Source organism: Apus apus, chromosome 2, assembly GCF_020740795.1.
Source record: "Apus apus isolate bApuApu2 chromosome 2, bApuApu2.pri.cur, whole genome shotgun sequence".
NCBI lineage: Eukaryota > Metazoa > Chordata > Aves > Apodiformes > Apodidae > Apus > Apus apus.
The window spans coordinates 106,094,878-106,329,987 of record NC_067283.1 but is presented as its reverse complement, the minus strand read 5'-3'; the positions used below and the strand labels follow the sequence as shown (position 1 = coordinate 106,329,987).

General features: G+C 40.4%; 7 protein-coding genes across 12 annotated transcripts; 4 read left to right on the top strand and 3 right to left on the bottom strand.

Moving 5' to 3' along the window:
• The first annotated feature begins 14,696 nt into the window (after positions 1-14,696).
• EMILIN2 (elastin microfibril interfacer 2) lies at positions 14,697-49,297 on the top strand. Its single transcript, XM_051611739.1, has 8 exons — positions 14,697-14,896; positions 15,057-15,179; positions 28,603-28,778; positions 30,719-32,653; positions 38,791-39,126; positions 40,260-40,298; positions 46,549-46,686; positions 47,592-49,297. The coding sequence occupies exons 1-8, from the start codon at positions 14,772-14,774 to the stop codon at positions 47,927-47,929; spliced, it is 3,210 nt and encodes a 1,069-aa protein (XP_051467699.1). The 5' UTR covers positions 14,697-14,771; the 3' UTR covers positions 47,930-49,297.
• Positions 49,298-55,707: 6,410 nt separating this feature from the next.
• Positions 55,708-102,029, bottom strand: LPIN2 (lipin 2). Of its 3 annotated transcripts, none has more exons than XM_051611161.1 (20): positions 101,837-102,029; positions 89,111-89,311; positions 85,817-85,912; positions 82,836-83,134; positions 78,739-78,846; positions 74,576-74,699; positions 73,617-73,938; positions 73,269-73,368; positions 71,945-72,132; positions 70,667-70,760; positions 67,929-67,998; positions 67,727-67,816; positions 66,957-67,039; positions 65,613-65,757; positions 64,688-64,836; positions 64,098-64,184; positions 62,324-62,476; positions 61,203-61,317; positions 60,464-60,567; positions 55,708-60,143 (listed from the first exon to the last, which is right to left on the bottom strand). In XM_051611161.1, exons 2-20 carry the CDS (start codon positions 89,300-89,302, stop codon positions 59,999-60,001), a joined length of 2,664 nt encoding a protein of 887 aa, XP_051467121.1. In that variant the 5' UTR covers positions 89,303-89,311; positions 101,837-102,029; the 3' UTR covers positions 55,708-59,998. The 3 variants fall into 3 exon arrangements, with proteins under 3 accessions (XP_051467121.1, XP_051467120.1, XP_051467122.1); XM_051611160.1 differs by lacking the exon at positions 101,837-102,029 and adding an exon at positions 92,900-93,203; XM_051611162.1 differs by lacking the exons at positions 55,708-60,143; positions 60,464-60,567; positions 61,203-61,317; positions 101,837-102,029 and adding an exon at positions 92,900-93,204 and having other exon boundaries at positions 62,332-62,511.
• Positions 102,030-109,806: 7,777 nt separating this feature from the next.
• On the bottom strand, positions 109,807-189,241 carry MYOM1 (myomesin 1). 3 transcript variants are annotated; one of them, XM_051611158.1, is made up of 40 exons: positions 189,089-189,241; positions 184,902-185,393; positions 175,310-175,447; positions 168,367-168,577; positions 165,627-165,784; positions 161,615-161,707; positions 160,638-160,726; positions 160,449-160,511; positions 158,709-158,873; positions 158,006-158,167; positions 154,053-154,194; positions 153,300-153,499; positions 151,661-151,717; positions 151,154-151,278; positions 149,492-149,675; positions 148,296-148,470; positions 145,510-145,631; positions 144,252-144,578; positions 142,468-142,664; positions 141,571-141,697; positions 140,640-140,824; positions 139,514-139,628; positions 134,558-134,714; positions 133,560-133,666; positions 133,405-133,449; positions 130,189-130,325; positions 129,180-129,324; positions 128,501-128,560; positions 128,171-128,238; positions 127,190-127,303; positions 126,448-126,535; positions 125,627-125,665; positions 125,430-125,535; positions 123,194-123,357; positions 121,774-121,810; positions 121,436-121,458; positions 119,760-119,815; positions 114,202-114,417; positions 111,227-111,350; positions 109,807-110,030 (listed from the first exon to the last, which is right to left on the bottom strand). In XM_051611158.1, the coding sequence occupies exons 2-40, from the start codon at positions 185,330-185,332 to the stop codon at positions 109,822-109,824; spliced, it is 5,361 nt and encodes a 1,786-aa protein (XP_051467118.1). In that variant the 5' UTR covers positions 185,333-185,393; positions 189,089-189,241; the 3' UTR covers positions 109,807-109,821. The 3 variants fall into 3 exon arrangements, with proteins under 3 accessions (XP_051467118.1, XP_051467117.1, XP_051467116.1); XM_051611157.1 differs by lacking the exons at positions 109,807-110,030; positions 111,227-111,350; positions 144,252-144,578 and adding an exon at positions 187,328-187,749 and having other exon boundaries at positions 113,414-114,417; XM_051611156.1 differs by lacking the exons at positions 109,807-110,030; positions 111,227-111,350; positions 144,252-144,578 and having other exon boundaries at positions 113,414-114,417; positions 189,089-189,240.
• A 10,590-nt stretch (positions 189,242-199,831) lies between these two features.
• On the top strand, positions 199,832-202,736 carry LOC127380792 (PHD finger protein 7-like). The gene is made up of 9 exons (XM_051610274.1): positions 199,832-199,853; positions 200,187-200,278; positions 200,370-200,477; positions 200,763-200,887; positions 200,970-201,132; positions 201,217-201,323; positions 201,525-201,635; positions 201,792-201,910; positions 202,084-202,736. The coding sequence occupies exons 1-9, from the start codon at positions 199,832-199,834 to the stop codon at positions 202,734-202,736; spliced, it is 1,500 nt and encodes a 499-aa protein (XP_051466234.1).
• Positions 202,737-206,712: 3,976 nt separating this feature from the next.
• Positions 206,713-208,619, bottom strand: LOC127381202 (MLV-related proviral Env polyprotein-like). The gene has a single exon (XM_051611163.1). The coding sequence runs from the start codon at positions 208,616-208,618 to the stop codon at positions 207,308-207,310; it is 1,311 nt and encodes a 436-aa protein (XP_051467123.1). The 5' UTR covers position 208,619; the 3' UTR covers positions 206,713-207,307.
• Positions 208,620-211,809: 3,190 nt separating this feature from the next.
• On the top strand, positions 211,810-218,444 carry LOC127381198 (myosin regulatory light chain 2, smooth muscle minor isoform). 2 transcript variants are annotated; one of them, XM_051611153.1, is made up of 5 exons: positions 211,838-211,920; positions 214,725-214,764; positions 216,316-216,513; positions 216,767-216,928; positions 217,950-218,444. In XM_051611153.1, exons 2-5 carry the CDS (start codon positions 214,725-214,727, stop codon positions 218,120-218,122), a joined length of 573 nt encoding a protein of 190 aa, XP_051467113.1. In that variant the 5' UTR covers positions 211,838-211,920; the 3' UTR covers positions 218,123-218,444. The 2 variants fall into 2 exon arrangements, with proteins under 2 accessions (XP_051467114.1, XP_051467113.1); XM_051611154.1 differs by lacking the exon at positions 214,725-214,764 and having other exon boundaries at positions 211,810-211,920.
• A 9,958-nt stretch (positions 218,445-228,402) lies between these two features.
• On the top strand, positions 228,403-234,716 carry LOC127381199 (myosin regulatory light chain 2, smooth muscle minor isoform-like). Its single transcript, XM_051611155.1, has 4 exons — positions 228,403-228,578; positions 230,049-230,247; positions 230,410-230,571; positions 233,916-234,716. The coding sequence occupies exons 2-4, from the start codon at positions 230,064-230,066 to the stop codon at positions 234,086-234,088; spliced, it is 519 nt and encodes a 172-aa protein (XP_051467115.1). The 5' UTR covers positions 228,403-228,578; positions 230,049-230,063; the 3' UTR covers positions 234,089-234,716.
• Positions 234,717-235,110: the final 394 nt, after the last annotated feature.

Below are 235,110 nucleotides of genomic sequence, written 5' to 3'. Positions count from 1 at the left end.
AGACAGACACATGCATCAGCATTAGAGTTACTGTGGTAGATTTATGGATGGTCCCATCAGGGGAACCCTTGACATTGAAAAGTAGGAGTGGATTCAGGATTCCAGTGGTTATAGATTGCAAAACCTCAATGCAGTGGATTTTCAATTTATGCCAAATACCCTATTCCAAATGACTTTTTATGGGCCACTTTTCCTCACATTTGTGATCACATGACTTCCTTGAGTCACAGAAAGATTACAGAATCGATTTTAAAGAAGGTCTGGTAGTACAATAAGTTGTTTTTCTCTGGGAAAGAAAACACTGATTTTCTTTTAGATTTCCTATCTTCCTTGTGGGGTTTTTTGTGACTCTCAGAGCCAAAACCATCTAACCCCCAGTTACTTAACCACCCACTGAATCACAGCGTGGGAACATGCACTCTAGGCTATGCAAGTCTGAGTCACTTTTTTATGTTAATCTCTCAGAAGTGCAAGCAGTACCTTCTAGAAAATTAAGTGAGCTTGTAGAAAGAAATAACCATGGACATATGCAAATATACTTCCATGTGCTTTACACACAAAATGTCAGGTATTCTGGATAAGAGTTGCTCCTTATATACCGTTAGGCTGGTTCTGAAATCCCATAAAGATGTTTAAAATGTTTGTGTTGATTTTTTTTTCCTGAAGTGTTCTACTTTCTCTTATCTTAGAATGGTTATATATATGACTTCGGGTGTGAAGAAAGATTGGAAACATTATTTTAACCAAATGTGTTGAAGTGCAAATAACATGTGAACTTTTGAACTTTTGCATGCTCTCGGGTCTGGAGGGGTCTCTGCCACGCTTGGATGCTTTTGTGAGAATTTCGGCAAATAAAATTATCTGGAAGTAACATAGTTTATTCAGATTTGTTTATTTTCCAACTTTTACACTCGGGATGCTAGTAAGGAAATTCCATCCTCATTCATGCTTTAGGATGTTCAATCATGGTATATCTTCACACTGTTTTTTTTCTTTTTGCTTTTTCAGATGGATCTTCTCAATAGCAAAATCATGTTTTCATGGGATCTGTCAGAATTGTTTCATATTTTAGATCTTCTTGCACTCAGAAGAAAAGTAATACAGCCATAGAACAAAGGATATTTGCAATGTATTTGTTTTGGGGTCCAGTTTATCACTTCAAGCTGGATTTATCTTGAATAAGTGTTACTCATTTTCTCTTCTGAAAATTTCCTGTATGTAAAAGAGTAACAGTGACCTCGTGTCAAATGTGATAACATTATCTAAATAGAGGAATTTGGGGTCAGAGAGTTTGCTGGTTTGCTCTGTTGCCAAGACTGACTGTTCCAGATCCTTATAAAGACATCCTGACACATCTATGTAGTGTGTCAAGGACCTGACGATATGGAACATTTTCCACAGCACTTCTGGAAATGTGAGCCTTTGCTTTGTTGAAAAACTCAGCTGCATGTGCAGATATTGCATGTGAAAAACTAAAATGAAAAATATGCCAACTTCCTGGGGGTAAGAACGGGAAAGAAATCTGGGCTCTTTTTCCTGAGTTGGCAAAGCAGAAAGCAGTTCAGTGTTCTGTATTAAAATGCAATTTTGCAAAATATTTACAACACAGTTAAAATTTAAAACTAAATTGTTACCCCATTTTTTTGCTCTCATCTTTCAGAATGTTTCTGAATTTCAAAATCACAGTTATCGCTTTTAAGTCTGCTCAGTCTTTGAAGACTATTTGCTATACTTTGCATTCGTGCTGACTGTATAACTCTCTCCACTTCTTCCAGCAGTGCTCCTGATTCCAGGGAAAGAAAGAAATTGTGAGAACATTCCTCAGGTTTCAGGCAATGCCCATTATTGCTCTTGGAACACTTAACAATGCAACTGCACAAAGAGAGAGACACAGGAATAGTCAAATCCATTTAAAATTTACTTAGGTGAAAAATAAACATCCTCTCACAATCCATAACAAATAGAGCTTTCATCTGCATAATTTCTTCTGCCAGATTACCTTTTAAAAAATAAGATTTCTAATCATCTGCATATATATATTTAGTAAAGAATGAGAACAACTAAGTGGTAAATGTAAATTTCCTCTCAAAAGATAAAAGGAAAGCCAGAATCACTTGGAAGAAAAAAAAAACTATCGTATTATCTCTGCCAAAGGGCCCAAAAGGCTTTGAAGATGAAGTGCTCGTTGTCACTTCACAAAATTAATTTTTTCTTTCCTAAACTTCAGGTTAAGTCTGCTGGTATAAATTTCTCCAGGATGGAAATTAAAGATGATTAAATAGGATTCATTCCTGTTATCAGTGATGCAGTAGATTTCTGTGAGAGCTGCTGGCTATTTTGTACTACCAAAAATCAAGCCATTGGATTTCCCTCTTCAGAACATAGTATCATGGCTCTCTTTTTTGTATATATGATGGTAATGACAAGGAGATTGATCTGCTCATTATTGACTGTTATAGCTGCAAAATGTGGCTGTTTTGGATAATCTATCATTTAATAACTTGCACGCAAAGCTATAGTTATAAAACCAAATGCTCTTTCTCCCTTTTTCTTTTTTAAAATATCAGAAGAACCAACAATTACTAGAGAGAAGCCGTGGATGGGTCTTTTTCCGCAGCCTGGTCCTCTACTACACTGGATAAATGGCTTGACCACAGGTTCATTTATGTGTGTACAATTCTGGATGTTCCAAAATTCTGTATTTTCAGCAGCAGCAGCTCAGTGCATCCACATCTTAAAGCACAGACACAGAGGGGCTGAACTAACCCTTCCCATCTGAAATGGCTGCTCCAAGGACCAGCAGCCAAGACATACTCTGTGCAAATTGATTCCCTGTATTCTATCAATCAAATGCACTGTCTGGTAGGAAAAGGAAATAAAAATGGGGTTTTGGGTAATTTGCCTAGTTTCACAGACTCTGTCCACTTTTCTCAATACCCTGCAGACCAGTCTGCCAGTGGTCTAAGAACCACAAATGGATAACTTGGGCATTGTCAACAATCTCAGCTACAGCACCAGCTGCACATGCACTGAGCAGCGGGGAACCCGCAGAGGCCCCTCGCTTTCAAAGGGCCCAAGCCAGCCTTGTCCAGTCTTAACAGCAGAGAGGTTGTGTTGTCAGTGCAACATCTTTTATAACCATTTTTTTTGCCAATTGCAAAATAGGGCCAGACCCTAGAGACAAGTCGAAAAGGATTGTTTTGTTTCCACCCATGGATGTGTGTCCAACCTATGTTGCAATGTTTGGCTGTGGACTTTTTTTTTTTTTTAACTTTTTTTTTTTCTTTCTTTTTTGTAACTGGCTGAAAACAAAAGAGTATAATCCATGCAAAGGATCTAGGCTTGGGTTTTAAGCTCTTCACACTTAGAATCATTAAAGCCTGGAAGCAATTATGAAGACTGAACACTTACAGAAGAGTTTTGCAAGTCACCAAGAAATGAATCAGGCATGAAGCACTGTCTGTAGATTTAGAGGGCAGCTGAAATAGAAATACCAAGTTACCACAGACTGGATTAAGAGGAAAGAAAGGAAAGTGTCTTCAATTTACAGTAAGTACCTATTTACAGTAAGTAAGTTTCACACCAATAACTCAAGGCAGGTACATGACCTTTTCCAGAGAAAGCTTACATGCAAGGAAAATCATAGAATCAGAATCACAGAATGGTTAAGGTTGGAAGGGACCTTAAAGAGCATTGGGTTCCAACCTCCCTGCTACAGGCAGGTACACCTCACCCTAGACCAGGCTGCACAAGCCTCCTCCAACATGGCCTTGAACACCTGCAGGGAGGGAGCTTCCACAACCTCCCTGGGCAACCTATTCCAGTGCCTGGAAAACGCGACAAAGTAATGGTAAAGTAAGGCAAATCAGTAAAATAGAATAGTGAAGATCTCTATCTAATTATGGAATCAGAAGGATCATACAAAGGATTTGTTGCCTTTTAATATGCCATATAGCAAATAGTGCTTTAAGATAATCTGCATTGCCAACTCCAGAAGAGCAACTCCAGAGGATTGCTGAAAGTCAGGATAAAGACAGTAAGGTACTGCAGAGCTCTAGTAGTAGTAGTAATAATAATAATAATAATAGTAATAATAAGAATAAGAAGAATAAGAATATTGGCAGTTTGGCTTAAAAGTAATGGTACTTTAAAAGTATATAATTCTTTGTACTTGTCTTTTTGTTTCTGAATCTGTAGAATGGTTTTGAGTCAGGTTTTCAAATTATTCTCTGCGAAGGAATGCCAGAACTAACTTTTTCTTGCAATACAATCTGAAGTACTCAAATCATGCTGGAATTCCAGGAACTGGAGCTTGAATGAAAAAGCACAATGTACGAGATGCTGCAATACTAGAAAAAATATTTAAAGACAAATGAAGCACAGTAGTTGCAGAGATTATTTTTTCTGTCTCCTTTCTTTAAAGACAAGATTGATATAACAAAATCTAACCCATAACCTATCAATAAGACACTCCCCAGTCGGGATTTCACTATTGTAAAGTCTGTTGAACTGATCAGACCTCTCTAGGAATAAAGGGCTTGGGAGCGTTCCCACTTTTTCAGGGCAAAAAGGACAACTCATGCATGAGGCAGTGAAGTTTTGGCTGTCTCAGCATACAGTCAGTGAAGTGGCTCTTGTGAATGATCTAAAACTAACATAAACCTCTTCAATTATACACAGATGATGTTTGTAGACATTTGGCTTACTTTACATGCTCTGGATACAGATGTTTTCTTCTGTGAAAGAGCTGTCCCCGTAAATTGTGCTAATCTTCTGCAGTATATACTATTTGCAGTGAAATTACAGTGTAATAATTTGTAGTGACTTCCTTGTCCTCCAGTTAGGAAACATCCTAATGTGCCTCAGAAAATTTATTTTTCCCTAGTGCAGTTTAAAAATCTGTCTATAGCTACAGCCTGTGTGATGTTACTTCTTTATTAATTACAGACTTCAGGGAAATGGTAGGAATGAACTAGTGTAACTCCTTAATTGGATGTTTTCCTTCAAGTGGCCCGTTTCTGGTAACTGCTGGAAAACTGCTCAAAGGGAATGCGTAGGCTGCCATGGAGTAAGGCAGCATCTCACAGCTGAGATTGTCCTGTTTCTTGATAAGTAAATTCAAAAGGAGAGAAACAATAGCCAATATATTTCTAAACAGCAATTACAAATGTAAGCTTTTTGTTTCTTTCAGAAAGAGCTACACAACGTGGAAGACCAACGCTCCCTATCCCTTCTCCTCTGCTTCCTTCCCATTGCCTCCTCCTCCATCCCAACCTCAGCTGGCCTAAAATACTTAGTGTGGGTGCTGTTATTACTGGAATATGGGGGATTTAATCTGGCACAGAGTTTAACCACTTCTCACACTGAAATAGGCCATACTGGTTTATTCACTATAACCACATCTGTATCTACAGATCTTTTTCTGGCTTTGACACTTGTTAGTATAAATGAACTGGCAAAACACTCTACAGAGCCCAGGCCTTGGCATAGAGCTTGTGACTAACACTGAGTGTATCAGAGCTCTGATTTTGTTCAGATCCTCTAGCATCACTGACAGGTACCTATGCAACAACAGGATTCCTTCCTCTAACATTTCTCTCCCCAGAGCAGTAATGACCCCACAGTGGTCTTCTGTAAAGGGCTAAAGGGAACAAAAAGAAAAAAGCCTAACACCGAGAGGCACAAAGAGTATTAGCAATCCTGACAGAGTGCATCCTAAATTTTGGGTTTAACTGCCATGAAAAGATATTTCAAATAACAGTCCACAAGCCTGAAATTCTGCACTCCTAAAAGTAAAAGAAAATTCTGTAAATAATGCCAGATGCCCTGAACTAAGTCCATGACTGAGTTCATTCTTGAGCACATGCTGCTATACAAAAATTCTTCATCTCTAATGTTCTCTTAAATAAATTCTGAAACCATGAGTTCATTTTATCACTACTGCATACAGTCTTGTTTTTCAGTGAAAGTATCACAGTTATTTGATCCACTGGTTTTCAGTCCACCATACAGGAAACACCAGCAACGTTCCTAATTTTTAATTTCTCCATCAACCACTGTTTCTGGAGACGTTGCTCTTCCAAAATTATATAAGGACACACCCTCTTTTGGCAATGGATATTTCCTGTCAACAATGAAAGACAAATCAAAAAGGATACAAGTCTGTGGCTGATCAAGAATGCTCCTCCGTACAGCCTGCAGTAGGAAGGGTGCTAAAGTGTAGGACATGTCTGAAAGAATCAGAGGAAATGGTGTCACCATGAGGTTTTGATCTCAGGTGGGAAAAAGGAAATTCAAGACTGAGCTGGACTCATCTCATAAAAAACTAACAGATTCTGCTGAAATCTCTAAGATCTTCTGAAATCTAAACATTTATCAATATTAATAAAGTTAGCTAAAGGATGATATAATGCAGAATGGAAACTTCAGTGGTTAGATATGAGACAGTTTAAATATATATTTAGATATTCCTCACTCTACTTTTTAGGGGGCATGTATTCAAACCTACCTACCCCTCTCTTCCAGTAGTGGGAAGAAATCATCAGTAAGGCCATCATACGTGGAAAACACTTTTCTGCTTTCCCATTCTCCATGGATTTTGCTAAACCAAGTCATGGCACTGCTTTACCCAGCATGTCTGAGCAAAAGAATGTTTGGTTTTGTTTAATTAAACTACTGATTCTCCCCTGGGATTTTCAAGCAAAGGTGATAGCAGAGGTTTGATTGAAATGAATCTTGGGTGCTTAACCTTCAGTTTTCATGGTGATGCAGGCTTTTTAACTGTCACCAAAATTTTTGGGAATGAAGTACTTACCTACTCTAAGGATGTTGCTCTTGGCTCATTTAGGTAGCTTAACTGATCAAACTAGAGCACTGCTAGCACCAGGCTATTTAATTGCAGCTCTGGGAAATTCAATACAAGTGGTTGGCGCAGCCTGGTTAACACACAATTAGGACACAATGTGAAATATTTCTTGAGAATAATTTCTAGAACAACCTCTAGAATAAACACTGATAATTTTTTGTTGTCTCTGTAAACAAAACAAGACTAAAATGTTCCTTCTTTCCAGTTGAATATACTTCTTGATATATTTGTCTTTGCAACCACACATCCCTTCATAAGGTATTTAGGGTTCAATAGTGGAACATTTACACACAGCCTCTCCCCAAAATACAGGGAGCCTGAGGAAGACCAAACACTTTCCCCTCAGCCCCAACCAACAGAAATTCATGTTAGAGTACATGAAGTACTAGGAAGTACAATACAATAAGGCAATTGCTTAAATAACAACATTTAACAGGATTTGAGCATACGATCAGAACAAGATGTTGCCCTTTCTTACACCACGGAGCTCACTGTCTCCTCTTTCCACACATTCTTACCTCTAACACCTCTTAGTATCTTATCCCCAGCTACAATCTTGTACAACCTTTTACATTTTACTTAATCTTCTTCCTTCTTTATGTTTTTCTTCTCATTTTTTTACAATTGCCACCTCCTGTGAAACTCTCAAATGACAAACAGAGAAGCAAGTGCAAAAAAGTATCAGAAAGTTTCCTTTGCAAGATATGATTTGTCACATTCCAATACTGGAGCTTTACAGGTATGCTGAGAAACAGGCAGCATATCATTTGGTACTTGAATCTTTTTTGGCTGTAAATGATTTTGGGTAGAAGCTACGTGTTCATCTGCATGAACTGGTGGGTGAAAGCCTTACAGGAAATCCTGCTCCTTTGGTAGGTCTGGGCACATAAGGTATTATAAACTCATACAGTATTTGTAAGTGCTTGCCAGTGTCATTCTACCCAAAAGCACCTTTGGGTAGGGGGAGGAAAGTACCTTGGGGAAGCGGGACAGGAGTGATCCTCTAAAAGGGACTCTTCTCCCCCCTTGCTCCCCATGATTTTGCATTTCTGGTGTGCCTTCTCACTGGCTGCAGGCACTGGGGCCTGGAGCTGTCATTGCACTTTGTTCACCAGAAGCTGTCGTTGTACATTTTGAGTTGTAGTTTTTGAGATTAAAGACAGCCACATACCTTCACTGTGCTGTGAAAACACTGGATTGGAAAAGGCTTGTGGAAAAAAAAAGTATTTCGGCTTCGTTCCTGTCTTTCATTTGGGTATTTGCACCTTGGAGCTGCCATAGCCTTAATGAGAACTTACAGGACAAATAATGAGCAGCACGTTCTATCAGGGAGAAACCAGAGAAGCTGAAGAAGTTTGCTCTGTGTCCAAATGGCTGAATCAGAAAAATGAAATAGCCTGTATAAATCCTCTTCTAAAAACATGGTATGGCTGCAGAGAGGCATGAAGTATTTGTGGCCATAGTCTTTACCTAATGAGGTCTTATTTAAAATATTCCTGGCATTTTTGTGTTTAGTTAGCTCACTTTGAAACAGAAAATTTCTTTAAGAACCCGAAATATTTTTTACAGTGTGGAAGTTAACCAGCTAAATTTAACCTTTCTTTTGAATGCAAAATAGATAAGAATCAGAAGAAATGTACAGAAGGCTTCCTTAAAATGAGCAGTAAAATTATCTATCTATTTATTTATTTATTTAAATTTTAAAATAAATAGGCCAGGAAGTTGTTTTTTTTCAAGGAAGCAAGAACGATGTTGTGAATCACAGTATTAGGTCTTATCTACATCAAGGATTTCCGCCTCTTGTTTTCAGGAAAAGCTTCTTGTTTTAATTTTAAGTGGACTTACTGTATTTTTAAACAATTCCCTGATATAAACCAACACCTATTGTGCCTAAACTGAGATTACAATGTCTGCATAGAAACTTGCATCCGTTGTGGTTAAACTAATCTAATTTTCTTCCTTAGTTAAAAGACACTGGGTAAACTGATGATCATGGAATTAAAGCTTCAGAGTGATGTACTTTTTAGCAAAAAAAATGTAATTGTTTAAAAATCTGTTGACAACTTTGTCCCATGGACTGTCAAGTCACATGCCACTCCCTTTCCCTCCTTTCCAGCTCATCTCTAAAAAACTGCAAAGGCTGAAATCTGACACATTCAATTAGAGAGAAGCACATTAGGAAAGGCATTGCATGCCATGAAATGCTGGAAGCTGCTCTGTATTGGAGGTAAGGACTGCACAATCATTAATTGTGGTAACATGGGAGCCCTCAGTTTTATTATTTATTCTGAAATATTGCACTACCAGCAGAGGTGAGATATCAAAACCAGAGTAAACAGTATGTCTGTAACCAAACATGGCAATTTTTGCTTTCACAGCAAGCCAGATCAGAAGCAGCTCTTTACAGCAAGGGTAACCAAGAACAGAGGGTCTTGAAGCACAGTTCAGCAATTTGCCTGCATTGTTTTTGAATGGTCTTCTTTGTGCAGGTAGCTTTGTATGAACCAACTTTGTCCTACTGTATGTGCAGGTTAGAGCAGTAGTAGCTATGGAAAGAACAAAAGAGCAATATGCATATTCTCCATTGAAGTCACTTGGCAATTTCCCCAAGTCAAAGACAAGCAGGCACAAAGGAAACCTCTTCCCCATACCTCTTCCAACATCCCACCCCAGCCCATCTGCCAAGAAATGCTCATCTCCTCTGGTCTTCTTTCCAGTGCTCTTTAACTTCTTCAGCCTTTGCTCATGTGTCAGGCTCTTCACTGAAAGATCTTGAGGACCATTAAAATGTTTTCTTGTATTTGTCATCCTATATTCTGATGGCTTCTCTCGGCACAGGCTCCAGTGTTGCTGTGCTAAGAAATCCATGGTAACAGTGGGTGAGAGGTCATTCAGTCCTCTCTAATAGAATAGCAGAGTAATATGGGAGAGTGCTTATAATTCCCATGCAAACAGTGTAAACCTTACTCACCATTTCTTTAGTAGTTACTTCTGTACAAGGTTGACACTGTGTTCCACCACCATGGCATACTTGTGGTTGTAACTCTCCAAAGCTCAAGCAAATCATTCTTCCTGGTGGAGAATAATGGATATTGATCTCTGCTGTCCTGCCTTGAAGCCTTCAGCAGATCGTAGTAGTGTGCTCAGATGGCTCTAGCCAGAGACTAGGCCTTTATTTATTTTGTTCTCTAGCCAAGAGTGTAACTATGACAATGAACAGCATCAGTTTTAGCACAAACACTTAATGCATGCCACAACTGGGCAAAGTTTGGGCTGTTTGTAAAACACGGGGGGTGTTGGGGGGGGTGTTGGGGGGTGTTTCTGTTGAAGTAAGTTGGAGGACACCAGTCCTAGATTTGAATTTAAAATTTAGTGTTAACATTGATCTATGGAGTGACATACACACCAGACCAAATAAATGGGACAGGGCTGTATCATGTCTCTACAAAACAGCATTCAAACTCCTCTTTCCCCACAGGGTGCTTTTCCTGGTGTCTCCAAATCAGCATGCGTCATACACCTCAATCCAAGCCTTCCTCTGTTAGCTTGGAGTTTCCTACAGCTTCCTTTCAAACTTTTCTCTGTTCCCTAATACCACTTCCATCTTTCCAGAGGGACACTGTGACCTGCTTTGACTCATGGACAAAGTTAATACAGCACCAAATGCAAAGCCAGACTACACACAGCTGTATGCTGGCTCCTCATGTCTGATGGCCAGGTGAGAAGGACCTGAAAGAGCTTCTCTGCCACTGACAGTATTTCTAGATAAGAGAACTTTTTCTTTTATTAAAGAGAAATGTCAAGAGAGTACAAACACCTCTAAAACCCACTTACTTTAGACTATTTTGGCAAATTTTAAGGCAGGGAACCTGAAAAACAAGAATTCAGAAAGCAATATGTTACTGAAATCTACAGAAGGAGCTGATGCCCAAGAGGTAAACTGCAGGGATAACACCATTTCCTGTCCATGTATCACACCATTAAAGACACATTTCCTTTTTTTGAGTTCTAAAGTAAATACTCTGATAATGTTTTTGCTATTTGTTCCACTCACTCACTCTGTGCACTTTTCTTTCTTTGTTAGACCCTTGCACATGGCCCTAGTGGTTTCCCTATCACTACCCTGTTACAAAGCATGAAAGTGTAGTAGATCTTGGTGCTGGAAACGGGCTGCTTAGTAAAGGAACAAGAACTTTAAAACAATTTAAAAGGATTTAGGGACTCACATCTGTGATCTCCGTCTCCCAAGGATGGGTGTACTGACCTCACCAGTCATCAAAGCTCTCCCCAGTGCACTTTCAGACTACACGCTCCATTTGGAGGGAGGAGTGGAGGGATGCTTTCTATATACTGTAAGAATAATCTGTCTTGGGATTTCTGTGAATTTTAGAGATGACAGGACATAGCACAGAAAAATAAAGTGTGAGGATTGCTGTCTCCTCTAGAGCATAATTACCCTTCATACTTATACTCTGAAATAAAACAAGTTACACCCGCAGAAAAAATGCAGCCATAAGCAGAGCTTGGACCACACGTTCAGTGTGCACCTGAGCTGAAGATTCTCCTGGCAAAGCCCAATTTCTCTACTGGTTGTTGTTGAATCAGCTGATATCATAGGCCCAGTGTGAATATCATAGGAGTTGAGGTCAACTTTGTGCATCTGTCCAAATTCCTCCATTTGCATTCAGCTCAATACTTCTCAGCTCAAGTCATCTTCTGCTGTCACTCCTTACTGAGCCATCTTGCAGCCACACATACAACTTCACTCCCTGCAACAGTGCTTTCACTCAAGTTCCCACAGAGCTCTGGTTTCAGCAAGAAGCAAATGGTCCTGCAGGGCTTTGTTTGTCCTTGTTATGGTTTATTTTATATGAAACAAACACAAAAATACACTGTGCTTTGCAGTGGAAGAAGTCTCACATACCCTTTTAAAGTAATGGCAGCAAATACTGTCAAAGTCCTGTTTCACAATATTTGCAATGTAGATGATCCAGACAAGTAAAGGGACAACTCCACTACATCAGAAAATGAGAGAGAGACTTTCTTGCACACTTTTTGAATGAACAAACATTTTTCCAAGGACCGAGTCCTTGGAAAGTTACAGTTAACTGCTGACTCATGATGTGCCATATCCATGGGGCAAGCAAAGGCTGAAACAACTCTCCTTTTAATAGTGCCCCATGTTGTGTTTGACCATGCAATCAAGTCTGCGGTTCACAGGTTAGAAGGGTGCCCTCATGGCAACTCAGGTAACATCTGCTTTATCTCCCTTCACCAAAATGTAAGTTCAATATTTTGCATATGGGAACATAGTGTTGCTTCAAGCTAATTTTGCTTAAATAGGCCTATTAAGTTTTGTACTATGCAGTCATTCTCAGGATGGGCATGACCTCAGTCTTTCATTATTTAATGACTTTCCTTTTGTGGGATAACATACAGCTCTTCCACATTGCTCATCACTTTTGGAAAAGGACCAACTCCATGAGTTCCTTGACTGGATGGAGGAGGGGAAAGAGGAAGAAAGAACCTTTTTCATTGCTTTTTAGGGACCAAGCTGTAGTCGTGCTTTGTTCAGGTTGGAAAAACTCCAAGTAACTTCTGCTGGCACAAATAATGATGCCTGAATTACATGTTCTTGCAAATATAAACAGTGGCACAGTAAATTGTTTAACCTTTGCCTGAAGCATACTTTCTTAGACAGTGAGGTGCTACCCTCTCCAGAGCAGCTGCAGAGTGTTAGGAGGATGCCATTTTCCCAAGTGTGACGGGACAGATTGAAGTGAAAATAATAATCTCACCTTTCCCCTTGCCGTACAACACCAGCAAAGTGTTTCTACACATTGTAACAGGGCACATTTCTCTTGGGGGCTTTAGTGAATGCCTTAGTGTAGGTTTCCAGTGAAACAATTACTAAAAAGCAGTCTGCAAGCATGATTTTGACCTCAGCATTAAAAGCTTATTTCCTCATCAGGCTTGGAGGCCAAGTGAAGTCGTTGGGAGAGACCTATTGCCAGATTGGCAGATGAAGCCTGCCTGTTTGCAGCAAGTCAGGGCAGATGATGAGGTCCAGGTTCAGCTGAGGCAGATTGCTGCCTACAGCAGAAAAAAGGGCCTGGCCCTTCTGCCTGCTTTGCCTGCATGGGAGACCTAGAAAGCCTGAGCATCTGCTGTGGCCAAAGGAGGCCTGGGAACATGTGGACAGGGTTGGGACTAGTCAAGCTCAGCAGCAGCAGGGACAACTCCCAAGTCTCCCACCCAGCTTCTCTACCCAAGCCACCACCCTCTCTTCCCTTCCTTTCCTCTGGCAGGAGCAGCCTGCCCTGGACCAGTTTTGCCTGAATCTTAAGCAATTGCTTCAAAAGAGCAGGAACTGAGAAAGACAGAGTGGCCTCCTTGTGGCCTGAACCACAGTGGGACCCATTGCAGATGACTTTGCACAGGCAGGTCAACTTCATATGGGCAGGTCACCCACACAAGGTGCCTGAGTTAGATTCTAATACCCAAGTGAATTTGAATGCCCATTGCTCTCCCTGTCCAACAAATGGTTCTCCTTATAAATCATAGAATCACAGAATGGTTTGGGTTGGAAGGGACCTTACAGATCATCTAATTCCAACCCCCCTGCATGGATGGGGACACCTCCTGCTAGACCAGGTTGTTCAGAGCCCCATCCACTCTGGCCTTGAACACCTCCAGGGATGGGGCAACCACAACTCTCCTGGGCACTCTCTGCTCACCACTCTCACAGTGAATAATTTCTTCCTAATATCTAACCTAAATCTATCCTCTTACAGTTTAAAACCATTAACCCACATCCTATCATTGCAAGGCCTTGTAAAAATTCCTTCCCCGTCTTTCCTGTAGCCCTTGTCAGGTACTGGAAGGCTGCTGTAAGATCTCCCCAGAGCCTTCTCTTCTCCAGGCTGAACAGCCCCAACTCTCTCAGCCTGTCTTCATAGCAGAGGTGCTCCAGGCCTTTGATCATCTTCATGTCTTCTCTGGTCTTACTCCAACAGCTCCACGTCCTTCCTGTGTTGGGGTCTCCAGAACTGGACACAGCACTCCAGGTGGAGTCTCACCAGAGCAGAGTAGAGGGGAGAATGACCTGCTGGCCATGCTTCTTTTGATGCAGCCCAGGGTGTGGTTGGCTTTCTGGCCTGCAAGTGCACATGGCCGGCTCGCATCGAGCTTCTCACGCTGCCCCACTGTCCATCCCTTGTCGAGGTAGCTGCCAGCAGCCCTCCTAGGCTCAGGGGTTCGGATGACCCTCGGGCCACACAAGGGCACAGCCACTTCAAGGTGGTGCTGTCAAGCAGTGCCAAGGGCTGCAGCGTGGCAGCAAACCCACCAAAACTTCCCTCACGCCCCGTGAGCCCGCTGGGCCTGCAACGGCCTCACTTGTAGGTGAACCCGGTGCCCCACCTGCCCGAGGTTTGGGGGCTGCCCTCTGCCCCAGGTCTCCTGTCAGCCCCGGCCTTCGCCAGAAGGGCCGAACCCTCTCCCATCAGCTTTCCAGCGGGAAAACCAAGCTCTGGGGCGCCAGCCGGCCAGCTGGGGCAGGGGGATGGGGAGAAGGGGCGCCGGGGGGGACCCCGCTCGGGGCGGCCGGGCGCCCTGCGGAGTCGGGGGCCGCCCCTCCGCCTGCGCGCAGCGCCGCGGCGGCTCGGCCGGGGCCGGCAGCGAGCGGGGCCGGGGCAGGGGCCGAGTGCGGGCGGGCGGGCGGGGGTGGAGGGGAGCGGCGCCTCGGCCGGAGGGGGCTGCGGAGCCGCCGGGGAGGGCGGAAACGGGGTGGGGGGGGGATTTGCGTCAGTGAGGGAGCTGGGAGCGGGCGGGACGGAGGGGCGGACGGAGGGACAGACGGACGGAGAGAGCCCGCGGAGAGGCACCGGCCCTCCCCGCTCGCCCCATGAAGCTGTGCCCGGGGTCCGCGGCGCCCTCGGGCTGGGCGCTGCCGCTCCTTCTCGCCCTGGGCGCCGGGCTCAGCCACGCCACCCCGCACCTGCGGTACAGCCGGCCGGGCTCCCGCAGCAAGTGAGTACCGCCCTGCCCGAAGGGGCTGCGGGAGCCGCCGCCGGGCGAGCCGGGGCGGGCTGGGGCAGCTGGGGGTGCCGGGGCGGACGGGCTGGGGCGGCTCCCGGTTGCCGCTGCCCTTGCCTTAGGGCCGCTGTCTCCTTCCTCCCCCTGCCCGCAGGAACTGGTGCGCCTACATCGTGAACAGGAACGTGAGCTGCTCGGTGCTGGACGGGACGGAGAGTTACATCCAGGCCCAGTACAAATGCGCTTCGAACCAGTTCCCCTGCCAGCCCACCCAGGTGTAAGTAGCCGAGGAGGCCACTTCGGGAGGAGAAGCCCCCGCTTGCCGAAGCGGGGGCCGCAGGGTTCCCAGCACCCCACAAAGCGTGCAGGAAGGGGGGGCACGGGGGGCAGAAGGGCGCGTACCGCCTTTCTAGTCCCCAGCACGCCCCGAACAAAGCGCTTGCCCTTATTGCAAACATAAGGCTGCCCGAAGCTAATTAGAGCCAGATTGAGCTCCTTCTTGGTCCCTGCCGCCCGTGGGCTGCGCGGGGCCGAAGGGGAGCTGCGCCCCGCCGGCCCGGGCGCACCTCGCAGGGCTTGCGGGGAGGCGGAGAGCCCGCGGGCTGGGTGGCGGGGGCGGTGGCACTGCCAGCACCTGCTGGCAGCCCACCTACCAAGCACCCTGGCACTGGGGGACGGCGTAAATAAACGGTTTTGTGGCTGCTCTGTGCTGCTGGATCGGCGCGTAACAGGGAGGGAGAGCCAGGAGGCTAAGCCAGTGCGTTTACAGTGCGGGTATCCCTGTCAGTTCTCCAGCAAGGAGAGCAGCCAGTGCAGGGATTTCTACAGAGGGCAATGCAGACTTTCTTGCTTGATATTAAGCCTCGTGCGATAGTGTGGCCACATAACAGGCTGCAGAGTGAACACCTACAGCACGGGGTGCTGTAGCAAGGCTGTGTGAGCCTGCAGGTAACAGCAGGAGTACAGCTGCATCTCACCTTCTAGCTAATCTCAGGCAAATCCCCTTTCCTCAGTTGCCCACCTGAAAAACAGTAATATTTACACACTTCTCTTGAAAATCTGTAGGTGATAAGCACTCTGCAAAACCATTTCATCTCCCCTAGAAGTCAGTGGACGAACACCCATAGATTTTCATGGACTAGGCTCAGAGTTGGATTGAGTTGATAGTGAGGATTCTTTTACAACAAAGAATAACTAGTTTTCATTTTGACATGGAACAGCGAGGATGAGACTGATACTGCTTGGTTCCGTGTACTACTGAAATAGACTGGACGTTGATGATGCTGCAACCCTGGGGCCTGACACAATAGATGTTGGGAGTTTGGCATTCAAATGCACTGGTTTTTGTTTGTTTGGGTTGTTAGTTTAGTTTAAAAAGTAGCTTTTCTCCTTTGATATGTATTAACACTGGAATTTGAGGGAAATAACAGAGGCAGAAGACAGCTGAGTAACACTCTCTTGTGTAATTTCCCTTTTTTTCTGTTTGGAGTGTTGAACTGGCCATTTTGGATTTCTGGCAGAGCTTATGGGCTGTGTAATGGGGTGTGCCCTTTGTTGCGCAGAGTCTCTGTAGTGGAGCTGTGGAGTGAGGAAGAATTGAAACTGAGCTTCTTGAACACATAAATCACCAAGCATTAAATAAGGAATTTCAGAGGTGGTAAATTAGGATTTTCTTGGACTATCTGCTAGCAGATAATGAAGAAAGTGCAAAGGCATTGCTTCTAGCTCAGGAAATTCCTGAACTGAGAACTGCATGAGTGGGTGAGATCTTTGGCAGGAGTCAGAAGGGGAAGCCCAGCTTGAGCAAGGGGCTGGACTGGATGACCTCCAGAAGTACCATCCCTTCCAGATGACTCTGTGGTTCTGTGAAGTGGCATTGTCTGTCCTTCTGCTTTTCCCAAACATCTGGACTCGACTGCAGTCAGAGAGAGAATTCAGGGCTAAGCAGATATTTGGTCTTGCCTGCTGTGGCCAGTCTCATGGGGTTTTTTTGTTCCTTGGAGAATGGAATTGGATACTTACCATAAGCTTTTGTTTTTTCAGTTTTAGTTTCTTTGGTGAACATAAGTCTTCTTCATAACCCTAATGGCAACTGCAAAACAGTTTCTTATTCTTAACATAAACCATTTCAAGTACCTATTACAGCACCAGCTGATAACATGGAAACGGTGTATCAAAATCTTGGAAGTGTTACTGTGTCCAGAACTCTCTATTGATAGGCTGTGACATTTTCTTTTTTCCATCTATTGCTGGTGTGCCCTTTATTTTAGTGGCAGAGTAAAAAAGGAACTCATCCAAAGCATTTGAAATACGTAGTTCAAATCCTGCAAACCCCTGAAAGCAGGAGTAACAATTCCTGTGAAAATTATTTAATTCAGTAGGAGTAGTGGTCTGAATAACAAAATGTGTGCATATATGTTTGCTCGCTGATGTTGACAAAAGTAGGACAAGAAAGAGCTAAAAAAACAACAAAGAAATGACTGTGAGGACTTTTATGAAATGATTCTCTTTTTTTCCTTTATGCACTTGCATAATAAGTTAAAAATGAACTAAATAGCAGATACTCATTGGAATAAACTACAGTCCCTGCATATCCTTCTGATACTTGTGATTCAGGTAAGAGCTCATTCTGCCACAGACAGTGGGGACAGTGAGACCCAAATCGAACAGAGAGTTTGTTAACTGTATGATAGGTATATGGGATTTATTAGCACTTAAGTACTATTAGGGTGTTTGGTTGGTTGGTTGGTTTTTGTCAGTCAGATTTTTTACTATTGATTTAAATTAGTTTAAGACTAGGTTTAAAGAGCCCTTCTAGTGTCTGGTATGTTCTAGGTTATGCATGCCAATTACTTAAATAGCTCACTGCATTTTATATGGAAGTGTTTCACTGCCTTAAACATATAGGGTACTCCTGAATTTCACATGTTCTTCACATATAGGAGAGTGGGTATTGTAGATATGGATTATGGTCAGCACTGATTTTTCTCTTGTTGTTGTTTTTTTTTTTTAAGAAATAGAAAGCTCTGGTGATTAAGCCTAAAAATCATGCGTGCATGAACCCTCTTCATCTGCCTATTGGGCCCATTAAAATATAATTGGTCTGGAAAAAAAAATCAACCCACTGCTTGAGTGACTGCACTTCTGGGAGTGTTAACTGTAATTTCAGTTTGGCTACAGGGTTTATTTCCTGAAATGTTAAGCTGAAATTCAGGAAATTATTATACTTAATTCTTTAAGTGTTTTATAGGTGTTTGGGCTCCAAGTTAGTGAATGCTTTGAGCTGATTAAGGTGTCAAGGATAAATGTGAGTTGAAGTGTGGCTGCTTAAGAGATAGGAAGAGGGGGAGTAGAAAGAAAAAACAGAAGGGCCCTTTGAAGTGTGTTCCCTTTGAAGTATGGGGGACTCCTGATTTATTTTTCTTAAAACTGTGACTAGCAAAGAAGGAAGGAGCTTTGTTATGAGTAGGTCATTGGACTGAAAGGTACTTACACGAAAACATTAGTGTGTTTACCCACTAAAAATAACCTGTCTGATTTGAAAATTAATATTGCTTAATAAATAACTGACCTCTGCCCACTTATTTTGTTGTGAATTTCTTTTCCGAGCTTTCTTATAGATTGTTTAGTAACATAATTAGCATTATTAGCAATTTGTAACTAATAGTTTCTGATTGTGAAAGCAAAACGTATTGCCCTTCTGGCTAGATTCTACATGTTCTTAGGGTTGTGGCTTCTCTTGGACATCCTCAAGTCAATGTTTATGCTTTAGGATCTTGTTATACCAGTTGTTTTGTCTCTTGTGCTGTAGAGTATGTGGGAAACCTGGCTGCACTGTAGCTGCTCCAATTTATGGCCTGGTATTTTTGGGCAAAGTCACTTTCACTAGTAAGGCTTTAAAACATTTTTTTTTTATTTTTTTATTTTATTTTAAAGCCTGAAGTGAACTGAGGCAGACAAAGAAGAGGGACGTTTTCTGACTTTCTGTCTTTGCTGCAGAACTGACAAATGGGACTTCACCATATGAGGTGGTAAATCAAATAGAAAAAGAATTAGATTATGAGGAACTTCTGGAGATCATGTAATACCCCCATAGCCCCTGGCTGACAGCAGAGCTAGCTTCAAAGTTGCTCAGGGACTTGAAGAAAGGATGTTTTAGCAGGTTCCTTTATTCAAGTACCAACTCCCATTAATTCTGCTCAAGCGAGTAAAGATACTTGTGTGCTCAAGTGTATAAGGAGTCAGGTGACCTGCCCTTAGCTTGTGGGAAGTGGATTTAATGATTTAGTGTGAGCTTCTCATCTTAACACTAATGATAAACATATAGTAAGTAAACTCATTGTTTCACTAGGTTGTGTGTACTTAGAAAACGGTCAAGAAAATGATGAATGAATGAACAGCTAAATTAGCAAGTCTCTCCAAACCTGAGCAATATTTTCCCACTTCTTGTCGTTTAATACTTTCAAATGACTGTAAATAATTACTTCCAAACTAATTAGGGTTTTGATCATTACCAAGAGGAAGATTAAAGTTATTTCAAGCTTTTGCCTTCAGAGACTGTTACTGCTAGTTTTCTGCAACCATAAATATCAGAATATATGACTATACTCATTGGTAACACACAGCTATTATTAAACATTATTCAGTGTTTATTAATAAAATAATATCAAGTAAAATAGAATTTTTTAACATAAAACAGAGAATCAAACTTTCAGTTCAAGTTAAGTGTCTCCATCAATTTACCATTTTCAGGCAACCTGAGAATGACCTGGGTGGAGCACATCAGCCCCAGTCTAGGAACATGTAGGAAATCCAAATTAATTTTCTGCCCTTCAACAGTTCCCAGTGTAGTTACAGATTATCTGAGACTGTTGCTGGAAGTCAAGCATAAAGCCCAGTGTCAGAGTGTTTGGCTTCAGGCAGGATCAAACCCAAGATATGCAAGTCAGCACAGATCAGAGCCTGTACTTGCCACTGCCTTCTAGCAATGCATATCTCATAAGAAAAACTTTCAGGATGCACAGAAAGTTGAAGGGAAAGCAAGAACTGTTTAATATTTTCCCTCCAAATATCTAGAAAGGTCTTTAGGATTTTTTTTTCTCCTACTTAGTGTATTTTGTATGAAGCAGAATTTCTTTGTACAGGCTCCAGCCAGCTGACTACACAGGGAGGCTAGCCTAAGGGGTTGTGCATTGAAAACACTAAGCAAACTTTAAAAACTTCAGAACGTGCTTCAGTTTCCTGGAGTGCTTGTCTGAAAATCTGAGTGCCTGCTGGGTGTGGTAAACTTTCCTGGCTGTCTCCCTGAACTTGAAGTTTTGCATCTCTGCCTCCATGCGCTGAGTGCAACAGAGTCTTTCTCCTCTGTGAGCTGGACAGGGAATTTTCATTTCACACATCATTCGAGTTCATTGCAATAATTTAAAAAAAATCACAGACTCCTTCTCAGTTCACATTAATGTAAATAATTAAGAGTCTTTGTGCTTTGCTGCTGTGAGAACTGTGTGACCTGGAGTCCTGGGGCCTGTACTGTTAAGTGCCAAACTGTTGCCAAAACAAAAAATTGCTAATTTTAGGGAACTGCTGACCTGTTTAAGGCCTTTTCTTGTCATAAATCACCCAAATAACCAAGGAACATTCTATGCTATTAGAAAGTCAGCAGTACCAGTTTTAGGCATTGGAGGTTATACTCCCATTTGACCTCTTCTTTAGCATTCTCATCTTTTTTCTCCCCTCCAGTTCACTTTTGACCTGGTGTCTTGAAAGTATCAGCTCTCAAAACAATGTTGCATTTTATTCTGAAAGTTGGGGTCCCAGCTAATCCGACAGGTTAGCTCTTGCATTCATAAAGATAATCAGTTATCTGTTCTAGCTATGCATATTTTCAAATACTCCATCAGCAGTAGGTCTTTCTTTTAATGATCCTAGAGATAAGCTTGTTTTGTGGGCAGAGAAGCAGAAGAGATACTAATGGAGATCAGTTTCTCAGGGAGCTTTATTAGGAACAATGCTCTGCATCCTCATTTGACCTTTCCACTGATGTGAGCCTGAAACTTGTGTTTTGGACATTCCTTCCCAGACTTCAGTGGTCAGTTTTTAAAAAATGAAATCCTTGTTGGCTGAGAGGGGTGGTAGTGGATATATGTAGCTCCATACACACACACCTGGAAAAATGAAACACTAGTATGAGACATAGGGGTGTGTCTCAAGAGTGTGCAGTCCTTTGGTTGTTTCTTCCCAAGAAGAAGCATTTCTCTCCCAAGAGAGAAAATTGTATTTTGAATCTCATTTGTTTTTGATAGAAGAATGCTAACTGAGATGAGTGACATCAAAATCATAAAATGTAACTGTGTGAGTCATGAACAGTGGCACTTAAGGAGATTTTGAATGGAACTACAAATTAAACCCTATGGTATTGTCTGAGAAGAATTGAGCATTTCATCTTCTACTAGTTCCTTTAATCTTCTATGCCACTTCTTGAAAAAAAAACAAAACACAACAAAAAAATCTCTGCAGTAAATTTCAGCCACAGTCTCTTGCATGTATTGAACTAATGTTCATCACTAAAGAGAGCCATGTGAGAGAGATCAGGGCAACATGGTTTTCTGCTCTTTCCCTGGCCCAAATAGATGAGGGGACAGTGTTCCTTAGGGGCAGAGGAAAGCAATTTTCCTCCATCCATCCTGAGAGCTGATACACTGATGATGGAGTTGGAGGGAGGAATACACATCACTTGTGCCAGGTCTCTTACCCCCAGGCAGTTTCTTCCAGATGGAAGGCAACCTCTGCTCTTATTGTGCTTCTCAGGTGGTGCGAAGAGACAGAACAAAAAATAAACACTGGAAAAAGTATTTAATCTGTAATGCTCCTTCCTATTTTATGATGATTTAGTAAAATTAGAGTGTTTTTGTAGTCTGATAGTAAAGCACTCTTTACGGGGACCTGGATGGGTGGTGTTTTGGTTATGTACACAACAAGCAGTTGTGTTGCTTCAAATGTGTGGTGCTTTAACTTCTTCTCTTGCTTTCCTTCAGTTTCAGTCCCCATTAATGCTCTCAGCCAGTGGGAGTTTTTATACAGTATTTAGCTCAGAATAGATCTGATGTAAATGTCTGCACTATACATTAGTGCAAAACTTATTAAAAGCACCCTTATGTGCCTATGTGTGCCTAGAGAAGCTACTCATACCCATACCCACTTATCCTTGCAAGTATGTGCTAGTGGAGGTCACCATAACTTTATGTATTTCACAGGGGCGTGTGAAAATTGTGTTTTTCCCAGGGCAAATGATTTTCAAGCACTCTGTGCTTGCTTTTGATAATGTGTATTAGGGCCTGATTATTACATTATATAAAGACCGGACCATGGCCTTTCAGGAACTTCAGTTGGGATGGCTGTGACTAGAGGATCTGGCTAGTGGGTAAAGTCACTGGCAGGTTTTTGAAGGAAAAGTAACTCCTCAGACCTCAATGCCTGGAAAAGTGTGTGCTGACCTTCTTTATTTAAATTTTGGAAAGCAAAAATGCCAGCTAAAGGAAAAGTAGCAGTGGAAAGATGAGATTTTCTTACATCCATCTGTAAGAAGTAGCTTAGTGTCTCTAATGCCAGATCAAAATAAAAAAAATATTCTGGGATTCACTAGGGATCTTTCTAAATATATTTTTGCTACAGCATATTATTTGGATTTCTTACTGACTCCGTGGCTTTCTTTGACTGAACATGCAGACTTTTGTTAGGCTAATCTGTTCCTGTCAAAACATCTTTCCACAGCTTGCCGTAAATGCCTGAGGATAAACTCATAGTAAAGACACATTTTTCTCAAATTAAGCTGGTCTGTGACACAAGCTAGCTTCCAGTGCTGCTGTGTGAAAAAAAGAAAGAAATGAAAGAAAATGAAAGAAAAAAAAATCCAGAGGTCTGATTCATCCCTTGCTAACTTGAGTTGTCTGTCATCCAGGGGTAGAACATGAGCATGGGAGCTTAGACACCTGCAGGAGTGGTGACTCGGATGCTGATGTCATTAATGTCCAGCATAGTCTTTAGGTAATCAGATGTAAATAACGAGTTTAGGATGAGATGCAGGCCTGTTTTGGCTCTGCTGGCTGTATTGCCTGTATTTCTGTTGGGTAAGGGAAACCAGTGCCTGTCCATACCTCCACAGTAGGCTCCTGAAATTCAGGTGTACTGAAACCCACTGTTAAGATTGCTAGAAGTCTCTGGGATTTCAGTAGAACTAGGATTTCTGCCACCATTTACAGGGGCATTACATTTACAGGCCATTAGACCTGTACTTTTGAGAAACAGAAAGCTTGGTATCAACTGGTTCTGGTTTACTATAAATGACCAATTTAGGTATTTTTTCAGAGGAAGCCTTTGCAGCCTACAAAATAAAAAATGGCTGGACAAGATATGCTTACATTTAATTATATCTTTGAGGTGCTATTTTTGGACGGTGTCTGTGTGCAACTTTAGCACTCCTACTGCAATATAATGGAGATTTGGATGACTGGGACATGAAAGAGCAGGCTATATAATGTAGAAATCATGGATCTACATTCAACAAAAGCATTAAATAGTGATGATTCATTATCTTCTATTCAATAAGACTGATTTGCAGGCTGCTGAAGTTATGGGACCTTTTCCAATGACTACAGAATTTTGGAACAACCTTGAAGTTTTGTGCTCAGAATAAACTTTTTATATGCTGCTTATGTAGAAACATATGCTGATTCTGCAGTCCCTTCCTCACAGTGAGGATGTGGTGGCACTTATCTCCATGCATTTCCCCAAAGGTTGAATGTTAATATCTAGTTACAGAGCTGAGCCATGTGTTTTCCCACCAGTTTTGTCCAAATGTTTCTGATTTGTTTTATCGCTATTAGGTGACATTCCAAATATCAGTGCTAACTGCTCCCTTCTGTGATTTAGCACCATGAGAAAATTACAGCTTTTTCCCTAGTCAAAACGTCTAGCATTTCCAGAAAATGTGTATTTTTAATTAAGCATTTTCCTAAGAGATACTTTTCTCTTAAGGTGGAAGAATATTTGAATGCTGTTGGAACACTGTGTGACTTTATTTTGGCTGCAAAATACTTAGATATTAAAGACGGAGATTTGCATTTGTGTTCTGAAGGAGTTTTCTCATTTGGTCAGTATGTTGAGTCCATAGTGAAGGTAGTAGGTGTTGGTAGTTATAAGCCTGTTACGGAAAAACTCTGAAAAAGCAGCTGTTCTTATTTCCTCCGTTGCAAGGACAGATTAGAGACTGTTGAAATTGCCCTTTATTCATGCTTTCTAAAATGATGATTCCATTTGTAGTATTTAGCTCAATTCACCAAAAGGAAATGCAGACATCTTGGACTGGAAGTCTACACTTGTAAAAATAATTGTGCTTATTAATGTTTACTTGAATAGAAGAAATCCAACTCAAGTGGAGGAAGATTTAATGTTTTACTATTTTGAATTACATTCCAGCATATACAGGCATTAAAGTGGAGTCTCTTTAAGGAACTTCTGAAACTTCTGAGAACCCTTTTGACCAAATTGCCTCACTAGGTAACTGCATAAAAATTCAAACCTACAAGAAGAAAGATGTGACATTTGGGCGCGTTATGTTCCAACCGTGTAATTCTACCCAGCTGCACAGAGCAGCAACCTTCCATCTCTTCTGCTATACTGAGTGTATTTTGTATGTTTTGTATGTTTGTGTTTATATGTCCTGTGCTTGCTGTGACTAAGTGAGCAATTGGATTCAGAGTACTGCAAATGTAAATAAAGACATGTCTGATTTGTATATTCTAGTAGCTCCCAATCTTATGTTATTAAAACACGTAGAATCACAAATTATTCTTGAGATGTGGTCCCTAGCAGAAAGTTTTGGGTTTTTTTTTGTTAGAACTGTAATCAAGAATATGATTGTTTTGAGTGCTGTTAGACTCTCATATCCTGCCAAAATCTTGGAAGTGTCCAGCTCCTCCACTGAAATACACTGACAGCAAAGTTCTGGCTTTAAAAAACCTGTAGTATGAATTGACAGTCTCCCTTGGGCTGGATGCATGCTGGTGGCTGTCATTTATCTGTGTACAATGGCACCAGTCCTTGCATGGGCAGCTTCCACAACTGTGGATGAAGCTGATCATCAGTAGTGAAGCTGTAGCAATGGAGCTGTGATTTTTAAGAAACTTTTATGTGACTGGATTCAAATTAGAAGGGTATTAGGGTAAGTTCCTATTTCCCAGCTTGATGTGACTGGCCTTGCTCAAGTAAATAGGACCAGCCGTGTGGTTCATTCAGCTGGACTGGCAGTATAGGGGAGCAATAGTTCTTGCTAAGTAAATGCCAATTTAATTTCTGAGCCACGAAGGAGCATAGATGTTTTGTTACCGTGGTTTAAGACGTAAAATATGAAAGCTGTTCTACATCCAAATTTCAAAGGACTTTGATTTTAGCTTTTGTTTTTTTGCTTTAAGAGACTTGTGGTTTGGGATTCAGGTTAGTCTGTATTTGATGTGCCATAGCTGAAATCAGAACAGATCCAATTAATGTATGTGCTTGAGCTCTCACATTTGCAAGAATTTGGAAGGAATTGACTGCTATGACATTTTAAAAGTTCTTGATACACAGTGTTTTTATTTTCTCATTTAGAATGGGAGGATTCTTCTGCATTTCAAATAATTTTTTTATTAAATCATATTAAAGCATTTCATGCCTATTTAGGATCATGAAACTAGGAAATATAAAAGAATGAAAATATTGAACCTGCTTATTTTTTTATTTTTAAGGTGGAGTTTGGAAAAGTTTTCTAATTTGCTCATATGAAAAGCACTAAGTTTGGTTTCTTTTAATTTTTTTATATTATTCTTTTGTGTATGGTTGTGTCTTGCAATTTATTTTTGTCTCAAGGTTGAATTAATCTGAGGATGTCGACATGGATGAGCTTGACTACAGAGAAAGCTTGCAGAGGGGAACTTGTCAAAAGTATGATAGGAATGGCAGAAATAATACAAAGAAAATCCTTGTTCCATAATTTGAGCAAAGACATGCAGAATTTGCATGAAAATTGTTCTTATGCTTTTATAAATCTTGTCTGAGCTGCATTCTTAAAACTTTGTTAGGAAAAATAGAGAAATGTATCAGTGGTGTTTTAAGATAGTAAAAATACTGCAATTTTCAGGAGGGAGTTTGGCCCTGAAAGCATAGACAGAAACACACAAAAAGTTTGGAGTAGTATTTTATGGAAATCAGAGGAAAGTATGTACAGCCATTTCCGGCATGTGAAAATTGATCTGACAAGTTCAAAGTTTGCATTTCAAAAATGTGGTGGTTGTGAGAGAGGTTGTAATGACTCTCTCAAACCACTTCAAAACACTGAAGTACCTAGCTATTCCTGTCACTCCTCTGACTGTCTCAGCTAGTTGGAAGGAAAGGAATCAAACCCAAATTACATTCACGAGATGTGGTTTGATACCAGATAAGGGAGAAGGAAAAGGAAGTTCCTGGGTGGTCAGGATGTTGTCTTTCCCAGTGGTGCCCTCTATGGTGCACGCCTTTATTCAATTTTTAAAGCACTTGACCATGGGGATGGCTGTACCTTACATTTGTGGACAGGATCCAGCAGATGTTTTTGGTGGCAGTTGTATAAGAAATGGTGAGCTGGAGTGCAGTCTACAGCTGTTTCATATATGCAGTTGTGAAGGTAAAAAAGGATGGGAAACCCACTCAGAGTCTACGTGGTCCAAGGCAGAACCTGAAAAGCTGACAACCACAGAAAACCACTTTGGTTGTGAGCAGCTAATAGACAGATGATGGCCTTGCCCACCCCTGCCTTCCTATGAAGATTGACAGGAGAAGGGAATCCAGAGCCTTATTAGAATACACTACTCTTTGGCCCAAAAATAGTTGGAAAGAATATGTTGCCTCTAGTCCCCTTAAATCAGAAGTCATAGATAAAGTAATAATGCAAAATCACACTGATTATTTCCTGAGTGCAAAATTTAGAATACATGGTGGGAGAATTGGGAAAGATATGGTTGGAAATTAGTAATTAACATTTTAACCCCCCTGCCCCATGTTTTCTAAGCAGCTTACTAAAAAGCAATAGCAAATGGGTATCAAATATGGGATGTTATATTAAAATTATGTCTCTGAAGGTAAAAAACCAAAAAAGATATTTTTTTCAGCAATTGTTTACACATGTAGCAAGAGAAGCTTTGAAGTTTAACAGTTCAGCTCTTACTCTGTGACCTTCAGTAAAAACTCTTTTGCATTCAGTGTACAATTTATCTTACTCTGTTTAGTAGCAGGTTACCAGTTGTTTTTAAACAATAGAGAATTTTGCATATTAATACAAGAAAAGATTTCCTTTAATGAAACATGTAGTTGTTTGTTGGGGTTTTCTTTCTGTGATAGCACGGCTGCTTCTGGTGCAGCCTGTTCTGCACTGTGTCCCCTCTGTCCTAGAATATGCTCCCTGTGAGCCCAGCCAGGCTATGAATGAAATCTGTTGCAGAGTTTGTTGAGTCCTTTGTTGCTGTCTTTTGTATCTTTTGCCTGTATTAGTACTTTGGGGACACCTCAGCTATGGAGTGAGTCTGTCATTCATTAATGGATGCAAACTGTTCTAATCTGATACGATATTAAGGAAAAAAAATCTGAAAATGTGATAGGGAGGTTAGTAGTATGGTATTAGTCTTATTCAGAGAAAGGAATTCATGTGGGAAATCAGGGTAACTTTTTTGTTTCTATTGCTGTGCATATTCCAAGCATACCTATTTACAGACCTCAGGGAATGAATCCCTGTTTTATTTTCCTCATCTCTCAATGAACTGTACATGAAATTGATGGAGCTTTTGTAGAATAGCACAGCCCCTGCATATGGTGTAGTGGAATACCAAAGTGTCTGTAGTTGAACACGCAGTCTGTGTCCTGAAGGAAGTTATGGAAGAAGTCTTTGGTTAAAGAAAGTTGCACAATTAGAATCACTTTGCTATTTGTTAACTTCCAAATCATTAATCGTGTAAACTTAAAGTTGTATGTGCAGAACATATGCATAGGTTTGTCTGCATGACTCTCTTCAAATTAACTGGAGGAGTAAAGTAGAGAGCTGATTCCTTCCTTGGTCATAGCCTTTCATCTGACACCTCCTTTCATGTCCTTATCTGACTCAGCTTTCAGCATTTTGTCGTTCTCTGGAGTGTCCTTCCTAGCTTTGACTCATCCATACATACAGGTTCTGAGGAATGGTTTAAGTGGAGGCTGTGGAAAGACAAGTGGGATAAAGCAGATAGAAGCATTTTTTTTATGCCAAGAAGAGCTGCTGCCAGTGCAGGCCTGTGGGTGTGTTTGTAAGGAAAAGCAGTTAGAGGAAAAAGGAATCCAGAGTGAAATACATTGGTTACGCTCAGCAGTATCTTTTGAGACTAAACTTCTCTTCCCACAAGGCATTTTCCCTCTGCTCATAAAGGAAGGACCCTGTTCTGTGGCCATATTTGCTCTCCCTGGCATGACTGTGTTGAGTGCACATGACTAAAACCTGGACAGAAACTTCTGTTAATTTGATGTTTGAAGAAGAAAAATGAAGCATATATTAAATTAATTTATTTTAATTTAAAAAACCCAACACGACCAACTTCTACATTTTAGGTTTAATCTAAATAGCAGGTTAAGTTACAGATTGTTTAAAATGCTTTCTGTTTTGGCAGATACCGAACAAGTTTCAGACCTCGGTACACAGTTGCATATAAGACAGTAACAGAGCTGGAATGGAGATGTTGTCCCGGGTACAAAGGGGAAGACTGCAGAGAAGGCCCAGCAGAAAAGCCCAGCAATGCTCGTCGGCCAACAACACCAGCAAAAGCTGTTGTGAAGAAGGGCTTGGGTAACTTTTTGTTTGAGTTTTTGTTTCTTGTTTTGTCTTTTAAGTATAAGAGCCATTATGGTTTCTATTAAACACAGGGACTGGCAGGTACAAAACCCATGTGGAAGATACTGTGTGGTAGGAAAAAAATAGCCAGGAAATAACAATCTTGATACAGAGAATTTTCTGAAGAATAATGGAGGGGTGGGTGTAAAACACTGGCCATAAATGCCAGTGTGGTCTACGCATGGTTCAGGAAAATCTTTACATTAAGGTTGGTTTTTTTGATAACAATTTACAGGGGTTTTTTTTTGTGTTTTCTTCAACGTCCAAAAAAAAAAAAAACCTAATTGAGAGGAACTATTATTAAAACAAAAAAGCCACCAGGTGCTAATTTTAACGATAGTTAATGCTCCCCAGGAGTTTCAGTGTTTTGTTCAAGGTCTTGTGCAGATTTTACAGATTCGTGTTAAATTACCTGCTTTAACTCTAAGGGCTAAGGGAATGGTCCGCATCAGTTGCTGAAAAAGCACCTTAAAGAAGGAATGATATTTGTGTGTAGAAGATAGTGTATTCTGAAAGGGCAAGGGGTGTGCTGTTACTGCAGTATTATGCCTCTTCTGTGTTAACAAACAATGATAAAGAGATGTTGCCTTCTGAAGGACTTTATTCCAGCACATCATCCAAGATTAGTGTAATGTGTAACATTTAGTCAGATTTCCACTTGTGATTTTTGTGTAGTGGAATGGATTTAAACTGAATACATGGTTTTAAAGAAATCCTATAGATCATTTATGTGCTTTAAAAACAAGCTTTTAAAATATTTTTGTAGCCTGAATATACACCTAAAATACGATTTCCAAAAGATAATAATAAAATAATATATTTAAGTAACTTGCACAGTGCTTATGTCTAGAGATTTTCTTTCTGCTCTGACCCTGAAAGAACTGTAATTAATGTAAAATAGACCGGTGTGTATGTAATAGTTATGCTCTATGTGTGCAGACTTTTTTATTATTAAAGGAATTGGCCACCTTGCCAGTCTTGAAGAGTGCATGTGTAACTTCCTACCTTCTTTGTAATGTCTTTAAGCCAAAATACAGTTTAAAACTTAGGAAAAATTCCAACTGGCATGTCTTTCAGACCCTATCTCAGGGTTGCTCTCTGCTGTGAATTCAGAATGTATAACTTGGAACCAGTGTTTGTTTTCTTTTATCTGAAGATTTAACACCATTTCAACACAATGTAGTCCTAACTTGACAGGGCACTCTTCTTATCCTTAGTTGTATACTCATAATCTGAAAGAGTTATTCTAATGCTAAAAGGTTGTGTGTCTGTAAAGAAGTATATTATCTTATTCACTTCTGCTTCTTAACTTCACTGTTGTCAGTTTGTTGGGGTTTTTTTAATGTCTGTAATAGTATTCTTTAACTGTGCAAAGGTCTTTGAATTACGCATTGCATGAAAGATATAATGCAAAATCACAATTAGGAATGTAGATGATGTATTAATAGAATTTACCCCACTGTGCATAATGGCAAAAGTATATGGGGGTACACAAATAAAAATTATCATCTATATCTACTCATTAAAGTGATATTAAATGTTTTCTAAACTAAAACAGTTGGTGGTCTAGCTGCAGGTTTGGTTAATATTAGATAATTATTTGGGATAACACTCCGTATCTTGACTTGCAGTGACTCTAAGGTGATTGTGTTGTGGTGTGTGTGGATCTATAACGGTCTTGGCAGAAACTGGTCACTGTGCTCAAACTTCTAGTTGGGAGTGTTTTGATAATATTTTAATTATAAGCTACTGGAAAGAGGGATAGAAAAGGGAACAAGCATTATGCAGGTTAAATGATTATTTAGCTTTAAAGAGAAGTGAAATTAGCCTTAGCTGACTAAAACAGATACCACTGGGAATATTTATATACAGACTTTGTTGTTTCCATGAAACAGATGCAGAGCCAACAGAAGTTCCGGAACCTTCTCCCTATGAGAAGAAAATGCAGTTTCTCGAGGATGAATTGTTTAGACTTACGCGATCGGTGCTTGAACTTCAGTCTTCTGTGGCAGGTGTGAATGAAAACCTAAAGCTGACTGTCCAAGAAGATGCCAGTAAGGTGTTGGTCACTTGGCTGAATAACCTTTATGACCGCCCAGAGCCTGATAGTGCAGTTGGTGGTGAAATGGACACTATTCATCTGCCTGGACTCCTCAGCAATAAAGATCAAAAAGACCCTTTTATTGATTTTGAAATGGAAGATATCAAGTCTGAGCTAGCTGAGGTCAAAGAAGCCTTGAAGATGAGGAATGACAAGCTGGAGGAACTGAATGGAAAAGTAAAAGGCTATGAAGGACAATTGAAACAACTGCAGGAGGCAGCACAAGGACCTACAATAACAATGCCTAGTGACAATATATTTCAGGAGTATATAGACTCAAAATTTGAGTCCCTCAGACAGGAATTACTGGAAGGATTTGAAAAGAAAATGGCAGATCTGAAGAATTCCTGTGAATACAAACTACAGGATATCCAGCAGCAGTGTGATGACAATGAAAACAACTGTTTAGGAATAATTGACGTTATAAGAGGAAAAGAGAATGATTTGAGGAAAGAAATAAATACTCTTCGAACTCAGATTCCATCAAACAAGTCCAGTTGTTGCAAGGAGAGTGAGAGAAATTACTTTGACCAACAGATAGAAGATTTAGATAAGAAGATTGACAGAGTTGCAGAAGCACACAGGATCTTGAACGTCAGAATAGATAATGAAATCAGTCGATTGTCAACTCCAGATCTGGAAGACATGTTTGGTGAGAGGTTTGAGGAACTCGATGCGAGGATGAATACTACAGAACGAAATGCTGAAGAGCATTGCTTTTACGTTGAGGAAACTCTCCGTGGTGCAATCGCTGCTGAGGCAGATGAACTGAGAGACTTGTTTGACCAAAAGCTCCGGGCACTAGAAGATAGGCTAGGTGGCACTATTTTAGAGATTGCCAATACCACAGACCCAGATGGAATGTTTATTAATCCTGGGCCCATCTTGCCCAGTGATGCAGGATTGGCAAATGAGCAATTTACAGCAGAGATTAACTTCCTGAAGAACAAACTACTGTCGCTTGAACACCTCTGTGGGCAGAAATGTCAGTCTGCGCCACAAGGTACAGAGGACCTTCAGAAAGAGCTAGAAAACTGTAACAACAGATACAATCACTTGCTTTTGAAAACAGAGAACAACTCGGTTCTTCTGCAATCTCTAAATAGCTCTCTTAATGAGAAACTCAACTTAATTAAGGGTAACCAACGTGACATCCAGAAAATGCAAAGAGATGTACGTGTATTCCGGTATAGTCTAAGTGTCATGGATAAAGATATGAAGAATCTTCAAGATGGCTTGAGCAGCTGCAAGGAGCAGCTTCTGGGTGTCAATTCTACCTGTAGAAAAACACAGCGAGGTGTCTTCAGAAAAATCGATCAAATGCAGAGGACATTTGCAAACCAAACTGCTCATTCCAGTGATAATTGCTGTGGTGAAGTGAAGGAGAGACTAGAACAATTGAATGACCATATCCTGAATGATCTTAGTAAGTGCAAAGAAAATACCCAAGGTATCCAGGAGGGTGTTTCAGATGTTGAGAGCAGGGTTTCACGTGTTGAAAAAGTTTGTGGCAAGCTGGACTCTGTTTCAGGTAGCTTGCAGAAGATAAAAGAAGGTCTGAATAAGCATGTGAGCAGCTTATGGAACTGCATTCGTGAAATGAATGGAACTATAGCCTCTCATTCCACTGACATTTCTGGCCTCAAAAATTCCATCCAACAGTTTAATAGTCAGGTCTCCAAAATCACCACAGACATTGAAGGCGTGCTGAAATCTCAGTCTGACACAAGTAAGTTCTTTTAGCTTTTTTTAAGGCTTTTTTTGTTTGTTTTTCAACTGACTTTATTTTCTGAATAATTTATAAAGGAACTGAATGAGGGAGGAAAAATTTAATATTACACAATTTCTGCTGTGTGTTTGTAGTGACTCTAATTTTGGCTCCTTGCTCTAGAACACCATAGAGGACTTGGAGTGCTTTTAAAAGTATTCTCACAAGAAAAAACCCAAAACAAACCTTAAAAAAAAAAGAAAGTAGTCTTATGTGCTTTCATGTTTACTTTGAGCCAGAATAGGGAGAGTGGAAAAAGTAACAATTTTGGATTGTGTGTTTATGGTACGTTTTAACTGATAGCTATCAGTAGGTATTATTTCATTTAACTTGATTGGATTTTATTTTGTTCTGGTTTATTTCATGTGAGATTATTCTTTCTTCCTCGGGGGAAACTGAAAATTAAATGGAGAAAAATGAAGTCAAAGGAATTAAAATTTATGATAAGAAAGATTCCCTGTATGTTTTGTTCTTAGCATGAATTAATGATTATAATTCAGCAGCAGCTCTTTGATTTAGGACTTTGGCAAAAAAGCTTTGGCATATCTTGGTGTGGCAATATAAGACTTCTGCTTCGTAGCTTTGCCAGAAGTTTGCATTCCCACAATATCGTTGGGAAATTGGCAATATGTGCACACCCCAGCTGGCAGAGTTTTCCCACCTCAGATGCTTCTGTTAGTATTCTAACATGTTTGCTCAGGTCTACCTCCACAGGTGGCTTGAAGTTTTTATTAGAGTGTCTGAGAAGTGGACGCTCCTTCCCTTCTGCAGAGAAGGCTAAGAAATGGTGAACTCTATACCTTGGTGAACCTTGCCATTGTGGCTTAGAGACCTTGCCAGATGCTACTCAGTTTTTTCTGCAGTTCTTGCTCCAAATTTCAGTAACCCATTGTTTTTCTGAAAAGTCAAAGTTCACAGAAGGAAGCTGAGTTCCTATCTGTTTTAGCATGGTGCAGAAACATAGGAATTGGGAGACCGTTTTGAAATTGCGCTCTTCAGTTTGTTGACGCTTACGGTTTTAATTCTGTGCATGTGTGAGATAAGTATGAGGCCTATTTCTGTGACTGGCCTTAAATCAGATGAAGAGGTGTTGAGGGAAGAGTCTGTTGGCTGTGGCGCTTGGTGGTGGCTGGAGGAGATAAGATGTGGGACTGCTAGCGCTCTTGCTTGGATAGACAAGTTGTGCTTCATGAAAGGTCTGAAAGTAATTCCAGCGGGGAAAAGTCACAGAATTGTCACGGTTGGAAAAGACCTCTAAGATCACCTGGTCCCATCATCCACCTGGGGAGAGGATGAAGGGAACAAAACAACCCACCCAAACAATAACAATAATAAAAAAAAAGCCCCACAACCACACACCCCACAAAACCAACAACACACAATCCACAAAAACCCCACCATGCCCACTAGAGCATGCCCTGAAGTGCCACATCTACACATTTCTTGAATACTTCCAGGGATGGTGATTCAACCACCTCCCTGGGCAGCCCGTTCCAGTGCCTGACTACTCTATCAGTAAAGAAATTCTTCCTAAGAATATCCTTCTCACTCTGAGGTGGAGACTAGGAAGCCTGTGATAGATGCATTTGTTCTGTTTAATTGCTTAAAACCAAATGCATTGCAGTACTTGACACAAAAATCCTCCTGAGATGAGAAGCTCTTGTATGAAATTAAGAAAGATAGGTTTCTCTTCCTTTAAAGGAAGAAGTGAAGGAGAATGCAGGGGGTCCATAATTCTCAGACATTTATTTTGGAGAAGTCTGTAGTTAATTCAACAGGGTTAGAACCTTCACTCCTAGATTTTGCAAAAGCAGACCCAGTCTCTATTAAAATGCAGTATGATGTATGTGTGTAATCCTATTTCTCATCCATCTCGCCCAGAATTTGCACTAGGGACCAACACAGGAGAAAGATCCAAGATACACAGTAATCTTTCTTCTTCTTCTGTTTAAAGCAGGTGTTTGAGCAGCCTCAGGGTTTGTATTTATCAGCCCCTATTACAATGTTGTAAAGCATTAAAAAGCCTTGGTGTGCCTGGGTTTTTGTAGCATAATGCAGTTTCAGGGCAGAGTCCTCCACCCACCATTGAGTGTTAAAGCGTGGAGAAGGACACTGCTGCTGACACTGGGGAGCAGGTACTCTGAGCATCCCTCACTGCTGTGGGGTGTCTCTGGCCTCTGAAGGATTTGTGAAGCACATGCTTCAATCCCCAGATGTTTCCAATTACAATAATGCTGTCTAGCACAGCAGTCAGGGTAAATTTTGATGGCTGGAATTACTGAAAGATTTTGGTAAAAGAGCCTTTTTTGGAAGAAGTTTGGTATCTCTGTTTCATGAATTGGGTATGGCTTTTACTGGTTTTATGCTCATGATCTGCAGCATCCTCTCCGATTTTCGATATCATTTGAAAATAAAACTTTCAGTCCTGGCTGTAGATTGGTGTTGAATTTCTGATGCACTCTTGCCAGCGCGTCGTAGCATTCAAATGATGTCATTTGACTTTGGAAGGGCTGAAACAGAAACAAATTGTTACTAACAACAGTTGTTGAGGGCAGTAAAGCAAGGATTCATTGCAAGAAATATGATAGAAAAATCTTACCAAGCAGCGTAAGCCCAGTGCACTGTAATCCTGAGCAAAGTCAAATGACCCTGATTTTAGGAATATGGCTGTGTTTTCTTCAGATTTTTTTATTGGGAGGTTTGAAGTGCCTCAGTTCGAGCTAACAAGCTGTTTAGTGAATGATTGTACATCAGATGCCCGTATCAGAGGTCAGACCTGTATTTTTTTGTTACAATTTCTTGTGAAGGTAGCACAGCATCCTGCCATTCTTCATACACAGGGTGGTGGTGAAGGCAGGTGGTGGTCTGCTCTAAGCTTGTGGAGGACCATGCACGATATGCTTGCCAAGGTAGTGTAATCCAGCAGCTCTTTGTCCACCTTGAACGGTAACAGTCCCCAGCTCCAAATCTTGTAGGGTAATTTGGTGTTCTCATTGTGTTCTGTGCATCTCTGTGGGTATGTTGGCTCTTTAGATGGCACAAAATTGAAACAACGTTGAAATTAGTGGTCTTATTTTAACTTGTTGCCTATTCATATATATTCATGAAGTTTTCCAAGGGTCAGAAGTGTGGTCTTGCAGCCAGATACTGTGCTGGGAGTGCAGTTTGCTTAGTTGACCTCAACTGCAGTTCCTCTGGTAATTGACTTGGCAGCAAGGTTTCAATAGCAAAAGTCAAATGTCTGTTGGAGTTACAGTCTAAGAAATCAAATATATGCTCTATACAGCATGGATAAAGGACAACATAAAATCTTAGTATTGTAGTTACTGTAGTTGATGAGAGAGAGTCACGTAGTCAATTCCTTTAGGCTCCCTATGAGCTTGTGCAAAATGGTGCTTTGTAACCTAATTGTCAAATCTCTTTGGTACCTTTCGGTTTAGGTCAGATCTTTTTGTCTTCTCATGAGTTTAGTCACAGATTGCTTTACCCACTAGTTTGTTTTGCACACTTTGTTTCCGTGTGTGTTGGGGCTGAGGAGAGCATGGTTGGGGCAGGACGATACTAAAAACAGACACACCCTGAAGATCCACCTTCCTCATGCATCAAACTCACAGCTTGTCTTCCTTCCAAGTAAATCATTCCTCCTTCAGTGAGGTAAACTGCACATTAAAGCTGCCTGGATGAACAAATGGGATAAAATAAAATATTTTTAAGTGAAAGAGGGGAACAAAAGTATCCGTATTTTCAACTGAAGAGGGAACCTTATCCTTCTGTTTCAGTTGTGGGTGGGCATCTGAGAGCAGAAGCTGTTGCCTGACATGGTAACCAAGTTGTCACTTATACTAGTGATGACAATTAGTGCAGCAAGGACACTGCTGCTCAGGGCCTCAGCTGTGTAATGATCTCAGCTCAGCTCTTTGCCTTCCCAGGTAGATGGGAAGATGATGGGGAAGACTTCTGTGTTGTCTGCGGCTCAGCAAAGCTTAAACAAGTCATGCCAGCCTTCACTGGGGGTTCATTTCCTCATTGGTTTGTGAATTGAAAACACATGTTAAGGAATTGAATGTGAGGATAGGGTGGCTCCAGTGTTAGCATCTTTATATTGTGATTTACTGGTACTTGGTCTTGCTGTGATGCAAATCGGCAGAAGAGGCCAAAAAGGTTGATGAAGATGACAGAACAGATCCCTCTCAACCCACACTGCCATACTGGCACTTTAAGTTGAGCTTTAGGCAGGTAATTGTGGATTTAGCTCTATGGAGATGTATTTGGATAATTCTGACTATTGCTGGTTTGATGTTGCATGCAAGGAAACAGTTTGCACACGATTTGCACTGTTGATTGTAATTGAAAGGTTTAGCAAAGCAAGCAGATAAATGTATTCATTTTCCCTCTGTCAGCCCAAGTAGTTGTCTAAATAAAGCTCAGCTTAATTGACTAGAGAAATGACAAGTATGTGTGTCCCAATGTAAAGTGTTTTGTCAATTTCTGTTTTGAATGAGGTTAATTTGAGGATCTTAGTTGAAAGTCTAAATCTATGCCACTGTGGACAGAAGGTGTATCACCAAGTTAACAACTCTGTTAAACAATTCATTTTAGTATTTTAAGGGGTTTTTTGACAATTTTGAAAAGTATTTTTAATCCTGAGATTTTTACTAGAATAATTTTAATACATATAAAGAGAACATTTCATTCTTTAGTCCTCTGCCTGGTGGGTAGAGTTACTGAGTGAGCTTTGGTGCAGCTTTGTGGTGGATTGACTGTGTAAGTTTCAATCCTCCTGACAGTTGAAGTCAGCCAGCAAAGCTCAGAAGGATTTTTTCCTCAGCAGGCATGTCTAGCAAATGAATGCAGGTGGTGCAAGGCTATGACTTCAGACAGCGTCCCAGTGCTCTGGAAGGCTTATGTGGACTTTTTACAAGGCTGAAAACAAGCAAGGAGATCGACAAGGGTAAAGTGCAGGTGTTGAGCACGTGGGTTGTCAGTGACCCAGCAACACTGTCTGGGCCCTGGCTGTGCATCAGGGCCGATGCCTGCGTGACTTGGTCTTTAAGCTCTCACCTTTCAGTGTAAGACCCTTCTGGGGGTCCCTAGTCCCTCAGCAGAGCCAGCGGGAGCCTCACACCACATCTGCTTCTGGACACAGCCATTTGGTTTAGCCCTGGCCACTGATTAATTTATCCAGGCTGATTTTGGACTGTGATGAATTGAAGTGCTTTATTTTGACCACTGACACCTCAGGGCCCTGGTCTCCATTGTGGACCATGGCAGACATCTCTGGTGTGATGAGTGGCATCAGCTAAATTTGCAAGGGGATGTTTGTCCATTTCCCCAAATTCACTTTCATGCCTGCATCTAAAGCCATGTTTTAGTCTCAAAATGCAACCCAAATAACCAATAGTAATGGTTGGTTTAGAATGAAATTCTAATTATTCTGTGTAAAAGTTGTCATTGTATTTGCTAAAATCTACACTATTGTAAATTCTTGTTCTTAGCGTAGATGTAATTCAGCTTCATTTTTGGGAGGGTATTGCATTCTTAAATATAATCCCGGACTTTTTATGAATAAGCTGTTATTCCTACAAAGGGCTTAAAACTGGACCAGATGCACAAATGAAACCATGTCAGCAGTGTTCAACCCTGATGTCATATGTGTTGGCTATCCTACTGGAAAAGTCTTTTAATGGTATCTCTTCCCTTTAAATAATAAAAGCTTTTTGGTCTGTTATATCCTAGGGTTTTGCCTTTGTTGTCAGAAAATATTAGTAATGGGTGTACTTGGAATTTTAAAATAATTGCTTTTCAAAGTAGGGAAAAAAATCTCTAAGTTGGTGTTCATTTACTCAGGTTTTTTCTGTGGATACTTTTCTTTATGGTAGTGCTAGAGGGTCAGATAAGAATGAGACTGCCTTGTGCCAGGTGTTGTGTGGAAAGTAAGAGTGATGGTTGGGAGGGGTTCAAGACACCTGATGTGAAAGGTGGCCTCAAATTGATTCCTATTTTATTCTAACGTATATTTTTTACAAAATTAAGCAATTTTATACACTTGTTTTAGGTGAATCATTCTGTATCTTTTATCTTCTTTCATTATGTCAAAGGGCACTCAGAAGTACCACAGCAGCCATTGCCACCAAGAACACCTCTGCACCGCCAACCTGGCATATCGCTGCTTCTTCCATCAAGGCCGAGAATCCAACCCCCACAGCAGAGGATCCCCCTCCAGCCACCACAGCCGAGACCTCTTCCACGCCCAGCGCTGCCAGGGTCAGGAGTTGTGCCTTTCCTGCCTGGAACAACTGGTGTCATCCTGGAGACTGGAGAGGCAGGGCCTCCTGGCACGGTTTTAATGTCAGGCAGAGGGCGGCTTAGGAGTGTGGATGGCCAGGCTGGGCAAAGTACTATGCCCATTGCTGAAGGGTATGCTGGAGCACCAGGTGAGAGAACCAAACTCATAGTGAATCACTACTGTCTAAGTGCAATGGACATGCTAGGTCTTGCTCTAGAGTGGTGACACGGAGATCCAGTGTGCTTTACCAGCCACCTTTCATAGAATGACAGAATGGTTTGGGTTGGAAGGGACCTTAAAGATTGTCTCGTCCCAAGGGCAGGGACACCTCTCTATAGACCAGGTTGCTCCAAGCCCCATCCAACCTGGCCTTGAACACTTCCAGGGAGGGGGCATCAACATCTTCCCTGGGCAACTTGTTCCAGCGACTCACCACCCTCATAGTGAATAATTTCTTCCTAATGTCTAATCTAAATCTACCCTTTTTCAGTTAAAGCTGTTACCCCTCATCCTGTTGCTACATGCCCTTATAAAGTGCCCAGCTATCCTGTAGCCCCTTCAGGTACTGGAAAGCCGCTATAAGGTCTCCCTGGAGCCTTCTCTTCTCCAGGCTGAACAGCCCCAACTCTCTCAGCTTGTCTTCATAGGAGAGGTGCACCAGCCCTCTTACCATATTCGTGGTTCTCCTCTGAACTCGCTCCAAGAGCTCCACGTCCTTCCTGTTTTGGGGGCTCCAGAACTGGACACAGTACTCCAGGTGTGGTCTTGGTGGAATCGAGGGGGAGAATCACCTCCTTTGACCTGTTGCTGCTTTCAGCCTTCCATGGACACCCAATATAGCTGTTGCCCTTGGGAATGGGCTAGTGGCAGAGGTGATTTGTGAATGGGCCTTTGCAGCTTCCAGCTGGACACAGAGTAGGGGAAACACGTTCAGTGCCGGTTTTGTCACCTTTGCCAACGCTGCACAAAGGATGAGGTCAGCAGGGCTGATGTAGAATCCTTGGTAACTACCACAGTCTTTGCCATTAGGGTAACAAATTATTTTTTTTCCTGCTGTAGTGCTTGCAGTGGATTTAGTGCAATGTAGTACAAATTTGTTTCCCTTCGCCATGGCCACCCCAGCTTAACAATAATTGATCACTATATAGGAGGTGCTGTTTTAGTAGCTTTTTTCGTAGGTTGCTGTGGAAGCAAAGGCTGCTCTTCAGAAGACTGCAGTGATGTTTTGTCATCATATACTCCATTATGCACTGTGTGACACACACTGCTTTTTCTTTGTAGGTTATCCAAAGTTACCTCCTCCTACCACAGACTCACAAGGTAAGGCAATGGTTTGCTAGAAATGTTTTGCACAGGTACTTAATGTTTATTTCAGTCCCTGGAAAGTCACAGTTGAGAGAACAAATTGTTTGGTTTTAGTATTTAAGGATAGCATTGAGGAAAATCTGACATGTTTTCTTATACCTAAGCATTAAAATATAATCTTCATCCTTTGAAAATATGGGGGTCTTGAGGTTTGGAAAAATAATTTGTTTTGTGTTACTGTTATTTATTTCAGTGTTGTGGTTTTTTTTTTAATACAAAAGGTTTCTACTTCCTTGCACATGTCAGTACTGACCCTTTTTTTTCCCTTTTAAGTGAGAATATATATTTTTTTTTCCTGACAATTTTAGTATTTTTTTAGTAAGATATGAATAAGGCAAAGACTAAGAACTTAAAGCACTGTTAGTATGTGAGCTTGTACATGACTTGGTCCTCCTCGTGGGAGTTTCTAGCTTTGTTAGAATCACGAGGGCTCGTGTTCCTGACTTCAGTGCTGCCACTGCCAACCACAGTTTAAAAAAGATTTTAAATGCAGTTTTCTTGGCTTGGTGGGTTTTTTTTATTTTTTATAATTTTTAATATCACAGTTCAGGTATGGATTTGTATGATAAACAGGTACTAATCTTGTGTGGGACATCTATTTGGTCTTGATAAATATGTTGAATGAGTGCCTGCCTGCCCTACAACCTCATACTCAAGATATTATCAAACCCTCAGGAACGGTATCCTGGTTCAAAGTGAATATTCCTACACCCTCTTCAAAAAGAATGATTTAATCTAAATTTGTTTGAGGAAATGTGAGAAATAGATGAAAACAAAACATTAAGGCTTTATGGCATCCAAAATCCTGCCCTTGGGACTTAGTTTGATAGACCTAACACAATCAGAGATACACTGAAGACTAGTCTGAGGACTGACAAAAAGAGTTGTAAAGAGTTCACACTGCAATTCTGGTATTTATACTTTCTAATTAAAAATCTGTCATAGCCTTAGAGCAGTCTTTTTGCATTTGAAGATTGTGGTGGTGTGAACAAGCAGCAATAGGTGAGGCTTCTGGAAGAGGATGAGAAGTAAAGAAAAATTTGTTTATCTTGATAACGGTGAAGCCAACATAGATGTCTAGATTTCTGTGATAAATGGATTTCCTGGGGGTTTTCTTTCATTTTGTACATGATACTGTCATTTATAAACAGCCGCATTTTAATAAGTTTATGCTAAAACTGTGTGAAACAGTAGGTGGATGTCAGAAGTGTTGAAAGGCAGGCTGTGGCAGGCAGTAGGCCTGTTTGCTGCTTGGTGGAACATGTGGCAAAGAAATGTTAATCACCTTGGGATCCACAGAGGCATTGGCTTGACCACAGAGTTCCTTTCCCTGACCCATGCCCCGGAAGACCCATCTAAATAGAAGTTATACCTGGTGATCTGTCATATAACTTCCCCCAAAATGCTTTGCAAACCCCAGTGGTAGGTCCAGTCATAGAAAACAGAGGTAAGGATGGTGCAGATGGATATAAGACTTCCATGGAATTAGAGCATTTACGTCCACTGTCTCTAATAATCAGTATCTGCTTATAAACGATAAAGAAAGAGAGCATTCTGGGGCAGAATTCAGCAGCTAGCAGTGTTGTGGAAATTAACAGCTAGGCATGGGAAAACTTTTGGCTTATTGGAGGAGGAACTTAATGCTTAAATAAGGTATCAAGGAATCCTTAGTATCTAATTTCTGCAGGACCACAGTTTATGATGTCTTTGCCAGTCTTCACCCAGTACATTTTGTGGTACTGAAATTCAAATTGGGAAGAAGATCAGACCTTCTTGCACTATGATTCCTAAAATAGGAAGCTTGTACTATTAAATTTGCCTTCTGTGTACTCCCTTTTATTTCTGTCTCTGAATAGCTTCTGTTACATAAAAGCACTTCTCAGGAAGAAGCTGAGGGCTCCAGCTCTGTCCTTTGGGATTAAACTAGTTCTCTTCTTGAATGCTGAGGCACAATTTGCATACTTCAAATCCTGAAGAATTTCTTGAGTTGTTCAGATTCATTAGGTATCTGTTTGCATGCATTTTACAATGTAACTCAGAAGGTCAAGATCATCACAGACTTAAAAGTATTAAGGAGAGAGTATGAGACATTATTATATATTGGCTATGTTTTTACAGGCAAGGAGTTTATGCAAAGATGAGTTAAGTGTTGGGACCTGAGAGAATCCACCTAATCCCTTTTAATATAGAAAGAGTTTAACTAATTGTTACTTAAACATCAGCAGCAAATGTTATTGAAGCATGGCAATGTTACAGTTATATGAGAATTTGTGTTCACTGGAACAAAGAAAATTGCAGAGGCAGAAGTAATGAATTGGCCCATGATCTGGTCTGGGAACTGATGAGAAAATGCTTGCACAATCCCCAGGTCATACAACTAGGCAAAGACAAAGCCAAGAAGAGGATTTAGACATTCTGACCAGCATACAGAGAGGGTCACAGTGAAAAAAATGCACTGAAAGCACAAACTGCCTTCCCTACCCCCTCCCCCTTCATGCACTTTGCAGTGTTGCTTGTGTCTTTAACTCTGCAGCTTCAGTAGAGAGTGGTTGCTCCCCTCTAAAAGAAACTCCTTGTACGGTGTGATAAAGAAAGCAGCTGGGCTATTGAGCCCTACCACTGTGCCAAATCTGCTGTGTATATCCATGCATATAAAGGGCTAATTTTGGTTTGGGCTTTTAAGTTCTTTTTACTTGTATTATACTCAACCATCTTTACTTCCTCAATGTGACTCCAGGCAGCAGGTCTGTAGGACATGTTTCAAACATAAAAGCATGATGTTCCTGTCGTGTAAGATTTGTGTCTTTGTAAGTGTTCCATGATTTCCAGATAGTGTTTACAGAATACTTACATTACCCTTCCGTGCTTGTGATGTTTTCTGCTGCACGTTCAGCTCTTTCTTTTGGTCACTGGACAAGGAGCAGTATTTTCTTTAGTACACATCAGTGGTCTAGCACAGGAGACAGTGTGTTTGCTGACTTTGAGGTATGTGATGAGAATGTGATCACCCACAGTGGCACCAATGGTTGTGTTTTGCTGCTGTTTGCATGAGAGAAGCTGAAGGATGGGGTAGGAGATGGATATCTGTGTAAGGATGAGTAGGTAAGTGCTAGGGCAAACCTCTTGCTGCATTGTGAAAGGTAGGAGTTGTAAGAGCAGAAAGAGCTGTTACTGAGACTTGGGAGAAAAGTAGCTGTGTCTTCATAATGTGCTGAGTGAGTTATCAGCTGCATCAGAAACACTGTGACTTAGCAGAGCAGATCTAATGGCTTGGCTTTGTTGAGCACTGGTTCATGGATATTAGTGTGGCGCTGTGCTGTGTAGCCATCCCATGAGCATAGGGAATGTTCCTGGAAATGAGGTATGTTTACATCAAAATTAAGAGGTGGGGAAAAAAAAAAGGTGAGGGAGTGATAAATTGTTGATATTCTTGTCCCATTTACTGTCACTGAGATGATGCACTTTGTCCTCATTAAGATTTAGGAGTATTGGCCAAGCAGAGGAAATCTGACATATCCTCCCTACTCCTGCCATATGCAAAGGAGTCTTAAGTGCATACTGACAGATAAATTACATACTGGTTGTCTTCTGTGAAGATTCTTGAAGAGTCCTCCTTCAAATTGCTGAACAGTTCTCAGCAGCACCATCACACTTGATTATTTTTTCTCCTTTCATCTTGATAGAAAATGCCTCTGCTGTGCACTGTTTTGTTTTGCTTGATTATTTTTCTTATTTTCTTTTTTTTTTTTTCCTCCTTCTGGTCCTTGAACTCTGTGGGAAGCATGAACTGTGCTGCAAAGTCAAAAGAGGTGGAGAATCAGAAATACAACTAGCAGATGGGTAGAAGTAGATGTAACCTAACAAAGGCCACCCACGTATCTTCTGTGGTCTTTTAACTCCACAGAATACTAGCTTAGATTGCCATGCACACACATATCTGCACCTGCTTGTACCAAACAAAACCTTCTTGAATATATCTGAAGTTGGAGGGCTTTTTCCTCCTCCAGAAGCTGTAAAGCTGACTTTTTATTCTGTGGTTTAATCTTTTGTGAAGCTTTTAGTCTGCCTAACAGTTTCTTCATCAGGCCGTGCCTATGGTTCCAAGTGTTTGAAACTTTTCTGCCTGATTTTTATAATTCCACAACTGCTTAAGTGAAAGCAGTTTCCAAGCCTGACACTTGCCTAGAGAATCTGAACTTTGATCTTTGCATGAAGAAAAGTGTTTGCAAGTGGGGACATGTAGGTGAAGGTGGTTCACTTCTCTGTAAGGTTCTGCAAAAGCACTGCTGAGAGCTGTCAGTAGGACTTAAGAGTGCTTCAGACAGGCACAGTTCCAGCTGGAAGCAGAGAGGAGGTTAAGACACATGTTGTCTCTTTCCTCAGCCTCCTTATATTGCCCACTAAACTGATTACAGCATATTCAGGGGGGTCAAGTCTTCTCCTTTGGGCAAACACAGGTGGTATGCTAAACTAGACTGCAGATCTGAAGTAGTTTCAGCAGCAGACTTTTAAGAACCATTCCAGCAATTAGTTCAGGAAAATCTTGCAGGAAGTGTGGCAAGCCTGGGCAGGAGTTGCTCCCACTATCCAGGTGACACCAACCTGAAGAGAATTGTAGCTACTGCAAACAGAGAGCACAGCATTTCTGGGCACACAGCAAATAGTTTCTGCTGTCTGTGCAGTATGACTGCAGGGGAAAGGAAGCTTTCTGAGTGAGCCAACAAGAAGTTAGTTGAGGTGCATTTTCATTTGATTTGAGTCTTAGGGTAAGCCGAGCATACAATGAGATGCTTTCTGTAAGTAGTGTGGTGTTAAGGTGGTGGAGCTTTATAGAAGCCACTTAGATGAGTAGACCTCCTGCTTCACTCACAGAGCCTACAGGCACACTGGCAGGTGGGACTAATAAAAAGGTGTTTCTGTCCGTTTTTTGAACATGAGACAAAATACTGAATAAGGAGATTTCCAAAGATACAAGAGGCAGCTGATTACTGGCCTCTGAGGGAAATCAACATAGTTATTTACCATTTTTGAATGTGCAGGCATGTCTTCTGCTTGTCTTCTCCTCCCACCTCACCATGCCAAATTATTAGGAAAAAGAATAGCATAGGATTTGTATATTTACATTTTAGATGTAGTTTTGTCACTTTTTAAGTCATATAATTTGAATTGAACATTGGTTGCTGATGGACATCTCAGATGGAGAGGAAGAGCAAACCAAACATTTATTTTAACGAGGGCAGAAGGAGCAGGGGTGAAACAGCATGGAGAAGACACAAGTCCTAACCTGAACAGGGTAGAATAGAAAGAGCAGCTGAGGACAACTTTAAGTGTATTGGCTGTTTACCTAATTGCCTAAAGAAAACAACAAGAGCTGATTACTTCTAGCAGTGTGTCCTGCCTTAGAGGAAGGGTTAAGAGGGAAGGGAACTAAACTGGGACTAATGAGTGGCTGATCACTAAACATTTGCCATGAAGTCTGTATGTTAAAAGTAAAAATTTGTCTTAATGGTCCAAATTGTGTTTCATCCAACACCACTCTAACAGTGGTATTTGGCTAGTAAGCAGAGAGACATCATAAAATATGTGTCTTAGGTCTGCTGAGAAAAGAAATAAAAATTGTGGACTGAAAAGTCTCTTAAAAGTGAAGTGCTGGAAAGCAAGAGAAAAGCCTCAGTGGTGGCTCTCTTTGCTTTAGGACCAAAGTGTTACTACTTGCACTACCTTTTGGTAGAGGTCAGAGATCTAAGCTGTGCACAGCTTCTCAGTGTGACTAGGAGGGCTGACATGAGCTGCACATCTTTGGCTCTCGTGTTGCTATTGTGATGGTGACAGAGAGCAGAGATGTCCAAGGGCAGCTTCAGTCCTGAAAAGATCAATGGCAGAATTACTGTTGAATTGAGAGGTGGCACGATTTCCACTGCCATCATTCACAAGCCATGTACCTTTTCCTTAGAAGGAAAAACAAAAAAATAGACAGCTGTGGCCCGGGGAGGAATATTATGATGCTCTGTAAGTTCTGTGGGGCGACACCTGGGACCTGGGCCAGCAATGTGTCTTCTGCTAATTCTGGCATCCCTCATCCCTCAAGTGACGAGGTTAGCCCAAGTGGAGTATGTGCAGGAACAGACACTGGATTATAAACCAGGAGAGGGAGAGGCTGTGTTGTCATCCTGATGTGACTCTGACTCATGTTGACTCATTTTAGGACCTGCTGCTGCTCCTGTGCCCTCCCTGGTGTCCTTTTCTGCTGGGCTCACACAGAAGCCTTTCTCCAGTGATGTCGGCGTGGTTCACTTTAATAAAGTGCTTGTGAATGACGGAGACTATTATAACCCAAATACAGGTAACAGCCAAAGAATGGACCCATAGAGACAGCAGACGGGCAGTAGCATGGGTTACCAGTGTTTGATGCTATCTCAGGCCTTGCTGGCACATTGAGCAAACAACTGAAGTCCATCTAAAGCAGACACATCAAGGTAAAAGCTTCCTGTGGATGTGGACAGGCACACACTTTGCCACTGCTGGTTTTCTACAACTGCCCAGTCATAGAGGCCCAACTCACCACTGCATCTGGTCTACCAGCACAGCTGGTTGTGCTCCTCACCCCACCTCAGGCCGGCTGAGCCCAGGTAGCAGAGGTGAGGTTCCTTGCTAACCCACCTCACTGCAGCTCAGCTGGCTGGGTCACTGGAGCAGAGGAGGGAAGGAGAAGATAGGCAGTGCCTCCCCAGTAGCTGTAACTGGGGGCTGCCACCTTCTTGAGCAGAGTGTCATGTCACTTGAGGGTGTTGGGCATGTCTTAGCCTACTGGGGACTTGCGCAGCATGTGGGTGCCTCTTGCCTCTTCCCCAGCTCTGAGTCATGGCAGCTGCTTAGGCCAGAAGGTTTCTGAATGTGGACAAGACCTGTGTATGTCCCAAAGGACTGGTGGGTTCTAACATAAAGCAGCAACCCTTTGCCTTCATGACAGTTGGTCAGCTGCCCAGGCTCACCTTGTCAGTTACCTGTGCGTAGCAGTGGGTAACCCTTGTTGCTTTCTGTTTGTAGAATGATAGAATGGTTTGGGTTGGAAGGGACCTCAAAAATCATTTAGTCCCTACCCCTCTGCCTGGGCAGGGACACCTCCCACTAGACCAGGTTGTTCAAAGCCCCATCCAACCTGGACTTGCACACTTCCAAGGATGGTAGTTGCCAAGGTACTGTCATTGTGAATAATTCTGAAAAGCTGAGACTGTGTCTCTTCTGCAGGCATTTTCACATCACCATACGAAGGGCGCTACCTGATCACTGCTGTGCTGGCCCCAGAGAGGGATGAGTATGTAGAAGCAGTGCTGTCCGTCTCCAACGCAAGCGTGGCTCAGCTCCACACAGCTGGCTACAGACGGGAACTGCTGGAGTATCACAAACCCTACTCAGGGAAACAGACCTGTGGTGGTCCTGGGACATTCCACCTTGTTCTTCACCTCAAAGCAGGAGATGAAGTAAATGTTGTTGTAACAGGAGGCAAACTGGCCTACACAGACTCTGATGAAATGTACTCCACGTTTAGTGGAGTTCTCCTTTATCCTTCCATTTCTCATGTTTAGGTGTACCTTGGACAGGAGAGAAGGGTAAGATATTCAGAAGAAATTAAGTGTAATAAAATTCAAAGCTTTAATATATTCAGTTTATATATTTGATTTCAGTGATGGCTTTATGGTCTATACTGAGGCCTTTTTCTTGTCTCGTTTCCAGAGGTAGCTACAAAAGACATCTTTCTGTAGCTAAATTAACTCCTTCCCAAGCCCTTGTTGACCTGTACAAGCAGAACAACAAATATGTTCTCAGTAGATACTTCTCCACTCTGCCCTTGCTATTCCCTATTAAATTGTCTTTGCAGTCTTTTCCCTAGTTTTTCAAATTGTCCCTAGTGTATCAAAGTTTACATCTTTGCTGAAGTTTACAGATGTGGTCAGCTATTGTCGTGTTTTCAGTAAAGCAGGCCCAAGAAAGTGACATTGTATTGGATGTGGTTGATGACTTCTTACTCCATAATTTATTTAATAATATGTTGGGTCAAGTGCATTCACATAAACAATTTGTTCAATGCAGTTGCTAACTGTGGTGGTGCAAAGCAAAACAATACTCATCTGCATCAGTTTTCTTTTTTCCTTTAAGGGCTGAACACTGTGCTAAAAGACAAGTGACTCATTCCAGTCAAGTGAAAGCAGCTGTGCAGGGAGAAAATTAACCTCACCTCAGCTTTCCACTGGGCAGATGTGAGCATAAGGTGCAGTTGCTACAACTAAAAGACTTAGAATTGTTATTTTCAATTGATACAGTAAAAAAAAGAGGATCAGTTAAGCATGCTGCTCTTGAGATTAAAGCTTGCTGCTTGAAATGAATGAAACAGGTTAGAAAAAAACCTGAATCTTCTGTCCTTAGCTAGAAAAATAGTAATTTTGAAAGCTTAAAATTTTTTACAAAGCTTATTTCTGGTACTCCTACAGTATTTGCATTGAAAAGGAAGTTTTCTTCTTTGTTGCATTGTAGAGGACAAATCAGAGGAAAAATTGTTTGTCTAGGAAGGCAGCCTTGTTAACTGATATGTCTCATGCACAAACCAACCTTTTGCACTAAGTCTTTGCTGTAACAGCCTCTTGCAATGGTGGTTTTCAGTGAGGTTTATTTGAACACTCAGCATCTGTTTATATTGCTCAGGCAAATTTTGTAGTTTAAACAGATTTTGGGCAACAGTATTTTATTGCTTATACTAGCCACTCCTCAGTAGCTGTAACAAAAATGATGTTTTGACTCTTTGGAGTTGGCATTTGGATCTCTTTCATGACAGGAAAAAAACAAACAAGCCAGGCTTTACTGAGAGCAAGACCGTTAATTTGTCACCCCTCTATTCTTTATATAAATGGATCTTTTTAATAGTCTGTTCATGCTGCATGGAGTTGTATTTATCATAGTGGCTTGTGTAGCGTATTTGCCTTACAAATGAAGAACAGCTGTTTATAGCCTCAGAACAGACAGATCCTTTAGGTGAAGGAAGAACTCCCTGTGCTGGAAGCAGCACGGTATGTTTATCTGAAGCCCTTCCTGTCTGAGGAGGTCAGACCAAGACTTTTGCCTTTGTTCCTTAGTTTTGGAATAGATACTCCCTCACAACTCTTGTTTCCAGGCAATGAGATGGGACCTTCCCACAGCAAACTATCACATCCTGGAAGTTGAGCTGCTTTTGAGAATACCAGGTGGAAAATTTTTTCTCTCCACAGAGGAGCTCTGAGTCAGTCCCTGTGCAGCTAGGATTGCACTCGGAGAGTTGTGAGCACAGGAAGGAAATTGCAAGTGGAGTTTTAAAGCACCTGGTTTAGGAAGATCTCTTGGCACCTGATTGTCAGAAATGACAGTGTTACTGATAAGCAGAAGCTAGGACTGGGTGTATTTTGGAGCAGGAAGGCAGTTTCTCTAAGAGCAACTGTTAGTCAACAGCCAAAGATGTACAGTGAAGTTGGACTTCAAAGCTTGATAAAGACAACCACCCCATCACGTTTTATTTGAAAAGCCAATTATATCAACCACTTTTTTTTCTTTTTCTTTATTTTTTTTTTTAAACCTAAATTTATTGTTATGTACAAAAGCTGAAGAGGCACTTTTCCTTTCAGGATATTTTTCACTCTCCTCAAGAAAGCTGTGTTCTCTAAGAAGTTGGCTTCAGACTGTGTGTGACTCAAGTATTGTTAGATTATTGTTGCCTGTTCTAAAAATGACTAATGGAAACAAACAAAATGAGCAGAGTGCTCAGGGAGACCTAGCTTGGCAAACACAACCCTTTTTTTTTTCCCTTCCTCCATGTGAGACATTTTCAAGAATCAGCAGTGCACGTTGAGTGCTGAAGTTGCAAAAGTTGTATCATCCAGTTCTTAGCTAATTGCTTCAGTATATCTCAAAGTCCAACCCACAAACCTTCACAAGCCCAGTTCTGCTAATGGGACAGGGCTGTCTTCTACGAGAAAGTTTCTCCTTGAACCCAGGATCTGCTGCTGCCAGTGCTGAGATTGTTCAAACTCTTGTAATGCAATGTAACTTGGTATTTGTACACATTTATAAAGCATTCCCTAAACTATGTCACAGCAGACCCCAATCTCAGCAGTGTATTTTGAGGACACCTTTTAGAACTTTTACTGGTAGCTTGCCATCCACTATCTGTGACCTTTGGCAAGGAACCTCTGTCTTAGATTCCTGCCTTTGCTGAGAGAGACTTGCACCTTAATTGCCACTTCTGTGGTAATTGCTGCAATCAGGGTAGGTGGCTCAGTTTCTTCTTGATGAGGTTATTTGCCTGGAGCTTACAAGGTGGAAGACCACAACACCTTAGCCCCTGAATAGCAAAGGGATGGGGGAACCTGAGTTCCAATCTCTGCTTGGATAAAACACTCATTAAAGGAGCAGCTGGAAGAGACCCAAGCACAGACACATCCATAGGTCTGCTGAGCTTCAAAGGAAGGAGCAAGAGCCTTGCTCCAGAATACCCTCAAGCCACGGTTGGAGCAGTTGCATCTTTGGTGAGACTCAGTAACAGAGCAAGGAAATACATGCACTGAAAGGAACATGTCACACTGTTGGTTCAGGATTTGAATACCACATCCAAGAGCGTCCACCAGCTCAAATAGGAGGTACCTCTTAACCAAGAATGCCTTAAAAAAACAAACAAACCAGGAAGTGGGAGCTTCAAGGCAGGTATTCTGCCTGGTTCATGACAGTGCTGGCTGTTAGAGCTACTTCATAGGTATCTTTGTGATGCAGTGTATGACAAGTGCCAGATCCTTGGGCAAAACATCATCTGTTGTGCCAGGTGCTCCCATTTCACATCAAAACAGGAAGAAAACCAAACCATACCAGGTGAAGCTGTACAGATGTGACTGACAGCCCCTCAGCCAGGCACAAGGCAAGGTGGTTTCTCAGGGACTGTCCAAATATCAAAACCACCAGAGTCCCCATTGGAGCATCACTTCTGAGACAGGTAAATCCCCTTAGCCAGGTCATTAGCTGCAGAACATCTGACAACAGGCCATCATGCCAACAGCAAGACTCCAGCCAAACATGGGGAGTGTATCCTGCAGCACATAATGGGGACGGGCAACATGTCTATCATATCCCCAGGAAAGCCTGGAGCAAAGCAGGAATGCCAGTTTTCACCACAAAACCTGTGAAAAACTACCTCATTAATTTGCTATTAAGACTTCAGAGACAGGGGAGACATTTCTGTACTCACCACTCAAAGCAATGAGGATGTTCTGTGGTATTCCACCATGTGTCCTTTCAGTGTGCTCCAGGTTACTTGGCAGCAACTTTGTGCAGTCACTAAGAGACTCTAGTCAGCTTGGTGAAGTCAACCAACCATTCAAGAAAAAATAGAGATAGTCAAGGAAAGAGAGCAAACTGTAAGTGTGGATGGCTTAGGAAGGCAGCTAGGAGACTCAAATCAGGATTGAATTATTTCCTGAGGCTACATCACGCATTTGGAAGTGAGTTTTATCTGCTGAGGAACTCCTGACATTACAGCACAGTAGTGGACCTATTTCACAAAACCACAAATGCATTTACATTCTCAACTTGGAGACAGGAGGAGCATGCACTCTACTGAGACTCGATCAGCAGCTAGTTGCTCCCAGAGAATGGCACAGATTTCAAATTGCCAGGTTACCAGGAATACCTGAGGGCTGTGTCCTGTAATCACAAGACAGACTTGTGCTTGAGCCAGCACCAAACCCTCCTGCAAGGTACCCTGTGGACTTGATAGAAGACACAGAGCACCAGCTCTGCCAATTCTTTGTATATAGGCGACTTCAAATAACATCTTGCAACATGTTACTACATAAGTAGGGTTTGGCATTTATCCATTTTGCTATCTTGAGTGTGAAAAAAAGAAACACTACTATCACTTTTCAGCAAAGAGCAGCACACTTGAGACTATGCTTTATGTGTGCATGTGTATGCATACATTTGTGTATAGAGAGGGAGTAATATCCAGGAACATGAAGAAAACTGTGATGGAAAACAACTGCAGATATGTTCAAATAAAGCCTACCTATTGTGTGATGTCTTGATGCTCTTTCACTTTCCAGTGAACACAGCAGCACTGTAAGCTAAAATTTTTGCTCTCTCCTCCACCACCTTTGAAAACTTCAGTTTCTGGCTTTTTCAAGACAAGCTTATATGTAAGTGTTTATTCAGTGTCAAGCACTGTTACAAATAGACTGTGTGGTACATAGATGGTCTGCCAACACAGTTCTTACTCAGTTGCTCATTCAGTGCCCTAATTATTGACAAATAGTATAGATTTCAGTAAAAAGGGACTTAAAATGATCATCTAGTCCAACTGCCTGACCAGTTCAGGGCTAAGTTAAAGCATGTAGTTAAGGGCATTACTCAAATGCCTCTTGAGGCTCAGGGCATCAACCACATCTCTAGGAAACCTGTTCCAGTGTTTGCCCACCCCCTTAAAAAATAAATGCTACCTAATGCCTAGTCTAAACCTCCCCTGGTGCAACTTTGAACAATTCCCACGTCCTGCCACTGGATACAGGGATATCAGCACGGCCCCCTCCTCAGAAAGCTGTAGAGAGCAATGAGGCCACCCCTTGGCCTCCTTTTCTCTAGAGGCAAACCCAAAGTCCTTAACCCCTCCATCATAGGACGTGCCTTCCAACCCTGTCACCAGCTTTGCTGTCTTCCTCTGGACCTATTCAAGGACCTTCACATCCTTCTTCATTCCCAAGGTCCAGAATGGAACACAGTACTCAAGGCTGCACCAATGCCAAATCCAGAGGGATAATCCTGTCTTTTGACCAGCTGATCATGCTGTTTGATGCCCCCCACGATGGGCTTTGCCCCTGAGCTGCCAGGGCACACAGCTCACATTGAGCCTGCTGCCAACCAGCACCCCCAGATCCGTTTCTGCAGGGCTGCTTTCTGCCACTCCTAACTTATGCTGGGCATTACTTCATCCGAGGTGCGGAATCCAGCATTTCAACTTGTTAAGTTGCATCCCATTAATCATTGCCCAGTGTTCCAATTTGTAAGACCTCAAGAGATCTCGAGAGAGTCAACAGCACCTTCCAGTTTGGTATCATCAGCAAACTTGCTAATGGCACACTCAACTCTGGCACCCAGATCATTGATAAATATTTTGAACAGAACTGGCCCTCGAACCGAGCCCTGAGGATCAGCGCTGGTGACTGGTCACTAGCCAGAAGTAGCCACATTCACCACAAGCTTTTGAGCTCTGCCCTTCAGCCAGTTCTAGGCTGAACAGTTCAGGTTATTACCTACTCTCACCAAAGCATGTACACAGGAAATACCAGAGGACAACAATATTAGAAAATGGTGAGGTTGAAGGAGAAGAAAAAGAAGGCAGGGAAATAATGGAACAAAAGACTTTGCTAGGAAGAAAACAATGTGTACCAGCTCTCAATGCTGGTGTGAGACCAGCAGCGGTGCAGTCCTTAAAATTTGGATTCAGACTGAAGATGAATGTTTAGCCCAATCTGTATCTGTCTGGCATCCTTCTTTACAAGCAAAGTTTTTTGTAGCACTCCCAAGGAGGTGGCTTAGCATTGCTTGTCATTTTCCCAATGCACAGGTAATAGTGTTCTGTTCAAAGCATGACATGTGAAAGCCATTAGCTCAAGTCCTTGTTGTCATGCAGCTCAACATCTGTGCTCCCCAAGCCATGCTGCTGCCATAGTTGGTTGGGGCCTCAGCCAGGGCAAGCAATGACTTTAACCACACAGAAAAATACTACATATTGTTACAGTCCTGGAGTCTTTCTGCTGTTCTTTGCTACAACCCCCTGCACAATTAGAGAAGTCTTGAGCAGCTGGTATGGGGCAGAAACATCATTGACTAGTCTAACACTAGGGGAGAAGAGGAAAGGCAGCAGTTATGATCATGCTTAGGAAACATGTTGCACAGAAGTGGCTGCCCCTGCCAGACAGAAGACCCAACAAAGCCATTGCTGTGCCCAAGAGCAAAACGTTTAGAAGCTATGAACAGTCCCTCCTGCCCCATCAGTATACAGGAAGTGTGCCCAGAAAACCCCTCTGAGCAGCCAGCTGTGTCACAGCTCAGACCCCTACTGGTCTGAGAGCTTGGCCAGCAACTGCAGCAAGTGGGAATGCACATGTACTTGCCAACCAAAATGGCACAGGGCTGCACATGAGGTCTCCTGGGGACCTTGGTGTGCCAACTGCATGACATAACTCTAGAAATGCTGCCCAGTGCACGCACAGTAAAGTGCCTGTTCTTGGAAACTGCAATTGTTTTTTAAACATCCAAACCAGAAAAATCCACTGAGAACAACATTACTGCATTAGGATAAGAGAGACAGGAGAAACAATTCCAGCTCAGAAATGGTTTTGCAACAAATCTGGCACAGATAGGACACACCGCCCCTCTAATGCTTGCACTGGCAGGTCATGCACTGCACATGACAAAACAAGTACTGAGACCCAGGTGACTCAGGTGGGCAGTGAAGAGCGTGGTGTGAGGAATGCCATACCCTAGGTGTGCAGAGAAGGGTGCCACGTGTGAGCAGAATCACAGGGAAAACCCAGCAGAAACGGGGAGTCTGCTGCTGCAGCAGGAGATGGTACAAGTCTAGCAGTGAGCTCCATGTCTGGGCATGAGGAGAGAAGTGGGACAGCAACACCACTGGCACACATTGCCAAAGGATCAGAAGGCACAATGTCATTTACACTTTCACACTGATCAACCATGCTTCTACATGTGACTGAAATGGTTGGATTTTCTAAGGTAGGCTGCTAGTTGGTTGCATTTGCCACAACCAGCAAGAGACCAGGAAGAGTAAGTTTCTGCTGAAAGCTTGAGGCCCCTTTTTCAAAGTGGTTTCACAGTAATAATCTCAGACAACTTAACAGCTGTTGTGGAGGACAGTATTCTTTGCCTTAAAAGGAAAAAGTGAACTTTGATGGAATTAGGATAAACTCCAAATTAGGGCAGATTTACAAAAGCTCAAACTACACGGTTGCAAGATTTTCTTCAATGCAGCTTGTGTATTCCCAACGTGTTCATTTGTTACTGATACTCTGTATTATTAATGTATGCTTGCTTTCCACTGTAGTTATAACCCAGTATTGGTACTAGCACACAATGTAAATTTGATGACAACAATTATTTATCTGTTGTATAAATACTCTGAAAAATGAAACCGAGTGTGAGAGAAAGCAAATACATCATAGTCCTTAGAAGAGCAACTTGGAGTCCATGTAAAGTACGAATACAATTTAAATAACCCCAGGTTTACTGAATTAGCAATACAAGGATGGAATTCTCAAGTAATAAGTGAAGAAAAAAATTCAGTTTAAGTTTGTTTATTGTGATAACATTGTTCTGAACATCAATAAACATTGCACTGAAGTATGGGTTACTGTACCCAAGATAGTCCAGTCTTAACAAAAACCACTCTATTGGTATGATCACAGATTTGACAATTTGTAACACACTACCTTATTAGTGATTGGGTTGCTTAACAATCAAATATTCCACATCTTCAACATAAAAATGAAACGAATTCTTGAAGAGTTTCCCCACTCTCAAAATAAACCAATATTTTGACTTTCGTCTGGAAGTAATTAACACTGTAAAAAAAATCCAAATCAATTCCATTCTTTCAGGAGAATTCAGTTTTGGAAACAAAACCTTCTTCAGGCTAAAGTGACACTTTAAAGGCATCTCAAATTCATTTTGTATTTTTGATGTTTCATTATCAATTTGCATTACGGTCATTTAAACAACTCTCATTCATATGACAGCATTTTCTAGAAGACTTGTATGAAATATTAACATGAAATCTCATCTTTGTCTTTGACCATAAGCAGGTTCAGAGTTGGATTCAGAAGTTCCATAACAGAGTTGACATGAGTGTTAAAACGTTTCCAGTTGAAAAAAAACCATGTTTTAGAAGGAGTATACTGATGACAGGAAGCTAAAGATACGTGAGCCAACATTGCACATGCAACTGTACGCTGTTAGGGAGGAGAGCCCAACCTTTTGAAGTACAAACAAGCCTGGTGCAATTAAAAAAAAAGTAAAAAATCCAGAAATGTGTACCACTTAAATTACTTATCTTTAAATCGTTAGAGAAATGGGTAACATCCAAGTTGCTAACAAGTTCTGAATTGCAATGTTACTTTTTTATTCCCAGATAGGTATCGTTGGCTCAGCCTTTGACACAGTTCCGATGCTAAGAGGATCTGTATCTTCAACAACACAGCCTTAACAGGGGTGTGCATGCTCCTACAGACATACACACTTAGAAGTTCCTCTTTCACAGAAAGAATTATTTAGCTTGTGCTAATTTTAAATAAGTATAGCACAACTTGTTCTCAAACATCAGTTTCAGGCCACTTCTCTCAACTAAGGTAACAAAGGACAGGCTAATCCATACTTATTTACCCCACTTTGTATTAATATTGCAGCACAAGCCTGCAGTTTGACAGGAATGAGATATCTTTCCTAGAGTCAGTAAAGTGCCTAGCAGTTCAAATTACATAGGTATGCAATGACAGGTACAGTGCCCCCCATAATCTGTCCCTAAGCAGGGTTAACAAACAATCTGAAGAGATTCAAATACAAGCCAGATTTAGAAAAACAAAACAAAACCAGATCCCTCCCCTGTTCATATGAGAAATACTCAAGAACAATTTACATTTTATCAAAAGACAAATATCAAAACTGTAGCTGTTGCAAAGCAAAAATGCAGCATTTTTAACTAAGCAACTTCTTGGACACCCTTATAATGCAAAATAACAGGTTAGCCAGATGAGGAGCTCTCTACAACTACACAACTCCCAAATTCATACCAGCTTAAATTATATGCATTTGGAGATACACCTGTTTTTCTACACTGCTCATTTACTCAAGTCCCCACCTTAAAACCACAGCTTATCTTTATGACAATCAGAAAATATGAACAAAAGCAAAAAGAAAAAATTAATCACATAAAAAAGTCAACCAAGAAAGACACAGTCAAATCTTGGTAACAATCTGTCCCGTTTGGAAAGCCATCCCAGTTTCAAGAAGTGCTTTTATTTTTAAGGAAACCTGTGTAATAGCAGGGCCACTGAGATTAAGTTAAGCATGGTAAAGAAAATTCTGACTTTTAGGAGAGGCAGCTTCACTCACTCTACGTAAAATAGAATCTTTTGATAGAATATTTAATCTTTTAACTAAAATACTTTATTATGTTGGATTCTTATTTATTTTAATGTACTAAAGTGACATAAAAGCTCAAATCCCACTGATATTCAAAGCACTTGGTGATCATGAAAATTTCTATTCCTAAGGAAATCTACGGAATGAAAAGTAATAAAAGGAAAACAACATGGAATCATGCTTGCAAGCTTCTGACAGAAAAAAAAAAGCAAATAAAGCAGTAAGAGCAAAATATCTTTTGAGTTGAATCCTGTGAAATACACAAAAAAACCCAGTAGATTTGTGACAGGACCAAGAATTTGCTGAAACAGTCACAAAACCTACTGTTCTCACTGTGCAAGAACAAGGATGCCTTAAAATTCACTGACATGAATGGAACACTGTGACAGATAAGTATGTTTTCTTTCCCACTCTGATACCACTGCTTTGAAAGAGAAGTTCCATGTTGACCTTGCTTCCCCCCACTCTTTACATCATGTTTTGTAAACACAGGAATACACTAGAGTTTTATAAGGGAGAAAGAAAAAATTAATCTCATTTATATAGTGAGGTAAAAATTATGCCCCCAGCAGTTCATCAAGAGTCTGGCTTCAGCTGGTGTTGCATCAGAACCATGGTGAAGGCTTCTCAGCCTGATAAATATTCCTGCATGGGGTAAAATCCTCTAAATGTACTCTCCTGCAGGTAGTGAGACCAAGAGGGCTCCTTCCCTACATTTAGTCCAAGTAAGCTGAGACAGAAGGACCTGCCCAACTGTTCCTGAGGAAAGCAGCCCTGGTGCAGGCACCACAGCAGTTAGCTGCCTAAAACACCTTCTAAAGATCTCTCAAACTTACCCACACATTTCTCTGCTCCCACTGGGAGCTGTGTACAGGAAGAGGTCACCTACCAGAGAGCCTGGTGGAAATTCTGGACATTGCCCCTAGAAGGATCCTTAATGCATGGCCACCAGGAACTTGCTTAAGAAGTGACAGAAAAGACTGTGTGCCCAGAAAGCCCAGGCTTGGTGTTTCAATGATTGATGTTTAAATGACTCAAGTCCTTATGTCCTCTGGACTGGTGGAATGATACATTCTCATCGTAGATTTCTTCAAAGGAGGTGAAATGCACTAACTCAAAAAGCAGAACTACTTTTGCCTTCAAGTATTTTTGGAGAGAGAAATACTAGCAGCTTTTGCAGCTAGCTGATAAACACTAGACTTGGAATGCAATTTGTTCACAGGCTCTGATCTGAACCAGGAATGATGTTTATGAACAACCTGAAACTAAAACAAAAAAACAAACCAAAACAAAAAACCCCCAAACCCTACAAACAAGAAAAGAAAAAAAAAGGGGGCTATTCTGCTTTGCAGCATTTAACCATTCTCATACCTGGAATCTCACTATTGAGCTGCATTTCCTTCCAGCTACTGAAAACCTGCAGTACAGATTCTGGAAAGACCTGCAGTAGACAATTAAAAAATTAAATACATAATTTTTTTAGTATTACAATTCCCTGAATATAATCTGTACATATGTTTTACTGGCCTACACAGCACACACACACATGCTTCATCTCTGGGTTGAAAAAGGAAATAAAAATGCCAGCTCCTCAACTCTTACAGAAATGCTCACAGAAACGTTCAAGATTTTTCTGATGGAAATTTAACATGACATAGTGCAGCCTGAAAACAAGAAAAGCATTACAAGTTTCTGAAGATAACTTTTGTTTAACAACCTCATGAAATAGTTTAAGCATTGCATGTACAAAAATAAGCAGAGTTAGCTTGAGAGTAAACTGTACAAGCACAGTCTTGTACCTATGACCAAAGGCATATTTACATTTAAAGAGGAATTTTATGTCTTCAGAGTCTGTCAGGCTAGTAACGTCTACAATTTTCTGTATTTTAGCTGAGAAAAAGCACAATGGTCTTAGGTTCTGGCTCCTTTCAAAAAATGGCCTAATTGCCCATCTGAACATTAGACCACATTTCTTATTAATAAGTCTGACATTCTATTTGGCAGTTTCCATATACTTTTTGGCTTAATTTTATAAAATATACTATTAAGACTAATACAAAAAAAATTTACGTTTACAATAAGGTCTGTATTGATGAAAATGCAAAGTCATAGTTTACCTCAGCATTTCATTGCCCTGAAGCACTTGGGTACCATGACCTTCAATGACAGGCCAATCTCAAGTGCCTTAGAACAGGTATATAAAGACGAGCAATAAAGACCTAAACAAACAAAACCCCAAATTCCACACACAAAAAAATAGACAGTAGCTTTGCATTTTCTTTGTTTTAAACCAAAAGAGTTAAAGTGATTTCTTTAGTAAGACTTATGGTACCAGTATATAAATTAGCATCTTCATTAAGAAAAGTTCTTCACATTAAACTGAAGTTGAGTAGCTGAATATGAAATTCCATCTCTAGGTGAGAAGTTATCTTTCAGGCTAGGTCGTCCATGTTAAGGTTAGGAAGAGGCTCTCTCCAATAACAAAACGAGCTGAATTCTGGGCACGGAAATGCAGAACTCTGTTCTTTATTAAGTAATGGGAACACATGTTCCACAAGCTCACTTAGTCTGTAATACCTATATTAAAAAAGAAGAAAGACCGTTATTTACAGTCTAGCCACTGTTAATCTGTAGCCAAAAAGGATCTTTGGAAGTCTAGACCAGAAAGCTACAGTCAAATGAAGCATCACTACTGCAGAAGCAATTTTCAATTTTATTTCACCAGTTTACTTCTCTTTTTGAAAAGTTTTAGTTAAGTATCTGAAATTAAGATTCTGGCAAGTCAGATTTTCACATGTTGTATCTAACAGGAGATCAAATCATGGTCACAACTATAATTATTTTGTAATCTCATTCCTAAATACTTTCTTTAGCTGAAATAACAAAAGTGATCTTACGAAGACTTGTTTCCCTTAGTCCGTTCCTGGATTAGTTCACCCTTTGGATTCACAGTAAATATTCTGCAGTCTGGAACTCCCACTTGCATGTAGGCATATACATCCTGCAAAAAGCAGGAACAAAAGCACAGACTTCAACATTTCTTTATTGAATATGATTTAACAAACAATTTATTGAGGGAATGATAAAAGCTAATCCAAAAAGGGTACAGTCAAACTGCCCCTTAAGATAAAGCCAACAGAAAAAAAACAAAACACGTACATGTAGCATATCAAAACATTATCCCCAACCTCTCAATTCCTGTTCCCAAGCCTGGGACCACAACACACAATGCCATTCCTTATGACAACAGGCCTCTTACAATACCTCCGTCCCTCTATCTCAATTATGATAGCATTAGTAGAGAAAGTACAGGAATCATACAACAGGAAAAACTATTCAAGACTGAGGAGCACTGGTTATAAAGCTGTCAAATATGCTGAAAAAGAATATGGGAAGGTGGAACATAACTAATAACATCCTGAGACTACTAACACAACTTTATAGCCTAATATAAGCAGTTCTAGTAGCTTTTATTTAAGGTATCTGGATGTGGGTTTTCCTGACCAAACCCATAAAAGCACCAGTGTCCTGTTTCCTCATTAAAATTCAAACAGACACAAGAAGAAAAGCCCATTTCCTTAGCTTGCCAAGTACTTAATGCATTTTAACCCTTCAATTAGAAAGGGGCAGACTTACATTGGGCCTATTTCCAAAAGCAGCATAGAAGGGCTGTTTACTGGGAGCAAACAAATTCTTGATATCATTCAAACATTCGATCTTGAACTTCTCAGGCTTCTTCTCTATTACTTCCCTAAAATAAAATGTCAACAGTCAAATTCTAAATCATTATTTGATAGAAGGTATTGTCCTTTCCCCCTTTATCTGATATTTACATTCCCCATGGCTTCCTGTTGCTAGTGTTGGTCAGTAGTTTTCCAAGAACAGTACAGGAAACAATAAAACAATGAAACATTCTGTTTTCCAATATCAATAGTAAAAAAAATAAAGTAGGTTAGTAACCTGTGTGTAGGCTAAGTAAATGGAATGAAATTTCCAGTTGTGAATGTGGTTCGTGAACTGCTTTTATTGTGAACAACCATCTGAATCAGAACACCAAATCAAGCTCGTTACACACAAACTTGTTACACCCCCTGCCTCTGCCAGAAGAGGGCAGACGGCCTGTAAGTGACCTTAATGGAAGTCGTCATTGCAAGCCACAAAATCAGTTGTCTTCACTAAAAGACCAAAAATACTACTCCACTATTAGCTCTTGCCATCAAGAACCAGCAGACTCTGGCTAGTTCAAAAGATTAACTGAGTTAAATCATTGCTACACTCCATATTGCTTTTTAAGTAGCAATGTATGGAGCACTCCCAACATCACAAGATCATTTAGAATGACAGTCTGAGATCCCCATATTTTTTACTTTTCCCTCAGTCTTGCATAGTATCACTGCACTACAATCCTTGCAGCTATACTGGAAAATACAAAATTGTACTGATATAGACAGAACCTGACAGTAATCAGTTGTGAACTCGAGGAATGAAAAGGGAAAACAAGCTACTCTGTGACTGGTACTTCCGTGTTTTGTAGCCACTTCTAAGATGTCCACAGAAACAGAAGTATACTGCAAGTTTTATTCAGACAAAACAAATAGCTTATAAATGATCACAAGAGGGACCTCAAGTCTCAGCAGCAAATCTGGCACAGACTGGAACTTGTTTACAGCTGTAATGGTTAGCATGCCAAATCTTTTAAATCTGTGGCTTTCTCTGAGATGAAGAGGGAATGGATGTATGAAATTCCACAGGCTTACCTATGAAAGGCAGAAAACAAACTGCTCGGGGACAACATGAGAGGGCCCCTGGGGAGAATTGTTCCTTCATCATTCACCCAGTGCAGGTATCCTCTGGTCATATCTGCCATCCCAATGGCACGGGCAGAACAGTAGAGAAACTTGTAGCCATTTCTGGAAAAGAATTACCAACTTTGTTCATATTCTTCCTGCAAGGCATATAATAGGTTAAAAGTATGACTCAATTAAAACAGAAACATGCAACATAAAAAACAGGGATGGTAATACTGTGATGACAATTAGATGGACTAGATTGTGTTTAAACAAGTGCAACATTGGTTTCATCCAGGTTCTTTCAGCCCAGCTGTAAGAAGATTGCAAAGATTTCAATCATCTATATCACATAATACTAGATGCCAGAACTCCTATCTTGGTTGTTGGATTTTTCCAGGTTGTTGACAGAATTTGCAGGACATCGTTAAGGACAGATAATGAGAAGCACTCATCAAGCCCCTAAATTTTTCCTGCAGACTTTGTAGGTTCATCTGTTACACAGATTTGTACGCAGTTACTGAATGCACAAAAGGTCTGTTTATGTGCTTTTTCAAATACTTGATTCAATTTGGTCAATAATTCCAGAACTATTCTTCTATGATGCACTGAATAGATAACCTGAACTACTTCTCTCTCCCATGGACAGCAAAGGGCCACAGATTAAATTTACCTACAGAACAAAGGCCACAAGAACAAAGGTCAACAACAGATTTTAAGACCCCAAACATTTTTGGGGAATGTCTATTAAACTTAAGAACAAAGATAAAAATTGATTATTTCAAGTGGATCACCCAGTGTTTAACAGTTGATAATCCTGTGATCCTTCTCAACAGCAAGTATTATTTCTGGCATCACCTTTTTTGGGAAAAAGTTTGCTAAAAAAGGACCAAATCTGAAAGGGGAGAAAATATGCAGGTTTATTCTGTCCTAAGTTACTGGACATAAATATCATAAAGCTACATACTCCTTAGATGGACAGCACATCTAGAAGGGTGTAATTCACACCACTTTTGAACTAAACAAACACCTCACCACTGCTGCAAGGGGGAAAGCACCCAGGCTGCTTCTGCAGGTTCTTTGAGATCACAAGGTGAGCATGTTCAGCTGGCTGCCTCAGGGAAGGGGAAGAGGAAATGGCTGTCCTGCAGCATTACTTTTCTACTATTTTACTGAACTGCATTGGCTTATGTCAGAAGCACAACACAGTGACAGAAAACTTGAGCCAGGCCACCAACCGTCCCTTAGTGGCAATGGCAAGCTGTTCATTAGGCTTGTTTCAGAATATGGAATCTATCTTAAGAAGCATTTGCTTGAGTCTGGTAAAAATCACAAAATATTTATGCATTAGAAAGACACAATTTAGGTTTGAATTTACAGCGTACTGTGTTTGTAACAGGCTTTGTGATCAACCTGAGTTAGTGGAAGCAGACACACACATGACTGTTTGGGAGATTATTGCTATTATGTTTCTCTTCTGTAGTCACAACAACATTACATACAGTTTTAAAAAACTAAAATTCAGAATAAAACATTTAAGAAGGAAACTGGTAGCAGTAGCTTCCACACCTGTAAAGGCATACATCTGGGGAAATTGCTTGTGAATGACAGAAGTAGCTCACTTCCCAACATTCAGACCAACAAATTGTAATAAACCGCGTAATTATTAACAATCCAATTGTTAACTGCCCACTAATTCCCAAATTCCAGAACAACCTAACAGCTCCATAGATTACATACTCACTCATTTATGGAATGGTAAAGTTTTGCAATGCCCTGATGAGTCCAGTCTTTGCCAAACTGAGGGAGGATCTGTCCTAAAGCATCAGACCTAAAAGCAAAATCAGATAGCTGATACTAAGTATATGAGTTTTGTTAAAGACAACCACTAATTAATATACAGTTTATAATTAGTATTTACAGAAATGTATCTGAATAAGGTCCTAACCATTTCAAAACAGAATTTGTAACTACTCCAGACAGAGCAATTAGTGTGGCCATACAGCACAAGTCAGTTTCCAAGTTAACCTGTGACTGCTAAACCTGGAGAAGTTTAGCCACATGGTAAACGTTATCACCTTTGCATTATTCTTTTCAGAATCACAGAATTATCAAGGCTGGAAAAGACCTTGGCGATCATCAAGTCCAGCCTCTCTCGTAAAAGACAGTTTTAGTTTGCTGTAAATGCAAAATTTAAAATCAAAGCAACACATTTTTTCCATGACTGTTAATGAACATTCCTTAACAGTCATCTTAAGTAAAATTTCTTCATCTTACTTTGATAAGCAGGACAGGATCAATAAAGCAAGGGAAAAAAAAAAAAATTACACTTACTTGGTTATTGTTCCATCAATGTCTGATATGATGATTTTATCATTCCAGTTCCAGAGATATATTGTTCCTGCACAACGGCAAGTGCCTTGATACTGGGTTGTAATACTAAATACAACATCATTAGGGCCATCTCTGAGCTTCAACTTTGCCTTTAGAATAAAACAAAATAGTTGAAAATACAGAGTTGCCCTTACTATAAAACTCTTAAGATCTTAAATGATACACACAAAATTACTCATATATTTTTCCTTCTTTATTTTGATCACCTCATCAAGAAGTGAACCATGGTTCAACACAACACCAGCAGTTTTGCTGGCAAAATCTGTTTTGTAGTCTGGGTACATGAATTCGTCCATAGCTCCTGAATCTCCTTACAGCAGTGGACAGTTGAGTCTGCTGCTTTAATTCTTGCTATCACAGTAGACTTAACAGTACTACAAAGTGGAACTCTAGTTTGTCATAGTAAGCAACCACACTTTCTACTTAGCAGGCTCCTTCCTCAAAATTCTCCTCTGATGAGGATTATAAATTTAGACAGTAAGAGAACTAACTTGTAAACTAGACTGCAATGAATAACCTGCTTACCAGTTTAAATGTACAGTTCTTAGACTGTTTGGAGCCCAGGATATCCAAATTGCAGACACTAAAAATGTCACTTTCTGGGCAACATCTTAATACAGAAGTTTGACGATGGAATTTTTTAAGAAATTCTCATTTTTAATCCAAACACAGGTTTTTAAAAACACAGCAGAAGAAAAAAATTCCCAGCAGCTGCCCATACTAACACAGGAAAATACTTTGAATTTCTTTTCAAATTTCCCCATTCATTTTTTCCACTGCTAGAAAAGTAACCTGAAGATCATTTTTACTCTGTGAAATGTACTTATATTTTATGTATAATGTACAAGAAAGGCATTGCACTTACTATTTGGTCTGAAGACAGCCTAAGTGACTTCTTATAAGATGGAATGTTTCCATGGGCTGGATGCTCTACTGGGGCAGAATCTATTTTCAGGGATTCCTTCAACTCCTGTGATGCTTCATCACTAGAAGAATCATCTTCTGGAGGTCTAACATAACATTAACCAGAATAAACATAAGCTACAGAAAATCCTTTTTTAATGGTATAAGATTCTTATGCAAGAGTAATTTCTGCTTATGTTGAGAGAGTTTGCTACTAGCCTGATAGCACAGATTAACAGTCCATGGCAAATGCCCAGACAAAGCTACTATACACCAATAAGCAGGTAGGATTTGTCATGAATGCTAGTATTGGTGGAGCTCTAAATACTACTATTACTAGCTGGTTCCACACATGAAGGTTTAGTAAAGAGACAGTGGCAAGTGGTCACCAATACTGTGTGATTAATTGGGTAAACTGCAGCTGAAAATGAATACTTAATGAATAACACTGTGTTTTGTTGTTGTTGTTTTTTTTAAAGCTGCTACAGTTACTACATATTTTAAACTGTGGGTGATGAGTTAGTGAAGTAACTCACCTTTAAGGCTATTCACAGACTTATTTTTCTGCTAGTTAGAGATTTCAAGATTAAAAGCAGCATTTAATTTCCCTGAAGTATTAAATCACAGTATATTTAGTTTTTGAAGTCTTTAAGACACCAACAACATTTACAAGTATCTTAGTAAAATCATAGGAGAATACGAACATGCATAATAAATTACCTAGACTGGGACAGTTTTGTGCTAAATACTGCTAGTTTTCAACTACAATCTTGGGCAACCTGTGCACTGTAATTAATACCATTTTATTGTTTCAATTATGTAATAACACAAAAAAAAATTGCACATGGCTTAAATTATTCATACAGTATTACGCTTTCACAGAAAAAAACAACCAAACAAAACCACACTAAACACCCCACACTCCCCTAACAGTATCTCAGAAACAACACCACCGTATTTACAGAGTAGCAGCCTGTTGCTAAAGGTTGTCATATATATCTTTGTTGTTCCGTCAGTTATGTTAAGATTTAGGAAGTAAACACAAAAGGATTTAGAAAATAAGTGCAGTGTATTTGTAGCGCCTACAATGATTGCTGCCACATTAGTTTGCTGAATTGTTTGCTAAACACATCTGGTTCCTCTTCAGTAGCTTAGAGGAAAATGTTTCTTCCTGCAGTACATTCCTACAGAATTCTCCATTTAAAACAAAACAAAAACCAAAGCAATAACAAAAAACCCACAACAAACCAAAACACCAAAAGAAAGGAAAAAAGATACACAAAGTAGTCTTCAGATAAGAACATACCTACTATTAACTTGCTCTTTTATAGTTGCTGGCAGTTCATTTGCTCTTTGTGTCTCAGTTTTTCCCTCTTTTGCCTCTGGTATCTAAAAGCAAAGCGATAATAACAAACAAATTGACACTTTAAGCATTTTTAACAGATCCAAGTGAATTCATAGTTCACACTTAAACAAATACCTATCAATACAGTAAGTCTCAGAATCACTCATTCTGTAAATTGTTTAACAAAAGGATGCTTATGAAGAAAGGACCCACTAAAGCTTTTTTATTTCAGGAAACAAAATTCTGCATGCCAGCACTTGAGATCTGCTAGTGCATGATGAATTTCACACTAAAGGAGCTGTCAACCCACTTTGAGGCACATACTCAAGGTTTAGAAAGCTTAATTTAGTCTAAAGTGGGGTTTCTCAGCATAACATCTATTATGCAGCACAGCACCTACTATTTTATTTGTGTATACACTCCTAAAACATATTCCAGTGACTAAAGAGCAGCTTTGACAACTTCTTATGGCTTAGAAGAAAGAATTTTAGGAATATTGTGCAACAGCTGGATACAACAGATGTTGATGAAGAAACTAGTAACAGCAAATAAAGATGTAATATTTAAGGCTAAATATACAGATGCAGCTACAGCTTCTGCAACACGGAGTAACTCCCAGCTGGCCGTCAGTGACAGAGCTTTATGAGCAGTGTTCTGAGGCACTTCTGACATACTGCAATTTTTAACTGCATAGAAAAGGGGAAGGGGGGATCAAAATAAGTCTCAATTACCTGTTTAGTCATGCTTTCTCTCTTGCGCCAGAACCACCACCTTCCAGACTTCTTTGGCATCTTTTCTTTGACCCAAGACTCAACAGTAGCCTGAAACATTAGGCATGCTTTTAATTTGTACAGAAAAACAAAATCAAGAGATAATAATGTGTTACTACATGCAAAATATTTTTTTTAAAAAAGTATAAATGTATCAATTTACCTTAGGTAAACTCTTCTGAAACACCTGCAAACTCAGAATCATTGGAGCAGCCAGCGCCCAGTTATAATACCTGTTTTGAAATATGTTATTGGTAAGATATTACAAAACCTGACTAGAGGTCGATAAATATCAGTGAGTAAACTACCCTTTTGTTGAAACAAATGCATTTGTTGCCAACAAGTAACACTGAAGTTTTCTGCAAGCAGAGTTATTTTAGTATATCTTGTTCTCACCAGCAGAGACTGGCGGGTTGATGATGTAAAACTCAATGGGAGACTAGGCTGTAGCAACCATGACACAGTCAAATTCAGGATCCTTAGGGCAGTGAGGAAGGAGTGAAGCAAACTCACTACCCTCGACTTCAAGAGAGCAGATTTTGGTCTCTTCAGGGATCTGCTTGATAGGATATAGTGGAACAAAGCCCTGGAGAGGAGGAGAGCCCACAAAACCTGGTCCACATCCCAGGATCACTTCATCCATGCCCAGGAGCTATATGTCCCAACAAAGAGGAAGGCAGACAGAAGAGCCAGGAGGCCTGTATGGATGAGCAAGGAGCTTCAGGACACAATTAAATGTAAAAACAAGGTACACAGAGAATGGAAGCAGGGACAGGTATCCTGGGGGAAGTACAGACAAGTTGTCAGAGAAGTAAGGGATCAGGTAAGGAAGGCCAAAGCACAGATAGAGTTGGACCTGACCAGGGATGTTAAGAATAACAAGAAAAGTTTCTACAGGTATGTCATTGATAAGAGGAGGATGAGGTAATATGTGGGCCCACTTCAGTAGAAAACTGGAGACCTGGCCATGCAGGAAATAGAGAAGGCTGAAGTATTCAATTACTTCTTTGCCTCAGTCTTCACTGGCAAAGGCTCTGGTCACACCACCTAAGTTAAAGAAGGTGAAGGCATGGACTGTGAAAAGGAAGATCTCCCTACTGTAGGAGAAGAGCAGGTTTGTGACCATCTGAAGGACGTGAAGGTGCACAAGTACATGGGACCTGAAAGGATTCATCCACGGCTGGCTGGCTGGCCACAACTGGCCAATGAAGTTGCAAAGCCTCTGTCCATCATATTTGAAGAGTCTTGGCAGTCTGGCAAAGTTCCCACTGACTGGAAAAGGGGAAACATAACTCCCATTTTCAAGAAGGGAAAACAGGAAGACTCAGGGAACTACAGATCAGTCAGTCTCACCTCTGTGCTCAGCAAGATTATGGAGCAGATCCTCCTGAAGGTTCTGCTACTGCATGTGGAAAGCAAAGGGGTGACTAGTAACAGCCAACACAGCTCCATCGAGGGCAAATCCTGCCTAACTTGGTGGCCTTCTATAATGGGGTCACAGCATCAGTGGACAAAGGAAAAATAACTGATGTCATCTACCTGGACCTGTGCAAAGCTTCTGACACTGTCCTGCACAACATCCTGGTATCGAAACTCGAATGGTATGGATTCACTGGATGGACCACCCATTGAGTAAGGAACCAGCTGGATGGTCACACTCAAAGAGTGGTGATTAACTCGATGTCCAGTTGGAGACCTGTGATGAGTGATGTTCCCCAAGGGTCAGTACTGGGACCAGTGCTGTTTAATATCTTTGTCAGCAACATAGACAGTGGCACTGAGTGCAGCCTCAGCAAGGTTGCTGACAATACCAATGTGTGTGGTGAGGTCGACATGCTGGAGGGAAGGGATGCCATCCAGAGGGACCCTGACAGGCTTGAGAAGTGGCCTTGTGCAAACTGCATGAAGTTCAACCAGGCCAAGTCCAAGGTTCTACACCTGGGTCAGGGCAATCCCAAGCACAAATACAGGCTAGGTGGAGAATGGATCAAAAACAGCCTGGAGAAAGACTTGGGGGTGATGACGGATGAGAAACTCAACAGGAACCGGCAATGTGTGCTTGGAGCCCAGAAAGCCAACTCTGACCTGGACTACATCATAAGCAGTGTGGCCAGCAGGTCAAAGGAGGTGATTCTCCCCCTTTACTTGGCTCTTTTGAGATCCCACCTAGAGTACTGTGTCCAATTCTGGAGCCCCCAACATAAGAAGAACACAGAGCTGTTGAAGAGAAGCCAGAGGAGGGTCACGAAGATGATCCAAGGGCTGGAGTACCTCTGCTATGAAGACAGGCTGGGAGAGTTGGGGCTGCTCAGCCTGTAGAAGAGAAGGCTCCGCAGGAACCTCAGAGCGGCATTCCAGTACCTGGAAGGGGCTTACAGGAAAGCTGGGAAGGGGCTTTATTCAAGGGTTTGTAGTGAATGCACAAGGGGTAATGGATCAAAATTGGAAGAGGGGAGATTTAGGTTAGACATTAGGAGGAAATTCTTTCATGTGAAGGTGGTGCAGCACTGTAAGAGGTTGCCCAGGGGAGTTGTGGATGCCCCCTCCCTGGAAGTTTTCAGGACCAGGTTGGATGGGGCTCTAAGCAACCTGATCTAGTGACAGGAGTCCCAGCCAATGCAGAGGACTGGAACTAGATGATATTTAAGGTCCCTTTCAACTCAAACCATTCTGTGATTCTATAATATACAATTCAACATTTGACAGAGAAATGGACAGAGAAAATCTCACTTCAGTTAAAGCTAAATTTAATGCAAATGTTCAGTTTAAAATAATTCTCTTCGAGACTGAGAAACTGATCCATTGAAAACACAAATTGCAAGGAAGCTAAGAAATGCACTTTAAAGGATAGATTTTAAATGAGATCTTCTATGACCTAATTATATTATATAGAGAATTTACCTGTTATAAATCCTTATTACCAAATTAGGATTGTCTATGAGTCCAGGATTTTCAGCAAATTCATGATAAGTAATAATATGTTCCATGAATTTTTCTGCAATAGAAGCAGATTTTTAATTAAAAATTATAATATAAAATCCCAAGATGTCTGATTTGTTTGTATCTAGGAAAATGCTTTCTGTCACGTCAGAGTGTTTGGATGATCTCGCAACATCACTCAGATATGCTGTTAGGGCCTACCTGCTGCCAGGAGTCTTGTGACTGTCTCCTCAGTAACAGGGAAAGCCTCGTACCACTTCAACACTCAACAGTAATGAGAATTAAGAAATTAGAAGAGGGAGGATAAGGAGAAGGTAGGAACTAGTTCAGTTTGCAGGCTGGAAAAAAAGAGAGCCATGCTTGTCTAAACAAGTTTTCTTTAAAAATTATTATGGCAGGTAAGGGGCCTACACACTACACTAAAAGGGGGAAGGCAATTGTTAGCCTACCAGGTTTGTTTAAACACTGACTATTTAGAGCATTTTCATTACTATTGACTATACAAGTTGGCAGAAATTAATTTAGTGTAAGACCCCTGCAAGGAAGACAATTTATTTTAATCAAATCCAGTATTACTACCACATTACCAAGACAGCAGTTCTGAGCATTTATTAATAAGCATTTAAATTTCACTTGATGCATTACAGACTGGATGACCATTAAAAAAAACTAATACTAAAAATGTTGTAGTAGATGTTCATGCAGATTATGTGGTCCTAGAAGCTCCCTCAAAAATGCATACAATTTCAATATTAGAATTAACCAGAGCATTAAGAGAGAGAAATCAACTGGTGAAATTCTGAAGGTTAACAAAACATTAGGATATGAAAAGCAGAGCAGGGGAAAAGACAGTACAACACAACAGCAAAAGGTTTTTAACAGCTGCAAAAAATACAAATAAAAATTATCAGGCATTTGGAAAGAATATGAATTGTGAAGATTTATATAGGACTATGTCAGTAACTGCAGCCAGAAACAAGAGTGGTTAGTCGGATATATAATACATAGTGCAAAAAAGACGACTGAAAGCTTCTCAAGGCATCAAATGCTCTCGATTAACTAGGTTAAATTCTGCTATCTCTGCTTGGCAAATGCTGGAGAATTTTAGAAAATGAAGCAATCCCTGTTCTCAACATGAGCATAATCGGCCAAAGCTTTGCCAGGTGGAAATCAGAGCATTCAAACCACTTCATTTAGCTGCCTGAGCTTTATTACTGTTTGTTCTAGTATTTCACATACCTTTAGAAATCTCTCCATTTTCATTGAGACCTCCACAAAGTGAAAGCGTTACATCAGGCAAGTCCATAGCAGAATCAGACATGCATTCTGTTCCACTGTCAGCAGCAGCACTTCCTACTGATTGGGGTGATTGGGAACCGGAAAGGGTATCGGACTCTGTCCATTGCCTGAAACCTGGATCAGAATCACTAAAGGAAAGAAGTCCACATTTTCTCTTAAGTATTTCACTTGCAAAAAATAAATACAGATTTTAGATTACAGAACACACTATGATTACTCAAAAAAAGCCATCTTGCTGTTGCATTTAAACACTACATCAGTTTACAACATAAACTTCAAACCACCCAAACAATTACCAGATGTAAACACACACTCCCAACCCTTCCATAATACTAGAAAACTGACAGTTTCCAGTTCTCCTAATATTCACCTAAATTGGGAAGTAATTACATTTCTCTTGCCTGCAACAGAATTGCATTTAAATGGGGAAAATATACTCTACTTTCTGTTTTTGCAGAACAATATTATCGTCCTTGATCTTTACCAGAAAGCTGTAGATTAAGAATAAAAACATTGCTTGATGTTTTTAGAACACTGTGTGTTTGGAAAAAGTATGATACAAAAGAAAGGTGGTCTTTAAATAAAAATATCCTGTTGTCATCTAAGGTTAGAGTTATTAGTTTGATCCCAAGCAATGTAATCACTAAATACTCAAAAGTTTACAATTTTAGGTTTAACATAAATCAATAGGAACTTACTTCTTATTAAGTTGTATTTTTACAAAGGTCTTTCTAGAGATTTATTCTTTTGGAGAGTCATTTAGGAGTATAAAATGCTTTGACTTTGTTGAAAAAAACTAAACGAGTAATTTTGATACTGAGCTGCCTTTCATGAAAATCTTGGGGGATTTTTTTTGTTTGTCTTTTTTGATATTAAAAAAAAAAGTTGGGAGGGATGTACAGGATATGCAAAAAATAAACTAATGCATGCTTATCTAGAGCTAGTAATGTGTCAAAATAGAGTACAGGTGCAAAAGGAGCATGCAGTTCAAACTTAACCCCCTTTGTATTTGTAGAACATACAGGTTCCACAAAGATGAAAACTCTAATGACCTCCCACATGGTCTTTCAATGTGTTTCTTGTCAAATCAGAAGTAGATTTTCACAATGAGAGCAGTCCTGACTACTCCACAAAAAACTACAAATCCTAAGTCCAATTCTTTTTATCAAAACTGGCACATAAACACCTAAATCATACATGTAATAACTCACATAGCACAACTGCACTATAACCCCAGATACACAGAACCTTGATTCAAAATTACCTTTTAGGAAAATAGAGTGCTGCAACTTCAGGTTCCAAAGCCTTTAGGTCATCCAAGTAAATATCGTCAGGCCCCTGATGATGACTTCGTTTGTGCACCCCTGTTAATTTTGACAATTAAAGTTACTAAGATGAAGCTATCCAAACACATTAAACACAAACATAATTGTGGAAGATTCAGACACTTATAAATTTATAAATTTATTTATAAATTCATTATTTAATTACAGTTTTAGTCAGACAAGTCTTTAAATAGGAACAATTGAAAAGACACATTTAACTTTTTCTGCTACGGCCTCAAGTTTAATAGATCACACTGAAGGAAAGAATTAACAGCTTTGTTATATACCTTTCTTTTTTGAAGGAGAGTCAATTTTTGCTGTTGGTTTTGTTTCTGGTAAAGGGTCCACCAACAGTCTGGAATGATGATCAGCATCTAATGGCAACAGATCTTGAGGTTCTGTGACTGCAGAAGCAACAGAATCTTTAACATCCATCTGCTTAAGCAGAGGATGACTTCTTGGCTCAGGTTTCAGTACGGTACAGACAGAATCTTTCACATCATCATCATCTTCAACTTCATCAGAGCTCAAGATGACCCTGAAATGAGTCTTCTCTGATGGAGTAATGGTAGCTGTTCTAGGATGTTCCAGTTTCTCTTTCTTGCTTATCTGAAAAACAAAACTCTTGTCAATCCTTTCACTTCACATGTTTGTTTTATTCTGGTCTAAACATTAACCTTGTACTCATGGTACAAGTCCTGGTCATAAATAAGCCAGGTAAGTATTTAAACATGTACATTAGCCACACAAAACATTTCCCACCTTATCAGCAGAGTTCCCTGCAACAGAAGCTTCATACTAGCTTATTTACAACTTCAGTAAAGAAACTGGCACCGAGGAAGTGCTGACTTGACCAAATCATGGCAAGAAAAACGCATATATGTGGATGTACCAAGGCTTTTGTCACCAGCTCTCTCATTAGATACCAAATTTATCAAGGCTACAGTCCCCCTGGAATGACCTAGAACTTTGCCAAAAATAAAGGAAATTCATTCCTGAATTTGCTTTCTTCAGTTTCTAACTAAAAATGGAAACATTTCAGACTTCGACTTTTAGGTTTTCTGGAATTTGCTGACCAGCTTTTGAACACAACAAATTCGAGTATCAGCCAGCCACACGGGGGTGCTACTTTCCTATTTCAGATGAATTACTGTGAAGAACCGCAGATTTCATGCCCCGTTTTAGGACACAATTTTAGATATGCCAAAACTCAGTTCATAAAATGAAAGACAATAAATACAATTACCTTGGTGGATTCTGGGAATCCTCCCCATGTCCATTCCATGTGAGATTCAGATCTAAGCAGGCTCTCAGCAGGTTTAACTTCTAGTTCTGAATCACTTTTAGGACAGACTGGATCAGAGAAAGGGCTAGCAAGTCAACAAGGAAAAAAAAAAAAAAAAGAAAAAAGAAAAAGAGAAAGCTTCAGTATTTAAAATGCATTTGTTGTGCAGCTACTGTTGGTAGAGTTTTCTACAGCTTAACAGAGCTTCAATTATTCAGCAACATGGCAAGAAGCCCAGCAGGGTTTTCAGACAGTGAGAAATTAGGTTAAAACCAAAATCACATTAAAGGACTTACATAGCGATCACCCTAAACAGATTTCTCCACTATATCTGCAGTTTAGGTATAGCTTTCCCTTCAGCCAACATTGAATTTTTCAAGCAAAACAGAACAAACAAAAAAATTCTCTAAAAGTAAGACAGAAATTAGCTTCAAGCTCCTTTCCTCTGTAAAAATACAGCATTTAAATTTGCAAGGCCAACACTTGACTAATAGAAGTCCTAAAAACCTAACTCACAAATGCACAAAACAAGACCAATTCCTGATACAGGGAAAACAACATTAACAAACTTAGGAGAGAAAATGGAGATGACTTGAAAACTTCCTTCACCTTCAGATATATTTGCACTACATGACCTTTTAAAGTTCCGTCCTATTTTTCCTGCCGTGGTTATTAACCAGAAATCAGAAACAGACCTCTGAAATTTACTTTAGCCAAGACTACTTTTAAGACAGAAGAATTCACACTACAAAATGACAGAAAGGTGTGAATTCAAAATAATTTTGCTCTTATGATCTTAGGGGAGGAAAGGAAACACAAGAGCTTGTGTTGAACTAGCATTTAATGCTGGGAAAGGCCCAAGTCTATCCTTTCTTGAACAGGTCAATTATATTGCATATTATAGAAATGCTGCTCTTTTTACACTCCAACATTCACAGCACATTTTGTTTGGTTTGTGATATATATATATAAAATTTGAATTGTAGGGACCAGAACTGGACACAGCATTCCAGGTGTGGCCTGACCAGTGCCAAATACAGCAGGGATGATCATATCTCCATCTCTGCTGCAGATGCAGCTCAGGATCCAATTTGCCTTGTTGCTGCAGCAATGCCCTGCTGACTTGTGTTTAGCTTACCATCACCAGTACCCCCTCAGTCCCTTCAACAAGGTTGCTCCCCAGCCACACAGATCCAAGCCTGTCCAAACTCTTTGGTTTTGTTATCCCAGGTGCAGGACTTTTAATTTGTCTTTGCACTCGTTGTACTGGGAGAGGTTTAATCTTGATATAATACATTTTTTACAGGGAGAATAATCATTCACTAGAACAACCTTTTCAGGGACACAGTCCCTATCATGAGACATTTTTGATTTGTTACTGGACAGAGTGCTAGATAATCTCATCTAATCTCCCTTTCCCATGTAAGTTTGGACCAGATGACCTCTTCTGGTCCTTTCCGATTCAGGCTGCTCTATTATTTAATATTGAAATTTTACAGCAATCCTTAATATAAGTTTAACTTCTGGGTTATTTTTTTTTCCCCTTACAAAATTCCTGCAAGGATTAGCTGTTTAATGCAGCATCATATTTGAAACTTTCTGGATGTTCATGAAGCCAGGGTTTTGCAGTATCATTCAAGACTAAACTGACCATAATTCAGACTGTAAAAATAGAACACAGATCAGATCACAATCATGAGAGTAAGAATCCCTCACATTACTATGAGGAACACCACAAAATCCAAGATAACAGGACACTTAAACAAGTCTACAGTGATGATTCATCATCACACTGACAACTTTAAACCTTCATCATCCAGGGATATAAAAAGGAAACCACTTAATGATTCTCCCCTTCCCAGTTCTCCTTCAACAATTTCCTACAGAAATTACATTTTCTGCACTGTTATTAGGGCTTAAAGTAACAGATCAATGAAAATTCATGTATTTATTAGTTTTCATGAGGAATATGAACTCATTTTCCCTTTGTGCCAAATAATTCATTCTGTCTATATCACAAGTCAACTGGAAGCCATGCATATATAGTAACCTGTTTCTAAGCCTAATCCTTAATATTCAGCAGTATGTGCAAAACACTGAATACTTCAGGACTTCGGGAATCTGAGTCTGTTCCACTTCCCCCAAAGCACATGTTTTCTATATCATTCTTGGGGAGAAGTTTTTAGTCAAAAGGCCCATGCCTGTAATAGTAATCTATTAATGCTAACATTGTTAAAATAGGAAGAATATTGATGATATCAGGTTTTAAATAGTCAATGGTTATGCTTTTTAGGTTTATTCAAGAGTGTGGAACAAACAGATCTGTCCTCATTGAAAAAAAAGAGCTTATTAAACACTCCTATTTCTTTCACTGTACCATGGCTACATTATAGAATCTTTCTTTGGTTGCTTAGGATAATTAATTTAATGCAAAATTTCTCCTCCTAGATGTCTCATACGAGAGACAATCCCACATTCAACCCTCCTCCCCAAAGAGGGAAAGGAAAATTGTCAATTTCTGTCACTGCCATCTGTACCAGATAGGTTCTTGTAAAAATACCACAAACAAACAAGCAACAAAAAGAATCTCCAAAAAAACCAACAAATAAGCAAACCCAAAAGAGCTTTGGTATCTCACATGAGGTACAAACAAGAAGACATGATTCTTACTTCCCTGATACAGCCTGCTAATCTCTGTTAGCTAGTTTTATAAACTGAAAAGGAGTATTTGCCTCCATGCTACAATTATCTAGGTGATATAACCCATACAGCACCACATTAATCCTCAGGGTCAAACACTGACTGCACTGCAGTCACAAACAACAAACCTTTGAGGAACATTTGAAGACTACACCTCATCAAGTACAATTTAGGATGTCATTGGTTGTCAGCTCAAAACATAAAAAGGGAATTATAATGGGATTTCCTGTCCAACTGCTTCTGTTCATTAGCAAGCTATGCACTGGAGGAATTAGCAGGCACCAAGTGTGGTGTGCACATTCAGACCCTGAGGCCATAACCCTGAAACCACCAGAAGCAGAGAGATTTTATGCACTTAAAGAATTATTTTCTGAAGTTTAATCTTTTCTATTCTGCACTGTCATATTTGATATAGAAGAGCAGAACCCTGTGCACTGAGCAGCTAACAAGCAACAACGGGTATCATACAAGGCTGACCAGTGATCCCTAATGACACTATCAATGTATCTGCTATGAGGCAAATTCCCCAGTTAAACTGAAAAGCAGTAAAACTAGACACTCACCAGAGAGTTAAGATGAACCAGGATACTGCTCTGGACACTATATGCTATATGTATGCCCTTCCCTATGTCCAGTTTTCAGGAAAAGTATGACAGTTACCTCAAGTACTACCACAACTGGACAGAATGCTTTCTTATGCAAATAGAGATAGATGTTAAGTGTTGAAATACAAAGGATGAGCCTCAAAAAAAAATCTAGAAACTGAACACAAGAAGAACAAAGCAGCATGAACATCAGAAACTGAAGAGCTTGAATGTATATTTAAAAAGTGCCTTAGTCATGGTAACTGAAAACTGCCTGGCAAGCTGTATGACGCAATTTCTAAGAATCCACAATCAATTTGTACTGTATCTGGTATCACTGCAGTAACTAGCAAATCCTTTGTTCTTAAGTGGAATATGATACAAGATTTAGAACATAGCTTTACCTTGAGCAATTTGCATTACTTCACCTGGTAAACTAACTTATACACTCAACACTTGTGTTTTATGGCATATTAAGTGTTGCTTATGCTAGGGTGAATCACAGGGAGCATATTAGTTTTCCATACCCTTCTCAACCTATTATTAACTGTATTTACTATCTTGAATAGTGGATTTTAATAAGAAAGTTGTTTGCTTTTTTCCTTTTTTGGGGGGGGGTGTAAAGATTTCAAAAGATACAGATTTTGCTTCATACATACAGTACAGAGGAAAGTTCCCTGAAGTTTCAACTAGGTATCAAATGCTGCACTCAGTATCACAAAAGTTAAACATGTTTGATAGCTTTACAGATCAGGGAGAAAAATTAATAAAGAGGCAAATGCATTTTTAAAATGAATATATTAATCCTTTTACAAATTATGACATTACAAAGTTACTTACTTCTCCAGAGGGGACCAGTCTCCATCAGATAAGGGGTAATGATCCTTTGAGTGATAAATCAAAGATTCTTTTTGTTCTTCACCCTTTGGTGATGAATTTGAGGATCCTCTGTGGAGATACATGAGACATTAAGTCATCTATAAGAAATCTGAGTTACTATTTCAGTTAGAAGAGTTACTTTTATGTTATTAAAAATTTCAGATCAAAAGAAAGTATATAGAGCTGAAAGAATTTGTTTGCCACACACCTCTATGTAACTTAAAATGCATAAAAAAATCTCTTACTAATACTTGAAAATATTGCCAGTTTAAAAATCTACTACTCCTGACACATAGGAAGTTAATATTGAAGAATTCACAACAGCATAAATAATAGTCCTCTTACAGCCAGCTAATACTACCAAAACAGAAAGATTAACATGAAGATTTACACATAACCTTTCCTGTGTAAACCTTAGAATCACTGGAAAAGTTAAACAGAAAAGGTAGTTGTGACAATGCACTTTACAACTGCACATTTAACAAATGAAAATCAGTAAGAAAACAGGGGTAAGTACTAGCCTCACAATTTACCCAAGAGTTTACAAATTAACATAAACTATGACAAGAAGGTAGAAGTACTGTACTTTCTGAACAGTGGGGTTTGTTTTGTAATGGGAAGTCTACTCAATAACTGTAACAAAACAAAAAAAACACGAACAACAGTAAAACTCATTGAGCAGGCATGAATTCTATTTTACAATGAAATTCCTTTTAAATCTTACCATCATAACTACTTTCTGCACTTAATTGAATAAATAGCTATTCTCAGGATACAACTAACTTGTTTTGAGGTTAGATCAAGGGCACTGTGGCAATACAGTGGATAGAATACAAGGAAGATAAGCCTGGAATTTGAGTGTAAAATGCAATACAAATTATTTTAAGCCTTGATTATGAAAGAAAAAAGAAAAAGTGTTTTTCTTCCATTAGCAACACAGTTGCACTGGACTTGTTTTTGGAATGTTAGTGCTAATTTCTCTTATGAATAGGGAAAATATTTTAAGATTATCTATCATAAATATTTATAATTTACAAGCTGACTCAATACAGCCCATTAGACCCTAAGCAGTTACAGTGGTAACCTTATTTGCACAAGTCTTTAATTTGGAAAACAGCCTAGACCATGTTAAAAACAGAACTCTCAAGATGTCTTAATCGCTCCACTTCTTATTAAGGAGTAGTAATGATGATGACAGCTGAACTTGAGAACTGCAGAGACTGTACATCCTTTGTATTCATAAACCAAGCTAACTGTGATAGAAAATTTGTTTCATGCTATTCTTTGTATGCAGTGCTAAGTATCTCCAAAAGAGGAAAAAGGTATTAGCGAACATTAAAGAGAAAAAAATATTAGAGAGGTCCTCATTATTATAACTTCAAAGAGGGGCCAGATGAGAGACACACAGGGGATAGCAAACAGATTTCATTTACTGGGACTTAGCAACCAAGTGAATTCATATGAAGCATCAAAAAAAAAAAATCAAACTTCATCTGTAAGTGGATAAATGCGAAGGTTAAAAACCCAAATGCAGTTAAAGATTATTGAAAATAAGAGAGGAAAACCAGTATGCATCAATTCATACCTTCAAGTTGCATTATAAATTCTAAGTGATTTAGTTTGCAATATTTATTAAAAGAACTACCACTTTGTTTCATTCTTATCCACTTTATACATGGTCTTAGTAAATGCATAAGATTTTAGAGGCAAATAAATACTTTAACTCTTTAACACCCTTAGCACTGGAAACATAGTGCTGTTTCCTAGTTGTACACACTATAATCTCAGTCCTCTTGGTATGACTAACATATCTGAAGCATGACTAACGTATCTGAATACTAGCTAGACAAGACAAAGGACATTTTTTTAAAAAGCTGCAAAAACACTTAGAAATAGATTTTCCCAAGGAACAGGAAAGAGCCTGGTTTTCACTTTTATAAAAATAGAAATAGATAAAGACATTACATAAGGGTACCTGTGGCTGAATTTTTTACCTTCCTGTTGGAACACCAGGCTCCCTTCTCCTTTCCTAGTTTCACTTTGAAATCTAAAGCTGTGTCTAGTAATCATTGTGTTGGTTTTGGTTTTGTTTGTTGTTTTTTTAAATTTTTTTCAGAGCCACACATTTGTAACTATAAAAAACCAAACCCCAAAACAAAACTGCTGATATCACCTTCCATCTGAACAGGACATGAAAAGAAAGCTTATGAGAACATTTTTCATAACTGTATCTTAACTGGAAAGAAAAAAAAAATGCCTTGTGATAGGCATACACCGTTTCCTGCCTTGGCAGGCCACTGGAACGACTGTGTTATGAACACCACTAACAGATACAGGGGCATAAGCTTACTGTCTCTGGGCTTTCATTACTACAATTTTTTTTTCAGTCCTACATTTACTTACTATTAACAAGGACACAGCATTCTTATATACAAGATCATCTACCTTTCACATCACAACACTCTTGAGAATGCATTTCTACTGCTGTTTCTGTTTATATTTATGTAAAAAATGTGGTTTGCAAATAAGAAGCTGTTTTAATCTTTCACTGTAAGAGCTACAAAAAATAAAACCAGAGTAAACTTTATGGAAACATCACTGTCTATTCAGCTGTGACTAAACATTTGACTTTTCAGTCAAACCTACAATTTTTTATTCAACTCTAATCAAATTAAGATTATTGCTAGAATAGCAATTTGAATTCTAATAATGGGACGAAAGCAGCCATCGTTGGTATGACACTCCTAAATTCTCAATATATTTGTAATAATTTATTAAATACAGAATAAATAATTAATGGATAATATTTTCTTTCTCCCTGTACTTGATGGTTGCTTTTATTTTTGATGGTTTCACTACAACAAGTTATTATCATCTTAATACTTTGTTGCTGAAGACTGAATAAAGATCTTGCTTTTCATAAACTGGAAAAAAGGAAGAAAGGAAAAACCTCAAACCAAACAAAACACCAATTCCCATACTTAAACAGAGCAGTGAGTATCGAAATGAAAATTCATTGACATAGATATGACAGTGAAAAAAATAAGGGGAATTATCTAAGAAAGCTCCAGATATTCTAGACAACCCTCCAAAATTCAGATTTTGTTTGTTGTGTTTTATTGTGCACAGGTGCAATAACAGATTAACATTTTTCTGTTTTTCTAACCTTTTTGACTCGTATTTATTAAACTCCTTCAGACCCTTACTGAAATAGCTTTTTTGGTTATACTTTGCCATATACCAAACCATTCTTCCAATTCCCAGACCAGATCTTGAATTTATTCAGCCAGTATTACAGTTAACAGTCATGCTGTCCAATAAAGCAGCTAGCTTTTTCTACAAACTCAGTCCACTTCTTCTGTTAAGCAGCCTAAGAAACTTAAACATAAAACTCATAAGCAGGCCTTTCCTTGATTTTAAGCATTTATATGCTTGATAGCTTTCTTCCATTACTATCTTTCCTACTACTCATATAAGCTTCTTCAGCTTATTAGTATGTGCTACTACTTTACCACAAGCTCCACTTTACTAATAGTTTATCCACTTCAAAACACAGGACTGATTTCTGTGCTGCCCCCACAGTCCTTTATAACTACACATATGTATTGAATTCTCTTTACTAATGTGAAAAGTCATTCATTTACACAGCTTTCAGTAACCAAAGTAAACTTCAAGTTACAGAGAAGTCAAATTCAGACGTGGTGTACTACAGGCATCCCACACTGCAGCTTATGTAAAGGTTACTAAACATACCAGAACACTCTGTTTCATCAGAGAAATTACACTATAACTTTTTCTGAGTCAAATAACTGATGATGACAATGCTTCTTCACCAGAATGGGCTTAAATGCATTTCAAGTTCAAAACAAAATGGCCAAACTTAAAGGATTCTGTAAAGATGTGGAAAATAATAGTTCGGAGTTCTGTCTTCCTTGAGGAAATGCCTACCCAGAGCCTACTGAAACTTATGCATTACTTGCATATAGGAAAGGTATAAGCCACATTTTAAATGTTCAGTAATAACAGTGAAAGCAGTCAGCAAGTATCTGACAGCTTACCTTAGGGGTTGAACACTTTTTTCATCATCTGAGCTTATTTCCATTTCAAAAATCTCTTCTGTCCCAGTAGCAGAGATCTGATCTTCCTTCCTGCTATCTTGTTTGTATTTCTTTCTTCTTCTTTTCTTCTTTTTCACGGAACCTGGAGTAAATACAGCCTCTGTTTCCACGGAGTGTGGAATTTCTGAGTTTGAACATATTCTCTCGTTTTCACCTGATTTCAAATGATTGTCAGTGTCTTTAAAAAACTGGTCTTCAGTGGGTATTGGAGATGTTGCCAAATATGCAGGAACTTTTTCCTAAGCAAAAAAGAAGATAAAGAAAATATACTTCGCTTTTTTTTTTTTACACTTTGTTTTGTGCATACAGGATAGTTGTCTACTACAGATTAATCCTTGCATCTATATTTAGACATTAAACCATACAAATAGTCCAGTGGTATGAAACTGATATCCAGGATTTATTTGTCATAACAAGAAACTTAAAGATACTGACACTTTGACCAAAAGACACACTGTGAAGGGACAAAGACAAACAAAGGTAGAAGAGAACGGAATTCGCATAGGAGAGAAAAAGTTAATGGAACTCAGTTTTATAGTAAGAACAGAACTAACTACACAATTCCTGTTATTTTGCAGGACTCTTACAGAGAAGAGTAGTCAGGGACTACACTGTAATCACAAACAGCCAGAGCACTTCTAATGTGTTCAAAGTCTGAACTGCTATTATATAATATTAAAATGCAGACTAAGCTTTGTTCCACTGGTTGTAAAGTAGAGGCAAGTGAAGAAAGGAGAACAAAATACATGACACACAGATTTTACAATGTTAAAAACCTCCAATCACATTCTGGGCTACATCCAAAGAGGCACAGCCAGCAGGCTGACAGAGGTGATTCTGGCCCTCTACTCTGCTCTGGTGAGACCACATCTGGAGTACTGTGTACAGCTCTGGAGCCACAAAGATGATCAAAGGGCTAGAGCACCTCTGCTATGAAGACAAGCTGAGAGAGTTACGGCTGCTCAGCCTGGAGAAGGCTCCAGAGAGACCTACAGTGGCCTTCCAATACCTAAAGGGGCCTACAGGAAAGTGGGGGAGGGGCTTTTCAACAGAGAGGGCAGTGCTAGGACATGGGGTAATGGTTTTAAACTGAAAGAGGGGAGATTTAGGTTAGACAATATAAAGAAATTCTTCACTACGAGGCTAGTAAGGCACTGGGATAGGTTGGCCAGGTTGGATGAGGCTTTGTGCAACCTGGTCTAGTGGAAGGTGTCCCTGCTTACAGCGGGGAGGTAGAACTAGATGATCTTTAAGGTCCCATCCAACCTTAACCATTCTATGATTTTATAAAGAAAATTACAGCACCTGAAAAAAATTAATATTCTATACAGTTAATTATAATCTACAATAACTAAGCAAAATTAAAACAATACAAAACAACAACACAGTAGAAAATTTAAAGGAAAACTGGCTGAAAAATTATGCCTGAAGTTACATTATAATAGTCCCAAGGCATGTGGTGTTACTTCTGCATGTCAAGATATAAAACCAGCAAAGACAGAATCACAGAATGTTAGGGGTTGGAGGGAACCTCTGGAGATCATCAAGTCCAACCCCCCTGCCAGAGCAGACCAACCACTTGAAACGACCTTTCTGAATCCATCAAGAATGAAGTGAGAGCTTTATCATTTATTCCTTAAGCATGGCTTCAATAGGCGACTACAAGGACATGCTGATAAATAGCAGTAATACTGAGAAAAAAAATAAGCAACAAGAACTCTGCCGTCTGCTTTGCGGCTAACTTGATCTATAGCTTGACATGAACTACCAGCTTTCCAGAACATATGGCACGTCTGCTATAAATTAAAATATACTAAGCAAGTGCAGTAGCTCCCTTAAAACACTGTACTGAGGACAAAGATAGTGGTTATCACCATTGCTTTCTGAAAGTCTTTAAGACTGGTCAGTTCCCATCAACGGCTGACACAGCCTACGTCCATAAAAAACTGATTTCAGTTTTCATTTTAATCACAGTGTATGCTAGAACAGAATCCAACCTTCCTTTCTCTGTAATGTTAGGAATCCCTACCCTACATCTTCCTGCTTGTTTTCTCCTTCCCCTTTAAACCATATTTAACTCCTTTCAAATGAGAGCTTCCTCCCATCCCTCACAGTAAACAAGTAGTACCCTAAAGTAAACAGTGGTTCAAGCTAATTTCCTTGAAGACTCTAACTCTTAACAACAACAGGAAATTAACACTTTACCTTTTACTTCACTGAGACAATTTTTCCACTCTCTCGAGTGTTTTCATTAAAACTTTTGAAACATGTATTTAGAACTTCCTTCCCTCTATCTTGCTGAAAACGGACAACAGATTACGAAGTGATCAAAACCTCAGGACTGACAACTGTTGTGACTACACAGGTCCCACAGCCTTAGGAAGTCAGACTAAATATGAACCACTATTCCTGTTTTTCAGAGGCTCACTAGCTTCCAGCTGCAATAGGTTTTTGGGAAATCAGTGACTATTGTAACACAAGAAGAATTCTCAAGTCAAATAAGTTACTGTTAACTGGTTAAAGTTTCATAGATAAAATTGTGAAAAACTGTGCTAAAATTACAAAATAAATTAAAAATATGCCAAAAATAGACAATTAGCACACAAGGCAGTTGCACACACTTTTAAGAACTTACGAAAAAATTATTGTAAGGCACTGTAATCTGTGTAACTGCAGTCAACATGAATGTTACTTAACAAAAATTAAAAGCTAATAAAAATAGAATTAGTTACTTTATTATCCTTGGTAGTAGAATTGTACAAAGCACCAAGAATCTTGGCAGCATATGAAAGCAATGTTAAGATTCAGTCACAGCAAATCTAGTTTTCATAACAGTTAAAATACTGACACTATATTAAGCATTTTAACACTTTACTCTGTTAATATTGCATGGTAGCCATCATGAAGCACAAAGCCCTTACATTTTCCTCCTCAGTTTCTTGTACAAAGAAAGCTTCTCCATTGTCACCCAGTTTCATATGAAGATCAACAGCATCGCCATTAATTTCTATATCAATCTGCAGAAAGAAAAAAGTTAATATAAATATTAATTATAGAGGAAAGCCTGACCTCAAGGCCCACTTAACTTTGAGAGTAAAATTTGTTCCATTGTATAACTGTGTCTCTTTCTCCTCCCTCTGCTTTTTGAAAGAAGTCTGTCATAACAATGGTCTTTTTTTTGTTGACACATCATGTGCCTAGCAGAGAGCCTAAAACCCACAAGAAAAATTGGAAAAAAAATTTAAAACCTGAAGACTAAATCTTGTTAAACTAAACGGGAGAGCTAGAAGCATACATAATAATAATTTACCATGTCTCTATTTCCTGGAACAATTAACTGTTCATGTTCATATGTTTAAACCTGAATTGGGGCCTGGTATGAATCTGAGTCCTGAATAACAAACATTCAAGATTACACACTGGAAGCCTCTGGAGGCAGGGTTTATTTAAACTGGATAGAGATTTGCCATTTTTATTTCTGCAACTCAGTTAATGCTGTTTCCGATTTTTCTGCTTGTGAGTTATGAGGATATCACCAAAACCCTTCTGCAACCATAGTGCTTTCGTCAGAGGAAGAATGTTTTTTTTGTCATAATAAAGTACTTTCACTTAGATTACATTGCACAAGAGGGAGAGATTATCCTTCATCATGTATATGGGAAATTTAAAAAGCAAATGTCTTTCTAAAACCAAGATACAATTATTTTATTTCTTCTTCTTTGTGAAATCTTTGGCATCCAGTTAAGTTCCGCTCCAAATTTTTCCAAAAAAATGTGTTCAATATTCAGCTAAAATTACCCTGTTTTTCAGTAAATCTGCTTAATGGTATCTGTACATCTGCATTTAGCCTTGCTAACTAAAAATAATTTAATAATTTTACTTATTTATTTATTTATTTATTTAATATTTAATCTGTGTGTCAGATAGACACACAATGGACTTCCCTTACTGCAGAAAATGCCAATGGCATTTCAGGTTATGTATAGTTTAGACACTTGCCAAATGGAGACCAAGTCACATACTGTAATTGCTATGAGATAATCACTAGGTACATTACGCAAATTCTTGTTTCCTTCCAATACAAAATGTTACACCCCAAGCCACACAGCTAGTAATTTTGACAGGAATAGTCGTATTCCTAGTTAGCTAGCCTGATATGAAATGGCTAGTCAAAAAGGAGAGAGAATTTATTTTAAGATTAGCACATGGTCTGCCAAAAAAAAAAAAACACACCACCACAGTACTAAGAAAGACATTCATGTATCCTAATTTACTATCCTAATTCTCATAAATTCACCCATTTATGAGAACAATTAGCCAAGGAAACCAAATCATAGGAGATCATAAATTAGAGGAAGATAACCAAACATTTGTGGGGACTATACTCAAGTCCCCAAAATAACAGTTTTTCTTTTCCTCACAAGAACTGAAGGCTTTCGATCTGAAAATCATATTTATTTCACTACTGAACAGTTTATTCTTAAAAGATTTTATTGAATTTCAAATTTAGTAACATGAGTTTAAAAAAACCCAAAACCTCAGTGTTTCTCTTTTTCCAACCTTTGCTTTATGCTAATTTAGACAAACATCCCTAATTTTAGTACCTATACTTCATGCTGGTTTCTGGAGACTTCAGTATGTACCTTAAGTATAGAGTAGATGCACAGCTATGCATATTCTGTGTTCCCATCCTTTTTGAGACTACCAATTGATCTTAGCCTCATAACATGTTAGAGAAAAATGCGTACACAAAGCAGTAATAAACATTCAATTGACTACTCAGAGAACACTGAAATGCCGAATGGCAACTCCAAGTATGAAGTGAGCAAGAAGCAGCAGCCATCCACTCAAGCAAAAGCTGACAACTATGCTAACAGCCTAGTACAGCAACTGAACAGCTTTTTAGAGGTACCCAGGCGATTAAATCCTCTCAAATCTGGTTCAGGTTCTCAGAAGTGTAATTAAAATTATTTTAGCAAGCTCAAGTTTCTGATAATTTCTGTTGTATCACACTTGCATAGACATTAGAAAAAGTACAGCTATAGCATCTCTCTTGTTCCTTGCTGAAATACTGTAATGTACTGCTGCAGTTCTGCTGCAATCTGTTAAAGAAAAGCAACTTTTTATCATCAGTGTGCTCACTACAAAAAACACTAGCATGTGGGAAATCAAAACTGAAAAATGAAACAAAAGCTGCTCTAGCCTGTGCTACTATTACAAACTTACAACTTTAAGGCATGCAATTCCCCATGTGAGACTGCTAACAAAAAAACAATGCACTAACGTGGCTGCTCTCTTAGTTGCACTTCGTTCTCCTTTTACATCCAAAATACAAAGATGAGGGCAGTTTTCTGCAGTGCCCTTTCACTCCTTAGAAAAGAAGAATGTAATCTTGAGGTTTTATGATCTGTTTAAATCAATCCACCCTTCGGCAGCACACTTACAGGCAATACTGGCATACACAGTACTTCTTACTGACTGTAAAGTACCCCTAAAATTGGCCTATTTTTCAGTCAAATTTACACCCCAATCCAAATTGCTCCCTAGGAACGATTACTTAAGAATATGGAAAGGGGATGGCATGATGATCTGCTTGGGTAGCACTGGGTTCTCTTTCAAATATGCCCAGATAGGAATGAAGTTAGAGTTCCAGTTTTTACTTGCTTGTGGATATTAACTACATCTTCTACTGTGTATTAGCCTTGAACAGAGCTAACAAGGAGCAATATTTATGATAAGTCACCAACCCTTAAGACATGCTCTATTTGTCCTCTAGACATTCCAGAAATAGTTGTCTGCAATATCAGGGAACAGTTAATTGGCATTAAGCATGTCTTTCCCACCATTCTTAAATAAGTTTAAAAATAGCCAAATAAAACATTTTCATACTGTGAAGTCTGTGTGTTTGTATTACTCTTTTCGCATAACTCGAGAGCTGTCAAAGCTTTCCCTCACCCCCACCCCGTTTTCTTTGGGTTTGGGGTTTTTTTTGTGGGTTTTGGTTTTGTTTTGTTTTTTTCCTGAGTCCTTAAATTACCACTGGATGTTCTAGTTTGCATTCCAAAACTATCACTCTGTACAGCATATATGAGAAACTGCTTTGTATTACATCAGCCTGCTAACTAGGTACATAGGGGGCTGGAGAAGGAAGAAAGGAGTATAAAGGGAATGCACTGGTATTCAAAACTTTGTTTTGGCCCACTTTGTGAACTTACCACTTTTTCTTTAGAGCGCAATACACCAAGCTTCCCAAATCGGACATGAAAAGGAGAACACTGGTATGTACCATCTTGTTGACGGACCACGATGACATCAATGCATCCTGAAAGGGTTGCCTGATTAATGCCTTTGTACAGCTCCTTCACAGTAACCAGGACATGTCCTGCAAGCTGTCCTACGTAATTCATAGTCTGTGACTAAGGAAGAGAAAGGAAAAAAGCAAGGTAAACAAAATTTTTAAATGTAGAAAGTTTTGTAAATTATTTTTTTTTTAAATCTACATAGATGCGCAATGTCATTTATAATTGCTCTGATTAATTGAACATGATTTACACAAATGCCTTTAAAAGTCAACAGAATGTTAAACCAATTTTTACATTACTAACACACATTACCTAATCACATTTAAATTTTTGCAAAAAAAAACCCCAAAAAAACAACAAACTTATTCTCCATAAGACTTATAAAGGAAGATGGTGGTTTTTCAATACCGATATGAAACTGGTTTTAAGTTATCCACGGAATTACTATGCTAAGTAACAAGCCAGAGAATCTTCTCACAGATTTAGAACAACATGGTTGACAAAGACAAAAAAAAAAACCAGACTGTCAATGCCTCACTGTCAAAGGTCTCACTGCAAACCCTTCCTCATCTTCCCTCTTTTAATTGAGCTGACTTTAGCTCAGTGATACAGCTGACTGAAGTCTACCCATTTTTTATTGTTCTTGTTTGTTTCCGTGCATTAGTAAGTTAGATAATCACCAAGAAGAACATAACAAACACCAGAAAGTCATGAGGCACACAGCAGCAGCAGAGAGTTAGGAAAAAAAAAAAAGGCTAGGCCAGGGAACTGAACATACTCCTTTTGACAAGTAGAGATATTTGCTGCATCCCAATGAACTGTAACACAAGACAGAAAGGTAGCAATATCTCTCCTTTATTGTTTAAGAAATAAATTTTCCTGTACAAAGATAGTCAATCTTTATTCTAAATCCTAGGAAAAATTCTCTAACACATAGTCATTACTATTCAGTTATACCTTGGCCCCTTCCAAGAGGAGTCCATGTTATTGGCTTGCAAAGAAAAGTTGGTTTCACATCACCAAGGAGACTGAATTTGTTAAAAGAAATGTTTGGCACCATGAGGAATAGAAGTTCTCAATAGAGTCTCCTTTCCATATATTTTGTTTCAATGAACAGGACTTGAGAAGTGGACTCTAGAAAGGAATTATCTATCATTTAAATAGCAACTATTTAAAAGATAAGAATTTCACAACAACTGCTAAGAACAGAGTTCTGTTGATAATACAGTTTTCCTCACATGCTAACTGATCTTGTCTAGCCACAGAAATTCACAAAAAAAAACGCTAACAAGACTGAACCATTCACCTATTTTACATATATTCTTGCTTTCCTTTCACAAAAGTTCTTTGTTAGAGATCTCAGTTGCATTTCTGTAGCTCACAGCACAGCCTCTTTATGTTCATACACAAACAGAAGAACCTCTTACATGTGAACAAGTTAGAAACCTTCAAACATACCAAGTATTAAAAAAACAATATTTATACAGAAAGAAGCTTTTTATGATCCAAGTCTTAATGCAAATATTGTTTTGTACATTGTAAGTAAACAAAATTGTAGATCAGAGACTAATATATGTTACTAATTATCAAGTTGCAGTTCAGCTTTTAGCATAATGGTTTGCTTTGTAAGATAAATAGTGTTTAAGAAGGTTCAAACTATAGCAAGCAAATAAAGTGTCACTACATACCTAAGAAACATGAGATTATTAATTTATCTCAAATCTCAATAGAACCCCAGCTAGGAGGTTTTTAATTTTAGTTTATTTTTATTTTTTTTAACTTTTTGCTTTAAGTTTTATTGTACACTGTTGAAAAACTTGTAGGGAGTACTGAATCTGACAATAGGGAGGAACTGCATCAAATGTTACGGTGTTAATTCTTGCAAATGCAACAGAAATAGCTTGATCACAGAATAACCAGTAAGACAAAGTATTTCCTTTGTAACATTCTTAATTTCATGCTTAGTAAACACTTGTTAAAATGTCATTGCCCCGAAAGCAGAGAGAAATGTAGAGCAGTATGACTTCATAACCTGCTATATGAAAAGCATGTCAACATCCAGTTCTGCAATTAAAGAAGTCAGATGGACAAGACCAAGAAAGGTCAATGGAGCAGTATTTCATTATAGCATTTAGATTTTAAGTTTTATTTATTTTGATATCCAAAGTATACACACTACCTGATGCAGTCAACTCCAGAACCCTGCATAAAACTTCATGTAGCTCACCACTACTTATTCTTCTAGCCTAGCAATTTAAAAGGCTACCAATACTTAAGGACTCACAGGAGAAGAACACTTTGTGACATAAGGCTCCAGAGAGAATAATTTTTTCATGTTTATGCAATACTAACTGGTTTGCAAAAATTATTATGGCTGAATATATTAATACTACTAAGCTAAGTGCAGTGCAATTGGACTGGGGAAAAGGATCTCTGCTCTCTATCATAAAAAAGATTTTTATTTGGCAAGAAGCCATTACACAGCAAAAGACAGAAACTGAAACTGCTTTTTTTTTTTTTTCTTTTTTTAAGGAAGAGCATAAAAGTAAATACAAAATATATGCTTGCTGACCTCCTTGAGTTCCAGTAATGAAGAACAGAATGTCTCTCAGAAATGGATAAACAGTACTACAGCGCAGATTAAGCATCTAACATGCTCTACATGATAGAAAGCCAATTTTTCAAAACTCATTACAAGTAAATGCTTACATTAGTGTAACTAGAGGGAGAGGTTTTGTGGATAGGAATTGTATCTATCTACCATTAACAAAGATGTTATTTTGGCTGCTACCAAACAAACATGCTTCCTTTAATGATTTTTTAAACGCTATTCGGTAATATCCATATACATGTGCAACATACAATCAAAAGTCTGTCCACAAATTTGTGTTTTCTGTGCATTTGGAGTATGGCTTCAGGAAACGTAAACTGCATTTGTTGTGTTCTTAAAGTCAACACCTTTTACACAGGTGTACTCATATGAACACTACAAACACCTTGTTCAAGAACAGAAAAAGAAGAGTGCAAGTTACTCAAAGGCAAGCCATCAGATTGCTCTAGGAAGATAGAGCTTTAGAGGGCATGAATTTTAACTATAAGTGCAAGAAAAAGTGAGTTACTAGAGTGTAGATCTTAGCTTACAAGAGCGTAGATATTTATACTTTCCATTTATTTTGATCCATACTTAGAGGATTAAAAGTTTAATGCCAAATGATGTAAACAGTAAAGAAGATGCATTTGTTTCAAGGAATCAGATAGAAGAACAAAATAAATAACAAGTATAGCAATGGCTTCCCTCATTTTCTCTCATCTTGCCTATATATGTACATATATATACATACGAGGCAGGAGCTTTCCTTAACCAGAGAAAATTTATAGCAAGTGTTTTACTAGTTTCTATTTTGCATCCTGAAAAGATTGAGGGGAAAGAAAATGACAATGTAAAACCTGACCACTCATCAAGCCTACTCAGCAAAAGCAAGCAAACAAAAACATCTTTGCTCCAAGGAAAGATTTTAATTGAGGCTTAGGATTGCTTCTAGCAGTGCAGAGAGCACTTATGGAACAAAAACAGGGGAAAAAGTAAGTCTGTTGAATGCTTAAGTATTTCACATACTATTAAATGTAGGCAGTCAACTTTTATATTTTTACCGTCCCATAAGAAATTATATAACCAGTTAGCAATAAATCTGTCAAACTCACCAAAATTCCAGAGGGAACCCTTTCATGGGCAGCAACACTTTTATTGAAGTCATCTTCAAAACCATCTTTTTCTGAGAAATGCATCTCAGAAAACAGAAAACTAACTTTCCATAGTACAGGTAAATGCAAAGCTTGCAGCCATAACACAGTGTTGTATCAGCATTTATTCTCTTTACACAGAAGTAGAATTATGTAAATCTTCTGCTCTCTTAGAGAAAAATGTTTGGTGTACTTTCCCACGCAGTATTATGATTAAAAAGGAAGCGCTTCTTTAAGAAAGCTCACACAGAAACTCCCTCACCAATAGGCTTTGCTTGAAATGTCACAGCCCCCTTGCGTTCTTTGAGATAAGTAATAACACGGGCAGACTTTGCCATATGTTTGCACTGATAGGTAATGATCTTGTTTTACATCAGGTCACGTGACATTAGCTGAAGCTCCCACGAAAAGAAACTGGGATTTAGTTAATGATTCTTAAGCAAAGTCTACATTACCTCACTCAAGAGACTTTTCACCCAGTGCTGCAACTCTACCACCTGCAGCAGCATTCAAAGTCCTAGTTCAGCCTGCTGCACACCTAATTCAAGAATGCCTGCTGCCCCTCTGTTTGCCTGCTCTCCACTGACAGTTTCAGTGGGCTAGCTCATCATGGGACAAATTTTGTGACATTTCAGAGTCTGGTATCTGTGGGCTATTTTTGCTCCTTTTTGATACTGCATTATAATAGAAGAGAAATTGACCTGGTGTCAAGTTTATACTAATCTATACCAGAACTGCACACCAAAAGAAACTTTTCTTTTTTTCCTGTGGAAATTTTCCCACTTTATTTAAATTGAATTGTTAAAGCAGTAGAATTTGGGTGTGTGGACAACGCAAGCCTGTCAGAGCTCATGGACCATCTGGATGGCACTCTCAGTCATATAGGGTTTAGTGTTATACAGTCCTTCAAGAAGCAGGGAGTTGGTCTTTGTGATCTTTATGTGTCCCTTCCAACTTGAGATAGTCTGTGATTATATACCTAGATCCATGACTCAGAATAAGAATTATTTTTTCTCTGAGAAATTTTTTTAATGTAATTACTTCTCTAATAGTATCATCAATAGGCAAAGTAACTGAGGAACTGTAGTAGTACAAGGAAACAATTCTACCCCTGAAGGGGAGAGACATTCTCTGAGGACCGATAACATTCCCTCAACATAGACATAATCTCCTTATCTTAAACCCATGCATCTTCTACCCATGCCATCAGTTAGTATGTATTTGCTACAGAACACCATGGAGGACTACTTCTGGAATTACAAGCTAAAAAATAATCTAGGATCCTACTACAACCTTCACTCTATCCGCCTTTAAATTTTGTAAATTTATGCATTCGCCTCTGAAAATGAACCACATCACTGGATGCAGCCTGTGCCTTTTATGTTTCCAAAATAATTAATGGACCACACTGAAGGTCAAAACTAAATCAGTCTTCATGACAAACTCACAAACGGAGTGTTAGGATTGCTACATCTGCAGTAAGGCTGCAACAAACTGCTACAATCTCTGACCCCTTTATTACACACTGAGTAAATTCATATTTAATCTGGTTCTTAATAAAAAATTACTTGGTTTTTTTTTTTAAGACATTAGAAGTTTTTTTATAGGCTATTAAGAATTACTAGATATATTAAATTTCCCTCTGCTTGTGCATCATTCCTTTATCATGTTTCATTAAAACATGATAAAAAAATAACATAATTATGAACAGAACAGTAGCCAGCTTTCTAAGACAGTGCTTTTTTCAAACACTTTTGACTTCGTTTCATGTTATTTTTTTTTTGTACAATTTTCTGTTATATCTATTCTATTTAAGTATTGTTCAGTATTTCAGATTGACGTTGTTTTCTTCAAAGTTTCTAGAAGTGTTTTAGAAGACAGGCTTTCTAGAATACTGAAAAAATTATGGTAACTGCACAAACGGTAAGGTAAGACTTAAACACGTGATAAACTTTGCAAATTTAGTAACCTTCCTTGCCTTTTATTTCTCAATGTTAATAAGGTAAATAAAATACAATTCCCTCTTACTAAATTAAAGTACTATGTTATTTGCTCATAATTTACAGAGAAAAAACAGCATTAGCTTTGAAAAGCAAATACCCCAAATCAGGAAAGAATTAGAAGCAATATTTTTCATACAACTTTAATACAGCTCTTCAGTGGTTTAGCCTCAGAAAGCAACAAGGAGTTTTTTCACTAGCCACATACAAGTTAATACTGCTGACAAAAATCAGTCACCATCCTATGTCCTTTTTTTCCCCCTATGTTGTTTGTTTGTTTTTCCTCTGGTCTTTGTGTGTCTAAACATCTTATCCCATTACTCAATAGTCCAAATACCTGATGGGAAGTATGATTCTATTTCTAAATGGTAGTTTTCTCTATTAACCTTCTTAATATATTTGATTGCATTCATTTAGTACCATGTCCCTGTGATGCTGTAAAACTATTTTTTTTACCTATGCAATGAAAAATTCAGGCCAGAAGATTAGGAATTAAAAACATAGGGGTAATTAACAGTTAAAACTTCACTTTGCAGAGTTTTATCCATTTTTTACCTCTGCATATTCAAAACGTTGCTTCCATGGGCTATGTTTGTAGCTGTTAATCAGACATACATATCCTAGATGGTCATTAGAAAAAAAACCAAACAAGTACGATTGTGAAAATTATATTTAAGTGATTTCATTGTATTGTATAGGAACTGTAGAACAAGTGCAACCAGAATACAGCTGCAGGACTTTTCCCCAGCATTCAGCAAAACTTTTTAAGTTCTGGAAGGAAGAAAGCAGAAATCTATAGACATGAGTTTCTATCAGTACAGAACCACAATTCACTCAGAGATCAGGATAAATTTGCTGAGACGAATGAATGAGACAAATCCCTCTCTAATTAGCATACCCTAATAGATCCAGCAAGTACAAGACAACCTTTGTTCATGTCCTGCATGTCTGCTCCACCCCATCCTGCCTCAAGTTTTCAGTCTCACACTCCACCTGATATTGGAAAAGGTCCTTTCTTCCCAGGCCTTAACTCCAGTTCCTAAATTCCACCACACTTCTTTATTTTCATGTCCTTTTTACACTTTGTCTATTGAGCGCAACCAAAGTTGAAGAGTTCCCAAATCTCTACCTATAGAGATGACAGAAGTCAGACTGCAACTGAAAACACTTTACTGTGGCCAAGTTCTTGATACTAACCCTGGTCTGAAGCACCAGCTCAATGAAACTGTATATAAAAGTTCTGCTCACTCCAGCATGCGATACAGCATCTTTGCTACTTTTAACTGCAAAAATCTATCCATCCTCATTATTGACTGTGAAACCTAATGCAAAGGCTAGTAACTTTGCCAAATTAAAATAAATGTACACATTAATAACAGAAGACATTCTACATTAAGATCATCTGCCTCAGATCCCTTCTGAAATGGACACAAGAATTTTTCTAAGCAAAAACATCTGGAGTTTTTCCTCTAGTCGAGTGGAAATACACCATCAAGTTTCACTTCCTATAAAGAAAGGATATACTTGCCAAAATTTTCCATGCAAAGGCTGAAAGTTTTTTCATACAAGTTATGTATGAAATACATAACTTGGAATGAGTTTTTCCATTTTAGCAAAGTTATATGCAACTAAACCCAAGCTCTGCTCAAAAACGCTGAAAAAGACTAAAAGACAGTGTTATCTGCTTTCACTCACAACTCCCAACTGTTAAAACAACAACAAAACCACAAACACCCTACCACAAGTAATAACAGCATGGTACCAGAATCCAAGCAGTTAGAGAAACAACAGTGATACAAAAGCAATGCATTGCCCACTGGTGGTTAAAAATAAGTACAGTAAAACATCTAGTTTTCCATCTATGATGCAAGATGGTAAATTCAGTATCTTCAAGATCTCCTGTTAGGTACAGTCAAGAGACACTCAAATTACAGTATGTTTCAGTGAAGTTAATTATTTTTTTATCTCTAAGAAAAAAAAAATATCAACAAAGGAAATGAGCAATTTATTTGGACTTGGTCCTTTTGTAATGTGTCAACAGTTGTATCTGCATGATCTACTATGAATCATCTGGTTCTGGTATTACAGCATTTTTCCTTGAATTAATTTGAGCTTCTTTTTTTCATGTTACTTTTCTCCATTTACAAAGGAACTTCAGCGAGAACAAAAATACTTTAAAAGTCCACAGAGTGAGTTTTACTATTAAAGTTAACAGTTCGATCAAAAACTTGGGTTCCATGCATACATAAAGCTCTTAAATTATTTCAGGGTACTGAAAAGAAGTAACTGGCTAATCCAAGACTGCACCCCTTTGGAACCTGCACAGACATCCCATGCCAAGTCCCTCTCACACTTGATGTATCTATTTCCAGCAGCACAAATTTTTCTACAGCCACAACATCCTTGGTTGAACTTACTTCTACATACATAACAAAAAGCCAACGTTTTTGAATACGAATTCCATCTATAATTTTTACATGAGATGACAGAAAGCAGATGAAGCTTTTCTTGTGTATTTCTAGAAAGCGCTAAGAATTTCCTTAATAAGCAATCCTTTCTCTTTTCTCCATCTAAACAGGTTTCCTTCCTGGCACCGATATTCCTCAGCTGTATTTATATTTTCTTACAGCCTTCCAGGATTTAAAAGTCAAAGCAAAGGAACATACACATAAAATGCATCCTGACCTATTAGTGATCTATAATTTGGTTATCTTTAGAATTGATACACGAATATTAGATCTGAGACTAGTACATATCCTTCAGTTTGACAAGAAAGAACCGAAATATACTCATTCTGAGAAACATACACAGAATACCCAAAAAGTTCTAAATATAATGTTTATAAACAAGAAAATATTTTTACTTGACTCTCCATATTGTTGAACTGATAAACATATATAAAACTAGAACAAAATCCATACATTTAATTTGCTTATGAGACTTGGCTATTTTATTAGAAAATCAGGTAAAAATCTCCACACAAAGGTATTCATAGCATGCAGTGTTGGGCAGGTGAAAATTAGATATACCAGAGCAAAATAGCATATGCTTACTAATTCATCGAACACAATCTACTTGCATTATTGAGTTTTAATGAACAGAAATTGTATCTGCCTGAAGGATATATCTGCTGCACCTGCAGCACACAACAGCATGTCTGCATGGTCTATATGGGACATGACAAATCTGTAAAGCAACCTCACAGATTTCTTGTGTTAATATGCATACTTTTTTGTTTGGGAAATAAACGGTTTCAAGTCACTGCTTTATTTATTTATTTATTTATTTGAATAATTGTATTTCCATTCACTTCATAAACTATATTATGATGTTAGCCAAGTAAAAAACAATTACTTCCATTTCTACTGGAATCTCAGCTACAGTTCATTATTGGAAGCACTTCTTGGAAAGAATTTTGCAAAGCATCCTTTACACATTTACTTTCAAAGGTCCTTCACAACCATAAATCAAGAAGAAGTAAATTTCCTCAGGAGACAAGTTACTTGTCTTTTTTTAGACTGCATAAACCTAAAGACATGTCCTAAGACTGGCTTAGCATGTGCTGGCTTCAGTCACATAGACCAACACTAAAATGTCACTGGGTACATGGAAGATTTTCTTTTATTACTTCACATATTTACATTTCTGGTATCAAACTTCAGTACTTTTTATAAAAACCATGGGCAAGTTCCTCAGTTTAAAATCTCGTTCATTCACTCAGTACAGACAAGTGGAGTGAGGAAGTGTCCCTTAGTTTTGGGAAGAGTGAATTAGGACAACCTCTGGCAGCTAATGTGAAATTACATTACTGCAAAGCTGAAAGAAATTAATAATAATAAAGTACTTAATTAGGAAGGGGAAACATCCTTTACTGGGAAATTCCCTTGAAATATAAACACAAGAAAAAAAAAAAATCTATCAAAGTTAAAAAAAGCCTCCAAAAGCTCAAAGGCAACCTTGGCTCCACAGTTTCATATTAAATCAGCTGGTCTGCACAAAATGAAATGCAAGCACTAATGTTACTACACGCTAGAGTGTAACAACCAAGATAAGACAGCAGCTAGGTGGAACAAAAAGTAGTTATTAAGTGAAATATTCTTTGCAAAAGCAGCAACATCTCTACTGTGCTTCAAGTAGATAATTTTATTTACAATTTTTAAAAATCTCAGCTTACTTATAACAGTGAGATATTTACAGAGATTACATCTTTTTGTTACTGTAGGACTCTAAAACGCAGTGAGATCAAAGGTTCATGAAGAAAGCAATCCTGATCAGCACAGCCAGAGACAAAAATCATTGGGATACAGTTCGCTACCATGTTATGTTCGCAGAATTTGCCCAGTATGAGATGAAGACACCTAATGCATATTTACACCTGAATTTCATCACAAACTTATCACCTGCTGCTTTGTACAAGATTGAAAGCCTTTTCACCATGGATATACATAACATGGCAGCACTGAATCTCACACCAGAAGGTCTCCTTTCATCCCTTTTGAGACCATTATGTGCAACGCATTTGCATTTCGTGATCTGAACAATGATTAGAAGTTACTTCATGTATAAGCAAAAGCTATTTAAAAAGAAAAAAAAAAAGTAAAAAAAAAAAGTAGCATTCTAATTCAGCACAGATATTCTATGATCATACAAAATCTTGAACAGCTACCTGCTTTCCTAAATGCTGTGATCTTGCACCTAAGATGTAAAAGTCTGGAAAAGGAGGCAGTTGTGATCTGGACTATTAACCACGTAAGCATCCTCCAGGAAGAGAGAAACAAACCCAACCCATTTAACCTCTAGCTTTGATAGAGGTTCCCAGTGAGGCTTTAAACAAAATCCTTTCAGCTTTATCTGATCTAGATTGCTAGTACGCTGGTGCAGAGACCAATCCATAAAGCATGCCATGCGAATAAGGGCTACTCTGGGCCTCAAGATATGTAAGAAAGTGTTACGTACAGTAAGTATAGTTTCTATTTCCCTATAATCAATCGTGACTTTACACTAGCAGACAGAAATGCTGGAAGCAGGGTGAAAGGACAAAAAGTTCTTCTCTGCCTTGCACAACTTGAACATTTTACACGAGGGTCTTCCAAGTAAACAATAACAAAGAACTAAGCTCACTTTTGTAACAAACCAAAATGTTTTATTCTTAGTACTTGACAAGTCCAAATGCCACTTCATTTACAGGCCATTAAAAAAACCCCAAAACCAAACATTTTGTATGCTTAACTGAAAAGATATGCTATGAGCTTAAAAATTAATACTGTAATTTTTTAAGAGAGCTTTTCAACTAAATAGTTATCCCTACTGTATTTATGAGCAATGCCAGATAATACGGAATTTCATTCAAAGTTCCTGACATCTGCATTCATTTAGAAACTTTATAGCTAATCAGTGCAACATATATTAGCAACATGCCTTTACAGAGCACTCGCAGATCATTCCCTTGCTTCACTCAGATAAAGAGATTTTCCTTGATTTTTTTAAGAGACAGCAAAATTGTTTACATTCCTGTATGGTCTGGGATGCAAACAAACTATAGCAGGGTTTAAGAGAGACAGCACAACTAAGGGCCCCGGCTGGAGCTAGTTGGCTGGTATGCTTACTAACAACGGTTAGATACACGATTGATTGACATGCCCACACTTGCAGCAACACAAAGTGAAGGCATTCTGTGGCTTACGAATTTTCATTCTGACTAATGAATATCTATGCATTCTTACAACGTATATAGCACTCCCCATCCTCTTTCAATATATTTTGCAAGCATTAAGATCTCAGTATTCAAAACCGTCCTGAGAATTACTGTTATAAAGTACAAAAAACCAAAACCAAACAAAAAAACCCCATCTGACTTTTGTAGGACAGCCTCTTATCTCCTCTGACAGTCTCCTAAATAATACCATACACCATTATGGGATATGGCTAACAAGCTCTCTCTCGTAACAGCAATGGAATTTTGTTTTGAAAAAAAAAAAAATAATTAATGTGCACCTAAAGGGTGCAGCCAAAACACAGGTATGTTTATGACCTCATTCTGTTGGATGGAAATGCACACCGTTTAAACAGCATACTGGCTTGTTCTATTAAAAATCCTCGATGCCTGCTACGTGTCCTAAATAACTACATAATGAGAGAAAAAATGCAGAAGGCAGGTCACACAAATTAACGTAGACGTGCAGTTGGCGAAAACTGAAATACACACACATTAAATGAAGAGCGTACTTCCAGTGATTAACACTTCATACTCTCTACACCAGTAGGAATAAACAGAAAAAAAACAAAGAAGTGCCCCGCAGGTAGGCAAGTCACCAACCCGAGTTTAAGAAACGCACATCCGTAGAACGGAAGGAGCTCGGGCAGCATTTCAGAGTCGCACCGCCAAGCGGAGCCACTAAAACCGGCGTTCGCAAGCGGCCCGGCGCCCCGGCGTCACCTCAGGGCTGGCTGGCAGCTCCCGAGGTCACCCAGCGCTGCCCGGCGAGGCGGGCGGGCTCGCAGCCTCCCCCCCGGCAGCCCGGGGACGGGAGGGGATGCTCGCCCCTCACCCCTCTCCGCAGAGCGGGACAGCCCGCCTGCCGCCGGCCTGGGCTGCGGGGCAGGCGGGGCAGCTCCGGGAGGGCGGGCAGGGCAGGGCAGGGCAGGGCAGGCGGCCCCGCTGCCCAGCGGCGGTTAAGGGAGGGGCCCAACGGTCGCTGCCCGGAGCGCTCTGCGGGGAGGGAGCGAGCCCGGCCGGCAGCCGGGGCAGGCCCGCTGCCCCCGCCGTTCCCCGCAGCTGCCCGGGCTCGCTCGGCGTCCTCCTCCATCCCTTCTCCCTCTCACGCAGGAGGGCACAGCCCGGCCCCCTGAGCGCCCCCGCCCCAAGCCGTCCGGGCGGCAGCGGCCCCTTCCCGCTTACCTCGAGCGAGGCCGCTGGGGCCGGCGTCAGCGCAGCAGGGACGGACGGAGGAGCCCGGGGAGGGAGGCGGGGGGAGAGCCGAGCAGGGGCAGCCGCGCGGGGCGGGATGCGAACTGCGCCAGGCGCCGGCTCGTGCTGCAGCGCGTCCGCCCGCGCGCGCGCCCCACGAGCCTGCTGGCGGCGGCGGAGCGAGCGAGCGAGCGCGCGCGCCCGCGCGCCACCTCAGCGCCGCGGCCCCGCCTCGCCCCGGGCGCCACGTGACCTTGGGGCGACGCGGGAGACGGGGGCGAAGGGGCGGGGATGCGCGTGCCCGGGGCGCGCGGGGCGGGGGCGCGCGGGGCCTGGCGGGGGGCGGGGGCGGGGGCCGGGGGCGCGCGGGGCCGGGGCGGCTGCGGGGGCCGTAACCGGCGGCGCGAGGGAGGCGCGCGGAGGCTGCGGTGGCCGCGGCGGGCAGCCGGCCGCCTGCCCCGCGCCTGCCTTCCCGCCTGCCCCCCTCCGCCATCCTCCTCCCCCTCCCGCCTGCCCCGCGCTGCTGCCGCCGAGCGCGGAGCCGCGGCGGCCGGGGGGAAGATCCCGGCTCCCTGCCGCCGGGACTTGGTTCCCGCCCGCTTCCCGCAGCGCCCGGCGAGGCGCGCCCCGCAGCTCCTGGTGGCTGCGGTCTCCGCGGTGCCTGAGAATTAACGCCTGGTCGCGGGGGGGTGTGACTGAAGAGAGACCCCCGGGTCCGGGTGTTGGCCGCTGTGTGCACGTACCGCTGCGTCCTTCTGGAAGTTACCAGCCTGCCCGGAGCAGGCTGGAAAATCACTTGTAAACACGTTTATCGTTCAGCCGCCAGAGTGGAATTGAAAAAGCGAAGCAAGTCCGGCAGGTCAGGTGTGCGTTTCAGGTCAGCAGCGTCCTTGCCCGTCGCTTTCGTGATTCACGCTGCTGGTCGCCCAAGCCGCGTGTGATGATGTGCTGCTCCTCCCTTGAGTCACACTGTTGCCCAGAGGCCCCCGGCGGTGTTAGGACATAATATATGTACTAAAGCAGGACGATATTCTCACTCCAGACAACGCGCAGTATAAAAGAGGGACAGAAAAGAGAAGCAGCGTAACTGGAAATACAGTTTAGGTTTCATGAATGTGAATTAAATGCTTCATCACTCTCCATGTTACTTCTGTGTTTTACTGTACTTTTGTTGTCTCCCGGTTACTTTTTTGTCTGCCAATCTGTGGGCAAGAGTTTTGTTACAAGCTTTGCCCTACTTGGTGTTAGATCCATTCGGGTCTCTCACATGTATTTTATATAATTGTCACATAAAAATCAGGCTGGTTAGTGGAGTATTCAATGCATCTGTGAAAAGGACAAGCTAGCATGCTAAGTAGTAGACAAATTTTACTGTGAGAGTCCATGTATCTCTAAAAAGACCCTTGTCAATCTTTTGTATCAATCCTACAAAGAGATAAAATCTGTTTGTTCATCTATATCTCCTGGGACAAGCTGCCTAAAAGGTTATAGTCAGTGAGTTTGCTCTTCTGCAAATAATATATTTAAATCCCTTTGAGCATGGAACTAAACCCAAATCTGTCCCTGCCTAATATGCAGGCTGGGTTTTTGAAGAACACATGGAAGAAGACACAGGCACAGAATTACATGGGTAGGGTGACTATATTATACATTTGTGAAAAGAAATAAAGGTCTGATTTCATGCTTGCCCATTTTGATGATGTTATTGTCATGTCAGAAATGCAAAGTCAATTTTGGAACACCTTCCAGGACTCGGGATACACGGATACAACACAGTGCGAATGGAGCGATTTTCCACCCATCAGTGCAACCATGTTTCAGCTGCAGCAGGTTTCTGAAGAGGCTTCACATTTGAGTATAATGTAATAATAATCAATCAATCAATAAAATAGATAAATTAATAAATAATAATGCTAATAATAATAAAACCCCATAGCCACATTAGCATAACGTCTGTCACAACCACGCAGTCTGTGCTTCAGCTAATAAGCCGTTTCCCCGCTTTACCAAGTTCCTTGTTTTGCATCTTAGTTGTTCAGTTTGTGTGGGTAACCACATCACCGGTTGCTCTAACAGAATGTTTTTTGTTTATGTTCCCATGGTCTTATCTTTGCTGGTCATAACAGCAAGTGTTTTTTTTTTAATTGAGGAGATTCTGTTTTGTAACAACAGACAGCCCTGTTCACAGGGAGGTAAGTGGTAGAGGCTAAATCTATCATATGTCCTCAAATACGAACTTTAAGCTAGATCTTATTACAAAATTAAGCCTAATCCAGAAGCAGGCTAGGTTCTTAGGTGGCAAAAAAGTCTTGAGAAGGGGTTACAAATTGGTAAGTCATACTTTTCTATTCCAGACCTGAAACAGGCGCTTCTGATTAAAGAGTATTTGTTTGAAAACACAAAGTTTTCCCTTTAGGTAATCTTTTCCATTCCAAAGTTATCATCTCCAGACAATCAGATTATAGAAATAGACAGCCCTCAATACTTCCTTGTTGTATTCTCTACTCTTTTGCTCTTACACACAGAAGATTACAATCAAGCTATAAAAACAGCTTGCATTTTCCACAGCTGTGTCAAGTGAGATTTGTTTCCATTCTGATTGCACGGAGTTACACACTGTAGGGGTGTAGATAGGATCTCTCTATATCTATGTGTGATTTGCAGTCCTTGTTGAACCATAACTCACTGGTGGTAACCAGAGCCTTCCTACCACAGGAAACCTGCCACCTCATGTACATTCATTTTGCCTTTTCACCACAAATGTCACTATACTTCTCCCCATCGGGGACAGGGGAAGGTGGGATGAGAGCAACTGCTTACCTTTTTGTTGTTGTTTGGTGGAGGGGAAATAATTGGAAATTGTGTTATCTGGAGTCATACATATACCAGTGGCTCTCCAGCTGTTCAACTGCCAGGTCGTGTCTGGCAGCAATAGTGTGAGAGAGGCAGCCTGCTTAGGGCTAGGCAAGAAAGGGTGAAGGGTCTCCAGCAGGTGAGGATGTGGAGTGCCAGGCATAAGTCACAGGTCTAGGAGAATACAGGGTGCTAAGCATGGCTTCAGTGGAGTCTCAGAAAATTTGTTGTTCTGCAGATAGTAGAGAGCTGTAGCACCAACACCTAGCTTCCAGTGGTCCCTTAGTGCTCAGCATTTGTAGATGAGAGAAAAAAAGGCCTTTTGCTTAGTTGTTACAGCAGTTAAAAACCAGTATCTTTGCCCACACAGGGCAAAAAAAGCTGACGTCAGTGATGAGGTTTTATTATGTCATTTTGCCTGTTTTGTGTGCGTACAACCCCAAAAAAGGTGTTGTATGCACACAAGTGCGTTCAGCCACCCGAGACTGGGTAATAACTGGTCTGTGATGCCCTTACATGTCCAGGGCTGCATGAGTGCTACCCTGACTGGCTCAGCTTGTGTGAATGTTTACAAATACGTTAAGGGCGGGGGTCAGGAGGACGGAGCCAGGCTTTTTTCAGTGATGTCCAGTGATAGGACAAGGGGCAATGGGTGCAAACTGGAGCATAGGAGATTCCACATAAACATCAGGAAAAACTTCCTTACTGTGAGAGTGACAGAGCACTGGAACAGGCTGCCCAGAGAGGTTGTGGAGTCACCTTCACTGGAGACATTCAAAACCCACCTGGACACGTTCCTGTGTGATGTGCTCTAGGTAATCCTGCTCTGGCGGGGGGGTTGGACTAGGTGATCTTTCGAGGTCCCTTCCAACCCCTAAGATTCTGTGATTCTGTGAAAGCATTATTTGAACCAACCATTTATTCCATAGCAACAATCACCTATTCTTGCATTACGGCAGTTAGGATATCATTAAACTTCTTGTTTGGGTTTTTTTATGGTTTTTATTTGTTTGTTTGTTTTGTTGTTGATGTTGTTGTGGTTTTTTGTTTGTTTTGTTTTTGTTTTGTTTTGTTTTGTTTAGACTCCATCTGTTATATCTTACCCAAGAACCTGAGGAATTACTTATCTCTGCATCTTAGTTGTGACTTGCACATGTCCTCTCAGGAATGTTTAACTTCCCTGAGATCAGGATGATGTTATGACAGCATGTAACAGTTTAGTTTAGTTTATCTCTTTAATCTCATTCAACAGTTGGAAAAAAATAGGAAAGTTAGTAGCATGGATTCAGGACTGTAAGGAACTGTGTCCTGAACCACCAAAGTATTTAAGCACACCAATAGTCCCACTGTAGTCAATGGGGTTGTTTGTTGGTTTGAGGTATTTGGTGAAGTCAGCACACTCAGCTGAAGTCTCATGTACGCAGTTTCTCCAATCTTTGTCAATCATTAGCATGTGTTTCACAAACCATCTTCTAATAATAGATACAACAGGGTTTCAGGACTCCAGTTAAGAGGTTCCTTATCATTGCCAAAATCACAGCCTAAGAGAGAAAGAGGTTTTATTCTGCTCCTGTTAGTATGAGTGATGAGACAGTAAATGGAAATGACTGTATAATATAGGATGGATGGTAGAAGATGCAAGGTGGGGAAAGAAGGAAGGGAAGGTGTTGCATTTGAAAATGCAAGGAAGGAGAAAGATTACAGGAAAAACATTTAGTCTAATGAAATGGGAAGTGAGACAAGGGGAAAAGCAGAATATTGCAACCAAGTCTGGTACCTTCCTTCCTTCCTTTGCCATCCTCTCATCCCCTCACTGTCTCTTTCACAGTGCCTTCATCTCCAGAAGCCCTTGTGGAACAGAGCCATTTCTCTAACATTTTTCACTTCACAGCTTTTGTTGCTCTTTTTCCTGACTAACATTTTACTTCAGTTCTTTAAACTGACTATCCTTTCGGCAAGATGAGAAAACTTGTGTGGTAAGATCTGTTTCAGATGTCTGATCAGCTTAAATTGAGAACCATTCATGCATTCACCTTCTAGTTACTGTTCACGAACACAGAGCAGAAGACCACCCTACGCTAATTCAAAGATGATCTCACTTTGTAACTAGCAGCTTCAAAGATCATGGCTGTATATATTATCCAGTCACAGTTTATCAGTCTCAGACCACAATTATTCTTCAATAATTGGCTAAAAAATCCAGAACTAATTCTCCAAAGAACTTAAGGACACCTGGAATCACAATGCCTTTACTACAGTGGAAGGCCAAGTCTATTTTTCACACCTTTCATATTCAGAAATCACCCTTTTTAATTTTGGAAGTGTAATTTAATAATACAGCATAACACAACACTTTCCCACACTGTTAAATACAGTTCTAACACACAAGAATATGAATTTATAATAGAGTTATAAATTTGAATATAAAGAGTAATGCAAGCTGGAATGGAATATGTAGTTGAAAAAGAAAGTATTATCCAGAAGTGGCACTTCTGATAAACGTTGCCACCAGAGTCTGATTTTAAATGTAGTCAAATTGTTCTGTGTGTTTGATAGGAGATTCTGTTGCCTCAGAAATAATTTGCATTCTATCATTATGTAAAGGACAGAGACTGAAACAAATTTTCGTAGTTATGGAGAAGAGATTATAAATTATGTATTTAGTTTGCAAGAAAAAATATTGAAACATGGTAGCATAATAAACTTTAATATGCTCAACAATACTGTTAATATTAATTTTGAAAATTTTGTTATACATTTGTGAACAACTACAGCTTAAATTATCAAAATGAAAATATTTTCTTCTTTTTTTAATCTTTAATGTTTCTGTATTTCATTTACCAGGCATGGCAACATGCATACAACACAATGCTTCTGGATAGCAAATAACTTCCAGTAGAACAATACTGATGTGACTGCATTTCCAGCTTTTTGAGGAACCATCCCAAGATAACAAAAAAACCCCCAAACCCTAGTGCATTTTAGTTTAAATTTTAAAAAGTATTTCCAGTAGGTTTTATTTGAAATATCACGAAAACACTGATTTTTCTTTCAGCAAAAAGCTAGGTCTTTATTCTGCTATAGTGACACCAAAGAGAGATCTGCCATTGGCTTCACAGTGAGTAAAGTGAGATTTGTAATCTGAGGTTTGGGACATTTTTAGAACATTCTTCCAAGATCTGGCTTGTTTTCTATTAAAACTAATGAAAAGACCCCTGTGGCATTTTGCAGGAATTGGATCAGGGTCTCAGTGGTACAGTCTGTTCTATATATAACTTAGACACTGCCATTGATGTTTGTGGGAGATAGGCTCCCAATCTGAAGGATCTGTAAGAGGTGATGGGTTTTTAGACAGCTAAGGCAGGTTGAAAAATTGCCATAGCAAAGGGCAGTTAAGAGTTATGTGAAACAACCTGCAGCTTTGTAAAGTTTTGAAAGGCCAGGCTCTTAAGTCTCTGGCAGAGTGATGTAATTGCACATCTGTAGGTATTTATCATTTTCTGTAACAGTTGCATTAAGGTACTTATTTTAAAAGTCTCCTACCATGGAAATGCTCCTCCCTGCATTTCTGTATGGGATCTAGGCTTATGTCATTTGCAACTGAGCTACTCCAGTTTTCTATTAATTTAAACTATGATACATAGATGTAGAACAAGATGTAATGTAGAAATGAATCAAGCTCTATGTGTCAAAAAGTACCTAAGTCTATTGGGATTACTTAATTGTAGTTTTGTCTATATTTTAAGTTTCTCCTACCACTTTTTTTCTGTAGCAGTCAATACTTTGATTTGCATAATTTTTTCTCTGTTGTCTCCCACATCTTTTTGTCACTGAGAATGGACCATCCAAATTATTTAAATCCCTTACTTTGTTCACAGAAATGTTATTACTCTAATTGCCTCCATATGAGCACTCTGTCTAGTATTTAATCCATCAGGAATCTTTCTGCTGGTTTTAAAAAGAGTTCAACAGAACCCTGCTGGAACTCTGCTGGAAGGAAATTTATTTATTTCCATCAGAAGTATCAGTGTCTTAGGTGTTACATATTTACATGCAGTTTTCTCATGCTGACAGCTCTATAAGAGCCTGATTTATTTTTTTTTTTAATTTACTTTTAGTATTTCTGCATTTGTCATCAGAGATCTAACACCCTAAAAATATCAGCAGGGCTCAGTAAACTTTCATAAATAATCCATCTCAAAAAAGCCAAAATAATATGATTGAGCCTTCTAAGAGTTGAAATCCATTTTAAAAAATTCCTATTAATTGAACTATTTTTATTTCTTCTATTTAATAATTTCTGGTCACTTGAAAGTTGAACTCAGCTTCCATATTAACAAAATAAATTTTGACCTTTGTTTTGATTGGCTTGTTTTTCAGCTTCACCTCTGCTTCTTCCAAGGTTTCTAAGCATCCACAAATAAGTCATATTTTCTTATGTCCTCAGTACATAACATGTGAATGAACACAGTAGTGGCCAGATGTTATCCTGATCCACCTGGTGAAATAGGTATGCATAAAAAAAAACTCAAAAAAACAAACAAAAAATAGTATCAAAATCTACTTAGGTTCCCCCTGTATCCACAGGAGATGGTTCTGTTTCTGGAGATTTTCTCCTGTGGCCAGATTGCTCATGGTGAAAAGTACAGCCCAGCTGGCACTAAGAGGACTGTATGTACAGTTTTCTTGGACAAGTAAGTTGCGTCTGCCTCAAGCTGTGACAGCCTACAAATATCAATTAAAAGATCCACATAACAGCATTGTGACATCAACATTCTTTTACAGAGCAGTAAATATATCACGTTTTGGACAGACTTCACTGAAATAAACTCTGCTTCTTGTGAACATTTTTTGGTAATTAAAATCACCTTGTCAATACACGGACCATTATTAAGCTACTTAGAAATTACTGCAGTGCAAATAATCTGGTACTCAGATGTAAGTGCCCATCTACTATGCATTTAAAGTTATGAAGTATTACAAATGTTAAAAAACCTCACAACACTAACAAACTTTTGTGTTGAAATATTATGGCTAGTCTACCCAACATGAAATCTCAGCTTGAACTTACTATCCAGATAATAATAAGATCACATTCTTCATTCAAGATCAGCAGGCTTTATTCAAGGCTTTTTTTCCAGTGGTTTCTTTCCCTGCCTATCCAAGCTTCCTGTGGGCTCAGGAACTGTTTCTACTGCTGCCTTTCCATCAGTCTCCTTTGCTGCTGGCTGGTTGCTTTTTGTATCGTTTTCTGTGTCCACAGGGGGAATTTCATTTGGATCAGGTGCCTTTTCTGCAGCAATAACTTCTTCTACATGTGGCTTGATAAAATCTGATTTAGAAGAAGTAATAAAATTTCCCTTATGTTTACTATGCTTAGCAACACAGAGTAAGATTTTGTTTTCACATTGTAGTTTTCCTCTTCTCATACCCATATAGAGAGATTTAGTATCACAAATAACACTACTGCTTTTTACAGAGCCAAAAGCAAGCCTGAGCCTTTATAGGCTCTAATTAAAAAGATTCAGGGGTAGAACCTGCAAAACATTTATAGATGTAAATAATTGTTTCTCACATAAATTATCTCATTTATAGGACTGATCTGAAATACCTTGCTTATCTGTATCAGTAAGGCAACAGAGGAAAGAAATGCAGCTAAATATTTGAGCTTGCCTTAGGAGCAGAAAGGGAAGGGGAATAAAAGTATAAAATGTTCTGTCAGCAATGATTTCAGATGTATACACCGTGCATACAAAGAAAAAACAGGCAAAAATATGTAAAAGAGATGTTCTGATAATACTGGAATTTAGCCTTCTTTGGAGCTGAAATGTTCTACATGAGGCAGTTGTAATTGTGAAGAATAAATCAATGTCCAAGTAGCAATTACATAATAAGTGTCTAAAAGAACAGTAAAAATTGTAATATACAAGAATATTGAATCACCGGAGAGCTTTTAATTATCCACATTTTCTCTAAATTGGACCAAAAAATGGTCACTTATAATTCCAACTTTACCATTCAATGTGGACATAAAACTGAGAGAGAATAATTGATCAATCTCAGATAATGGCTATATGAGAAGGGTTTTCTAAAACACTTTGGCATTTAGGGTCCCTTAGATAGCAAGGCTTCTTTTTTTTTTTTTTTCATTGTGTCAAAAATCTAGTTGCTGAAATGAGTCTGACTTCAGAAAAGAACATCATCTGGGTATATATACAGGCCTAGGAGGTCTTTCCTTTGCATTCAGAAATTTGAAAATATTTATTATGGCTTAAAAAAATTTCCTCAGCCAGGTGAGTCAAGGTGAGAACTTGTGGACCAGTGGAATGGTGTTTTAAAGTGTTCATTTCAATCTTTTTCCTGGAGGTTTAACCTAGCAATTCATTAGTTGGTGATTAAGAGCATACATACTGTAAACTAAGTTTTTTGGGACCAGAGAACTATTGATTGGCACAGACTATTAACTGCATAAAGTTTAGCAATTTTTTAAATTGGAATAGAAGGCCATGAAGGTGAAAGGGCTCTTACCTTTCTTTTCCCCTTCCTTCTGTTTACTTGCTGTCCTCATTTTCTTCTTTTTAGATACAGTTATATTATTTTGATCTTGTCCTGGGACTGTGTCAGTCTGTCCTGACACTGACATCACAATTACCTGAATCAAAGCAAGAACAAAAAGTGCACAAACAAGAAATGTGGATAAATCACAAATTCAGCCTGAAAACACCATAACTGAATCCCTGGCATGAACGCGTTAAGCAGCTATGAGTCTAACTTTCAGGGACACATACATCATCTGAAGCAAAGAGAAGTGGAATCCAGCGTATTATCTGAGACACGGCCCATTTGTATTCCCTCACAGCTCTGCCAGAAGGAGGGAATCAGGGGGCAGACTTTTGAAGATAAAGTAATAGAAATATACTGCTGCAAAAATGGCAATTATTATTAAAAATATGCTAATTCTGAGTAGTAAACATCAGTCATCAGGTATGGTGAAGAGCAAGTCGTATTCTTACTTGCATTCTGGAGGATGGGAGATTTGTGAGGTGTGAGTCCTGGGACTAAGACGGAGTAACCTGCTTATCATCCTTGAATTGGCTTCATGTCATATTAAGTGAAATTATAAAATAATTTTACATTAGTTCTTTAATCTTAGAAAACTTGCTGTATCTCTAATTGCAGATATTCTCATTATTGTATTTTGAAATTTAAAAATTAGGCTTTTTACTTTGTCTGATAAGCAGCTGTTGTGACTAAACAGTCTAAACGTTTTACAACAGATACTGACTCATTAATGTACATAATTATACATTTAAATGTTAAAATTGCAATAATGTAGTCAAGTCTGATACTTGAGTTTTAACTACTTTAGGAGATAAGGCTTATGTGAACACATACACTGTTAAAGTGAAATACTGAAAACACATTAGTTTTACATAACCTCATATTAAAAATCCCTATGATCTGAAATCTATTCTGGAAGAAAAAAGATTTATACCAGATGATCTAAACTATTCAAGCATAAGGTTTAGCACATGCTAACATGTTTTGGTAGGTCATAAATCTGATCTAAATCTGCATATTTTCTTTTTATTGTTAAGATCATAATCATTAGCCCTTTAGAGAAACTGATCAAAAAAAAAAACCCAACAAAATTGCAAAAATCATGACTCCATCATTGATAACTCTGTTAAATCTATTGTTACCTGAGCGACCAAGAGCTCCTTCATGCTTCCACTTTGCCTGTAACATTAGCTGACAGTAAACCTCAGGTGGGAAAGGCTTAAGTGAGCATTAACAGTACAGCACTTACTGGTGGCTTCCTCACAGAGATGCCAGTGCTGCAGCAAAATGAGTGGCAGGGAAACAGCACTATTTCTGCAGTTGCAGTGGCTAAAAACCATGAGAGAAAGTGTGTGAAAGGTGCACACAGACCATGCTTATACAGAGAATATATGCATTAGTTCTTTAGATTTTGATGTGAAGAACTGTGCTGTTGTTAGACTAGTAGTGAAGAGAATGATTAATACGGCACATTGCTCTCCTAATTAGAAATTGGGCTGGTAACTGCTTCTGGTCATAAATATATATGTGATATATATTCTATCACATGCATTTATCATATACGTGCCCAGCAGGATGGACATTCTGTTGCTTTTCTTCAGCTGATAATAATCAGTGGCATTGTTGTAAAATAGTTGACATGGAGTTTTAAATCTATATAGGTGTATTCAAAGATTGAGACAAATGGTTTTTGTCCGAAATATTTTTATCTGAAAAAAGACCCCACATTTTTCTGTGTTCCAGTGAAACATAGAAAAGATGTCAAAAATATCCTGACAAAACACGTTACTTCCAATCTCCAGTGTTAAGTCTGGATGAAATTAACTGAGGTCTCAGTCTAGGGAAATACTTACCTGGTCAAAATACTTACTGGTCAAAAGTCATGACCAGGCCCACTGAATCGCACGAGACCACTTCCGTGCCTGAATTTGCAAAAATACCTTGTTGAGTTAAGACATGAAGTAGAGAAGGTCTGGACAGAAAGGTGTGGAAAGAGATGCCATTGTGCATTTTGTCGTGAACAGTAAAGTGAAGGTTAACAGAGATCTAAAGGAAAGGTAGACGTAATTACAGTGGAGAGAGCATTAAGACACTAAGATAGTGTGCATAACTACCAGAGCCGTGGCTAGTGAAACAAGACACAGTGAAACAAGCTTGTGATAGAAGGAAAGAAGTGAATTCAGTTTATTTGTGAACAGAGAGGAGAGAGTTCATACATTTTCGCAGACACATACACACACATTAGTATTCTGGCCTCCAAAGCCTGATTATCATTTATGTTACAGTTCTTTTACCCCAATTGGGCAGATTAAACAATGTTTATGGATATAAATGACACCCATATTAAGGCCTCTCTAAATTAACACAGCAATACAAAGGGGCCTTAATGTAGACGAAAACCAGCACTAATTTCTCCATTATTTACTTCTCTAACACATTCCATCTATGCTACTTTACCAAAGGTGGAACAAATCTAAACTGCTGCTCAAAAACTCCTCAGTCATTTTTTTCTCTTTCCATCTACCTCATCAGTTGCCTCCACTGAAACAATACTTCACCTTTTCCATTTCTGTTGTTGGGTCAAATGCTTCAGGAAGAGGGTCAAATGGCAGACCTGTGTTTCCAGCCAGCATGCATTTGGTCTGGCTGAAGATGCTACAACTAGGTTCTGTGAAGTTAGCAGTAAAACAATATTTAGAAAAGGCCCTGTTCTCTCTGGCATAATTAAGTGTATTAGAAGCAAAAGTGAAGTGAATGGAAAAATCTAAGGCTGCCTGCTAAAGCAGAAAGCCATTTACACACATCAATTATGTCAGCCTGTCATCCAAAATCTCCCCCCACGCTTCTGTTTCCTACTCCTCAATTCACGCTTTTGTTTTCTTATCTTCTTTCTTATCCTTTTGCTCAGGCTGCCTCTCTTCCTCAGGTATGTACACACTTACAGTGACATCGCTGGTCTCTGTGCCATACTTGTTCTTCACCACAAGGCTGTATTTGCCAGAGTCGAGCGTGGACACATTAGAAATGCTGAAGCTGACATTTTTTCCAGATTCAAATTTCAGGGTGCAATTAGCATCTGATACCAATGATTTTTCATTCTTCAGCCATGAGACCTCTGGAGTGGGATCTCCCCAGACAGTGCAAGAAAGATTAAGTGCCTACAGAAAAAAGTACAAAAGGAATTACAGGTACACAGTCAGTAAATATTTGGTGTGGGCTTTGATGCCTGACTTTTCAAATGTTCCAACCCCTATTTAGCTTACTGCTTCTAGTAAATGGATGTGTATCATCATCACCAATCAATATTTTTATCAGAGTCTTCTGTATCAAAAAGGAAAAGAAGGAAAAGGAAAAGAAGTAACTCAGTTAATTCAAGAACTCCATTAAAACCTTTCAATATTTTATGCACCTTCTTCTGTACTCATATTAATTCGTAGAACTTTCCCTTTGCATATTTTTTATAAAAAAGTAGATAATACCTGCATTGGTTTGTTGGACCTGAAATGAGAATTTAAGGAGCCATCAAACGGGTTAGTTTGCTTTAAGTTCACTGTACAGTTGCCACCAAAGTACAGAAAGTGTACCTGCCTTTTTAAATAACTAAGAACAAAGTGTCCCTGGAATATTTTTATTAATTCAGGATCTTTTTAAGTTATGCCCTGACAGCTCTTCCATGAATTGTTTCATGCGCTTCTATAAAGCTATTTTTAACTGAAATGAATACAGGCTTTACTCTTTCTTTGGTGTTCATGTATTTCCCTTAGACGTTGGTAATGTTCGTAAGAGCCAAATTAAATCCCATCAGACTGAAGGAAGTATCTTCATTATCAGTGAGTCAGTTGTTGGAGACAATACTGGCAGTTGGATACTTTCTCTAGGCTGGCGCGTCTATTGTGCACACAAATTTCAGGACTCCTTTTTTTGTTGTCAGCTGAGAAATTCATGTTTGAGAGATATTAATGCATATAAATGATCCCCTCCTCCAGTCACAAAGTCATGGGAATCTTCTCAAAAGAATTTGCAAAAATGAACGTCGCGTAGAGAGTCAAATGTGAAAAATGTTCATATGAAATTTCAGTGGCTCACAGGCCTTTATCTGGACCTTTATTTAGGAAGGAATCTGTGTCTAAGTATTAAATAGTACATTGATCTGAACTTAAGAAGTTATTTAAAGTGGATTTTTTTTAATGGAAATTGAAGAGTTTTTACTGCAGATAAAATGGTCTTCAGTGGTTTGTTAGGAACAGACTAAGCGAGTCATAAGGAATGGACAGCCTTCCACTTGACTGGAATCAAGTTTCTCTTCCATATTTTTTTGAAAGCGCTTGATAAAAACATGTCAAAAATAGAGATAACTGAATAGCACTCATATTGTTGACCCTATAAGCTGTCATGATAAAAAAGCTACTGTGAGAAAACTATTTAACAGGCTATCTTCCCTTCACCTCTCTGCTTCTTATTTGGTAGTGTGATGGCGAAAGATAGGACAGAAGAGAGACACCCAGAAGGTTGCTGAAATGAGCAGGTAGAAAAAATGGTACCTCTATACAAATTAAAGTTTTTGGTACCTCTGAGTACATAATAAAAATCAAATAAACTCTACATCCCCTAACAACCAAAATGAGAACAAAAGGGAGGGGCAACTCTTTCCTCTGTCAACAACATAGAATTCTTGGTACTGAAGGAAAGGCAAATTCCAAGTGAGAGGTGGTGGAAATGGCCTCTAATTTCCTACAGCACCCACAGCTGGTGATCACATGGGGCTGTTGACTACCTTCTCTCATAGGCCACCAGTTTGGATGGGAATGTGGTTTTGATTGCTATATCAATCCATCTTTTGGAAACACAAGGAGAACACAAGAGGTTTTGCATATGCCCCTCTTCCTTATCACTCTCAATACAAACATGCCCTCAGCCTCAGCCAGACACTGCCTTGTGGGTCCCTTTGGGTGCTTGGTATTTCTTAAATGTCTTCCAGTTCTCTAGCAAGCAAGACATCACCACTGAGTAGCCCCAGCTGCCACTCCAAGATGCTAATGTGCTGATGTCCATGTCCAGACAGCTCTATGAGTGGCAGCATTCAATCCTCAGATGTCTGAATTGGTGTCAGTACTCATTAATTCAAAGAGATTCAAGCTGCAGTGATGGTTCTTTTTTCTTCTAAAAAAAATAATTTCTAAAATAATTCATTACAGAAGCTGCATTTTGCTTAACCTTGCATCACTAGTTCCTGTTTTGATATCTGTGCTCCTCTTTATCTTCCTGACTCTTATTTATTTTCCAGCTATTAATATGCAGAGATGTTGATGGTGATATCTTTGGTTTTCTGGAATGTAATTCCATAATTATGGAGCCTTCACCAAGGAGAAGTGATCACCCACTGAGACTGCACCTATCTGCTTCAGATATTCTGTTTTATATGTAGGAGATTGTCTTTGTTCATGTGTTCATAAGTTAATACATATCTTTATTACTCACAGAAACCCCTGATTAGAATGCTGTATGCAACCTGAAATTCTTATCCTGGTACAGTGTGTCCTGTCCTCCTTGCCCCTTCAAGATACCTCCCATTTTTTCAGTAGCTGTCTGGCTTTCATGACTGTTGGGGAGGCAGGGAAAGGACTGGAAACCTGTCTAGATGTTGTGGCTAGTGAATGAAGTCTATCAGGAAGTCTGAACTCTTTAAAATCTCAGGTGACTAAAACCCATCTCTTTGAACTGGATGTCAGTATTTCAGAGCTCCACACAGAAGTTACCACAAGTCTGGACCTGGGGCATTAAGGCATGTGCACTTGGCAGGAGGTGCAAGACCCGTTGTGCCCCCTTCACCTTTTCTGCCTTTCACTGCAGATTATCCTGAGTAGGGTAGTATGGGTGGCAGAGGGAAATGAGCCGCTGCATTTAGAGTATTGCAGTTCCTCTTGTATATTAGCACAAACTCATTTTTATGAGAATCACAGAATCACAGAATCTTAGGGGTTGGAAGGGACCTCGAAAGATCACCTAGTCCAACCCTTCTCCCAGAGCAGGGTCACCTAGAGCACATCACGCAGAGACGTGTCCAGGCTGGTTTTGAATGTCTCCAGAGAAGGAGACTCTACAACCTCTCTGGGCAGCCTGTCCCAGTGCTCTGTCACTCTCACAGGAAAGAAGCTTTTTCTGATGTTTATGTGGAACCTCCTATGTTCCAGTTTGCACCCATTGCCTCTTGTCCAAGAGAGGTTTGGGTTAAGATGCAGTGAGTGAACTGAAGCAGCTCAATCATGGGAACTTGCTCCCTTCTTTCAGCCTACCTGTGAGGGCACCTACCTCTGGCAGAAGGGTAGAATGGGGAGTTGGTGGGCAGAAGGATGCAACATGTTGCTTTTAGGTCAGATTCCTAAGCCTCTCTTCTTCAAAATAAAACCCCCTTGCTCACTTACAGGCCTTCACTGAAACAGCCATCTAGATTAGTTTGGCCAGCTGTACACAATATTTATTCTAGTATTCTCTGTCAAGTCAAATTCCTCCCTAATAAGAGCTGACACTTAGCCTTTTCCAATTATATCACACTGCTGAAGAGCATTTCTGCCTATCAGTGGAAGCCTCTTAGACCATCTGGAACATTACTTGATTAACACTAGGTAAATACTGGTTCATTCATTCTCACACATATCCTTCAGCTCACATGTAAAAAGCTAATAAACAGTGTCACAGTCACAGTGTTAAGTTTAAGTCTGAGATACGCATATGCTTGGAAGTTCAATCTAGGGATATCAATCTGTTCATATAACTCTGTAGTTGTGGCTGCACTGGCTTTCAGAACCAAAGCTTGCAATTGCCAGCCCTCTGCTGCCTCATTTACTGTTTTTCAGAATCCTTTATGATTGTGCAATTTGCATGAATTGCACAACAGAGAACTGCATTCCCCTCTCTCCAGCATATATGCAAACAATAGACAGATGAGCCAACACCACCCAAACAAACACTGTTTACCCTGATCACTCTCTGTCCTGCTCCGTTTCTCAAAACGATCATCTACTGAAGCTACAAACATAAGGTCAAGGATATTTGTCTCAAGTTCTGGGAGTTTTTCAGTCACTTACTCAAACATCACAAATGTCCTTGCTGTCAAGGAAAATGTGTGTCTGGGTAAGATTTTGCAACTCATTTTTTACAAACTAGCTTTTTATGAACTCTAAACATTTTACTTCAGGGAGCTTGTACTCAAATTCATATAAACTTTCTTCTGGCAGAAAGCTTAAAACTTGCAATAACCACACAGTTTTATTCCCTGCTGAAGCTGTATGAAAATCTCATCTTCAAGCAGAAGCACTATTAGCTGAGAATCTGCAAATTCATTCTGTTTCTTTGTGTCTTCTACCCACAGTTATGAGTGCTTGTTACTTCTGCAGCATTTTCCAAACTGCTAAATCCTTTAATGAAAAGGTTTCATCAAAGGTTATCTCATTTTGTAATGCAAACATTCTTAATTTTCCCAGAAGTGCTACAGTCCACTGTCTGCTGGCTATGTTGTATCTCACGTTATTAAGTGATTCAGGCCAAGATATTAGTTTCTTAACACTTCTGCTCAGCTTAGAATCACACACTTTTAACTCAGCTGACCTACTGTCAGGTAAAGCCAGAAATACCAGGAAGCTTCCTAACTGTAGCTGTCATGTTACAGGTTTCCAGTGACATTCACATGCCCTATTTAATTGTTCAGACATGTTGTAAAGAGGAACTGGCTAGTGGCAGACCAGCGGGAAGTGAAGAGCAGGCACTTCTTGGTCTCAGAACTATTAAGCAGCAACTTGTAGAAGCAGTGTGCTGGGAAAAGGTTATGAGATTGAGAACTGACTTTCTGGGTCATCTGTTCTGTGCTGAAGCACTGATGTAGCCATGTTCCTCTGGGAGTGCCTTACAACGACCTTTTGGTTAAACTCTGATCATACAACCCAGTGTAACACCAGCGACTTCTTTTGACTTCTGTCTCATTTAGTCCCATGAAACAGAGAAAACTTGCTCCTTTTGTTTGGATGAGGATTCAGTTAATATGGTCTACTACTTTTACACTGTTTAAAAGACAGCCATGACAGGTGTGATTATCTTGCCACATTGCAAGGAAGTTAACTGCAAAAGACACAGAATCACGAGCTATCTTGTAAAAAAGGAATTAAACTTCCCTAATGCCCTATTACCAAAAAAATATGACTGTGAAACCTGTGCATGAATTTTTAAAGAGCTGATTATATAAGGCGTTTTAGTCTCAGCTCGCATTGTCATCTCACTTTTATCTAATGCTCAAGAAAAGACAGTGCCCTGAATACATAAACCCATCTGTGCAAGAGCGTTGAATTATGTACAGAAGGCAGGAGATGAATAAATAATGTAGCAGGTTTTAAAGATGGCATCTTAAAAAAAAAAAAGTCAAAAAAAAAAAAAAGTCAATATTTTCCAGTCTTTGAAAGGCATTCAAGCTGTTGGGCTGTTGTGTAAAGCTTCAGTTAATTTACTGTACCTTGCCCTCCTGGATGGTGACAACATCTGGCAAACCTCCGAGTACCCGAGCACGATCTGTAAATAAATAAGCATAATTTTCTTTTGTGTCTCAAGATCAACTGTGTCCCAGATTTTGTTTCCCCTCCAGTTCTTTCTTCTTATTTATGTCTTATATATTTACTTGCCTCTGATATCTGTGCTACCAGAGAATTATTCTACAGTCTTAGAACACCATTTGGACTTTAAAAAACATTGAATTCACAGGAAAAGATGTGTTAATAGCTGGTGTCAATCACGTATAGAGAGAATTTCAGTACATGTGCTGTGTCCTGCAGATTTTGCCATCAATTCAGTGTTACTTCTGAGTGCACAAAAAAAATTCTGAATTTTTGAGATCTACTGCTCTAAATTGTCAGTGTCATAAACTAAAAACGTTGTGTTTCCAAAAGGAAATGAATGTCACCTAATGAAGTAGTGCAATTAGGTTTTATTCTAAATACAAAGACAGACTTCAGTCTCAGGGACAGCAGTGACACTCAGTGCTTTTTAAATATCTGGGTGTAAATAGATTGGTATCTGGTCTAATTTGAAGCTCACAGTCCCACAGGAATCTTACACAAATACAAATAAGCTGATCACATGCAGGCTTTTGTGCACTTATTCTGGAACATGGATTTTGTTCGTTATATGTCTTGGTGGAGCCTGGCAGAGGAAGGACATGACTATACTGAATGTTCCCCTCTGATGTATTCTGTAAAAGATGTGCTCTGCAGCACAGAGATAACAGCCTTATGAGACCAGGAATGGGACTGTGTTGTGTCAGTTAACATGCCAGCCCCTATGAATGGTCAAGGGTTAGAAATTATATGCCCAGGGCACGGCTATTACTGATCCCTTCGTGCTCTCAGCTGGGACTCATCGTGGTCTCTGCACACATCAAAGCCCCGCTCTACTTGGAGTGTATGGCCAGGAGTTAGCTCTGATCACTCTACACAGTTTTCTCCAATAACTTTTAAAATGCCACTTCTGCCCTCATTTCTATACAGATTTGAAATTCATCTGCAGTGGGAGAACTTTTTGATGTGTTAAATTTTTTCCCATGCCTTTTTCTGTAAATAGGAAGAATATTGAGCTTAATAATTCAAGCGGAATTCTTATGACTTGTTCTTTAAGTATTCTTACACACTTTTGTTTTAGTTGCTATGTTGGCCTTGAAACATGTGCAAAAGTATCAGGAGATTAAGGGTTTGGTCTGTAAGCAACACAAAATCTACTGTTGTTTTCTTGCATCTCTATGCAATGCAGAGCCATTTGACATTTTGGGTAGTTCAAAACTAGCCAAATAATTTCCTTCATCTTTGTAAACTTTTGTGCAGGGAACATGCATGAGAGAACTCATTGGTAAAGATAATTTTTAGAGTAGACTAACTAGTAAGAGAACAGGAGCTTAGACAGAAAAAAATCAATCTAACTCATAACTGTAGTGGTATTAGCTGCAATGTGGGCCAATGTTAAATAACTAGAAGGTCACTCTCCTTGCTTCCCCTTGGTGTAAGGACAAATTCATTTTAGGGCGAGCACATGCACCTACACAAGTATACATGCCCTCTCTCTCCCAACACACAACCTTTGTGCAGAGGAAGAAAACCTTTGTAAAGGCTTTATGGCAACCGTTGTCAAAGAAGGGCCACTTACTTTTCTCTGCAATCGCAGCTTGCCTAAAATAGAAAAAAAACAACAAAATAAAAGTCCAATTTCAGTTAAGGTTTACTTAAAGTGATTAAAAAATTGCTTATCATTTTAATTGCCTTTAATCTGTTGAGGCAAATCTCTCCCATCATTTGGCAATATTGCTTATTCTTCGTTACCTAACTGTTATATAAGAATTACACCAAAGAAGTCACATGCAAAACTCCTACAGACTTCTGTAGAACTACAATTTGTTTCACAGGATATATTTAGCTACAGCACAAACCAAATACTCTTATTATTTTATGGCTGCCATTACTGTGTTTAGATGGCATAATACTTACTTTAATCTCTGGAACTCAGCAAAGGCTTCATCAAATGCTTTGGGAAGAGAAAAGTTGATTTGAAATGTAGGTTAAGAGATAAATTATCACAAGTTTAAATTTATAGTGTGGAATTAAATTAAAAATGTAGACATCATTAAAGAAATATTAATGTATGGATGTATGCATATTGTGTAAGTCTTAAAATGCTGGATGAGTCAACTAATTAAGGCCATCTTGTAAATGGCAGCTGTTACATATACACATGAATGCGAAAACACACTTTTTTCGTCTAAAATGCAGAATTTAAGGCAAAGAGCAGGAGAGTAATAGGCTGAAATTATCCCACAAAACAGATGAAGAAACTCACAATACACCACCTATGCGATAGCTTAGGGCAGTGGTGTCCCAAACTTTTTTGATCATACAGCCTTACAGGTCAAACTTTTTTGAGCATGCACCCCCAATATGTCTATATTTATTTATTTATATGTGATATAGATATACTACTGAAGTTCTCATATGTTCTTCGTGTACCCCAGTAGATCATCTTACACACCCCACTCGGGAGACCACTGATGTATGGAATACAAGAGATTTTTTTCCAGTGTTTTTCACATCTGCTTTGATGGCCATGAAAAAAACCAGACCACAAACTGCTGTCTCCTTCATAAATTCAGGCTAAGCGACCATAATGTGGTAGGTCAGCCTCTCCACTTTGAAAAGGAAGAAGAAATCTCTTTTCTCAGAAAGTGGGGACAGAGTAAAGAAAAAGCAACATGGAGATGATTATAAGGTTATTGCCCTTATGCAGACCTTGCATATTCAAAATGAAGCTTTAGGGATGGGAACAGCAGGGGATGGAAACTCGGCAATTCGGAAGGAGTTAGTCTGTTCTCTAAGATCTGAGAGGCCTCTTAGAGTAAAAGCTTCTAACAGTCCATCCAAATAATTTTAGCTGTTCCCCTAACAGCCCTTCATCATGCTGATGAAAGGTCTTGATGTCTCAGAAGAATAAGGAGCCCTATTATATCCATCAAAGAAACACAGTAGGAAAGTAACAGAACAAACTTGTCTCTCACTTCCTCCCCCCGATATTACTTGGAAGGGAGAAATAGAGAAGGCATTCAGTGCTACAACTCATATTTAAAACTGCCAATCAATGCCAGCCACACAAGGGGTTTTGTAAGATAGCTCAGAAACCGGGCAGAGTGTAAGGGGGTATTTGGAACAGGAAAAAGCCATTCGTAATTTATGACCCGAGACCATAGGTTGGGGAAAACAAACTGCACTGTCCCCACAAAAACTGCCAGGTGGTTGGGTATGCACACACCCTACAACCCTTAAAGCAGCAGGTCTACAGCAAGATCCTACTGCAGATGCTCCTGCCTTGTGTGCTAATGCCCACATGCAAATGTTGTTGGCAGAGGGAATGACCTACCTTGTCCAGAAAGATCCACTGTCTTTTTGTGTCCTGTTTTACCATCAAAGAGTTCCATTGTATATCTGCCTTTGTCCTGTGGAGTTGGCTCATTAATCTGCAGCCAGATCTGCTCCCCGGTGACACCAGTCTTCACTCGGTCGGTAAACTTAATCTGGGTATCGCTGAAAAATACACAACAATGTTACTCTTTTTTTTTTTTTCTGGATAATAAATTGCATTTTCTCATGAGTCATTGAGTAGATCTGCAGTTGATAAATTATTTCCAAGGTACTACTATGGTATGGCACCATATTTTTAAACTTTCGAAGTACTGGAACTTGTTCCAGTACTTAAAGGGTAGCTACAAAGAAGATGGAGACTCCCTATTTACAAGGAATAAAATTGAAAAGACAAGGGGCAATGGGCTCCTGGGGAGATTCCGATTGGACATGAGAGGTAAATTTTTCACCATGAGGACAGTCCAACATTGCAATAGTTTCCCAAGGGAAGTGGTAGATTCCTCCACATTGGACAGTTCTAAGTCTCAGCTTAACAGGGTGCTGAGCCCTGTCATATAAACTATAGTAAAGCCTAGAAAGGTTGGACCAGAAGATCTTTGATGTTCTTTCCCACCTGGCATTCTATGATTCCATGATTTTCAATTCTTACTCAAGCTGTGGGCCAATAAGATAGAATTGACACCACAGTCTTTCCCTGTTCAAACTCTATCTCTTCTCAAAGCTTACATATTATTCTGTGACCTGAGCCATAGAAGACTCATAAAAATTTAAAAACCAGCTCTCTAAAGGGTAATTCATGCATTCAAGTTCTCTTTTTAGCACAGGCTAATTTCTGCTTGGGCAAAACAAAATTATACAGGGCTGTACCTACTAAAAAACCCACTTTTGTCACAAAAGGTGTTTGCCCACTTGGAATGTTTTCTGATGCTCTGCTAGTCTTAGGTGTTTACAATTAAACATACTTTGATGTAAGTATATCTTCTTCCACACAAAAAAAATATCAATTTCTCAGTTTCCTAGCTAAGAGTAGCTTATTTGACAAATATCTTTTGCCTCATCCAGGGTTACTCTTTTTCTTATCTGTAAACTAATAACTTTGAATACACTATAGGGACAAAGAACATTTTTTCTAGATTACATTGATGTGCTTCAAGATGAAACTAGTCTCTAAAAATTAAATAGAGAAAAGAGAGAAAGAAATTTGAGAGAGAGGAAAAAAACCCAGAATACTTCATCTTCACTTAAAGTTTTGAAATACCTAGGGCTGCTGGTGATGTCAGGTTAAAATGGATGCCAAGAAGCAGGAAAACCTCAAACTGCTTTCATTCCTGTGACAGCGTCTGTGTCAATAATTACAGCCAGACTGCTACAGCACATCCTGCATGTTCTGTGCCTCATTTCCATGGGTTTTTAATGAGAGAACAGTAACTCAGATTCCATCCTAAAGACTAAGTACTACCATGTCCACAGGAAGTGATGCAGCAAAAATAGTAGTAATAGATTTGAAATGATTCAACTATGTTATTAATCAAATCTAAGTTGTTTACTTATTTGGGTTTTCCAGTGCATGCTGTCTGTACTGACTGGGAATTCAAAGCTGTCTCATGGATTTGGAAATGCAACTCCCATTAATTTTATGGGGAGCTGGGCATTCAAATTCTTTTTTAAAACCTCTGTTCTTCTGTCTGTCTTGGTTAGGTTCATAGTGCTCAGAGGAGAGGCTGTCTGGATTTTACTGCCCTGGGCACATGCTGAAACTTGCTTTGCCTCCTAAATACGAAACCATGCTTTAAGAGGACATGCCTACTTGTCCCAATTCTTGTGAACTGCAGCTTGCAGACAAGCAGACCTCCAGGCTAGGTATCTCTGAACCTGTGGTGTTGGCCTTTTTTCATGCTTGTCAGTCTCTCACGTTATGTTTGCATCCTTAAAATGGATTCAGGGAAAGATGTAGCTCCCATCTAGGAGGTGGGAAGCACTCTGCTGCAGCACGGCCCTGACAGCATCTCATGGCATGGGACTACCTGTCTCACGAGGAAAATGACAAGAGAGCCCTGCACCAGCAACACCTAGCTCTCATATTGGTTTCACGTGGGTGTAATGCACTGAAACTAACTCATACAAAAGGACTCATGAGAGATGAGAAGAAATCTGGCCCTTTTCTCTCTCATACATCCTTCTAAGTATATAAAAACAAAATTGCACTGACTTTTGCAAAGCTTTTGTGTACTTACTTGTGTACCCAGCCTACTCGCAGATCTTCCACGTAATAAGTAACATAGGAGTACAGTCTGATACCCTCAGCTGTGCTTTGGATTTTCAGGTCTGTTGCAGATAAAGCTGGAAGAGGAGCACATGGTTTTATGCAGCCATGCAGCCGTTCTGAGTGTTACAATGAGTCATTAATTTGAAAAGAGAAATAAGTGCTTACCAATCCTTCTGCATACTTCATTCATTAGATCTGCAAAAGCTGTGGAAATAAAATCCAGAGACTAAGACTCTATGTCTGCAGATCAAGCACAGTCAATAGCAGGACAAGTACTGGCTCTGAAATATTCTCCCCAGTAGGTTTGAAAAAGAGATTGGACCTACTTTATAAAGCATATTAGAAATCTAAGTAATGCAGAAATAAAGATTGTTATTCCATGATTTACATACTTTATTTAACTTCAGCCTTGATGAATACTGCTGCAGCTGAACAAAACTATATGTTTTTGGATTCTGGTTTGGTTTTGGTTTGGTTTTCATGTACGTGTGTGCAAATGACACTATTCTGCTGGAATTCTAACCCATCCATATTCATTCTAATGCATAAGGCTTTTCTCCCCTGGCCTGGAGATGTAAGTGATATTTTTAAAATATAGTAATCACAACAAGTGGAAGGGTCCCTAATTAAATGAATGGCAAAACATAATAAAAATGTGATTTTTTAAAAAATTACCTAATTCTAGATTTTTTTTCTGTACAAGTAGGCTTACACTACTGATGGCCCCCTGCAGAAACCTGTTATCATTTTGCTTAGCATTAGTCACTGTATCCTTCCAAAATTATACAGAATCCAGATACAATAGGCTGTATTCACTCCTTATTTGAACTGAAAAATCTCAGGTTTTTGTGACAAGATGAACTTGTATACAAGTGGAACAAAGCCACGAGAAGGTGACACGTGCAGTTGCCTGTACTACCCTGAAGGCACTTGCAGGTGAGCAGTCGGGCTGGTGTGGGTGACAGCACCCAGAAAGTGGCTCTGACCTGTGTCCTTAAGCTTTAGCTCACAGGAGTCCTTTCCTCTGTCGTCCTTCAGTATGACTTCGTAAGTGCCAGCATCTTTTCTAGAAAACTGCAATATTGTAACAGTAAAACCAGTTTTGGGAACAGTTGTTGAAGAAAAATCTGTATTTTACTCCTGAATGCAGTTGACAATCTGTCCCCAGGGAGGTGCCCTATGCCAGGAGCTGGGGGTGCCCCAGTGCCCACCCCCCTCCCAGTGCCCTGCTCCTGGCTGAGGTGGTGGGGTGGGCCATGGCTAGGGAGTCCTGGCCTGCAGCTCCCTGACACTCGTTTCCTTCCTCAGCCAAAGAAGGGGGAGCAAAGAGATGAAGAGGTAATGAACGCAGGTCACCCCCTCTAGCCTGCAGCAAGGCTGGGTATGGGCTGGACACCTCTGGTGAACTTGAGAGGGTGATCCTCTGAAAGCCCGAGTGACAAGCACTTACCAAATGCTATTCGCAATGTAAATGTGGTCTCATTCTGTTGTTAAACTGACATGCAAAGGAAGTGACAAGCTTATTATCTCTTCTGTCATCATTTCCTGAAAATCTGAATGAGCAGCTGGACATTTACTTTAGCTAAAACAGACATCATGTGAGTTTTTCCATTTTTAAACCCCTCTTCCTTTTTTGATTGTTCTGCTGAAATATCAGATTGGACCGTATCTTACATCTGAATTTATAACACTAACTTCAGCTGAGGGCTAACAAAGACAGTCACTCACCTCTGATATCAGCAGAGTGCACACGCCATCTTTGAAGTCATGTTCTTCATCTACCATTATCTCCCTGTCATCTTTGTACCATACAATGTGTGTTTCCTTCTTAATATTAGCAACCTAAGAGGAATGAAAACCACATCCTAATCACTCTCTTCATTTGAGCAGGGGAACTTAGTATTGCACGAGTTAGCCTGTGCAAGTCTCTCATAAAAGAACAGAAAGCTTTACAGCTTGAGCTGTAGTGAGCTGTTGCAGGCCTCTTTTAAAATGAGGGATGCAAAAGGGAAACCAGCAGGGATGAAAAGAAAGAGAAAAGGACTGTCAACAGCTTCAAGGATCCCAGGGATCCAGTGACTCCTGCCCAGGAGACTTCCACACATATAAACCAGCTGAAACTCAGAAGTCCCAGGATTTTCTGGATTTCCAGGATAATAGGAAGAGAGGAAATGGCTTCCAGATGAAAGAAGGTAGACTTACATTGGGTATTATGAAAAAATTATTTACTATGAGAGTGGTGAGACACTGGAACAGGATGCCCAGAGAAGCTGCAGTTGCCACACCCCCTCCCCACGAGTGTTCAAGGCCAGGTTGGATGGGGCTTGCAGCGACCTTGTCTAATGGGAGGTGTCCCTGCCCATGCAAGGTGGTTGGAACTAGATGATTTTTAAGGTCCCTTCCAGCCCAAACCAGTCTGTGATTCTGTGATTTACAAAGACTTGTCATTTCTATTCAGGTACCTTTTCCTGGGTGGGTGGCTGATAGACATGTAGGAAAATGTTCAAGCTGTTTTCCAAAGTATTTTGTTACATGTGATGAGCAGTCACCCCAGCATGATTAGCCTTCAGAGGCTCTGTCACTACCTCATATGCAGCTGGGAGTGCACAAGCAAAGGGCATGTCTTTAGTCCCTTCACATCTCACCATATGAGTAGTGGTAGGTCAAAGTGCTTTGAACACTGGACTCCATCTTTTCTTTGCCCCTTACCTTACATTTCAACATCACGTTACACTCATCAGTAACTTCCCATCCCAGTTTATCCACAAAATGAGGACCTGTTTAAAATTACATTTATATTTTTAGAGATGACATCAATGGTATTCCTGATACAAAACCAAAGACAAACATGTTTTTCTTGACAAAAACACTGTTCTATTAAAATAGAATGTGGTTGTATTTTTCCTATTTCAACTCCAGAAGGTAAGGAAACATATAACTGAACAAAACCCCACCTATTTAAAATTAATCTATATAAATACAAACAAACTCTTAACAGACTAACACATATGTCATTCTTATAAATATCCGTATTATCACCTTGTTTCCTGTGCCACTCTTTTCTCTGGAATTCTGCTTCATCCTGTAGCTTCTTGAATACTAGGAATTAAAACCAGCAAGAAAAACAAGGTTAAATATCATCTGCCATTTGTACGGTACTGAATGTCACCGTAACAGTGAGGTGCAGCTCTGTCCCTTGGAGCACAATAAGAATCCTGCCATAGGGTCAGGTTTTCACTGCACATTTCAAAGTGTCAGAAGCTGATTATGGCTAACCCAACTTCCTCAGATGCTTGCAGTCAACAGGAGTTTAATGTGTCATGTCTGATGAAGGGTAATCCCCAATCACATGGATACTTTCCACTCTCCATAGGAAGGCAAACGAGCAGCAGCAGAGCCAGCAAGCTGCTCCAGCTCTAAGAGGTGCAGCTATTTGTTCCTGCCTGAATGGGGTTTGTACCTGGGAAAGTTTCATTCCACTCATAGAAAAAACAACCATGACAGGCTGCAATATATTACATTTCTATAACAATTCCCCTTCCTCCTAGCACTTTAAAATTTTCAGCTCATACATGTCCTGTATCAGGCAGGCCAGCACACTGACATGAAAACCCACTGGAACATCTATTGGTATTGAAAACTGTGGAAAGTGAAGATGACAACTAAGGTAGTCTTGGTATAATTTTTCCAGCCTACTGTTCAATATAGATGAGCTTACCATCTCCAATGAGGACAAGGCTGGATTGATTGGTTGCTTTTCCATCCTGCAGTTGGAAAGTGTAAGTCCCTTCATCCTTGTCTTCAAGTTTATCCATAATCATTTCAACAAGGCCAGTATTCTTGTCCACCTTCATTTTATATTTCTTCACAAATGGAAAGTAAAGCAACAGTTAATGGATGTAAGAGCCAGAAAATATTTGTCAAGTGTTATATCGTATCTTGGGTGAAATTTTATTTTCTTTTTTCAGATTTCCACTGTCTCTAGCTCTAGCTCTAAATAAAAAAAATAAATAAATAAGATAATTGTTAAAGGGGAAGCCTATTTACTGACACTATAAGAGCACACGATGTTCCTGTTGTGTGGTGACTACTGTGTTCTTCATTAGAAAATTTTATATTAGCAGCTTTTTAGAATAACACTTTGTTTGGGGAATATTATATCTTCTAAAGTTTTGTGTAGAATGCTCCATCTCTGCCTTCTACCTGATACCAGTGTTGCAACAAAAGCAGGCCATGTCATGTTTCTGGGAGCAACATGTTCTGCTGCTGGAAATGACCAGTTGGGAATTTTCCCTTGGTGTAAGAAATTCCTCCAAACAGGAAAGAGAGGTGAGAAACAAGTACAAAGGTATGCTAGGGCCACAGATGAAGGAGAGGGGATGAAACTGGGCTACTGAAGTGATTCCTTGAAGGCCACAATAACTGCTTACCTTGGACTACCTTATTGCAGGAACTCCTATGGTCCCCACTAGTTAACAGAACATGGTGGTACTCACAAATGTGGCAGGAGATCATTTAACTCCACTTTATAAACTGCATCCAGTAGAATTCAGCTGCAGCTCAGAACTATGGACAAAAACTTTCTAACAATGCTTTCAATTACATAGGTTCTTTCTCATGAAAATGCATTAGTGTGGAACACTAGTTGGAAGTATATTGGAGACAGACATTAATACTCATTGATACTCGTAAAAGTGCAAACACATGTAAGCAAGGAAAAGGCTTACCTCTCCATTGAAAATCTCTTTATCATTAAATACAAAGTTGGCCTTTGCATTGCCAGACAGTTTTTCAGCTTGCAACCAGAACCTCACTTCTCCTTTTTCTAAAATTTCCACTGCCAACTCAGAGGCAAGTGGAACAGCTACAAAGAAGAAAGAAAACAATTAAGTATATACTTGACTGTAGCCCAATAACAATTTTCCTCTATAATCAGAAAGCCCCTTCTTCCTTTTGTACTCGGATGGTGTATGCAAGGTAACTAGCTTATGATAGCTGTTCATATAGACAGAATGCCTCTCAACCCATGTAGGATGACATGAAAGATTTAATCTTTTGATCCTTCAGTCACAAGGGCTGTACAGACTGGGAGTGTGCAGGATTTTATTTTATGCTGGTGCCCCTCCACTCTAATACAAGGCTAAATCAATTTCAAAGCTAAACTGCAAATATCTCTGCAGCTTGATGTGAGTCAGTATGGTGCAGACCTATGTCTAATGAGACACTTAACAATGTTACTGTAAAACAGTGAATTGACTCAGCAGGAAAAAGCACCAAAAAATCATAAGCATGAAGCCAGATCAGAAAGTCAGCTGCTGAGCTGCAGGTTGGGAGGTTTTTGTAAGAATTCTGATCCTTTACTGGGTGGAACCTCTATCTCCCACAATTCACTAGAGTATCACAACAAACCCTCAATCTCTCCAGTACATTTTGTTTACCTATGAATAATGGAAAACCCACACATATAGACAAATTCTTTGTGTTGGAAAGGAAAAAAAAATATAAAGGGTACTGCAGGTAATTTTAGTGGGTTTGTTTGTTTGTTTGTTTTTTCCTTTGTTTATTTTCTCCTTTCTTTTTAGTAACAGTCCTCAGCTTGCTTTCACTTCAACTTGTTAAAATATCTTAATCAGCAACACTAAACATGAGCATTTAGACTCTGATTTGGGGGCATATTGCTCACTTCATTGGCTTCCATTATTTTTAGCTGTCTTAGCAGATGCTCAAATTTTCAACAAAATCATACTGTGTGTATGATATATGTGGACTCTACCCCAATCTCCACTTTCACAGCAGTGTAAAGTCTGCATTGCAAGGGTATAACATGGAACAGCTGAGAACAGTGTGCAAACACATTGCAAAATGCTTGATGGTGCAGTCTGATGACACTGTAAAGATACACCTCCTCCCAGACAAATCCCAAGACAGGGTTGTTTTTCACTTCCAACTGAAAATATTCTCCTCTCCTTTGTGTGTGCAAACGCCCAGCTACAGCAGGAGAGGATTGGGACTGAGGTAGTGTCTGATTTCTCCCATCTTTCTATTTGCACCACCCTAAATGACTGGGTTGCCTTTTGGAGCCATCTCACCCCACTGCCAAACAAAGTTAAGGGGGTGAGGTCCCCACACATCTTCCTTTCCCACGCTCACCCATTCCCTGCACCCATACTCTCCCACAGGTCCATGTACACTTTTGGTGCCTGAGTGGCACAGGACCTGTGTCTGGTGAAAATAAAGCTTCTGAGAGGTGAGGCAACAGTCACAGGACAAAAAGAGGATTATTAAAAGAATGCAGGCTTAACCAGAGTGAGGAAAATAGTTCAAAAGGAGCCTGGAGGTGCAGCATTACCATGAGGGTGCAAGGCAAAGAACAACCCACCAGTGCACGTGGTTGGGGTGAATCTTCCTCACCCAGTACATCACTTTGCTTGTAATGAACAAAAGGAATCTCAGGTCTTGCATAATTTCTCAAAAAAAAAGGGACTGAAATGCTATGGGAGCCAAAGGAAGCAAGAGGGAGAGAGTGTGAATAGACATCAGGCTGCACTGCTTTTGTCTCACTGTCAGCTCTATGGCAATTTTAAACCCCCATTTGATTTGCATGTAATTAACTATTAATATCTTAGTCTAACAAGGAAAAGAGGAAAATATCTCAGAAGCTGTTAAATAAAGGGCTGAAAAGATGCAAAAAGTGAACAGGTCGTTCACTCCCCAGCCCAAAGGAACTGGACAAATCTGCCTTACACTCTTCCAAGAACAAAAGCCTTATTTTAAATATTTCCATAAGTACCAACTGACAGCTACTTTAGACATTTTTCAGCCATTGTGCTCACAACATTTTTCATCTTATTTCTATAGCATCACAAATTACTGCAAGCTCTTGACATGGAATCCTTGGACAGTTGCTAAGTTGAAGAGTTGGAACAATCCATTTTTACTTAGCATCATACACTGTTGTACCCACAGGTAGCTGCAATCTGTAAGGCTGCTTTATTCAAGTAACCCATTTGCCCACGGTGTAACTGGCTGCAGATGTTTCTAAGCAGAAGTTACAATTAAATGCAGTTCAGAAGTACAAACAAAGTAAGATGCAAGAGCTACTGTTAAAGCAGAAATGCCTAACAAATAATCTGTAGAGAACTTGGGTAATAACCAAATAGATCTTTAGGACATAAGACTAAAGTTTCATGTTGATCCATAGGGGCTCATTATCATTTTTCTAGCCTCATAACCATAGCCAGATGTTTCTCATACCCTATTCGTAATTTCTTTTTCTAGCCTCCACAGGGCCTAGAGTAGCCAAAGCAAGTAAGACAGTTTCCTCCTTGAAACTTTAGGTTATGTTCTGCAGTGATCTCCCTTTTTGCATGTGCCTCCTGCAGCCTCATGCACAGCCAGAAGTGGACTGTTGTCTAAGAGAATGCAAAAAAGAAGACATTGACTGTGTCCTGAGAAGCTTAATTCTCTTCTCATACTACTGTTATGTACACAGAGTGTGGCAGAGGACCCAAAAGAGAAGGGTTGGAGCAAGTAGGAACGCGTGACAACACTGAGGTTTTTTGATGACTAACTTTCAGCATAAGGAAGTAATTAGGAGTAAACACCAGGGAGGAGCAGGAGTAAATGAGGGGATACTTGGGTTGTCATTAAGCTGCCAAAAGGTGATACAATATATTGAGAAGGGTAGATACAGAAAAGACACAGAAGGCAATGAAAAAGAGGGGCAATGTGGGCAAAAAGACAGGCCATTTCTGTGGCCAAGCTTTGACTGTGCTGAGAGGCATGATGTGGACTGAGTTGACAGACATGCCAGCAGTGCCTGCACAAAGCTCGTGCAGTTAAATCATAGGCAAGAGTGATTTCACTATCTGATGGTGGCGAGAGCTTTGTGATATCTCACTGTATGCAAAACTCTCCCCTATAGACAGGGTTGATTCACTTACTTGGGAATTTGTGTTCATGGCTCAGAGCAAGCAGGCGTTTCATTTCTGCAAAAGACAGAAGAAAAAATGCATGCCTTATGGATCTGAGAGACACAGCAGCAGGCAAGAACATATGTGAATGCAAAATAGCCATGCTTAAAAGACATTGTATCTACCTTCCTCATCAATTGTGTAGCTTGATGAAACTCCATCAGTGTCCGTAACAGCACAAGAGTAAATTCCCAAATCATCTTCTCCAAGATCCTTAAAAGAAGCTTTAGACCTTTAGAGAAAGAAAGAAAGAAAAAAAAATTGATAATATTAGATCAGTCTGAACAAAACCCCTCATTTTTGTCTCTAACACCAGATAAAAATAGTCTTGTATTAGCTTTTGCTGTCATTGAACAGCAAACATGGGGCTCTTGCCAGTAGAAACCAGGGTACGTCCTACCATGTGTGGTACAAATGGAGACGGCACAACTTTCAGACAGTGCCAAAAGCACTTGTTTAAGTGAGATAACTAAGGAGATAACTTGTTTAAGGTAGCTCAAGCATGCTTAAAAACACGTTGTCAAGCCTTTGATGAGTGCGAAAGGATGCTGTAAGTACAGTACCAAGAGTGTGGTGAGCCACTGCTTCTTTCTGTGTGGTTTCTACGACTAGAAGAGCACAAAGCCAGCCCATAGGCATGAACCCATGTGTTTGTCAGTTCCTCCTCTCTGTTAGGAGCCTGAAGAAACACAGTAGTCTTGCACAGCATTGTAGAAGTCAGTCACCACCAAAGAGGGCCATGGTGACACCATCAGAGGAGAGTCCTGTTTACTCCAGCAGACTGCAACAGTGTTACACGGCAAAAACATTTTGCATGCAGACAGATAATTTTGTTCTTTGGAGAGTATTATTATTATTATTATTGTTGTTGTTGTTGTTGTTATTATTATTATTGTTATTATTATAATTATTATTATTATTGTTTGACAGGTTGTAAGATGACAGAGCACAGATTTTCTCTCCCTATGCCTCACTCATTCTGTATAAGCCGCAATTTCCAAAAGGCCTTCCAAAAACAGAGGCAGATACAACTCTTACTGAGGTGATGCATCCAAAAGGATGGATTTTGGTGACCAGCCTAGGTCTCGTAAACAAGAAACTTGCTACCACTGAGGGTTCTTACTTTCCTCCTTTGGTATCGATGTTCAGCCGAGAGTCATCCTCAATTGGTTCATAATTCTTGGACCAAACAAACTTAGAGTTTGGAGACATCTGATCACATTCAAAGTTCAAGGAAATTACTCCGTTGTCATCTACATCAACCACCACTTCCTTGGTTCCTAAAAGTGCAGAACAAGGTTATTTCACTTTCTCAGAGAAAGCAGCAAACTGACTTACATAAATACCGTTCATAGGATGGATTAACCAGATCCTTGCTTTTTCTTGGCACATAAATTGCTGCAAACATTGGCCTCCTCAGCCCTTGATTCATAAGAACAGTTCTTATTTTAATCCATAAAAGTAAGGAACAGATTAAAATAAATTAACTGATTTATTTGAGCAAGTCCAAGCACACATGAGAGTGATGATATGTGCTCTGGAAAAAGCTAAAGGAGAAAAAAAGAACCAAGTCTCTAAATCCACTAAATATTTGAAATATTAAATAGCAATATATTCCATGGTAAGGAGAAGTCAGAGCTTTCATTATGAAGCATGAATTTCTTATTCTCTAATAAGATAATAGCTCTAAAAGGAATATAGTGTGGAAATGAAGGTGTTTGAAAGGGTGCAGGAGGCAGAAGAGGGAACAGTTGAGTTGCCCCATCAGGACTCACTTGTGCAACTGAGGCACATTTTCAGTGACTCTGGCTTTGCTCCAGGAGGTTGGTTTAATTGCTGTGCTTGGCATCCGGCCCTGCTGCTGTCTGCAACATTAATCCTGGGCCCACAAAGGGAGTGAATATTTGCAATTAGCTGCTTAAGTCGCCCACCCCGTTTTGCCAGTACCTACAGTCCTCGAGCTGGATAAGGTGACCCAGTTTGTCCTTTAAAAGGCTCTGGGAGTGAATCCTGGGTCAGAAACCTGAAGGCACCTCTACCCTGCCATCCTGCACCCCACTGAAGCTGAGGGAATTTCGTCTAGGATTTGGGCAGCTCAGTGAACTCATCAACTGTGGCGTGCACTTTCATTTTAACAACATGTCCGAGAATATCAGGGAGAGTGTCTGCACTGAGACTTGCTGGAGTACATCCAGGCTCCTTTTCTGAACAGCTCTGAGCTGGATCTTGCATCTGAATAGGGCACTCATGTTGTATTACTTGGCCTAATACAATTCTGGGCTGTCCAGAATGTTAATGACACACTTTCTCCACAGAGTATTGTACCTTAAAGACAAGAGCCTTATTCCTTACATTGAGATTAAATGCTTTACTTGCAGTGTAATTCTTAATGAACCTCAAGCATACAAGGAGATTTCTGTGTTTCATCATCCTAATACTACACACGTCCTTTCCAGCACTGTGAGTAGCTCCTATCACGACAATTTGGGTACATGCAGCTTTCTTAGTTTTTTTAAATGTTCATAACCATTTAACAAAAGATGAGATTAATATTCCCATTTTGGCACTGTTATTTACCAGCCCTTGCAGTACTGAAGCATGTTAAGCAGCAATATATGATAAAAAAAGTTTAAGGCCTACAAATATTTTACAAAGGAGCAGCATATTTGCTTTTTTTTGTAATTTATTTTATTATATGCAAATTCATCACTTGACATTTAATTAGTGTTTATTTTCATGTAAATCATTAGGACATGAATCTTTTGATGGCAGTTGATGTGATGTGCAAAGAATTACAGCCAGAAGGTCCATTTGAAGGACAGAATCTTTTCTATTTATTTTTAAGTATTCTCATTATGATAACAATGCATAGCATTTCTTCCCAGAAGTAATTATGGTGTTTACCTCTCATATTTATAGGATTTTAAAATAAATCTTTTAAAATTACTGACTAGAAGCTTCCACTGTTCCTACAAAGTGAAACCAACAAGGCTGCATAGTAGTAGCAGTCTTAATTTCCCTCCTCTAAATGGCTTGGTGGTTTCAACATATCATCTAGACCTTCTCTTAAGGTCATAATAAGAAATGAAATACTTAGATGTCATATCAAGTCTCCATTTATCTGAGTATTTATTGCATCAAAAGGAAAGCGATAACACGAAGTCAAAGCAGACAGCTTCAAAACACTAGACATGGTGGCGTCATTTTGAATACAGCTGGTCAGAAAAGGTGAATGGGACAGTGTTTCATCAATTTCTGGGGTTCAAGCCCTTCTCAAGTGAGTGATGCAGGATCGGAATCTAATTTTGCTTTGCACCAAGACACACAGGGACAGAACGCAGCAATGGGGAACAGGGGCAGCCTGTTCTTGGAGTTCCCCAGCTTCCTGTGAAATCCCCACACACCAAAGTGCTTTTGTCCACAAAGATACAGCTTGAAAGTAGCCCGGATTGCTGTTTGTTTATGTGGGTGAGTGGTTTAATTTATTTTTAGAAGGTAACTGTAAAAAGTAAATGTAGTTTTCAAACAAGTCAAGGTGGATATAAAGTATCACATTGTTACATTTACACATCTCTCTGGGTAAAGACAACTGGTAACCTTTGGAATTAAAGCAAATATTTTCATTCAGGATATTACTTAATTCTTTGATTAGAAAGCTCGGTGTCTGGTGATTTTATACACTTGCTAAAAGCAACATTCCAGGGGAAATTGTCTATAGAGACCTGACAGTATTTTGTCTCCATCCAAGATGGTAATAAAGGCAGCATTCACCGGGCAAAACCAAAAGACCTGTGGTAGTTTTTTAAAAATGGTATGATTGTTTTTGAGATTTGTGTGGTTCCAGTGAGTAAGGTGGAGGCCTGCCTTTTGAAATATTTATTTTTTAATAAGCCTTTTGTCCTTTTTAATACTTTTAAGAAGCTTAGTTTGGTGGATGCCATGTCTGCAGATCTCAGCTCAAAATATGGGTCAACCAGATTTATACCAGTAAATAATTTTCAGCTTCCCCGAGATTTCAATGGGCCAAACCCTGACCTTCCTGTGATCCCTCAGATATTACACCTATGAACCAAAGCCTCACTTGCAAAAAGGCCATGATCCTGAGATGTACCTCCTTTTCTAATGGTGAGGTTTGTAAATCAAGTGTTCTGCTCAAGTTCACATTCTAGGTGGGCATGTGCCTCATTTGAGTGAACACTGAATATGCTGTACACCTTTTTTTTTTGTCTTGATTATCATCTTGACAAATGTATTACTTTTTTTTTTTCCAAATGTACTGTCATAACCTGTCCTTTATTTAGCACACTTGAAGATTGTTTTCACAGCAAATTTTTATCAAAAGCCAGACATATAGATATCACCACTCAAAGAAAATGGATTAGTAAACCCAAAAGCCTAATACTAATACTGCTTTGACTCTATTTTTAGAAGTGGTTGCTGTGTCTAAATTATTTTCAAGAATAAGTTTCTAAATTTTGCCTCACTCCACTTGCAGGTGATGGGAATAGACCCAGTGCTTCAACACACCGAATTATGGCTGCTGCCTCTTTAAAGATGCTGTCCCAAGCCCTTGCACATGTATCCTTTTTGGTCCTTGTATCACAATCTTACACCCTCTCTACTTACCATCTTCTCCTTCCAGTCCCTTCTTCCTATCCCAGCCTCACTAACAGTCACCCCAGTCTCCCCGTTGTGAGTTTTCCAGTTCTTTTACAGCCCCAGCTTCAGACCTTCTTTTTCTAACCTTCTTGACTTACAGCCTCACTGAGATCTAACTCAGGGCTTCTTAAGATTTTTGCTGCCCTGGTCATAAGGACCAGGCATTTATGAGACCTGGGCCAGTGCTGCTGCAGTAATAGGAGATGTAAAAATGGACCTGGGAGACAATGAAAGGATCCTGGGAGAATGCTCCTGAGACAAACAGAGCGGGAATGGGAATTGATGATCACTAGTTATGTCTGCTCAACACCTCACAGTTAATACCATCCCAAATAAACCCTGACTATTTCTCCAGGCAGGCGCAGTTACCAATCTGACTGTTCAGTCAGGGTGGTCAGCTGTTTGCTCTGGTAGTCACCTCCTTTGCCCATGCCCCTTCACTACTCCTGGTGCTCCCTGCACCTGGCTGCCCCAGACCCCTTGCTTGTCCTGCCTGCCCACTGCCTGCCCTTGTTCCTGTTCTTTTAGGGCTCTTAGAAACCTTCCCAGGTGGGATCAGATAGGAGAGTCTGCAGGTGGAGGAAGGGAACTTGCCGAAGAGTGCATCCAGGCTAGGTTGTACCCCAGTATCTTCTTTCCTCATACTAACCTTATACTAGATATGGTTAAAATATCTGGGAGTTTGTTTTTCCACCTCATAGGACCCTCCACCTCTGAAATGGTCTATAGATGAGTAAGCCATGCTTGAGTTCTCTGCTAGGAACTTAGTGCTGACTCCAATTAAAGTCACCTGTGTTACCTGTATAGCTAAATAAAACTCAAGGGTTTACTGAAGTTCCAGGAAGGGAGATTCTGCCTCTGCACTGATTCCTGCATTTCTTGTTAATATTATAGACAAACTGGAGGCAGCTTTCAAGGATGACTCCAGCAAACACTTGCACTTGAATTCCTACTGAAGGTGGTTGCCAAACTGACTTCATTATGTTTTTAAAGCCAAGGGGAAAAAGTAATTTCTTTTACCCTTTCCTCAGGCACATTACATAAGTTTTAAAAAGGGGACACATAGAACATAAGCAACTGGTTTACTATAGGAAGGGCAAAAATCTACATCTGTAGAATGCTTTGGTTGAGCTGATCTTCGTAGGTTCTCTGCTTGTGTGTTTATCTATAGATATATGCAAATATTACAACTTTATTGTATTTTCATATTCCTGAACATGTAGTTATGCTAAGAAAATCTGCTCTGACCTTAAAATATACTGGACAAGAAAGCAAGATATGATTCTCAACTCATTTCCTGCTTAGTTAAAAAATTTCACTTGAGAGGGATCAGACAGTTTGCATGCAGCATATGTAAACACATCACCCAAACAGGAATCTGTTTAAATAAAATGAAAAAGAGGAAGTTTTTCTAACAAACCTGGTCGTGTTTCAGCTGTGACAGGATTTGTGACATCTGATGGTTTCCCAACACCAGCCTGGTTTGTTGCCCGCACACGAAACACATAGCTTGTACCTTCTTTCAGGCCACCTATCTGGAGGAAACAAATACACATATATGCATAAGGTGTTACAAAACACTGATTTTAATTACACACGTTGTACACTTCCAGTCTGGATGCTTGACAACTATATTTCCTTTCTTTTTGTTTTGCTCCTTTTCCAATTGACAAGTATGTCTTCCTTGTGTTTTTTGTTGTTGGTTTTTTTTTTGGTTGGCTTTTTTTCAATTCCAGAGTGACATGACTAATCTATTTGGCTTGCTCCTTCCTTGTATGCATAGCTAACATTTATACAGTGTCATTACTGTTCATTGATTTCATTGGAAAAGCAGCATTGTTATTGGAACAGGATGTTTTTAGCTCATGTACATTGACCTCTGAAGCTGCAGTCTTTTACAGCAGGTAAATTCTGGCTTTTAAAAATGAAATTATCAGGGTAATATGTGCCAGCCACACCTATTCAGAAACAGGAGGGCATTTCATCATACAGATGTAATTGTAGTGGCTTGAGGAATCATACTGACATTATGACACCTGCAAATATTCCTTTAAAACACATATGAATTGAAAGTGAGTCATCTTTCAAATATTCTGAAAAGCATTCCACAAAATGATGTAGCACAATAGTGCAAAAAGCTAGGGTTTAAATTCCTGTGAGATGGGAGGAGAGGGTATTTTGTGTTAGAAATGCCATGTTATCACAGCATCTATTTTGGTGCCATCTGTTTTGGTGCAGTGATACCTCTATTGGCCTTTGAGCTAGAAAATGCTAGGGTTGTCTCCTGTATTATAAGAATGGCATTTGCTTTTAGCAGTGCTTTCTAGTATTTTTAGGCTTGTCATAGCAGATTGTCTTCTGACTTGTCTGACTACACTTCAGTCTTGTCTGACCATGCAGGCATTACATGTGTGTATCCTCAGCACAACATAAGCTACTGTGTATTTAATTAAACGGAACCATGATCAGCAAAGGATGAGGTTACTGAAGGGTGACTTCCTCAAGATTATACTGTTATTCCAGTATTTGGATTTTAATCTATTTACCTTCAAAAATTTCTTTTGCAGTGGCTTCTCATTAACACTTTTCCAATGTTCCTCCTTTGCTTCAGTTACCTTCATATCCACATAATAACCAGCTATGGGACTACGACCAGTATAAACTGGCTCCTTCCACAGCAAAACCAAAGAGTCCTTCCTAACTTCTGTGCATGTGACATCATGGGGTGGCCCTGAAAGGTAAGAGTAAATGTTGGAGTTGTGGTATCAAAATAAAGCCCAGGAGGACTAATACATAAGACTTCAAAATCCAAAACAAGACACTGTGTTGCACACCCTGCACTGACATATTACGTGCAGCTCCTCTTTATCATATCTAGACCCAATAAAAGTACAACTCATGCGTATTAAAAAGACTAGCCCCAAAAACAATCCAATTTGTTGAGATTTAGTATCTTGATCAAATATTCATGAGCAAATAAAATGACAAATAATCTCCAAACTCAGGGAAATAAGTTAATTATTAAGCTAATGTGCTGCTTCAAGGACTGCTCTAAAGTCCACTGAAGTCAATGGAGGTTGTTTTCATTCATTTTGAGGAGTGTTAAAAGGCCAGTGATCTGGCCTTGAAGTGACACAAGGGTGAGACAAGGGTTACAGGACCCCATCCTTTTCTGCCTTGTACCTCAGACAGGTCTTAATGTCTACTATTTATGACACAAAGTGGCAGACACAGTACAAGCAAGAAAGATAAAGTAAGTACAAGCTGCTTGTAAAACTCTACTGATTAAACAGGGATTGTTTAATGCATCATTGTAGATGTACTAAATCAAAGTCATGAAGATTCAAGCCTGGGCATGAACTTATGAACTTCAGCGTCTGTTGACTCCCCCGGAAACTGAAGGCATTCAGAACAGATATTCAGTCACAGAGCAACCTTGGGCTATGAGTAACCTCCACCTCCCACTCAGAATCCTACCAGGTACAGCAATGGTCCATTCTTCACATTTGAAAGGCTGGCTGGGTGGTGAGGGTGTCCCAACCCCAGCCAGGTTAGCAGCAGCCACCTGGAACTGGTACACCATGTTTTCCTTCAGGTTTTGAATCTGCAGAATCAATAAGATGGTACTTATTAACTTCAGATTAAGGCTTCAGAAGAAAGTCACAATGACAATTATCAAATGCATGTGCATGCTTTTAAATGCCTGAAGAAATGAAAGCATTATTGACATCATACATTAGGCAATAATTGCCTTGGCTTTTCCTCAAATCAATGGTGGACCATGAGTGGTCTTAGCATGCTCAAATTGTAAACTACTTTTCCTATTGATAAATGCTTTGATAGTCAGGGATGGAGTGAGGTATCACTCAACAGTCTTATTAGTCTGCCTCATGATACAGAACAAGTTCACTTAAGGCAAGAGTTGCCCTCACTGTGGGGTGAAACTCAGTGCTGGCATTGCTTTTCATTTGTAAAGCAGCTCAAGCAGGTTGTAGCTAGGACTGTCTCTAAATTGGGTCAAGAACTGATCACAAAACAGAGCTGGCAAGAGCTGGTTCCAGCACTAGCAAGCACTGAGGTAGGTCCACCAAGCCCATTAGGAATGTCATTTGTTGTGAAGGCCTGACTATGAAAAACTTAGGCTATATCAAGAACAGTGCATTCACAGATGACGTTTGGTGTCAGACTAACAGGTAACTGTGCAAATAATTATGCAGAGAGGTTTAACAAAGATAAATACATTTCTCATCATGGACATAAATCCCTCTAAACAGCAATCCGTGCACTGAATCAGAATTCATCCCAATTTGTCTTTGAGATCTGTTTTGAAAATATTGTCTGCACTTACAGCAGTAACAGAAGTTAACCTCTTACCCTGTATGCCCTCTCACTAATGGCCTTAATGTTGGCCTCCATCCATTTCCCTGGAACTCCACCAACCACTTCACGATAGTTCACGTAGTAGCCGGTAATTTCTGTTCCACCGGTGACTTTAGGTTGTTTCCATCCTAACACCATCGAGTCACGAACACTCTCAAGTACCGTAATGTCATAAGGAGGAGATGGAGCAGCTGTTTCAGTGTGAATAATACATAAATAAGCAGGAAGCAGTATTTCAATTGTCAGACTAGTATTCAATTACCTTACTCAGGTGGCTCCCATCCTGCATTTCCTAATTAGGACAAAATTTAAGTGATCCAGGGAAATTTTTGGAGTAGGAATAAGAACTGCAGGATGAAAGCTTCAATAAAGCAAATGAAAAAAGTCCAAACTCCCGTAGGAATTAATTTTCAGGATCATTTGTTTTTTGAGAAGCAAGCTGATACATAGTGAAAGAGTGTGTTGCAATTGCAGCTCTGATGTAAGTGACCAGGACTCACTTTAAAACTGTGAGAAATGAGGAACTAAAACTAACATTACAGGAAAAGTAAAATAATTGGAGATGCAATGATTTGTTTTCTTTTGCTGAAAGCAAATTTTTCACACATACAATATGCATTGTGTTCCTTTTTTTTAAAATAGACCCATACTCTTCCCTCCCCAGAATGTAGCTTATCTGATTTTTTTTTTTTAATTTATTTCCTTTTAAATGTATACACTGTGTAAATTTTATCATTGCACCCATCACATGATCTTACCTTAATGGAAGAAAGTGTTATCATAGGCACTGTAGGCTGACCAGAAGTGGAACATGTCTGTTACTGGAACTTACATTAAAAATTTTGCTGCATAATCCTCTTGGTTTTAATTTTCTTTTAGCAATACAGAAATCATTAACTTTATTCCACCCATTTCCTTATAAAGCTTTTTGTGTGTCTAGTGGGGAAATGCTTGCTCACACTCAATACGTCATGCACCAGTGAAGAGCTCTACTTGTGACCTCGAAGTCCTACTTCTGACAGAAATCCTACATCATGTACATTTCTGTTTGTCTTTAATGTTTTATCTCATTGTCAGCTAGCTCCAGATGCCTTTAGTTTATTTTCTGTTCAGCATTTTGCACAAGCCTTTTGAGACTCACTTCAGAGGGCTTGGGAGGAATCCAGTTCATTGGGCAGGTACTGGGACTTAAATGAAATTCAAACCCCACATTTCTCAGGCATGATGGGTGTTTAAGTATTGACAACATAAAATGATATTTTCTGCATTTGCCTTCAACTTCATGGGTTTTCCTCCTTACATTTTGCTGTCAGTCAGAGATACAACACAACATTTATTAGCACTGTGTCTCAGAGGATAAGCTGTAGATTAGGCATAAATCTACAAAGGTTCTTCGTCATCCTAACACAGCACAGATTTTCATGCTTACCACCATAATCAGATTTCATTTCCTTCATACATAAGCCAGAGACTGGTAACAAGACTCCTAAAAAATTACTGAAGTGATTTAGAAATAATTTAGTATCTTGGATATATCAGTATGTAGTCAAACAAGCTATTAAACTGGTAAATGGATTTATAGCCACTAAGTTTGGAAAATCGTCTTCGATACCACTACATGCATAATGATCTTAATGGAGACTTGAGCATGTAATTAATGAGTCTGATGGAAGACGCATCACTGGAGAGCACGTTCAGTACTGGCGCAGATGAGCAGAGGTTACAACCTTCTGAAATGGATGTGCCCAAGCAGTGAAATCCATTTTATTAACTCTCACCTATATTTTTCTTCTTTGTCACTTTTTCCAGTGTCAAAAGATCCCTGGGTTGAGACTTACTTGCCTGCTTAGCAGCAACTTTTTGTGGTGCAGATGTGATGGCATCCTTAACCTTTTCTCTCATGTTATTGTCTCCTGTACTCCCCAGTTTGTCAGAGCTACTGGGTAGAGTGTCTCTATTAAATTTAGCACTGCATTTTAGCAAAGCATCTGTGTCAAAGATAGGCTGGGAGGACCCATGCATGCCTTCCCAGCTGGCAGTGCAGTCTGTTAGTCCGCCAGCTTTACCACTCAGTTCAGGACACACACCATGAAGCAATCCTCCCCCTACAATTGCCAGAAAACAGCAAAGACATTTTAAATTAGAACACATTCTTTTTTCCTCATTTAATCGACAGAATGAAGAAATGCATACAGGTAACAACACATCCAAAGCATGACAAATCACAGGTTTTATACACAAAATGTTAAGGTTGAACTCACAAACGTTTAAAATGCACAGAATACCTCTCAACCTGCTCACAAGTAATGCTCTTTTAATAACATCTGCTTTTCAGAGCAGAAGAAATGTGGTAAGTTAATAGTAACTTTCATTTCATGGAATCATTTTAGTATTAGAACTTTCAAGTCATATTTCTGATCCTTTTAAAATGATCTCGCAAAATTGCCCTAGGCCACATCTCTCTGCTCTAAGGTTGTGAGGTATATGGGTTTGATACAAATGAGAGTGAGGATGTTGCAGACATACAATTTATTCTAGCCCAGTGATCTCATTAATCTTCATGGATTAGTTCAAGCAGTGGCAAGCAGAAGTAATTTATCAATAAAGGGAGAACACACAGGGTTAGAGAAGGTTTACAAAAAACACATTGCACTGATTATTAGGTTTAAGTATGGAGACAAATTTCTTAGGAACTGACTATATAGGATGGTGTGTGTTAGATGTGATAAATACCACATTACGGAATCACAATGACATTCCATTTTCCAGGATACCTATGAAGTGACCTGGACAGTGCTTTCTTACAGTGATTCACCAGAAACACCTGAAGAAGACTGGATGGTGAAGGTGAACATTCTACAAGAATGCAGTGACTGTGAAACTATGGTTGTGAGACCATACGATCTGTGGATAAACTATAATGTGTGGACAGCATTGTAAAACAGAACAATTAGTTACAAATATTTGCTGAAAACGTCTTTACTTAATTTAAAGAAAACATATTTACCATTGAAAAGAGCAAGGAAAATAACTTACCAATGGCTGCTTTCACTTCAATAGGCTCCGAATCGTCTGAGAATTCACTGAGTCCTGCTGCATTAACAGCTCTGACTCTGAAAATGTACTTCTCACCATTTATGAGCCCATGGCAAATGAATCTAAAATAAACCAGTGAAAGGATACTTACAAAATATTATGAAGAAAATAAAAATTTGTTGGGGAAAATTAAGTATTTATTTAATACAATTTATTCTGGTTTCTGAAAACTGTGGATAAGCTATGACCCCAGACACCCCAATGAATGTCAGAAAACACAGAATATATCTAAGAATGTCCTTGAGACAATGCGAATAATGTCTAAAACCACATCTCTTTAGACAGACTCTTTACCAACACTGTCTCCTTAAGACTACACAAGTTTTTGTAGTACCACAGGTGCTATGTTTCTTCTCCTAGTCTATAACATCCATACAATTGAAACAATGCAAAACTCTTCAGACATAAGGTCTATATTTGTTTGTGGGATATCTTCATGACATAAGACACCTTTAGCACATGTTCTCATAATCTACTTCCAACAATAAACGAAAAATTCCAGTGTTCAGAAAAATGACAGGGCATTGTGCAGGAACTAACAAAAACTGCTCTGATTTTTTCTTTCACTTTCTTGCTTCTATATATGACACAATAATCTAAGTCAGAAACACTTATTTATTAGAATAGTTTTTCTACTGGATTACCTAATGAGCACAGAAAAAACCTGTGGTGCGCACCCTGAAAACACAAAATTTCCCAAGACAGGAATAATTTATTTTCAGAAAATTGTGGTTTGGAAATTTAAACTTTTTATTTAAAATAATATTGATTTTTCAATGGTTATTTTAAGTGTATTTTATTTCACTTCTGTTCTATTTCATAATGCCGTGTCTTGTACTACCAACACTGACATCACGCAATCATGTAGGAAGCAAATATAATGTGGAAAACAAAATGTATTTCAAAATCCACATTTTGTTTCGGAGGAAAATCCCCACCTTGAAAAAAGAATTTCAGAGCAGAATTTTCCCTACCCACAGACTTTTTCACATAATTCACATTCAGCAGGATATGTGCAGAAAGCAAATTTCAAAAGATCAAAATGTGCTGCATGATGCAAACTATGAGCTACAGCTCATGCTTTGAGATTGACTCAACCAGAAAAGCCAAGAGTTAACAGACAGCCTGTGCCTGACTGCATCATATGTTATGTCACCTTGGCTAGAAAAGCATTGATAGGAACCTAAGCAGTGTAGTTACATCACAATGTATAGTAACTCAGAACAATATTTTTATTTCTACAGTGAATAAAGATCGTGTTTTGTATTTTAAAGTAAGTGAAGAGCATGAAACTTCCCCAACACTTGATGTAACCACGATATAAATAATAGAATTGTATATGAAAGTATATAATATTGGCACATACAGCTGTTGCAATATGAATGCACAAAAGAATACTTCAAGGAAATTGTTGTGCTTGTGCTCAAGCAACTGGTGTTTTAGGTATTTTTGATGTATTAAGTATTTATAATGCCTTTCTAAACAATCAAGTTTGTCAAAGACTATTTAGCAGAGACTTACTTGTTTTAATAAGGGTTGCTATGGATAGCAATTACAAATAAGCATAATCAGTCATAACAAGCATGGACTGCAATTACTCCTTTAGATTCTGAATATTACATTCTTATTCAAACAAAACCAAATCTGATTTAGCTCACTAAGTTTTAAACTTTGATTATTTTTTTCTGACTGTAGACTGATCTTCAAGAAATGTGAGTTTATACCCAATATTTGTGTTCATTAACATAGAATCACAGAATCGTAGAACCATTCAGATTGGAAAAGACCCTTGGGATCACTGAGTCCAACCATCATCCCTACTCTACAAAGTTCTCCCCTAAACCATATCCACCAACACCACATCCAAATGACCTTTAAACACATCCAGGGATGGTGACTCAATCACCTCCCTGGGCAGCCTATTCCAGCATCTAACCACTCTGTGAAAAAAAATTTCCTAATGTCCAGTCTAAACCTCCCCTATTGTAGCTTGAAGCCCTTCCCTCTTGTTCTGCCACTGATTACCTGTGAAAAGAGACCAGCATCAGCCTCTCTACAATGTCCTTTCAGGTAGTTCTAGAGACTGATGAAGTCTCCCCTCAGCCTCCTCTTCCTCAAACTAAACATTCCCAGCTCCTTCAAGTGTTCTTCATAAGATTGATTCTCTAGGCCCTTCACCAGCTTTGTTGCCCTCCTCTGCACTCGCCCCAGCACCTCAATATCTCTCTTGAATTGAGGTGCAATTGATAATTGCAAGCAAAAGAGCAGTTAGAGAGTAATATTATTAGAGTGATCCAGCCCACATTTCCTCTTGACATTCTAGATATACAGTCCAGACATGTTTACAGCAATCTTCCAAAACAAAGGACTTTGCTTTCAAACATTGTACAGTTTAGTTTCCCCAATTTGTAACTTCAGTCATTCCTTGCTGTACTGTTTTTCATCAAACTGATAGGTTGTACAATAGCAAAAACTAGTGAGCTGCTTCTCTTCACTAGCCATCTCTGTGTTTAGTCTCCCTTGACTAATTTTTTCTCATATGACTATAAGTTCCTTTTGGACAGTAATTGCTTTTTGAAATATGTTTTTATAACTTCTTACAAACATCTTCTGCAAGAGTGATTCCAGCCTGCTGGTTACCTCAGAGCAATTAATGGCTGGAAAGCAACTATACCCAGTAAATCAAGAACTGGTGACCGTAATTTCCATGCTTTAAACCTCATTACCTCGTGCCTTTCACTGGATTGTTGTTGCATGGTTCCCAACAACCAGATCCAACTACACTTGACTCAATGTAGTACCCAACCAGCTCCTTGGCATCTGGAGGCTCTGTCCAGGTGACAACAACTGAGGTGTCTGTATTCCTGGTTGGCATAATACGGCCAGGAGGTTTGGGAATATCTGTAGGAGAGAAAAAGAAATAAATTTGTGACTAGCCAGTCAAAATTTACAAATAAAATAAAAGTGATATTCTATTATTGATTGTATTAGCACAACTAATACATATTTAATCTCCCCAAACTCCTCTGATTTCAATCAAGTAATCTGATGCAACAGGACAGGATCAGTAGGTTCAAGCCTCTGGTGGTGAGGTTCCTCACATCTCCATTGCCTATTGTTATGGACATTTCCTTCAAATCAGATTTTGTTAATTCCCTTGTGCTGAACATCTGCACCAGAGATGTGATTTGGAGCTTTCTAGAAGGAAAATGTGTTAGGTGTACACTGAAGGATTTTTTGCAGTCCACAGAATAAGTCAGAAGCAAATGCTCCTGTTAAATAGCAAAATGCGTCTAAAGTGTTTTTCAAGAAGAGTCATTTTAATCTTCTTCTTAAATCATGTAGGTTATGTGCACCAAACTGCTCTGAGAATTCAACCAACTGAATGAACCAAAAGTAAACAGAGACAATCTGGGAGCTGGAATAAAATCTGTGCTGCCATTTGGAAACAAATTTCTAATGTACACATAGCTACTGATGCTTTACTGTGGTGAACATCTTGGCTTTTCTCCCAGTGGAAATAGTCTCTGCATTCATATAAGTATTCAATTCTTCACTTTTGTTTAACTTGGCAAAGAAGGAAGGTTAAATTCTGCTGATGTCTGGGCTTATTTTCAATAGATTCTAAGTAAAACAAAATATTTTTCTACTTCCTTGAGTTTTCATTTTCTTTCACTGCCTTTGCAGCTCTTGGCATTGCTATTTGCAGCTTAATTCCCTTGGTTTGCATCTGTCATCTGACTGTACATTAAAGTATCAACAACCCAAACAAAAATTATTTTAGCTAAAGGGAATAAATCAATGACCACTCTTCATACCTCAGTTATTTACTGGGCATCTATCTGTCTTTAGACAAAACAATTACAGCATAAACTGAAAAGATATTGGGCAAGTAATTTAATACATATGGCCACACACTTACCGAGTTTGTCATCCACCACAGTGGCTTCAGTTGCTTCTGAAGGCTCACCAATTCCAGCTGAATTGCAGCAGCGAACTCGGAAGCAGTAGGATTTGCCTTCAGCCAAATCAAAAACTGCAAAACGAGGAGACTTCACAGGGATCTCGGTGTTCACCCTTTGCCAGTCCTCTGTGCCAGCAATGCACTGCAGTCAAACCCAGAAACTGCATTTGGAGCAAAAGTCTCTGAAAGCTGAGTGTCTAACCTGACAAGACTTTCTGCCTGGACCACCAAATGGATGTCTGCTATGGAGAACAGAGTGTCACGCTCCTTTTTTGGGCCTTTCCACAGAATGAGCGTATTTCAAAGCTTGTGAATTTGCCAAATGTCCATCTACTCCAGAAAATGTACATAAAAGCTTAGTGGTTTTCACATATCAAAGCTAAACTCCAGAAGTGATATTATTATTAACTGCACCCAGTTCTGGACCACCTTCAAAATAAGTTCTGCAGACATTCGACAACTTCCAAAGATTAAAACTCTAACATTACCACATTGCTTCTAGATGTTCTTGTGCCATCCTCTAAAATATTTTGAGGTGTTAATCAGGATCTGCCCTTACTTAAAAAAAAAAATCACATGTGCAATTTCTGAACTGTTTTTATTTCTGTGACTAGAAGTTCTGCGTACCGGGATCGCTTATATCACTAAGATTAGTGGTTAGTTTTTGCTTCTGATTTACATTAATGACAATTTCAAGTAATGGGTTCTGGTTTCTGAGAGATCTCATATTCTCAGGAAAACATTAGCTGACTATGTGACATTAGTTCTCATTAATCAGCATACAATAGGTTCTTAAAAAGCTTTCTTATGTGGAAACTCAAAATTCATATACTCATCCTCTGTTGCTAAGTGAAACTCATTTATTTAGATGAGATTTCATAAGAGAGATTAAAAAACACATAATGGGAAGATATTTATGTCTCCCATGATGACACTTCTAGGTTGACAGGGAAAAATATTAATTAAAAAGTTTGTGAGCCATGAAATATAAGTGAAGAGGGTGATGGTATCTTCTAGATTCTAGCAGCCATGCAAAAAATATCTCTGAAAATCAGGACACTGAAATGAAAACTGATTCTGTTCTAGAAAATAAATTCTGTCATCTTTGTTGAGTGGGTGAAGAAAATGTAAAGTTAATGTAGAAGATAAATATGAAAAGGCAGCTGGAGAAGGAAGTGCTCATGCCAAGAAACTCCCACAGAATGCTTCTATCCAAATTGTTCACAATCTGTCCCATGAGACAAAATACATTTATACAGATTTTACATATATGTGTATATATATATGTATATAAATACATATAAATAAACATGTGACTTTGCTCTGTGCCTTCTCATTATAGAGGAAGTTTGTTAGCCTGTCTACTCCTGAGCAGGTCAATGACACTGTTCATAAAAGAATATTACAGCATGTGACACATTCTGCATCTACTTTCTTATTTCCCATCTTTCTTTTCTTCCTAGTTAATCTACATTATCTCAATGAGGATCTACAAGTTCTCGTCCTGGCCATAGCGTGAAAGTCTCAGGTGGAAATGAAAGTTAACTAAAAGTCCATAAGAGATGGCAAAACAAATGTAAAAGATTGACACAACATGATTCAGATTTTGTCCACTTTTACCTTTTCCACAAAGTACATGATACCCTCGTGGCCCCGCTGTCCAGGAGGTTTCCAGCTAAGAACAACATAATTCTTGGTGGCTTCAATAACTTGGAGGTCTGTAGGTGGACCAGGAACAACACCCTCTGAAGAACAGGGGAGAAGAATATGAAAGGGAATCGGGATTTAATTCCTTCAGATTTGTATCAGAATTAGTGTTATAATTAAAGTATAAAAGGAGTATTAATATACCTTGTCACTTGATTTGTTTTTTTTAAACACAGAGTCAAAAATCTCCTAAATACTAGTTTTAAATGCCATTCCTTTAAAGGAAGCATGTTTATTTGTTAGGTTCTGAATAATGCAACCTCACCTCGAAAACCAAGTTGGGAGTTACTCAAGGTCAAGTGACTCTCAGAACAACGAACTTTGGGTGCATGCCAAAGTCCATTGAACTCACTGGGAGTTTTTTTTAATTATTCAGCCAGTTTCACATGAGACTTTTGTAGGCAAAAGGGCTGTGTTTACCTGCAGGTTCTTCCTCAGTGACAATAATCTGTCCAGTCCAAGGAGCAGAGGGGTGACCTGAAACAGACGTCAGAAGTATCACAAACATGGGAGACTTAGGGATTTTTGAAACAAAAAAAAAACAAACTATTTATGATTCAGAACTGACATTTGCAAGATTCATATGAGGTCCACTTTTGGTCACTGCTGTAACTGTTGCTCATGTAGCAATCCAGTCACCCAAGCTGGTTGTAGGCTCACTGGCTTGAATATTGAGAGCAGCTCAGCAATCAATATAGCTAGAAAATTTAATCCATGGAAACATCCATTCCTTCCTAAAATGTCACTGAAGTCACCTAGGTGACAAGCAGTGGTACTTGGCTCAGTCAGTTCATTGTTTTCAGAGCATTAACTTCAACCTTATTTTCCATACTGTATTCATTTGGTTTAACAACTCACTCATTAAAGGAACAGCCAAATCCTTTAGGCTGCTCTTTGTCTCTTTTTAACCACTTTCCCTCACATTAGCAGTTTTCAAATCATGGCTCACAGTCACAAACAGGAAGAGTTCAGCCTGACTCAACGCATTAACTTGATATGATTTGGGTGGCTCTTCCAGCATATCTGTGTCATCAAATTACTGCAGTTAGGCATTGAGCTTTTAACCAGGTCAATGCACTGTAAGGGATAATTTTTGCAAATGCTGTTCTTCACCTCCATGTGCTTCCCTTTACACTGGCTGATCTATTTTGGAAATGTGAGCTTAGAGGGAGCAGGTGGTGAGATCAGAGGATCACGAAGGAATGAGAGGAGGAGACACAATGGGAATTGGCCACCAAGACCAAACTTCATCTCCTGAGACAACTTCCATACTTCCCATTGAGAAGAGGCCTCCCCCAGACTTGAGGCTTCATGTGTCTCTGAGTAAAATGTTTCCTAGCAGTGCCAAAACTCCTTCCTCTGGCCTTTTGTTTGTATTTTCAATGGGAACCTTGGTTATCTGACTGCAGTCTGTTCCTTGCAGCATTAATGAAAAACACACAAGCTGGGACCGTGGGAGCCATGTAGCTTTGCATACAATACTCCTTCACAGGGGACCATTTTAAATAGCGAAACTACATTAAAAAGTAGAAATAATTTTAGGCATATCATTTTGGCATATGGATAGAGGTGGATTTGGAAGCAAAATGTCTGGGACGTTGCCAGGCTGTGCGAAAAATACCCTCAACTTGTAAAAAGTTCACTTTCAAGCAAAGAGCTTGGGATCATTTGCCTGTATTGTGCTGCTGTTACTGCAAGACTTTGTCACATGAGCACAGAACCAACCACCCTTGTCTGTGATACAGAGAGGCACTATTCATAGGACCACTTTATTTGATGGTGACAGAAGCAAGTCTCTTTAGGCAATTAGCTCTCCTGTGACTCTTCCTGTCTTCTAGCATAGCCTCACAGCCAGCCAAAGCCATTTGAGCACTTTGTGCAAATAGAAGTGAGAGGATTTCTTCTTGGCAAAGCTGTCTCCAAAGAATATTTTGTTTTTGCATTGCTCCCTCTAGTGGGATTTCGAAGCTTTATGAATATATAGTCAAATTTATTTACTTTTTTAAGTGAGTTGTGACATCTTAAACCTCTCAGGCAACCTGCAAAAAGAACACCTTACTTCTAAGCCTGGCTCTGTCAGAAGGATCCAGGGCAGCAACAGGCTCTGACACCCGGGATGGAAGGCTAACGCCAGCTTTGTTCACAGCTCGGACTCGGAAGATGTAGGAACGGCCTTCAATCAGACCCGTGACAGGAAAACGAGCAAACTTCACAGGAGTCTCATTGCACTGGGTCCAGTGGGTGGTGCCAACCTCACACCTGAAAAATGTAAACAGCAAGAGCAGTGCTGGGAAGGGAAAAGTGCAAACTGGGAGTACCTGCCCTTCCACCCCTTTACAGCTTCACCATCTACTGGTGTTCATTGGCTGGTCCATGCCAGCTTCCTCAGCAGTGTTGTATACTGGTGACAAGAAAGCAGCTGCACCAAGGGGTCAGGGCTGAAGTACTATGTGGGCCTGCACTAAATCTCTCACAGCTGCACCCCTGCTTTCCTGGACTGAGGGAGGAACACAAGCAAAACTCCTTTCATTGTTTAAACCCTCTGAAGTATGCTCCAAGATGCTTTAAGGAGTGTCAACTTTAGCATACTTGAAGGGACATGTATCTTTTGCAGTTGCCAGAAGGAGACTACTTCATCTTTCATGCACATCAGGCCCAGCCAATCTAAACCAATAAAAGTAATTTTCTTCTGGCCAGCAACAGGAATGAAAACAACAATGACCTTTTTGTCTCCTGCTTTTCAATGTTTTTTTAGGTTTTTGAGTTAGAATGAGAAGCAATACCAACTCTCCAGTCCAGCTTGCTCACTGACCTGTCAATGAAATAACCCAGGATGGAGTTTCCTCCATCAACAGCAGGCTGCTTCCAGGAGACAATGACATAATCTTTGTTGGCATCTAAGCACTGCACATCCAGTGGTGCACCAGGGGCTCCAGGCATTTCAGCATCAGCATCTATGAGGATGGAGACATATGTTTCCAAATGTGAACCACAGTTTTTTCACAATTATTAAGCTTTAGGAGCCAAACTCTGTTCCTACCATACAAAGGAAAAAAAAAAAAAAAAAAAAAGTTGTATTACTAGCTTAAAAAATTATTTGGTTTTATATTGCCAGTGCTTTTCTAGGTTTTGGTTTTCTCTTTGCCACATTTACAAATGCTTAATATGTCACAGCATATTGTTAATGTAATTCACCTAGGCATTTCAAAGAAAATTGGTAACATGCATTCTAGTTAGGTAGCTGTGAGAACTAAAAACTTGGCAGTCCATATATTTACCTGCTATTCTACTTAGGAGAAGAGGCTAGTATCTTGCCTTACAGCCAGGCAATAGCTCAATCAAAATTATTCCCACATTGGATAGACAACACTGAATTAAATATCTTATCTTCACACATAGTCCTTTCTTGTTTTTTGGTTAGCTATGAACTGCAAAGGTATCACAACCTTTTGAAGTTTAATTATAGTACATATACATTATCATTGTGGAATATAACCTTCTTAAGGATGAGCATATGCTTCATTTCAAACATTTACCACAAATCTTTGACTGCTGGTGTCAAAGGGCCTGGACTCCAGCATCAGCTTCTGGATATATCTTATCTAAAGCTTTAAAAAACAGAGCACAGTGCTGGACACTGTGGAATTTTACTGTTTGCACAGTAAGAGTCCGACTTTTGAGATGGGGTAATTTTCATGTAAAGAAAAATAACGTTTGCAGGAAGATTGTATAAAAGACTTTCAAAGAGAGGTTGTTTCTCTGCAGAATGACACCAAGTTGTACAATTACAGGTAGCATTTTTCAAGCCAGTTACTTCAAAAGAAGACCCAACTTAGACAAGAAGATGCAATACCTGAATTTAAAAAAAAAAAAAAATTGCTAATAAATATTGTTCATACATTCTATCTAAACCCTAGACTTCTTTAAAAGGTTTGATGTTCCAAAGCGCTACATGATTTTGTATTACAACATACAGTCTTCTCTATGTTTTATGCTTTTGAATTTGAGAAAAAACAAAGTCTTCCAAGACTATTTAACATGCTTCATTATTAAAAGAGTCCTCTTCAGGAAAAATTAAAATAAAGCAAGACTAAAACAAAACCACACTTTACACTTTTCTTATAGGCAGAGCAGCATTGCGTGGGCTTTCTGAGGCTGGGCCAAAGGTAGAGTGTCCAGGTTCTAATTAGGGCTAATTTGATGCATTTTAAAAAACAATTAAGTACAGAGTGAGGAATCCAATTAACATAACAAAATAATAAGAATTAAGAGTAATAACAATACATCTTCAGTGATCTCCATATGAAAGGTTTCAAATGCCCGTATTTACCCCTTGACTAACATGAGACACCATAGTTTCTTTCCAAGACAGACTGGGAAATACCTGGGACAACTAACATTGCTGGTCAGCCTCAGGGAGGTTAGGATTTCGTCCCTTACGGCTTGCTGACAAATGATGACCTGTAGCCATGGCAGAAGAGTCACACATGCTCTCAAAGCCCACTAACATTATAAGCCTGATGAGTGCATCACTCACTTCCATCCATACACAGGGATTTCTACATGTGACACAGAAAGAAAACTGCTCATGCTTAAATACCACAGCTAGCCATTTGTACCAGATTTTCCTACAATTATGAGGAGCAACGATGAATATGCTAGACAACTGAGACTGTGGGAACCATTTAGGTAGGAATGTAGAACATAATTAATCCAATTAGAATCTGGCAAACACACCAATAGACTAGTAAGATATCCTGGTGAAAGGGGTCATGGGTTTGCAGTCAGGTCATAGCTAGAAGACACATTGCTAGAAGATGTAACAGGAACAAGAGAGAGAAATTATTTACACAGCAGCACAATTTAAAACAAAGCAAGAAAGTCAAGTCCTGTTCCCCATCATGGATGCTCATTTTAGTAGATTCTTTCTTTCTGTAATGAAAGCTCTGCTTCAGTCATGTTTTCTAAGCAGGCTGTTATCTCACAGAGCTCTGCTGGACTTGGCAATGCAGTTCCATTCTGAACATGGTCCCAGAGCCAAGAATTTTCAGAGCTTTTGAATTAGCATTTCATGCTTCAGCTGCTTCGAGCAGCTGGGACAGATATAGAATCTGCATGCAACCTGATAGCCATGGCTCCTTTTAAAGAAATATTTCTCTAATAGAACTTCAAGGAAGATTTTCACGGTACAAGGAAACAACACTCTGAGAAGTCACATTTTGATTCTACAGTTTGCTGCTTTACTTTCAAGAATCACTGAATGGTTGAGATTGGCAGACAACTCCAGAGATTGACTAGTCCAGCCCCTGCCTCACAGTGGGTCAGCCAAAGCTGGTTGCTCAGGACCATGTCAATTCAGGTTTTACATCTCTCCAAGGATGGAGACTCCATAGCCTGTCTGGGTAACCTGCTCCAGTGTTCAACTACCCTTGCAGCAAAAAAGTGTTTTCTTATGTCTGAATGAGCTTTCCTGTGTTTTAATCTGTCTCCATTGCCTCTTGTCCTGGCATTGGCCACCACAAAAAAAAAAAAAAATAGAATCATAGAATCACAGAATCATAGAATTATATAACAGTTTGTGTTGGAAGGGATCTTAAAGATCATCTAGTTCCAAGCCCCCTGCATGGGCAGGGACACCTCCCACTAGACCAGGTTGCTCAAAGCCCCAACCAACATGACCCTGGCCACTTTGGAGGAAGGGGTGTGGCATCTGCAGCTTCTCTGGACAACCTGTTCCAGTGTCTCACCATCTTCAAACTAAAGAATTTCTTCCTAATGTCTAACCTAAATCTACCCTCTTCCAGTTTAAAGCCATTACCCCTTGTCCTATTGCTACATGGCCTTATAAAATGTCCCTCCCCAGCTACTTTACTTCTCTCTATCAGTATTTATACACACAGATAAACTCCCCTTAAGCCCCCTCTTCTCCAGGCTAAATAGCTCCACCTCTCTCAGCATTTCCCCTTATGAGAGATGCTTCAAGCCCTTAATCACATCACAGCCCTTCGCTAGACTAACTATAGTCAGTCCATGTCTCTCTTGTACTGGGGATCTCAGGACTGGACCCAGCACTCCAGATGAGCCTTAGCAGTGCTGAGTAGAGGGGAAGGACCACCTCCTCCATGTGCTGCAATGCTCTTCCTGATGCAGCCCAAGATGACGCTGTCCTTCTTTGTGACCAGGGCACATTACTGCCTCATGTTCTCCTTGGTCTCCACCAGGACCCAGGAGGTATTTCTTAAAAGCAGCTTCTCAGCCAATCAAGCCCCAGCCTGTCATGAGGTGCATGAGGTTATTCTTTCTCAGGTGTCAAAATTTGTGTTTACACTTCCATTGTATTTTTTTCCTGCATTGTGCATTAATGAGAACCCCTCACATTTCACTCAAACTGTTGATCAAAACAGCTAGCAGTGAGATGGTTACAAAAATATATTTTTAAGTTATTATGTACATTTTTCCTCTTTATGACTTAAGTTCAGTACTCTTCACAGGCTGAAATTGAGAAAGAGTAGTGAAGTTACTTAACTACCCTAAATTTCCTCGTCAGAATGCCAATGTGGTTTAGAAGTCTTCTAGCATGCACCACCAAAGCTTTGAGGTATGCACTAATTTTTTCCAAAGATAGCAACTGACAGCTAGAATCTATTATTAGAAAATCATTATTCTCTTTTCATTGGAAAATAAGGACCTAAAACGGCTGAGTCTGATTTTGCCAGCTTTTTCCTCATTTCTCTAGTGAGTTTTGTTCACAAGACAATATCCTACCTCGAACAAAGACATAATTGCTGTACTCTTCATAGTACTCTCCCATCACCACTCGTAGAGTGTAAAGACCTTCATCTTCCTTGTTTGCATGAGTCAGAGTTAATGAAGCTCGCTCCCCGCTCCAGTGCATCTGGACCCATTTGGATGGTGTAATAAGAACACCTACAAATTAGAGAATTTAATGATGAGAACTTGTTGGTTCTACTGAGGAACATATCCTGAATGTGCAGGGCAGATTGGAAATACACAAGAGATCATTCTTCTTACATAACTTTCACTCTTAGAAGACAAGCATGAATTAAAGCTAACTTTGCTATCATGATATTTTCATCTTAATTTTCAAAGTGTAACACCAGAGAGCAACAGCTTTTTTACTAGCACGCACTAAGTAAATAGTAAAAGCTCTGTGGGCTATGCAGATGGACCACATAGATGTTGGAGCTGATCAAAATAATTCTAATTTAAATTTCTTTTTACTCAAGAAAGAAATCCTAGAAGATGCTTTCACAGTGTTTTGTCGGTTTTCTCACCCTGGTTCCATTTCAAAATACCAAATTTTGCAAAAAAAAATAATTGAAAAATAAAAAATATTACTGTTTAGAAATCTGAAAAGTAATGACCAAATTAAAACATTCATATATGCTAAAATAAGGAAATATTTGTACAAAATAAGTTTATATTTCTTCTTGTCAAACATCCTTACCATTTCTGTACCATTCGATGTCTGGTTTGAAGCGCTTGATATCAGGATTGATGACAACACTGCAGCCCAGACTCACTGTCTCGCCTTCTCTCCCAAAGGCTACATCAAATGTGTCGACAAAACTGATTTCAAACCTGGAAGCATAGCCATGAGGGCTCACGCCAACTGTACATGGGGAAAAAAATCTGGCTGTTTACTTTTTCCTTTGCTTTTGTGATGAGAGCAGTAAGCAAGAGTACGCACTGGTTATGAATACAAGCTCAGGTAAGGTTTAAGATTTCAATAGAAACAACATATATTCAGCAACCATATTCAGAGGTAACTGCAGTGTCAAATAATCCAAGCCCTTACTATCACAGAGAATCAATTATTTCTTTATTCACACAACTCTGGTTCTTACATCTAGTTCATTTTATCAGGGAGAGGCTCCTGCAGAATATCATTCCAGAATTTCCAAAATTTCTGATGCAGCATTTTATCATAATTTTTTTTATATAACTCAAACAGGCTTCTATTTATGATTAATTATTTGTTCAGGTCAAACTGATATTTAGCTTATGTGGCTCTTTTATTTCCCTGCTCCATCTCAAGGCAGTCACATGTCCACTCAACCTTACTTATTTATAAGCTAAATAAGTCAAGGGTTGGGAGGATGTGTTGGAGCTTTTAATATAAAATGAGCTCTCTGTTCCTCCTGGCATTCAAGTAGCCTCTTTTTGTAGTTGCTCCTGAACTTACATTTTCTGATGTTTTGTCACCTGAGTTGTGCAGTTTTCCAGACAGAATAAAGTAAGTGCCTTTCACTTGTGCTACATGTACATGGCACAGGGGCACCCGTATTTCTTTAGTAAACACCTCAGCTGATAAAACCTAGGGTCACATTTTCCTTTTCCACAAGTATCCTACACTGGTAGCTCACAGTCTTCCTGTGATCAGTGAATATATGCAGGTCATCACCTTCCATTACCTAGTGATAAATCACAAATTATATTGGAAACTCATGGCCTTGCATCTTGTAATATGGTACATAATCTTGTTTCTATTCTTTCAGAGCTACAGTATATAAAAGACATCTACTATGCCTTTGCAGCATATCCCTGATTCTATTCGTGCTGCTATAGTAAAAGGAATGTCTGTCTCATTGTTCAAGTCTTCCATGGACAGGAGCCCTAGGGCACTTCACACACATCCCATTATAGGAGTGGACTGTCTTCAGAATTTCTCATCATGAAAGAATCAATACAAAATGGTAAATTACTTCCAAATGTAAGGGCTGCAGGTAAAACAAATTACAGGGTTTTACCTTGGTAAATCCAAAATTTTCAAATTGGACACTGTCTATTTTCCATGCATTTTCACAATGTATGGGATTCCATAATGACAGATAAAAATTATTTAGTCAACTGCTCTACTTACGCACATGCACCACTTAGTTTTTTCCAGACCATGTTTTACAAACTGGAAGATACAAAGTGTCTCTCTATTTGACAGATTTTATTCTGCAGCCAAAGGCAATATTAAAAGGATGTTTCTTACATAGGAAAATAGCCATAGACCCAGAAGGCAATGACATTTTCCCCTATGAGAGAGGCTAACACCATCCGTAACGATAGAGTTCAGTACCTTTGCAAATCAGACCTGCTACTTTTTAAGTAACGTTACAAAATATTCTGCTTAGCCATTTGTCATGATATCACAACTGTAAATGGATGTGTGAAACAAACACATATTGCAACTTACGGCCCAGAGAAAAGGAAAGAGTTCCAGCATGCAAAAGACTTGCATCAGTATCTCCTCTGTACCCTAGACAAAAAAAGTGCAACTCCAGTCACTATCAAGAAGAGGTAAAGGCTCCTGAGCCACCAAAATGAACTCAGTAATATGCATCTAAAGAAAAAAAAAAAAAAAGGAAATGCTTTGCAAACCTACTCTTTACCACAAGGGAAGCATATGCTGAAATTTCTCCTTTAACATTCATAGCAGAGGCCCGATACTGAGCAGTGTCATCAAATTCACATCTAAAATGATAGAAATTATTAGGCATGGAACCCGTTTACCCCATTGTCATACCCTTTCCTATCTTTTAGATTAAAAAAAACAACAACTCAGAAATCTGCATAAAACCTATACAGACACACTGGACACTGAACTGATTGTAGCCATTAAGTTTTTCTCAATGTTAAAAATATAGTGTTTGGAATACAGGTTTATTTTCAAATATCACTTGCATCTTTGCAACTGAGAATACAATTGAAAAAACTATCTAATAATATTCATCTAGGTTAGCTCTAACTTACTGTCTTTTATGAAGTGATGCCTAATGTGAAAGCTGTAGAAATGGCAGAGATGATAAAAATATGTTCAAAGGGCACCTACCAGTATCTAAATTGTCCAATCTAGAGTTTTGCTGATTGTCCAATTACATTATTAGATTTCATTCTTTCAACGTTTCTTCAATGCAGAGTAACTGTAAACATTTCCTATTTGGAGGATGAGTACTGTTTAAGATCTTTCTTGTGTACAAAGTGAGGACATCCCAGTTCTGTTCCTCATTTCAGTAAGAACCAGGTTTAACCCAGGTTCATTTTAACCCTGAACCAGATTTTTCTCATGTTTGACTGTACTCATTCAGCAAAGAAATGGAAAAAGTAATCACAAATGTCCCACATTTCTGACTCACCCATAAACAGAATAATAATCCAAATAAATTACTCACTTCAGTAAATTGCATATTCTCCACTGAGAAAACCCAGAACTGTTTCTACATTTAGTAGACAACATTCACCTCAGCTGTAAAAACTTGGTATCTCTCACATCACCAAGAGATATGTTCACATTGGGCACGTCTTGATCTATACCAATATTTCAGCTTAAGCTATTTGTTAAATTATCCATTATTCCCTTACGTGCTGATCTCCAGCGAGTGCAGACCATATCGGTTTTCAATTATATACTTGCCAGGATGAGCCTGATCATCGATGGGCACATTATTTTTGTACCTATGGAAAAACAAAGAAACAGTATGTCCCAAACAGAAGTGTACAATTATATACTTTAAAAGGTTAAGTGCTTGATGTTTGAAATAGAGTATCAGTTTCTGCATGTTTCTCCTAGATAAACTGGAGTCTAATTTCCTGGAAAAATTTTATTAAGTGACATTTAAAGACTCGCTCTTTTCTTTGACCTGTCTCAGGTAAATTTTTTTTCCTATTAAAGTGAGAAAATAGTATTGAACAAGGTGAAAACCAACTTATATTAGAATGAATTTCAGGTTAGTATTTGTAAAGGAATCAAAAAGTCACCATGGGCAACACCTTAGAGTTTTGTTAATTGCAAACACTGGCAATTCTGTACCATGCTTACCTACTTGATATCGTACACATTTGGTTTACATATTTCATCTATTTTTAAAACCCACAGATTCACAAAAAATTTCAGATAGAAAGACATTTTTTTATTATTATTATTTATTTTTTACTTGCATAGCTAGGTTGGCAGAAGCCCTGATGCAAACAGGATTAGACTGCTTATAAAAAAAAATCTTCACGGTAAAGTGCATTGCAGCAATGGATCTGGAAAGACCTGTACTACAACAAATTTTTCTGCCTTTACAAGTACACACTATGAGTGTTTTCTTGGTACAGGAATATATTCAGATAGGAAAAGTTTACAGTTTGAATTTCCTAGTGAGTTATTTGAAGGAATGAATGAACAAATATCACACAGCAGTGAGAGGTAATTTCAGAATTTATATAAAGAGCTGGAGACTCCGGGAGGGAGAGTTCAGTGCTTCATGGTAGATTCTTCCTCACCAATCACTGCATATGAAGTCAGTCATTCTGGACAATACATGATGTAACCAAGTATATATTCAAGTGAATTCTGTCTTAACATTATTAACATGGAACAAACTAGCAATAGGAGTCTAATAAAATTAAACACTGAATTGTGTTCTGTACATTTGGGATTGAAGTGAGGTCTATAAAGAAACAATGTTCCCTAAGATAATGTCCTCCTTCAGCAGAGCTTTCCCTGTAAGGTGCTTATGTAAGGGAAGTGGAAATAGAAATTAGGATAGAGAAAAGCATCTTTTACTTTGATGTAGCTTAAATAAGCCTTTCTCTTCACAAGTCATCCAGCCAAAAAGCTTTGCTTCTTCATTTTGGATTTTAAAGGTAATTTTCTCTCATGATTTTGAATCAGGAAAAGGAACTGCTCTGCTGTCAGTGGTATGGCCCACTTCACCAAAGAAGTCAGCTAGAAGCTATTTTATTTTTACCAAGAATATTAGTAGTTTAATATGTCTCAAGATGAAGCTATATTCACAATAAATCTGAAAATTGCCTTTCAGCAATTTCAGTGTTTTGGAATAAGTAATGTTTCCCTGGCTACAAATATTTGGGCACAGTAGTACACTGGGATTTTTCCAAGTGCCAAAGTGAGTGAGGATCATAAACCCTAGTGCCTTTCATCCTATCTTCCCCTCAGCAAGATGTCCATGAAAAGAGACTCAATGCAGGTCAATAACCTCAATTCCAGATTTCAAACAGTTGCAGAAGAGCTTGACCCCTTTATAGGTCTTCTACCTCATTATCTTGACTTACAGCAAAGAATAATACATGGCTCCATTAGGAGTAAATTGATTTGCTCTAAGTCTTCACTTCATCTCTTCAATGATGCCACCCAGACTGATCTGCCTGGGAACTTCTGCCTATGTGTCAAATACCTTAGAAAACAGAATAACACCATCAGTTCCTAATATTTTCCAGGGAACATGAAATCCTATGAAATGGGACATAACTCCTTGATTTCTATAGCTTTTCTGCAAAGGGCTGGGTGACCCTTGGATCTTGTTGGCAGTGAGGGTGTTAAGCAGCATGCAATGCATGGTGTAGAAGCAAGCTGAGTCAAGCAGCAATGAAAATACTTTCATCTCTCTTGTCTTCATTACCAAGTTAGTAAAAAATAATGTATTCAATTTTTGCTTATTTATATTCATCTCTGGAAAGAATATGGCTTATGTGTCAGAAGGACCACGTGTTATTTCTGGAAATGCAAATTCCAGAGCAGCCAAGTCATTAGCTAATGTTGGACTGCAATCTCCCACTGTCATTATGCACTTATATTTTATGCCTCTTGCTACTGGTTTCAAGTGTCCCGGGTTTTCCATACGCTTTTTCCAAGGGAGTCAGAACAGCTGCATCACAGAGGAAGTTTTTTTTTAAAGATCATGAAACTCTGAAATTTATCATGCATAGCACTGAAAAGTCTCCATTGCTTGTACAAATGACTGGAAAACATGACTGACATTAAATTAGAAATGCTGAATGAGAGCTGACAGATCCAGGACAGCACCATTCTACCTCTCAGAGCAAAGACTCCTACTGAAATGGCTATGAACTATTTTTTTCCATTAGTAGCCTGTGGCGAACTGAAATCCCGTTGGAATTCAGATGTACAGTAAAATGCTGTATTAATTTCCACCATCCACATTTAGCACTTAGATGAAAGGCTGGTTCACAATGAGAGCAAGGCAGATAGCTGAAGGCTTGCTTTAACCATGTCAGGTTTTTGGGATAATGTCAATCTCAACCAAAGCGAGAATGGCCCAGCTGTCACGTTCTTGGTTTGGATTCAAGTTACAGAGCTGGATTGCAGCCACAAGGGTAGCTGGCTGTTCCTTACATTCAGCTGAGATGACATCCAAAGAGTTTGTCTGGAATCCTTTCTAGGAGGAGTGTCAAAACTGGACACTTGCAACCCTTACATGACGGGAAAATTGCATCCATGCAGAGTCTGGCTATCGGTTGTCATCGTTTAAGGAGAGAGACCAAGTGACTTTATGGGCATCACCTCTGGCCTGGCAACGTATGACTTAGTAGCACTATTTATCATGCCCTGAAATTATGGTTTTTTAGACTTAAAATTACCACAGAGTCCATTAAAAAATCAAATACTAAATTGCAAAATATGAGTATTACTTAACATAATGTTTTCTCTTGACTCAACCAATACAATCTCCATAGGAGTTATTCCTAGTTAATGCTCAATGCTGAACACAGGCTTATTCTTTGTTAAACCTATAAACACATCCATACGTTCTAGAAGAAATTTTTACATTAAATAATGAGCGTCAAATCTCATTTTAGATTTGAAAAATGGTTATTACTTATGATCTTAAAAACTTGCTGAGTTTTTTTTCACCAAGAGATGGTGAGAGACTAAAGCTTCATAAGCCACTCTTAATTAAGCTAAATTAAACTCCAGTCAGAGTAAACTTTAACCCCAGAGGCAAATTAGACCTCCAGTTATGGATAAGAGTATATTTTGGAGTTCTTACAGTAAAGATTTAGTCCAAGGACCATTCAAGTGAATAGAAAGTTTCCAGTAGACTCCAAATAGCTTTCAGAAGATTTGGGTGGTCTTAGATCTATCTGCAGTCTTTAACTTATGTTGAGTCTGCTATGCATACTCCGCATCATGAGATTTCAGTTTCATGAGGATTCAGTACTACAAGTCCTCAGCAGCCAAGCAGCTAGTTCTTAACCAAAGCATGCCTTAAGGCTTGAGGGACATTAATGGCTTTTGTAGACTAAACAGAAGTATTTGGAAAACATTATTTTAAAGATAGTACTGACAGTAAATTAAACTGCTATTTTTTCTTTATCAGTAGGCAGAAAGAATATATTGGGTGTCTCCAGAAAAAAAAAAAAAAAGTATTTTCATTGTTGTTACACAAAGTATTATTTTGCCTTTTCATATTTTGCTTTCTTTTTGTACAGGGTGACTTGAAAGGCGTTTGACAGGCCTCTGTACCTAATTTTTTTAATTGAACTTGTACCTTTCCTGAAAAAATAACTGAGATAATTTCACAAGCTGGTTATGTGGTGACTTTCAGTAGCAGAGATACAAACTTACCATGTAACACGGGGTTCTGGCCAGCCAGCCACAGAACAGTGAAATTTGACATTTTGCTTCTCCCAGATAGTGTGAGAACGAGGCTCGATAACAAACTCAGGAGCATGTAAAAGCTTATCTTTATTCAACTTTTTGTGGAATGCCTGAGTCTCTTCTATCTGGAAAAGAAATATTTTATTATTAACTCCATTAGTTATAAGTGCAAACTATTATTATGCAAACAGCATTTTTTATGAGCAGTAAAAAAGGAGACATACTTAATGTACTTATCTTACCTAGACATAGAAAACAAACTTTTCATCTTCAAGAAATTATCCTTCCAAAATAGTTCATTTGATTTCACTGTTTTCCACCTTAAAACTATTGAAAGTAAAATTATTTTTTTTCAATACATAGCGAAAGGTGAAATAGGTCTTTTTGCTCTAACGCAAAATTGTATAGGCCTAGATCATCTCTGACAGGCCTGCTCTCAAACCTTTCCTGCTGATGGGATCTTTCATCCTCCTAGGGTAACTCTTTCAACTGCATGGCTACCAACAGAGCTGGAAAAAAATTCCTAATATACTATAAATCTTGTTTTCTGCAAACTAAACTATTTATTTTCTGTCTTTTCACATACATGGAGAACTACTGTTCCCTGTATTAAGGTTATCAAGAGGAGACAGCTTTCATAAGCCTTCCAGTCTTTTATAAACGGGGCAATTCCAATTTTCCTTACAATTGTTGTTTTGCTGCTCTGAAAAGGTTCTACTTGTCCTTAACATTTATAAAGCAGTAACTGCTCATTATCAGAGGTCCAAGAGTCTCCAATACAATTAAATAATCACCCCCTGTGTTTTAATAACAATATGTTTGTTAATACACTCTAGAATGGCATGTGTTTCTGTATAATTAACATTACATTGACTGACACTATATTTGTGACCAGCTATAAGCCCCAGATCCTCCTCTACTTCTTCCTAGTCAGGCATTCCTTGTTTATTTGTTCTTTTCCTTCTCTGTGTAGTAATTTCCTTTGGTTGTCATCAAATTTAACTTTCACTGTTTCTCAATTTTGAGGTAATTCTGAATTTTTACCATGTCCTTCAAAGCATTTACACACTTTCCAACCTCACGTCGTGAGGATATTGTACAAGCATACCACCAATTCTTTTTCTCAAACCATTAATACATTTGCAAAATGGAACATGTTTGTACTTGATATATTTTCCCAGTCTGGTCATAACATAGTCCTATGACTGTTATTATTTAAGAAGTTGCACAATAATATCTAAGCCACCCACAATCAGAGATTCAGCTCCAGATGTCTTTGGCAATTCCTTCCCTAATTTACACACCGTGATAAAAATTCTGGGGTAAACATTCTGGAGAAGGCCATCAAAATCCAGAAGTTACCTACATCACCTCCTAATTGGCACCTTTCTTCACTGCCAGTATGTGGGCTTGTTTGGTTTGGTGGACTTTTTTGTAGTGGCGGAAGGGCCCCACGGGTGGCTCCGGTATGAAGCTGAAGAGCTCCCCCTGCTCCAAACCCAGCCAAGGAGCCATTAGAGGGGCAATAGATGCGCCTCAGCAATTAACATACAAAAGAACTGAGGTAACACCTGAGCAGTGCAAACACTTTGAAGGAGCTGAGCTGGAGAGCTGGAGTGGTGCTGGTGAGGAAGAAGGGGAAGAAGGTGCCCAAGCAGAAGTTTCCCTACAACCCATGGCGAGATGGCAGCTGTCCCCCTGCACTCATGGAGGAACGTGGTGGAACATTCCCTGAAGGAGCCAGGAGGGGTGAGCTTGGGTTTGCTGCCTGTGGACTCCAATTGCACAGTTTTGGATGACCCCGGTGCCAGGGGAGGTGGCTGTTCCCATAGCAGCCCGTGACTCTGTGGGAAGCCCAGGCTGGAGCAGCTCTGGACATCATGGGATGGACTCAGGAAGGAGAGAGTCATGGAGGACTCTCTCCCATGGGAGGGGCCCTGTGGGGAAGCAGGGAAGGACTGTAAGGAATCCTTCTTCCTGAGGAGGATGGCGTGGCAAGAACCACCAGCCTGTGAACTGACTCTAAACCCCATCCCTTGTCCCCCTGTGCCACTGGGGAGAAGAAGGGCGAGAAACCAGGAACAAAGTGATTTGGGCCTGGGAAGAAGGGAGGGGTGGGGTAACATATGCAAGCCCTGCTCTGTGTGTTGTCTGTCCTGTATGTGATTAGTGTGAAATTAAATTATTATTTTTTCCCCAAGTTGAGTCTGTTTTGCCCGTGACTTTAATCAGTGAAGAACCCTCCTTGTCCTTTGTCTCAACCCATGAGCTTCTAGTTGGCCTTTGTTCTCCCCCACCCCAGTGCCTGTGGGGAGGGGATAGAATGTGGGGGGGAAGATGGCTGGTTCTTGTGCCTTGTGGCTGATTCTTTGTTGTGTTAGGCCCAAACCAGGAATCCTTCAGGTGAAGGATGCTCTGCCATTTAACTAGGTGTGGGCATGACCAAAGGCAGTTGCCTGGCTCTCTTCTCCCTTCCTCTCTCCCATTACAACAGAAGCATTCCTGGCACCTACCTCTGGCCCTGAACCTCTTTTCTTATCCACATGACACCAAAATAGCAGGAACTGAAGTCATTGAATAGACTTCAATTGAAAGTACTTTGAGTTTTACAACCATAATTGTGATTGGCCGAGGTGCACATTACAAACACCAAACAAAAAAAGACCCATGCTGTTTACAGCCAAGGTGTTAATTTCTGCTCTTTTACCTTTTTCTTCAGGGCCACGTGTTCAGCAGACTCCCGAATTGCTACTTTCCTTGACTTTTTTTCATGATATTCCTCTTCGGAAGTTGACTTGGCCACTTTGCTGACACTAATTCCTTCACCTGTAGCAAAAAGGTTCCTCTTGGCAACATATGCAGCACTTTCTTTAATTCTTTCTTCTTCTGTGTCTGTAATCCCACTGATATTCATTGCTCTAAAAGAATTTTCAAAAAGCAGAATCCCATTGGAAAATGCTTAGAACATATTTCATTTATTTTTTCTATCAAATTAGCCAACTACAGTGGGCAACACCTTCTGCTATTACTGTCTCAGATGTATTCAGAACAGAAAAAGAGAAGGGTACTGCAGAATGACCGAGTATTTCACTGTCTAAGGTCTTGGCCTTTTTCAGTGCCTCTCTGTGTAACTAAGCCTTACATGTTTTCAGTTAAACCATTATCCTGCAGTGGTTTTGTATCTCCAGCACTATGAAGTTATACCTACAGATAAGACTTATGGCTGCAGCATTCATAATAACACTACCAAAGGGGCAAGGAGGTAACTGCAGCTGTATAACAATATTCTCCTCTGTTATTTATAACAAACTCCCCACATTATTCTGTATCATGAAAAGATATTTTTATTCACAGAAAATTCAATCCTATAATGTTTGTAAGATTACTCTTCTCCCAAATGTTTTGAATAAAATTGTCAAGGATTTTCTGAAATATCTTCCTCAGGCTTTCTACAGAGGTGAAATACAAAGAATGGTTTCCCTCAGTGGTCCAATCCTGTTTCCATCTCCACATGTGGAAATACCATTGCAGCCATAACTTTTTGACACTATGAGGATGTTATAGCTGCTATAGCAGTACAAATATAGTCCACCTACAATGAGAGTTCCTTGACTTAAGCATTGATATCCTTCTGCTGAGTTTAGTTACTTCAGGATACCATTAGATAGCACAATGAAGAGGTTCTGTTTAAGTTCTCCTGAAGTGACATCCTGTAAGCACTATGGAGAAAACAGCCTCTGTTTATTTCCAGAAAGCACTCAAGTACAGCCTCACTATTTTATAATAAAATGCTTACTACTGCTAGAAAGCAAGAAGATTAGGAAGAGTTATTTTTTTCTGATTACTTTAAGATTGCTAGTATTATGCAATTGATAGCACGTCTCAAAACTAAAGAAAATTTGGATCCAAGCCCATAATTAACTGTCTAGCCCTTTAGCTTTGGGCTGTGAAGTAAGATCAGTGAGATGCAAGGCGACCAAGCAGTGGAAAGTGCTGTAAACTTGATCATGCATAAAAATTGCTCAAAAGACTAAAAAATGTATTTAACAGCATAGAGCATTGACCACCCTCATGTTCAAATTTGAACATTCTGAATTTCATTTTAAAGTTCAGTTTGTCAAAAGTATCAATGGGATGATTGATTCCTTTCACTTGGGCACATCAGCTCCCCTCACAAACATGATCTGAAGCTGCAGAGATATGACAGATTTCTGAAAATAATTTTGAAAACTCAATTTTATGGATGTTTATTTAGCTATCTACACTCAATTTAAATGAATCACTGACATTTTTCTTCAAAGGCAATTGACATTATTTCAGCCTTAATTACAGTAGTTGAGATCTCAGCAATTTCACAGTATGGACCCAGCCCTCAAGGCATAAAGTATTTTCCAGGAGCTAATGGATATAATCAGATTTATATAGGACTCAGCCTAGTCATCTGCAGTACTAGTCCCCAGATGTTTTTGATTAGCAGCATTAAATATTTAGATTTGCTAATAATTTCTTCCTGTTATAATCTTCCCAGTTCAAAGAGAAATGTTCCCTGAAATGATGAATGCATCAGACTCAGCATGCAGTACCACTTAAGAACTGATTCTGCAGTCAGTGGTTTCAGTAGAAAACACTTTCCAAACAGAAACAAGAGGATCAAATGCCAAATGACACACACAAAATATTATTTAAAGAGTATCACCCATTTGCAGTCCTTTGGCATATGCTTATTAGTAGCTGCAAATAGTTTCACAAACCCCATCCAGTATATTTAGCACCTGTGACACTAAATCAAGCTGTCCTTAATTTTATCTTGCAAGCATTACGCTAGGTGTTTAATGAGCTGTGAAGTGAATAATCTGAGTTAGGGAGTTTTTTACAGCAGAACCTGAGGGGTCTGAGATAGGACCAAATAACAGAAATGGTGACGTGGTGCTGAAGGTCATCCAACAGCATGGGTAACAGCTCTGATAAACCCACAGAGGGATGACCTTTATAAATAACTATTCCATGTAAAAGTTATCTGCCCATGGGAAACAACACATCAGTTTCACAGGGGAATTTGGGAATGACATATAGCATGCACATGGTTCAATGGGCTTCAGCTGTTATCCTTCAGACAAAAATAAGTATCTGACAGGAACGCGGCATGCAGCTTCCGCAGTCTTGGCATGCAGTCATGAACAGGATGCCAACAGAAAAAAGGCCTAAACCAGACATGCTAACCATTTCATACCACATTGAGTGGGCACCCTAACAATCATCATATGTACTTTTTATATATTTTAACACATTAAGAAAAAAACAAACCCACAAAAAACAAACAAACAAAAACACAAAAAAAACAACCACAACAAAAAACCCACCCAACACTACTTGGGTCATTCCAGTGGCACAAAAACACATACGAGTTCCTGAGCTGACGTGCAAAAAGTAAGATAGGCACCAACAAAAGCAAGAAGTATAATAGTAACAATGATATAAGAATGCAAAATGTAGGATCCCAAACTGTTGTGCTGACACAAATATATGACGCTACACACCTTCACACTGAGTTAGATATTACTGTTTTCATTTTATAAAGAAAGGGGGGAAAAAAAACCCATGGTTTGTTAAGATTGTTTAAGATGCACTAACATGATGTGATAAGATAACAGGGGCCTGTAAAAATGCCAAGATCGTCATCCAGTACTAGTCATCAGTCATGATTTTCAGCTATTGACCAACAAAACTTATTTTTGTAGGCTCTAGCCACAATGAAAAGGGAGGTTATTTGTGTTTGAGGGCATGGAAGACAGATGACAGTGAAATGCAAAGTTACTGCTATGAAAGCAGAAACACTGGGTGAAGTGCAAAGGTAGCGAGAAGCCTTGAAAATGTTACCACAAGCTTTGTGTGAGACATATTTGTGTATTTCTGTCACAGAAGATATAGCTGAAACTCTGCAGAAATTGTTTAAAAATGCAACAGTGTATGCTCCTGAATGCTGGTTGGATCACAGAGCAGTGAATTTGACACCAAAATGTACAAGGGGTGAGAAAAAATTACTCCAGGATAGTGGGAGGAAATTAATAAAAACCAAAACTGCTGGTCTCATCACAAAAGCATCACAAACACTCAAAAGGCCAAAGCAATAACATCTCCCACTGACAAGATATAACTCAGTTTCACGTGGAAGCACAAGTTTGGACACAAAGCAGAAGTGACATTGGAATTTGATTAAGCAGTACACAGAAAAGCACTGGCTCCCAGAAACAGCTTACAAGTGTCCCAGGAAAAATGCTGTGCTGCACAAGACAAACAAGTGGAAGGAACGTTCCTGTGCAACTGTAGATGGGCAAGAAATTTTTCTTCTTGGCTCCAGTCAGGAACCAGTTTTCCATGGCACAAGTCAGTATGTATTAATCTGAACAAGTGACTATGTTCAAACTGTTGGACAATCCTATTAAAATCAGTGTGCCATACTCTAAAAAAGGCAGGGACCCTCCTTGTTTGTGGTGGTTCTGGCTTCCACATGAAGTTCACATTCAGCTTTACTGAGAACACTGTTGCAGTAAAACATATTACATCAGTAGCAACCACGCAATAAGCATCACCAACATGTGAGATCAGTATGAATCATTGTGATGGTTTGAGATTTGGTTTTATTCCAGGTGTTACCCTGTGCCAGGACAAAACATTAGTACATTGTTTCATTGTTTCTATGTTTAGTGCTTGGTAAGAGACATTGAATTACTGAACAAGTCTTCAAAGCAAAAGAATAAGCTAAGTAATAGCTTATAAATATATATTATATATATATCATTTATTTATTGTATATATAACATAATATATAAATAATAAGCTAAATAATAATAGAGAGATAAGAGCAGCTTCACATTCGCAAGCCATGGTCCTCATGGGAGACTTCAACCACCCTGACATCTGTTGGAAGAACAACTCTGCTAAAAGCAAACAATCCAGGAGGTTCCTAGAGTGCAAGAATGGTAACTTCCTTTTCCAAGTAATCGAGGAACCAACAAGGAGAGGTGCTATGCTGGATCTTGTCCTCACCAATGAGGAAGGGCTGGTGAGGGATGTTAAGCTCAAGAGCAGCCTAGGTTGTAGTTACCATGAAATGGTGGAGTTCAAGATCCTTAGGGCAGCAAGGGGGCTCACAGCAAGCTTACTACCCTTGACTTCAGAAGGGCAGATTTCAAGCTCTTCACGGATCTGCTCAAGAGAGTGTCTTGGGATAACATCCTGGAGGGTAGAGGGGCCCATGAAAGCTGGCTGATATTTAAGGATCACCTTGTCCAGGCCCAAGAGCATCCCATCCCAAATAAGAGGAATTCAAGTAGAAACTCCAAGAAGCCAGTGTGGATGAGTAAGGAGCTCCTAGAAAAGCTCAAGCTTAAGAAGGAAGCATACAGGGGGTGGAAGCTAGGGCAGATATCCTGGAAGGATTACAGAGAGGTTGTCTGAGCAGCTAGGAATCAGGTTAGGAAAGCCAAATCCTGGCTAGAATTAAATCTTCCCAGGAATGTTAAGAACAATAAGAAAAGCTTCTTTAGGTATGCTGGACAGAAAAGAACATCCAAGGAGAGTATAGGCCCTCTCCTGAAGGGAACGGGTGAGGTAGCAACACAGGATATTGAGAAGGCTGAGGTCCTCAGTGACTTCTTTACTTCAGTCTTCTCTGGCAAGTGCTCCAACCTCAACATAAAGGCCACAGAAGGTGAAAGCAGGGACTGGGAGAATTAATTACCCCCCACTGTAGGAGTAGAGCAGGTTCGTGACCATCTAAAGAACCTGAAGGTGCATATATCTATGGGACCTGATGGGGTTCACCCATGGGTCCTGAGGGACGTGGTGGATGCAATTGCTAAGCCTCTGTCCATCATATTTGAGAGTTCATGGCAGTCTGGTGAGGTTCCCACTGATTGGAAAAAAGGGAACATACCCCCTATATTTTTAAAAAGGGGAAAAAGGAAGACCCAGAGAACTACAGGCCAGTCAGTCTCATCTCTGTGCCTGGCAAGATCATAGAGCAGATCCTCCTGGAAAGTCTGCTAAGGCACATGGAAAATAAAGACGTGATTGGTGACAGCCAACATGGCTTCACTAAGGGTAAGTCATGCCTGACCAATCTGGTGGCCTTCTACAACAAGGCTACAGAGATGGTGGATGGTGGCAGAGCAACTGATGTCATCTACCTGGATTTGTGCAAGGCGTTTGACACTGTCCCACATGACATCCTGGTCTCCAAACTGACAAGGCATGGATTTGACAGAGGGGCCACTTAATGGATAAAAAATTGGCTGGATGGCTGCACTCAGAGAGTTGTGGTCAGTGGCTCCATGTCCAAATGGAGGCAGGTGACGAGTGGTGTCCCTCAGGCGTCAGTATTGGGACCAGTGCTGTGTAACATCTTTGTTGGAGACATGGACAGTGGGATTGAGTGTATCCTCAGCAAGTCTGCTGATGATAACAAGCTGTGTGGCGTGGTTGACACCCTAGAGGGAAGAGAAGCCATCCAGAGGAACCTTGACAAGCTGGAGAGGTGGGCAAGTGCCAACCTCATCAAGTTCAACAAGGCCAAGTGCAAGGTCCTGCACCTGGGTTGGCACAACCCCAGGCACAAATACAGACTGGGGGAAGAATGGCTGAAGACCAGTCCTGAGGAGAAGGACTTGGGGGTGGTAGTGGATGAGAAGCTTGACATGAGCTGCCAGTGTGGGCTGGAGCCCAGAGAGCAACTGCATCCTGGGCTGCATCAAAAGAAGTGTGGCCAGCGAGGCCAGGGAGGTGATTCTGCCCCTCTACTCTGCTCTGGTCAGGCCCCACCTGGAATACTGGGTACAGTTCTGGTGCCCTCAGCACAAGAAAGATATACACCTGTTGGAGAGGGTCCAGAGAAGGGCCACCAAGAAAATCAAAGGCCTGGAGCACCTCTGCTATGGAGACAGGCTAAGAGAGTTGGGGCTGTTCAGCCTAGAGAAGAGAATGCTTCAAGGACACCTTATAGTGGCCTTCCAGTACTTGAAAGGGGCCTACAGGAAAGCTGGGGAGGGGCATTTCATCAGAGAAGACAGTGATAGGACAAGGGGTAATGGTTTTGAACTGAGAGAGGAGAGATTTAGGTTAGATATTTGGAAGAAATTCTTCGCTCTAAGGGTGGTGAGGAACTGGAATGGGTTGCCCAGGGAGGTTGTTGATGTCCCATCCCTGGAGGTTCTTAAGGCCAGGTTGGATGAGGTTTTGTGCAACCTGGTCTAGTGGTAGGGTTCCCTGCTCATGGCAGGGGGGTTGGAACTTGTTGATCTTTAAGATCCCTTCCACTCTTAATGATTCTATGATTCTATGATAATGTGGAAAACATGCTTGTTTAGTTCCCAATAGTAATAATTATGTCTTAATTTCACAGAAACTGGCCCTGGTGACATGTTCAAAACAAAGTCCAGACATCTAGGTTCATTTGCCCTGGCTCTGGATGCTCAATGTCTGATTTTCTGACAGTTGATTGACTTCTTTTTGTCTTTTTTATCACTCACATGACTCAGAAACTATTACCCTTGGATCCAGGAGTGTAAAAAAAAGATTAATGGATTTTTATTTTTTAATTTGTTAATAAAATATCAGAAATAATATACCAAACAAAAGCAAAATTAACATACCGTCCTGTGAATATGGGCACTGAGTAGTTGACTGCTTCATTCTCTTTGTTCTCTGATACCAAATTCTGTTTTGCTCTCTTTGCTTTGGGACTCATCTTATAGGATTGATCTTCAATCATTAAGTTGGAGTCTTTCAGTCTGAAATAAAAAGAGTATTGTTAAAATCAGAAAAAAAGAGCTGTTAAGAAACACTCCAAAATAGTACTAAAGTACTAAAAATTGTTGCTGTCTCTTGTTTGAATCATAGAAGCATTTTTAATCATGTTTGGTAAGCATTAAGATATATTTTTTAATAACCATGGCTTCAGAGTTATTTAATTCATTAAACAAATAACAAAAGATTTGACAAGATCATTATTAGGAAGAAAACACTGATGCCCCCTGATATTAAATCTAAATAGAGAGAATAAACAATACCCTTTATAGCTATGCACCCTAAATAGCTTCTTGGTTTGGGACTTGGAGAGTCTGAATACCCAGTTTTGATTCTGAAGCCACTGAGCTCACTGAGGAGTTCTAAAGGTTGTATCTGAACTCATAACCTTGCCTTTTCCAAAATCTGCAGTCCTGAAATTATCTGGTCCTCAACCAAAATATATTCAAAGTAATAATGCATTTAAGTATTTCTACAGAAATTCTAGGGCAGCATTTCACTCAGCAGCCAGTGTTGCCATTCCTACTGCTCTCCTGTATCACCGCCATCCACCGAAAGCAGAGAGCTGAGTGGCTGAGTGAAGTAACACCATTTACCATACCACAGATAAATGAAAAATGAATGGAAAGAAAGAAGAGCAAACCAAAGGGAAGGCTTCCCCTCCCCACCAGCTTGGGAGGGATTCTGAAGAGAGTGAAGCATATTTGAGGCAGTCATTTTGTGTTCATTTTTAATACGGCTACAAATTGTACTAACAAAGCTTCAGCTACCTTTGTCCTTCTTTCCCAACACAGCACATCTCAAAGTCCCATATCTATGGAATATTCTTATCAGCTGTCAGCCTTTTGTAAATCCCCAGAGTGTCTGTTCATCTCTGTCCCAGCATCGCCAAGGGAAATCTTGAGCCTCTTTTTGGTCTGGAGGTGTGTCTAAACAGCATCAACTTACCACTTCCGTGCATAAACACAGGAGCAGAATTAAAGCATGTGGTTTCTCAGCAAGGCTTCTTAGCCCAGACATGTATGGCTGAAGCGGCTAACCTGCTTCCCATACCCTGTGTACCTTACACTGGTGTCTCTCCACAGCATGCTGTACACATATAATCAAAACTCATACTAGCACTGAGCCTCTAAGAATGTTACACATGTATAATATAAAATGACAGACATGTACTTGGGCTAAAATTTTACTTAGGCTGCAGCTCTGCCAGAGTAGCAAGCTTCAGAGACACCACCAACACGTCATACCAGGAAGGGTGCTTAATTTCCAAAGTATATGTTAACAATGTATACAAGATCACACAGGTCCAGTTTCATTCTCCCATCTTTCTTTCCTTCATTTCCTGGTGCCTTTTCCCTTTACTCAGACTTTCCCTGCCACAGTGCCTGTTAAATAAGTCTCCCGTTCTCCAGCTCTCCTAATGGTTTTCTTACTGTCGCGTCTTCTCATTCTCCATCTAGTTCTTTGCCTGAACATCCTTTCCCACATCTGCTTTCCATTCCTGATGCCTTTGCCCGCCACTTCCAGCACTGTCACTAGGAGTTTCCCTTGCTTTCTGTTTGTTCCCCATCTCACCAGACTCAACTGTATCCAACTTGCCCAGCTTTGCAGTGAGGCAACCCTCTTCTCTGTGCTCTCTGGGTACCCACTTTGTAGCCACCATCATTGTGCCTACAGCACCACAGCCAAGAAATGCTCAGTACAGGAGGTAAAAACAAACTTTTCACTACTTCTCCTTCCTTCCTCCTCCCCCTGGTTTCCACTCAATCAAAAGCACAGGCAGAGAGGGGCTGTGGCACACACCACAGGACCAGGGCTGAGGGCTGCCCATGGCAGGCACCACTGGGTCACCCAAAGAACAGACCACATCTACTGGAAAGACAGGCTCTCTCCAACAGGCTCTGGTGTCAGCTGCTGCCCAAGGCAGCCAGCAAGGGAGTCCAAGGGAGGCAGATCCAGCTCTAGGGACAGAAGTCCGAGTAGAAAACATTTGGAAACAGCCCAGGCAGAGTAAAATAAAAAGGAAGAGATGGAGTGAAGCAGGGTACACAATGGCCTTATTTCTGGGTTGGGCAACCATGTGGTGTGATCACTATAGTGAACCACAAATGCATTGGGAGAACTCATCAGATAAACATTGAGAGACATCAAAGACAAAGTATTTTAATTATTTTTCAGAAATGAACTGTGGTCTGTAAGGAGCCACAGTTCTTTACTTAGCAGGTGACTTTTATTCTTGTCCTATTTTAAAATGGGACAAGCCTGGTTCCTAGGGACTTCAGGCTGAACCCCTTTAGGAGGCCATTCAATTCCTGGTTGTTTAATCTGCTGCTTTAAAATCTCTTTCATGCTTACATGCAGCTCTGTGTGAGAAATAGTGAAAAGTTATTCTTTGTTCACTCTGCACATCTTTCACTGCTTTATACATTAACATTACATGCCTACGTTTGCCTCCTTCCCAAGGTAAGAGCCCCTCTCTCTTACCTTCTCTAGGCAGAAGGTACACCACACCTCCCATTACCCTCCTTGCTGATCTCCGACTCTTCTCTAGCTTCAGACTGTACTTCTTAAGATTAGATGATCAAAAGTGCACATGGTATTTCAGCTGTGAGCATACCTAGGATTAACACACTGACATGATATGCATTCTGTTTCATTTTCACTTGCCCTTGTAGATGTTCCAAAAATTTCCAATTGCTGCATGATGACATCAGAGCACCTAGCTGGTGCTTTCAAAGAGGTACCATAGTAATTCCAAACTCTTTTTATTATTTTTATTTTATTTTATTTTATTTTATTTTATTATTTTTAGAATGGCACTGCATAAACTGAGAGCAACTAAGTTTTAAGCATTAAAAATATTTTGTTTTCCCAAATCCTCTTATGGTTTGCTTTTGTTCAGGCAGAGCTAATATGGAGACTTGTAGAAATATATATTCAAATAGAGATCTTTGCATGGGAGAATAGTGGTCACTGCTTCTACCATGAAGGTTATTTACCTGTTTTCCTTTTTCGGTTATTACTATTTGCAACACAAGAAAACCATACCTGCCTACAACCATAATTTAGGTAGCCCAAATGAGGACTCTGTTTTCTTGAACCAGATTCTAAAATCTTGCCCTTTATTTTAAAATGTTTCAACCTTTTACCTGATATGTGGAACAGAATCTCCCCAGAGGAGAAGGAGCAGGGTATCAGTTTCACAAGGAGGAACAGTACCATGACCTTTTAACAGCTTTCAGCCTCATTTGATCTGCCCAGCTAGTGTATGCATGCATTTTTCCAGGTCAGATACTATCTGTACTACCTTATCAAGGTTGGTGACCCAAGTTAGTGTTCTCATTTCTTGATGGTTTTCAGCATGTTAAAACAGCCACACCAGCACTTGCTTTGTTTCTCAGTAGAGTCACTGAGTTGGGAGTTGGGTGATTACAAAGGCTAAAGGCACAGATATTGTCCTGTTGAGATTTAAAAACCAGACAGACACTATCATCTTTTCCCTCTAGCCCCACAGAGGAGGTTAATACAACAGCATTGTGCAGGGTCTCTGAAACCCCCAACCAGAGGTTTTGTTTTGATGTCTTATTCTCAGATATACATATACTTCAAAATGCTGGCATTGCTCTTGTTTCAGTGCCTGAAGGGACAGGTTTTCCACCCTGCACAAAGCCTGTGCTCAGTGCACATAGAAATGTGTCCTATGGACTACAGCACCCTTTCTTTTAGACAACCCACCTCTGCATGTAAAGGCATCTGTAGGCTCATTTAAATCTCTAGAAAATAATGTATCTTGTCCTTTGCATGCTATTGTTACATCTCTCTCTCACTTAATCCTGAGAGCAAGCAGGGATACATTTGGGATACACAATAGCTGTACCAGCTGTACCTGCTGGAGGAGTGCCATTAACAAGAAGCATTTTCCAGGCTCTCTTTCCAGCAGCTGCTTCTTTCCTAGTATTTGATGTTTGATTTACTCACCATAAACAGGAGAGAGTGGATTGGCAAACCCAGTTACCAGAGAGAAAAAAAAAATATATATAAATTCACAAGAAAGCTCTTTCAAGCCAGCCTCTAAAGATGAGAAGTGCTCTTGGGTGACTATATTCATTTGAAGTTGCTGACAGATTTGTCACAGGCCCAGGCAATATTGCTGGCAATAATCGTGCTCTTTCCTAACACAGCTTCAAAAACAATTTTGTTTTTAAGGGAATTGTTTCCACACAGGAGGTCTCATTAAAACAATTTCCATGCTTGGCTATGATGTTTGGAAGCCACCTTCTTAACCCTCATGTATAATAAACCAATGGATGAGCAGTGCCAGAAAGGATCACAGTCTTCTCATGTTCCTTAAAGTGTGTAATTCGCTCAGCCCAGTCCTGATCCTGGTTACAATATTGCTCAGGACAGCATTCACTCTTACTGTCTGGCAGCATAACTAATTGCAATTTACTAAGGCATCTCTCCTCTGCTTGCTTGGTTTACCTGAATTATGCCATGTCTTCTTCACCATTTCCCCAGACCTGCAAAATATATGCAAATGCCTGGCCCACGTCAATAACTTGTGTTTTCTCTCTAAGCAAGTCTCTGACCCACTTGTTGGCTGATAGCCAGTCTGTGACACAATGGGATTTTCTGATGCTGCCAGCCAGGAAAATAAGACATGCAAATGCTCTGAAAGTTTGAGCAAAGGCAAATGACTGAAGTTCCCAAAAAAAAAGAGATAAGCAGGTTTAATCCAGCCATCCCGTTTGAAAGGCCCTTAGTGCTATAAGCAGCTTTGGCAGACCTGACTCAAAGCTTCTGAAATGCACATAGAGGACAGAGTAATGCCACAGGAAGAAGGTTCTCCCACAGAAGCCAACTTGTCCACACTGCAGCCCCCAAGAGGAAGGGGACAGGTGGCCATAACAATGGCTTTTGGGAGAGAGCCACCACCCCTTGCCTGTGCAGACCCTGCCCACTGCTTGAAAGAATCATGGAATCATTCTGGTTGGAAAAGACCTTTGAGATCACCAAGTCCAACGGTTAACCTAGCACTGTCAAGTCCACCCCTAAATCATGTTCCTCCTATATGTCTTTTAAACACCTCCAGGGATGGCTATTCAACCACCTCTCTGGGAAATCTATTCCAATGTTTGATTGCCCTTTCAGTGGAGAAGTTTTTTCTAATATCTAATCTAAACCTCCCATGGTCCAACTTGAGTCCATTTCTTCCTGTCCTGTTGCTAGGGAGAGGAGACCAGCACCCACCTCCCTACAACCTCATTTCAGGTAGTTTTAAAGAGTGATAAGGTCTCACTTCAGCCTCCTTTTATCCAGGCTAAACAACCCCAGTTCCCTCAGCTGCTTCTCGTATGACTTGTGCTCTAGACTCTTCACCAGCTTTGTTACCCTTTTCTGGACACGCTTCAGCACCTCAGTGTCTTTCTTGTAGTAAGGGGCCTGGAACTGAACACAATATTGGAGGTGCAGCCTCACCAGTGCTGAGTACAGGGGCACAATCTCTTCCCTGGTCCTGCTGGCCACACTATTTCTAATACAAGCCAGGATGCTGTTGGCCTTCTTGGCCACCTGGTCACACTACTGGCTCATATTCAACCAGCTGTCAATCAGCACCCCCAAGTCCTTTTCCTTTGGGCAGCTTTCCATCCACTCTTTCCCAAGCCTCATTGCACGAGGTTGTTGAGGCCCAAAAGCTGGACCCAACATTTGGCCTTGTTGAACCTCATACAGTTGACCTCAGCCCATCCATCAATCCAGGTCCCTCTGTAGAGCCTTTCTACCTGCAGGCAGATCAACTCTTGCTCCCAACTTAGTATCATCTGCAAACTTACCAAGGGTGCACTCAATCCCCTCATCCAGATTGCTGATAAATATATTAAACAGAACTGGCCCCACACTGACCACTGGGGAGCACCACTTCTGACCTGCCACTAACCGGATTTAACTCCATTCAACACAACTCTTTGGACCCAGCCATCTAGCCAGTTTTTTAGCCAGCAAAGTGTACACCAGTTTAGGCCACATACAGCCAGATTCACCAGGAGAGTGATGTGGGAAACAGTGTTGAAGGTTTTACTAAGGTCCAGGTAAACAACATTCACAGCCTTTCCTTCATCTACTGAAAGGGTCACCTTATCATAAAAGGAGATTAAGTTAGTCAAGCAGGATCTACCTTTCAGGAACCCATGCTGACTGGGCCTTATGACCTGGTTGTCCCAGATGTGCTGCATATGGACACTGAAGATGATCTGCTTCATAACCTACCTGGCACTGATGTCAGACCAACAGGACCCTCAATTCTCCTGGCCATGCAGGGACCAAAGGAAGCAGCAATTGACTAGAGGTGGCCCCATGAGCTAGTAGAGAGGACTAGGTGTGAAACAGCAAGTTTTACACTGTGAGACTCACATTTTTAGGAGATCAAGCTTTTGCAGTCTTGGCAAACTGTAACCAGCAAGGCTTCAAGCTTCTGCATTTACTCCTTAGTTTTGCCAGTTTTCCTTTCTCTCCCTTTATTTCTTCAAGTTCTCATGGTGTGAAGAAGACTTGCAGTGTGGTGAAGGAACAGCCCACTTGCAAAGGGAACCTTTTTGTCCTCAAGAAAAGCAAGCTGTGTTTCCTTCAAGCTGTCTATATCTGCGCTGTAGGCATGTTTTCTACTCAAGCAAGGCTTCAACATCAGAGAATTGGCTTCAGGTCAAGGTCTTACAGGTCACCTAGTCCCTAGTCCTTCTCCACTGTTTTCCCATGACTAATTCCTCACATAGCACTAATGGCATGTCAGTACTGTCACTTTATGAACATTCTGTTCTATAAGGTGGCTACAGAAAAGGATGAGACTTAAATTTTGCAAGTATAGTAGAGTTTAGCAGGAGCTACTTTAGATAAACACAAGAAGTGACCTGAATAAAAGCTCACTATATTAATGGTATACTTTTCCTCTTGGGCTGAATGGGGTTTATCCACAAAACTGTATCCATTATACATAAATGTGTATTTGATGTTAAAAACCCAGTGATACAAAATAATCAATTGCTACCTCAAGACTTTTATTTGTATTTGTGGGTCCATTCAGTTGTCAGGCCAACACCACTGTTGTAGGCCATTTAGAAACAGCATTTAAATTCAGGGTTCTTTCTACTTTTGAAAAATGAAAGTGTTTGATGCCCCCTCCCTGTTCAAGGGGCCAGGCTGAATGGGGCTTTGAGGAGCTTGGTCTAGTGGGAGTTGTCCCTGCCGACGCAGAAGGGCTGAAGCTAGATGATCTTGAAGGTCCCTTCCAAACCAAACCATTCTATGATGCTATGATATTACTATTTTTCATTTTTCTTCTTTTTTTTTTCTTTTTTCTTCCTTTTTTTTTTTTTTTTTCTGCAGCATTCCTTTCTCAAGGACAAATTCAGAAAGTCTTTGATTTTCCCAGTTTATTTTAGTAACACCTTTTGTCTCCACATTATTCCTTGAAGTGTTTTGGGGAAAATAGTGTGATTCTGGGGCAGATGATAGTACAAACTAGGAAAAAAATTACTTTGAATTTGCATTCTGTTTAACCATATAGCTGCATTATTTGTTCTATTTTATTTCTTGCAAATTGCAGCAAAATGGGCTGCAAAAACCAAATAAATAGCAATATAGAGGCCATATCAACCAGTTAGGTTAAATACTGAGATTATAATTCACAACCATATTCTGTCATGTATTATTTAAGTTTTGTACAAAAGAGATTTAAATTGCATAGCTCTGATCTCCTGAGTCCTAGTCTTACACAGCAGCACTGAGTTTCTCAAACCAACACAAGGACAGGACTACAGACAAAAAGAAGTTATAGCTGATACATTCTTATCTCTGCTTACCAGGGTAGTATACCAACCTACTGTGAAGTAGCTTGGAAATATCACCAAACATACTCTTTAAAGCAAAGCTATTCTCTCAAACAAAACCTCAGAAATGTTTTAAGTTCTCTCCTGATCAAGCAATTCTATTTCCTTTAATAATCCTTTGACATTAGAGGAGGTCTTGGTGAGAATACATAGGTTCCAGAAGAAATCTGTCTGACAAACCAGAGTAACTGGGACTTGAAAGCAGGTTTTTTTACAATTTTTTGCAACTTCAAGTAATGTTTCCATTTATTATGGCAACACTTTCTACAAGCAAAAGGAGGCTTTGGGTCAGGGGCAGCAGCAGCATGTAAGCACAGCTGCATCACTGCAGAAATTTGGAATATCTTCCCCTACCCAACACCCTCTGTAAACATCACCCTCAGTCCCAGTATCTCCACTTTGTTTCCCTCCATCAACAGGTTAGAAATGAGCTTCTCACTGATCCACTCAGTGGTTAACTATTTGCACAAGTAAAGGTGTTTCAAAAGCAAAGACTGGATATTATCCTGCACAAGACAGTCAGGTTGTCAAGTGGTTCACCTGGGCTCTAACAGCCTGAGGTTCAAATTCCTGAAGAGACCCTGGCAAATACAGACTTGATCCTGAACTTCCTGAAAGCTAAGTGAAGGTTGTACTCATTAGGTATTTTTTATTATAGTACAGCTAGTTTTTCCTTCACTGGTTTTGTCCAAAATTACATCTTTATCTACAATCTTTAGAGGTCATTAGGTTTTCAAAATTTAAATTTTCTGATGGACAAGTCTAGATCAGCTATGCTAATAATACTCTAAATTTTATATTAATATATTAATAATGAGCAGATGTTTTGGGCTATATTTTTTTTATCATTTCCTCTGTTGCTAACAGCTGCTCTAATCATACTTTAATACTCCCCTAATTTTTGTAAATCTCTGAGATACATACAAACAAAGTGAGGCTACGATATCTAAAATATTCTGCTAATGTAATTGCTTGAGTAGTATTTTTTATCTTAATTAAACAAAAAAAACATGGTAGCTAACCATAGCTGCTCTTCTAGTGCAAGATGAACACTTCAGGGTATCCCTACTATGGAAATAGTATGTCTCAACAAATATTCAATGTGAAAATTTCCATTTCTTGAATCACTGAGCATAAAAGCAAAACCATTAGGCCGAAGCAGAATGTTTTAATGATACATGGGCTTGTCAGCATAAAACTTGCATGAACTGCCCTAATTTCTTTCACTGCTCTAACTTGGCCAGATAAGAGCTAGCCTCAAACCACAAGCTGTATCAACACTGGGTATTATATGCAGATGTGTTGATATAGCTAAAAAAACTTTGAAGGAAAGGTGGCTCATGCCTAACCAGTTTGGAGTGTGGGTCATCATTCAGCCACCGCAGTTCTTCCCATTGCCAAAGCCAAAGAAAAACACCAAGCCTGGAAAATACATTAACACCAAGGTACAGAGACAATTTCTGTGGAAGAGAAGGAGAGCTCTGCCGTTGATTTCAATGAAAGATGGTTGGACATTATTATTTCAGAATATTGTTTCATAGACTGACTTGCTTACCCGAGGCTGTAGGTTTCAGATCCCAGCCTGTAGGCTGCAGCCAGCTTGTTGATAGCTTCAGATCCATGGCTGTAGGCAGCTGAGCTCTTGCTGAGGGACTCAGAGTCAAGACTGTAGGCAGCAGATCTTTTGCTTTGTGCAGCAGAGTGATCATAGGCTGTAGATCCATAGCTGTAGGCTGCTGACTCAAGGTCATAGGCTGAGGAAGAGCCATGGCTATAGGCTGCTGAAGAGTCAAGGCTGAAGCCTGCTGCAGATGCATGGCGATAGGCTGCAGAACCCCTAGCATAAGCTGTAGATCCTTGAGCATAGACAGCAGATTTGCTCTTGGTTTCCTTTTGGTACTGGCTTACAGTGGACTGCAGAGCTTTGTGGCGGTACGCACGGTCATAGTGCTCATGGTGCCTTTGGTAGAATGGTAAAGACATCATGGGTAGCTTCTAATTTTGTTTTTCCTACAGGTTTCTGAATGCAAATGTAACAGGGCAATGTCTGAAAAAGAATAGATCAAATATAAAGACTAATGTCCAAGAAATTTCTGAGTTAGCATACAAGTAATACAGAAAACAAAAGCTAATGCAAAATTTAAAACTTCAAAAATCTAAAATCAAAAGCAATAGATCTGGCTTTTTAAAGATGCTTTTAAAACTTCAAGATAGGTTTGTATTTAAGTTTCAAGACACTAATATGTCACTCATCAAGAGCAGAAATTTTTTTCGCTATTTTTTACATCCATTTGTAGTTCGCCTCCCTGTTACTGCAAACTACAGAAGCTTTTCATGATCAATTTCTGCACTCATTACTGTCAACTTATTAAATTCTATGTACTCAGCTTCTTCAGACTATCACTTTACACTATCAGAGATAGTGTAGATTTTTATGAAATTACAAAAGAGAGAAGAAAGTAATCGATTATTTTAAAAGGCATGAACAGTTTCAACAGGGCTAATAGGTACTTTAAAAGCTAAAATAAAAATATATTAACATTTCATTCATTTTTTGGATAAAATTTTCAGATTGAGTGTAATATTCAGGTGAATATTTTAACAGTGAATGGAAAACATTCAGAAGGATGTAATTTTTTTTTCTGTAAACATTCATGACATTGATTATTTTGTATGTGATTCCAGACATCCACTTAAAATGGCTTATCATACTTGTACAGTTTAATCAGAGATACAGTCAGCATGCAATGACTAAAATAATATAATGCTCTTCTATTTGAATGACCCTTTTTTTTTTTTTTAATCTAGAATGTCATGTTCAAGATCATCAAGGAACTTCCTCCCAAAAATACTGCCGTCCAAGTTCTACTTTGCACAGCCATCAAAAGACTGTCTTGCAGTCACTCAGAGTAGGAAATTTGATGAGGTGAGAGGTAGTTCCCCTCTAAAAATGGGATGAGGGTTGAGTGCAGAAGGGATTTCCCTTGTTGGTTGTTTTTTGTCGGTGGTGGTTTTGGTTCTTTGTTTTTATTTTTGGGGAGGTTTTGTGTTTGGTTTTTCTGTTGGTTTGTCTGCTTGTTTTCAGCTGGCAGTTAATTCTTGTTATTCTTGTTTTATTCTGCTGTTACAAAACTTTCATCTCTGACATGAAAATTTGCCTCTACTAATCCCTGTCATAACCTTTCTTTCTCTTGCCACAGGGGATTAGGCTTACAATATGACTAAGCTTGTCCCTGAAGAAGTATGTGATTATGAATATATTAATGAGTTACAATGAGGGAATATTTAAAATAATTTAAAGATCCCAAAACAATGGTGAGAGGTGTTTGTTACTGTTTGTTGCCTTTTTTTAATATCACTCACAACAATAGGAGGCTTATTCTGCTTCTGGTTTTGCTCATGTTAATGAAACAGCTTATCTGGTGTTCTGATATAAAATGCACTTACAGAGCTGTAGTGTAATCTCAGTTTCAATAATTTGAGATAATTTTTTTTTTTTCTGTGGTATTTATGCTTTAGTATTTTGTTCTGAGAGTGAGCCAATGATTTTCAAACTATTATCTTTGATAACTACTCACATACTCACCCAGACTAAGGCAAATTCTAAACACAGACACCCAATGTTTCAGCTTCCTTATATTTCAGGACTCCCTCATGGGAACTGCTTTCTTTGTTATAACAGATCACTTGTTTGCAGAAAGTCAACAAGAAGAAAGTAAGAAGGTAATTCAGAAATCTTTACGAGGTACAAGACATTGCTCATATCCTGACCACAGTGCAATTATGACTTCAAGGAGACCAGTTTATCCATTGACTTTATTTTTACCCAAGAAAGGTGGGGGGAGGGCAAAGAGCATTAGGCTTTTGTTCTATGGCAAAACCTGATGTTCCTTCTCAATTTATTTATTTCTCCTGATTATTTTTTTTTCATGTAAGTCTAGAGAATGCAACTATTTTGTCTGGTATCTTTGTTTCTAATACCTGTTATAATTCATGTTGTTATTTGTTTCGCTTTGTTGGCTTCCAGTAGGACATAGTTCCTCTTAATTTCCCGAGTTTCAGAAGATTTCTTCTCCATTTTTCTTCATTGCTGTCTCTCTTAGCTCTGCAAGGCTAAGTTTGGGGTTTGCAAGTCCTTGTGATCTCAGCTAAGAAAAGCTAAGGTGTTACAGATGAGTCTCATTTTGCACATGGCAGGGAAAGAACAGGAGAACATTTCATTTTCTCTCTGTAGAGTACTACAGTTGTCTTGCTTTGTCTTCACCAGCTTTATTTGCAGCGTTGGCTAGCTTCATCACAGACACTGTAGCCACGAGGCTAGCAGCTATTCAGTCATTTCACTCAGGGCTTCCCACAACCCCCCAGGCTTCAAAGTGAGGAAGGTGATCCAAATGAATAAAGTGCTGCATGTGTTGCCCATTAAGGAGAAGTTAAATGAGGCATTTCGTTTACATTCACTCACATCTTATCAGAGCAAAAGAACAAGCAGCAGACTTAAAGCCAGCAGGTTTAAAAAGTAAAAAGTCAACCTTTTTCTTCCAAATATAAAAGGTCTGGACCTCACTGACCTCAGGATTAAGAGGAGGAGTCTATGACTGGTGTAAGAACTATGGTGGTAAGGCAGGAGCCGGGCAGGAACCAGCTCTGCTGGTTCAAATCAAAGGCCAGCTCTGACTCACACCTTGTAAGAGCAAATTCCTTTTATAGGTATTTTATCACACCATGAGTTATGTTCTGTTTCCTCTGAAACATCAAGTGTTACTCACAGGTCAGGATCTGTTAGTTCCTCTAGTCTGTTCAGATATACTAGTCTGATGCTACAGGAGATAACAAGAAACTCTGAACTTGTGAGGATTTTCACAGAATCACAGAATTATTGAGGCTGGGAAAGACCACTGAGATCATCAAGTCCAGCCTACGACCTAACACCACCACATCAGCTAGACCATGGCACTAAGTGCCACGTTTTGCTCCTATTTGGAGCACTGTCTGATTATTGGATGGACTCCCATCTCTTAAGTTTTATAAAATCCAGGCTACCTGCACCTACTTAGTTCATGGCTGTGAATCAGCCCCGGTAGTGCGAGTGCAACACTCCCTCTCAAGATCCGTGTAGGATTTCACAAACTGAAGAGCTTGGAGCTACATGTTAACAGCTGTTGAACTGAATTTTCAAAATGACTACTGAGCAGACAGTTCTGCACTTATTCACAGGTCATAGGTACACATTAAAGAAAATTATTTTTATTGTCTCTTGCACTGTTTACCAGGCTCTGTAATTCTTTAAAGATCTACTCCATCAATCAGTGGAAACAGTGAAATAGATTAAAAACATAAACCCTCGTAAGCAGGAAAAAAAATGGTAACATTCTTCAGCTGAGTCACTGGCTTTATAGATCACAAGACATGCTTTGCAACTAGAAAATATTTAGATTGTTTACATATTCTCTAAGCCCAAAGGAGGTTACATGACAAATTCCTCCTTTAGCTCCGTAAGCCATGCTTAATTTGAGAGTACTGTGACAATATGCGAGGATAGCTGAGTTGATAAGAAGTGAACCCTTCCAATACTTCTCTTTGTTCCACAGCTGAACCCTCTGATGTCTTCAGTTCATGTCCACAAGTCCCTCAAATAACTACTGCGCTGAGAAGAATAAAGGGAGCTACTATCAACTCGGTATTACAGATTCAGATTAAAAATAACTGAACACATAAAATCTTCTGCCATAAAGGAACACTTACCAGGGCCCAAATGATCAGCAGCAAATGGAATAGCACTCGAGTGGATGAGGAGCAGAAAAATACAGCAACAATGAAGTAAGCAAAGAAAGAGGTAGTCAGAACAGGAGGTAAGGACTGGACTTCAAGATCCAGAACAAAAATAATGCCTGCAGTCAGTGGAATGTCAGAGCCCCAGTCCAGGCCTTTTATGGCCAGGGGGGTGATAAATATAGTATCGAAGAGGGAGAGAGAGAGAGACAGATACTGATACCCTGTGCTATCTCTGCGCAAAGACAGGATGACAGCAGCTTCAAACTGAGAGCTCTCCCATTTAAGTATCTTCACTACATTAAATACAAAATCAGAATTCCAAATAAAAACTATTTCTAGGATTTTTTTTTACTCAGTTAAATCAGATTTACTAGAGAAAAAAATGGTTTGTGTCATGAACCAGATAGTAGGAAAGATCAGTCTCTGTATTGACCTTTGTTATGGCACGAGAATATGACTATTTTATGGTTTTCTTTCCTTTTGTTTTATTCCAGACTACAGTGCATATAGTGTTGATATTTCAGCTTAATGACAGACCACCTAGAGAAGCAGTTAGCAGCAACACTCTGTAAATCCATACAATGTGTTACAATTCAATAAAAATGTACTTCCTTTGTTCTGTTGACAAGGTGTTACATTTTTAATGCCTTACTTAAGATAAAATACTAAATTAAGAACATGACCTCATGAGGCTTTTAAGTAGATATAAACAATGCAGCTCTATGACCCAACTTTTTGTTTCTATATTAAACACCTCTATGTATAGTCAAATATGTTTGTCTTCTTTCATTTTGGTCACAGCATTTTGGCACTGAAATGTACAATCAGTAGGGCTGAATATCCCACCAGAACAATTTTTCTCACCTGGAAATAGAGTTTGATAAGCAGAATGCACTGTGATTTCATTGTCAATACAAATTTTGCTCTGCACTGTACATTTAACTTTCAATACAACCAATTAGTCCAAGTTATTTTGTGGATCTGCATATTTGTGTTTGAAATATGAACCTTAACTCTCAGTCCTACTGTAGCCACTTTCCACTGCACCCACCACACAACACAACTAAGATTTTTCCTTCTCTTTTGCTGAGGCATTCCACATTTGTGTGGAACTATCAGCAGATCTGGATGAGGCCAGTGGGTCCCAGGCTTTTCCATACAAAGGTTCACCAGTATCCTCTTCTTCACCTTACCTGAAATCTCTTTGTTCTTCCCACAAGATGCTTGTTCCCTGGAGAGCTGCTACCTCCTGCCTGGTGTTGCACCATGGAGTAAGTTCACACACCTCTTCATCTCACATACCAGGAGCTGCTCAGCCACATTAACCATATGGGCTTTTGGTCCTTGCTCCCGAGCACAGGTTGTATGAGCCAGCAAAAAGCTGTACAGTCACACAGACTGTATCTTGACTCAGGAAACTGGCCAGACCTGCAACAGGCAGAATGAAAATGGTGAACAATAATATAACTTCTTCCTCCTCCAAATTCCATGCCAATAGGAGCTTCACAAAGCTCAGTATTTGGGCTATAGTATCAGTTTTTAATTAGAGAATGAAAAGGCCTCAATGGATGGAATCTCATGTTCTGTTACAGAGTCCTGACCTCACCTTCGCCAGGGGTCATTTATTTGCACTGGCATCTTGAAAGACTTAATGACATACAAATTGCTTTGGAAAATTTCTGAGAGAGATGTAGCAAAATGAAAACAATTAAACATCTTGTTTCTCTGCTCCCATTGCAATACAATTTGTATAGATCACAGGTGGGATATGAAAATCTAAACATTTTCAGTGTTCTTCTGGGTATAATGGCACTACCAAGTCCAATAAAGTTTTCAAATTCCATGTTGCCTCTGTTTATTTTGCAAATAAAATGGAGATAGAGTGTGACAGCAAAAATCTTCTGGGTTCTTGAATTATTTTTGCACTTAAATTTACACAGTTTTATCTGGCTTTAAAATGAGATAATATCCACAGCTAATTTTAAACCACTATACTCCTATTTGAATATCAAAGTACAGGTTTCAAACCCCTTGGAGATCTGTAAGCTTCAGAATCCCTGTGGTTTTGTGTATCATAGAATCATAGAATCACCAAAGTTGGAAAAGACCTTCAAGGTCATCAAGTCCAACCATCCACCCTACAATCCCTAACCACTAAACCATCTCCTGAAACACCACATCCTCTCATTTTTTTAACACCTCCAGGGACAGTGCCTCTATCACCTCCCTGGGCAGCCTGTTTCAATGCCTCACCACTGCTTCTGTGGAGAAATTCTTCCTAATATCCAATCTGAACCTGCCCTGGTGCAATTTGGACCCAGCTGTCCAACCAGTTTTTATCCAGCAGAGAGTGTCCACATCCAAGCCATGAGCAACCAGTTTCTCTAGGAGAATGCTGTATGATGAATTACGTATTTAGTCACATTGGTCCTGGGACCAATTTTATGCAATTTTAAATTGCATATTAAAACAGATGGTTGTTAATTGTTATCCCATACTGTATGTGTCAGTCTTTCCTAAACACCACAGATCCTTCAATACCTGTATTCCAATAATAACGGATAGTTTCTCTCACCCTCACTCTATTTTAGTTTCACATCTTAGAAAGACTGGCCAAAAAACCTTGACACATGACTGATAAAGGACCCAAGAGTCTCTCCAATTGCAGATTATTCAAAGCTGGAAAACTTGACTGATTTACAATATTTGAGCTCTGTCTATTTCATTATGCAGCTTTTAGAAGCAGACAATATACTTCAAAACATGAGCTAAGTAGTTTGGCCAGGATATTGGCCAAATGAAGGGGCCCAATGCCCAGGCTGGGGCTGCCCTGCTGGGACAGAATCTGGCTGCCAGGACAGCCCTGATGGACCCCATGAGCAGTCCCCATGGTCCCCAGGGCACCTGGACACTTAGACAATTACTTTGTGCTGGTTATCTTCCCCTCTCCTGTTATCAAAAGTCTGTTTAACTGCACTGCTTTGTTACAAAGAAAACAAACTGCAGATATCATCTTGCTGAGATTTAAGCCACTATTGCAATAATATGAAGGATTGCCTCAGGTGTTACAATCATCATTACCACAATGATTCAGGCATAGCTAACACAAATTTAACAGCCAGTATGCAATAAAAATTGTCATTTTCTTCGTCCTCACATTGATTGATGAAATACTTTTGAATCCATGAAATGTTCCATTAAAGGAAAGGATAGTGGCAACATCTGAAAGGAAAAAAAAATATTAGTTTAGCTATCACATTGGGAAATTATTTCCAATATAATAATTAAGCTGAACAAAGTTTTGAGGAAAACTTTAATCAGAAATTTACAAACTGATTGTTTTATTCAGTAGTCCCTGCATGACAGAGCCATCAAATTTAAAACATCAATTATGAATGAAAATATCTTCCAGACACTGGAAGTAATGCAAAAAGACCTGGTGAAGGCAAAGAGGGGAAAATAGACTGGAGCTTAGTATTTGAAGATGAGGAGATACACTGAAGAAAAGAAGGATCTGAAATTAGAAGGATCTGATGGATGAAGGCACAAGTCAGAGATAATTCTGATGATTATTTGCCACTTGTGATTCAGTTTTAAATAAAGTAGCATCAACAGTGTAAGCTGCAGCAACAAATTATTTTGAGGCAACTGCCAAGACCACCAGGATTTTTTATAAATATTTAGACAGTTAGTAAAATGATTTTAATTTTTTTTTCCAGTCACTTAAAACATCTCCTAAAGCTGGTGACTTCAGACTTCAGTGCAGTGATATTCCATGAGGGAAGCAGTGTATTTAACTTTGAAATGGATCCATTCTGATCTTTCCCTGATGGGCCCATACTCCATCCATGGAGAAAAAGTTTCCTATATTTCCAAGCAAGTTTAAGTTTGGAGACTTAAAGGAAAAAAAAAAAAAAAAAAAAAAGGGGTGGGGGGAAACCAGCAAAAGCTAAAATAAAATGCTTCAAAGTCTGGAGAAGGCATGAATTTGCAGGGCAAGGCCAGTCCAGGTTCCACACTGACAGCAGTCTATACTAGATGGTTCAGGAAAAGATGCAAGAAATCACACAGACAGGTGTGCAATATCACCTCCAAGGGGATGTTTCACCTTAACAGTTACTTTATGATCTTATAACTCAAGTGACTTATAGCAGAAGTTGCCATGCCTTAACAATGTCCTTTAGTAAAGAAACACAAGATTTGGAATAGCTATTTATAGTAAAACTTCAGAATTTAGTAAAACACTAGTCCTACAGATGAGAACTCAACCTTTGCTAGCTCTCTGAAAACAATATGGATTTAATTACTTTCTAAGCTGTCAAAAGTTACTAGTCCCATCTGTGTTTTTCTTGCTATAGCTTGTTCCTGGCTTTCTACCAGAAACTGTCAGTGTCCTGGTAGCACATCCATGCTTCTTCCTCTGAAATCTCCTTCAGCAGGACATGCCAGCAAGGCAGCAGCAGTTTTTTTTTCCCCCACAGTGACTGGAAAGGAGCAGAGGACCACTGCCTCATTTCTAATGACTGGGATTCACAACCCAGAGTCTTTATACTCAAAGCAAGCCTCGTAGCTCACTGTAAGGTTAGACAGCAGCAGTGACAAAATGGGTATCCTAATCTAGCAAACCCATCTTCTCCAAGACACTTAGCCACACTGCATTTCAGAAATGCTCCTCCAAAATACTGTGTTCGCGTATGCCATCAGTGAAAAATAATTACTTCTGGATGTGTCATTTCCACCACTTTTCAGTATTTTCACCATGTAAGCTGCAGTGATAGTGAGTGGGAGGCATACATCATACGGACAACAGATGCGCCCAAGCTCCACTGGCTGCTGTGGCTTCCAAGGAGAAGGGACTGCAGGTTCACTGCCAGCAAGAGGAATCTCTGTAACTGCAGCTGGGAGAACTAAGAGGAGGTACCAAAAGCAATTTCTAGGGCAGAGGAGGGCCAAGTATGGGGTGAGTTTCAGGTATTAAAGTATCCTCACCTGCCTATAGCTGGCTTAAAAACCAGAACTTCCCCCCCTCCCCATAACAGCTATCACAAAGTATTTATCCATGCTAGATTTAACTAGCTAAATCCAGCATGGGTGATGACATAGCTCTGGCAACATGAGGCTCAGCATAGGACCTTTTAATCCACTATTTACTGAGATAATCACTTTGGGGTGACTTCTTCAGTCAGCCCCAATCTCGGCACTGCTGCGGATACACAGCTAGCTCTAATGAACTTGTTAGTTTAAAGCTCCCTCAGATATACCTCTAGATGATGGATGTAAGGACAAATCATTAACTTTTTTTAGCACAATAACTTCAGATCCAAAAGGTTCTGTTGTAACACAGATGTCATACAATGAGGCACATCACAACTGTGCATAACGAAAAAGCCCTGCCTCCTAGTGAAAACAACAAAAAAGAAAATTACTACCTAGCACAGTCTGTCCCTGTGTCTGATTACATGTCCATGCTTTCTACCACTTGTCCCAGCACATCCACAGGCACTGGATGTGGATACACAGTGATCACCTTCTCCCTCAATCTCTCTTTTTCTTGTGCTATTCTTAAAACCTCTGCTCTTTTTTACGTTTCGTCTCCAAGTTTTCCCTCCAGTTTTTCACTTTTCTGCATGTTGCTTCTCACAATTTGAGACACAACATTAAGCCATGATATTTGGCATGCCTTATTCTGTCACAGACATATATGTGTAAGTTACCATTCTACATGCTGCCAAACAGGTAAATGCTGTCCCAGGAGCTCAATTTCTGAAACATTAAATAAGATCTTAAAAGGCTGAAATATTATGTAATATGGCAGAAACAAGGGACATATGGACCATTTTGGTTGTGCAAAGCATAGGGTCTTGCACTGATGAGTGTACAGCCTGAACTGTTCTGCATGCTAACCTTTCCTCTACAGTATTTTTCATTTTGTGCTTCAGTCATTTTAAATGGCTGTTGAAAACAAATAATCAAATTAAGCTAAAAGACTTTCTATTAAAAATCTTGGTGCTGCTTCACACCAGCTACTTTGAATCTCTTCCATGCTTTGTCACTGCTCAGTCTCTGTGTGGAAACTGTACAAAGATTTTACATGTGCTTGTAAATTTGACAGGCATATGTAATACTAATTTATTCAGAAAATGCAAATCGTTAAGGAAAACATTCTCTCATTCTCTTTTTTTCCTGACTGATTGTGATTACTGTTGCTTTGCATAAATCACAGAAGAGCTGTGAGAGTTGGAAGGAAATAAGATTAATGGTTCCTGTGTGAAGTAATTCGAAAAAATTCTTCCACATGCTGATGCTGAAGATTGAGATAATCACCTTTTTAGATTTAAGATATTGTATCTCACATGTCCCAGACGTTTTATATTTTATATATTGCTCCATTTCACTTTTAATTTATGAGCCTAGATTTTTAATCAGTTCTCATTTTCTTGTGTCAAAACCTTTCCAAGTAATACCTGTCAAGGCCATCTCACCTAAACTGGAATTCCCTGTATGGTTTAAATTGGACTTTTTGCCATTTGAAAGAATAGTTGGGTTTTTTTAACCCATTTTATTAATTTGAATATTTATGAAATAAACAATCTCTGAATGTTGGCCCATAAAGTACTATATTCTTGCCATGTTCAAAAACAGGCAGGAAGATTGCAAATATAAATGACATTTATTTAAAATAATTTTTATTAAAAAATAAACTTATATGCAAAGTCATCAGTCAGTCCAGCAGACAAAGAAAAAAATCCATGTGGAATCTGAGAGAAAACCCAACTGCAATATAAACGTTTGCAAAAGGAAAAGCTGATTTTTTTCCATGCTTGCTGGTCCTGTTCTTGCTGCTACTGGCTTTTCTGAAGCACTAAGTAAACATGAGCTGGAGAAACCTTGCTGGAGGCTCTCACAGTTGAGCAACTGTCAATCATTGCTAACAGGCTGACACAAAAACATTCTCAGCACCAGATTAAAAAAAAAAAACAACAATGAGAATGTGATTAACTTCCCATACTTTTTTGAAGACCAAAAAAACAAACTCACCCAATGATTGTGGCAAATCTCCCCCTTTTTTCTGGCCAACTTGGTAATTGGTACTGCTCCCTTTACCAAACCATAGGAATCTGGGAAATTTTCCATCAGTAACCATCACCATTACGTGCAACAAATAGCATAAGAATCAGAAGACTTTTCTTCTTTTTTACAGAGCTTTTGTCTTGTTATTCCGTGCTCTTCCTTTATTTTCTTCTCTTTTTTCTCTCTTTCCCTTGAGTGCTCAGCTTCTCACAGGGTCTTAGTATTGCTTGGCTGCAGAAAACACTGAATTTTAATTTTTCCTTACACCAGAGGGAATCACTATTTAAAACAATGCACCACCAGCAGCATGTCTAAATCTATCTATGCGTAATTGGTGGTTTTCAATCACAATTCTCTCTAATGAGTCTGAGTTGCATGCAGCAGTATAAGACCAGCATTTTAAGCTACACTGGTTGGTTTGCATGTCTGAACTAAAATTAAAAAGTGGTTATTACTTTAATTGGATTTGTGCACTTGGACCAATATTCAATTGCCAGAAAAGTTATTACTGATCTTAAGGAAGAGAAAAATCTCTCCCTGAAAAAATTAAGCCTATGTGTGATTGAAAGACTTCCCAAATTGGTCGTATATTTTTGTAAGATAAGATTACTGGTGCTAGATGGAGGACAAATGTCACACCATTTTGCTGTGATTTCTCTATTGGCCGTTTTTTCAAACTAACCTTACATTTGTAGACATTTACATACTCTTTTCCATTTCAGGGTATCATATTGCTAGTCCAGCTAATATTTTCTAGCAATTAGTTTACTCTCAGTATACAGTAAAGCACATTAGAATGGCAATTTGGATCTACAGTGAGAATCGCAGACTCACAAAATAATTCAGATTAGAAGAAACCTGGGAGATGTCTCATTGAGCCTCCAGCCCACAGCTCTGAGATTCAGCTGTGAGATTGTCCACTGCAAAATTACTATCAGAGCTTAGGTCATCAGGCTGGGAGCATCTGAAGGGATGCAGCTGGCAAAAGCCTCTCAGGGGAACAGGTTTTCCTACATTCAGTTGGATGCTATCAACTGAGATGAGGTTTTTTCTACAGTGGCAAACCTTAATATCTGGAAGATCTCTGGACATAGCTGCATCACTGCCAGGCTGTCATGAGGGCTCATAGAAGTACACATATTTAATATTACCAACATGTGATATCCAGAACCATGGTTAGGTGCATGTTCAGATAAAGGATGTGGATCTGAGAAGAGGGAAATAATATTTTCATAGTTTCTGAATGAGCTGGACACCAATCCACAGAAGCTAAAGTGGTTTCAGGAGTTTAATGACCTGTATGAAGGACAATTAACTTCCCACTGGACAATGGCAAAGGAAAGCCATTGATAGCAGTTGTCAATGCCAGAGACTAACAATCTGTATTCACCTTATTTAACACCGAAAGCACTGAGGTGTACAGATACTGTATGCTGTGAGAACACAGAGCTATGGCAACAATAGGCAATTTAAAATTTGAATCTGTTTACTAAAATTGCTGAATAACATCAACTTTCAGAGCCCTGCATCTCTGAATTGTCAGAGATCAGCATTCTGAACTTAAGATCAGACAAGCTAATCAACCACATGGTTATTTGCATAGATGAGTGAAAACTGCTGAAAGCAATATTGATGTTCACAATCTCTAGCAAGCACAAAAATGCCTTATTATTTTTTTTAGTTTTTCTTTTCAAGTGTCAGATATAAGCATAACATTATTTCACTGAAAATAACTTGAAGCACTGAGCAAACAGAAACCAACCGTACAATTAACAAAGCTCTTTAGTTTCAGTCCCTTCTAAGCTCAAATTCTTAAAAAAAGCTTGCAATGTCAAATTGATTTTGGAATTAAAATAATTTCACCTAGGAGAAGCAATTACCTGGAAAAGACAACTCTTAAGAATCCCAAAATACTTAAAGGAAGAAAGACTACACTTAGGGCATTACTGTTCAAGATGCAGTATTCAGGGAGTTCATAAACAGCACTCACTGGGAGAGCTGCGTGTACACTTAATGAACAGACATATATTAATAATGGTGGACTTAGACTTCACTAAAATAAAGATCCTTTCAACATTATCACAATTTGAGAAGGTGACATAGGGCTGCATAATCTGAATATTGCCTCAGGGAATGGCTCTGGTAGGGTCAGGGCAAAAAGGGGTTATCACATCCTTGCCTTGTCTATCTACTCTGTGATCTTTGGCTTTTCAGTCCACCCAAGGAGGTAGAAGGTGACAAGGAGATACGGCATAAGAATCAAATGAGAAGGAGAAATTGGTGTAGCATGGGCAGCTTGGCAGCCATTTGCAACCTGCCTGGAATCTGATACTAATATTTCTGCATTTTTGTCACAGGATATCTTTGGGTTTAATGTCCTCATATACACTTATTTTCTGATTAAGGTTAGCTGTTTCCAGATCAAGAAGCTGTAGAGATACCACCATCTTGGGTTTTATCTTTCTGTGAGTCTCTGAATTGGTCTGATAAACTTATTATAAAAATCTTTGTCAGCATAGGCTCTTTCTACTTTATCTCACTGTTGCTGGTAGTGAGCTGGCAACAGGGCAGAAAAGTCTCTTTTACCCAAGTACTTTCTCCTTCTGAACTGCTTCTGAAATGTTTCCTCCACCACTCAACCCCTGAGCAATTCAGAGAACCACACACAGAGGGCTGTACTCTTTATGGGTAGATGTGCACTGGACATGATCCTAAAATGCCTGCTCACATAATTGCAGCACAATCTCTTCATCACAAGAGATGCCGCTCTGCATGGCCCATTACACTGCGAACCCCAATGGATACTGTTCCTAATCTTTATATCTGTCATAAGAAAAACAGTGGAAGGAAGAGAACCTCTAGAATTATTATCTCAGTCATCTTGCCCAAAGAAAAAAAAAAGTTTACTTATTAAGTACACCACAGTGCTTTACATGTCCCAGCAAGAAAAAAAGTCCTGTGTTTGGGGTTTCAGAGTGAAAGGATGTGTGCTGCTCTGACAGCAATCATGGGCAGACAGCTGAACGCTCAGCCTCTGGCCATAAGTGCAAGGCACATCTGAAAACAGCACTGCAAAACACGTTAGTTGCTTCCAGGGCCGATTTTCCATTTCCGTCCCGCATCTGCAATAAAACTTTACTGTTTTTTTATAGCTCCAAGAGCCTTCCGGATAGGCGGTAATGTAGCATGGAAGTTAGAAGCCTAGAGAATGGTTAGAAACCCAAGTTGGAAGGGACCTTAAAGTTCATCTAGTCCTAACCTGCCTGCCATGGGCAGGGACATCTCCCACTAGACCAGGTGGATGTGTCACTGTGGGCAGCAGGTGGGCAAGGGCACTGTTGTCATAGCAGCCATTGTGATGCCGTAGTGACCATTGTGACCCACAGGACCAAGCTACCTATAAAAGGGACACTGGGCTCAGGCTGGGCATCTGACCTGGTGAGGTGAGGAGAGCGCACCGAGGACAGGGAGAGACAGGGCTGCCGAGAGAGGAGGGGGACCCCATACCTCAGGGCTCTGGCTGGTGCTGCAAGCACACTCCTGTCTCACTCATCCCTCAGAGTCACCAGAGGAGCATTTTGAGGAGACACCCCAGCGCTGCTGGCACCGTGACTCCCCTGACGCGAATCATTGATGTCCACCATGTCCACAAGCATGGAGCAGGGTAAGAGCAAAGTGTCCACCCCACCGCTCAGCAGCAGGGCTGTTGGGGCGCTCAGCCATGGGGTCAAGAGAGGTGGGGGGAGAGGCCTGAGCTCCCCAATCACCCTAGGGCCGGGCCCCTCCTTTCCTCAACAAGCGGGGCCCAGGCTGAGCGGGGTGCACCTGCTGGGACCACCTGCCTGCAATGCTCCCTCCTCTCCTCAAGGCCTCCAGCCCTGCCCCTCAGCCAGCTGGGCAGGGGCAGAGCAAGCCCCGGGAGCAATCCCTCAGGGACGCTTTGCCCATGCCCCGCAGAGACGCCCATTCTCAGTGGCATTTGCTCTCTCCCCTGCAGCGTGCATGCTGTGTGGCCAGGCAGAGGCTGACCCGGATACCTGTGGACCCTTACTGGAGGAAGACGGGATCCGTGTCCACGGCTTTTGCCTGGTGAGTTACCCCGCAGCTTCCTCCGGCTTTCCAGGAGGCAGTCCCTGCCACGTTCTCTCCTCATCAGCCTCCTGCCTTTTCTCTTCTGCAGTATTTTGCCAACGAGCTCTTTCAGAGGAGCTCGCATATCACTACCGAAGGATTTGTATCATTTCCGCTCACAGATGTTAGACACACGATCGAGCAGGCAGCACAGCAGGTGAGGACCTGAGAAGAACAGGGGGGTTTGTGCCAGGAGAGATTGTTTGCAGGAGCTTAGCCCAGACCCTAGAAAAGAAATCCCAGCCCTTCCAACCAACTCTGGGACAAAAGTCTTGCTCCCAGCAGCTCCACAGAGGCTCCAGCACAGAAGCCTTCTCCGCCAGGCAGATCCTGCGGGATGTGACCCAGCAGCGGCCACATCCTGCTCCCTGCCTGGGAGGTGTGGGACTGGCTGTGGAGGTCCTGAGGCTGCTGCTGATGTGGGCTGCTGTGCTCTTTCCAGCACTGCATCGTGTGCAGCAACAGTGGGGCGACCATCACCTGCCATGAGACTGGGTGTGACCGCAGTTTCCATCTTCCCTGTTCTGCCGTGGGTGAATGCATCACCCAGTTCTTTGCTCCATACAGGTACCTCCTCTCCCCTGCTTCCCACCACCTGGGAAGGACCCAGCACCTCTCACATCACCCAGCACTTTTCTCTTTTCTCCAGGTCCTTCTGCTGGGAGCACCGGCCAGAGCAGGCAGCGGAGGCAGCTCCAGAGGAGAACACCACATGCCTCATCTGCCTGGACCCTGTGGGGGACAGAAAGTCCTACCACACCCTGGTGTGCCCAGTATGCAAACATGCCTGGTTCCACAGGGGCTGCATCCAGGTAGGAGCCGTCCCCTCACCTCCCGCGGTGCGGCAGGTGCTCAGCAGCACCACAGGGCCTCACCTAGGCTCGTTTCTCCTGCAGCGACAGGCTATGCACGAGGGCATTCTGTGGTTCCAGTGCCCGGTCTGCAGAAACAGGGACGACTTCTTGATGGAAATGCTCACTATAGGGATCCACGTCCCAGTAAGGTTGGTGTCCTTCTGCCCAGCTCATGAGTCAGAAGGTGCAAGTGCTGTGCCAGGCCAGGGCCAGCCCTGGCCTTCTGCTGTCCCCCGAGTCTGGGTTTCAGCCTCACAGAGGACTTGGAAACAGGGCAGCGGGGAAGAAGCAGGGACACCCTGCCTTATGCTGGGGCAGCAGGGGCTCATCAATTTTCCTTTCTCCATCAGACTGCCATGGTGGTACGGCCAGGAAAACGAAGAACCCACTGAGAGGCACAGCCGCTGCGATGCCAGGGAGTGCTGTTGCCCAGAAGGCAGGGAGCATGTGGAGGAAGAGGGGTAAGTTGCCAAAGCTGCACTCCAGGGCTCTCTCTGCACAGGATCTCTGCCTCGCCAAAGGCTCAAAGCAGAAGGACTGAGAACAAGAGCTGGGCCAGAAAATCCTGTGCAGAGGTCACTTCGTCCTCACAACCATCAACCCATTTGCTTCCTCAGGCCCTGGCAGGTGCTCCTGTGCCATTCCTGTGCTACTCAGGGCACCCACAGGCGCTGCTCCCAGTTGAGGAACACGAGAAGTCACTGGGAATGCGACAGCTGTTCTGGCCTCGGCTCTGGTAAGAGGCAAAGCACCTGGGTACCCCTGGGCAGGGCCAGGCAAGGCCTGGCAGTGGGTGCTCAGGGCAAAGCCTCCCCTCTCCAGGAGGCCTGGGGAGGATCTGCTCTGACCGGTCCTGCCCTGGCCGGGCCTGGGGGGCTGTGCCCTTGACATTCCTGCTTCCCCGCACAGCCTTCTCCAGTGTCACCTCGGAGCTCGGCAGCACCCGCACCCGACGCCAGGCGCCATCGGGGCGGTCCCGCAGGTCTCGAGTGCTCCAGAGCACAGGCCGCTCCAGCCCCGCAGGGCCCGCGCGGAGGCAAGACCGATCCCGAACCCGTTCCCGAAGTCGTTCCCGAAGAACCCACCGCTGGCCCAGCAGACGCCGTGGCAGGAGCGGCACATCCGCAGTAGGTGCTGAGAGGTGCAGCCCCAGGCAGGCGCCATCGGGGCGGTCCCGCAGGTCTCGAATGCTCCAGAGCAGCGACCGCTCCAGCCCCGCAGGGCCCGCGCGGAGGCGAGACCGATCCCGAACCCGGTCCCGAAGTCGGTCCCGAAGAACCCACCGCCGGCCCAGCAGACGGCGTGGCAGGAGCGGCACATCCGCAGTAGGTGCTGAGAGGTGCAGCCCCAGGCAGGAGCCATCGGGGCGGTCCCGCAGGTCTCGAATGCTCCAGAGCAGCGACCGCTCCAGCCCCGCAGGCTCCGTGCGGAGGCGAGACCGATCCCAATCCCGCTCCCGCTCCCGCTCCCGCTCCCGCTCTCGCTCCCGCTCCCGTCATGGGTCCCGAAGAACCCGCAGCCGGTGCAGAAGACGCCACACAGCAGCGGAACATCGGCACTAGGTGCTGAGAGCAGCAGCCCCAGCCAGGCAGCACGGGGCGGTCCCGCAGGTCTCGAGTGCTCCAGCGCAGCGGCCGCTCCAGCCCCGCAGGCTCCGTGCGGACGCGAGACCGACCTCGCTCCCTTTCCCGCCGTCGGTCCTAAGTCCCGACAGCTGGTCCTGAAGGTGCCGTGGCAGGAGCCGTACGCACATCAGCCATCCGCTTGCTTCCTCAGGCCCGCGCAACTGCTCCTGTGCCACTCCTGCGCTACTCAGGGTGTAATCGGCAATAATCAGCCAGAAAAATAATTTAGAAATTAATTAATTAATTTGAGATAAATGAGCAAACAGAGCTGGGCAGCCGAAATAAACAGCGCCGGGCGACCGGGGAGTTCTGTGCTCTGCCCACAGCGCGCAAGCGGCTCCGCGGGGTCCTTTTTATACAGATCCCGCCGTTCAGGGGGTCCATCTCTTCATCCTTTCCCCACCTTTTTCCAGGTCATCATCAGAAAAAATTGCATTTCCTTCCATAGCTGGCAACAGGGAGCCAGCTCCAAATAATGTTCAATGGGATAGGCTAACAAATAGGAAAATTTAAAAATATTTAATTTTAAAAGTATTATGTCTTCTAGCATTTTTTCACAGTCCTCATTAAGTCCTCATTACTTTTCCAATGCTACATAAGGGAGAGAACATGTTCTTAATCCTAACATCAAAATTAACATGTTCGTGTTGACTATCCAGGTAGACTTGAACTAGAAGTATGGCTAGAGAAGGAAGGTGTACCTAGAGCTTTGTGAAACTGGGTTTCATTTACTGTGTGTAATTGCTCTTTTTTTCTTTCATTGTAACTTGTTTGTTCACTGCTGCCTATGTGCTCATTTCATCAATTCTTGATGAAAAGGGTTCATAAACTATGTTCTCCATTGGCTTCCAGGTTTGAAATAAATTAATCACAAATCTCTTTTGTGTGTGTGTGTGTGCTCTTGGACCTCCGTAGGATATTTGTTTTCATATATTTTCCAAGAACTTGGATATTTTATTTAATCCAGATTTATTTAAAATTTCCTTCTGACCTGTTCCAAATTCAATCCAGTTTCAGAGGAAGATCTGCAAACTTCATCTGAGTGGTAGGTCAGCTCTGGCTCTTCATGTTGACCCAGGTACCTCTGCTGAAAATAAGGAGAGTAATTTTGTTACATAAGCAGAAAACTTTTTTTTCCCTCCTCACAGAATCATAACATCGTTTTGGTTGGAAAAGACCTTGAAGATCATAAAATCCAACCGTTAACCTAGCACTGCCAAGCCCACTACTAAACCATGTCCCTAAGGACCACATCTACACCTCTTTTAAATACCTCCAGGGATGGTGACTCAGACACTTCCCTGGGCAGCCTGTTCCAGTGCCTGACAACCCTTTTGGCAAAGAAATTTTTTGCCAATATCCTATCTAAAACTTCCCTGGCATAACTGTGATATTGTAATTGTCATTGCATTTGTAACTGATTGCAATACCAAAACCCAAAATGCTTCCCTCCCAGAAAAATATATTTGAGCTTTTAATAAAATAAACACACTGCTTCTCAGCCTGAAACCAGAGACTGCTCAGAGTTCCGTCACAGGTGAAACTGTGATGTCAGGTTTCACAGAACTTTCACAGACTTTTAATAAGCTCTCAGGAAAGCTTCTGAAGCAACCAGAGCTTGTAGACACTTCTCTAAGTTTCTAATTATTGGGAAGAAGCAATTATCAGCAGTGGAGCAGAGCAAAGAGGGGTTACTATAGCAAGGCAGCCCCTCACTTTGTAAAATATCTGACCATTTCTCTTGGGAGAGGCAGGCAGTCGCACGCTACACGTTTGAGGAACTCAGAAGCACCCCAAGTGTCACCCCGGAGTGTCACCTGTAGGGTCCTTCCCTTTCCTTTCCCAGACCACAGCAGGATTTAGCCCTAAATCGATTTAATGTCATTTTTACAGCGTCCCCTCCTGTGTGTGGTGGTACCGGACCTCGCCGGTCCCTCGGTCCCATCCCAAATGAGGAGCTCCCCTTGCTGGTGGCAGCCGGTACGAGAGGGAGCGATGCTCCCGTCACCCGGCCGGCTTGTAGAGACACAAACGTGCCCAGCTCAAGGTCGGAATTAATTACTAAGGAGAGTGAATAATCCTCAGGCTCCCTAGAGCCTGAAAGCAGGCAGCAGCAGGGCTCCGGTGCGGGGCTCTGGCAGTGCGGTGTGAAGGGGGCTGCTGGGAGGATGTAGGATGAGCCCAGGCACACGGTGCCTCGGGTGCAGATGGAGCCTCTGTCCCACGCTTGGTAAGAACAGTGCAGAAAGGCAGCAGACTGCTGCTGTCAATAAAACAGGCGCCTTCCTTGGGGAGCACGGCACAATCGTAAGAGCTATTTCATCCTCCCACAGCTGTTGGGGAAAGAAATAACCCGGAAAAATTTGAAGTATTTGTAGTACAAGACATACATCAATTCCAGGATAAAGGTTACAATAGGGGCTTAACAAATGAAGGAAAGCTGCGGGGAGCAGGGATGTCTCACCTGCCAACCAGGGAGGCCTGGGAATCCTACAGTCAGTGCAGCAGGAATGTGGCCATACTGCTTCTGGACCCCATATGCTTACACAGCATCTGCTTCAGGCTTGTGCATCCTCAGTTACTGCACAACCTGCCCACAGATAAGTAAGATGTGACAGAAGTCATCACAGAGCAGAATGGGCATAGAGAATGGATAGGTTGCTATGTCTATCAATAATTTCCAGTGTTTGCAATGCCCAGAGCATGGCTTTGCTCCTTGCATTCAACATTAGAACCAGCCTTTGTCCCAAAATGAATGGACAAATCTACCTCACACATAATGCAACAGTACAAAATGAGAGAGAGATGCATTTGCAAGGTTAAAAAGAAAAGAACACCGCAAGAGATGTTCAAACTAAAAACATTCCTGTAGTACTTGATTAGAGCTAGGAAAAAAGTGGCCTGGGAAAAAAGTACTGTAGCAGATAAAAGACCCTCTTTTAGGGACCTCTAGCCTCTGAAGAAGTAGCAGGTGAGTCACTTCAAGGTAGAATCTAAAGTTATTTAGGTGTCTAAAGACTGGAAGCTCATAGGAGTTTTTGAAGTGTGCAAGCTTCCAAATCCCATTGAAGGTAGACTCCAAAACTACCTACCTTTTTAAAAATCCTTCTGTATTCCCAACCACATCTCAAGCATTTATGTATTGCTTGTTGTCTAGCCCACTTGTGTTTCAGTTACACCATCTGTAAAGTGGAACTCACAATGCTTTTATACTGTCTAAAGAAGTGCAATGAGAGCTAATGAAGAATGTTGCAAACTAATCATATTTTTATATAACTGGCTAATATGTTCTCTGGAAACAAGATTGCTCCTCATAAATCAGTATTACTGTCATCTGTATTTCTTAAAGATGCCTGAAATCGAGTCTCTAAATTTCTCCCCACTTCTCAAAATAAAAGGTTGCACACCTTTTCCCATTAAGAAGTGATTCAGGAAAAAATCTTATGAAAGGTCAAAGGGCAATAAGGTACAGTGAGCTAGGCTGAGTCCTCTGTGCTGAGTCAATATCTTTAGTATTGCTCATTATGTTAAATATTAAACCTGGCAGCTGTTCATATGCAGATACTTCAGACTCGGATCTCAAGTATGAAGGCTTATTCTGACAGGTCTTCCTACATATTTGTTATTGACATTTTAGCCTCTGGTTGTTCTCTTATTTGTATATTTTTCATTATTTCAATTTTGGGTAAGCTAAAAAAAAAAATTTTAATAGGTCACTAAAAGAAATCAAAATCATTGAGTTAACACAGTATAAGGTTTTGAAGGAAAAAAAAAATAGGAAAATCATTGGGTTTGAATACTATTTATTTCATTGTTGGATGTTGCCTTTCGTGAAAGGCGTGACGACCTGGTTCAAGAACGGCACGGCGGCCACTCCCAGGCCGCTCGGTCCATCAGCACGCAGACACCAATGTGGTGGACAGCAAATGGCGTTTTATTAGTGCGCAACACAGCTCTTTATACCCCAAATTATATCTTAGATTAGTGTAACTTCCGTCTGCTTACTTCACATACTAAGACTCTAATTGGCTATCTAGGGGGGAGGGGGTCCTGTCTTTCCGTACAACGCGAAATCTTCCGACCGCCAGTCCCTGGCTACATTGTTTCCACGGGCTGCGTTTTCCCACAATTCCCCCCTCCCTATGCCTAACTAAATTGCCTAAAATATAACTACCTTAAAAAATTCATGTATCAAAATCTTAAGATTTAAAACTTACCAAATCTATCTTAATCCTGATCTATGTTTCATAGCAGCAGTACTTACTAAAGTTATCTTAACCTTATCTTACATTTTATCATTAGTGTACCTCTTAACTACCACTTTTCCCCCCTCCCTATACACAGTTAAAATCGGTTAAAATGTAACTGTCTTAAAAAGATATGTTAACAATCTTAAAAAATGTGTTACAAACCTGAATAGAAAACATAGTGCAAGTTAGACGAGAGGTAGATAAAAGTAATGAGGTATCTCTAGAGATAGCTACAGGAAATTCTGAAGAAAAACATTCTTAAAGCAGTTGTTGGTGTTTTACCACCATGATGTTCACCTTTTCCAGCCGGCTTTTGACAAACGTCACAAGCCTATTCAGTATACAGGGTCCAAAGATTAGGGTTAACAGAATCATTGCGACTGGCCCTATCAAGGTAGATATCAGGGTGGTCAGCCAAGGTGAATAATTAAACCAAGATGTAAACCAACTTTCCTGCGCCTCTCGTTCCCTTTTCCGTTTTTCCAACCCCTCTCGCAACTTGGCCATCGTGTCCCTCACTATCCCAGTGTGGTCCGCATACACACAACATTCCTCTCCCAGTGCTGCACATACCCCTCCCCGTTGTAGAAACACTAAGTCTAACCCTCTTCTATTTTGCAATACTACTTCCGACAGTGACCTAAGTGATTGTTCTAGGGCACTGATTGATTGTTCAATTCTAGCCAGATCCTCATCTACTGCTGACCTCAAGGCGCTAAATTCTTTGTCCTGTCGAACTAGAGATGTCACTCCTGTACTTGCTCCCACTCCTCCTAAGATCATTAAAGTACCTAATGTTAGTGCCATAAAGAGCTCTCGTCTTGACAGATGATGCTCTGGGGTACTCAGTGAGTTATAGATAAAGTCTTCAGAGTGGTAAAAGATCTTAGGGACTATGGTTACCTGGACACAATATTCGGAGGACTCACTGATCCTGTCCAATGGCACACATGGTGTAATTCCTGCGAGAGAGCAAACCCACTTGGTATTGTTAGCTGGCACTAACCACTTGGCAGGGGTCTTAATTTGGATCAACTTATCACACAGTTGTTCTTTGTCTTTTGGGACTTTACCTACACACATGCCTCTTCCCACCACCTGCTCTAACGTAATCCCATGCTTCTCTGTGTCCCAATTACACTGAGCCGGATTTGCACTGTTCTCAAGTATGGGTGTGTCGCTGATTCCCACAGCCTCATAAAAGGGTGGCTTTACGCCGTAGCACAGCCAACAATGCTCTGTAAAATTTGGGTTAGTTTTGTTTAGTACCTGATAGCTAGCCTGCATCATTTTCCAGAGAGAGTTGTCACTAAAAGGATTGCTAGTGGGCATTACAGGTGCGATAGCTGTAAAGCTAGCCGTGACAACTTTTACATCGTACTGTGGGGGTACCATTGGGTTGAAAACCCGGTTAGGTCCGATTGATTGGGGTGCTTGGGGTAGTAGAAACCTACGGTACAATGGTCTCACATCCCCGGTACCCACAGAAATAATACCCTGGATAGTGGCAACGGGTGTTGCCTGGATTTGAGCTTGGACACCAATATGTTCCCCATAACATGTCTTCATCGGGTGTTCCAAGCATGGGAAACAAGTCAAGCACCTTTACTGTAAATATTGGAGCACCTGCTGTTGTGTTTTCTCTTATCACTTGGTCTCGGCTTTGTAGGACCCACTTGAATGGCCGATGAGGGTGGTATCCTGACTTTGCCTGTGTTTTGGTGATTAGCCCTAAAATCAAGATCACACAAAGGCTTCGCAGCCCTCCCCCACGGGGGCTGTGTCGCTGCTGATTGGATTCTGCTAGTGTAGAGCTCTCAGGTGCAGACCGGATGCTTGTCGGCTTGTCATCCTCTTTTGGCAGCGGGATGTATGGATTACGAGGACGTCCGATGATCCAGTCCTGTAAACAAAAACTCACAGTTTTCATTAGTAATGCTAGCGTGGGTGATGGAACCCAATCGGCACATGCAATCTTTATTTTTTTTCCAATCGGTGAAAGGGATGTTTTTCCCTTGCAGTCCCTTTTTATTTGGGATGGGAATGTTTTTGCTTTTGACTGTGTATATTCCCACTTCCTCCTCCTCCGAGTTTGAATCGGTAGCCGGCCACTCATCCTGGCTGGTGTCCGATCCCAAGTCAGAGCTCGACTGACCGGCTACTTCCGGTTTCCAGTCTCTTTTTGTTGAGCTCCAGCCCCGCCCACTTCCTTTGCGGGCGGGCCGCTCCGAGCTCCGGTTTCGCCCACTGCCCTTGTGGACGGCCCCCTCCGAGCTCCGGTTTCGCCCATTTCCCTTATGGGCGGCCCTCTCCGAGCTCCGGTTTCGCCCATTTCCCTTATGGGCGGCCCTCTCCGAGCTCCGGTTTCGCCCACTGCCCTTGTGGACGTCCCACTCTGAACCCCGGTTTCGTCCACTGCCCTCGTGGACGTCCCACTCTGAACCCCGGTTTCGTCCACTGCCCTCGTGGACGGCCCACTCTGAACCCCGGTTTCGTCCACTGCCCTCGTGGACGGCCCACTCTGAACCCCGGTTTCGTCCACTGCCCTCGTGGACGGCCCACTCTGAACCCCGGTTTCCAAAAGCCTCGCAACGGCGAGAGTAAAATCTTTAGACTTACAATCTATCCCCCACTGCTTATGTAATTGCAATACGACCTTAACAAGGGCTTCCATCCTCCTTGTCGGTCCGCCCCTCCCCGCCGGGCTGGTCCTGCCGCTCCGGCCGCCGCTTTCCTGACTCCAGGTGAATTTCCCGATCCCAGGCGTGTTCCCGGGTTTCGGCACCACTTGTTGCCTTTCGTGAAAGGCGTGACGACCTGGTTCAAGAACGGCACGGCGGCCACTCCCAGGCCGCTCGGTCCATCAGCACGCAGACACCAATGTGGTGGACAGCAAATGGCGTTTTATTAGTGCGCAACACAGCTCTTTATACCCCAAATTATATCTTAGATTAGTGTAACTTCCGTCTGCTTACTTCACATACTAAGACTCTAATTGGCTATCTAGGGGGGAGGGGGTCCTGTCTTTCCGTACAACGCGAAATCTTCCGACCGCCAGTCCCTGGCTACATTGTTTCCACGGGCTGCGTTTTCCCACAGTTGGATAAAAATGCAACCTCTAATATAGATAAAGATTCCCCTTCCTGCTCTTACCAAGGCTAACTCTGCTACATTACATGTAAATTTTGCTACTGACTCCAGCAGGAGAAGTATAAGACATAAAACATAAGAAACCAAGATTGAAAAAGGTGGTTCAGAACAGGCCTGAGTTTTGTGCACGGCATGAGGAACAACCCATTTCTGGATCATGAGAGGAAAGGCTGTCAAGACAGAAACGTGTGCTGAGGGCCAGGGAGGCTGCCTGAGGTGGTGCAGAAGCCTTCCAAGCAGGTGGCCTGCAGCATCCCGCTAGCACACAAGGCAAACGTGGGAGGTGTGACAGAAGCCACCACGCTTCCCTATACATGAAAAATACTGTTGGCAGCACCAGTGACAGGGAAAATCATGCAAGAGCAAGACCTTTTTCCTGCCTCAGCAGCTCCTGGTGATCCCCAGCACTCTTCTCTCCCAGCCAGGGGAGCTCCACGGGGCACAGCCCACCGCAGCTGCCTGCCTGCCCTGTCCCAGTCATAGAATCACAGAATGGTTTGGATTGGAAGGCACCTTGAAGACCATCTAGTTCCAACTCCCCTGCATGGGCAGGGACACCTTCCACTACACCAGGTTGCTCCAAGCCCCATCCAACCTGCCCTTGAACACATCCGGGGATGGGGCAGTTCACTCAGTTCAGAAGGTGTATTTTCCTCAATAAAGTCAGAATGTGAGAATTTAATATATCTGAGGCCTCTGGCTGCCTGTCACACCTGCTGGCATTGGCAGAGGTGGGTAAAATTACCCCCAGGTGGGATGACGTACAGACCACAAAACTGACACAAGCTGGTTTTCTTTGGAAGCCAGGCCAGATACGCAGCCTGGCTTATTGCCTGTGAACCCAAGACAGACAAGTAGTTAACTTGTCAAACGCAGCCTTCCAGATGTACCAGCTCCACTGGCTGTTGGGACAAGAGGATGCGCTGCCGCACGACAGCGCAATTAAACGCGCTTTCACCTTGGGTGGGGGCGGGCACCAGCCCCCCACACCAGCCCCGCTGCCCTCGATAGCCACAGACAGCGGGGAACGTGCTTATTTTGTCTTTCTGTCAGGAAACAGGAACTGCCGAGGGCTCCGACGCTTCCTGAGGCAATCCCCCCTTCTAATTGTAAAGACCTCCTCGGAGAGACGGCACCGCTGGTCTGAGCCGCAGTTTTGCGGCCGGTGTGAGGCCGCGAAAGCCGGGAGAGACGTGCTGATCCCGGGCAGCCGGGGACAGCCCGGGGACAGCCGCCCCGGCGGGCGGCCCAGCGGCGGAGCGGGGCCCTGCCCCGGCCCCGCCCGAGCGGACGGCGCAGGAAACTCCCGCCATGGCCTTACAAGGGCAGACGCGGCGCTGCCCCCGCCCCCGCCCCTGGAATGCGGTGACCGCACCGCGCCGCACCAACGCCGAGCTCCGCCGGCAGGCGGGGGGGAACGGGACAAAGGCCGGGCCCGGGAGCTTGACACCATCCTGCTACGGAGGGCAGAGAGACCCCGGGGGGGCACAGGCAGGACGGGCAGTCACCTGCGAGACCCCTGCTTGGCGGGTTTGTGCCGCCGCGTCGGGGGAGCGGGGCGCCCGGTCGCCACCGCCCCCTCCCCGCCGCTCCTTGCGGATGGTCTCGCCCGCGCCTTCCTCTGCGCCGGCGGGGCGGCGGCCGCTCGCCCTCCGGAAGCGCCTTGGTCGCCGCCTCTCCCCGCCGCCATCGCACCGGGACCTTCTTCCCGCAGCCCCCAGGTGAGGTGGGGCCGGCAGGGACCAGCGGCCGCCCGTGGGGTCTGCAGCCGGGGAGGAGGCGAGGGGCGCGGCGGGCCGGGGGCAGCGCGCGGGGCGGGGCCGCCTGAGGAGCGGGGGTCGCCGGCGTCGGGGCCGTCCCCCCGGGCCTCCCGCTGCCCGGCCCGGCCCGGCCGTGCCTGGGGTGCGCCCCGCGGCCCTTCTGCAGCGAGGAGCCGCCGTGCGCGGCGGGGGGGGGTGGGCAGCGGCTCGGGGGCGGTGCGGGCGGTGGGTCGGTGTGGCGGGCACCGGCGGCAGCGCCCCTTGGCACAGGGAGCCTGTCGGAAGGGATCGGCTGCCTTCCGGCCGCGTCGGGCTGTGCGGCCACTTCCCTGCCGCTGCTCCAGCACGGGAAGGGCTCTGGTCTGGAAACCTCTGCGGTGGGAAGAGGTTGTAGAGGCAGAGGGGGTCTTGAGTCCGTCCCTGCTTGTGGCCGCCGTCGCTTATGGCCCTAATCAAGTTATTACGAATTGTAGTTCGTTGTGGTTTCCATTCTCTTAATTTATAGACAGACCAAAACTAGGTTTGGAGGCAGGTTTGACTCTTGTTACAAGGAGTCAAAGTTACAAGGAAAACTTAGTAACGAGGAGTGTGTTAAGATGATTTTTAGGACTAGATGAGATTGCATAAGGTCTTACAGGTTGTTTTGCATTTACTAAGTGTAATCTGCTCTTTATTGAGCTTTGTCATGGATTTGCTGGGGTGTCTTGGTCTTACCATCTCTTCCTGCTGCTGCCCAGACTGTGATGGAGGAGTGGTGGTACCTGATGCTGTGGCTGATACGTGGACAGAACTTGGAATTTAGCTTTGAGGTTGACTTTTGAATTTAATGATTTAAGAGAAGGTCACCATTGTGTCTTAGTTTAATAAAGTTTCCAAATGATTGGCAGTGTTAAAATTCAGTACTAAACTTTATGTAGAGGCTTCATTGGGTGTGGTTTTTGCTGTGGTTTTATTTCTTATGAGTGACTAGATATTCACAGTCGTTACAAAACCACTGTTGAAACACGAGGCTGTTCTCTGAAGCTTTACTTCTGGTCACTGCCCCTGAACAGGTCACTGCCCCAACTTCTACCACTGTTAGTGGGCTGTAAAATTTTGTACCTTGTTGTCTGGCTCAAGCTCTAACAGTTGCTCAGGTTTGTGTCCTAGAGTTTATCCTTTTCCCAGAGGTAAGGAATATAAGATGACTTTCTGTCATTCTGTTGTTTGATATCTGTTGCTGTTCCTCAACTAAGCAAATGAATATCCAAGTGGTGCAGCCCTATTACTACCACTCTAGTGAAGTGGGTGCAATTTATTATTTTTTTTTTAATATGTGAAAATCTTCATAAATAAAGCTTATGCTTTTGGAAATATCTTATGGTAAGTCTTACAGACGATATCTTAGATTAGAAGTTTCTTAAACAGTTTCCAAAACAAGGCCCAGACCATGCAGTGCTTGATAGTATTGAGCAACAGAGACTAAACCTGCCAGTCCTGACTGGTACTATCAAATGTGCAGTATTTCTGCATTTATTTGCTGAAATTTTTCTATTTTCAGCCTCTACTTACCCTATTTCAATTATAAAAGCATGGGTTTTTTTAAAAAATAAATGACCTGGTGGGTTTATCAGATTAAATCTTAATTTCTCTAAAAAATAGTGAGTCCAGTGTTCGATTCCAATGTGGTTAGTTCTTGCTCATTACATTGTTCATTGTTCTGCACAGAGAGATAACACTACGTGTAAACACTTGGAGCTTTTTCAACTTCAGCTGATCTCTTGGCTAACTCAACTGATGTCCTTGTTTTTCTGAACGCATTCTAGTTTATCACCTTATTTCTAATGGAGTTTCCCAGGGTTGAGTGCAGTGTTTCAGGCATATCTACACCAAACTTGTGCTGAAAGGCAGTACCATCTTGATACCCGACATGTCGCCCTCTGCAGGCTGATAGGTCTTTTTAAGTGAGAGTTCTGCCTTCTGTATTCTGTGTGGCTGCCTCCCCAGCCTAGTTGAGAGAAACTTAGACACAAGCATGGGCGAATTTTTCATCTTCTCCAGTCCCATTTTCTGCCATGGCAATCTTCTGAACAGAATTAAAAAGGAGACTCTCTTCCCACCATATGTAGCTACAGCTGCCAGTAGTCTGGTTTTGTTACCTCCTCTTTATTAGATTAGAATTTAATTTATTAGAAATAGAATTGAATTGCAGGTAGTGACTTCCTGGGAGGCACTGCCTTGCAGCATATGCAAAGTAAACTTTTTGGTTTACTTTGAATAGGTCACGTCCTGTTTACTCTTAATTATTTCAGAAAACAGTTATGAAGAGATATTGACTGTTTTGGGTAGTGGTACTTTTAATCAATAATTTAGAGTTTAATGGTAATTTATGCAAGAGCTTTTACTGAGGTAAGAAAAAGATGGAAGTTATGCACAAGCTTTGACTGCAGCTTGAAAGCAAACCACCTTTATTGTCAGCTGTCTTCATAAATATCTAGTTGTCAGGAGTTCATGTTTATTTGTTGAACTGTTGTTGGAGGCCAGACATCTCAGATAGCTTGTGGTTAGTGAATGCAATGAAGAGAACTTAAGCGTTGTCGAATGATGTGCAGTTGCATTTCATAGGCTATTTTTAGTTAAGGACATAATGGTTTGTTTTACACGTCAGAAGAACATTGTATGTGCGCATAGGATTTAAAAGTGTGGAATTAGCAGGGGAAATCAGTAACGCTCTTTGGAGACAGACAAGGAAGGACATAACCATGGAATATCCTTTTATGATCCAGATGCTTGGTGCTGCATGTCATGTACCTGATACAAAGCAAGGTAAAAAGTCTTTCCTTTAATTTAAAAATTAAAAAAAAACAACCCTAACCGCTTCTTGCCTGAGCACTGGATTGATTAACCATGTAAAGTATTTTGTTGGCTTAATTTTACTCCTTTTTTTTAAGGCTGAATCCAAGTTAGTGACTTCAGTCTTGCTTTCAAGGAGTCTTAACAGGAAATACAGTAACTTGGAGCAAGTTGTCTGAGAAACTGTTAGAACTGTGCTGTGATTGTGATTAGAATTGCATTTCTGACCTGATAAAATTTTTTAAGTTACGAAATTAATACTTAGTGTAACTTTCAAAATGTTAGCATTCTTGTGTTGAAGCTTAAATTTGTCCACTTTCAGGACACTTGCTGCAGGTCCTTCCTGTAAAATTCAAAATCAAGGATGGAAGGAATGTGATTTGCATAACATTTGGTTTGGGCATAGTAAAGGACTATAGCAGCATGGATTGTTTGCATTAGATAAAACTAAAGCACAGAGGTGTACAAGACTTTTCGAAGCAACATTAAACAGGGTCTTTCTTACTTTGATTCAGTGGCAGTCTTGAGGTCTTTGCATTACAGTGAATGACTCAGCTTTTAGCATTTGTACCATAAACTGTGGTTAAATACTACATGTATCTTCCCAGCTAAATAGCAGCAGTTAACTTGAAAGTCTCACTTCTGCCATGATTATATGAGTGTTATAACGTGTAAAGTACCACCTTTATTTCTTGACAGCTCAATTAATATATATAGTGATATCTGAAACTATATATTCTATTAGAATATATAAATGTTTCTAAAGGTTGATAACTTGAACAATCTTCAGGGTTTTAGAACTATTATGTCATAAATTTAAATGAGTATGCTTGCATATAGATTGTGTTCCTCTGTGTAAGAGAATAGCAATGTATTAACCAAGTCAGTGTCCTTTTTCTGACACACACACAATCCTCTGCTTGACTTTGAAGAACTCTAGAAGGGGTTCTTTGGCAGATCTTTCTCCCAGCACCATGCAGTGACCTTTGCAAAGGCTCTCCTTGAGGTCTTTCCATGTCCTGGGACCCACTGATCTTCTAACAGCAGATATACTAACAAAACGCTATTCAGAACCTAAAAAAGGTTTGCTTTTTCTTTCTAAAAGTTAGCTTAACGTACTGCTTGATTTATTTAACCACTACATACTATGCCAGCTTAGCAGCCCATAGCCTTCTATGTGGTAGCCTCCTAAACTGCTAAGTATGTAGCCATCTTAATTTGGGGAACATGCAAATAGTGTACTGAATTAGCAGTATGAGCATGGTGTGAGTTGCATTTCAAGAACTATGACTTGTATTTTAATTTAGTCTGCTATTGGCCTACAGTGCCAGTCCCTGAATCCTGAAAGACTTAATAGCAAGTGAATACCAAATGAAAGAAGACAGAGCAGGAGATATTTAAAAGGTGTACTTTGGGATATTTGCTTATAACATACAATGGCTAAAGGAACATAAAATTCTTTCCCCGAGGACTTGTAATCTGATCTAATAAGGCCAACTTTTGGATATTTTTCTCTCTCCCTAGAACCAACAGGCAACATGTCGAGCAAAAGAGCAAAGACAAAGACCACCAAGAAGCGCCCTCAGCGTGCCACTTCCAATGTATTTGCAATGTTTGATCAGTCACAGATTCAAGAATTCAAGGAGGCCTTCAATATGATCGACCAGAACAGGGATGGCTTCATTGATAAAGAGGACTTGCATGACATGCTCGCCTCCCTTGGTAATGTCTGAGGAAGGGAAGGGGAGGTCTGTAACTTATCTATCCAGCTGATAATTATCTCATGTAGAAATAGAATAATGTAACATTTGTTAACCCATTGATCTGGGATCTGTTGCCATGACTTTCAGCTGCGAATAATAGCAATGAGATGCTCTTAAATATGTTGCCTATTTAAATTACTGGTTTTGCTCTCGTATCTGTTCTTTTATTTATTTTTTTTGTTGTTGTTTTAATCTATGTATGTTTACTGTAGGAAAGAATCCAACAGATGAATACCTAGATGCCATGATGAACGAGGCTCCAGGACCCATAAACTTCACGATGTTCCTCACAATGTTTGGTGAGAAGTTAAATGGCACAGACCCAGAAGACGTCATCAGGAATGCTTTTGCTTGCTTTGATGAGGAAGCAACAGGTAAGTGGGTGAAGTAACAGTGTATGTGTATTACTTCTACTTACTTTAGTAACAATAAATACTTGTATTCATAGAAATGGTGATTAATTTCTTAACTCTGAAAATTCTGATTTCTGCAAACTAAAACTCATGCCATGTGTCCTTGGCAGCTGAAGTTACCTTTTCAAACACTATAAAACTTAAAATCCCAAACTTCTGGCACTTCACTTGGTTGTTCAAGATGGCAGGAAGGCAAAAAAGAGGTTGATTGAGAGCCATGGCCTTAAAATTTTTTAATTTAAAATTTGGATTGGGTGCAATTTTCTTAAGGGGAATCCTTGTCTTCAAAGCTATTATGCTTTTATGAAGAACTTGTTTTCTGTCACTTTCCCTCTATTAAGCTGCATTTAAAGGATAAGAAAGCTAATACAAGAAAACCTTTGTATGACTCATGAGTTCTGATAGAAAAAATCACAAAGGGGCTTGTTTAATAAACAATGGCAAAAATGTATTCTTTGCAGCCAGTGTAGTAAATCCGAGTTTTATCACCAATTTCAGTTCAATTTAGAATCCTTGAAATATTTCAAACTTGCCTTTGTTTCATGTATTTGTTGAACATTGGTAGTCAAGTTCCTTTTTTTAGTGGTTTTCATTAGGAATGTTCTAGACAAAGTTGTGTAAAACGGACAGTTGTTAGAAGGCTCTCAGTATTACCAGGAATGTAAGCCTTGCTGTTGGAAAGAAGGTCCAGTCTGTATGCTGACAGATTTGTATATTCTTTGTAACAACACGGGCAAATCATCAAATGGTCTTTCCTTGAAGTAGAGAGACCCTGCAAACCAATTAAGAGGCTTAACTTGATTGAATGCTTCTAATTATTTGGTAACTATATTAATAGGCTTTAGTGGCTTTTTTTTCATGTGGCAACAAAGACTGTAGGTCTCTTTTATTGAAACAAATAATTCAAAGAGAGAAACTTTCTTCCATCTATTAGCAGATAAATATAAAAACTCTTCTTATCTCCTCTTGTTTAATGTTCTAGGGTTCATCCAAGAAGACTACCTGCGGGAGCTGCTGACCACAATGGGAGACAGGTTCACAGATGAGGAGGTAGATGAGCTGTACAGAGAGGCACCCATCGACAAAAAGGGGAATTTCAACTACATTGAATTCACACGCATCCTGAAGCATGGAGCAAAAGACAAGGATGACTGAACAAAGCTCCTGGTCCCTGCAGATAATCTCTACTTAGGTTTATTTTTGAGGGTTTCTTCCTGATAGAACTTGTTGCATGCATTTAGCTTTACAGCTTTTGCCTTTCTCTATGTATTTATCTACTCCAGGCCATTTAGGCACATTTGCACCTGTATAATCAGACTGGAAGTGGGGAGAATATTTTGAGGAAAGGGATGTGGGGACAAAGATCCATGGACTTCTGATAGTCCAGGAAAACAATCTCAATGTTACTGGTTTAGCTGGATTTTTACATTTTTGTAATAAATGCCATTTTGAAATAAAGATTGCTATATAGAAAAAATACCTCAGTCTTTTTCTGAAGGGTGATATTTCTATTATGCATTTACAAATGCAGTTGTGTTAATTGTATTATACTTGCAGTTGTGAATCAAGCTAGAAAACTTAATTTCATCATGTTTTGTTCAGTGTCTCTCAGATCTGAAAGGCTCCTAGCAGTATGTGCTGGTGTCTTTGAAAATGCAGCTGTAGAAATCTCTTAACCTCAGTCAGATGTCACTTCAAAAACCTGGTGTTAGTAGTTAGCCAAATAAATGGTTAGGAAAGATTTTTACAATTGCTTAAGGGCCAGCAGAAAACATTTATGGTTCTTAAGCAGATATGATGCCCAGCTTTGATTTCCTTTTAATATTTATAGGTTTTAGAAGTATTTTCATGTCAAAGTTTGCATCCTGTTTGTTAAATTTTTTTATGCTGGCAATAAGTGGAGAATTAGGCATATTTTTTTCCCATCTGCTGAAGGAAGCTTGGTGCAAAGGAACCTGTCTTTGAGGTTAAGTGTCTGTGCTGGCACTAATTAACAGCAATACTTGGCCACAAAACCTACCTAAAGCTTTATTGTTTTGTAGCTTTTAATTTGCATGTGAGAATGTGAGCAAAGTAATTCTGAGGATTAACTTGGTAAAACCCTAGACATGCTAAGGTACCTTTCACTTTGAAAAAGATCATAGATTTTCCTCAGCTACATTGATAAGATGGCTTTTAAGTGAAAAACAATAACTCATTCAAAAACATACTGTTGTCTTGAATATGAAGAAAAGAGGAAGGTTGTTCTCTTAGTTCTTAGCATGACTATGTCCTTCAATGTGTCTCATTTTCTTGGCTACTGCAATCTGAAAAGTATAAGGGGAATTTGTCTCGCCTATATATTTATCAAAGTGATGACCTCTTATCCACAAGCCGTGCCCTGAGCCATTTCCCATGTCTTAAGGCCCCAAAGAGTAGGAATGTTCTTCAGCTAAAGGCTGAGAGCATATACTATAAGGTTTGTCTCATGTCCTGTGTGACAGAAGGAAGGTTTAGTTACCTATCTTGTGCTCCCAGTAGAGCAGGGAGATATTCTGGGTTTAGCTTTGTAAATAAGTTAACTTGACAAATTAAAATACGTAGGCATGATGTGATTTTTTTTAAAAAAATTTTTTTAATTCCTGGGTGGTTTCTTTCACATCAGAGCCAAAAAACTCAAGCCATTTTTTTTTTTCTAGTTGTTTATTTTAACTGGAACTTGGCCTCAACTTCTTTTTCTTCTACCGAGACTGTTCTTTGCTATAGTACTTCAGACTGCCACGTGCTTCTTTTCTCAAAAGTTTGTTTTTAAACTATCTTGGTGATCTTCAGTATGGTTGCTGAGGTGTTTGTCCATGGCATGCCTGCAAGGTTCTAGGAACAGCTGATTTTTATTTATCTTTTTTAGAATGTAGTTTACACTTAAGGAAGTTTTCACCTGTGCTGCACATGTCACAGAATCAACAGTGTGGAGACCTAGGAAACACTTGTTGAAATATAACTGTAATGTTGCTATGTAACATGAAGCTTAAGCATAGTTATACTGCCACTTCTTCAGACTGATCTTGTCATATCTGTGCAGTTCAATATTGTGCATGTACATGCAAGCAGCCTGTGCTCAGGAGAGGTAGGTGTTAGACTATCTTGCTTACTTTTTCCTTTTGAATGCCTAAATGATGCAGGATTCACAGGATCAGTTTTCTTCTGTTATAAACAAGTCCCCAGACCATTATTTTCCTGATCCCGCCTTCTCGGTAAATTTTAGGTGGTGATGTCTTTGTTACACTGGGTAATCAGCAGACAAGCCAGCTGGATTTTTCTTGCTGGAAATAAGTTTTAAAGCAGTGATTTTTAAACCCTGAATAGGAGTTACATCCTCCTCTAGTTGGTATCCTCCTTTAGAGGAAATTGTCCACTTCAGAATCTGTACTTCAGCTCTTCATTTTTGAACAGCCAACTGAAATGTGGGCTGTAGATGGATACATACTCGGAAAGACACGATGAAGAATTTTCAAGGATGTTAAAAGTAAAACTAATGATGACTTTTCAAGTCAGGTTTCCCCAGTATCTGTATTGTAATGTAGGAAACCAGTTGACCTGCAAGTGGGCATAAACCCCTTAACCACTGGAAGGCTATGTGCCCTACAGACCCAACCAAAAGACCATATAAGAGCATCAGATGTGTTTTGTAGCTAGGCAGTGAGGAATGTCCAGACAGCTGAGGTTGCATGCTGAGGGCTGCAGGGATGTGTCATCAATAATCTACTTCCAAAAATAAAAATAACTTTGGTCACTGAACGAGCTTAAGATTCTGATTACTTAAGACTAGCATTTTGCAGTCAAAATCTTGGAACCTAATCTTTTCTCCCTTGGGTTTCATATATAATGGTCTCAAAGCTCTATGCCAGACTAAGCTTATGATGAAAAACTATTTTCATAGGCTGATGCACACATTTAATAGTCTTACATCTACAGTGATATATAATGCCCTGTGAAGCACTATTGAAAAGCAGTGATTTATTTTATATGCTCCATGTATCCTGTTCTAAGGCTACATCCACAAAGGTCAAATTGAAGCCAAAGAGCTGCTGCAGCTGCATGAGAAACCTCTGAAGAGGACTCTATTTGTGTGAAGTCCTGACAGTATATGCTTACTTGCTTTTTATTTTTTCCCCTACTCTATTGCTGGAGATACCAGTAATAGGGAACATATTAAACACTCAGGATACACTTGTTTCTGCTCTTTTACCCTGCATTTGAGCGAATAAAACCATCATCCCACAGTGATCAGATGACAAACATTTCACAACATGAAGTCACCTTAATATACTAGCTCAGCAACTAACTTGATGTCACAGAGGTGATGGTGTATGCCCTGAAGTAAGGATCCATTTCACCACTGACTGAAGAACTATCTTTAGATCGCTTGTTTCTAGGATCACTGTCGTATGTTGATAATGAAATGTAGCACAGGGGCCCCATTCTGGCCCAGGACAACAGTAACAGTACATGCCTTTGTGTCCTGCCCAGTGCATTTGTACAAAAAGCTGGAAAATATCTGAAATCTTGTCACCATGTGTTTTTCATGCATGCAGCCTCTCCTTGTTAGAAACATTACTAACCTATTATTTGGAGTGTTCCTTGGGTGCTACAAATGGCAACTAATCCCTCTTTTACCACACTGAAGGCAGTCAGGCAGTTTAAGTATAATAATGACAGTGTAAGTATAATAATAACAGGTAACAATCAAAGTAGAGTCAGGGACATTTTAGATACCAGCAGTGAATCTGCCATTGCTGCTGCTGTACCCATGCTCCTATTTTGGCTTGCTTAATTTTTCAAACTCTACTGTCATTTTTAGATAACTTCCTCTTTGGAAAAATGACTTAGGATGACAGTCACTCAAAGACAGTATTACAGAAGCCAGGAATAATATAGAGGCAAGCAGGAACCAGTAAATGCCTCTCAAAATGCAGCTTAAAAATGAAACTTCAAAAAGCAATACCATAAAAAAAATAAATTCCATGCAGTTCATATTTGCTGCACTCAGCAGTGACTCCAAAGAGATCACTGTTTTCCTGAACTTTTGATACGTTGGATGAGCCTTTTTTTTTTTTTTAATACTAAGTTTCTTATCTATATTCCTCCCTAGTCCATGAGCCTGTACCATATAATTTCCTGGAACCACTAATTTCAGGTAGGCACAAATTCAGTTGCTGTGAACAAACCATACAGGCTGCTGTGGTTGCACATCCTTCAGTAATCCTGGTGCTAGATCTTGAAAAAAAAAAAAAACTTTTATTGCAAACTTCAATAATACAGAAATAAATACTAACAAGGAATTTTCAGACTACAGGGGTGATATTCCCTAAAAAGCAAATCATACAGAATAGACTTTGCATCACAGGGCTTAAGGGGTCATGTAGCTTGTATGAATGTAGTAAATCCAAGGGAAGGTGTTTGCATGTTTCTCAGAAGCAGGTAGTTAACAGGAGAGCAGGAAATCAAACTGCTTCCTGGAAAATCCCAGCTGCTGTTGCATACATATTCCTCTTCCATGCAGCCATTATTTGGTCGCTAAGGAAACCAGCCTTGCAGTTTGACAAATCTTGGAAGTCAGTTACAAATACTACAGGATTAGGCAGGTCAAGACTACCTTCAATACATGTACCTAAAAGAGCAGATGGTGCATGACAGCAGGACTCATTTTAGCACTCCTGTAAGGTGTCACTGCTCAATATTACAAGGTTTATTTCATCTTTATTTTGCAGTTTCCTCATTTTTACTATTTTAGGTTATCAGTGCAGACAATCTCACTAAATACCAAACTATGTTTTTTCTTTTTTCCCCCCTCATTAATGTTATGGGTATAGCTCCTTGTGAGTCAAAAGACAGCATTTCACAAAAATGTCTAGCACCTTTCAAGCATTTTCAAGTAAATGGGTGTAAAATGAGGCCTGTGAGCCCTGTCTTAGTATTTGCTAAAATAGAGCTGGTGTCAGACATGAGTACCTTGAGCCTTGACTTAGTATTGTATATAACAGACACTGGGGTTTTTTTTCTCTATAAAATTATTCTTCCTTTATTGTGAGCTAACCATAGCTAACACAATAGGTTTCATACTAGCAACATATTAACACCCCACAAGAAGCATGTTGATTTTGAAACTGCTCCACAAGCAAACCAAGCTTGCATAGGCATCAGGTAAGAAGAAAACAGCTTACTTTCTATGTCAAACTCCCTCTGTTTTTCTGGGTATGTTTTAAAATACCACTTGGCCTTTGGCCAAACATTGAGCACATTTCATTTCCTTCCTTATTTGTACATAAACATTGTCAGATGGATACAAACAATAATTTAACACGCAAGGAAAAGGCACATCTGTATGTCCTTAAGTTTAGCAGAATTAACTACATGTGTTTGAAAGAATGGAGACTTAGCTCTTTTCTTACTAAGAATACTTTATCAAGGCTTACTTTTGCATTTCATTTATAAATATTGCATATTTCCGTTTAAAACTAAAGCAAAAAGGGGAGAAAACCCCACAGATTTGGCTAAAGATATTGTAATGTACCAGCTGGGATAAAATACAAATGATGGACATAAAGCACAAGTGGCAGCACAGTGACTGCTTTGTCATAAAGAACAGGTAGTAAGGGAGAAAAAACTAGCAGCAATCAACAGCCCAAGATTTACTTTTCAATTTTTTTATATTATTTTTTTTTTTTTTAATTTGTGTTCTTATATATAAAGGATTTTGGACTTCAGAATACAAGGAGCACCTTGTTTCCCGAGTCCAGTCGCTCAATACCCCATCAAACACATTTCAGTGCTCAATTCATACAGTGATTGAGTTGCAGATTAAAATAATTGTCTTGGGGGGTTTCATTTACTCCTGTTTTACACTTTATTGACTTTATTTTATTTACTTTCCATTACATTTCTCTGCTTTGTCCTAGGCCCTGGCATACTGTAGTTACCCAACACTACAAAAAACTTACCTTCTTGCCTTTTCCACACCTATGCACACTGTAAGTTATCAAAAAGCCAAAATGGAGCTATTTCTCAGTTTCAATATGGATAAGGAATATCTATTTCTTCCACAGTCTCCAGTACATTCTCTGAGAGCCTTCACTTTCCATGCTTCAGCATCTATGTTGTGACAGGGACCACCTGGGAAAGCATTTTTATTCATAGAGTCTTTGAATGAAAACAGGGAATGCCCCTTACCTGGTTAGAAGTCCTGCTCTGAGGCCCTCCAAGAGGCCCAAGCAAAGACATGCATTCAGAATCCCTTCTTTCACTCATAACTTCTCAAACATTTTCCCTTTGGATCACAGTGCTGGAGCTATTTTTGTAAAAATTCCAGAACAATTCTGGGACACTCCCAGCATCACAAAAAGAATGACTGTCCCTCTCACTGATACAGCACTGCACTTGGGATAGCATGACAGAGACATCAGATGCCAGCTGGAACCAGGGAAGAAGAGATGGAAAGGGAGAGGGATGAGCCAAAATTTTAGGTGAAGCAACTGACAGTCAAAATGCTGCTGTTAAATGACAGATTTGACCTAGAAATTACTTAGAACAAAATTTTTAAATACTTGATTGTGCTCTCAATACTTAACCTCTACAAGCAGCACTTGCTACTGTTGTTGAACAGTGATAATATGCTCAGAAAAATCTCTTAACTGGCAAAACCATCCACCACCGGACTAGGCAGACTTCTACTGTGAGCTGTTCCTGTAACATCAATGAGATTCATAAAGAAGCATCATATGACACAGACTGATTCTGCCTCATTAAGCAACCAAGTTAATCACAAATGTTTGCACTGTCATTTTAACTCAGCAGAGGTAAGGGAATCTTTCAGTGCTTGACGGGGGCCTACAGAAAAGCTGGGGTGGGACTCTTTACAAAGGAGAGAGAGGACCAGGGCTAATGGATCAAAACTAGAAGAAGGGAGATTAGATTAGACATTAAGAGGAAATTCTTTAGTGTGAGCGTGATGAGACACAGGAACAGGTTGCCCAGGGAAGTTGTGGATGCCCCATCCCTGGCAGCAATCAAGGCCAGATTGGATGGGGCCCTGAGTAACCTGATCTAGTGGGAGGTGGGGAGGTGTCCCTGCCCATGCAGGGGGTTGGAACTAGATGATCTTTAAGGTCCCTTCCAACTCAAAGCATTTTATGATTCTATCGTATGATTCTATTAATAGAGAGCATTAAATGAAAGGAGGGAAAAGATCTACTGTAAACTGCTTGCTGTCTATAACAGCATGGGAATTTATGTACAAAATGTATAATTATGAAGGTTTTTAGAAACTACAAAGAAAAAAGTCTAGGAAAATATTTCAACATCATCAAAGTATTTGAGTATTTTAAATGGATAGGGTATAAAAACCGCACACATTTTGCTTAAAAGGGTTTTTTCTTAAGCAAGGCTGACATAAATAAGAAAGAAGGTGAGAGTAATGAAGGGAAAAGTAGTAGAATGAAAACTGAACAAGTTAAGAGCTCAGCATTGTTTATTTTAACTCCTGTTTCAAAATGGATACATTAAGTCATATTCCGTATGGTTTATGAAGGAAATTATGTGGTACTGAGAAATTAACAAACGTTGGCATGCATTATTGGATGCGATAGAGCAAGCCCTTTTCCCCAGCCCACGAAACAACAGAAGCCCGTCACTAGGTGGCACCATGTTGTGGTACAGCACCACCGGAGCAGCCCGGGAAGCCCCGGCCCCAAACGCCCCCGCGGTGCCCCGCAGGAAAGGCGGCGCTCGGCGCAGAGCAGTTGTAGAAACGCTTCACTCTGGACAGACTTGGCACTGGGCGGTGGCAAAAGGCAGGATGAACCACTCAGCAGCAAGCTACCCATTTCAGCCTCGGGCTTCCCAGAACACCTTTTCCCTGCGATGTGCCTGGACTGTTCTAGAAGAGCCCGAAAGCCGGCTTCAAGACCAGGCTTGCTGTCCCATCAGATAGTCATCAGCAAGCACAGCTCTCCGTGCAGTTAGGTAGCACATCAGAACACAGAGCAGCCTGCTACTCACGAAAGGAGCCTGTCTACTCAAGAAACAGCCCGTGGCTTCACTGTACTCTCAGAAACATTCTGTAAGGCAGCAGGAAAGTGGGATAACAGCCATGCTCTCCTCCAGGTATGCAGTCACAGGGAACCAAGAACTGATCAGGGCTGTAAGCAGCTCACAGGTACCATCCTCAAGCAGCAGCATCTCCACAGGGAGGTTTAAATAGCAGAAACTAAGTCCTGCTCACCTGAGATCATCACAACACAACTTCTTAATTAAAAGCTGGAGCACAATAAATTCACAAAAGAAACCCTCTACTTTTTTCTTCTTAAGATTTATGTCGATGAGTAAAATGATAAATACTATAAGAGGCAAAACATCCCCTTTTTCCCCTTTAAATGTCTTTAGTGGTATAATGAATGCTGAAGTTAGGTAAAACTGAACCATTTGTAAAAGCATCATGGATTTACATTGCACAGAAAATCATGTGCATTTAACAACTGCTGCTCATTCCATTATGATGTCACAAATTAGAGAGAAAGGCTTTAAGAGACAGATAACTTTGTCAGTAAAACTCGTAATGGACAACTAATAGTACTGTAACTATTCTCACATCTTTAAAAGTTAAAGCACTAGAAATAATGTACACAGTGACACCTTTTAAATAGCATGGAAGCCAATACAATATAGAGTTGCAAGTTTGCAGGTGTGGTTCTAATTAAAGTAACTGATAAAAGGACTTTAAGATGTCAAATAACTATTTTCATAATTAAATTTCAACACATAATTCAGATGTTCAAGCTTATCACAAAGTATTTTATACTATCTTAGCATTTCTATTTCTTTTCTGCCCACTCACACTTCACATATAATTATCCTGAAACTATGTGCCTTATCAAGGAAGTACAGAGGATTTTTCCCAAAAACTTTTTCCATGAGCATGCACTCAATTCATCAAATCCTAATGCATTTTTTCCATTGCATTTTGAGGCAAATTTTAGCAGAGCAATATTAAAATTAATCAGGGAAGTATTCTTACAAGCTAATTAGGCCAAGTTCTCAGACCTCATGAAATAATTCTGGTTTGAGGGGAGGGCAGGGAAAGGAAGTTAGCTGGGCCTTTGAGCAATTAAAAGTGTCTCACTTAAAATCTGGGACTGCAACTTCTGGATGATGTATTAACCAGTACACACAGTGTCTAAATATAATCAATGTACATTTGTAAATATATTTATGTATTTATTTTTATATATTCAGCACAAGCCTGTTCATATGCTTTTCCCTTTCCTCGCTAAGAGTTATGGTTTACCAAGATACCGTTCGTATACCAACAAAACTGGTAACAGGCAGGAAAGACGTTAAAAGAAGGATTGAACTGACAGTGCACAGCTTTCCCATCTGACAGTATTTCGGAATCTTTTTGTGTGCTAAGTTTCTTAAGCCCAAGTAATTTGTATGGGATTTCAATATGCAAAATGTGAGTAAGCGTTCCATTCAGAAGAAATTAAAAAATGCAGAAGTGGTCCTGGGCTAAAAAACCCCCTGCTTCTTAAGTCATGTAAGACCCCATCCTCAAGGGAGCACTAGGAAGAGCTTTTACCTGAATTTCTTTGGGATCCTACGTCAGTAAATTAAGAAATCTAAGAAAAAACTTGTGAAGAAAATATAGACAAGAATAAATCTTCCAGTTGTCTTATAATCTACGGCTGCAAGAGGTGTTAAATCTTGTTCATGCAGCGGTATCCACTTAGAAGACTTAAAGATGCAGGGTATAGTTTTTCTGATCCCTGAGCGAAATATGAGGGAGCCTCAATATCATGGTAACACCTAAAACTGGTTAAATCAGGCTTCGTTTACCTCACTGCTATGCCACCATGAACCTGTTAACTCCGCGGTCGCCGACTGATGCTTCAGGAACACGAAGCTCCATCTTCAACGTGATACATATAAAAATAAGCACAGGGGAAGAACTCGCAGACCCGGAGGAGGAAGCCTTCTAGAACTACGCTTCCATCTCTCCAACCAACAGTGCGGCCCGGGGCAGGTACCAGAACCCGGCTGACCGCGGCAGCCCCCGGCTGCCCCCGGCTGCCCCATGCATTCCCCTCACCTCAGACACGCGTCTCGAAGGCAGCTGGGATTTACCCTCCCTCATCAACTTTCCGAGCTCTCCCCCAGCCTCAGGGCCCGCCCCCGGAGCGGGAGCCCCCGGAGCGGGAGCCCCCGGAGCGGCGGCTCCCTCTGTCCCTTCCCCGCCGCCCGGTACCTGCAGGCGGCGCCCCGGGCCGCGCACCGGCCGCGGCCACTTCCCTTGGGCTGTGCCAACACTGCCGGGGAAGGGGGAGCAGCGGTGGCCAGGGCGTCCCGAGGCAGCGGCCCCGAAGAGGGAAGGGAGCTGCGATCCTTACGGGAAAGGTCTCGCTGCCAGTTTCGCTACTCTCCGCCGCTTCTCCCGCCGTCGCCACCCGTTGTCGAGCCCGCCGCTCGTCCCCCACCCGCCGCTCGGCGGGGCGATGGTTTCTCCGGGAAGCACCGAGGCTGCTGCCGCTTCCTCACTGCTCCGTCTCTCTCCTAGCGGGTCCCCGCAGCGATCGTTGGGGTGAGGCTGGGGAGGGTCCCGGTGTCGCCGGTGGGAAGGGGTGTGAGGGCGGGAGCCGGCTCTGGAGAGCGTGGCCGTTGGGGACGCGCTGGCGGCGGCGGCCGTTGGCGGCGGCCGTTGGGGCAGCTGCTGCTGCTGAGGAGAAGCGATGGCGCCGGCACCGCCCTCGCCGCCGGCTGCCGCTCCGGCAGCCATGGACGTGGTTGTCGCAGCCTCAGCCTCAGTCAGCGGCGAGATCCTGAAGGGGCCCCCGGCGCCATCGGCAGTGACGCCGTCTCTTTATGGGGAGGGCGAGAGCCCTTCAAACTCGGTGCGGCCTTGAAGCCTAGGGCGGGATGCCGCCTTTGGAGAGAGATCGGCCTTCCTCCGGGGCAAAGAAAAATAAATAAATCATTCATCCGTGCTGTGCTAGCTGGAGAGCTGAGCATTGTCGTTGGGCTTGATTCTCTTCACACGTCCAGGCTTAGGGCAGGTTGTTTTCAGGTCACAGCCTTCTATGGTTGAAACTGAAAGGGGCTACAAGTAGGTTTCCCCCTTTCGTCCCTCCCTCCCAGCTACTTTAAAGGACAAATGCAGTTTTCTGCAGTTCATTTTATAAAACCTTAAAGCTTGCTTCGCAGCACTGTACAATGGAAACCTCAGCAGGCCTAGCAACAGCTAAATTAGTTAACAGAGCAATGAAATGAACCATTGCACTGCCATGTTCAGACCCAGACTCAGTTAGCCTGGGTGTTACAGGTGAAGATAACCTTTTTCTGAGCAGTTTTTCTAGGGAGATAAGCAAAAGCAGTGTGAGTTGGTTGCTTTTTCCTTTTTGCTTAACGGAGTAGGCAGCATAGATCAGCTTTCAGACATGCCAGATTTGTATAGATTTCAGGTAAAATTAAATGCATAAAATCACTGGCATGAGCAGAAGTATAGCTTGCGTAGTTTCCTCCTACTTTTAGGTTGTTATAAATAATAGAAGGCAAGGACACAGACTGGTACAAAATAGCAACTACTTACTGCTGTCAGGTGTAAAGGATAGGTGCTTCAGAGTTTGTTCAGGTGAAATGAGTTCAGTTTCTCTTTCCCCTGCTATCTAATATTGCACACAGTTATTGTGTATGTCCATACAGAGCTCTTTCACTTAATGACAGTTCTCAAAACCTCACTTTGCTCTTTTAGGATTGAGACCAGTCTGAATTCCCTTCTTGCATTTGTCACAAAATAATCCCAGACAAAAGCTGTCCCATTGAGTACTGAAATTGAAATTTTAACTTACATCTTCTTTTAGTGACTTTTTTTAGGAGTCTGTCACTTGTTCATGTTTTCTACATTTTCTTTTCCCTTGTTGATTAGGGAAGTAATGTTCTGATGAGAGGAAGTTGAAGTGTGTTAGAGGTGTTTTCTATCTGTGAACTGTAACCTTAGTATAGGTGGTTTTCTTGAAATCCTAAATGATTTTATTATATTTACTTCTCTCCCTAGTGTCAAAAAATCAACATGTCGAGCAAAAAAGCAAAGACAAAGACCACCAAGAAGCGCCCTCAGCGTGCCACTTCCAATGTATTTGCAATGTTTGATCAGTCACAGATTCAAGAATTCAAGGAGGCCTTCAACATGATCGACCAGAACAGGGATGGCTTCATTGATAAAGAGGACTTGCATGACATGCTTGCCTCCCTTGGTAATTGTACTTTTCTGTTTATGGTTGCCAGGCAAATTTGTGATGTTACAATTAGAATATTGTGTTTGGGATAGCTTATGAGAGGTGTCTCAATTTATATTACATTATACAGATAACTTTTAGTTTGAAATCTAAAACAAATCTGAATCCCTTTCTTTGTAGGAAAGAATCCAACGGATGAATACCTAGATGCCATGATGAACGAGGCTCCAGGACCCATAAACTTCACAATGTTCCTCACAATGTTTGGTGAGAAGTTAAATGGCACAGACCCAGAAGACGTCATCAGGAATGCTTTTGCTTGCTTTGATGAGGAAGCAACAGGTATGTGGATAAACTTAGTTGCTGGGGGGGGGGGGCATTACTTTTCTGTTGTTTATTTGGGTTTCTAAATAGTAATCCTTCTAGATGGCATATTCTACCAAGTAATGAGAATTTTACTTATTATTGAGAAAGTAAAAACTGCCAGGCTATTCTGTGTGAGTACTGAAGACTAGTAGTAATGTTTTTCTGTAAGGCTTTGAAGAAGAGTGTTTTAACTGGGTATCACATATGTTCCTCAAAGTGTAACATAAAATGCATTTGCTCTAAGAAGATAATGAATTCAAATTGGCAATTGTGATTTTCTATGATATGTGAAATCTGTAACACAACTGAGTTTGCCCTCCCCTCATGGTAGATCTGAGAAGCATCTGAATTCTTCCATGTTTTTAGTATTTCAAGACGGGCTGTCCAGACTATGTAAACTCTTTTGAACCCTCGCGTTGTGTCGTGTGTGTGTTACGGCTCTGATGATGTGTGGCATGTGTCATGCCTTTTCTGGCAGCTCAGTTTGTTTTCAGGCTGCAGGAAGGGCTGCAGCCGTAATGATCTAAAGATAAAAACCGGGTGAGGTCTAGAAGACAGAAATTACAGATTGGACTGACTTGCATTGCAAGATGGGGGGAAAGAGGAAATGCAGAGTTCAATTTTACTATATCGGACTTTCAAGGTGGTTCCTGTAATCTTGAGGTTAGAGTTTATGCTTTTATTCATTTATTGTTGTAGGGTAAGATTCCAGAGAAGTGTGTAGCAACCAGGAATGAACCCTTAGGATATTCTGCAGAATTACAGAATATCAGTGCTTTGTCATGTTGTGCTGAAATTATGTAGCCTCTGTACTAGAGATGTCACAGCACCTATAACTTCCCCATCACAAATGTCCATCACAGTATTTCAATCTAACCTGTGGATATGTTCTCTGAACCTTTCAAATTATATTATTCAATTTCTAGCAGCTACTTTCAGTCTGTGTATTTTTAGCACCTTTTGCCTTTTCAAAGAGTATCCCCTTCCTGCTGAGGTGTAGGTAAACAGCCTTTCTGTTGGTAAGGCCTTTTCAAATGTTAATTGACTTCCTCCCTCTCAAGGGAAATCTCTTTACCATCTCCTAGAGAAGGAAGTTCTGTTAGTAGATTAATTATTTTCTCTCCACAGGTAGTCTGACGTGCTACAGGGTTTTTTTGTGTGCACCAAAATAAGAGCTTGCGAATTGCAATATAAAGAAAATGATTGTGCTACCAGTTCTTTTGAAGAGTAATCTTTTACGTCTATGTAAACAATAAGTTACTAGTTCAGGCCCACATGTACTGATAAGATTGATTTTATTATCTTTCAACTCTGTGTGGTAAATGTTTTAGTCTAGTCCTAGGATGATTTTAGGTTAATGGTTCCATAGTCCCTTTTGTGTCTTATGCCATCTTAAAATTTTAACCAGGAAACATATTAGATATGTTATGCTGGTTTGTTTTTTTAATTATTATTCATAATAATACAAATGCAGTCTGCAAAATAACATCTGATGTATTTTTAGAACCCATGTTATGTTTGCCTTTTACTCATTATCAGATTTTGCTTCTGATCAGTTTGTTCCTTTTAAAAATCAAGAAGGCATTTCCAGCTATGTCAGACTTTTTTTTTTCCACTTCATAATCTCCACGTGCATGTCTGTTATGGGTCTGATTTTCTAGCTCTTCATCAGTGTAGTTAATCTACATCGAAGTTGTGTGTGAGGGAGAGGGGGACTATTGTTTGCTTTACAATTCGGTGCTACTAAAACTTCTAGCGTATTCTTAGTCTGGCAACGTCGTTCGGTGTTTAAACACCTAGCTGTTCAGACAGAAGCAATTAAGTCCTTGAGGCTAAACTTGCAGCACCAGAGGCCTTGCATTCTTTGAATACTAATCCTTATGTCACCTCTGCTACTTGGTCTCTGTAGGACTACAGAAATAAAGAGCCTAATCTCTTTATAGCTGCTTTTTGCCCTTCTTTATGCACATCTGCAGAGACAACTCCCGAAATTTGACCCAATTAAGATGGGCCTGGCTAACTGAACATTCTCCTGTTTTTTTTAATAGAACATTGCTTTCTTCATTTGGAGTCAGTAGTCAAGGGCTTGTCTGCACTGGGATATGATGATGTTTCAATTTAGCATATGTTGAAACACCTTTTTTTTTTCCCCTTCACCCAGCATACATCAACCCCGTATTTGTCATGTGCATTGACTGCCTTTTAGTCCCCTGATTACATGATTTGTTTTGTCTCTCTAATGAACTCTACTTAAGCTATTCAATTCTCTTTCAAAGCAGAATTACTTTTTTTTTGATCACGTTCTCACTGAATCTACATTAGCTGATGTGATTGTTTACAGATGATTTCCAGCTGTTCTGTAGTTTACATATATTTTATTTTTTAAGATTTCTACCTCCTCTGTTCTGTTACTGATCTTTCTCCAGCTGAAGTTCAATAACCAATTTCTCTCTCAAATGAAGCAACTATTGTGCATTTAAAGGCATGGTAACTCTTATTTCAATAATTAAACAGTTTCTGCATTCTTCTAACATTTGTTATGTGCATTCTTTTTTTCATCTCTAAACTTTCCTGGAATTATTTGGCAACTGGTGGTTCTGCCAACCTCTTGAAGTTGAATTAATAGAACATACTTAGCAACTGCAAATTTTTATCTTTGTTAATTTCCTCAAAAATCTTCTGCTCATATTTTAGCATAACATGAATAACTTTCTATATCCTAACTTTTTTTTACTAGTTTCTCTACCTCTCCACAGTAAACACCCTTCCTTCCTCCTCTGTTAACTTGCGCAGTCCTGCCTGAAAGTCTTTCCCTGGACAGTTGCCAGCAGTTCACTGTATTCATGTAAACTGCCTCCAGCAACAGTATTGTGAAGCAGTGAAGAGTCAACTGGTAGTTATTTAGTCCCCAGAGGAAACTAGTTTATAGAGGATGCACAAATATATTTAGTTAAGTCAAGAAAAATACAATTCAATTCAGAGAACACTTTGTGTAATGAATGCTAGCAGTGACAGGAACTTGTTTTTCCACTTCAAGCTGTTGAAGATCAGTAGGTGGAAATAGGTGTTACTAGATTACAGCTGATTAGGCCCTGTTTTCAAAAATCTCTGAAATGCATCAAACTTCTCCCTCTTCTTCCATTCAAAGAATTTCTTTAGAAATCAATTAAGAAAGTATTTGGGGTTCTTGGTGCAAATGTATATATTACGTGCTGTATCGGTTAATTGCATGTCTGTTGGTTTGTCTTGTCTTACTGCTTTTGAAGACTAGGCTAAGAAATGGCGTCTCTTTGCCTTTCTCTCTGTATGACTCATTCTAGGGTTCATCCAAGAAGACTACCTGCGGGAGCTGCTGACCACAATGGGAGACAGGTTCACAGATGAGGAGGTAGATGAGCTGTACAGAGAGGCACCCATCGACAAAAAGGGGAATTTCAACTACATTGAATTCACGCGCATCCTGAAGCATGGAGCAAAAGACAAGGATGATTGAGCAAATATCTAGATACCTGCAGAGAGCTTTTTTTAAATTATTTTTCCCCCATTAATTCATTAATTTTATTTCTCAGGATCTGTTTTCTTTTTTTTTCTTATTGGGACCTTTTACATACATTTTTAGCATTCCAGCTTTTTCTCTGTGGAATCTAGGGCTGCTCAGGCACACCTGTGCCTTTGTAAGAAAAGTGGAAATGGGCAGGAGAGAGGACAGCTTACAGTGATAGAGGTTGAGGGACAAAGATCAGTGAGTGTGGAGGCCCAGGAAAAAATGTCAGTTCTACTCACCCTAGCTAGATTTATTTTACGTTTTAATGGTAACTTTTCAAATAAAACACCACTATATAAAGTATACCATTAAAACTTCCATGCTACTAGTGGACTGTTTATTTAATCATATCTGTAAATATTGTTGCAACTGTGTGCAGTCATGTTACCAATTTTTGCCTTAAAAATGAAGTATAAGTCACTTTCGCATACTGATTGATGTTTGTACTTCAGCGACCGAGTACTTCACTTACTGCTGTGAGCACATACAATGAAGAAATTTCCATCCTTCAGAATTGAGTATATTGTAAATTAATTATTTCTGTCTAGGGCTTGCACATTAAACATTTTAAATGTTACAGATTTAATTGAGTGGTTATTTTACCACTTTAGCGCCTTCATTTCTTGACACTGAGTATATTATTAATACTGCTTTTTAACAACTTACATGGTGAATCCTTGTGTTTTCTTAAAAAAAGATACTGTGTCTGACAATACAGAATTAATAACATCTCATTGCAGGGTTGTATTTTTTTTCCCTTGTCTTTTTTCAAAGCACAGTGAGAATAGGGCAGGAGGAAGAAGGGAGGTGTGCTGTTGCTGGCCTTTTTTATTTTTTTTCTGAACATGTTACTCTTGCTTTCCAAATGAAGCAATACACTGTTTTTTTAAGAACTTCTGCTGAGAGTGATGCTTTAGGTGTGTAACAAGGAAGGAGGCATTCTTTTTCTCTCCATTTCTCATTATTATATC

Coding starts and splice junctions, on each gene's coding strand:
- LOC127381198 (XM_051611153.1), top strand. CDS start 214,725: ATGCTTGGTGCTGCATGTCATGTACCTGATACAAAGCAAG. Junction 216,514..216,766: donor TGACATGCTCGCCTCCCTTG/GTAATGTCTGAG, acceptor TGTTTACTGTAG/GAAAGAATCCAACAGATGAA. Junction 216,929..217,949: donor CTTTGATGAGGAAGCAACAG/GTAAGTGGGTGA, acceptor TTAATGTTCTAG/GGTTCATCCAAGAAGACTAC.
- MYOM1 (XM_051611158.1), bottom strand. CDS start 185,332: ATGATGTCTTTACCATTCTACCAAAGGCACCATGAGCACTATGACCGT. Junction 161,708..165,626: donor CCAGAACCCCGTGTTACATG/GTAAGTTTGTAT, acceptor GTTTTTCCATAG/GTACAAAAATAATGTGCCCA. Junction 133,667..134,557: donor ATCGATACCAAAGGAGGAAA/GTAAGAACCCTC, acceptor CTTTCTCTAAAG/GTCTAAAGCTTCTTTTAAGG.
- LOC127380792 (XM_051610274.1), top strand. CDS start 199,832: ATGTCCACAAGCATGGAGCAGG. Junction 199,854..200,186: donor GTCCACAAGCATGGAGCAGG/GTAAGAGCAAAG, acceptor TCTCCCCTGCAG/CGTGCATGCTGTGTGGCCAG. Junction 201,636..201,791: donor GAGCATGTGGAGGAAGAGGG/GTAAGTTGCCAA, acceptor TTGCTTCCTCAG/GCCCTGGCAGGTGCTCCTGT.
- LOC127381199 (XM_051611155.1), top strand. CDS start 230,064: ATGTCGAGCAAAAAAGCAAAGACAAAGACCACCAAGAAGCGCCCTCAG. Junction 230,248..230,409: donor TGACATGCTTGCCTCCCTTG/GTAATTGTACTT, acceptor CTTTCTTTGTAG/GAAAGAATCCAACGGATGAA. Junction 230,572..233,915: donor CTTTGATGAGGAAGCAACAG/GTATGTGGATAA, acceptor GACTCATTCTAG/GGTTCATCCAAGAAGACTAC.
- LPIN2 (XM_051611160.1), bottom strand. CDS start 92,983: ATGCATTTCTCAGAAAAAGATGGTTTTGAAGATGACTTCAATAAAAGT. Junction 72,133..73,268: donor GCACTCTATTTTCCTAAAAG/GTAATTTTGAAT, acceptor TCTTTCCTTTAG/TGATTCTGATCCAGGTTTCA. Junction 64,185..64,687: donor ATTGATGGAACAATAACCAA/GTAAGTGTAATT, acceptor TTTTGCTTTTAG/GTCTGATGCTTTAGGACAGA.
- EMILIN2 (XM_051611739.1), top strand. CDS start 14,772: ATGAAGCTGTGCCCGGGGTCCGCGGCGCCCTCGGGCTGGGCGCTGCCG. Junction 28,779..30,718: donor TGTTGTGAAGAAGGGCTTGG/GTAACTTTTTGT, acceptor TCCATGAAACAG/ATGCAGAGCCAACAGAAGTT. Junction 40,299..46,548: donor TCCTACCACAGACTCACAAG/GTAAGGCAATGG, acceptor GACTCATTTTAG/GACCTGCTGCTGCTCCTGTG.
- LOC127381202 (XM_051611163.1), bottom strand. CDS start 208,618: ATGAAGACATGTTATGGGGAACATATTGGTGTCCAAGCTCAAATCCAG.